The sequence below is a fragment of the Pseudophryne corroboree genome (genome assembly GCF_028390025.1).
Source record: "Pseudophryne corroboree isolate aPseCor3 chromosome 7 unlocalized genomic scaffold, aPseCor3.hap2 SUPER_7_unloc_1, whole genome shotgun sequence".
NCBI lineage: Eukaryota > Metazoa > Chordata > Amphibia > Anura > Myobatrachidae > Pseudophryne > Pseudophryne corroboree.
The window spans coordinates 860,342-1,135,861 of NW_026967608.1; the positions used below are offsets into that span (position 1 = coordinate 860,342).

At 40.3% G+C, this 275,520-nt stretch overlaps 2 long non-coding RNA genes, 73 other non-coding genes and 1 pseudogene across 75 annotated transcripts; 10 read left to right on the plus strand and 66 right to left on the minus strand.

Annotated features, from left to right (window-relative positions):
• Nucleotides 1-39,846: 39,846 nt before the first annotated feature.
• Nucleotides 39,847-39,920, minus strand: TRNAS-ACU (transfer RNA serine (anticodon ACU)). Its single transcript has one exon. It is a non-coding gene; the product is annotated as a tRNA-Ser (tRNA).
• A 7,664-nt stretch (nucleotides 39,921-47,584) lies between these two features.
• TRNAS-ACU (transfer RNA serine (anticodon ACU)) lies at nucleotides 47,585-47,658 on the minus strand. The gene has a single exon. It is a non-coding gene; the product is annotated as a tRNA-Ser (tRNA).
• A 3,421-nt stretch (nucleotides 47,659-51,079) lies between these two features.
• TRNAS-ACU (transfer RNA serine (anticodon ACU)) lies at nucleotides 51,080-51,153 on the minus strand. Its single transcript has one exon. It is a non-coding gene; the product is annotated as a tRNA-Ser (tRNA).
• Nucleotides 51,154-53,416: 2,263 nt separating this feature from the next.
• TRNAS-ACU (transfer RNA serine (anticodon ACU)) lies at nucleotides 53,417-53,490 on the minus strand. The gene has a single exon. It is a non-coding gene; the product is annotated as a tRNA-Ser (tRNA).
• Nucleotides 53,491-59,263: 5,773 nt separating this feature from the next.
• TRNAS-ACU (transfer RNA serine (anticodon ACU)) lies at nucleotides 59,264-59,337 on the minus strand. Its single transcript has one exon. It is a non-coding gene; the product is annotated as a tRNA-Ser (tRNA).
• A 13,734-nt stretch (nucleotides 59,338-73,071) lies between these two features.
• TRNAS-ACU (transfer RNA serine (anticodon ACU)) lies at nucleotides 73,072-73,145 on the minus strand. Its single transcript has one exon. It is a non-coding gene; the product is annotated as a tRNA-Ser (tRNA).
• Nucleotides 73,146-76,583: 3,438 nt separating this feature from the next.
• TRNAS-ACU (transfer RNA serine (anticodon ACU)) lies at nucleotides 76,584-76,657 on the minus strand. Its single transcript has one exon. It is a non-coding gene; the product is annotated as a tRNA-Ser (tRNA).
• A 6,211-nt stretch (nucleotides 76,658-82,868) lies between these two features.
• Nucleotides 82,869-82,942, minus strand: TRNAS-ACU (transfer RNA serine (anticodon ACU)). The gene has a single exon. It is a non-coding gene; the product is annotated as a tRNA-Ser (tRNA).
• Nucleotides 82,943-85,209: 2,267 nt separating this feature from the next.
• On the minus strand, nucleotides 85,210-85,283 carry TRNAY-AUA (transfer RNA tyrosine (anticodon AUA)). The gene has a single exon. It is a non-coding gene; the product is annotated as a tRNA-Tyr (tRNA).
• A 7,409-nt stretch (nucleotides 85,284-92,692) lies between these two features.
• TRNAS-ACU (transfer RNA serine (anticodon ACU)) lies at nucleotides 92,693-92,766 on the minus strand. The gene has a single exon. It is a non-coding gene; the product is annotated as a tRNA-Ser (tRNA).
• Nucleotides 92,767-95,028: 2,262 nt separating this feature from the next.
• On the minus strand, nucleotides 95,029-95,102 carry TRNAY-AUA (transfer RNA tyrosine (anticodon AUA)). Its single transcript has one exon. It is a non-coding gene; the product is annotated as a tRNA-Tyr (tRNA).
• A 7,410-nt stretch (nucleotides 95,103-102,512) lies between these two features.
• Nucleotides 102,513-102,586, minus strand: TRNAS-ACU (transfer RNA serine (anticodon ACU)). Its single transcript has one exon. It is a non-coding gene; the product is annotated as a tRNA-Ser (tRNA).
• Nucleotides 102,587-111,410: 8,824 nt separating this feature from the next.
• On the minus strand, nucleotides 111,411-111,484 carry TRNAS-ACU (transfer RNA serine (anticodon ACU)). The gene has a single exon. It is a non-coding gene; the product is annotated as a tRNA-Ser (tRNA).
• Nucleotides 111,485-126,567: 15,083 nt separating this feature from the next.
• On the minus strand, nucleotides 126,568-126,641 carry TRNAS-ACU (transfer RNA serine (anticodon ACU)). Its single transcript has one exon. It is a non-coding gene; the product is annotated as a tRNA-Ser (tRNA).
• A 6,919-nt stretch (nucleotides 126,642-133,560) lies between these two features.
• Nucleotides 133,561-133,634, minus strand: TRNAS-ACU (transfer RNA serine (anticodon ACU)). The gene has a single exon. It is a non-coding gene; the product is annotated as a tRNA-Ser (tRNA).
• A 2,264-nt stretch (nucleotides 133,635-135,898) lies between these two features.
• TRNAS-ACU (transfer RNA serine (anticodon ACU)) lies at nucleotides 135,899-135,972 on the minus strand. Its single transcript has one exon. It is a non-coding gene; the product is annotated as a tRNA-Ser (tRNA).
• A 1,096-nt stretch (nucleotides 135,973-137,068) lies between these two features.
• On the minus strand, nucleotides 137,069-137,142 carry TRNAS-ACU (transfer RNA serine (anticodon ACU)). The gene has a single exon. It is a non-coding gene; the product is annotated as a tRNA-Ser (tRNA).
• A 3,005-nt stretch (nucleotides 137,143-140,147) lies between these two features.
• Nucleotides 140,148-140,221, minus strand: TRNAS-ACU (transfer RNA serine (anticodon ACU)). Its single transcript has one exon. It is a non-coding gene; the product is annotated as a tRNA-Ser (tRNA).
• A 4,152-nt stretch (nucleotides 140,222-144,373) lies between these two features.
• On the minus strand, nucleotides 144,374-144,447 carry TRNAS-ACU (transfer RNA serine (anticodon ACU)). Its single transcript has one exon. It is a non-coding gene; the product is annotated as a tRNA-Ser (tRNA).
• A 3,423-nt stretch (nucleotides 144,448-147,870) lies between these two features.
• On the minus strand, nucleotides 147,871-147,944 carry TRNAS-ACU (transfer RNA serine (anticodon ACU)). Its single transcript has one exon. It is a non-coding gene; the product is annotated as a tRNA-Ser (tRNA).
• Nucleotides 147,945-150,208: 2,264 nt separating this feature from the next.
• TRNAS-ACU (transfer RNA serine (anticodon ACU)) lies at nucleotides 150,209-150,282 on the minus strand. Its single transcript has one exon. It is a non-coding gene; the product is annotated as a tRNA-Ser (tRNA).
• Nucleotides 150,283-151,378: 1,096 nt separating this feature from the next.
• TRNAS-ACU (transfer RNA serine (anticodon ACU)) lies at nucleotides 151,379-151,452 on the minus strand. The gene has a single exon. It is a non-coding gene; the product is annotated as a tRNA-Ser (tRNA).
• Nucleotides 151,453-160,736: 9,284 nt separating this feature from the next.
• Nucleotides 160,737-160,810, minus strand: TRNAS-ACU (transfer RNA serine (anticodon ACU)). Its single transcript has one exon. It is a non-coding gene; the product is annotated as a tRNA-Ser (tRNA).
• Nucleotides 160,811-163,071: 2,261 nt separating this feature from the next.
• On the minus strand, nucleotides 163,072-163,145 carry TRNAS-ACU (transfer RNA serine (anticodon ACU)). The gene has a single exon. It is a non-coding gene; the product is annotated as a tRNA-Ser (tRNA).
• Nucleotides 163,146-165,365: 2,220 nt separating this feature from the next.
• On the minus strand, nucleotides 165,366-165,439 carry TRNAS-ACU (transfer RNA serine (anticodon ACU)). The gene has a single exon. It is a non-coding gene; the product is annotated as a tRNA-Ser (tRNA).
• Nucleotides 165,440-167,660: 2,221 nt separating this feature from the next.
• Nucleotides 167,661-167,734, minus strand: TRNAS-ACU (transfer RNA serine (anticodon ACU)). The gene has a single exon. It is a non-coding gene; the product is annotated as a tRNA-Ser (tRNA).
• Nucleotides 167,735-172,991: 5,257 nt separating this feature from the next.
• Nucleotides 172,992-173,155, minus strand: LOC134985853 (U1 spliceosomal RNA). The gene has a single exon (XR_010191996.1). It is a non-coding gene; the product is annotated as a U1 spliceosomal RNA (small nuclear RNA).
• Nucleotides 173,156-173,825: 670 nt separating this feature from the next.
• On the minus strand, nucleotides 173,826-173,988 carry LOC134985806 (U1 spliceosomal RNA). Its single transcript, XR_010191958.1, has one exon. It is a non-coding gene; the product is annotated as a U1 spliceosomal RNA (small nuclear RNA).
• A 152-nt stretch (nucleotides 173,989-174,140) lies between these two features.
• Nucleotides 174,141-174,304, minus strand: LOC134985652 (U1 spliceosomal RNA). Its single transcript, XR_010191824.1, has one exon. It is a non-coding gene; the product is annotated as a U1 spliceosomal RNA (small nuclear RNA).
• A 671-nt stretch (nucleotides 174,305-174,975) lies between these two features.
• LOC134985737 (U1 spliceosomal RNA) lies at nucleotides 174,976-175,138 on the minus strand. The gene has a single exon (XR_010191898.1). It is a non-coding gene; the product is annotated as a U1 spliceosomal RNA (small nuclear RNA).
• A 152-nt stretch (nucleotides 175,139-175,290) lies between these two features.
• Nucleotides 175,291-175,454, minus strand: LOC134985674 (U1 spliceosomal RNA). The gene has a single exon (XR_010191845.1). It is a non-coding gene; the product is annotated as a U1 spliceosomal RNA (small nuclear RNA).
• Nucleotides 175,455-176,125: 671 nt separating this feature from the next.
• LOC134985771 (U1 spliceosomal RNA) lies at nucleotides 176,126-176,288 on the minus strand. The gene has a single exon (XR_010191929.1). It is a non-coding gene; the product is annotated as a U1 spliceosomal RNA (small nuclear RNA).
• A 152-nt stretch (nucleotides 176,289-176,440) lies between these two features.
• LOC134985865 (U1 spliceosomal RNA) lies at nucleotides 176,441-176,604 on the minus strand. Its single transcript, XR_010192007.1, has one exon. It is a non-coding gene; the product is annotated as a U1 spliceosomal RNA (small nuclear RNA).
• A 648-nt stretch (nucleotides 176,605-177,252) lies between these two features.
• LOC134985634 (uncharacterized) lies at nucleotides 177,253-177,541 on the minus strand. The gene is made up of 3 exons (XR_010191808.1): nucleotides 177,519-177,541; nucleotides 177,372-177,435; nucleotides 177,253-177,298 (listed from the first exon to the last, which is right to left on the minus strand). It is a non-coding gene; the product is annotated as an uncharacterized LOC134985634 (long non-coding RNA).
• A 2,971-nt stretch (nucleotides 177,542-180,512) lies between these two features.
• On the plus strand, nucleotides 180,513-180,801 carry LOC134985633 (uncharacterized). Its single transcript, XR_010191807.1, has 3 exons — nucleotides 180,513-180,535; nucleotides 180,619-180,682; nucleotides 180,756-180,801. It is a non-coding gene; the product is annotated as an uncharacterized LOC134985633 (long non-coding RNA).
• Nucleotides 180,802-181,826: 1,025 nt separating this feature from the next.
• Nucleotides 181,827-181,982, plus strand: LOC134985837 (U1 spliceosomal RNA). The gene has a single exon (XR_010191983.1). It is a non-coding gene; the product is annotated as a U1 spliceosomal RNA (small nuclear RNA).
• Nucleotides 181,983-182,653: 671 nt separating this feature from the next.
• LOC134985656 (U1 spliceosomal RNA) lies at nucleotides 182,654-182,817 on the plus strand. Its single transcript, XR_010191827.1, has one exon. It is a non-coding gene; the product is annotated as a U1 spliceosomal RNA (small nuclear RNA).
• Nucleotides 182,818-182,969: 152 nt separating this feature from the next.
• On the plus strand, nucleotides 182,970-183,132 carry LOC134985794 (U1 spliceosomal RNA). The gene has a single exon (XR_010191947.1). It is a non-coding gene; the product is annotated as a U1 spliceosomal RNA (small nuclear RNA).
• A 673-nt stretch (nucleotides 183,133-183,805) lies between these two features.
• On the plus strand, nucleotides 183,806-183,969 carry LOC134985703 (U1 spliceosomal RNA). The gene has a single exon (XR_010191871.1). It is a non-coding gene; the product is annotated as a U1 spliceosomal RNA (small nuclear RNA).
• A 152-nt stretch (nucleotides 183,970-184,121) lies between these two features.
• Nucleotides 184,122-184,284, plus strand: LOC134985811 (U1 spliceosomal RNA). Its single transcript, XR_010191962.1, has one exon. It is a non-coding gene; the product is annotated as a U1 spliceosomal RNA (small nuclear RNA).
• A 671-nt stretch (nucleotides 184,285-184,955) lies between these two features.
• Nucleotides 184,956-185,119, plus strand: LOC134985696 (U1 spliceosomal RNA). The gene has a single exon (XR_010191865.1). It is a non-coding gene; the product is annotated as a U1 spliceosomal RNA (small nuclear RNA).
• A 152-nt stretch (nucleotides 185,120-185,271) lies between these two features.
• LOC134985774 (U1 spliceosomal RNA) lies at nucleotides 185,272-185,434 on the plus strand. Its single transcript, XR_010191932.1, has one exon. It is a non-coding gene; the product is annotated as a U1 spliceosomal RNA (small nuclear RNA).
• Nucleotides 185,435-186,104: 670 nt separating this feature from the next.
• LOC134985842 (U1 spliceosomal RNA) lies at nucleotides 186,105-186,235 on the plus strand (annotated as a pseudogene).
• A 699-nt stretch (nucleotides 186,236-186,934) lies between these two features.
• Nucleotides 186,935-187,097, minus strand: LOC134985765 (U1 spliceosomal RNA). Its single transcript, XR_010191923.1, has one exon. It is a non-coding gene; the product is annotated as a U1 spliceosomal RNA (small nuclear RNA).
• A 152-nt stretch (nucleotides 187,098-187,249) lies between these two features.
• Nucleotides 187,250-187,413, minus strand: LOC134985683 (U1 spliceosomal RNA). Its single transcript, XR_010191853.1, has one exon. It is a non-coding gene; the product is annotated as a U1 spliceosomal RNA (small nuclear RNA).
• A 674-nt stretch (nucleotides 187,414-188,087) lies between these two features.
• On the minus strand, nucleotides 188,088-188,250 carry LOC134985779 (U1 spliceosomal RNA). The gene has a single exon (XR_010191936.1). It is a non-coding gene; the product is annotated as a U1 spliceosomal RNA (small nuclear RNA).
• A 152-nt stretch (nucleotides 188,251-188,402) lies between these two features.
• LOC134985644 (U1 spliceosomal RNA) lies at nucleotides 188,403-188,566 on the minus strand. Its single transcript, XR_010191816.1, has one exon. It is a non-coding gene; the product is annotated as a U1 spliceosomal RNA (small nuclear RNA).
• Nucleotides 188,567-189,240: 674 nt separating this feature from the next.
• On the minus strand, nucleotides 189,241-189,403 carry LOC134985782 (U1 spliceosomal RNA). Its single transcript, XR_010191937.1, has one exon. It is a non-coding gene; the product is annotated as a U1 spliceosomal RNA (small nuclear RNA).
• Nucleotides 189,404-189,544: 141 nt separating this feature from the next.
• LOC134985726 (U1 spliceosomal RNA) lies at nucleotides 189,545-189,705 on the minus strand. Its single transcript, XR_010191891.1, has one exon. It is a non-coding gene; the product is annotated as a U1 spliceosomal RNA (small nuclear RNA).
• Nucleotides 189,706-190,379: 674 nt separating this feature from the next.
• Nucleotides 190,380-190,542, minus strand: LOC134985826 (U1 spliceosomal RNA). Its single transcript, XR_010191974.1, has one exon. It is a non-coding gene; the product is annotated as a U1 spliceosomal RNA (small nuclear RNA).
• Nucleotides 190,543-190,694: 152 nt separating this feature from the next.
• LOC134985854 (U1 spliceosomal RNA) lies at nucleotides 190,695-190,858 on the minus strand. The gene has a single exon (XR_010191997.1). It is a non-coding gene; the product is annotated as a U1 spliceosomal RNA (small nuclear RNA).
• A 662-nt stretch (nucleotides 190,859-191,520) lies between these two features.
• Nucleotides 191,521-191,683, minus strand: LOC134985807 (U1 spliceosomal RNA). The gene has a single exon (XR_010191959.1). It is a non-coding gene; the product is annotated as a U1 spliceosomal RNA (small nuclear RNA).
• A 152-nt stretch (nucleotides 191,684-191,835) lies between these two features.
• Nucleotides 191,836-191,999, minus strand: LOC134985639 (U1 spliceosomal RNA). Its single transcript, XR_010191812.1, has one exon. It is a non-coding gene; the product is annotated as a U1 spliceosomal RNA (small nuclear RNA).
• A 673-nt stretch (nucleotides 192,000-192,672) lies between these two features.
• On the minus strand, nucleotides 192,673-192,835 carry LOC134985818 (U1 spliceosomal RNA). Its single transcript, XR_010191967.1, has one exon. It is a non-coding gene; the product is annotated as a U1 spliceosomal RNA (small nuclear RNA).
• Nucleotides 192,836-192,987: 152 nt separating this feature from the next.
• On the minus strand, nucleotides 192,988-193,151 carry LOC134985645 (U1 spliceosomal RNA). Its single transcript, XR_010191817.1, has one exon. It is a non-coding gene; the product is annotated as a U1 spliceosomal RNA (small nuclear RNA).
• Nucleotides 193,152-193,825: 674 nt separating this feature from the next.
• Nucleotides 193,826-193,988, minus strand: LOC134985783 (U1 spliceosomal RNA). The gene has a single exon (XR_010191938.1). It is a non-coding gene; the product is annotated as a U1 spliceosomal RNA (small nuclear RNA).
• A 152-nt stretch (nucleotides 193,989-194,140) lies between these two features.
• Nucleotides 194,141-194,304, minus strand: LOC134985678 (U1 spliceosomal RNA). Its single transcript, XR_010191848.1, has one exon. It is a non-coding gene; the product is annotated as a U1 spliceosomal RNA (small nuclear RNA).
• Nucleotides 194,305-194,980: 676 nt separating this feature from the next.
• On the minus strand, nucleotides 194,981-195,143 carry LOC134985812 (U1 spliceosomal RNA). The gene has a single exon (XR_010191963.1). It is a non-coding gene; the product is annotated as a U1 spliceosomal RNA (small nuclear RNA).
• Nucleotides 195,144-195,295: 152 nt separating this feature from the next.
• On the minus strand, nucleotides 195,296-195,459 carry LOC134985640 (U1 spliceosomal RNA). The gene has a single exon (XR_010191813.1). It is a non-coding gene; the product is annotated as a U1 spliceosomal RNA (small nuclear RNA).
• A 673-nt stretch (nucleotides 195,460-196,132) lies between these two features.
• On the minus strand, nucleotides 196,133-196,295 carry LOC134985784 (U1 spliceosomal RNA). Its single transcript, XR_010191939.1, has one exon. It is a non-coding gene; the product is annotated as a U1 spliceosomal RNA (small nuclear RNA).
• Nucleotides 196,296-196,447: 152 nt separating this feature from the next.
• Nucleotides 196,448-196,611, minus strand: LOC134985646 (U1 spliceosomal RNA). Its single transcript, XR_010191818.1, has one exon. It is a non-coding gene; the product is annotated as a U1 spliceosomal RNA (small nuclear RNA).
• A 675-nt stretch (nucleotides 196,612-197,286) lies between these two features.
• Nucleotides 197,287-197,449, minus strand: LOC134985755 (U1 spliceosomal RNA). Its single transcript, XR_010191914.1, has one exon. It is a non-coding gene; the product is annotated as a U1 spliceosomal RNA (small nuclear RNA).
• A 152-nt stretch (nucleotides 197,450-197,601) lies between these two features.
• Nucleotides 197,602-197,765, minus strand: LOC134985641 (U1 spliceosomal RNA). The gene has a single exon (XR_010191814.1). It is a non-coding gene; the product is annotated as a U1 spliceosomal RNA (small nuclear RNA).
• Nucleotides 197,766-198,440: 675 nt separating this feature from the next.
• Nucleotides 198,441-198,603, minus strand: LOC134985829 (U1 spliceosomal RNA). Its single transcript, XR_010191977.1, has one exon. It is a non-coding gene; the product is annotated as a U1 spliceosomal RNA (small nuclear RNA).
• Nucleotides 198,604-198,755: 152 nt separating this feature from the next.
• LOC134985658 (U1 spliceosomal RNA) lies at nucleotides 198,756-198,919 on the minus strand. The gene has a single exon (XR_010191829.1). It is a non-coding gene; the product is annotated as a U1 spliceosomal RNA (small nuclear RNA).
• A 661-nt stretch (nucleotides 198,920-199,580) lies between these two features.
• LOC134985809 (U1 spliceosomal RNA) lies at nucleotides 199,581-199,743 on the minus strand. The gene has a single exon (XR_010191960.1). It is a non-coding gene; the product is annotated as a U1 spliceosomal RNA (small nuclear RNA).
• A 152-nt stretch (nucleotides 199,744-199,895) lies between these two features.
• On the minus strand, nucleotides 199,896-200,059 carry LOC134985855 (U1 spliceosomal RNA). Its single transcript, XR_010191998.1, has one exon. It is a non-coding gene; the product is annotated as a U1 spliceosomal RNA (small nuclear RNA).
• Nucleotides 200,060-217,736: 17,677 nt separating this feature from the next.
• Nucleotides 217,737-217,899, minus strand: LOC134985828 (U1 spliceosomal RNA). The gene has a single exon (XR_010191976.1). It is a non-coding gene; the product is annotated as a U1 spliceosomal RNA (small nuclear RNA).
• Nucleotides 217,900-218,051: 152 nt separating this feature from the next.
• LOC134985711 (U1 spliceosomal RNA) lies at nucleotides 218,052-218,215 on the minus strand. Its single transcript, XR_010191878.1, has one exon. It is a non-coding gene; the product is annotated as a U1 spliceosomal RNA (small nuclear RNA).
• Nucleotides 218,216-218,886: 671 nt separating this feature from the next.
• Nucleotides 218,887-219,049, minus strand: LOC134985824 (U1 spliceosomal RNA). Its single transcript, XR_010191972.1, has one exon. It is a non-coding gene; the product is annotated as a U1 spliceosomal RNA (small nuclear RNA).
• A 152-nt stretch (nucleotides 219,050-219,201) lies between these two features.
• LOC134985722 (U1 spliceosomal RNA) lies at nucleotides 219,202-219,366 on the minus strand. Its single transcript, XR_010191887.1, has one exon. It is a non-coding gene; the product is annotated as a U1 spliceosomal RNA (small nuclear RNA).
• Nucleotides 219,367-220,037: 671 nt separating this feature from the next.
• LOC134985820 (U1 spliceosomal RNA) lies at nucleotides 220,038-220,200 on the minus strand. The gene has a single exon (XR_010191968.1). It is a non-coding gene; the product is annotated as a U1 spliceosomal RNA (small nuclear RNA).
• A 152-nt stretch (nucleotides 220,201-220,352) lies between these two features.
• Nucleotides 220,353-220,516, minus strand: LOC134985730 (U1 spliceosomal RNA). The gene has a single exon (XR_010191892.1). It is a non-coding gene; the product is annotated as a U1 spliceosomal RNA (small nuclear RNA).
• Nucleotides 220,517-221,191: 675 nt separating this feature from the next.
• Nucleotides 221,192-221,354, minus strand: LOC134985750 (U1 spliceosomal RNA). The gene has a single exon (XR_010191910.1). It is a non-coding gene; the product is annotated as a U1 spliceosomal RNA (small nuclear RNA).
• A 152-nt stretch (nucleotides 221,355-221,506) lies between these two features.
• Nucleotides 221,507-221,670, minus strand: LOC134985671 (U1 spliceosomal RNA). Its single transcript, XR_010191842.1, has one exon. It is a non-coding gene; the product is annotated as a U1 spliceosomal RNA (small nuclear RNA).
• A 21,180-nt stretch (nucleotides 221,671-242,850) lies between these two features.
• On the plus strand, nucleotides 242,851-242,924 carry TRNAN-AUU (transfer RNA asparagine (anticodon AUU)). The gene has a single exon. It is a non-coding gene; the product is annotated as a tRNA-Asn (tRNA).
• The last annotated feature ends 32,596 nt before the right edge of the window (nucleotides 242,925-275,520 follow it).

Sequence of the window (275,520 nt, forward strand, 5' to 3'; positions counted from 1 at the left end):
GTGGAGTGGAGAGGACGGAAGCCAGACTGGAATGGGTCAAGCAGTGAGTGTGAGGAAAGAAAGGAAGTAAGGCGGTTGTAGACAATACGCTCAAGGAGTTTTGAGGCAAAAGGGAGAAGAGAGATGGGTCGGTAGTTAAAGAGAGAGTTTGGATCAAGGGTAGGTTTTTTAAGAATAGGAGAGATGAGAGCGTGCTTGAAGGCAGAGGGGACAGTGCCTGATGAGAGGGAGAGATTGAGAAGGTGGGAAAGATGGGAACAAGCAGAAGAAGAGATGTGGCAGAGGAGGCGGGAGGGGATAGGGTCAAGTGGGGAGGTGGTGAGGGGACAGGAACGAATGAGGGCCATGACTTCCTCTCCAGATGCATGGGAGAAAGATGACAGAGTTGGTGCGAGGGATGGGGAGGGTTGGTAAGGGATGGGAGAAGGCTGGTTACTGATAGTCTGGTGTGATGTGATGTCCTGACGTATGGAGTCAATTTTGGATGTGAAGTAAGTGGCAAAGTCAAGAGCAGAGAGTGAGGAAGGGAGATGAGGTGGAGGTGGGCAGAGGAGTGAGTTGAGAGTGGCAAAGAGGCGCCGGGGGTTGGAAGACTGGGAGGAGATGAGGTTCTTGAAGTATGACTGTTTAGCAAGAGAAAGGGCAGCACTGAAGGATGAGAGCATAAGTTTGAAATGGAGGAAGTCTGCCTTAGAGCGTGATTTCCTCCAGTGTCGCTCAGCAGTACGTGAGCATTTTTGCAGATATCTGGTGCATTTGGTGTGCCAGGGTTGAGGTGTTAATTTGCGAGGGTGAACAGTGGTTGGTGGAGCAACAGAGTCAAGAGCAGAAGTAAGGGAAGCATTGTATGTGGAAGTGGCTTGTTCAGGGCATGAGAGAGAGAGAGAATAGGAGAGAGAAGTGAGTCAAACAGGGAGGAAAGGAATGTGGTGTCAATAGCTTCAATGTTACGCTTAGTGATGGTAGCCTTAGGAGGTTGAGATGGGGAAGTCGAGAGAGATAGGTTGAAGGAGAGCAGGTGGTGGTCAGAGAGGGGAAATGGGGAGTTGGAAAAATCAGAAATATCACAGCGGTGAGTGAAGACCAGATCCAGTGAGCTCCCATTCACATGGGAGGGTGAGGAGGTCCACTTGGAGAGACCAAGTGAAGAGGTGAGGTTAAGGAGTTTAGAGGCAGGGGATTGTGTGGGGATGTCAATAGGGATGTTGAAATCGCCTAGGATAATGGTGGGAATGTCAGAAGAGAGGAAGTGAGGAAGCCAGGAAGCAAAGTTGTCGATGAATTTGGAAGCAGTGCCAGGGGGGGCGGTAAATGACAGCTACTCTAAGATGGACTGGTTGGAAGAGACATATGGAGTGGACCTCAAATGTAGATAATATAAGGGATGGTTCTGGTGGTATGAGTTGGTAGGAGTAACTAGAAGGTAAAAGGACCCCAACACCACCCCCATGGCGACCCCCAGGTCGGGGGGTGTGTGTGAATGTAAGGCCCCCAGCAGAGAGAGCAGCAGCAGAAGTAGTGTCAGAGGGCGTAATCCAAGTTTCAGTAATGGCTAGTAGGTGTAGGGAGTTGGAAATGAAAAGGTCAGTTTGTTACAAACGGATCTGGCATTCCAGAGGGCACAGGATAGGGGGTATGAGTTTGTGGGAGAGATGTGAATTAGATTTTCAGGGTTGCTGTAGCGATGAGGTGGGATTAACTTTGAGGGCAGGGATGAGAGAGTAGTGATGGTACGGGTGCCTGAGATAGGAGGGGAAACTGCAGGAGGTGGGCAGGGAGGGAGGTCAGTGTGATGTGGATGGGGTGTGAGGAGGTGACAGGGAAGGGAGAGAGGGAGCAGGGCTGAGTTGTGGGGTAGCAGGACCATGGGGCAGAGGTGAATGAAAGTGGGGTAACAGGAAAGGTGGGGGAAGGAAACAGAGGGATGGAGGGGAGACAGAGGAGGAGGTGGAGGAGACTAGGGGGGAAGGATAAAGATACATTATTAGGTAGACACTGAGTGATGTGGGGAGTATAAGAAAGCATTCACATAGTGTTAAGTAGGTAAATAGGTTGAGGGAAAGTGGAAGTAGGAGAGGAGACTGTAAGGGAATCCGAGCAGAAGAATTGTAGAAATGCAGGTGAGAAAAGCAGTGTAGGCTCAAGGGGTGTAGATTTAGTATGAAATGAGTCAAAAGCGTAGATAAAGTGGGTGCAGAAATGTATTTGGAGTGTAAGAAATGAAAGGATTGTGAGAGGTTTAAGAAGCAATGGTAATTATGTTAGATGTTTTAAGTGTTTGCAGGTAAAATTGCATTGGTGCAGCTGTGCTTAAAAAACAAAATTACAATAATACAGATACAGGCATTTGTAGGTGAAATGGATGGTTTATGAAATGTCCAAGTAAGGTAGTTCTGTGCTATGTAATCAGATGCAACAATCAGGAGGTGAGTGATCTGAGGAGTAAGTGACTCACATTTGTTATTAGTTCTTCAGTTTTCTTTGTTTTGTTAGATTGGTGTGCTTCTGTTTTCCTTCTTTTTTCACTTCGATTGAACGCTAATTGAACACTGCTGTTATGTGTCAATTTTATCACGCTTTTATAAAAATGCACGCTTAGATCAATAAATGCACAGCCAAATGGCTTTGCACAGCCTACACCATTGGACATAAGTAGAAGACTATTACAAGTGAAACCAATAATTGAAATCTGTAACCACACCCCACCCCCTCAAATGCCAGGCAATAAATTACCTTAAAAACAACAACCAGGCATTCCACAAAGATTAAACTGGGTCTATATCATTCAAAACTTTAAAAAAGTACTTCAAAATAACATACTATGCAATAATGTTTCAATTTGCATTACCCAGCAGAATTAGCTTTGCATATATAGATATAGTGCAGCAGAATAGATTGGTGGTTGTAGTCAATTGTAATTACCCAGCAGAATTAGCTTTGCATATATAGATATAGTGCAGCAGAATAGATTGGTGGTTGTAGTCAATTGTAATTACCTGTAGGTGACAAGAAGAGAAGAAACGTCAATTCACAATCGATATCAGCTGAAGATAAATTAACGCTGATTGAACGCTGCGTTATGTGTCAATTTTATCACGCTTTGATAAAAATGCATGCTTAGATCAATAAATGCACAGCCAAACAGCTTTGCACATCCTACACCATTGGACTTAAGTAGAAGTCTGGTGGTCAGCAAAATTTTGCACTGTCCTCCTACTATATATAGTGCGCACAACTACTAAAATACACCACAGGTATGGATGGATAGTATACTTGACGACACAGAGGTAGGTAGAGCAGTGGCCTACTGTACCGTATTGCTATATATTATATACTGGTGGTCAGCAAAATTCTGCCCTGTCCTCCTACTATATATACTGCGCACAACTACTAAAATACACCACAGGTATGGATGGATAGTATACTTGACGACACAGAGGTAGGTAGAGCAGTGGCCTACTGTACCGTACTGCTATATATTATATACTGGTGGTCAGCAAAATTCTGCCCTGTCCTCATACTATATAATACAATGCAGCACAGATATGGAGCATTTTTCAGGCAGAGAACGTAGATATTTTCAGCACACTGAGCACAGATATTTGCAAGCACACTGAGCACAGATATTTGCAGCACACTGAACACAGAAACTGAGAAAACGCTGCACGTCCTCTCCCTATCATCTCCAATGCACAAGTGAAAATGGTGGCGACTCGTGGCTCCTTATATAGAATAGAATAGCTGCTGACGGGCACGATTGAGGGAGGAAAGGGACATTTGAATCCAGCCCATAGATGCAATGTGAATATGTAATTTGTACCTTCCTATCTTAAAATGTATATACAGTGTATATGTCACAACTGAGGGCCTGAGCTGACTGGAGGCAGCCTCAGTTGTAGGGGCTGAGGTGTAGTGGAACCTGGGAGGTTGTATCAGACCCCTGGACATGTAAGTTAAATGTAGAAGAATTGCCCGAAGGCGTGCCCACGACAACCAGGATAAAAGTCAATGATGTTTATTTTGACAAACTCCATGCATCACAGCAGTAATAAAAGAGAAACATAAAATCAGCAGAGAAATAATACAGTTCCTGGGTACTACAGGAGGACAAGGACCACAGGGCTCTGGTAGTATGAGACAGTTCTTATTATCTTCTAGTTGGAAAGTCCTTACCAGGCCCGACTGTAGCAATGGAGATAGCCCAGGATCATACTAGCTGGTGTTCCAGGAAAAGCTGGGCTGCTGTGGATAAAATGGCTGCTGTGGGTACTGGCTGAAACCAGACTGATGTAAGCACGGAGTGGATTGCTGGATGGAACCAGCCAAATAATAAATGAAGCTTGAGAGCGATGAAATATGATTGATATATGGCGTTTGAGAGCGGTGAAATAATAGTGCCGGTGGTGAGTGGTAATCTGCGGAAATGATACCGGCACTTTAAGAAGAGCTGATCTCTGCTGGAAGCTAGGCTGGAAGCAGGTAAATCTGTAACTGGAAACAGATGAGTCCCAGAGGACTGGAGAGTCAGGCTGCACCGCAGGTGGTAGACTAGAGCGGGTCTCTTTAGTGGAGGTTTGGAGATGGTAACTGGAACCTGGAAAACAACCACGGGAGAGAGACAAACTGGAACTAGGTTTGACAACCAAATCACTGACGCCTTCCTTGCTCAGGCACAGAATACTTATACCTGCAGCAAGGAAGGGATTGGCTAGGCAATTATGCAGATTACAATGGAAACAGCGGATTGGTGGAAATGAACAGGTGACAGAATCCAACATGGCTGCGCCCATGCAGACACTTGGAGGGAAGATTGGTTTGATAATCCATGTGGGAACTTTAACAGCAATGGCGGCGCCGGCCACAGTAAACAGGAGACGCCAGACTGATGAGTGCACATTTGAACCACGCGGGCAACAGCGGAGGCCGCGGCTGACATAAGCGCCACTCTGACATCCTGTATGCAGAAACTCAGGGACGGCGGCGGAGGCCGCGGGAGATGCCATTCAAGATGTAACATGGCGCCGCTGTGACAGCGTCTCAGAGTGACAGGAGAGGAGGCAGGAATGGGGACATCAGAATAACAGATGGGATCCGGTCCTGGAGCGCTGAGCCAGCCTTAGGAGGCATCTGAAAGGTAAGTTATGGCGTCCAGATACCCGGATCGTGACAGTATACACTAGAGGTCTTTCCGAACCCCCTAATCCTAACATTGTAATTTGCTTTAGGGCGCACCTCCAATTAGTCTAGTGTTTCTTGCTGCCTTTCCAATGAAGCAAGTTTAATTTAGTAATAGGTGAAAAACCATCCCTACAAAGGTGTTAATCAGAGACTTGGCTTTGTGGACACTTTTCAGAGAACAACTTTGTTAGCATAAAAGTAAAGCCAGAAAATGAAGAGCTGTTTAATCACTCAATTGGATTTTTTTGCCAGCATATTTCTTTTTCTCTGCAACCCACTGCTAAATTGTGCTTCCTAGCTGTTTTTATAAAATCACTGAATCAAATCTAACTCTGATTACATCAGAGAAGGCCAGGTACCCTACACCATAACAGGGGGTTTGAAATTTTGACTTGTCTACTTAAAGATCACCAAAATCTGATCATAAGGTCAATTACGTCCCTGGGTGGGATTGAACCACCAACCTTTTGGTTAATAGCCGAACACACTAACCGATTGCGCCACAGAGACACTTTGCAAAAAGTACATACTGACAAAGGCTAATAAGCATTTATCTAGAACGTTTCCTAGAAAAACTTTAAAAAGTCAATAATCTGGAGAGTTTTTGTAAGATGTTTCTTCCATCAACCAACGAAGAAACACATTGGTACTTTTCCATGATGAGTGAGTGCTTCAGGTTCTCTTGCACTTACATGTGCAGCAGAGTACTGCAATGGAAGCATGCTGGGCCCATAACCCAGAGGTAGGCAGATTGAAACTATCCTCTGCTATATGCATTTTTTTTTTGTTAATTAAAGTAATCCAAAACTGGGATTGATATTTTGGTTCTTTTATTTTTACTTAAAGTACAATAACTTTTACCATTTAAATTTGTTTTAATAGTATATTGACAGTATTGTTTTCTTTCAAAAATCCACTTAATTTTCTTTACCCTATTATTAAAATGGTAATTGACAAAAAACAAACTACATTGTCACCAGAAGAGCAATACAAAATGTACAAGTGATATATTAAAATCATCTTTCCAGCTTGAATTTCAATGATGCATTGGGGCAACGATTTTGTTAGCAACATCTTCACCCTTAAATAAAGATTTTCTTAATTCCTTACCTGTGTGCTAATTAGATATCACCTTGTTTTCACATTAAACAGACTTCCACATGAGAAAGCAGCAAGGATGCAGTGGCGTTAATGTTTCCTGGTGTCAACCCGTATTATTTCAGTAGACATTGAAATGAGGATGCATCTTGCTGCCTTTCCAATGAAGCAAATTTAATTTAGTAATAGGTGAAAAACCATCCCTACAAAGGTGTTAATCAGAGACTTGGCTTTGTGGACACTTTTCAGAGAACAAATTTGTTAGCATAAAAATAAAGCAAGAAAATTAAGAGCTGTTTAATCACTCAATTGGATTTTTTTGCCAGCATATTTCTTTTTCTCTGCAACCCACTGCTAAATTGTGCTTCCTAGCTGTTTTTATAAAATCACTGAATCAAATCTAACTCTGATTACATCAGAGAAGGCCAGGTACCCTACACCATAAGAGGGGGTTTGAAATTTTGACTTGTCTACTTAAAGATTACCAAAATCTTATAACAAGGTCAATTACGTCCCTGGGTGGGATTGAACCACCAACCTTTTGGTTTATAGCCATACACACTAACTGATTTCGCCACAGAGACACTTTGCAAAAGTCCATACTGACAAAGGCTAATAAGCATTCATCTAAAACGTTTCCTAGAAAAACTTTAAAAAGTCAATAATCTGGAGAGTTTTTGTAAGATGTTTCTTCCATCAACCAACGAAGAAACACATTGGTACTTTCCCATGATGAGTGAGTGCTTCAGGATCTATTGCACTTACATGTGCAGCAGAGTACAGCAATAGAAGCATGCTGGGCACATAACCCAGAGGTAGGCAGATTGAAACTATCCTCTGCTATATGCATTTTTTTTTGTTAATTTAAGTAATCAAAACTGGGATTGATATTTTTGCTCTTTTATTTTTACTTAAAGTACAATAACTTTTACCATTTTAATTTGTTTTAATAGTATATTGACAGTATAGTTTTCTTTAAAAAATCCACTTAATTTTCTTTACCCTATTATTAAAAGGGTAATTGACAAAAACAAACTACATTGTCACCAGAAGAGCAATACAAAATGTACAAGTGATATATTAAAATCATCTTTCCAGCTTGAATTTCAATGATGCATTGGGGCAACGATTTTGTGAGAAACATCTTCACCCTTAAATAAAGATTTTCTTAATTCCTTACCTGTGTGCTAATTAGATATCACCTTGCAGGCCTGTTCAAGTACAATCGGACAACGCCACCACGGTAGTGTACACAAATCATCAAGGCGGCACTCGAAATTGCATAGCAAAGCTGGAAGTATCAAAAATCCTCAGTTGGGTAGAACGTCATCTGCCAGCAATATCGGCAGTGTTCATTCCCGGAGTCCTCAACTGGGAAGCGGATTTCCTCAGTCGTCAGGACGTTCACGCTGGAGAGTGGAGAGGCCGCAGCAGAAATGTCTGCACTGGTGTCAGTAGGTGACTGAGGCAGGGATGACTGGGAGATAGTGGGTGACTGAAGCATGTATGAGTGGGAGATAGTGGGTGACTGAGGCCGGGGTGACTGGGAGATAGTCAGTGACTAAGGCAGGGGTGATAGGGATATAGTGGATGACTGTGGCCGGGGTGACAGGGACAGTAGGAGACTGAGGCAGGGGTGACAGGGATAGTGGGTGACTGAGGCAGGGGTGATATGGAGATAGTGGTTGACTGAGGCAGGGGTGACAGAGATAGTGGGTGACTAAAGCAGGGGTGACTGGTATAGTGGGTGACTGAGGCAGGGGTCGCAGGTATAGTGGTTAACTGAGGCAGCGGTGACTGGGAGATAGTGGGTAACTGGGGCAGGGGTGACAGGGAAAGTGTGTGACTCAGGCAGGGGTGATAGGGAGATAGTGGGCAGCAGATCACTGCCTTGCTGACAGCAGCACATCCCTGCTTCACTGACAGCAGCACATCCCTGCCTCATTGACAGCAGCACATACCTGCCTCACTTATAGCAGCACATCCCTGCCTTACTGACAGCAGCAGATCACTGCCTCACTGACAGCAGCAGATCACTGCTTCACTGACAGCAGCAGATCCCTGCCTCACTGGCAGCAGCAGATCCCTGCCTCACTGGCAGCAGCAGATCCCTGCCTCACTGGCAGCAGCAGATCCCTGCCTCACTGGCAGCTGTATATAGGGCCTAATTCAGACCTGATCTCTGCTGTGCATATTCACACAACAGGAGATCAGGTCTGAAGTGTGTGTGTGTGCTGGTGCCGCAGTGCACCGGCACATGCCAGAGATGCGATCAGCATTTCTGCCCAGTGAGCGCCTCTGCCAACACATACTTATCTTGCATATGAGATCTCTTGATCATAAAGATAGTTCTCACAGGGTGAGGTTCATCCATTACATTTTAAAGTAGGAAGGTACAAATTACATATTCAAATTACATATATGTGCTGGATTCAAATGTTTTCCCCCCTTCCTTTCTCAATTGTGCCCATCAGCAGCTATTCTAATGTTGCTGCCAATGGGTGTGACACATTCATTTCTTCTGTGGGGTACACTGGACTCCACAAGGATTCACATTGGGGTGTAGAGTAGGATCTTGATCTGAGGCACCAACAGGCTCAAAGCTTTTGACTGTTCCCAAGATGCTCAGCGCCCCCTGCTCTATAACCTCGCTTCCATGAACAGGGAGCTCAGTTTGTAGTTGGTGCCTTCAGTAGCAGGCCACTTAACAGGGGGCTGCCTCAGGCAGCCTATTCTTAGCTATTAATTTTGAAAAAGAAAAGAAGAACTTTTTTTATAAGAATCTACAAGGGCTGCAGCAGGCTAGGTCTAATAGACATCTTTACTGCAGCTCCATCACTCCCAGCGGCGCAGTATACTCCCGTGCCCTGGTTGCTGGGTCACTGCAGCGGAGGCTCCGGTTTCTTCCTAAGGTCAGTCACACACACACCGCCCTCCGGGATCACGAGGCCGCTGATGAAAGGGAGGTAAGGGGCTTCTGTGCCCACACTATACCGAGATCCAGCGTGGCTGTAGGGGGCGGGCCGTGTGCGCACTGGCGTGGACACTAATTACTGGGCAGCTGCTCCACTAGCCACCAGGGACAGTTAAGGAGCACAGCTCTGGGGGGTTTTCTCCTATATTAACCCCATTTTGTACTACCTGCAGTGCATTGTGATAGGTAATAGAGCCTGATTCAGGTTGGATTGTAATCGCAATAAGCAATCCAACTGCAAAAATTGCTAAGAGCATACGCATGCGCCTGCATTTTCTGTGGCACCCCGCAGATAATGCGATCACCTCTGACTGTCAATCGGTGCGGGGGGGGGGGTCAGCAACAATCCATTTCAAAGTCGGAGATGGAGCGGTGCAGGGGCAGGGCTACAAAATGGGGTAGGCAACGGAGAAACAGGAGGCGTGGTCAGAGCGGCTGCATGACATCACATGCAGCCGCTGCGATCACAAAAATGGTGGCGGCTTCCTGCGCACACGTACAGTCTGCACCAACAGGAGGCTAACCCATTTTTTATGATCACGCTGAACTGCACTGAGACTGCAATTTCAGCGTGGTCAAGAAGGGAGGCGGCATGCTGGGTGGCCATGCCCTGTGATGGGTGGCCCCAGCATGCGAACCAAAGGATTGCAAATTCTGTTACTTAGCAGAATTTGCAATCCTTACTGAATTAGGCCCATTGATTACAAAATTGTAAACAATATTTGAAGTTTTTCTTCAGGGACTAACACAAAAGATGCTTGGGGCTACTAACACATGGGTAAGCCACGTAAAGCTTCCCATGGGTCAGTGGCATCACAACAGGGTTGCGGCACACACCCGAGTGTCACCCGCCAAGGGCGGTGACACCAAAGTGCCGGCTCTTCTTCAGTGACAGAATATGGGTGTTTCATTGTGACATTACGTGCAACACCCAGTTTCTGTCACTGTGCAGGAGCCAGCACCACTCACACACTAGTCCCTGGGTGCAGCCCCCAACCCCCGGGATACCCGGAGCAACAAAATGGTGATTCAGGCTACGCCCCTACCTATGAGACCATGCCTCCTTTTTACCATTGCGCTGCTTATCTGCGCGCACTGCATTACAATCTCCTTCGCCACCTCTCTGGGTGTCACCAGTGATAGTGACACCTCTGCCATGCTTGTAGCAGCTGGTCCTAAGATCTACGCCTCCAGCCCTGAGTGTTTGCCCATGTGACTTGTTGATCATCATAGCAAAGCAGATGCTTACAGAAAACTGCAGGGGCTTAGATTGAAAAGAAAAACATTGATGAACCCATCATTTCAGCGACAGGGTCTGCCACACGACTGACTGAAATGACTGGTTGGTTTGTGCCCCCACCAAAAAAGAATCAATCAATCAATCTCTCCTTGCACAAACTGGCTCTACAGAGGCAAGATGTCCACCTCATCATCCTCCGATTCCTCACCCCTTTCACTGTGTACATCCCCCTCCTCACAGATTATTAATTCGTCCCCACTGGAATCCACCATCTCAGATCCCTGTGTACTTTCTGGAGGCAATTGCTGGTGAATGTCTCCACGGAGGAATTGATTATAATTCATTTTGATGATCATTATCTTCTCCACATTTTCTGGAAGTAACCTCGTACGCCGATTGCTGACAAGGTGAGCGGCTGCACTAAACACTCTTTTGCAGTACACACTGGAGGGAGGGCAACTTAGGTAGAATAAAGCCAGTTTGTGCAAGGGCCTCCAAATTGCCTCTTTTTCCTGCCAGTATACATACTGACGTGCCTACCTGGATGCGGTCACTCATATAATTCTCCACCATTCTTTCAAAGGTGACAGAATCATATGCAGTGACAGTAGATGACATGTCAGTAATCGTTGCCAGGTCCTTCAGTCCGGACCAGATGTCAGCACTCACTCCAGACTGCCCTGCATCACCGCCAGCGGGTGGGCTCGGAATTCTTAGCCTTTTCCTCGAACCCCCACTTGCGGGAGAATGTGAAGGAGGAGCTGTTGACGGGTCACGTTCCGCTTGACTTGACAATTTTCTCACCAGCAGGTCTTTGAACCTCTGCAGACTTGTGTCTGCCGGAAAGAGAGATACAATGTAGGTTTTAAATCTAGGATCGAGCACGGTGGCCAAAATGTAGTGCTCTGATTTCAACAGATTGAATCCTGGTTAAGTGAATTAAGGGCTCCATCCACAAGTCCCACATGCCTAGTGGAATCGCTCTGTTTTAGCTCCTCCTTCAATGTCTCCAGATTCTTCTGCAAAAGCCTGATGAGGGGAATGACCTGACTCAGGCTGGCAGTGTCTGAACTGACTTCACGTGTGGCAAGTTCAAAGGGTTGCAGAACCTTGCACAACGTTGAAATCATTCTCCACTGAGCTTGAGTCAGGTACATTCCCCCTCCTTTGCCTATTTAGTGGGCAGATGTATAGGCTTGAATGGCCTTTTGCTGCTCCTCCATCCTCTGAAGCATATAGAGGGTTGAATTCCACCTCGTTACCACCTCTTGCTTCAGATGATGGCAGGACAGGTTCAGGAATGTTTGGTGGTGCTCCAGTCTTCGACATGCGGTGGCTGAAGGCAGAAAGTGGCCCGCAATTCTTCGGGCCACTGACAGCATCTCTTGCACGCCCCTGTCGTTTTTTAAATAATTCTGCACCACCAAATTAAATGTATGTGCAAAACATGGGAATTGCTGGAATTTACCCAGATGTAATGCACGCACAATATTGGTGGCGTTGTCCGATGTCACAAATCCCCAGGAGAGTCCAATTGGGGTAAGCCATTCTGCGATGATGTTCCTCAGTTTCCGTAAGAGGTTGTCAGCTGTGTGCCTCTTATGGAAAGCGGTGATACAAAGCGTAGCCTGCCTAGGAACGAGTTGGCAATTGCGAGATGCTGCTACTGGTGCCGCCGCTGCTGTTCTTGCTGCGGGGGGCAATACATCTACCCAGTGGGCTGTCACAGTCATATAGTCCTGAGTCTGCCCTGCTCCACTTAACCACAGACAAGTGGACATTGGGTACAACTGCATTTTTTAGGACACTGGTGACTCTTTTTCTGAGGTCTGTGTACATTTTCGGTATCGCCTGCCTAGAGAAATGGAACCTAGAGGGTATTTGGTACCGGGGACACAGTACCTCAATCAAGTCTCTAGTTGCCTGTAAATTAACGATGGATACCGGAACCACGTTTCTCACCACCCAGGCTGACAAGACCCGAGTTATCCGCTTTGCAGCAGGATGACTGCTGTGATATTTCATCTTCCTCGCAAAGGACTGTTGGACAGTCAATTGCTTACTGGAAGTAGTACAAGTGGTCTTCCGACTTCCCCTCTGGGATGACGATCGACTCCCAGCAGCAACAACAGCAGCGCCAGCAGCAGTAGGCGTTACACTCAAGGATGCATCGGAGGAATCCCAGGCAGGAGAGGACTCGTCAGACTTGCCAGTGACATGGCCTGCAGGACTATTGGCTCTCCTGTCTAAGGAGGAAATTGACACTGAGGGAGTTGGTGGTGTGGTTTGCAGGAGCTTGGTTACAAGAGGAAGGGATTTAGTGGTCAGTGGACTGCTTCCGCTGTCATCCAAAGTTTTTGAACTTGTCACTGACTTATGATGAATGCGCTGCAGGTGTCGTATAAGGGAGGATGTTCCGAGGTGGTTAACGTCCTTATCCCTACTTATTACAGCTTGACAAAGGCAACACACGGCTTGACACCTGTTGTCCGCATTTGTGTACAGGATGCATACCTTCATGTCCCCATTTATCCACCTCATCAGGCGTACCTCAGATTTGCGGTACAGGACTGTCATTGCCAATTTCAGACGTTGCTGTTTGGTCTCTCCATGGCCCTGAGAATTTTCACCAAGGTAATGGCGGAAATGATGGTGCTCCTGTGCAAGCAAGGTGTCACAATTATCCCGTACTTGGGCGATCTCATAAAAGCGAGATCAAGAGAGCAGTTGCTGAACAGCGTATCACTTTCACTGAAAGTGTTACAGCAACACGGCTGGATTCTCAATATCCCAAAGTCGCAGTTGATTCCTACTACTCGTCTGTCTTTCTTGGGCATGATTCTGGACACGGACCAGAAGAGGGTTTATCTCCCGATAGGAAAGGCCCAGGAACTCATGACTCTTGTCAGGAACCTATTGAAACCAAAACTTGTGTCAGTGCATCACTGCACTCGAGTCCTGGGAAAGATGGTGGCATCATACGAGGCCATTCCATTCGGCAGGTTCCATGCGAGGACTTTCCAATGGGACCTACTGGACAAGTGGTCCGGGTCACATTTACAGATGCATTGGTTGATCACCCTGTCCCCCAGGGTCAGGGTATCACTCCTGTGGTGGCTGCAGAGTGCTCACCTTCTCGAGGGACGCAGATTCAGCATTCAGGGCTGGATCCTGGTGACCACAGATGCAAGCCTCCAAGGTTGGGGAGCAGTCACACAGGGAAGAAATTTCCAAGGTCTTTGGTCAAGTCAAGAGACTTGTCTTCACATCAACATATTCAATGCCCTACGTCAAGCGGAGACCTTACTTTGCGACCAACCGGTTCTGATCCAGTCAGACGTCACCGCAGTGGCTCATGTAAACCGCCAAGGCGGCACAAGGAGCAGAGTGGCGATGGCACAAGCCACCAGAATTCTTCGCTGGGTGGAGAATCACGCAAGCGCACTGTCAGCAGTGTTCATTCCGGGAGTGGACAACTAGGAAGCAGACTTCCTCAGCAGACACGACCTACATCCGGGAGAGTGGGGACTTCATCAGGAAGTCTTTGCACAGATTACAAGTCGGTGGGAACTGCCACAGATAGACATGATGCCGTCCCGGCTCAACAAAAAGCTACAGAGGTATTGCGCAAGGTCAAGAGACCCTCAGGCAGTAGCTGTAGACGCCCTAGTGACACCGTGGGTGTTCCGGTCGGTCTATGTATTTCCTCCTCTTCCTCTCATACCCAAGGTGTTGAGGATAATAAGACAAAGAAAAGTGAGAACAATCCTCATTGTTCCAGATTGGCCACGGAGGACCTGGTATCCGGATCTGCAGGAAATGCTCACAGAAGATCTGTGGCCTCTCCCTCTAAGACAGGACCTGTTGCATCAGGGGCCCTGTCTGTTCCAAGAGTTACCGCGGCTGCGTTTGACGGCATGGCGGTTGAATGCCGGATCCTAGCATTCCGGTTGAGGTCATCCCTACGCTGATAAAGGCTAGGAAGGATGTAACGTTAAAACATTACACCGTATATGGCGAAATTATGTTTCTTGGTGTGAGGCCAGGAATGCTCCTACGGAAGAATTCCATCTGGGCCGTTTCCTTCACTTCCTACAAACTGGAGTGAATTTGGGCCTACAATTAGGCTCTATTAAGGTCCAGATTTCGGCCTTATCCATTTTCTTTCAAAAATAATTGGCTTCTCCTCCAGAAGTTCAGACTTTTGTAAAAGGAGTGCTGCATATTCAGCCTCCTTTTGTGCCTCCGGTGGCACCTTGGGACCTTAACGTGGTGTTAAGTTTTCTAAAATCACACTGGTTTGAACCACTTAAAACAGTGGAGTTAAATTATCTCACGTGGAAGGTGGTCATGTTATTAACCTTGGCTTCGGCTAGGCGAGTGTCGGAATTAGCGGCTTTGTCACATAAAAGCCCATATTTGGTATTCCATGTGGATAGAGCGGAATTGCGGACCCGTCCTCAATTCCTACCAAAAGTGGTCTCATCTTTTCATATGAACCAACCTATTGTGGTGCCTGTGGCTACGCGTGACTTGGAGGATTCCGAGTTACTTGATGTGGTCAGGGCTTTGAAAATTTACGTGGCCAGGACGGCTAGAGTCAGGAAAACTGAAGCGCTGTTTGTCCTGTATGCAACCAACAAGATTGGTGCCCCTGCTTCAAAGCAGGCTATTGCTCGCCGGATTTGTAACACGATTCAGCAAGCGCATTCTATGGCTGGATTGCAGTTACTGAAATCGGTCAAGGCCCATTCCACGAGGAAAGTGGGCTCTTCTTGGGCGGCTGCCCGAGGGGTCTCGGCACTACAGCTGTGTCAAGCTGCTACTTGGTCGGGTTCAAACACCTATGCAAAATACTATAAGTTTGATACCCTGGCTGAGGAGGAACTCATGTTTGCTCAATCGGTGCTGCAGAGTCATCCGCACTCTCCCGCCCGTTTTGGAGCATTGGTATAATCCCCATGGTCCTTACGGAGTCCCCAGCATCCTCTAGGACGTTAGAGAAAATAAGATTTTAAACCTACCGGTAAATCTTTTTCTCGTAGTCCGTAGAGGATGCTGGGCGCCCGTCCCAAGTGCGGACTACTTCTGCAATACTTGTATATAGTTATTGCTTCAATAAGGGTTATGTTATAGTTGCATCGGTCCTGCACTGATGCTATGTTGTTTTTTCATACTGATAACTGGGTAGTTTATCACAAGTTATACGGTGTGATTGGTGTGGCTGGTATGAATCTTGCCCTGGATTAACAAAATCCTTTCCTCATACTGTCCGTCTCCTCTGGGCACAGTTTCTCTAACTGTGGCATAGAGGGAGGAGCCAGTGCACACCCAGAACTAAAGTCTTTCTTAAAGTGCCCATGTCTCCTGTGGAGCCCGTCTATCCCCATGGTCCTTACGGAGTCCCCAGCATCCTCTACGGACTACGAGAAAAAGATTTACCGGTAGGTTTAAAATCTTATTTTCTACTGTATTCTTTTCTATCCTAGTTTATTACGACCCACTCTCATCCAAGGAGTTTGATATTCTACTACCTGCATGCAATTTAAATTGCTTAAATTGTTTATATGGTTGATTTGTCCTTCACAATCCATAATCTGCAACTTGGATGGTTTTGTGTCATTGAAAATCTTATAATAAAAATGTATATATATATTAAAAAAAAAAAAAAAAAGTTATAAGACATATGCATTCAATATTTGAAGAAACAAAATAAAATAAAGCTATCTATTGGGTTTCACTAACAAGCACATTGGAAGACTTGACTACTGTTAAAAGACATGCATTACATGGTATAGAGCCACAAACCACAATGTAGTAAAATAAAAACAAACTTACATGTGTATCAAACCTATGTGAGGCTTACATTGATAGTGCAAGATCAACACTATCAACTGTGCAAACTAGACTGCACATAAATGCCATAAAATTTATCTGAGATTTTAGTAAATAAGGCCCGTTGCTGTCCGGGTCACGCAGCCGTCACGGCCCGCCCCCATACGGTCCGGTCATGTCTGCGTTGTCCGGACTGTGCCCCCAAAATGGCGGCACAACGCCGCTGGCCCGACTCCTCCTGCCCAGTGACCGCCTATGCCTGTCAATCAGGCAGAGGCGCTCACTGGGCAGAGATGCTGATCGCATCTCTGGCATGTGCCGGTGCACTGCGGCACCAGCACACACGCACTTCAGACCTGATCTCCTGTTGTGTGAATATGCACAGCAGGGATCAGGTCTGAATTAGGCCCTATATACAGCTGTCAGTAAGGCAGGGATGTGCTGCTGCCAGTGAGGCAGGGATGTGCTGCTGGTAGTGAAGCAGTGATGTGCTGCTGTCAGCGAAGCAGTGCTGTGCTGCTGTCAGCGAGGCAGAAATGTGCTGCTGTCAGTGAGGCAGGGATGTGCTGCTGTCAGCGAGGCAGGGATGTGCTGCTGTCAGCGAGGCAGGGATGTGCTGCTGTCAGCGAGGCAGGGATGTGCTGCTGTCAGCGAGGCAGGGATGTGCTGCTGTCATTGAAGCAGGAATGTGCTGCTGCAGTGAGGCAGAGATATGCTGCCCACTATCTCCCTGTCACCCCTGCCTGAGTCACACACTTTCCCTGTCACCCCTGCCTCAGTTACCCACTATCTCCCAGTCACCGCTGCCTCAGTCAACCACTATACCTGCGATCCCTGCCTCAGTCACCCACTATACCAGTCACCCCTGCTTTAGTCACCCACTGTCACCCTATCACCCCTGCTTCAGTCACCCACTATCCCTGTCAACCCTGCCTCAGTCACCCACTATCTCCCAGTCACCCCTGCCTCAGTCAGCCACTATCCCTGTCACCCCTGCCTCAGTCTCTTACTGTCCCTGTCACCCCTGCCACAATCATCCACTATCTCCCTATCACCCCTGCCTTAGTCATTTATTATCCCTGTCACCCACTTTCTTCCCATACTTACCCAACCCCTTCCTATCACCCCTCCCTCAGTAACCCACTATCTCCCTGTCACCCACTATCTCCCAGTCACCCCGGCCTCAGTCACCCACTATCTCCCACTCATACATGCTTGAGTCACCCACTATCTCCCAGTCATCCCTGCCTCAGTCACCTACTGACACCAGTGCAGACATTTCTGCTGCGGCCTCTCCACTCTCCAGCGTGAACGTCCTGACGACTGAGGAAATCCGCTTCCCAGTTGAGGACTCCGGGAATGAACACTGCCGATATTGCTGTCAGATGACATTCTACCCAACTGAGGATTTTTGATACTTCCAGCTTTGCCATGCAGTTTCGAGTGCCGCCTAGTTTCGAGTGCCGCCTTGATGATTTGTGTACACTACCGTGGTGGCGTTATCAGATTGTACTTGAACAGGCCTGTTCTGTACTAGAGGCAGGGCCAGTGTCAATTAATTGAACACTGCCTGCAATTCCAGAATGTATATCAGGAGGAGAGATTCCTCCCAGGTTCACCGACCCTGGAGAAAGTGTTGCTCCAACACCGTGGCCCAGCCCAAAAGACTGGCATCCATTGTCAGGAGGACACAGTTGGAGATCCAGAAGGGATGGCCCCTGCTCAACTGTTGGTCCTGTAGCCACCAGCTCAGTGTCAGACGAACCTCCGGAGTCAAGGAGATCATTTGAGACATTATCCGATGAGGCAGGCCGTCCCACTTGGAGAGGATTAACCTCTGCAGAGGGCGGTAATGAAATTGAGCGTACTCTACCATATCGAAAGCCGACACCATGAGGTCTAGTACTTGCATCGCCGTGTGTATCAACACTCTTGGGCGAGAGAGAAAGATACTGTCCTGAATTTTCAGGACTTTCTCTGGAGACAGAAACAATTGTTGGCTGTGTGTGTCCAGCAGTGCCCCTAGGTGCACCATGTTCCGAGCAGGGACCAGCGAGGACTTTTTTCAGTTGATGAGCCACCCGTGGACTTGTAGGAATTGGACCGCCAGTTCCAGATAACTGTGGAGAACCTCTTGGGAGTTCACCAGGATCAGCAAGTCGTCCAGATTTGGCAGGATCCTGATTCTCTGATGGTGAAGGGTCGTCATCACGGCCATGACCTTGGTGAATATCCGAGGTGCCGTGGCCAAACCAGAAGGCAGGACTTGAAATCCAAAAACAATCCAGGCACAACACTGCTTAGCTTCCATCATCAGATGAGATTGGACATATCCAGTGTGATGCGGCTGTAGATGATTTTTGCTGTTTCTAACTTCAACATCAATTAATAAGTTTCAAAATAGAATGCATCAAGAGAACGGTGTTGGTAGTATAAAACTACCTACAGCACCTGGTATTCCCAGGTGGTCTCACATCCAAGAACAAACCAGGCCTAAAATCAGGTGATATTGGGCATATACAGTGTGGTGTGGCTGTAGATGAGCTTAGTGGTTTCTGTTAGAGTTCTTCTACTTCTAACTACTCGTACATAAATGAATAAGCGGACGATTTATTAAACCTGGTGAAATGATAATTTGCATGGTGATAAAGTACCAGCCAATCAGCTCCTAATTGCCATGTCACAGGCTGGGTTTGAAAAATGACAGTTAGGAGCAGACTGGCTTGTACTTTATCACCTTGCACTTTATCAGTTCACTGAACTAATCTCCTCTTGCGCTATAAATAGTATGATATGGCTCAAAGTTCAATAAAAACAAATAAATAATTTCATATATTCTATATTTTTTATTACATATAAATATATATATATATATATATATATATATACATATATATATATACATATACTTTACAATAAACTATTAGACCGGTCAAATAAAATCACTCAAAATATATTTGCATAGCTATAGGAGGTGGATCTTAGATAAACTCTGCACAGAGAAATTTTCAAAAATAAAAATCAGTCCATATATTGGATTAAAAAAATAAGAATTTACTTACCGATAATTCTATTTCTCGTAGTCCGTAGTGGATGCTGGGACTCCGTCAGGACCATGGGGAATAGCGGCTCCGCAGGAGACAGGGCACAAAAGTAAAAGCTTTAGGATCAGGTGGTGTGCACTGGCTCCTCCCCCTATGACCCTCCTCCAAGCCTCAGTTAGGATACTGTGCCCGGACGAGCGTACACAATAAGGAAGGATCTTGAATCCCGGGTAAGACTCATACCAGCCACACCAATCACACTGTACAACCTGTGATCTGAACCCAGGTAACAGCATGATAACAGCGGAGCCTCTGACAAGATGGCTCACAACAATAATAACCTGATTTTTGTAACAATAACTATGTACAAGTATTGCAGACAATCCGCACTTGGGATGGGCGCCCAGCATCCACTACGGACTACGAGAAATAGAATTATCGGTAAGTAAATTCTTATTTTCTCTGACGTCCTAAGTGGATGCTGGGGACTCCGTCAGGACCATGGGGATTATACCAAAGCTCCCAAACGGGTGGGAGAGTGCGGATGACTCTGCAGCACCGAATGAGAGAACTCCAGGTCCTCCTCAGTCAGGGTGTGCCCCTGACCAAGTATGAGCTCGGCAAAGTTGTAAAGCCGAGACCCCTCGGGCAGCCGCCCAAGATGAGCCCACCTTTCTTGTGGAATGGGCATTTACATATTTTGGCTGTGGCAGGCCTGCCACAGAATGTGCAAGCTGAATTGTACTACACATCCAACTAGCAATCGACTGCTTAGAAGCAAGAGCACCCAGTTTGTTGGGTGCATACAGGATAACAGCAAGTCAGTCTTCCTGACTCCAGCCGTCCTGGAAACTATATTTTCAGGGCCCTGACAACATCTAGCAACTTGGAGTCCTCCAAGTCCCTAGTAGCCGCAGGTACCACAATAAGCTGGTTCGGGTGAAACACTGACACCACCTTAGGGAGAAACTGGGGATGAGTCCGCAGCTCTGCCCTGTCCGAATGGACAATCAGATATGGGCTTTTTGAGACAAACGCCGCCAATTCTGACACTCGCCTGGCCGAGGCCAGGGCCAACAGCATGGTCACTTTCCCTGTGAGATATTTCAAATCCACAGATTTGAGCGGTTTAAACCAATGTGATTTTAGGAATCCCAGAACTACGTTGAGATCCCACAGTGCCACTGGAGGCACAAAAGGGGGTTGTATATGCAGTACTCCCTTGACAAACTTCTGGACTTCAGGAACTGAAGCCAATTCTTTCTGGAAGAAAATCGACAGGGCCGAAATTTTAACCTTAATGGACCCCAATTTGAGGCCCATAGACACTCCTGTTTGCAGGAAATGCAGGAAACGACCGAGTTGAAATTTCTTCATGGGGCCTTCCTGGCCTCACACCACGCAACATATTTTCGCCACATGTGGTGATAATGTTGTGCGGTCACCTCCTTCCTGGCTTTGACCAGGGTAGGAATGACCTCTTCCGGAATGCCTTTTTTCCCTTAGGATCCGGCGTTCAACCGCCATGCCGTCAAACGCAGCCGCGGTAAGTCTTGGAACAGACATGGTACTTGCTGAAGCAAGTCCCTTCTTAGCGGCAGAGGCCATGAGTCCTCTGTGAGCATCTCTTTAAGTTCCGGGTACCAAGTCCTTCTTGGCCAATCCGGAGCCACGAGTATAGTTCTTACTCCTCTACGTCTTATAATTCTCAATACCTTGGGTATGAGAAGCAGAGGAGGGAAGACATACATCGACTGGTACACCCACGGTGTTACCAGAACGTCCACAGCTATTGCCTGAGGGTCTTTTGACCTGGCGCAATACTTGTCCAGTTTTTTGTTCAGGCGGGACGCCATCATGTCCCCCTTTGGTCTTTTCCAATGGTTCACAATCATGTGGAAGACTTCCCGATGAAGTCCCCACTCTCCCGGGAGGAGGTTGTGCCTGCTGAGGAAGTCTGCTTCCCAGTTGTCCACTCCCGGAATGAACACTGCTGACAGTGCTATCACATGATTTTCCGCCCAGCGAAAAATCCTTGCAGTTTCTGCCATTGCCCTCCTGCTTCTTGTGCCGCCCTGTCTGTTTACGTGGGCGACTGCCGTGATGTTGTCCCACTGGATCAATACCGGCTGACCTTGAAGCAGAGGTCTTGCTAAGCTTAGAGCATTGTAAATTGCCCTTAGCTCCAGTATATTTATGTGGAGAAAAATCTCCAGACTTGATCACACTCCCTGGAAATTTTTTCCCTGTGTGACTGCTCCCCAGCCTCTCAGGCTGGCCTCCGTGGTCACCAGCATCCAATCCTGAATGCCGAATCTGCGGCCCTCTAGAAGATGAGCACTCTGTAACCACCACAGGAGAGACACCCTTGTCCTTGGAGATAGGGTTATCCGCTGATGCATCTGAAAATGCGATCCGGACCATTTGTCCAGCAGATCCCACTGAAAAGTTCTTGCGTGGAATCTGCCGAATGGAATCGCTTCGTAATAAGCCACCATTTTTCCCAGGACTCTTGTGCAATGATGCACTGACACTTTTCCTGGTTTTAGGAGGTTCCTGACTAGCTCGGATAACTCCCTGGCTTTCTCCTCCGGGAGAAACACCTTTTTCTGGACTGTGTCCAGAACCATCCCTAGGAACAGCAGACGTGTCGTCGGAAACGGCTGCGATTTTGGATATTTAGAATCCACCCGTGCTGTCGTAGAACTACTTGAGATAGTGCTACTCCGACTTCCAACTGTTCTCTGGACCTTGCCCTTATCAGGAGATCGTCCAAGTAAGGGATAATTAAGACGCCTTTTCTTTGAAGAAGAATCATCATTTCGGCCATTACTTTGGTAAAGACCCGAGGTGCCGTGGACAATCCAAACGGCAGCGTCTGAAACTGATAGTGACAGTTCCGTACCACGAACCTGAGGTACCCTTGGTGAGAAGGGCAATTTGGGACATGGAGGTAAGCATCCTTGATGTCCAGGGACACCATATAGTCCCCTTCTTCCTGGTTCGCTATCACTGCTCTGAGTGACTCCATCTTGATTTGAACCTTTGTATGTAAGTGTTCAAAGATTTCCCATTTAGAATAGGTCTCACCGAGCCGTCTGGCTTCAGTACCACAATATAGTGTGGAATAATACCCCTTTCCTTGTTGTAGGAGGGGTACTTTGATTATCACCTGCTGGGAATACAGCTTGTGACTTGTTTCCAATACTGCCTCCCTGTCGGAGGAAGACGTTGGTAAAGCAGACATCAGGAGCCTGCGAGGGGGAGACGTCTCGAATTTCCAGTCTGTACCCCTGGGATACTACTTGTAGGATCCAGGGGTCCACTTGCGAGTGAGCCCACTACGCGCTGAAACTCTTGAGACGACCCCCCACCGCACTTGAGTCCGCTTGTACGGCCCTAGCGTCATGCTGAGGACTTGGCAGAAGCTGTGGAGGGCTTCTGTTCCTTGGAATGGGCTGCCTGCTGCAGTCTTCTTCCCTTTCCTCTATCCCTGGGCAGATATGACTGGCCTTTTGCCCGCTTGCCCTTATGGGGACGAAAGGACTGAGGCTGAAAAGACGGTGTCTTTCTGCTGAGATGTGATTTGGGGTAAAAAAGGTGGATTTTCCAGCTGTTGCCGAGGCCACCAGGTCCGATGGACCGACCCCAAATAACTCCTCCCCTTTATACGGCAATACTTCCATGTGCCGTTTGGAATCTGCATCACCTGACCACTGTCGTGTCCATAAACATCTTCTGGCAGATATGGACATCGCACTTACTCTTGATGCCAGAGTGCAAATATCCCTCTGTGCATCTCGCATATATAGAAATGCATCCTTTAAATGCTCTATAGTCAATAAAATACTGTCCCTGTCAAGGGTATCAATATTTTCAGTCAGGGAATCCGACCAAGCCACCCCAGCGCTGCACATCCAGGCTGAGGCGATCGCTGGTCGCAGTATAACACCAGTATGTGTGTATATACCTTTTTAGGATATTTTCCAGCCTCTCAGCTGGCTCCTTGAGGGCGGCCCTATCTGGAGACGGTACCGCCACTTGTTTTGATAAGCGTGTGAGCGCCTTATCCACCCTAAAGGGTGTTTTCCAACGCGCCCTAACTTCTGGCGGGAAAGGGTATACCGCCAATAATTTTCTATCGGGGGAAACCCACGCATCATCACACACTTCATTTAATTTATCTGATTCAGGAAAAACTACAAGTAGTTTTTTCACACCCCACATAATACCCTTCTTGTGGTACTTGTAGTATCAGAATTATGTAACACCTCCTTCATTGCCCTTAACATGTAACGTGTGGCCCTAAAGGAAAATACGTTTGTTTCTTCACCGTCGACACTGGAGTCAGTGTCCGTGTCTGTGTCGACCGACTGAGGTAAATGAGCGTTTTACAGCCCCTGACGGTGTTTGAGACGTCTGGACAGGTACTAATTTGTTTGCCGGCCGTCTCATGTCGTCAACCGACCTTGCAGCGTGTTGACATTATCACGTAATTCCTTAAATAAGCCATCCATTCCGGTGTCGACTCCCTAGAGAGTGACATCACCATTTCAGGCAATTGCTCCGCCTCCTCACCAACATCGTCCTCATACATGTCGACACACACGTACCGACACACAGCACACACACAGGGAATGCTCTGATAGAGGACAGGACCCCACTAGCCCTTTGGGGAGACAGAGGGAGAGTTTGCCAGCACACACCAAAAACGCTATAATTATACAGGGACAACCTTTATATAAGTGTTTTTCCCTTATAGCATTTTAATATATATATACATATCGCCAAATAAGTGCCCCCCCTCTCTGTTTTAACCCTGTTTCTGTAGTGCAGTGCAGGGGAGAGCCTGGGAGCCTTCCCACCAGCATTTCTGTGAGGGAAAATGGCGCTGTGTGCTGAGGAGAATAGGCCCCGCCCCCTTTTCGGCGGGCTTCTTCTCCCGTTTTTCTGAGACCTGGCAGGGGTTAAATACATCCATATAGCCCCCAGGGGCTATATGTGATGTATTTTTAGCCAGAATAAGGTACTATCATTGCTGCCCAGGGCGCCCCCCCCCAGCGCCCTGCACCCTCAGTGACCGCTGCTATGAAGTGTGCTGACAACAATGGCGCACAGCTGCAGTGCTGTGCGCTACCTTATGAAGACTGAAGAGTCTTCTGCCGCCGTTTCTGGACCTTCACTTTTCGGCATCTGCAAGGGGGGTCGGCGGCGCGGCTCCGGGACGAACCCCAGGGTGAGACCTGTGTTCCGACTCCCTCTGGAGCTAATGGTGTCCAGTAGCCTAAGAAGCCAATCCATCCTGCACGCAGGTGAGTTCACTTCTCTCCCCTAAGTCCCTCGTAGCAGTGAGCCTGTTGCCAGCAGGACTCACTGAAAATAAAAAACCTAACAAACTTTTACTCTAAGCAGCTCTTTAGGAGAGCCACCTAGATTGCACCCTTCTCGGCCGGGCACAAAAATCTAACTGAGGCTTAGAGGAGGGTCATAGGGGGAGGAGCCAGTGCACACCACCTGATCCTAAAGCTTTTACTTTTGTGCCCTGTCTCCTGCGGAGCCGCTATTCCCCATGGTCCTGACGGAGTCCCCAGCATCCACTTAGGACGTCAGAGAAATCAATTTACCAGCTGTAATTCGCACCCATGTAGTAGATAACATATTTATAAGTTGTTATATATTGGAATTCCTCAATATGCTGCCACTTGGCAAAGGAGATGATATTGTGCAAAATAACCGCTCCACACTGGAGCCTTACGTGTAGCTTGCACCAGTTGTTATAACACGGGAGAGTCATTGGACCCTTATACCAGCCTTATTTGCACCCCCAAAATATACCATCATCTAGCGGTAATATCCGTGGACTAAACGGAGATCGGGAGAACACAACCGTGACTGTGGTCGGGTAATTATTCAGCACAGCAGGCGCCAGTGAAGCGCCGTTCCTGCAGCCCGAGACCGTCTCTTCTGTCATTGGACTCTCCCGTGTTATAACAACTGGTGCAAGCTACACGTAAGGCTCCAGTGTGGAGCGGTTATTTTGCACAATATCATCTCCTTTGCCAAGTGGCAGCATATTGAGGAATTCCAATATACAACAACTTATAAATATGTTATCTACTACATGGGTGAGAATTACAGCTGGTAAATTGATTTTTTAATCCAATATATGGACTGATTTTTATTTTTGAAAATTTCTCAGTGCACAGAGTTTATCTAAGATCCACCTCCTATAGCTATGCAAATATATTGTTAGTGATTTTATTTGACCGGTCTAATAGTTTATTGTAAAGTATATATATATATATATATATATATATATATATATATATACTTTACAATAAACTATTAGACCGGTATTTATATATTTTTTATTACATATAAATATATATATACCGGTCTAATAGTTTATTGTAAAGTATATATATATATATATATATATATATATATATACTTTACAATAAACTATTAGACCGGTATATATATTTTAATATGTAATAAAAAATATAGAATATATGAAATTATTTATTTGTTTTTATTGAACTTTGAGCCATATCATACTATTTATAGCGCAAGAGGAGATTAGTTCAGTGTTCCAGTGTTACCGGAGACTTTAAAGTGCCGGTTCTTTTTTACTTGATTTACCCCAAGTCAAGCTCTCTCCTGCAGCTTAAGTATACATTAATTGCAGTATTATTTGTACATAATTTTTAATACCAGTAATTTGATCACCAGAATATGGTGATGATGTATTAGCGCCTGGTTATATTCTTTTGTATTGTTTTACTTAATCAGTTCACCAGGCTTAATAGATCTGCCCCAATGTTTCAAAATGGAATGCATCAAGAGAACGGTGTTGGTATTGTAAAAATACACACAGCTCCTGGTATTTCCTGGTGGTCTCCCATCCAAGTACTAAAACCAGGACCAACACTGCTCAGCTTCCATGATCAGGAGAGATTGGGCAAATCCAGTGTGCTGTGGCTGTAGATGAGCTCGTGGTTTCTGTTAGAGCTGTTCTACTTCTAACTTCTGGTACATAAAAGAATATGTGTAAAAATTAAATGTACAGTACCAAGAAAAGGGTGTTGGTAGTTTAAAAACACCTAAATAATCTGATAATACATGGATGGGAGACTGCTTGGTAGTAACAAAGTCCAATACTGCTTTGCTTCAAAGATCAAATGAGATTGGGCATATCCAGTGTGGTGTGGCTTTAGATAAGCTTTGTGGTTTCTGTTAGAGCTCTTCTACTTCAAGTTCTAACTACTGGTACATTAATGAATATGTATAAGGTTGTAGTTTATCCAATATCCCTTTACTACCTTCCCTTCCCCCCCCCCCTCCCCTCCCCTCCTTATAGCTTCCTTTGTTCTCTCCTCCTCGTGTGTGCGTTATTTGTTTTCTCATACATCCTAGAGGATGCTGGGATCACATTAAGAACCATGGGGTATAGACGGGATCCGCAGGAGACATGGGCACTTTAAGACTTTCAAAGGGTGTGAACTGTCTCCTCCCTCTATGCCCCTCCTCAGGGCCGAAACTAGGACTAACGGCACCCGGGGCAAGACAGAAATTCTGCGCCCCCCCCCAAAATAAATAAATAAATATATATATATATATATATATATATATAAATAATATATGTATGTGGCTGTGTACATATATACACGCGTGTGTGTATATATATATATATATATATATCTATCATGTGTGTATTACTGGTGTCTGCTGGTCTGAGGGATATCTGTGTTGAATTTGTTTGTTTCTTATTTTTTTATTTTTATTTTTCTATTTTATTATATATATATATATATATCTGTATATATCTATATATCTGTAGCTGTCACAGTGGTGAAAATGAGCAGTAGTTTGAATGAGCTGCAGGGGTTAACACCAGTCACAGTGAATATGTGTGTGTGTTTTACCTCCGTCTCTCGCTGTCCTGCTTCCATCCATCACTGTGCTGTCGGGCTGAATGCAATGCTGTGTGGGGCCAGAAAAAGGTCAGTAGCTGACCACATTCGTAGCTCGTGCGGGCGGGCAGTATACTTTTTTGGGCTTGCCGCCGCTGCTTAGGAAGGGAAACTAGACGTTACCCTGACTCCCTAGATCCAGCAGCCGTGGCCAGCTTTCTGCAATGCCTCATGGGATTTGTAGTCTCTATGCTACTGCATAAAGTCTAAGCAGTAGCACACATGACTACAAATCCCATTTTTCTTCAATAGATTCTCTGCTGTGTCAGACCCAGCTGATCCCAGCGCCCTATCAAATCCCGCGCCCGGGTCACATGCCCCCCCTAGCCCCTCCCTAGTTTCGGCTCTGCCCTCCTCCAGACTCCAGTTTTAGAATTGTGCCCAGTGAGACTGGATGCACTACAGGGGAGCTCTACTGAGTTTCTCTGAAAAGACTTATGTTAGTTTTTCTTATTTTCAGGGAGGCTGCTGGCAACAGTCTCCCTGCTTCGTGGAACTTAGGGGAGAGAAGTATGACCAACTTCTAGTGAGTTCAATGGCTCTGCTTCTGGCTGACAGGACACCATTAGCTCCTGAGGGTGCTGATCGCTAGGTACGCCTAGATGCCCACTCCCGTAGCCTGCCATCACCCCCTTACAGAGCCAGAAGTCAGAAGACAGGCGAGTAGCAGAAGAACAGAAGACTTCTTCTCCAGTGACGGCATTCTGAGGTACCACGCAGCGAGCGGAATGCTGTGCGCCATGCTCCCACACAAACACAGGCACTGCAGGGTGCAGGGCGTGTGGGTGGGGAAGGGGGGCACCCTGGGCAGCATAAATTCCTCACAAAAGGCTGGCAAAAGTGGACATTAGTGCCTGGGCACTGTACTTACCCCGCCAGCGTAATTAATTATTTGTTTCTGAGCGGGACAGAAGCGTGCCATTACAGCGGCGGGGCTTCTTCCTCACCTCACCAGCACATCTATAGAGCGTAACAAGTCTATCACTATAGAGTTTATTATTTCCCAGACTGTGTACTTTTGGCGCTGGATTGTGAGCTGAAAAATCCTCTCTGTCCCTCTGACAGATTTACTGTAGGTCTATCCCCCATAAGCCGATGTGTCTGTGGGTACTTGGTACATGTGTGTCAACATGTCGGTGGCTGAATGTTTTTCCCAAGAGGAAACTATATTAGGAATGCAGACATATGATGGTGGCCCTGTTGGCACCACCAATAACTGACTGGGTGAAAGTTTCAGTAATATCAGAGTGAGGTTGGATAAATCTGTGTCCCAGACACAGACGTAGAGAAAAGATGTGATGTTCATGGCTATGCTTCTTTTCACTCAGGCCCGCAAAAATGTTACTACACATCGATACTGACTCGGATACTGATTCCTATGTCGGCCATAATATTTCCTGATTAGATCCAATATTGGCAAGGAGCATTCAGTACATGATTGTGGATATTAAGGACATATTAACATCACTGACCCTGCTGTTCCTGACAAAGGGGTATATATGTATGTATATATAGATATATAATGAAAGCTGATGTAACGTTCCTCCATCTCTGTTTGAGAAAGTCTGGGCCAGCTCGACAAGATGGTTTCAAATCCCCAAAAGGTTTCCGGTTATTTATTAATTTCCTGCTGCAGACAGAATAAAGTGGGAGTCACCCCTCTTCTGCACGGGGCCCTGTCACAAATCCAGCGGATCGTATGCAGGAAGCTACATTATTTCTAGTTATGTAACCACGGGTACATTACTTAGACCTGCCATTACATGCGCATGGGTGAGTAGTAGTATTCAAGAATTGGTCGAATACCTCGTCATCCGATATAGATATCTTGGAAAGATGGGATACTCCTTACGTTGGATCATATCAAGGACACTGCAGCATACTTACGACTGCAAGGGATATAGGACTCTTGAGTTCACGGGCCAATTTCATGGCAGTCTCGGATAGGAGGGCATTGTGGATTCACCAAGGGAATGCTGATGCTGACTCCAAGAAGAAAGGGAGTCTCTTCCCTATGAAGGTGAAGCCTTGTTTGGTGACGGCCTAGTTAATTTGATCTCGGCAGCTCCCGCAGGTAAGTCAACCTTCTTGCCCTATGTTCCCTCTCAACGGATGAAGACGCATCATTGTCTAACGCAGTCATTTTGGCCCAATAGATATGCAAGAAGTTAAGATTCCCCTTTCTTTGCAGGTAGAGGAAGGAAAAGAGGGAAGAGGTCTGTAGCCTCTTCAAGATCGCAGGAGCAGAGATCGTCCTCTGCTTCTGCCAAATCCACTGCATGACGCTAGGGCTTTCTTGCAGGAGCCCGCACCAGTGGGGTCACGTCTAAAACACTTCAGTCAGTTCTTGATTAATTTAGACCTGGACTCGTGGGTTTTACAAATAGTGTCACAAGGGTACAAACTGGGGTTTCAAGACGTTCCCCCTCACCGATTGTTCAAATCGGCCTTAGTCAGCAGGGAGAAGGTTTTTATTCAAGCCTCTTCGTGGTCCCGATGCCGGACGGCTCAGACAGACCAATCTTAAATCTGAAATCCCTCAATTTCTACCTAAAGAAATTCAATTTCAAGATGGAATCTCTCAGGGTAGGGATCTCCAGTCCGGAGGAAGGAGATTTCATGGTTTTGGTAGACATAAGGATGCCTAATTACATGTTCCCGTTTAGCCACTGCATAAAGCTACCTGAGGTTTGCAATTCAGGATTGTCATTACCAATTTCAGACGTTGCCGTTTGGTCTGTCCACGGCTCCGAGGATTTTCACCAGGGTGATGGCGGAAATGATGGTTCTCCTTCGCAAGCAAGGAGTCACAATTATCCCGTACTTGGATGATCTCCTGATAAAGGCGAGATCCAGGGACCAGTTGGTGCAAAACATCTACTCTCCCTGACAGTTCTTCAACAACATGGTTGGCTCCTAAACTTGCCAAAATCGCAGTTGGTCCCAATGACGCGGTTGTTGTTTTTGGGAGTCATACTGGACACAGAAGAGGCTTTCTTCCAGTGGAAAGGCTATGGAGATCCAGAGTCTGGTCAAACAAATTCTAAAACCAGCAAGAGTGTTAATCCATCAATGCATTCTGTTGCTGGGGAAGATGGTTGCGGCCTACGAGGCCATTCAGTTTGTCAGGTTCCATGCCAGAGTGTTCCAGTGGGACCTGTTGGACAAGTGGTCCGGATCCCACCTACACATGCACCGGAGGATAATCCTGTCTTCCAAGACCAGAATCTCACTCCATTGGTGGCTGCACAGTTCTCACCTCCTAGAGGGGCGATGGTTCGGGATCCAGGACTGGATCCTAGGGACCACGGATGCAACCCTCCGAGGCTGGGGAGCAGTCACACAGGGGGAAAACATCCAAGGAAGATGGTCAAGTCAGGAAAGTTGTCTCCACATAAATATTCTGGAGTTAAGGGCCATTTAATAACTGCAGACACAGTACGCACTGGGACGGGTGCCCAGCATCCTCTACGGACTAAGAGAAAAGGATTTACCGGTAGGTATTAAAATCCTATTTTCTCTAACGTCCTAGAGGATGCTGGGGACTCCGTAAGGACCATGGGGATAGACAGGCTCCGCAGGAGACATGGGTACTTTAAGAAAGACTTTAGTTCTGGGTGTACACTGGCTCCTCCCTCTATGCCCCTCCTCCAGACCTCAGTTTGATACTGTGCCCAGTGGAGACTGGGTGCTTTTCAGGAGCTCTCCTGAGCTTTCTGACAGAAAGTATTTTGTTAGGTTTTTAATTTTCAGGGAGCACTGCTGGCAACAGACTCCCTCATCGAGGGACTGAGGGGAGAGAAGCAGCCCTACTCTCCGAGTTGCAAGGTCCTGCTTCTTAGGCTACTGGACACCACTAGCTCCAGAGGGATTGGTACGCAGGATCTCACCATCGCCGTCCGTCCCAGGGCCGTGCCTCCGTCCCCCTCGCAGAGCCGGAAGATAGAAGCCGGGTGAGTATGAGAAGAAAAGAAGACTTCAGAGGTGGCAAAAGACTTCATGATCTTCACTGAAGTAACGCACAGCACTGCAGCTGTGCGCCATTGCTCCCATACACCTCACACACTCCAGTCACTGTAAGGGTGCAGGGCGCAGGGGGGGGGGGGCACCTGGGCAGCAATATAAACCTCTTTTTGGCAAAACTATAACACATATACAGCTGGGCACTGTATATATGTATGAGCCCCCACCAATTTTACAGTTTAAGCGGGACAGAAGCCCGCCGCCGAGGGTGCGGGGCTTCTCCCTCAGCACTCACCAGCGCCATTTTTTCTTCACAGCACCGCTGAGAGGAAGCTCCCCGGACTCTCCCCTGCTTATACCATAGTAGACAAGAGAGTTGAAAAGAGGGGGGGGGGGGCACATAATTCGGCGCAAATTACATACAGCAGTACTACTGGGCAAACATTAAGTTACTGTGTATTCCTGGGTTATATAGCGCTGGGGTGTGTGCTGGCATACTCTCTCTCTCTGTCTCTCCAAAGGGCCTTGTGGGGAAACAGTCTTCAGAAAAAGCATTCCCTGGGTTTGTGGTGTGTCGGTACACGTGTGTCGACATGTCTGAGGAAGAAGGCTATATTAGAGAGGAGCAGGAGCAAATGAATGTGGTGTCTCCACCGACAGCTGATTGGATGGATATGTGGAATATTTTAAATGCTAGTGTAAACTCATTGCACAAAAGATTAGACAAGGCTGAAGCTTTGGGACAGTCAGGGTCTCAACCCATGCCTGATCCTATGTTGCAGGGACTGTCAGGGTCTCATAAGCGCCCACTATCCCAGATTGTTGACACAGATACCGACACGGATTCTGACTCCAGTGTCGATTACGATGATGCAAAGTTACAGCCAAAATTGGCAAAATCCATTCGATATATGATTATGGCAATAAAAGATGTTTTGCACATCAGAGAGGAACCCCCTGTCCCTGACAAGAGGGTACATATGTACAAGGGAAAAAAGCCTGAGGTAACCTTTGAGGGGGTCACACGAGCTGAACGAGTTATGTGAAAAAGCTTGGGAATCTCCAGATAAAAGACTGCAGATTTCCAAAAGGATTCTTATGGCGTATCCTTTCCCATCAATGGATAGGTTACGATGGGAATCCTCCCCTAGGGTGGACAAAGCATTAACACGCTTATCCAAGAAGGTAGCCCTCCCGTCCCAGTATACGGCTACCCTCAAAGAGTCTGCTGACCGCAAACAGGAGATTACCCTGAAGTCCATTTATACACATTCAGGTACCTTACTCAGACCGGCAATTGCGTCGGCCTGGGTGTGTAGTGCTGTAGCGGCATGGACGGTTACCTTATCTGAGGGGATGGATACCATAGATAAGGATACTATTTTATTGACCCTGGGGCATATAAGAGATGCTGTCCTATATATGTGTGTATGCAAACTACAGGTGGTGCTGCAGGGCTCACACCCTTTTACTTGTCTTGTAGAGCAACTCTGGAGCTGTTACTGGGTCCAGCTGCTGCAAGAAATCAGCTTGAATGCTTCAGGGGCTGGGGCATGGCCAACATGAGCCCACACTGATGGGGGGGTGGGGGTGTATAAAGCGATTTAGGTGTCATCCAAGCGCAACCCCACAAAGGCCGCCATGCCCTGCGTGACCCTTTTCTCTTTTCATATGCAGACGAGGGTTGCAGCCAACTATGCCCACTGCTTGGATGACATCACCATATGCAAATCCATCTGCTGCAGGCCTTCCCCCAGGAATGCTTGCACTAGTTGTTGCATTTGGTTTGTTGTTTGGGGGTGCTTCAGTATTAGGCAGCCTTCTGCCCTCCCACATTCGTCTGAAAATGTGTTCTCCCTGCAGTTGTTGTCCCCAGATGAGAGTTCCCTTGTGCTGCCTCAGTTGAATCTCCTTAACTTGACAGGGGTGTGCCCGAGCAGCCGCCCTCCACAGCCCTATCCCAACACATACTTATCTTGCATATGAGATCTCTTGATCATGAAGATAGTTCTCACAGGGTGAGGTTCATCCATTACATTTTAAAGTAGGAAGGTACAAATTACATATTCAAATTACATATATGTGCTGGATTCAAATGTTTTCCCCCCTTCCTTTCTCAATTGTGCCCATCAGCAGCTTTTCTAATGTTGCTGCCAATGGGTGTGACACATTCATTTCTTCTGTGGGGTACACTGGACTCCACAAGGATTCACATTGGGGTGTAGAGTAGGATCTTGATCTGAGGCACCAACAGGCTCAAAGCTTTTGACTGTTCCCAAGATGCTCAGCGCCCCCTCCTCTATAACCTCGCTTCCATGAACAGGGAGCTCAGTTTGTAGTTGGTGCCTTCAGTAGCAGGCCACTTAACAGGGGGCTGCCTCAGGCAGCCTATTCTTAGCTATTAATTTTGGCAAGAAAAGAAGAACTTTTTTCATAAGAATCTACAAGGGCTGCAGCAGGCTAGGTCTAATCGACTTCTTTACTGCAGCTCCATCACTCCCAGTGGCGCAGTATACTCCAGTGCCCCGGTTGCTGGGTCACTGCAGCGGAGGCTCCGGTTTCTTCCTAAGGTCAGTCACACACACACCACCCTCCGGGATCAGGAGGCCGCTGATGGGGGCGGGCCGTGTGCGCACTGGCGTGGACACTGATTACTGGGCAGCCGCTCCACTAGCCACCAGGGGGAGTTAAGGAGCACAGCTCTGGGGTTTTTTCTCCTATATTAACCCCATTTTGTACTACCCGCAGTGCATTGTGATAGGTAATGGGGCCTGATTCAGGTTGGATCGCAATCCAACTGCAAAAACTGCTAAGAGCATACGCATCCGCCTGCATTTTCTGCGGCACCCCGCAGATAATGCGATCGCCTCTGCCTGTGAATCGGTGAAGGTGGGGGGAGGGGGGTCAACAACACTCCATTTCCAAGTCGGAGATGGAGCGGTGCGGAGGCACGGTTTCAAAATGGGGTCGGCAACGGAGAAACAGGAGGTGTGGTCAGAGCAGCTGCATGACATCACATGGGCCGGACTCTGCCAGTGGAGCCCCAGCGTCATGAGGTAGATTTTGTAGAGGCCGGGGAGGACTTCTGTTCCTGGGAACTAGCTGTGTTGTGCAGCTTTATTCCTCTGCCCCTACCTCTGGCAAGAAAGGACGCACCTCGCACTTTCTTGTTTCTTTGTGACCGAAAGGACTGCATTTGAAAATGCATAGCTTTCTTATGCTGTGAGGGAACATAAGGTAAAAATTTGATTTTCCAACTGTAGCTGTGCGTGTTAATGCTTTGTCCATCCTAGGGGAGGATTTCCATCGTAACCTATCCGTTGATGGAAAAGGATACGCCATAAGAATCCTTTTGGAAATCTGCAGTCTTTTATCTGGAGATTCCCAAGCTTTTTCACATAACTCGTTCAGCTCGTGTGACCCCCTCAAAGGTTACCTCAGGCTTCTTTCCCTTGTACATATGTACCCTCTTGTCAGGGACAGGGGGTTCCTCTGTGATGTGCAAAACATCTTTTATTGCCATAATCATATATCGAATGGATTTTGCCAATTTTGGCTGTAACTTTGCATCATCGTAATCGACACTGGAGTCAGAATCCATGTCGGTATCTGTGTCAACAATCTGGGATAGTGGGCGCTTATGAGACCCTGACAGTCCCTGCAACATAGGATCAGGCATGGGTTGAGACCCTGACTGTCCCAAAGCTTCAGCCTTGTCTAATCTTTTGTACAATGAGTTTACACTAGCATTTAAAGCATTCCACATATCCATCCAATCAGGTGTCAGCGAGGACACCACATTCATTTGCTCCCAATCCTCTCTAATATAGCCTTCTTCCTCAGACATGTCGACACACGTGTACCGACACACCACACACACAGGGAATGCTTTTTCTGGAGACAGTTTCCCCACAAGGCCCTTTGGAGAGACAGAGAGAGAGTATGCCAGCACACACCCCAGCGCTATATAACCCAGGAATAACACAGTATCTTAATGTTTGTCCAGTAGCGCTGCTGTATGTAATTTGCGCCGAATTTTGTGCCCCCCCCCCTCTTTTCAACCATCTTCTCTACCGTGGTATAAGCAGGGGAGAGTCCGGGGAGCTTCCTCTCAGCGGTGCTGTGGAGAAAAAATGGCGCTGGTGAGTGCTGATGGAGAAGCCCTGCCCCCTCGGCGGCGGGCTTCTGTCCCGCTTAAACTGTAAAATTGGCGGGGGCTCATACATATATACAGTGCCCAGCTGTATATATGTTATATTTTTGCCAAAAAGAGGTTTATATTGCTGCCCAGGGTGCCCCCCCTGCGCCCTGCACCCTTACAGTGACCGGAGTATGTGAGGTGTATGGGAGCAATGGCGCACAGCTGCAGTGCTGTGCGATACCTTAGTGAAGATCATGAACTCTGCGGAGCCCGTCTATCCCCATGGTCCTTACGGAGTCCCCAGCATCCTCTAGGACGTTAGAGAAACTAGGATTTTAATACCTACCGGTAAATCCTTTTCTCTTAGTCTGTAGAGGATGCTGGGCACCCGTCCCAGTGTGTACTGTGTCTGCAGTTATTAAATGGCCCTTAACTCCAGAACATTTATGTGGAGACAACTTTCCTGACTTGACCATCTTCCTTGGACGTTTTCCCCCTGTGTGACTGCTCCCCAGCCTCGGAGGGTTGCATCTGTGGTCCCTAGGATCCAGTGCTGGATCCCGAACCATCGCCCCTCTAGGAGGTGAGAACTGTGCAGCCACCAATGGAGTGAGATTCTGGTCTTGGAAGACAGGATTATCCTCCGGTGCATGTGTAGGTGGGATCCGGACCACTTGTCCAACAGGTCCCACTGGAACACTCTGGCATGGAACCTGCCAAACTGAATGGCCTCGTAGGCCACAACCATCTTCCCCAGCAACCGAATGCATTGATGGATTAACACTCTTGCTGGTTTCAGAATTTGTTTGACCAGACTCTGGATCTCCATAGCCTTTCCCCTGGAAGAAAACCTCTTCTGTGTCCAGTATGACTCCCAAAAACAACTACCGCGTCATTGGGACCAACTGCGATTTTGGCAAGTTTAGGAGCCAACCATGTTGTTGAAGAACTGTCAGGGAGAGTGCAATGTTTTGCACCAACTGGTCCCTGGATCTCGCCTTTATCAGGAGATCATCCAAGTACGGGATAATTGTGACTCCTTGCTTGCGAAGGAGAACCATCATTTCCGCCATCACCCTGGTGAAAATCCTCGGAGCCGTGGACAGACCAAACGGCAATGTCTGAAATTGGTAATGACAATCCTGAATTGCAAACCTTAGGTAGCTTGATGCAGTGGCTAAATGGGAACATGTAAGTAGGCATCCTTTATGTCTACCAAAACCATGAAATCTCTTTCCTCCGGACTGGAGATCACTACCCTGAGAGATTCCATCTTGAAATTGAATTTCTTTAGGAAGAAATTGAGGGATTTCAGATTTTAGATTGGTCTGACTGAGCCGTCCGGCTTCGGGACCACGAAGAGGCTTGAATAAAAACCTTCTCCCTGCTGACTAAGGCCAATTTGAACAATCGGTGAGGGGGAACGTCTTGAAACCCCAGTTTGTACCCTTGGGACACTATTTGTAAAACCCACGAGTCCAGGTCCGAATGAATCCAGAACTGACTGAAGAGTTTTAGACGTGCCCCCACTGGTGTGGGCTCCTGCAAGAAAGCCCCAGCGTCATGCAGTGGATTTGGCAGAAGCAGAGGACAATCTCTGCTCCTGCGATCTTGAAGAGGCTACAGACCTAGAGTACTGCAATGGAAGCATGCTGGGCCCATAACCCAGCGGTAGGCAGATTGAAACTATCCTCTGCTATATGCATTTTTTTTTGTTAATTAAAGTAATCCAAAACTGGGATTGATATTTTGGCTCTTTTATTTTTACTTAAAGTACAATAACTTTTACCATTTTAATTTGTTTTAATAGTATATTGACAGTATTGTTTTCTTTCAAAAATCCATTTAATTTTCTTTACCCTATTATTAAAATGGTAATTGACAAAAACAAACTACATTGTCACCAGAAGAGCAATACAAAATGTACAAGTGATATATTAAAATCATCTTTCCAGCTTGAATTTCAATGATGCATTGGGGCAACGATTTTGTGAGAAACATCTTCACCCTTAAATAAAGATTTTCTTAATTCCTTACCTGTGTGCTAATTAGATATCACCTTGTTTTCACATTAAACAGACTTCCACATGAGAAAGCAGCAAGGATACAGTGGCGTTAATGTTTCCTGGTGTCAACCTGTATTATTTCAGTAGACATTGAAATGAGGATGCATCTTGCTGCCTTTCCAATGAAGCAAGTTTAATTTAGTAATAGGTGAAAAACCATCCCTACAAAGGTGTTAATCAGAGTCTTGGCTTTGTGGACACTTTTCAAAGAACAAATTTGTTAGCATAAAAATAAAGCCAGAAAATGAAGAGCTGTTTAATCACTCAATTGGATTTTTTTTGCCAGCATATTTCTTTTTCTCTGCAACCCACTGCTAAATTGTGCTTCCTAGCTGTTTTTATAAAATCACTGAATCAAATCTAACTCTGATTACATCAGAGAAGGCCAGGTACCCTACACCATAACAGGGGGTTTGAAATTTTGACTTGTCTACTTAAAGATCACCAAAATCTGATAACAAGGTCAATTACGTCCCTGGTTGGGATTGAACCACCAACCTTTTGGTTAGTAGCCAGACACACTAACCGATTGCGCCACAGAGACACTTTGCAAAAAGTACATACTGACAAAGTCTAATAAGCATACATCTAGAACGTTTCCTAGAAAAACTTTAAAAAGTCAATAATCTGGAGAGTTTTTGTAAGATGTTTCTTCCATCAACCAATGAAGAAACACATTGGTACTTTCCCATGATGAGTGAGTGCTTCAGGATCTCTTGCACTTACATGTGCAGCAGAGTACTGCAATGGAAGCATGCTGGGCCCATTACTCAGAGGTAGGCAGATTGAAACTATCCTCTGCTATATGCATTTTTTTTGTTAATTAAAGTAATCAAAACTGGGATTGATATTTTTGCTCTTTTATTTTTACTTAAAGTACAATAACTTTTACCATTTTAATTTGTTTTAATAGTATATAGACAGTATAGTTTTCTTTTAAAAATCCACTTAATTTTCTTTACCCTATTATTAAAAGGGTAATTGACAAAAACAAACTACATTGTCACCAGAAGAGCAATACAAAATGTACAAGTGATCTTTCCAGCTTGAATTTCAATGATGCATTGGGGCAACGATTTTGTGAGAAACATCTTCACCCTTAAATAAAGATTTTCTTAATTCCTTACCTGTGTGCTAATTAGATATCACCTTGTTTTCACATTAAACAGACTTCTACATGAGAAAGCAGCAAGGATGCAGTGGCGTTAATGTTTCCTGGTGTCAACCTGTATTATTTCAGTAGACATTGAAATGAGGATGCATCTTGCTGCCTTTCCAATGAAGCAAGTTTAATTTAGTTATAGGTGAAAAACCATCCCTACAAAGGTGTTAATCAGAGACTTGGCTTTGTGGACACTTTTTAGAGAACAAATTTGTTAGCATAAAAATAAAGGCAGAAAATGAAGAGCTGTTTAATCACTCAATTGGATTTTTCTGCCAGCATATTTTTTTTCTCTGCAACCCATTGCTAAATTGTGCTTCCTAGCTGTTTTTTTATAAAATCACTGAATCAAATCTAACTCTAATTTTTTTTGTTAATTTAAGTAATCAAAACTGGGATTGATATTTTTGCTCTTTTATTTTTACTTAAAGTACAATAACTTTTACCATTTTAATTTGTTTTAATAGTATATTGACAATATAGTTTTCTTTAAAAAATCCACTTAATTTTCTTTACCCTATTATTAAAAGGGTAATTGACAAAAACAAACTACATTGTCACCAGAAGAGCAATACAAAATGTACAAGTGATCTTTCCAGCTTGAATTTCAATGATGCATTGGGGCAACGATTTTGTGAGAAACATCTTCACCCTTAAATAAAGATTTTCTTAATTCCTTACCTGTGTGCTAATTAGATATCACCTTGTTTTCACATTAAACAGACTTCTACATGAGAAAGCAGCAAGGATGCAGTGGCGTTAATGTTTCCTGGTGTCAACCTGTATTATTTCAGTAGACATTGAAATGAGGATGCATCTTGCTGCCTTTCCAATGAAGCAAGTTTAATTTAGTTATAGGTGAAAAACCATCCCAACAAAGGTGTTAATCAGAGACTTGGCTTTGTGGACACTTTTTAGAGAACAAATTTGTTAGCATAAAAATAAAGGCAGAAAATGAAGAGCTGTTTAATCACTCAATTGGATTTTTCTGCCAGCATATTTTTTTCTCTGCAACCCATTGCTAAATTGTGCTTCCTAGCTGTTTTTTATAAAATCACTGAATCAAATCTAATTACATCAGAGAAGGCCAGGTACCCTACACCATAAGAGGGGGTTTGAAATTTTGACTTGTCTACTTAAGTATCACCAAAACCTGATCACAAGGTCAATTATGTCCCTGGGTGGGATTGAACCACCAACCTTTTGGTTAGTAGCCAGACACACTAACCGATTGCGCCACAGAGACAATTTGCAAAAAGTACTTACTGACAAAGGCTAATAAGCATTCATCTAGAACGTTTCCTAGAAAAACTTTAAAAAGTCAATAATCTGGAGAGTTTTTGTAAGAATTTTCTTAAATCAACCAACGAAGAAACACATTGGTACTTTCCCATGATGAGTGAGTGCTTCAGGATCTCTTGCACTTACATGTGCAGCAGAGTACTGCAATGGAAGCATGCTGGGCCCATTAACCAGAGGTAGGCAGATTGAAACTATCCTCTGCTATATGCATTTTTTTTGTTAATTAAAGTAATCCAAAACTGGGATTGATATGTTAGCTATTTTATGTTTACTTAAAGTACAATAACTTTTACCATTTTAATTTGTTTTAATAGTATATTGACAGTATTGTTTTCTTTCAAAAATCCACTTAATTTTCTTTACCCTATTATTAAAATGGTAATTGACAAAAACAAACTACATTGTCACCAGAAGAGCAATACAAAATGTACAAGTGATATATTAAAATCATCTTTCCAGCTTGAATTTCAATGATGCATTGGGGCAACGATTTTGTGAGAAACATCTTCACCCTTAAATAAAGATTTTCTTAATTCCTTACCTGTGTGCTAATTAGATATCACCTTGTTTTCACATTAAACAGACTTCCACATGAGAAAGCAGCAAGGATGCATTGGCGTTAATGTTTCCTGGTGTCAACCTGTATTATTTCAGTAGACATTGAAATGAGGATGCATCTTGCTGCCTTTCCAATGAAGCAAGTTTAATTTAGTAATAGGTGAAAAACCATCCTTACAAAGGTGTTCATCAGAGACTTGGCTTTGTGGTCACTTTTCAGAGAACAAATTTGTTAGCATAAAAATAAAGCCAGAAAATGAAGAGCTGTTTAATCACTCAATTGGATTTTTTTGCCAGCATATTTCTTTTTCTCTGCAACCCACTGCTAAATTGTGCTTCCTAACTGTTTTTATAAAATCACTGAATCAAATCTAACTCTGATTACATCAGAGAAGGCCAGGTACCCTACACCATAAGAGGGGATTTGAAATTTTGACTTGTCTACTTAAAGATCACCAAAATCAGATAACAAGGTCAATTACGTCAATGGGTGGGATTGAACCACCAACCTTTTGGTTTATAGCCGTACACACTAACTGATTGCGCCACAGAGACACTTTGCAAAAGTCCGTACTGACAAAGGCTAATAAGCATTCATCTAAAACGTTTCCTAGAAAACTTTAAAAAGTCAATAATCTGGAGAGTTTTTGTAAGATGTTTCTTCCATCCACCAACGAAGAAACACATTGGTACTTTCCCATGATGAGTGAGTGCTTCAGGATCTCTTGCACTTACATGTGCAGCAGAGTACTGCAATGGAAGCATGCTGGGCCCATAACCCAGAGGTAGGCAGATTAAAACTATCCTCTGCTATATGCATTTTTTTTGTTAATTAAAGTAATCCAAAACTGGGATTGATATTTTTGCTCTTTTATTTTTCATTAAAGTACAATAACTTTTACCATTTTAATTTGTTTTAATAGTATATTGAAAGTATTGTTTTCTTTTAAAAATCCACTTAATTTTCTTTACCCTATTATTAAAATGGTAATTGACAAAAACAAACTACATTGTCACCAGAAGAGCAATACAAAATGTACAAGTGATATATTAAAATAATCTTTCCAGCTTGAATTTCAATGATGCATTGGGGCAACGATTTTGTGAGAAACATTTTCACCCTTAAATAAAGATTTTCTTAATTCCTTACCTGTGTGCTAATTAGATATCACCTTGTTTTCACATTAAACAGACTTCCACATGAGAAAGCAGCAAGGATGCAGTGGCGTTAATGTTTCCTGGTGTCAACCTGTATTATTTCAGTAGACATTGAAATGAGGATGCATCTTGCTGCCTTTCCAATGAAGCAAGTTTAATTTAGTAATAGGTGAAAAACCATCCTTACAAAGGTGTTAATCAGAGACTTGGCTTTGTGGACACTTTTCAGAGAACAAATTTGTTAGCATAAAAATAAAGCCAGAAAATGAAGAGCTGTTTAATCACTCAATTGGATTTTTTTTGCCAGCATATTTCTTTTTCTCTGCAACCCACTGCTAAATTGTGCTTCCTAGCTGTTTTTATAAAATCACTTAATCAAATCTAACTCTGATTACATCAGAGAAGGCCAGGTACTCTACACCATAAGAGTGGGTTTGAAATTTTGACTTGTCTACTTAAAGATCACCAAAATCTGATAGCAAGGTCAATTACGTCCCTGGGTGGGATTGAACCACCAACCTTTTGGTTAATAGCCATACACACTAACTGATTGCGCCACAGAGACACTTTGCAAAAGTCCATACTGACAAAGGCTAATAAGCATTCATCTAAAACGTTTCCTAGAAAAACTTTAAAAAGTCAATAATCTGGAGAGTTTTTGTAAGATGTTTCTTCCATCAACCAACGAAGAAACACATTGGTACTTTCCCATGATGAGTGAGTGCTTCAGGATCTATTGCACTTACATGTGCAGCAGAGTACAGCAATGGAAGCATGCTGGGCACATAACCCAGAGGTAGGCAGATTGAAACTATCCTCTGCTATATGCATTTTTTTTTTTTGTTAATTAAAGTAATCCAAAACTGGGATTGATATGTTGGCTCTTTTATTTTTACTTACAGTACAATAACTTTTACCATTTTAATTTGTTTTAATAGTATATTAAAAGTATTGTTTTCTTTCAAAAATCCACTTAATTTTCTTTACCCTATTATTAAAATGGTAATTGACAAAAACAAACTACATTGTCACCAGAAGAGCAATACAAAATGTACAAGTGATATATTAAAATCATCTTTCCAGCTTGAATTTCAATGATGCATTGGGGCAACGATTTTGTGAGAAACATTTTCACCCTTAAATAAAGATTTTCTTAATTCCTTACCTGTGTGCTAATTAGATATCACCTTATTTTCACATTAAACAGACTTCCACATGAGAAAGCAGCAAGGATGCAGTGGCGTTAATGTTTCCTGGTGTCAACCTGTATTATTTCAGTAGACATTGAAATGAGGATGCATCTTGCTGCCTTTCCAATGAAGCAAGTTTAATTTAGTAATAGGTTAAAAACCATCTTTACAAAGGTGTTAATCAGAGACTTGGCTTTGTGGACACTTTTCAGAGAACAAATTTGTTAGCATAAAAATAAAGCCTGAAAATTAAGAGCTGTTTAATCACTCAATTGGATTTTTTTTGTCAGCATATTTCTTTTTCTCTGCAACCCACTGCTAAATTGTGCTTCCTAGCTGTTTTTATAAAATCACTGAATCAAATCTAACTCTGATTACATCAGAGAAGGCCAGGTACCCTACACCAGAACAGGGGGTTTGAAATTTTGACTTGTCTACTTAAAGATCACCAAAATCTGATAACAAGGTCAATTACGTCCCTGGGTGGGATTGAACCACCAACCTTTTGGTTAATAGCCGTGCACACTAACTGATTGCGCCACAGAGACACTTTGCAAAAGTCCATACTGACAAAGGCTAATAAGTATTCATATAAAACTTTTCCTAGAAAAACTTTAAAAAGTCAATAATCTGGAGAGTTTTTGTAAGATGTTTCTTCCATCAACCAACGAAGAAACACATTGGTACTTTCCCATGATGAGTGAGTGCTTCAGGATCTCTTGCACTTACATGTGCAGCAGAGTACTGCAATGGAAGCATGCTGGGCCCATAACCCAGCGGTAGGCAGATTGAAACTATCCTCTGCTATATGCATTTTTTTTTGTTAATTAAAGTAATCCAAAACTGGGATTGATATTTTGGCTCTTTTATTTTTACTTAAAGTACAATAACTTTTACCATTTTAATTTGTTTTAATAGTATATTGACAGTATTGTTTTCTTTCAAAAATCCATTTAATTTTCTTTACCCTATTATTAAAATGGTAATTGACAAAAACAAACTACATTGTCACCAGAAGAGCAATACAAAATGTACAAGTGATATATTAAAATCATCTTTCCAGCTTGAATTTCAATGATGCATTGGGGCAACGATTTTGTGAGAAACATCTTCACCCTTAAATAAAGATTTTCTTAATTCCTTACCTGTGTGCTAATTAGATATCACCTTGTTTTCACATTAAACAGACTTCCACATGAGAAAGCAGCAAGGATACAGTGGCGTTAATGTTTCCTGGTGTCAACCTGTATTATTTCAGTAGACATTGAAATGAGGATGCATCTTGCTGCCTTTCCAATGAAGCAAGTTTAATTTAGTAATAGGTGAAAAACCATCCCTACAAAGGTGTTAATCAGAGACTTGGCTTTGTGGACACTTTTCAAAGAACAAATTTGTTAGCATAAAAATAAAGCCAGAAAATGAAGAGCTGTTTAATCACTCAATTGGATTTTTTTTGCCAGCATATTTCTTTTTCTCTGCAACCCACTGCTAAATTGTGCTTCCTAGCTGTTTTTATAAAATCACTGAATCAAATCTAACTCTGATTACATCAGAGAAGGCCAGGTACCCTACACCATAACAGGGGGTTTGAAATTTTGACTTGTCTACTTAAAGATCACCAAAATCTGATAACAAGGTCAATTACGTCCCTTGGTGGGATTGAACCACCAACCTTTTGGTTAGTAGCTGGATACACTAACCAATTGCGCCACAGAGACACTTTGCAAAAAGTGCATACTGACAAAGGCTAATAAGCATACATCTAGAAAGTTTCCTAGAAAAACTTTAAAAAGTCAATAATCTGGAGAGTTTTTGTAAGATGTTTCTTCCATCAACCAACGAAGAAACACATTGGTACTTTCCCATGATGAGTGAGTGCTTCAGGATCTCTTGCACTTACATGTGCAGCAGAGTACTGCAATGGAAGCATGCTGGGCCCATAACCCAGAGGTAGGCAGATTGAAACTATCCTTTGCTATATGCATTTTTTTTTTGTTAATTTAAGTAATCAAAACTGGGATTGATGTTTTTGCTCTTTTATTTTTACTTAAAGTACAATAACTTTTACCATTTTAATTTGTTTTAATAGTATATTGTAGAAAAGGGAATTGGTCCCTCCAAAGAAATGGGGAACCAAAGAGAAAAAGCCTCTTTGTGGGTGCACTCTTTCAAAAACTATATATATATATATGTTATCTTTCAATATTTATTGTGTAAAAAATTATACTTTATTTCGACAATTAAAAATGATGTGTATAGAAAAAAGGGCTAAAATACCTATTGGTATACCCTATAGAACAGATAAATAAGGTACAAAGGTGATTATGTCTCATATAATAAGCTCCTCCAAAATAACAATGTATCTCAAAAGATTCTTTGTAATAGTTTGTAGCAACCCCTGTATATAGTGGTGTGTTTTAGAGTGAGGGCAATAATACCAAAACTCTTAACACGGGATGCGATTTAATAAAATCTGAAATGGAGGAGAGTTGATTAATTACATGCTAGGCGAAAATTTATATGCTGATAACTTAAGTAGGCAAAAAAGGATTATATAGCACTAATATGCTTATTACTGTACTTGTAAAGTATTACACAGTGATATTAAATGTTACACAATAAATGTCAGAAGTAACAAGTCCCACAGTAGGAAGCCGTAACTGACAATCGTTGAATTACCCGGCTAGGGTGAAACGTACGTCCGCTTCTCAAACACTCTGACGTCATTCTGACGTCTTTCCGGGAATCCCGTGTAACGTTCACGGACCCGGATTCGTAGGCAAAACTCCTTACACGCTTCTCAAGCAAGGATATCCACGGGGGCTACAACAGCAGGACCCTCTCTTAATCAGAGGTATTTTGGCGCGCACTCATTGCGGGACGGGAGTGGGTTTCTTCCTGCAATGACAATATTGTTATCAGGATAACCCCTCTCCGTTTCCCGACAACAGCAAGTAACGCCACTGTCTTCCTTCATACCCGCTCCGGCCGCTGACTCTCTCACCTCCCATTCACTGTGACACCTTTTTCACACATGGGAAGGCAGCAGAAGTCAGTGGATCAACGGCACGGGTACTTTCCAATACTCACCTTTATTATTACAAGGTCAATGTTAACCAATTAATATACCAGTTCTGGTTTTTTAGCATAATCATCCTTGCAGTGAAAATCAATATTTGTTACACCTGATTTAGCAGACAGTATTCGTTGTACGCATTAGCGAGACAAATTGATACAAATATAGTATCTAATTCAACGATTGTCAGTTACGGCTTCCTACTGTGGGACTTGTTACTTCTGACATTTATTGTGTAACATTTAATATCACTGTGTAATACTTTACAAGTACAGTAATAAGCATATTAGTGCTATATAATCCTTTTTTGCCTACTTAAGTTATCAGCATATAAATTTTCGCCTAGCATGTAATTAATCAACTCTCCTCCATTTCAGATTTTATTAAATCGCATCCCGTGTTAAGAGTTTTGGTATTATTGCCCTCACTCTAAAACACACCACTATATACAGGGGTTGCTACAAACTATTACAAAGAATCTTTTGAGATACATTGTTATTTTGGAGGAGCTTATTATATGAGACATAATCACCTTTGTACCTTATTTATCTGTTCTATAGGGTATACCAATAGGTATTTTTGCCCTTTTTTCTATACACATCATTTTTAATTGTCGAAATAAAGTATAATTTTTTACACAATAAATATTGAAAGATAACATATATATATATATTGTTTTTGAAAGAGTGCACCCACAAAGAGGCTTTTTCTCTTTGGTTCCCCATTTCTTTGGAGGGACCAATTCCCTTTTCTACAAACATATTTAATACCTCTGGGGTCGCACCGCCAACATATATAGAAATCTCTTGTTTCATTGTAATAAATTCATGACACTCTGATACTGTTGGCTCAACATGATTTAATGAAATCAACTGTAGCAGTGCAGGCAAACTCAAACCCTCTGTTTTAATAGTATATTGACAATATAGTTTTCTTTAAAAAATCCACTTAATTTTCTTTACCCTATTATTAAAAGGGTAATTGACAAAAACAAACTACATTGTCACCAGAAGAGCAATACAAAATGTACAAGTGATCTTTCCAGCTTGAATTTCAATGATGCATTGGGGCAACGATTTTGTGAGAAACATCTTCACCCTTAAATAAAGATTTTCTTAATTCCTTACCTGTGTGCTAATTAGATATCACCTTGTTTTCACATTAAACAGACTTCTACATGAGAAAGCAGCAAGGATGCAGTGGCGTTAATGTTTCCTGGTGTCAACCTGTATTATTTCAGTAGACATTGAAATGAGGATGCATCTTGCTGCCTTTCCAATGAAGCAAGTTTAATTTAGTTATAGGTGAAAAACCTTCCCTACAAAGGTGTTAATCAGAGACTTGGCTTTGTGGACACTTTTTAGAGAACAAATTTGTTAGCATAAAAATAAAGGCAGAAAATGAAGAGCTGTTTAATCACTCAATTGGATTTTTCTGCCAGCATATTTTTTTTCTCTGCAACCCATTGCTAAATTGTGCTTCCTAGCTGTTTTTTTATAAAATCACTGAATCAAATCTAACTCTGATTACATCAGAGAAGGCCAGGTACCCTACACCATAAGAGGGGGTTTGAAATTTTGACTTGTCTACTTAAATATCACCAAAACCTGATCACAAGGTCAATTAAGTCCCTGGGTGGGATTGAACCACCAACCTTTTGGTTAGTAGCCAGACACACTAACCGATTGCGCCACAGAGACAATTTGCAAAAAGTACATACTGACAAAGGCTAATAAGCATTCATCTAGAACGTTTCCTAGAAAAACTTTAAAAAGTCAATAATCTGGAGAGTTTTTGTAAGATGTTTCTTCCATCCACCAACGAAGAAACACATTGGTACTTTCCCATGATGAGTGAGTGCTTCAGGATCTCTTGCACTTACATGTGCAGCAGAGTACTGCAATGGAAGCATGCTGGGCCCATAACCCAGAGGTAGGCAGATTAAAACTTTCCTCTGCTATATGCATTTTTTTTGTTAATTAAAGTAATCCAAAACTGGGATTGATATTTTTGCTCTTTATTTTTCATTAAAGTACAATAACTTTTACCATTTTAATTTGTTTTAATAGTATATTGAAAGTATTGTTTTCTTTTAAAAATCCACTTAATTTTCTTTACCCTATTATTAAAATGGTAATTGACAAAAACAAACTACATTGTCACCAGAAGAGCAATACAAAATGTACAAGTGATATATTAAAATCATCTTTCCAGCTTGAATTTCAATGATGCATTGGGGGCAACGATTTTGTGAGAAACATTTTCACCCTTAAATAAAGATTTTCTTAATTCCTTACCTGTGTGCTAATTAGATATCACCTTGTTTTCACATTAAACAGACTTCTACATGAGAAAGCAGCAAGGATGCAGTGGCGTTAATGTTTCCTGCTGTCAACCTGTATTATTTCAGTAGACATTGAAATGAGGATGCATCTTGCTGCCTTTCCAATGAAGCAAGTTTAATTTAGTAATAGGTGAAAAACCATCCCTACAAAGGTGTTAATCAGAGACTTGGCTTTGTGGACACTTTTCAGAGAACAAATTTGTTAGCATAAAAATAAAGCCAGAAAATGAAGAGCTGTTTAATCACTCAATTGGATTTTTTTGCCAGCATATTTCTTTTTCTCTGCAACCCACTGCTAAATTGTGCTTCCTAGCTGTTTTTATAAAATCACTGAATCAAATCTAACTCTGATTACATCAGAGAAGGCCAGGTACCCTACACCATAAGAGGGGATTTGAAATTTTGACTTGTCTACTTAAAGATCACCAAAATCTGATAACAAGGTCAATTACGTCAATGGGTGGGATTGAACCACCAACCTTTTGGTTTATAGCCGTACACACTAACTGATTGCGCCACAGAGACACTTTGCGAAAGTCCATACTGACAAAGGCTAATAAGCATTCATCTAAAACGTTTCCTAGAAAAACTGTAAAAAGTCAATAATCTGGAGAGTTTTTGTAAGATGTTTCTTCCATCCACCAACGAAGAAACACATTGGTACTTTCCCATGATGAGTGAGTGCTTCAGGATCTCTTGCACTTACATGTGCAGCAGAGTACTGCAATGGAAGCATGCTGGGCCCATAACCCAGAGGTAGGCAGATTAAAACTTTCCTCTGCTATATGCATTTTTTTTGTTAATTAAAGTAATCCAAAACTGGGATTGATATTTTTGCTCTTTATTTTTCATTAAAGTACAATAACTTTTACCATTTTAATTTGTTTTAATAGTATATTGAAAGTATTGTTTTCTTTTAAAAATCCACTTAATTTTCTTTACCCTATTATTAAAATGGTAATTGACAAAAACAAACTACATTGTCACCAGAAGAGCAATACAAAATGTACAAGTGATATATTAAAATCATCTTTCCAGCTTGAATTTCAATGATGCATTGGGGGCAACGATTTTGTGAGAAACATTTTCACCCTTAAATAAAGATTTTCTTAATTCCTTACCTGTGTGCTAATTAGATATCACCTTGTTTTCACATTAAACAGACTTCTACATGAGAAAGCAGCAAGGATGCAGTGGCGTTAATGTTTCCTGGTGTCAACCTGTATTATTTCAGTAGACATTGAAATGAGGATGCATCTTGCTGCCTTTCCAATGAAGCAAGTTTAATTTAGTAATAGGTGAAAAACCATCCCTACAAAGGTGTTAATCAGAGACTTGGCTTTGTGGACACTTTTCAGAGAACAAATTTGTTAGCATAAAAATAAAGCCAGAAAATGAAGAGCTGTTTAATCACTCAATTGGATTTTTTTTGCCAGCATATTTCTTTTTCTCTGCAACCCACTGCTAAATTGTGCTTCCTAGCTGTTTTTATAAAATCAATGAATCAAATCTAACTCTGATTACATCAGAGAAGGCCAGGTACCCTACACTATAACAGGGGGTTTGAAATTTTGACTTGTCTACTTAAAGATCACCAAAATCTGATAACAAGGTCAATTACGTCCCTGCGTGGGACTGAACCACCAACCTTTTGGTTAGTAACCGGACACACTAACCGATTGCGCCACAGAGACACTTTGCAAAAAAGTACATACTGACAAAGGCTAATAAGCATACATCTAGAACGTTTCCTAGAAAAACTTTAGAAAGTCAATAATCTGGAGAGTTTTTGTAAAATGTTTCTTCCATCAACCAACGAAGAAACACATTGGTACTTTCCCATGATGAGTGAGTGCTTCAGGATCTCTTGCACTTACATGTGCAGCAGAGTACTGCAATGGAAGCATGCTGGGCCCATAACCCAGAGGTAGGCAGATTGAAACTATCCTTTGCTATATGCATTTTTTTTTGTTAATTTAAGTAATCAAAACTGGGATTGATATTTTTGCTCTTTTATTTTTACTTAAAGTACAATAACTTTTACCATTTTAATTTGTTTTAATAGTATATTGACAATATAGTTTTCTTTAAAAAATCCACTTAATTTTCTTTACCCTATTATTAAAAGGGTAATTGACAAAAACAAACTACATTGTCACCAGAAGAGCAATTCAAAATGTACAAGTGATCTTTCCAGCTTGAATTTCAATGATGCATTAGGGCAACGATTTTGTGAGAAACATCTTCACCCTTAAATAAAGATTTTCTTAATTCCTTACCTGTGTGCCAATTAGATATCACCTTGTTTTCACATTAAACAGACTTCTACATGAGAAAGCAGCAAGGATGCAGTGGCGTTAATGTTTCCTGGTGTCAACCTGTATTATTTCAGTAGACATTGAAATGAGGATGCATCTTGCTGCCTTTCCAATGAAGCAAGTTTAATTTAGTTATAGGTGAAAAACCATCCCTACAAAGGTGTTAATCAGAGACTTGGCTTTGTGGACACTTTTTAGAGAACAAATTTGTTAGCATAAAAATAAAGGCAGAAAATGAAGAGCTGTTTAATCACTCAATTGGATTTTTCTGCCAGCATATTTTTTTTCTCTGCAACCCATTGCTAAATTGTGCTTCCTAGCTGTTTTTTATAAAATCACTGAATCAAATCTAACTCTGATTACATCAGAGAAGGCCAGGTACCCTACACCATAAGAGGGGGTTTGAAATTTTGACTTGTCTACTTAAATATCACCAAAACCTGATCACAAGGTCAATTATGTCCCTGGGTGGGATTGAACCACCAACATTTTGGTTAGTAGCCAGACACACTAACCGATTGCGCCACAGAGACAATTTGCAAAAAGTACATACTGACAAAGGCTAATAAGCATTCATCTAGAACGTTTCCTAGAAAAACTTTAAAAAGTCAATAATCTGGAGAGTTTTTGTAAGAATTTTCTTAAATCAACCAACGAAGAAACACATTGGTACTTTCCCATGATGAGTGAGTGCTTCAGGATCTCTTGCACTTACATGTGCAGCAGAGTACTGCAATGGAAGCATGCTGGGCCCATTAACCAGAGGTAGGCAGATTGAAACTATCCTCTGCTATATGCATTTTTTTTGTTAATTAAAGTAATCCAAAACTGGGATTGATATGTTAGCTATTTTATGTTTACTTAAAGTACAATAACTTTTACCATTTTAATTTGTTTTAATAGTTTATTGACAGTATTGTTTTCTTTCAAAAATCCACTTAATTTTCTTTACCCTATTATTAAAATGGTAATTGACAAAAACAAACTACATTGTCACCAGAAGAGCAATACAAAATGTACAAGTGATATATTAAAATCATCTTTCCAGCTTGAATTTCAATGATGCATTGGGGCAACGATTTTGTGAGAAACATCTTCACCCTTAAATAAAGATTTTCTTAATTCCTTACCTGTGTGCTAATTAGATATCACCTTGTTTTCACATTAAACAGACTTCCACATGAGAAAGCAGCAAGGATGCATTGGCGTTAATGTTTCCTGGTGTCAACCTGTATTATTTCAGTAGACATTGAAATGAGGATGCATCTTGCTGCCTTTCCAATGAAGCAAGTTTAATTTAGTAATAGGTGAAAAACCATCCTTACAAAGGTGTTAATCAGAGACTTGGCTTTGTGGACACTTTTCAGAGAACAAATTTGTTAGCATAAAAATAAAGCCAGAAAATGAAGAGCTGTTTAATCACTCAATTTGATTTTTTTGCCAGCATATTTCTTTTTCTCTGCAACCCACTGCTAAATTGTGCTTCCTAGCTGTTTTTATAAAATCACTGAATCAAATCTAACTCTGATTACATCAGAGAAGGCCAGGTACCCTACACCATAAGAGGGGATTTGAAATTTTGACTTGTCTACTTAAAGATCACCAAAATCTGATAACAAGGTCAATTACGTCAATGGGTGGGATTGAACCACCAACCTTTTGGTTTATAGCCGTACACACTAACTGATTGCGCCACAGAGACACTTTGCGAAAGTCCATACTGACAAAGGCTAATAAGCATTCATCTAAAACGTTTCCTAGAAAAACTTTAAAAAGTCAATAATCTGGAGAGTTTTTGTAAGATGTTTCTTCCATCCACCAACGAAGAAACACATTGGTACTTTCCCATGATGAGTGAGTGCTTCAGGATCTCTTGCACTTACATGTGCAGCAGAGTACTGCAATGGAAGCATGCTGGGCCCATAACCCAGAGGTAGGCAGATTAAAACTATCCTCTGCTATATGCATTTTTTTTGTTAATTAAAGTAATCCAAAACTGGGATTGATATTTTTGCTCTTTATTTTTCATTAAAGTACAATAACTTTTACCATTTTAATTTGTTTTAATAGTATATTGAAAGTATTGTTTTCTTTTAAAAATCCACTTAATTTTCTTTACCCTATCATTAAAATGGTAATTGACAAAAACAAACTACATTGTCACCAGAAGAGCAATACAAAATGTACAAGTGATATATTAAAATCATCTTTCCAGCTTGAATTTCAATGATGCATTGGGGGCAACGATTTTGTGAGAAACATTTTCACCCTTAAATAAAGATTTTCTTAATTCCTTACCTGTGTGCTAATTAGATATCACCTTGTTTTCACATTAAACAGACTTCTACATGAGAAAGCAGCAAGGATGCAGTGGCGTTAATGTTTCCTGGTGTCAACCTGTATTATTTCAGTAGACATTGAAATGAGGATGCATCTTGCTGCCTTTCCAATGAAGCAAGTTTAATTTAGTAATAGGTGAAAAACCATCCCTACAAAGGTGTTAATCAGAGACTTGGCTTTGTGGACACTTTTCAGAGAACAAATTTGTTAGCATAAAAATAAAGCCAGAAAATGAAGAGCTGTTTAATCACTCAATTGGATTTTTCTGCCAGCATATTTTTTTTCTCTGCAACCCATTGCTAAATTGTGCTTACTCGCTGTTTTTTATAAAATTACTGAATCAAATCTAACTCTGATTACATCAGAAAAGGCCAGGTACCCTACACCATAAGAGGGGGTTTGAAATTTTGACTTGTCTACTTAAATATCACCAAAACCTGATCACAAGGTCAATTATGTCCCTGGGTGGGATTGAACCACCAACCTTTTGGTTAGTAGCCAGACACACTAACCGATTGCGCCACAGAGACAATTTGCAAAAAGTACATACTGACAAAGACTAATAAGCATTCATCTAAAATGTTTCCTAGAAAAACTTTAAAAAGTCAATAATCTGGAGAGTTTTTGTAAGATGTTTCTTCCATCCACCAACGAAGAAACACATTGGTACTTTCCCATGATGAGTGAGTGCTTCAGGATCTCTTGCACTTACATGTGCAGCAGAGTACTGCAATGGAAGCATGCTGGGCCCATAACCCAGAGGTAGGCAGATTAAAACTATCCTCTGCTATATGCATTTTTTTTTGTTAATTAAAGTAATCCAAAACTGGGATTGATATTTTTGCTCTTTTATTTTTCATTAAAGTACAATAACTTTTACCATTTTAATTTGTTTTAATAGTATATTGAAAGTATTGTTTTCTTTTAAAAATCCACTTAATTTTCTTGACCCTATTATTAAAATGGTAATTGACAAAAACAAACTACATTGTCAGCAGAAGAGCAATACAAAATGTACAAGTGATATATTAAAATCATCTTTCCAGCTTGAATTTCAATGATGCATTGGGGCAACGATTTTGTGAGAAACATTTTCACCCTTAAATAAAGATTTTCTTAATTCCTTACCTGTGTGCTAATTAGATATCACCTTGTTTTCACATTAAACAGACTTTTACATGAGAAAGCAGCAAGGATGCAGTGGCGTTAATGTTTCCTGGTGTCAACCTGTATTATTTCAGTAGACATTGAAATGAGGATGCATCTTGCTGTCTTTCCAATGAAGCAAGTTTAATTTAGTAATAGGTGAAAAACCATCCTTACAAAGGTGTTAATCAGAGACTTGGCTTTGTGGACACTTTTCAGAGAACAAATTTGTTAGCATAAAAATAAAGCCAGAAAATGAAGAGCTGTTTAATCACTCAATTTGATTTTTTTGCCAGCATATTTCTTTTTCTCTGCAACCCACTGCTAAATTGTGCTTCCTAGCTGTTTTTATAAAATCACTGAATCAAATCTAACTCTGATTACATCAGAGAAGGCCAGGTACCCTACACCATAAGAGGGGGTTTGAAATTTTGACTTGTCTACTTAAAGATCACCAAAATCTGATAACAAGGTCAATTACGTCCCTGGGTGGGATTGAACCACCAACCTTTTGGTTAATAGCCGTGCACACTAACTGATTGCGCCACAGAGACACTTTGCAAAAGTCCATACTGACAAAGGCTAATAAGCATTCATCTAAAACGTTTCCTAGAAAAACTTTAAAAAGTCAATAATCTGGAGAGTTTTTGTAAGATGTTTCTTCCATCAACCAACGAAGAAACACATTGGTACTTTCCCATGATGAGTGAGTGCTTCAGGATCTCTTGCACTTACATGTGCAGCAGAGTACAGCAATGGAAGCATGCTGGGCCCATAACCCAGCGGTAGGCAGATTGAAACTATCCTCTGCTATATGCATTTTTTTTGTTAATTAAAGTAATCCAAAACTGGGATTGATATTTAGGCTCTTTTATTTTTACTTAAAGTACAATAACTTTTACCATTTTAATTTGTTTTAATAGTATATTGACAGTATTGTTTTCTTTTAAAAATCCACTTAATTTTCTTTACCCTATTATTAAAATGGTAATTGACAAAAACAAACTACATTGTCACCAGAAGAGCAATACAAAATGTACAAGTGATATATTAAAATCATATTTCCAGCTTGAATTTCAATGATGCATTGGGGCAACGATTTTGTGAGAAACATTTTCACCCTTAAATAAAGATTTTCTTAATTCCTTACCTGTGTGCTAATTAGATATCACCTTGTTTTCACATTAAACAGACTTCCACATGAGAAAGCAGCAAGGATGCATTGGCGTTAATGTTTCCTGGTGTCAACCTGTATTATTTCAGTAGACATTGAAATGAGGATGCATCTTGCTGCCTTTCCAATGAAGCAAGTTTAATTTAGTAATAGGTGAAAAACCATCCTTACAAAGGTGTTCATCAGAGACTTGGCTTTGTGGACACTTTTCAGAGAACAAATTTGTTAGCATAAAAATAAAGCCAGAAAATGAAGAGCTGTTTAATCACTCAATTGGATTTTTTTGCCAGCATATTTCTTTTTCTCTGCAACCCACTGCTAAATTGTGCTTCCTAGCTGTTTTTATAAAATCACTGAATCAAATCTAACTCTGATTACATCAGAGAAGACCAGGTACCCTACACCATAAGAGGGGATTTGAAATTTTGACTTGTCTACTTAAAGATCACCAAAATCTGATAACAAGGTCAATTACGTCCCTGGGTGGGATTGAACCACCAATCTTTTGGTTAGTAGCCGGACACACTAACCGATTGCGCCACAGAGACACTTTGCAAAAAGTACATACTGACAAAGACTAATAAGCATTCATCTAAAATGTTTCCTAGAAAAACTTTAAAAAGTCAATAATCTGGAGAGTTTTTGTAAGATGTTTCTTCCATCCACCAACGAAGAAACACATTGGTACTTTCCCATGATGAGTGAGTGCTTCAGGATCTCTTGCACTTACATGTGCAGCAGAGTACTGCAATGGAAGCATGCTGGGCCCATAACCCAGAGGTAGGCAGATTAAAACTATCCTCTGCTATATGCATTTTTTTTGTTAATTAAAGTAATCCAAAACTGGGATTGATATTTTTGCTCTTTTATTTTTCATTAAAGTACAATAACTTTTACCATTTTAATTTGTTTTAATAGTATATTGAAAGTATTGTTTTCTTTTAAAAATCCACTTAATTTTCTTTACCCTATTATTAAAATGGTAATTGACAAAAACAAACTACATTGTCAGCAGAAGAGCAATACAAAATGTACAAGTGATATATTAAAATCATCTTTCCAGCTTGAATTTCAATGATGCATTGGGGCAACGATTTTGTGAGAAACATTTTCACCCTTAAATAAAGATTTTCTTAATTCCTTACCTGTGTGCTAATTAGATATCACCTTGTTTTCACATTAAACAGACTTTTACATGAGAAAGCAGCAAGGATGCAGTGGCGTTAATGTTTCCTGGTGTCAACCTGTATTATTTCAGTAGACATTGAAATGAGGATGCATCTTGCTGCCTTTCCAATGAAGCAAGTTTAATTTAGTAATAGGTGAAAAACCATCCTTACAAAGGTGTTAATCAGAGACTTGGCTTTGTGGACACTTTTCAGAGAACAAATTTGTTAGCATAAAAATAAAGCCAGAAAATGAAGAGCTGTTTAATCACTCAATTGGATTTTTTTGCCAGCATATTTCTTTTTCTCTGCAACCCACTGCTAAATTGTGCTTCCTAGCTGTTTTTATAAAATCACTGAATCAAATCTAACTCTGATTACATCAGAGAAGGCCAGGTACCCTACACCATAAGAGGGGGTTTGAAATTTTGACTTGTCTACTTAAAGATCACCAAAATCTGATAACAAGGTCAATTACGTCCCTGGGTGGGATTGAACTACCAACCTTTTGGTTAATAGCCATACACACTAACTGATTGCGCCACAGAGACACTTTGCAAAAGTACATACTGACAAAGGCTAATAAGCATTCATCTAAAACGTTTCCTAGAAAAACTTTAAAAAGTCAATAATCTGGAGAGTTTTTGTAAGATGTTTCTTCCATCAACCAACGAAGAAACACATTGGTACTTTCCCATGATGAGTGAGTGCTTCAGGATCTATTGCACTTACATGTGCAGCAGAGTACAGCAATGGAAGCATGCTGAGCACATAACCCAGAGGTAGGCAGATTGAAACTATCCTCTGCTATATGCATTTGTTTTTGTTAATTAAAGTATTCAAAAACTGGGATTGATATGTTGGCTCTTTTATTTTTACTTACAGTACAATAACTTTTACCATTTTAATTTGTTTTAATAGTATATTGACAGTATTGTTTTCTTTCAAAAATCCACTTAATTTTCTTTACCCTATTATTAAAATGGTAATTGACAAAAACAAACTACATTGTCACCAGAAGAGCAATACAAAATGTACAAGTGATATATTAAAATCATATTTCCAGCTTGAATTTCAATGATGCATTGGGGCAACGATTTTGTGAGAAACATTTTCACCCTTAAATAAAGATTTTCTTAATTCCTTACCTGTGTGCTAATTAGATATCACCTTGTTTTCACATTAAACAGACTTCCACATGAGAAAGCAGCAAGGATGCAGTGGCGTTAATGTTTCCTGGTGTCAACCTGTATTATTTCAGTAGACATTGAAATGAGGATGCATCTTGCTGCCTTTCCAATGAAGCAAGTTTAATTTAGTAATAGGTTAAAAACCATCCTTACAAAGGTGTTAATCAGAGACTTGGCTTTGTGGACACTTTTCAGAGAACAAATTTGTTAGCATTAAAATAAAGCCAGAAAATTAAGAGCTGTTTAATCACTCAATTGGAATTTTTTTGCCAGCATATTTCTTTTTCTCTGCAACCCACTGCTAAATTGTGCTTCCTAGCTGTTTTTATAAAATCACTGAATCAAATCTAACTCTGATTACATCAGAGAAGGCCAGGTACCCTACACCAGAACAGGGGGATTTGAAATTTTGACTTGTCTACTTAAAGATCACCAAAATCTGATAACAAGGTCAATTACGTCCCTGGGTGGGATTGAACCACCAACCTTTTGGTTAATAGCCGTGCACACTAACTGATTGCGCCACAGAGACACTTTGCAGAAGTCCATACTGACAAAGGCTAATAAGCATTCATCTAAAACGTTTCCTAGAAAAACTTTAAAAAGTCAATAATCTGGAGAGTTTTTGTAAGATGTTTCTTCCATCAACCAACGAAGAAACACATTGGTACTTTCCCATGATGAGTGAGTGCTTCAGGATCTCTTGCACTTACATGTGCAGCAGAGTACAGCAATGGAAGCATGCTGGGCCCATAACCCAGCGGTAGGCAGATTGAAACTATCCTCTGCTATATGCATTTTTTTTTGTTAATTAAAGTAATCCAAAACTGGGATTGATATTTTGGCTCTTTTATTTTTACTTAAAGTACAATAACTTTTACCATTTTAATTTGTTTTAATAGTATATTGACAGTATTGTTTTCTTTTAAAAATCCACTTAATTTTCTTTACCCTATTATTAAAATGGTAATTGACAAAAACAAACTACATTGTCACCAGAAGAGCAATACAAAATGTACAAGTGATATATTAAAATCATATTTCCAGCTTGAATTTCAATGATGCATTGGGGCAACGATTTTGTGAGAAACATTTTCACCCTTAAATAAAGATTTTCTTAATTCCTTACCTGTGTGCTAATTAGATATCACCTTGTTTTCACATTAAACAGACTTCCACATGAGAAAGCAGCAAGGATGCATTGGCGTTAATGTTTCCTGGTGTCAACCTGTATTATTTCAGTAGACATTGAAATGAGGATGCATCTTGCTGCCTTTCCAATGAAGCAAGTTTAATTTAGTAATAGGTGAAAAACCATCCTTACAAAGGTGTTCATCAGAGACTTGGCTTTGTGGACACTTTTCAGAGAACAAATTTGTTAGCATAAAAATAAAGCCAGAAAATGAAGAGCTGTTTAATCACTCAATTGGATTTTTTTGCCAGCATATTTCTTTTTCTCTGCAACCCACTGCTAAATTGTGCTTCCTAGCTGTTTTTATAAAATCACTGAATCAAATCTAACTCTGATTACATCAGAGAAGGCCAGGTACCCTACACCATAAGAGGGGATTTGAAATTTTGACTTGTCTACTTAAAGATCACCAAAATCTGATAACAAGGTCAATTACGTCCCTGGGTGGGATTGAACCACCAACCTTTTGGTTAGTAGCCGGACACACTAACCAATTGCGCCACAGAGACACTTTGCAAAAAGTACATACTGACAAAGACTAATAAGCATTCATCTAAAATGTTTCCTAGAAAAACTTTAAAAAGTCAATAATCTGGAGAGTTTTTGTAAGATGTTTCTTCCATCCACCAACGAAGAAACACATTGGTACTTTCCCATGATGAGTGAGTGCTTCAGGATCTCTTGCACTTACATGTGCAGCAGAGTACTGCAATGGAAGCATGCTGGGCCCATAACCCAGAGGTAGGCAGATTAAAACTATCCTCTGCTATATGCATTTTTTTTGTTAATTAAAGTAATCCAAAACTGGGATTGATATTTTTGCTCTTTTATTTTTCATTAAAGTACAATAACTTTTACCATTTTAATTTGTTTTAATAGTATATTGAAAGTATTGTTTTCTTTTAAAAATCCACTTAATTTTCTTTACCCTATTATTAAAATGGTAATTGACAAAAACAAACTACATTGTCAGCAGAAGAGCAATACAAAATGTACAAGTGATATATTAAAATCATCTTTCCAGCTTGAATTTCAATGATGCATTGGGGCAACGATTTTGTGAGAAACATTTTCACCCTTAAATAAAGATTTTCTTAATTCCTTACCTGTGTGCTAATTAGATATCACCTTGTTTTCACATTAAACAGACTTTTACATGAGAAAGCAGCAAGGATGCAGTGGCGTTAATGTTTCCTGGTGTCAACCTGTATTATTTCAGTAGACATTGAAATGAGGATGCATCTTGCTGCCTTTCCAATGAAGCAAGTTTAATTTAGTAATAGGTGAAAAACCATCCTTACAAAGGTGTTAATCAGAGACTTGGCTTTGTGGACACTTTTCAGAGAACAAATTTGTTAGCATAAAAATAAAGCCAGAAAATGAAGAGCTGTTTAATCACTCAATTGGATTTTTTTGGCAGCATATTTCTTTTTCTCTGCAACCCACTGCTAAATTGTGCTTCCTAGCTGTTTTTATAAAATCACTGAATCAAATCTAACTCTGATTACATCAGAGAAGGCCAGGTACCCTACACCATAAGAGGGGGTTTGAAATTTTGACTTGTCTACTTAAAGATCACCAAAATCTGATAACAAGGTCAATTACGTCCCTGGGTGGGATTGAACCACCAACCTTTTGGTTAATAGCCATACACACTAACTGATTGCGCCACAGAGACACTTTGCAAAAGTACATACTGACAAAGGCTAATAAGCATTCATCTAAAACGTTTCCTAGAAAAACTTTAAAAAGTCAATAATCTGGAGAGTTTTTGTAAGATGTTTCTTCCATCAACCAACGAAGAAACACATTGGTACTTTCCCATGATGAGTGAGTGCTTCAGGATCTATTGCACTTACATGTGCAGCAGAGTACAGCAATGGAAGCATGCTGAGCACATAACCCAGAGGTAGGCAGATTGAAACTATCCTCTGCTATATGCATTTGTTTTTGTTAATTAAAGTATTCCAAAACTGGGATTGATATGTTGGCTCTTTTATTTTTACTTACAGTACAATAACTTTTACCATTTTAATTTGTTTTAATAGTATATTGACAGTATTGTTTTCTTTCAAAAATCCACTTAATTTTCTTTACCCTATTATTAAAATGGTAATTGACAAAAACAAACTACATTGTCACCAGAAGAGCAATACAAAATGTACAAGTGATATATTAAAATCATATTTCCAGCTTGAATTTCAATGATGCATTGGGGCAACGATTTTGTGAGAAACATTTTCACCCTTAAATAAAGATTTTCTTAATTCCTTACCTGTGTGCTAATTAGATATCACCTTGTTTTCACATTAAACAGACTTCCACATGAGAAAGCAGCAAGGATGCAGTGGCGTTAATGTTTCCTGGTGTCAACCTGTATTATTTCAGTAGACATTGAAATGAGGATGCATCTTGCTGCCTTTCCAATGAAGCAAGTTTAATTTAGTAATAGGTTAAAAACCATCCTTACAAAGGTGTTAATCAGAGACTTGGCTTTGTGGACACTTTTCAGAGAACAAATTTGTTAGCATAAAAATAAAGCCAGAAAATTAAGAGCTGTTTAATCACTCAATTGGATTTTTTTTGCCAGCATATTTCTTTTTCTCTGCAACCCACTGCTAAATTGTGCTTCCTAGCTGTTTTTATAAAATCACTGAATCAAATCTAACTCTGATTACATCAGAGAAGGCCAGGTACCCTACACCAGAACAGGGGGATTTGAAATTTTGACTTGTCTACTTAAAGATCACCAAAATCTGATAACAAGGTCAATTACGTCCCTGGGTGGGATTGAACCACCAACCTTTTGGTTAATAGCCGTGCACACTAACTGATTGCGCCACAGAGACACTTTGCAAAAGTCCATACTGACAAAGGCTAATAAGCATTCATCTAAAACGTTTCCTAGAAAAACTTTAAAAAGTCAATAATCTGGAGAGTTTTTGTAAGATGTTTCTTCCATCAACCAACGAAGAAACACATTGGTACTTTCCCATGATGAGTGAGTGCTTCAGGATCTCTTGCACTTACATGTGCAGCAGAGTACTGCAATGGAAGCATGCTGGGCCCATAACCCAGAGGTAGGCAGATTAAAACTATCCTCTGCTATATGCATTTTTTTTGTTAATTAAAGTAATCCAAAACTGGGATTGATATTTTTGCTCTTTTATTTTTCATTAAAGTACAATAACTTTTACCATTTTAATTTGTTTTAATAGTATATTGAAAGTATTGTTTTCTTTTAAAAATCCACTTAATTTTCTTTACCCTATTATTAAAATGGTAATTGACAAAAACAAACTACATTGTCAGCAGAAGAGCAATACAAAATGTACAAGTGATATATTAAAATCATCTTTCCAGCTTGAATTTCAATGATGCATTGGGGCAACGATTTTGTGAGAAACATTTTCACCCTTAAATAAAGATTTTCTTAATTCCTTACCTGTGTGCTAATTAGATATCACCTTGTTTTCACATTAAACAGACTTTTACATGAGAAAGCAGCAAGGATGCAGTGGCGTTAATGTTTCCTGGTGTCAACCTGTATTATTTCAGTAGACATTGAAATGAGGATGCATCTTGCTGCCTTTCCAATGAAGCAAGTTTAATTTAGTAATAGGTGAAAAACCATCCTTACAAAGGTGTTAATCAGAGACTTGGCTTTGTGGACACTTTTCAGAGAACAAATTTGTTAGCATAAAAATAAAGCCAGAAAATGAAGAGCTGTTTAATCACTCAATTGGATTTTTTTGCCAGCATATTTCTTTTTCTCTGCAACCCACTGCTAAATTGTGCTTCCTAGCTGTTTTTATAAAATCACTGAATCAAATCTAACTCTGATTACATCAGAGAAGGCCAGGTACCCTACACCATAAGAGGGGGTTTGAAATTTTGACTTGTCTACTTAAAGATCACCAAAATCTGATAACAAGGTCAATTACGTCCCTGGGTGGGATTGAACCACCAACCTTTTGGTTAATAGCCATACACACTAACTGATTGCGCCACAGAGACACTTTGCAAAAGTACATACTGACAAAGGCTAATAAGCATTCATCTAAAACGTTTCCTAGAAAAACTTTAAAAAGTCAATAATCTGGAGAGTTTTTGTAAGATGTTTCTTCCATCAACCAACGAAGAAACACATTGGTACTTTCCCATGATGAGTGAGTGCTTCAGGATCTATTGCACTTACATGTGCAGCAGAGTACAGCAATGGAAGCATGCTGAGCACATAACCTAGAGGTAGGCAGATTGAAACTATCCTCTGCTATATGCATTTGTTTTTGTTAATTAAAGTATTCCAAAACTGGGATTGATATGTTGGCTCTTTTATTTTTACTTACAGTACAATAACTTTTACCATTTTAATTTGTTTTAATAGTATATTGACAGTATTGTTTTCTTTCAAAAATCCACTTAATTTTCTTTACCCTATTATTAAAATGGTAATTGACAAAAACAAACTACATTGTCACCAGAAGAGCAATACAAAATGTACAAGTGATATATTAAAATCATATTTCCAGCTTGAATTTCAATGATGCATTGGGGCAACGATTTTGTGAGAAACATTTTCACCCTTAATTAAAGATTTTCTTAATTCCTTACCTGTGTGCTAATTAGATATCACCTTGTTTTCACATTAAACAGACATCCACATGAGAAAGCAGCAAGGATGCAGTGGCGTTAATGTTTCCTGGTGTCAACCTGTATTATTTCAGTAGACATTGAAATGAGGATGCATCTTGCTGCCTTTCCAATGAAGCAAGTTTAATTTAGTAATAGGTTAAAAACCATCCTTACAAAGGTGTTAATCAGAGACTTGGCTTTGTGGACACTTTTCAGAGAACAAATATGTTAGCATAAAAATAAAGCCAGAAAATTAAGAGCTGTTTAATCACTCAATTGGATTTTTTTTGCCAGCATATTTCTTTTTCTCTGCAACCCACTGCTAAATTGTGCTTCCTAGCTGATTTTATAAAATCACTGAATCAAATCTAACTCTGATTACATCAGAGAAGGCCAGGTACCCTACACCAGAACAGGGGGATTTGAAATTTTGACTTGTCTACTTAAAGATCACCAAAATCTGATAACAAGGTCAATTACGTCCCTGGGTGGGATTGAACCACCAACCTTTTGGTTAATAGCCGTGCACTCTAACTGATTGCGCCACAGAGACACTTTGCAAAAGTCCATACTGACAAAGGCTAATAAGCATTCATCTAAAATGTTTCCTAGAAAAACTTTAAAAAGTCAATAATCTGGAGAGTTTTTGTAAGATGTTTCTTCCATCAACCAACGAAGAAACACATTGGTACTTTCCCTTGATGAGTGAGTGCTTCAGGATCTCTTGCACTTACATGTGCAGCAGAGTACAGCAATGGAAGCATGCTGGGCCCATAACCCAGCGGTAGGCAGATTGAAACTATCCTCTGCTATATGCATTTTTTTTTGTTAATTAAAGTAATCCAAAACTGGGATTGATATTTTGGCTCTTTTATTTTTACTTAAAGTACAATAACTTTTACCATTTTAATTTGTTTTAATAGTATATTGACAGTATTGTTTTCTTTTAAAAATCCACTTAATTTTCTTTACCCTATTATTAAAATGGTAATTGACAAAAACAAACTACATTGTCACCAGAAGAGCAATACAAAATGTACAAGTGATATATTAAAATCATCTTTCCAGCTTGAATTTCAATGATGCATTGGGGCAACGATTTTGTGAGAAACATCTTCACCCTTAAATAAAGATTTTCTTAATTCCTTACCTGTGTGCTAATTAGATATCACCTTGTTTTCACATTAAACAGACTTCCACATGAGAAAGCAGCAAGGATACAGTGGCATTAATGTTTCCTGGTGTCAACCTGTATTATTTCAGTAGACATTGAAATGAGGATGCATCTTGCTGCCTTTCCAATGAAGCAAGTTTAATTTAGTAATAGGTGAAAAACCATACCTACAAAGGTGTTAATCAGAGACTTGGCTTTGTGGACACTTTTCAAAGAACAAATTTGTTAGCATAAAAATAAAGCCAGAAAATGAAGAGCTGTTTAATCACTCAATTGGATTTTTTTTGCCAGCATATTTCTTTTTCTCTGCAACCCACTGCTAAATTGTGCTTCCTAGCTGTTTTTATAAAATCACTGAATCAAATCTAACTTTGATTACATCAGAGAAGGCCAGGTACCCTACACCATAACAGGGGGTTTGAAATTTTGACTTGTCTACTTAAAGATCACCAAAATCTGATAACAAGGTCAATTACGTCCCTGGTTGGGATTGAACCACCAACCTTTTGGTTAGTAGCCGGACACACTAACCGATTGCGCCACAGAGACACTTTGCAAAAAAGTCCATTCTGACAAAGTCTAATAAGCATACATCTAGAACGTTTCCTAGAAAAACTTTAAAAAGTCAATAATCTGGAGAGTTTTTGTAAGATGTTTCTTCCATCAACCAACGAAGAAACACATTGGTACTTTCCATTGATGACTGAGTGCTTCAGGATCTCTTACACTTACATGTGCAGCAAAGTACTGCAATGGAAGCATGCTGGGCCCATAACCCAGAGGTAGGCAGATTAAAACTATCCTCTGCTATATGCATTTTTTTTGTTAATTAAAGTAATCCAAAACTGGGATTGATATTTTTGCTCTTTTATTTTTCATTAAAGTACTATAACTTTTACCATTTTAATTTGTTTTAATAGTATATTGAAAGTATTGTTTTCTTTTAAAAATCCACTTAATTTTCTTTACCCTATTATTAAAATGGTAATTGACAAAAACAAACTACATTGTCACCAGAAGAGCAATACAAAATGTACAAGTGATATATTAAAATCATCTTTCCAGCTTGAATTTCAATGATGCATTGGGGCAACGATTAATAATCTGGAGAGTTTTTGTAAGATGTTTCTTCCATCAACCAATGAAGAAACACATTGGTACTTTCCCATGATGAGTGAGTGCTTCAGGATCTCTTGCACTTACATGTGCAGCAGAGTACTGCAATGGAAGCATACAGGGCCCATAACCAAGAGGTAGGCAGATTGAAACTATCCTTTGCTATATGCATTTTTTTTGTTAATTTAAGTAATCAAAACTGGGATTGATATTTTTGCTCTTTTATTTTTACTTAAAGTACAATAACTTTTACCATTTTAATTTGTTTTAATAGTATATTGACAGTATAGTTTTCTTTAAAAAATCCACTTAATTTTCTTTACCCTATTATTAAAAGGGTAATTGACAAAAACAAACTACATTGTCACCAGAAGAGCAATACAAAATGTACAAGTGATATATTAAAATCATCTTTCCAGCTTGAATTTCAATGATGCATTGGGGCAACGATTTTGTGAGAAACATCTTCACCCTTAAATAAAGATTTTCTTAATTCCTTACCTGTGTGCTAATTAGATATCACCTTGTTTTCACAATAAACAGACTTCTACATGAGAAAGCAGCAAGGATGCAGTGGCGTTAATGTTTCCTGGTGTCAACCTGTATTATTTCAGTAGACATTGAAATGAGGATGCATCTTGCTGCCTTTCCAATGAAGCAAGTTTAATTTAGTAATAGGTGAAAAACCATCCTTACAAAGGTGTTAATCAGAGACTTGGCTTTGTGGACACTTTTCAGAGAACAAATTTGTTAGCATAAAAATAAAGCCAGAAAATGAAGAGCTGTTTAATCACTCAATTTGATTTTTTTGCCAGCATATTTCTTTTTCTCTGCAACCCACTGCTAAATTGTGCTTCCTAGCTGTTTTTATAAAATCACTGAATCAAATCTAACTCTGATTACATCAGAGAAGGCCAGGTACCCTACACCATAAGAGGGGGTTTGAAATTTTGACTTGTCTACTTAAAGATCACCAAAATCTGATAACAAGGTCAATTACGTCCCTGGGTGGGATTGAACCACCAACCTTTTGGTTAATAGCCATACACACTAACTGATTGCGCCACAGAGACACTTTGCAAAAGTACTTACTGACAAAGGCTAATAAGCATTCATCTAAAACGTTTCCTAGAAAAACTTTAAAAAGTCAATAATCTGGAGAGTTTCTGTAAGATGTTTCTTCCATCAACCAACGAAGAAACACATTGGTACTTTCCCATGATGAGTGAGTGCTTCAGGATCTATTGCACTTACATGTGCAGCAGAGTACAGCAATGGAAGCATGCTGAGCACATAACCCAGAGGTAGGCAGATTGAAACTATCCTCTGCTATATGCATTTGTTTTTGTTAATTAAAGTATTCCAAAACTGGGATTGATATGTTGGCTCTTTTATTTTTACTTACAGTACAATAACTTTTACCATTTTAATTTGTTTTAATAGTATATTGACAGTATTGTTTTCTTTCAAAAATCCACTTAATTTTCTTTACCCTATTATTAAAAGGGTAATTGACAAAAACAAACTACATTGTCACCAGAAGAGCAATACAAAATGTACAAGTGATATATTAAAATCATCTTTCCAGCTTGAATTTCAATGATGCATTGGGGCAACGATTTTGTGAGAAACATCTTCACCCTTAAATAAAGATTTTCTTAATTCCTTACCTGTGTGCTAATTAGATATCACCTTGTTTTCACATTAAACAGACTTCTACATGAGAAAGCAGCAAGGATGCAGTGGCGTTAATGTTTCCTGGTGTCAACCTGTATTATTTCAGTAGACATTGAAATGAGGATGCATCTTGCTGCCTTTCCAATGAAGCAAGTTTAATTTAGTAATAGGTGAAAAACCATCCCTACAAAGGTGTTAATCAGAGACTTGGCTTTGTGGACACTTTTCAGAGAACAAATTTGTTAGCATAAAAATAAAGCCAGAAAATGAAGAGCTGTTTCATCACTCAATTGGATTTTTTTTTGCCAGCATATTTCTTTTTCTCTGCAACCCACTGCTAAATTGTGCTTCCTAGCTGTTTTTATAAAATCAATGAATCAAATCTAACTCTGATTACATCAGAGAAGGCCAGGTACCCTACACCATAACAGGGGGTTTGAAATTTTGACTTGTCTACTTAAAGATCACCAAAATCTGATAACAAGGTCAATTACATCCCTGGGTGGGATTGAACCATCAACCTTTTGGTTAGTAGCCAGACACACTAACCGATTGCGCCACAGAGACATTTTGCAAAAAGTACATACTGACAAAGGCTAATAAGCATACATCTAGAACGTTTCCTAGAAAAACTTTAAAAAGTCAATAATCTGGAGAGTTTTTGTAAGATGTTTCTTCCATCAACCAACGAAGAAACACATTGGTACTTTCCCATGATGAGTGAGTGCTTCAGGATCTCTTGCACTTACATGTGCAGCAGAGTACTGCAATGGAAGCATGCTGGGCCCATAACCCAGAGGTAGGCAGATTGAAACTATCCTTTGCTATATGCATTTTTTTTGTTAATTTAAGTAATCAAAACTGGGATTGATATTTTTGCTCTTTTATTTTTACTTAAAGTACAATAACTTTTACCATTTTAATTTGTTTTAATAGTATATTGACAGTATAGTTTTCTTTAAAAAATCCACTTAATTTTCTTTACCCTATTATTAAAAGGGTAATTGACAAAAACAAACTACATTGTCACCAGAAGAGCAATACAAAATGTACAAGTGATATATTAAAATCATCTTTCCAGCTTGAATTTCAATGATGCATTGGGGCAACAATTTTGTGAGAAACATCTTCACCCTTAAATAAAGATTTTCTTAATTCCTAACCTGTGTGCTAATTAGATATCACCTTGTTTTCACATTAAACAGACTTCTACATGAGAAAGCAGCAAGGATGCAGTGGCGTTAATGTTTCCTGGTGTCAACCTGTATTATTTCAGTAGACATTGAAATGAGGATGCATCTTGCTGCCTTTCCAATGAAGCAAGTTTAATTTAGTAATAGGTGAAAAACCATCCTTACAAAGGTGTTAATCAGAGACTTGGCTTTGTGGACACTTTTCAGAGAACAAATTTGTTAGCATAAAAATAAAGCCAGAAAATGAAGAGCTGTTTAATCACTCAATTGGATTTTTTTGCCAGCATATTTCTTTTTCTCTGCAACCCACTGCTAAATTGTGCTTCCTAGCTGTTTTTATAAAATCACTGAATCAAATCTAACTCTGATTACATCAGAGAAGGCCAGGTACCCTACACCATAAGAGGGGGTTTGAAATTTTGACTTGTCTACTTAAAGATCACCAAAATCTGATAACAAGGTCAATTACGTCCCTGGGTGGGATTGAACCACCAACCTTTTGGTTAATAGCCATACACACTAACTGATTGCGCCACAGAGACACTTTGCAAAAGTACATACTGACAAAGGCTAATAAGCATTCATCTAAAACTTTTCCTAGAAAAACTTTAAAAAGTCAATAATCTGGAGAGTTTTTGTAAGATGTTTCTTCCATCAACCAACGAAGAAACACATTGGTACTTTCCCATGATGAGTGAGTGCTTTAGGATCTATTGCACTTACATGTGCAGCAGAGTACAGCAATGGAAGCATGCTGGGCACATAACCCAGAGGTAGGCAGATTGAAACTATCCTCTGCTATATGCATTTTTTTTTTGTTAATTTTAGTAATCAAAACTGGGATTGATATTTTTGCTTTTTTATTTTTACTTAAAGTACAATAACTTTTACCATTTTAATTTGTTTTAATAGTATATTGACAGTATAGTTTTCTTTAAAAAAATCCACTTAATTTTCTTTACCCTATTATTAAAAGGGTAATTGACAAAAACAAACTACATTGTCACCAGAAGAGCAATACAAAATGTACAAGTGATATATTAAAATCATCTTTCCAGCTTGAATTTCAATGATGCATTGGGGCAACGATTTTGTGAGAAACATCTTCACCCTTAAATAAAGATTTTCTTAATTCCTTACCTGTGTGCTAATTAGATATCACCTTGTTTTCACATTAAACAGACTTCTACATGAGAAAGCAGCAAGGATGCAGTGGCGTTAATGTTTCCTGGTGTCAACCTGTATTATTTCAGTAGACATTGAAATGAGGATGCATCTTGCTGCCTTTCCAATGAAGCAAGTTTAATTTAGTAATAGGTGAAAAACCATCCCTACAAAGGTGTTAATCAGAGACTTGGCTTTGTGGACACTTTTCAGAGAACAAATTTGTTAGCATAAAAATAAAGCCAGAAAATGAAGAGCTGTTTAATCACTCAATTGGATTTTTTTTGCCAGCATATTTCTTTATCTCTGCAACCCACTGCTAAATTGTGCTTCCTAGCTGTTTTTATAAAATCAATGAATCAAATCTAACTCTGATTACATCAGAGAAGGCCAGGTACCCTACACCATAACAGGGGGTTTTACATTTTGACTTGTCTACTTAAAGATCACCAAAATCTGATAACAAGGTCAATTACGTCCCTGGGTGGGATTGAACCACCAACCTTTTGATTAGTAGCCGGACACACTAACCGATTGCGCCACAGAGACACTTTGCAAAAAGTACATACTGACAAAGGCTAATAAGCATACATCTAGAACGTTTCCTAGAAAAACTTTAAAAAGTCAATAATCTGGAGAGTTTTTGTAAGATGTTTCTTCCATCAACCAACGAAGAAACACATTGGTACTTTCCATTGATGACTGAGTGCTTCAGGATCTCTTGCACTTACATGTGCAGCAAAGTACTGCAATGGAAGCATGCTGGGCCCATAACCCAGAGGTAGGCAGATTAAAACTATCCTCTGCTATATGCATTTTTTTTGTTAATTAAAGTAATCCAAAACTGGGATTGATATTTTTGCTCTTTTATTTTTCATTAAAGTACAATAACTTTTACCATTTTAATTTGTTTTAATAGTATATTGAAAGTATTGTTTTCTTTTAAAAATCCACTTAATTTTCTTTACCCTATTATTAAAATGGTAATTGACAAAAACAAACTACATTGTCACCAGAAGAGCAATACAAAATGTACAAGTGATATATTAAAATCATCTTTCCAGCTTGAATTTCAATGATGCATTGGGGCAATGATTAATAATCTGGAGAGTTTTTGTAAGATGTTTCTTCCATCAACCAATGAAGAAACACATTGGTACTTTCCCATGATGAGTGAGTGCTTCAGGATCTCTTGCACTTACATGTGCAGCAGAGTACTGCAATGGAAGCATACAGGGCCCATAACCCAGAGGTAGGCAGATTGAAACTATCCTTTGCTATATGCATTTTTTTTGTTAATTTAAGTAATCAAAACTGGGATTGATATTTTTGCTCTTTTATTTTTACTTAAAGTACAATAACTTTTACCATTTTAATTTGTTTTAATAGTATATTGACAGTATAGTTTTCTTTAAAAAATCCACTTAATTTTCTTTACCCTATTATTAAAAGGGTAATTGACAAAAACAAACTACATTGTCACCAGAAGAGCAATACAAAATGTACAAGTGATATATTAAAATCATCTTTCCAGCTTGAATTTCAATGATGCATTGGGGCAACGATTTTGTGAGAAACATCTTCACCCTTAAATAAAGATTTTCTTAATTCCTTACCTGTGTGCTAATTAGATATCACCTTGTTTTCACAATAAACAGACTTCTACATGAGAAAGCAGCAAGGATGCAGTGGCGTTAATGTTTCCTGGTGTCAACCTGTATTATTTCAGTAGACATTGAAATGAGGATGCATCTTGCTGCCTTTCCAATGAAGCAAGTTTAATTTAGTAATAGGTGAAAAACCATCCCTACAAAGGTGTTAATCAGAGACTTGGCTTTGTGGACACTTTTCAGAGAACAAATTTGTTAGCATAAAAATAAAGCCAGAAAATGAAGAGCTGTTTAATCACTCAATTGGATTTTTTTTGCCAGCATATTTCTTTTTCTCTGCAACCCACTGCTAAATTGTGCTTCCTAGCTGTTTTTATTAAATCACTGAATCAAATCTAACTCTGATTACATCAGAAAAGGCCAGGTACCCTACACCATAACAGGGGGTTTGAAATTTTGACTTGTCTACTTAAAGATCACCAAAATCTGATAACAAGGTCAATTACGTCCCTGGGTGGGATTGAACCACCAACCTTTTGGTTAGTAGCCGGATACACTAACCGATTGCGCCACAGAGACACTTCGCTAAATATAGATTCTGACAAAGGCTAATAAGCATACATCTAGAACGTTTCCTAGAAAAACTTTAAAAAGTCAATAATCTGGAGAGTTTTTGTAAAATGTTTCTTCCATCAAACAACGAAGAAACACATTGGTACTTTCCCATGATGAGTGAGTGCTTCAGGATCTCTTGCACTTACATGTGCAGCAGAGTACTGCAATGGAAGCATGCTGGGCCCATAACCCAGAGGTAGGCAGATTGAAACTATCCTTTGCTATATGCATTTTTTTTGTTAATTTAAGTAATCAAAACTGGGATTGATATTTTTGCTCTTTTATTTTTACTTGAAGTACAATAACTTTTACCATTTTAATTTGTTTGAATAGTATATTGACAGTATAGTTTTCTTTAAAAAATCCACTTAATTTTCTTTACCCTATTATTAAAAGGGTAATTGACAAAAACAAACTACATTGTCACCAGAAGAGCAATACAAAATGTACAAGTGATATATTAAAATCATCTTTCCAGCTTGAATTTCAATGATGCATTGGGGCAACGATTTTGTGAGAAACATCTTCACCCTTAAATAAAGATTTTCTTAATTCCTTACCTGTGTGCTAATTAGATATCACCTTGTTTTCACATTAAACAGACTTCCACATGAGAAAGCAGCAAGGATGCAGTGGCGTTAATGTTTCCTGGTGTCAACCTGTATTATTTCAGTAGAAATTGAAATGAGGATGCATCTTGCTGCCTTTCCAATGAAGCAAGTTTAATTTAGTAATAGGTGAAAAACCATCCCTACAAAGGTGTTAATCAGAGACTTGGCTTTGTGGACACTTTTCAGAGAACAAATTTGTTAGCATAAAAATAAAGCCAGAAAATGAAGAGCTGTTTAATCACTCAATTGGATTTTTTTTGCCAGCATATTTCTTTTTCTCTGCAACCCACTGCTAAATTGTGCTTCCTATCTGTTTTTATAAAATCACTGAATCAAATCTAACTCTGATTACATCAGAGAAGGCCAGGTACCCTACACCATAACGGGGGGTTTGAAATTTTGACTTGTCTACTTAAAGATCACCAAAATCTGATAACAAGGTCAATTACGTCCCTGGGTGGGATTGAACCACCAACCTTTCGGTTAGTAGCCAGACACACTAACCGATTGCGCCACAGAGACACTTTGTAAAAAGTACATACTGACAAAGGCTAATAAGCATACATCTGGAACGTTTCCTAGAAAAACTTTAAAAAGTCAATAATCTGGAGAGTTTTTGTAAGATGTTTCTTCCATCAACCAACGAAGTAACACATTGGTACTTTCCCATGATGAGTGAGTGCTTCAGGATCTCTTGCACTTACATGTGCAGCAGAGTACTGCAATGGAAGCATGCTGGGCCCATAACCCAGAGGTAGGCAGATTGAAACTATCCTTTGCTATATGCATTTTTTTTTTGTTAATTAAAGTAATCAATACTGGGATTGATATTTTTGCTCTTTTATTTTTACTTAAAGTACAATAACTTTTACCATTTTAATTTGTTTTAATAGTATATTGACAGTATAGTTTTCCTTAAAAAAAATCCACTTCATTTTCTTTACCCTATTATTAAAAGGGTAATTGACAAAAACAAACTACATTGTCACCAGAAGAGCAATACAAAATGTACAAGTGATATATTAAAATCATCTTTCCAGCTTGAATTTCAATGATGCATTGGGGCAACGATTTTGTGAGAAACATCTTCACCCTTAAATAAAGATTTTCTTAATTCCTTACCTGTGTGCTAATTAGATATCACCTTGTTTTCACATTAAACAGACTTCTACATGAGAAAGCAGCAAGGATGCAGTGGCGTTAATGTTTCCTGGTGTCAACCTGTATTATTTCAGTAGACATTGAAATGAGGATGCATCTTGCTGCCTTTCCAATGAAGCAAGTTTAATTTAGTAATAGGTGAAAAACCATCCCTACAAAGGTGTTAATCAGAGACTTGGCTTTGTGGACACTTTTCAGAGAACAAATTTGTTAGCATAAAAATAAAGCCAGAAAATGAAGAGCTGTTTCATCACTCAATTGGATTTTTTTTTGCCAGCATATTTCTTTTTCTCTGCAACCCACTGCTAAATTGTGCTTCCTAGCTGTTTTTATAAAATCAATGAATCAAATCTAACTCTGATTACATCAGAGAAGGCCAGGTACCCTACACCATAACAGGGGGTTTGAAATTTTGACTTGTCTACTTAAAGATCACCAAAATCTGATAACAAGGTCAATTACATCCCTGGGTGGGATTGAACCATCAACCTTTTGGTTAGTAGCCAGACACACTAACCGATTGCGCCACAGAGACATTTTGCAAAAAGTACATACTGACAAAGGCTAATAAGCATACATCTAGAACGTTTCCTAGAAAAACTTTAAAAAGTCAATAATCTGGAGAGTTTTTGTAAGATGTTTCTTCCATCAACCAACGAAGAAACACATTGGTACTTTCCCATGATGAGTGAGTGCTTCAGGATCTCTTGCACTTACATGTGCAGCAGAGTACTGCAATGGAAGCATGCTGGGCCCATAACCCAGAGGTAGGCAGATTGAAACTATCCTTTGCTATATGCATTTTTTTTGTTAATTTAAGTAATCAAAACTGGGATTGATATTTTTGCTCTTTTATTTTTACTTAAAGTACAATAACTTTTACCATTTTAATTTGTTTTAATAGTATATTGACAGTATAGTTTTCTTTAAAAAATCCACTTAATTTTCTTTACCCTATTATTAAAAGGGTAATTGACAAAAACAAACTACATTGTCACCAGAAGAGCAATACAAAATGTACAAGTGATATATTAAAATCATCTTTCCAGCTTGAATTTCAATGATGCATTGGGGCAACGATTTTGTGAGAAACATCTTCACCCTTAAATAAAGATTTTCTTAATTCCTTACCTGTGTGCTAATTAGATATCACCTTGTTTTCACAATAAACAGACTTCTACATGAGAAAGCAGCAAGGATGCAGTGGCGTTAATGTTTCCTGGTGTCAACCTGTATTATTTCAGTAGACATTGAAATGAGGATGCATCTTGCTGCCTTTCCAATGAAGCAAGTTTAATTTAGTAATAGGTGAAAAACCATCCCTACAAAGGTGTTAATCAGAGACTTGGCTTTGTGGACACTTTTCAGAGAACAAATTTGTTAGCATAAAAATAAAGCCAGAAAATGAAGAGCTGTTTAATCACTCAATTGGATTTTTTTTGCCAGCATATTTCTTTTTCTCTGCAACCCACTGCTAAATTGTGCTTCCTAGCTGTTTTTATTAAATCACTGAATCAAATCTAACTCTGATTACATCAGAAAAGGCCAGGTACCCTACACCATAACAGGGGGTTTGAAATTTTGACTTGTCTACTTAAAGATCACCAAAATCTGATAACAAGGTCAATTACGTCCCTGGGTGGGATTGAACCACCAACCTTTTGGTTAGTAGCCGGATACACTAACCGATTGCGCCACAGAGACACTTCGCTAAATATACATTCTGACAAAGGCTAATAAGCATACATCTAGAACGTTTCCTAGAAAAACTTTAAAAAGTCAATAATCTGGAGAGTTTTTGTAAAATGTTTCTTCCATCAACCAACGAAGAAACACATTGGTACTTTCCCATGATGAGTGAGTGCTTCAGGATCTCTTGCACTTACATGTGCAGCAGAGTACTGCAATGGAAGCATGCTGGGCCCATAACCCAGAGGTAGGCAGATTGAAACTATCCTTTGCTATATGCATTTTTTTTGTTAATTTAAGTAATCAAAACTGGGATTGATATTTTTGCTCTTTTATTTTTACTTGAAGTACAATAACTTTTACCATTTTAATTTGTTTGAATAGTATATTGACAGTATAGTTTTCTTTAAAAAATCCACTTAATTTTCTTTACCCTATTATTAAAAGGGTAATTGACAAAAACAAACTACATTGTCACCAGAAGAGCAATACAAAATGTACAAGTGATATATTAAAATCATCTTTCCAGCTTGAATTTCAATGATGCATTGGGGCAACGATTTTGTGAGAAACATCTTCACCCTTAAATAAAGATTTTCTTAATTCCTTACCTGTGTGCTAATTAGATATCACCTTGTTTTCACATTAAACAGACTTCCACATGAGAAAGCAGCAAGGATGCAGTGGCGTTAATGTTTCCTGGTGTCAACCTGTATTATTTCAGTAGAAATTGAAATGAGGATGCATCTTGCTGCCTTTCCAATGAAGCAAGTTTAATTTAGTAATAGGTGAAAAACCATCCCTACAAAGGTGTTAATCAGAGACTTGGCTTTGTGGACACTTTTCAGAGAACAAATTTGTTAGCATAAAAATAAAGCCAGAAAATGAAGAGCTGTTTAATCACTCAATTGGATTTTTTTTGCCAGCATATTTCTTTTTCTCTGCAACCCACTGCTAAATTGTGCTTCCTATCTGTTTTTATAAAATCACTGAATCAAATCTAACTCTGATTACATCAGAGAAGGCCAGGTACCCTACACCATAACGGGGGGTTTGAAATTTTGACTTGTCTACTTAAAGATCACCAAAATCTGATAACAAGGTCAATTACGTCCCTGGGTGGGATTGAACCACCAACCTTTCGGTTAGTAGCCAGACACACTAACCGATTGCGCCACAGAGACACTTTGTAAAAAATACATACTGACAAAGGCTAATAAGCATACATCTGGAACGTTTCCTAGAAAAACTTTAAAAAGTCAATAATCTGGAGAGTTTTTGTAAGATGTTTCTTCCATCAACCAACGAAGTAACACATTGGTACTTTCCCATGATGAGTGAGTGCTTCAGGATCTCTTGCACTTACATGTGCAGCAGAGTACTGCAATGGAAGCATGCTGGGCCCATAACCCAGAGGTAGGCAGATTGAAACTATCCTTTGCTATATGCATTTTTTTTTTTGTTAATTAAAGTAATCAATACTGGGATTGATATTTTTGCTCTTTTATTTTTACTTAAAGTACAATAACTTTTACCATTTTAATTTGTTTTAATAGTATATTGACAGTATAGTTTTCCTTAAAAAAAATCCACTTCATTTTCTTTACCCTATTATTAAAAGGGTAATTGACAAAAACAAACTACATTGTCACCAGAAGAGCAATACAAAATGTACAAGTGATATATTAAAATCATCTTTCCAGCTTGAATTTCAATGATGCATTGGGGCAACGATTTTGTGAGAAACATCTTCACCCTTAAATAAAGATTTTCTTAATTCCTTACCTGTGTGCTAATTAGATATCACCTTGTTTTCACATTAAACAGACTTCCACATGAGAAAGCAGCAAGGATGCAGTGGCGTTAATGTTTCCTGGTGTCAACCTGTATTATTTCAGTAGAAATTGAAATGAGGATGCATCTTGCTGCCTTTCCAATGAAGCAAGTTTAATTTAGTAATAGGTGAAAAACCATCCCTACAAAGGTGTTAATCAGAGACTTGGCTTTGTGGACACTTTTCAGAGAACAAATTTGTTAGCATAAAAATAAAGCCAGAAAATGAAGAGCTGTTTCATCACTCAATTGGATTTTTTTTTGCCAGCATATTTCTTTTTCTCTGCAACCCACTGCTAAATTGTGCTTCCTAGCTGTTTTTATAAAATAAATGAATCAAATCTAACTCTGATTACATCAGAGAAGGCCAGGTACCCTACACCATAACAGGGGGTTTGAAATTTTGACTTGTCTACTTAAAGATCACCAAAATCTGATAACAAGGTCAATTACATCCCTGGGTGGGATTGAACCATCAACCTTTTGGTTAGTAGCCAGACACACTAACCGATTGCGCCACAGAGACATTTTGCAAAAAGTATATACTGACAAAGGCTAATAAGCATACATCTAGAACGTTTCCTAGAAAAACTTTAAAAAGTCAATAATCTGGAGAGTTTTTGTAAGATGTTTCTTCCATCAACCAACGAAGAAACACATTGGTACTTTCCCATGATGAGTGAGTGCTTCAGGATCTCTTGCACTTACATGTGCAGCAGAGTACTGCAGATTGAAACTATCCTTTGCTATATGCATTTTTTTTGTTAATTTAAGTAATCAAAACTGGGATTGATATTTTTGCTCTTTTATTTTTACTTAAAGTACAATAACTTTTACCATTTTAATTTGTTTTAATAGTATATTGACAGTATAGTTTTCTTTAAAAAATCCACTTAATTTTCTTTACCCTATTATTAAAAGGGTAATTGACAAAAACAAACTACATTGTCACCAGAAGAGCAATACAAAATGTACAAGTGATATATTAAAATCATCTTTCCAGCTTGAATTTCAATGATGCATTGGGGCAACAATTTTGTGAGAAACATCTTCACCCTTAAATAAAGATTTTCTTAATTCCTAACCTGTGTGCTAATTAGATATCACCTTGTTTTCACATTAAACAGACTTCTACATGAGAAAGCAGCAAGGATGCAGTGGCGTTAATGTTTCCTGGTGTCAACCTGTATTATTTCAGTAGACATTGAAATGAGGATGCATCTTGCTGCCTTTCCAATGAAGCAAGTTTAATTTAGTAATAGGTGAAAAACCATCCTTACAAAGGTGTTAATCAGAGACTTGGCTTTGTGGACACTTTTCAGAGAACAAATTTGTTAGCATAAAAATAAAGCCAGAAAATGAAGAGCTGTTTAATCACTCAATTGGATTTTTTTGCCAGCATATTTCTTTTTCTCTGCAACCCACTGCTAAATTGTGCTTCCTAGCTGTTTTTATAAAATCACTGAATCAAATCTAACTCTGATTACATCAGAGAAGGCCAGGTACCCTACACCATAAGAGGGGGTTTGAAATTTTGACTTGTCTACTTAAAGATCACCAAAATCTGATAACAAGGTCAATTACGTCCCTGGGTGGGATTGAACCACCAACCTTTTGGTTAATAGCCATACACACTAACTGATTGCGCCACAGAGACACTTTGCAAAAGTACATACTGACAAAGGCTAATAAGCATTCATCTAAAACTTTTCCTAGAAAAACTTTAAAAAGTCAATAATCTGGAGAGTTTTTGTAAGATGTTTCTTCCATCAACCAACGAAGAAACACATTGGTACTTTCCCATGATGAGTGAGTGCTTTAGGATCTATTGCACTTACATGTGCAGCAGAGTACAGCAATGGAAGCATGCTGGGCACATAACCCAGAGGTAGGCAGATTGAAACTATCCTCTGCTATATGCATTTTTTTTTGTTAATTTTAGTAATCAAAACTGGGATTGATATTTTTGCTTTTTTATTTTTACTTAAAGTACAATAACTTTTACCATTTTAATTTGTTTTAATAGTATATTGACAGTATAGTTTTCTTTAAAAAAATCCACTTAATTTTCTTTACCCTATTATTAAAAGGGTAATTGACAAAAACAAACTACATTGTCACCAGAAGAGCAATACAAAATGTACAAGTGATATATTAAAATCATCTTTCCAGCTTGAATTTCAATGATGCATTGGGGCAACGATTTTGTGAGAAACATCTTCACCCTTAAATAAAGATTTTCTTAATTCCTTACCTGTGTGCTAATTAGATATCACCTTGTTTTCACATTAAACAGACTTCTACATGAGAAAGCAGCAAGGATGCAGTGGCGTTAATGTTTCCTGGTGTCAACCTGTATTATTTCAGTAGACATTGAAATGAGGATGCATCTTGCTGCCTTTCCAATGAAGCAAGTTTAATTTAGTAATAGGTGAAAAACCATCCCTACAAAGGTGTTAATCAGAGACTTGGCTTTGTGGACACTTTTCAGAGAACAAATTTGTTAGCATAAAAATAAAGCCAGAAAATGAAGAGCTGTTTAATCACTCAATTGGATTTTTTTTGCCAGCATATTTCTTTATCTCTGCAACCCACTGCTAAATTGTGCTTCCTAGCTGTTTTTATAAAATCAATGAATCAAATCTAACTCTGATTACATCAGAGAAGGCCAGGTACCCTACACCATAACAGGGGGTTTTAAATTTTGACTTGTCTACTTAAAGATCACCAAAATCTGATAACAAGGTCAATTACGTCCCTGGGTGGGATTGAACCACCAACCTTTTGATTAGTAGCCGGACACACTAACCGATTGCGCCACAGAGAGACTTTGCAAAAAGTACATACTGACAAAGGCTAATAAGCATACATCTAGAACGTTTCCTAGAAAAACTTTAAAAAGTCAATAATCTGGAGAGTTTTTGTAAGATGTTTCTTCCATCAACCAACGAAGAAACACATTGGTACTTTCCATTGATGACTGAGTGCTTCAGGATCTCTTGCACTTACATGTGCAGCAAAGTACTGCAATGGAAGCATGCTGGGCCCATAACCCAGAGGTAGGCAGATTAAAACTATCCTCTGCTATATGCATTTTTTTTGTTAATTAAAGTAATCCAAAACTGGGATTGATATTTTTGCTCTTTTATTTTTCATTAAAGTACAATAACTTTTACCATTTTAATTTGTTTTAATAGTATATTGAAAGTATTGTTTTCTTTTAAAAATCCACTTAATTTTCTTTACCCTATTATTAAAATGGTAATTGACAAAAACAAACTACATTGTCACCAGAAGAGCAATACAAAATGTACAAGTGATATATTAAAATCATCTTTCCAGCTTAAATTTCAATGATGCATTGGGGCAATGATTAATAATCTGGAGAGTTTTTGTAAGATGTTTCTTCCATCAACCAATGAAGAAACACATTGGTACTTTCCCATGATGAGTGAGTGCTTCAGGATCTCTTGCACTTACATGTGCAGCAGAGTACTGCAATGGAAGCATACAGGGCCCATAACCCAGAGGTAGGCAGATTGAAACTATCCTTTGCTATATGCATTTTTTTTGTTAATTTAAGTAATCAAAACTGGGATTGATATTTTTGCTCTTTTATTTTTACTTAAAGTACAATAACTTTTACCATTTTAATTTGTTTTAATAGTATATTGACAGTATAGTTTTCTTTAAAAAATCCACTTAATTTTCTTTACCCTATTATTAAAAGGGTAATTGACAAAAACAAACTACATTGTCACCAGAAGAGCAATACAAAATGTACAAGTGATATATTAAAATCATCTTTCCAGCTTGAATTTCAATGATGCATTGGGGCAACGATTTTGTGAGAAACATCTTCACCCTTAAATAAAGATTTTCTTAATTCCTTACCTGTGTGCTAATTAGATATCACCTTGTTTTCACAATAAACAGACTTCTACATGAGAAAGCAGCAAGGATGCAGTGGCGTTAATGTTTCCTGGTGTCAACCTGTATTATTTCAGTAGACATTGAAATGAGGATGCATCTTGCTGCCTTTCCAATGAAGCAAGTTTAATTTAGTAATAGGTGAAAAACCATCCCTACAAAGGTGTTAATCAGAGACTTGGCTTTGTGGACACTTTTCAGAGAACAAATTTGTTAGCATAAAAATAAAGCCAGAAAATGAAGAGCTGTTTAATCACTCAATTGGATTTTTTTTGCCAGCATATTTCTTTTTCTCTGCAACCCACTGCTAAATTGTGCTTCCTAGCTGTTTTTATTAAATCACTGAATCAAATCTAACTCTGATTACATCAGAAAAGGCCAGGTACCCTACACCATAACAGGGGGTTTGAAATTTTGACTTGTCTACTTAAAGATCACCAAAATCTGATAACAAGGTCAATTACGTCCCTGGGTGGGATTGAAGCACCAACCTTTTGGTTAGTAGCCGGATACACTAACCGATTGCGCCACAGAGACACTTCGCTAAATATACATTCTGACAAAGGCTAATAAGCATAAATCTAGAACGTTTCCTAGAAAAACTTTAAAAAGTCAATAATCTGGAGAGTTTTTGTAAAATGTTTCTTCCATCAACCAACGAAGAAACACATTGGTACTTTCCCATGATGAGTGAGTGCTTCAGGATCTCTTGCACTTACATGTGCAGCAGAGTACTGCAATGGAAGCATGCTGGGCCCATAACCCAGAGGTAGGCAGATTGAAACTATCCTTTGCTATATGCATTTTTTTTGTTAATTTAAGTAATCAAAACTGGGATTGATATTTTTGCTCTTTTATTTTTACTTGAAGTACAATAACTTTTACCATTTTAATTTGTTTGAATAGTATATTGACAGTATAGTTTTCTTTAAAAAATCCACTTAATTTTCTTTACCCTATTATTAAAAGGGTAATTGACAAAAACAAACTACATTGTCACCAGAAGAGCAATACAAAATGTACAAGTGATATATTAAAATCATCTTTCCAGCTTGAATTTCAATGATGCATTGGGGCAACGATTTTGTGAGAAACATCTTCACCCTTAAATAAAGATTTTCTTAATTCCTTACCTGTGTGCTAATTAGATATCACCTTGTTTTCACATTAAACAGACTTCCACATGAGAAAGCAGCAAGGATGCAGTGGCGTTAATGTTTCCTGGTGTCAACCTGTATTATTTCAGTAGAAATTGAAATGAGGATGCATCTTGCTGCCTTTCCAATGAAGCAAGTTTAATTTAGTAATAGGTGAAAAACCATCCCTACAAAGGTGTTAATCAGAGACTTGGCTTTGTGGACACTTTTCAGAGAACAAATTTGTTAGCATAAAAATAAAGCCAGAAAATGAAGAGCTGTTTAATCACTCAATTGGATTTTTTTTGCCAGCATATTTCTTTTTCTCTGCAACCCACTGCTAAATTGTGCTTCCTATCTGTTTTTATAAAATCACTGAATCAAATCTAACTCTGATTACATCAGAGAAGGCCAGGTACCCTACACCATAACGGGGGGTTTGAAATTTTGACTTGTCTACTTAAAGATCACCAAAATCTGATAACAAGGTCAATTACGTCCCTGGGTGGGATTGAACCACCAACCTTTCGGTTAGTAGCCAGACACACTAACCGATTGCGCCACAGAGACACTTCGTAAAAAGTACATACTGACAAAGGCTAATAAGCATACATCTGGAACGTTTCCTAGAAAAACTTTAAAAAGTCAATAATCTGGAGAGTTTTTGTAAGATGTTTCTTCCATCAACCAACGAAGTAACACATTGGTACTTTCCCATGATGAGTGAGTGCTTCAGGATCTCTTGCACTTACATGTGCAGCAGAGTACTGCAATGGAAGCATGCTGGGCCCATAACCCAGAGGTAGGCAGATTGAAACTATCCTTTGCTATATGCATTTTTTTTTTGTTAATTTAAGTAATCAAAACTGGGATTGATATTTTTGCTCTTTTATTTTTACTTAAAGTACAATAACTTTTACCATTTTAATTTGTTTTAATAGTATATTGACAGTATAGTTTTCCTTAAAAAAAATCCACTTCATTTTCTTTACCCTATTATTAAAAGGGTAATTGACAAAAACAAACTACATTGTCACCAGAAGAGCAATACAAAATGTACAAGTGATATATTAAAATCATCTTTCCAGCTTGAATTTCAATGATGCATTGGGGCAACGATTTTGTGAGAAACATCTTCACCCTTAAATAAAGATTTTCTTAATTCCTTACCTGTGTGCTAATTAGATATCACCTTGTTTTCACATTAAACAGACTTCTACATGAGAAAGCAGCAAGGATGCAGTGGCGTTAATGTTTCCTGGTGTCAACCTGTATTATTTCAGTAGACATTGAAATGAGGATGCATCTTGCTGCCTTTCCAATGAAGCAAGTTTAATTTAGTAATAGGTGAAAAACCATCCCTACAAAGGTGTTAATCAGAGACTTGGCTTTGTGGACACTTTTCAGAGAACAAATTTGTTAGCATAAAAATAAAGCCAGAAAATGAAGAGCTGTTTCATCACTCAATTGGATTTTTTTTGCCAGCATATTTCTTTTTCTCTGCAACCCACTGCTAAATTGTGCTTCCTAGCTGTTTTTATAAAATCAATGAATCAAATCTAACTCTGATTACATCAGAGAAGGCCAGGTACCCTACACCATAACAGGGGGTTTGAAATTTTGACTTGTCTACTTAAAGATCACCAAAATCTGATAACAAGGTCAATTACATCCCTGGGTGGGATTGAACCATCAACCTTTTGGTTAGTAGCCAGACACACTAACCGATTGCGCCACAGAGACATTTTGCAAAAAGTACATACTGACAAAGGCTAATAAGCATACATCTAGAACGTTTCCTAGAAAAACTTTAAAAAGTCAATAATCTGGAGAGTTTTTGTAAGATGTTTCTTCCATCAACCAACGAAGAAACACATTGGTACTTTCCCATGATGAGTGAGTGCTTCAGGATCTCTTGCACTTACATGTGCAGCAGAGTACTGCAATGGAAGCATGCTGGGCCCATAACCCAGAGGTAGGCAGATTGAAACTATCCTTTGCTATATGCATTTTTTTTGTTAATTTAAGTAATCAAAACTGGGATTGATATTTTTGCTCTTTTATTTTTACTTAAAGTACAATAACTTTTACCATTTTAATTTGTTTTAATAGTATATTGACAGTATAGTTTTCTTTAAAAAATCCACTTAATTTTCTTTACCCTATTATTAAAAGGGTAATTGACAAAAACAAACTACATTGTCACCAGAAGAGCAATACAAAATGTACAAGTGATATATTAAAATCATCTTTCCAGCTTGAATTTCAATGATGCATTGGGGCAACAATTTTGTGAGAAACATCTTCACCCTTAAATAAAGATTTTCTTAATTCCTAACCTGTGTGCTAATTAGATATCACCTTGTTTTCACATTAAACAGACTTCTACATGAGAAAGCAGCAAGGATGCAGTGGCGTTAATGTTTCCTGGTGTCAACCTGTATTATTTCAGTAGACATTGAAATGAGGATGCATCTTGCTGCCTTTCCAATGAAGCAAGTTTAATTTAGTAATAGGTGAAAAACCATCCCTACAAAGGTGTTAATCAGAGACTTGGCTTTGTGGACACTTTTCAAAGAACAAATTTGTTAGCATAAAAATAAAGCCAGAAAATGAAGAGCTGTTTAATCACTCAATTGGATTTTTCTGCCAGCATATTTCTTTTTCTCTGCAAACCACTGCTAAATTGTGCTTCCTATCTGTTTTTATAAAATCACTGAATCAAATCTAACTCTGATTACATCAGAGAAGGCCAGGTACCCTACACCAGAACAGGGGGTTTGAAATTTTGACTTGTCTACTTAAAGATCACCAAAATCTGATAACAAGGTCAATTACGTCCCTGGGTGGAATTGAACCACCAACCTTTTGGTTTATAGCCGAACACACTAACTGATTGCGCCACAGAGACACTTTGCAAAATACATACTGACAAAGGCTAATAAGCATTCATCTAAAACGTTTCCTAGAAAAACTTTAAAAAGTCAATAATCTGGAGAGTTTTTGTAAGATGTTTCTTCCATCCACCAACGAAGAAACACATTGGTACTTTCCCATGATGAGTGAGTGCTTCAGGATCTCTTGCACTTACATGTGCAGCAGAGTACTGCAATGGAAGCATGCTGGGCCCATAACCCAGAGGTAGGCAGATTAAAACTATCCTCTGCTATATGCATTTTTTTTGTTAATTAAAGTAATCCAAAACTGGGATTGATATTTTTGCTCTTTTATTTTTCATTAAAGTACAATAACTTTTACCATTTTAATTTGTTTTAATAGTATATTGAAAGTATTGTTTTCTTTTAAAAATCCACTTAATTTTCTTTACCCTATTATTAAAATGGTAATTGACAAAAACAAACTACATTGTCACCAGAAGAGCAATACAAAATGTACAAGTGATATATTAAAATCATCTTTCCAGCTTGAATTTCAATGATGCATTGGGGCAACGATTTTGTGAGAAACATTTTCACCCTTAAATAAAGATTTTCTTAATTCCTTACCTGTGTGCTAATTAGATATCACCTTGTTTTCACATTAAACAGACTTCCACATGAGAAAGCAGCAAGGATGCAGTGGCGTTAATGTTTCCTGGTGTCAACCTGTATTATTTCAGTAGACATTGAAATGAGGATGCATCTTGCTGCCTTTCCAATGAAGCAAGTTTAATTTAGTAATAGGTGAAAAACCATCCTTACAAAGGTGTTAATCAGAGACTTGGCTTTGTGGACACTTTTCAGAGAACAAATTTGTTAGCATAAAAATAAAGCCAGAAAATGAAGAGCTGTTTAATCACTCAATTGGATTTTTTTTGCCAGCATATTTCTTTTTCTCTGCAACCCACTGCTAAATTGTGCTTCCTAGCTGTTTTTATAAAATCACTTAATCAAATCTAACTCTGATTACATCAGAGAAGGCCAGGTACCCTACACCATAAGAGTGGGTTTGAAATTTTGACTTGTCTACTTAAAGATCACCAAAATCTGATAGCAAGGTCAATTACGTCCCTGGGTGGGATTGAACCACCAACCTTTTGGTTAATAGCCATACACACTAACTGATTGCGCCACAGAGACACTTTGCAAAAGTACATACTGACAAAGGCTAATAAGCATTCATCTAAAACGTTTCCTAGAAAAACTTTAAAAAGTCAATAATCTGGAGAGTTTTTGTAAGATGTTTCTTCCATCAACCAACGAAGAAACACATTGGTACTTTCCCATGATGAGTGAGTGCTTCAGGATCTATTGCACTTACATGTGCAGCAGAGTACAGCAATGGAAGCATGCTGGGCACATAACCCAGAGGTAGGCAGATTGAAACCATCCTGTGCTATATGCATTTTTTTTTGTTAATTAAAGTAATCCAAAACTGGGATTGATATGTTGGCTCTTTTATTTTTACTTACAGTACAATAACTTTTACCATATTAATTTGTTTTAATAGTATATTAAAAGTATTGTTTTCTTTCAAAAATCCACTTAATTTTCTTTACCCTATTATTAAAATGGTAATTGACAAAAACAAACTACATTGTCACCAGAAGAGTAATACAAAATGTACAAGTGATATTAAAATCATCTTTCCAGCTTGAATTTCAATGATGCATTGGGGCAACGATTTTGTGAGAAACATTTTCACCCTTAAATAAAGATTTTCTTAATTCCTTACCTGTGTGCTAATTAGATATCACCTTGTTTTCACATTAAACAGACTTCCACATGAGAAAGCAGCAAGGATGCAGTGGCGTTAATGTTTCCTGGTGTCAACCTGTATTATTTCAGTAGACATTGAAATGAGGATGCATCTTGCTGCCTTTCCAATGAAGCAAGTTTAATTTAGTAATAGGTTAAAAACCATCTTTACAAAGGTGTTAATCAGAGACTTGGCTTTGTGGACACTTTTCAGAGAACAAATTTGTTAGCATAAAAATAAAGCCAGAAAATGAAGAGCTGTTTAATCACTCAATTGGATTTTTTTTGCCAGCAGATTTCTTTTTCTCTGCAACCCACTGCTAAATTGTGCTTCCTAGCTGTTTTTATAAAATCACTGAATCAAATCTAACTCTGATTACATCAGAGAAGGCCAGGTACCCTACACCAGAACAGGGGGTTTGAAATTTTGACTTGTCTACTTAAAGATCACCAAAATCTGATAACAAGGTCAATTACGTCCCTGGGTGGGATTGAACCACCAACCTTTTGGTTAATAGCCGTGCACACTAACTGATTGTGCCACAGAGACACTTTGCAAAAGTCCATACTGACAAAGGCTAATAAGCATTCATATAAAACTTTTCCTAGAAAAACTTTAAAAAGTCAATAATCTGGAGAGTTTTTGTAAGATGTTTCTTCCATCAACCAACGAAGAAACACATTGGTACTTTCCCATGATGAGTGAGTGCTTCAGGATCTCTTGCACTTACATGTGCAGCAGAGTACTGCAATGGAAGCATGCTTGGCCCATAACCCAGCGGTAGGCAGATTGAAACTATCCTCTGCTATATGCATTTTTTTTGTTAATTAAAGTAATCCAAAACTGGGATTGATATGTTGGCTCTTTTATTTTTACTTACAGTACAATAACTTTTACCATTTTAATTTGTTTTAATAGTATATTAAAAGTATTGTTTTCTTTCAAAAATCCACTTAATTTTCTTTACCCTATTATTAAAATGGTAATTGACAAAAACAAACTACATTGTCACCAGAAGAGTAATACAAAATGTACAAGTGATATATTAAAATCATCTTTCCAGCTTGAATTTCAATGATGCATTGGGGCAACGATTTTGTGAGAAACATTTTCACCCTTAAATAAAGATTTTCTTAATTCCTTACCTGTGTGCTAATTAGATATCACCTTGTTTTCACATTAAACAGACTTCCACATGAGAAAGCAGCAAGGATGCAGTGGCGTTAATGTTTCCTGGTGTCAACCTGTATTATTTCAGTAGACATTGAAATGAGGATGCATCTTGCTGCCTTTCCAATGAAGCAAGTTTAATTTAGTAATAGGTTAAAAACCATCTTTACAAAGGTGTTAATCAGAGACTTGGCTTTGTGGACACTTTTCAGAGAACAAATTTGTTAGCATAAAAATAAAGCCAGAAAATGAAGAGCTGTTTAATCACTCAATTGGATTTTTTTTGCCAGCATATTTCTTTTTCTCTGCAACCCACTGCTAAATTGTGCTTCCTAGCTGTTTTTATAAAATCACTGAATCAAATCTAACTCTGATTACATCAGAGAAGGCCAGGTACCCTACACCATAAGAGGGGGTTTGAAATTTTGACTTGTCTACTTAAAGATCACCAAAATCTGATAACAAGGTCAATTACGTCCCTGGGTGGGATTGAACCACCAACCTTTTGGTTAATAGCCATACACACTAACTGATTGCGCCACAGAGACACTTTGCAAAAGTACATACTGACAAAGGCTAATAAGCATTCATCTAAAACTTTTCCTAGAAAAACTTTAAAAAGTCAATAATCTGGAGAGTTTTTGTAAGATGTTTCTTCCATCAACCAACGAAGAAACACATTGGTACTTTCCCATGATGAGTGAGTGCTTTAGGATCTATTGCACTTACATGTGCAGCAGAGTACAGCAATGGAAGCATGCTGGGCACATAACCCAGAGGTAGGCAGATTGAAACTATCCTCTGCTATATGCATTTTTTTTTGTTAATTTTAGTAATCAAAACTGGGATTGATATTTTTGCTTTTTTATTTTTACTTAAAGTACAATAACTTTTACCATTTTAATTTGTTTTAATAGTATATTGACAGTATAGTTTTCTTTAAAAAATCCACTTAATTTTCTTTACCCTATTATTAAAAGGGTAATTGACAAAAACAAACTACATTGTCACCAGAAGAGCAATACAAAATGTACAAGTGATATATTAAAATCATCTTTCCAGCTTGAATTTCAATGATGCATTGGGGCAACGATTTTGTGAGAAACATCTTCACCCTTAAATAAAGATTTTCTTAATTCCTTACCTGTGTGCTAATTAGATATCACCTTGTTTTCACATTAAACAGACTTCTACATGAGAAAGCAGCAAGGATGCAGTGGCGTTAATGTTTCCTGGTGTCAACCTGTATTATTTCAGTAGACATTGAAATGAGGATGCATCTTGCTGCCTTTCCAATGAAGCAAGTTTAATTTAGTAATAGGTGAAAAACCATCCCTACAAAGGTGTTAATCAGAGACTTGGCTTTGTGGACACTTTTCAGAGAACAAATTTGTTAGCATAAAAATAAAGCCAGAAAATGAAGAGCTGTTTAATCACTCAATTGGATTTTTTTTGCCAGCATATTTCTTTATCTCTGCAACCCACTGCTAAATTGTGCTTCCTAGCTGTTTTTATAAAATCGATGAATCAAATCTAACTCTGATTACATCAGAGAAGGCCAGGTACCCTACACCATAACAGGGGGTTTTAAATTTTGACTTGTCTACTTAAAGATCACCAAAATCTGATAACAAGGTCAATTACGTCCCTGGGTGGGAGTGAACCACCAACCTTTTGATTAGTAGCCGGACACACTAACCGATTGCGCCACAGAGACACTTTGCAAAAAGTGCTTACTGACAAAGGCTAATAAGCATACATCTAGAACGTTTCCTAGAAAAACTTTAAAAAGTCAATAATCTGGAGAGTTTTTGTAAGATGTTTCTTCCATCAACCAACGAAGAAACACATTGGTACTTTCCATTGATGACTGAGTGCTTCAGGATCTCTTGCACTTACATGTGCAGCAAAGTACTGCAATGGAAGCATGCTGGGCCCATAACCCAGAGGTAGGCAGATTAAAACTATCCTCTGCTATATGCATTTTTTTTGTTAATTAAAGTAATCCAAAACTGGGATTGATATTTTTGCTCTTTTATTTTTCATTAAAGTACAATAACTTTTACCATTTTAATTTGTTTTAATAGTATATTGAAAGTATTGTTTTCTTTTAAAAATCCACTTAATTTTCTTTACCCTATTATTAAAATGGTAATTGACAAAAACAAACTACATTGTCACCAGAAGAGCAATACAAAATGTACAAGTGATATATTAAAATCATCTTTCCAGCTTGAATTTCAATGATGCATTGGGGCAACGATTAATAATCTGGAGAGTTTTTGTAAGATGTTTCTTCCATCAACCAATGAAGAAACACATTGGTACTTTCCCATGATGAGTGAGTGCTTCAGGATCTCTTGCACTTACATGTGCAGCAGAGTACTGCAATGGAAGCATACAGGGCCCATAACCCAGAGGTAGGCAGATTGAAACTATCCTTTGCTATATGCATTTTTTTTGTTAATTTAAGTAATCAAAACTGGGATTGATATTTTTGCTCTTTTATTTTTACTTAAAGTACAATAACTTTTACCATTTTAATTTGTTTTAATAGTATATTGACAGTATAGTTTTCTTTAAAAAATCCACTTAATTTTCTTTACCCTATTATTAAAAGGGTAATTGACAAAAACAAACTACATTGTCACTAGAAGAGCAATACAAAATGTACAAGTGATATATTAAAATCATCTTTCCAGCTTGAATTTCAATGATGCATTGGGGCAACGATTTTGTGAGAAACATCTTCACCCTTAAATAAAGATTTTCTTAATTCCTTACCTGTGTGCTAATTAGATATCACCTTGTTTTCACAATAAACAGACTTCTACATGAGAAAGCAGCAAGGATGCAGTGGCGTTAATGTTTCCTGGTGTCAACCTGTATTATTTCAGTAGACATTGAAATGAGGATGCATCTTGCTGCCTTTCCAATGAAGCAAGTTTAATTTAGTAATAGGTGAAAAACCATCCCTACAAAGGTGTTAATCAGAGACTTGGCTTTGTGGACACTTTTCAGAGAACAAATTTGTTAGCATAAAAATAAAGCCAGAAAATGAAGAGCTGTTTAATCACTCAATTGGATTTTTTTTGCCAGCATATTTCTTTTTCTCTGCAACCCACTGCTAAATTGTGCTTCCTAGCTGTTTTTATTAAATCACTGAATCAAATCTAACTCTGATTACATCAGAAAAGGCCAGGTACCCTACACCATAACAGGGGGTTTGAAATTTTGACTTGTCTACTTAAAGATCACCAAAATCTGATAACAAGGTCAATAACGTCCCTGGGTGGGATTGAACCACCAACCTTTTGGTTAGTAGCCGGATACACTAACCGATTGCGCCACAGAGACACTTCGCTAAAAATACATTCTGACAAAGGCTAATAAGCATACATCTAGAACGTTTCCTAGAAAAACTTTAAAAAGTCAATAATCTGGAGAGTTTTTGTAAAATGTTTCTTCCATCAACCAACGAAGAAACACATTGGTACTTTCCCATGATGAGTGAGTGCTTCAGGATCTCTTGCACTTACATGTGCAGCAGAGTACTGCAATGGAAGCATGCTGGGCCCATAACCCAGAGGTAGGCAGATTGAAACTATCCTTTGCTATATGCATTTTTTTTGTTAATTTTAGTAATCAAAACTGGGATTGATATTTTTGCTCTTTTATTTTTACTTGAAGTACAATAACTTTTACCATTTTAATTTGTTTGAATAGTATATTGACAGTATAGTTTTCTTTAAAAAATCCACTTAATTTTCTTTACCCTATTATTAAAAGGGTAATTGACAAAAACAAACTACATTGTCACCAGAAGAGCAATACAAAATGTACAAGTGATATATTAAAATCATCTTTCCAGCTTGAATTTCAATGATGCATTGGGGCAACGATTTTGTGAGAAACATCTTCACCCTTAAATAAAGATTTTCTTAATTCCTTACCTGTGTGCTAATTAGATATCACCTTGTTTTCACATTAAACAGACTTCCACATGAGAAAGCAGCAAGGATGCAGTGGCGTTAATGTTTCCTGGTGTCAACCTGTATTATTTCAGTAGAAATTGAAATGAGGATGCATCTTGCTGCCTTTCCAATGAAGCAAGTTTAATTTAGTAATAGGTGAAAAACCATCCCTACAAAGGTGTTAATCAGAGACTTGGCTTTGTGGACACTTTTCAGAGAACAAATTTGTTAGCATAAAAATAAAGCCAGAAAATGAAGAGCTGTTTAATCACTCAATTGGATTTTTTTTGCCAGCATATTTCTTTTTCTCTGCAACCCACTGCTAAATTGTGCTTCCTATCTGTTTTTATAAAATCACTGAATCAAATCTAACTCTGATTACATCAGAGAAGGCCAGGTACCCTACACCATAACAGGGGGTTTGAAATTTTGACTTGTCTACTTAAAGATCACCAAAATCTGATAACAAGGTCAATTACGTCCCTGGGTGGGATTGAACCACCAACCTTTCGGTTAGTAGCCAGACACACTAACCGATTGCGCCACAGAGACACTTTGTAAAAAGTACATACTGACAAAGGCTAATAAGCATACATCTGGAACGTTTCCTAGAAAAACTTTAAAAAGTCAATAATCTGGAGAGTTTTTGTAAGATGTTTCTTCCATCAACCAACGAAGTAACACATTGGTACTTTCCCATGATGAGTGAGTGCTTCAGGATCTCTTGCACTTACATGTGCAGCAGAGTACTGCAATGGAAGCATGCTGGGCCCATAACCCAGAGGTAGGCAGATTGAAACTATCCTTTGCTATATGCATTTTTTTTGTTAATTTAAGTAATCAAAACTGGGATTGATATTTTTGCTCTTTTATTTTTACTTAAAGTACAATAACTTTTACCATTTTAATTTGTTTTAATAATATATTGACAGTATAGTTTTCTTTAAAAAATCCACTTAATTTTCTTTACCCTATTATTAAAAGGGTAATTGACAAAAACAAACTACATTGTCACCAGAAGAGCAATGCAAAATGTACAAGTGATATATTAAAATCATCTTTCCAGCTTGAATTTCAATGATGCATTGGGGCAACAATTTTGTGAGAAACATCTTCACCCTTAAATAAAGATTTTCTTAATTCCTAACCTGTGTGCTAATTAGATATCACCTTGTTTTCACATTAAACAGACTTCTACATGAGAAAGCAGCAAGGATGCAGTTGCGTTAATGTTTCCTGGTGTCAACCTGTATTATTTCAGTAGACATTGAAATGAGGATGCATCTTGCTGCCTTTCCAATGAAGCAAGTTTAATTTAGTAATAGGTGAAAAACCATCCCTACAAAGGTGTTAATCAGAGACTTGGCTTTGTGGACACTTTTCAAAGAACAAATTTGTTAGCATAAAAATAAAGCCAGAAAATGAAGAGCTGTTTAATCACTCAATTGGATTTTTCTGCCAGCATATTTCTTTTTCTCTGCAAACCACTGCTAAATTGTGCTTCCTATCTGTTTTTATAAAATCACTGAATCAAATCTAACTCTGATTACATCAGAGAAGGCCAGGTACCCTACACCAGAACAGGGGGTTTGAAATTTTGACTTGTCTACTTAAAGATCACCAAAATCTGATAACAAGGTCAATTACGTCCCTGGGTGGGATTGAACCACCAATCTTTTGGTTTATAGCCGTACACACTAACTGATTGCGCCACAGAGACACTTTGCAAAAGTACATACTGACAAAGGCTAATAAGCATTCATCTAAAACGTTTCCTAGAAAAACTTTAAAAAGTCAATAATCTGGAGAGTTTTTGTAAGATGTTTCTTCCATCCACCAACGAAGAAACACATTGGTACTTTCCCATGATGAGTGAGTGCTTCAGGATCTCTTGCACTTACATGTGCAGCAGAGTACTGCAATGGAAGCATGCTGGGCCCATAACCCAGAGGTAGGCAGATTAAAACTATCCTCTGCTATATGCATTTTTTTTGTTAATTAAAGTAATCCAAAACTGGGATTGATATTTTTGCTCTTTTATTTTTCATTAAAGTACAATAACTTTTACCATTTTAATTTGTTTTAATAGTATATTGAAAGTATTGTTTTCTTTTAAAAATCCACTTAATTTTCTTTACCCTATTATTAAAATGGTAATTGACAAAAACAAACTACATTGTCACCAGAAGAGCAATACAAAATGTACAAGTGATATATTAAAATCATCTTTCCAGCTTGAATTTCAATGATGCATTGGGGCAACGATTTTGTGAGAAACATTTTCACCCTTAAATAAAGATTTTCTTAATTCCTTACCTGTGTGCTAATTAGATATCACCTTGTTTTCACATTAAACAGACTTCCACATGAGAAAGCAGCAAGGATGCAGTGGCGTTAATGTTTCCTGGTGTCAACCTGTATTATTTCAGTAGACATTGAAATGAGGATGCATCTTGCTGCCTTTCCAATGAAGCAAGTTTAATTTAGTAATAGGTGAAAAACCATCCTTACAAAGGTGTTAATCAGAGACTTGGCTTTGTGGACACTTTTCAGAGAACAAATTTGTTAGCATAAAAATAAAGCCAGAAAATGAAGAGCTGTTTAATCACTCAATTGGATTTTTCTGCCAGCATATTTCTTTTTCTCTGCAAACCACTGCTAAATTGTGCTTCCTATCTGTTTTTATAAAATCACTGAATCAAATCTAACTCTGATTACATCAGAGAAGGCCAGGTACCCTACACCAGAACAGGGGGTTTGAAATTTTGACTTGTCTACTTAAAGATCACCAAAATCTGATAACAAGGTCAATTACGTCCCTGGGTGGGATTGAACCACCAACCTTTTGGTTTATAGCCGAACACACTAACTGATTGCGCCACAGAGACACTTTGCAAAATACATACTGACAAAGGCTAATAAGCATTCATCTAAAACGTTTCCTAGAAAAACTTTAAAAAGTCAATAATCTGGAGAGTTTTTGTAAGATGTTTCTTCCATCCACCAACGAAGAAACACATTGGTACTTTCCCATGATGAGTGAGTGCTTCAGGATCTCTTGCACTTACATGTGCAGCAGAGTACTGCAATGGAAGCATGCTGGGCCCATAACCCAGAGGTAGGCAGATTAAAACTATCCTCTGCTATATGCATTTTTTTTGTTAATTAAAGTAATCCAAAACTGGGATTGATATTTTTGCTCTTTTATTTTTCATTAAAGTACAATAACTTTTACCATTTTAATTTGTTTTAATAGTATATTGAAAGTATTGTTTTCTTTTAAAAATCCACTTAATTTTCTTTACCCTATTATTAAAATGGTAATTGACAAAAACAAACTACATTGTCACCAGAAGAGCAATACAAAATGTACAAGTGATATATTAAAATCATCTTTCCAGCTTGAATTTCAATGATGCATTGGGGCAACGATTTTGTGAGAAACATTTTCACCCTTAAATAAAGATTTTCTTAATTCCTTACCTGTGTGCTAATTAGATATCACCTTGTTTTCACATTAAACAGACTTCCACATGAGAAAGCAGCAAGGATGCAGTGGCGTTAATGTTTCCTGGTGTCAACCTGTATTATTTCAGTAGACATTGAAATGAGGATGCATCTTGCTGCCTTTCCAATGAAGCAAGTTTAATTTAGTAATAGGTGAAAAACCATCCTTACAAAGGTGTTAATCAGAGACTTGGCTTTGTGGACACTTTTCAGAGAACAAATTTGTTAGCATAAAAATAAAGCCAGAAAATGAAGAGCTGTTTAATCACTCAATTGGATTTTTTTTGCCAGCATATTTCTTTTTCTCTGCAACCCACTGCTAAATTGTGCTTCCTAGCTGTTTTTATAAAATCACTTAATCAAATCTAACTCTGATTACATCAGAGAAGGCCAGGTACCCTACACCATAAGAGTGGGTTTGAAATTTTGACTTGTCTACTTAAAGATCACCAAAATCTGATAGCAAGGTCAATTACGTCCCTGGGTGGGATTGAACCACCAACCTTTTGGTTAATAGCCATACACACTAACTGATTGCGCCACAGAGACACTTTGCAAAAGTACATACTGACAAAGGCTAATAAGCATTCATCTAAAACGTTTCCTAGAAAAACTTTAAAAAGTCAATAATCTGGAGAGTTTTTGTAAGATGTTTCTTCCATCAACCAACGAAGAAACACATTGGTACTTTCCCATGATGAGTGAGTGCTTCAGGATCTATTGCACTTACATGTGCAGCAGAGTACAGCAATGGAAGCATGCTGGGCACATAACCCAGAGGTAGGCAGATTGAAACTATCCTGTGCTATATGCATTTTTTTTTTGTTAATTAAAGTAATCCAAAACTGGGATTGATATGTTGGCTCTTTTATTTTTACTTACAGTACAATAACTTTTACCATATTAATTTGTTTTAATAGTATATTAAAAGTATTGTTTTCTTTCAAAAATCCACTTAATTTTCTTTACCCTATTATTAAAATGGTAATTGACAAAAACAAACTACATTGTCACCAGAAGAGTAATACAAAATGTACAAGTGATATTAAAATCATCTTTCCAGCTTGAATTTCAATGATGCATTGGGGCAACGATTTTGTGAGAAACATTTTCACCCTTAAATAAAGATTTTCTTAATTCCTTACCTGTGTGCTAATTAGATATCACCTTGTTTTCACATTAAACAGACTTCCACATGAGAAAGCAGCAAGGATGCAGTGGCGTTAATGTTTCCTGGTGTCAACCTGTATTATTTCAGTAGACATTGAAATGAGGATGCATCTTGCTGCCTTTCCAATGAAGCAAGTTTAATTTAGTAATAGGTTAAAAACCATCTTTACAAAGGTGTTAATCAGAGACTTGGCTTTGTGGACACTTTTCAGAGAACAAATTTGTTAGCATAAAAATAAAGCCAGAAAATGAAGAGCTGTTTAATCACTCAATTGGATTTTTTTTGCCAGCAGATTTCTTTTTCTCTGCAACCCACTGCTAAATTGTGCTTCCTAGCTGTTTTTATAAAATCACTGAATCAAATCTAACTCTGATTACATCAGAGAAGGCCAGGTACCCTACACCAGAACAGGGGGTTTGAAATTTTGACTTGTCTACTTAAAGATCACCAAAATCTGATAACAAGGTCAATTACGTCCCTGGGTGGGATTGAACCACCAACCTTTTGGTTAATAGCCGTGCACACTAACTGATTGTGCCACAGAGACACTTTGCAAAAGTCCATACTGACAAAGGCTAATAAGCATTCATATAAAACTTTTCCTAGAAAAACTTTAAAAAGTCAATAATCTGGAGAGTTTTTGTAAGATGTTTCTTCCATCAACCAACGAAGAAACACATTGGTACTTTCCCATGATGAGTGAGTGCTTCAGGATCTCTTGCACTTACATGTGCAGCAGAGTACTGCAATGGAAGCATGCTTGGCCCATAACCCAGCGGTAGGCAGATTGAAACTATCCTCTGCTATATGCATTTTTTTTGTTAATTAAAGTAATCCAAAACTGGGATTGATATGTTGGCTCTTTTATTTTTACTTACAGTACAATAACTTTTACCATTTTAATTTGTTTTAATAGTATATTAAAAGTATTGTTTTCTTTCAAAAATCCACTTAATTTTCTTTACCCTATTATTAAAATGGTAATTGACAAAAACAAACTACATTGTCACCAGAAGAGTAATACAAAATGTACAAGTGATATATTAAAATCATCTTTCCAGCTTGAATTTCAATGATGCATTGGGGCAACGATTTTGTGAGAAACATTTTCACCCTTAAATAAAGATTTTCTTAATTCCTTACCTGTGTGCTAATTAGATATCACCTTGTTTTCACATTAAACAGACTTCCACATGAGAAAGCAGCAAGGATGCAGTGGCGTTAATGTTTCCTGGTGTCAACCTGTATTATTTCAGTAGACATTGAAATGAGGATGCATCTTGCTGCCTTTCCAATGAAGCAAGTTTAATTTAGTAATAGGTTAAAAACCATCTTTACAAAGGTGTTAATCAGAGACTTGGCTTTGTGGACACTTTTCAGAGAACAAATTTGTTAGCATAAAAATAAAGCCAGAAAATGAAGAGCTGTTTAATCACTCAATTGGATTTTTTTTGCCAGCATATTTCTTTTTCTCTGCAACCCACTGCTAAATTGTGCTTCCTAGCTGTTTTTATAAAATCACTGAATCAAATCTAACTCTGATTACATCAGAGAAGGCCAGGTACCCTACACCATAAGAGGGGGTTTGAAATTTTGACTTGTCTACTTAAAGATCACCAAAATCTGATAACAAGGTCAATTACGTCCCTGGGTGGGATTGAACCACCAACCTTTTGGTTAATAGCCATACACACTAACTGATTGCGCCACAGAGACACTTTGCAAAAGTACATACTGACAAAGGCTAATAAGCATTCATCTAAAACTTTTCCTAGAAAAACTTTAAAAAGTCAATAATCTGGAGAGTTTTTGTAAGATGTTTCTTCCATCAACCAACGAAGAAACACATTGGTACTTTCCCATGATGAGTGAGTGCTTTAGGATCTATTGCACTTACATGTGCAGCAGAGTACAGCAATGGAAGCATGCTGGGCACATAACCCAGAGGTAGGCAGATTGAAACTATCCTCTGCTATATGCATTTTTTTTTGTTAATTTTAGTAATCAAAACTGGGATTGATATTTTTGCTTTTTTATTTTTACTTAAAGTACAATAACTTTTACCATTTTAATTTGTTTTAATAGTATATTGACAGTATAGTTTTCTTTAAAAAATCCACTTAATTTTCTTTACCCTATTATTAAAAGGGTAATTGACAAAAACAAACTACATTGTCACCAGAAGAGCAATACAAAATGTACAAGTGATATATTAAAATCATCTTTCCAGCTTGAATTTCAATGATGCATTGGGGCAACGATTTTGTGAGAAACATCTTCACCCTTAAATAAAGATTTTCTTAATTCCTTACCTGTGTGCTAATTAGATATCACCTTGTTTTCACATTAAACAGACTTCTACATGAGAAAGCAGCAAGGATGCAGTGGCGTTAATGTTTCCTGGTGTCAACCTGTATTATTTCAGTAGACATTGAAATGAGGATGCATCTTGCTGCCTTTCCAATGAAGCAAGTTTAATTTAGTAATAGGTGAAAAACCATCCCTACAAAGGTGTTAATCAGAGACTTGGCTTTGTGGACACTTTTCAGAGAACAAATTTGTTAGCATAAAAATAAAGCCAGAAAATGAAGAGCTGTTTAATCACTCAATTGGATTTTTTTTGCCAGCATATTTCTTTATCTCTGCAACCCACTGCTAAATTGTGCTTCCTAGCTGTTTTTATAAAATCGATGAATCAAATCTAACTCTGATTACATCAGAGAAGGCCAGGTACCCTACACCATAACAGAGGGTTTTAAATTTTGACTTGTCTACTTAAAGATCACCAAAATCTGATAACAAGGTCAATTACGTCCCTGGGTGGGAGTGAACCACCAACCTTTTGATTAGTAGCCGGACACACTAACCGATTGCGCCACAGAGACACTTTGCAAAAAGTGCTTACTGACAAAGGCTAATAAGCATACATCTAGAACGTTTCCTAGAAAAACTTTAAAAAGTCAATAATCTGGAGAGTTTTTGTAAGATGTTTCTTCCATCAACCAACGAAGAAACACATTGGTACTTTCCATTGATGACTGAGTGCTTCAGGATCTCTTGCACTTACATGTGCAGCAAAGTACTGCAATGGAAGCATGCTGGGCCCATAACCCAGAGGTAGGCAGATTAAAACTATCCTCTGCTATATGCATTTTTTTTGTTAATTAAAGTAATCCAAAACTGGGATTGATATTTTTGCTCTTTTATTTTTCATTAAAGTACAATAACTTTTACCATTTTAATTTGTTTTAATAGTATATTGAAAGTATTGTTTTCTTTTAAAAATCCACTTAATTTTCTTTACCCTATTATTAAAATGGTAATTGACAAAAACAAACTACATTGTCACCAGAAGAGCAATACAAAATGTACAAGTGATATATTAAAATCATCTTTCCAGCTTGAATTTCAATGATGCATTGGGGCAACGATTAATAATCTGGAGAGTTTTTGTAAGATGTTTCTTCCATCAACCAATGAAGAAACACATTGGTACTTTCCCATGATGAGTGAGTGCTTCAGGATCTCTTGCACTTACATGTGCAGCAGAGTACTGCAATGGAAGCATACAGGGCCCATAACCCAGAGGTAGGCAGATTGAAACTATCCTTTGCTATATGCATTTTTTTTGTTAATTTAAGTAATCAAAACTGGGATTGATATTTTTGCTCTTTTATTTTTACTTAAAGTACAATAACTTTTACCATTTTAATTTGTTTTAATAGTATATTGACAGTATAGTTTTCTTTAAAAAATCCACTTAATTTTCTTTACCCTATTATTAAAAGGGTAATTGACAAAAACAAACTACATTGTCACTAGAAGAGCAATACAAAATGTACAAGTGATATATTAAAATCATCTTTCCAGCTTGAATTTCAATGATGCATTGGGGCAACGATTTTGTGAGAAACATCTTCACCCTTAAATAAAGATTTTCTTAATTCCTTACCTGTGTGCTAATTAGATATCACCTTGTTTTCACAATAAACAGACTTCTACATGAGAAAGCAGCAAGGATGCAGTGGCGTTAATGTTTCCTGGTGTCAACCTGTATTATTTCAGTAGACATTGAAATGAGGATGCATCTTGCTGCCTTTCCAATGAAGCAAGTTTAATTTAGTAATAGGTGAAAAACCATCCCTACAAAGGTGTTAATCAGAGACTTGGCTTTGTGGACACTTTTCAGAGAACAAATTTGTTAGCATAAAAATAAAGCCAGAAAATGAAGAGCTGTTTAATCACTCAATTGGATTTTTTTTGCCAGCATATTTCTTTTTCTCTGCAACCCACTGCTAAATTGTGCTTCCTAGCTGTTTTTATTAAATCACTGAATCAAATCTAACTCTGATTACATCAGAAAAGGCCAGGTACCCTACACCATAACAGGGGGTTTGAAATTTTGACTTGTCTACTTAAAGATCACCAAAATCTGATAACAAGGTCAATAACGTCCCTGGGTAGGATTGAACCACCAACCTTTTGGTTAGTAGCCGGATACACTAACCGATTGCGCCACAGAGACACTTCGCTAAAAATACATTCTGACAAAGGCTAATAAGCATACATCTAGAACGTTTCCTAGAAAAACTTTAAAAAGTCAATAATCTGGAGAGTTTTTGTAAAATGTTTCTTCCATCAACCAACGAAGAAACACATTGGTACTTTCCCATGATGAGTGAGTGCTTCAGGATCTCTTGCACTTACATGTGCAGCAGAGTACTGCAATGGAAGCATGCTGGGCCCATAACCCAGAGGTAGGCAGATTGAAACTATCCTTTGCTATATGCATTTTTTTTGTTAATTTAAGTAATCAAAACTGGGATTGATATTTTTGCTCTTTTATTTTTACTTGAAGTACAATAACTTTTACCATTTTAATTTGTTTGAATAGTATATTGACAGTATAGTTTTCTTTAAAAAATCCACTTAATTTTCTTTACCCTATTATTAAAAGGGTAATTGACAAAAACAAACTACATTGTCACCAGAAGAGCAATACAAAATGTACAAGTGATATATTAAAATCATCTTTCCAGCTTGAATTTCAATGATGCATTGGGGCAACGATTTTGTGAGAAACATCTTCACCCTTAAATAAAGATTTTCTTAATTCCTTACCTGTGTGCTAATTAGATATCACCTTGTTTTCACATTAAACAGACTTCCACATGAGAAAGCAGCAAGGATGCAGTGGCGTTAATGTTTCCTGGTGTCAACCTGTATTATTTCAGTAGAAATTGAAATGAGGATGCATCTTGCTGCCTTTCCAATGAAGCAAGTTTAATTTAGTAATAGGTGAAAAACCATCCCTACAAAGGTGTTAATCAGAGACTTGGCTTTGTGGACACTTTTCAGAGAACAAATTTGTTAGCATAAAAATAAAGCCAGAAAATGAAGAGCTGTTTAATCACTCAATTGGATTTTTTTTGCCAGCATATTTCTTTTTCTCTGCAACCCACTGCTAAATTGTGCTTCCTATCTGTTTTTATAAAATCACTGAATCAAATCTAACTCTGATTACATCAGAGAAGGCCAGGTACCCTACACCATAACAGGGGGTTTGAAATTTTGACTTGTCTACTTAAAGATCACCAAAATCTGATAACAAGGTCAATTACGTCCCTGGGTGGGATTGAACCACCAACCTTTCGGTTAGTAGCCAGACACACTAACCGATTGCGCCACAGAGACACTTTGTAAAAAGTACATACTGACAAAGGCTAATAAGCATACATCTGGAACGTTTCCTAGAAAAACTTTAAAAAGTCAATAATCTGGAGAGTTTTTGTAAGATGTTTCTTCCATCAACCAACGAAGTAACACATTGGTACTTTCCCATGATGAGTGAGTGCTTCAGGATCTCTTGCACTTACATGTGCCGCAGAGTACTGCAATGGAAGCATGCTGGGCCCATAACCCAGAGGTAGGCAGATTGAAACTATCCTTTGCTATATGCATTTTTTTTGTTAATTTAAGTAATCAAAACTGGGATTGATATTTTTGCTCTTTTATTTTTACTTAAAGTACAATAACTTTTACCATTTTAATTTGTTTTAATAGTATATTGACAGTATAGTTTTCTTTAAAAAATCCACTTAATTTTCTTTACCCTATTATTAAAAGGGTAATTGACAAAAACAAACTACATTGTCACCAGAAGAGCAATGCAAAATGTACAAGTGATATATTAAAATCATCTTTCCAGCTTGAATTTCAATGATGCATTGGGGCAACAATTTTGTGAGAAACATCTTCACCCTTAAATAAAGATTTTCTTAATTCCTAACCTGTGTGCTAATTAGATATCACCTTGTTTTCACATTAAACAGACTTCTACATGAGAAAGCAGCAAGGATGCAGTTGCGTTAATGTTTCCTGGTGTCAACCTGTATTATTTCAGTAGACATTGAAATGAGGATGCATCTTGCTGCCTTTCCAATGAAGCAAGTTTAATTTAGTAATAGGTGAAAAACCATCCCTACAAAGGTGTTAATCAGAGACTTGGCTTTGTGGACACTTTTCAAAGAACAAATTTGTTAGCATAAAAATAAAGCCAGAAAATGAAGAGCTGTTTAATCACTCAATTGGATTTTTCTGCCAGCATATTTCTTTTTCTCTGCAAACCACTGCTAAATTGTGCTTCCTATCTGTTTTTATAAAATCACTGAATCAAATCTAACTCTGATTACATCAGAGAAGGCCAGGTACCCTACACCAGAACAGGGGGTTTGAAATTTTGACTTGTCTACTTAAAGATCACCAAAATCTGATAACAAGGTCAATTACGTCCCTGGGTGGGATTGAACCACCAACCTTTTGGTTTATAGCCGTACACACTAACTGATTGCGCCACAGAGACACTTTGCAAAAGTACATACTGACAAAGGCTAATAAGCATTCATCTAAAACGTTTCCTAGAAAAACTTTAAAAAGTCAATAATCTGGAGAGTTTTTGTAAGATGTTTCTTCCATCCACCAACGAAGAAACACATTGGTACTTTCCCATGATGAGTGAGTGCTTCAGGATCTCTTGCACTTACATGTGCAGCAGAGTACTGCAATGGAAGCATGCTGGGCCCATAACCCAGAGGTAGGCAGATTAAAACTATCCTCTGCTATATGCATTTTTTTTGTTAATTAAAGTAATCCAAAACTGGGATTGATATTTTTGCTCTTTTATTTTTCATTAAAGTACAATAACTTTTACCATTTTAATTTGTTTTAATAGTATATTGAAAGTATTGTTTTCTTTTAAAAATCCACTTAATTTTCTTTACCCTATTATTAAAATGGTAATTGACAAAAACAAACTACATTGTCACCAGAAGAGCAATACAAAATGTACAAGTGATATATTAAAATCATCTTTCCAGCTTGAATTTCAATGATGCATTGGGGCAACGATTTTGTGAGAAACATTTTCACCCTTAAATAAAGATTTTCTTAATTCCTTACCTGTGTGCTAATTAGATATCACCTTGTTTTCACATTAAACAGACTTCCACATGAGAAAGCAGCAAGGATGCAGTGGCGTTAATGTTTCCTGGTGTCAACCTGTATTATTTCAGTAGACATTGAAATGAGGATGCATCTTGCTGCCTTTCCAATGAAGCAAGTTTAATTTAGTAATAGGTGAAAAACCATCCTTACAAAGGTGTTAATCAGAGACTTGGCTTTGTGGACACTTTTCAGAGAACAAATTTGTTAGCATAAAAATAAAGCCAGAAAATGAAGAGCTGTTTAATCACTCAATTGGATTTTTTTTGCCAGCATATTTCTTTTTCTCTGCAACCCACTGCTAAATTGTGCTTCCTAGCTGTTTTTATAAAATCACTTAATCAAATCTAACTCTGATTACATCAGAGAAGGCCAGGTACCCTACACCATAAGAGTGGGTTTGAAATTTTGACTTGTCTACTTAAAGATCACCAAAATCTGATAGCAAGGTCAATTACGTCCCTGGGTGGGATTGAACCACCAACCTTTTGGTTAATAGCCATACACACTAACTGATTGCGCCACAGAGACACTTTGCAAAAGTACATACTGACAAAGGCTAATAAGCATTCATCTAAAACGTTTCCTAGAAAAACTTTAAAAAGTCAATAATCTGGAGAGTTTTTGTAAGATGTTTCTTCCATCAACCAACGAAGAAACACATTGGTACTTTCCCATGATGAGTGAGTGCTTCAGGATCTATTGCACTTACATGTGCAGCAGAGTACAGCAATGGAAGCATGCTGGGCACATAACCCAGAGGTAGGCAGATTGAAACTATCCTGTGCTATATGCATTTTTTTTTTGTTAATTAAAGTAATCCAAAACTGGGATTGATATGTTGGCTCTTTTATTTTTACTTACAGTACAATAACTTTTACCATATTAATTTGTTTTAATAGTATATTAAAAGTATTGTTTTCTTTCAAAAATCCACTTAATTTTCTTTACCCTATTATTAAAATGGTAATTGACAAAAACAAACTACATTGTCACCAGAAGAGTAATACAAAATGTACAAGTGATATTAAAATCATCTTTCCAGCTTGAATTTCAATTATGCATTGGGGCAACGATTTTGTGAGAAACATTTTCACCCTTAAATAAAGATTTTCTTAATTCCTTACCTGTGTGCTAATTAGATATCACCTTGTTTTCACATTAAACAGACTTCCACATGAGAAAGCAGCAAGGATGCAGTGGCGTTAATGTTTCCTGGTGTCAACCTGTATTATTTCAGTAGACATTGAAATGAGGATGCATCTTGCTGCCTTTCCAATGAAGCAAGTTTAATTTAGTAATAGGTGAAAAACCATCTTTACAAAGGTGTTAATCAGAGACTTGGCTTTGTGGACACTTTTCAGAGAACAAATTTGTTAGCATAAAAATAAAGCCAGAAAATGAAGAGCTGTTTAATCACTCAATTGGATTTTTTTTGCCAGCAGATTTCTTTTTCTCTGCAACCCACTGCTAAATTGTGCTTCCTAGCTGTTTTTATAAAATCACTGAATCAAATCTAACTCTGATTACATCAGAGAAGGCCAGGTACCCTACACCAGAACAGGGGGTTTGAAATTTTGACTTGTCTACTTAAAGATCACCAAAATCTGATAACAAGGTCAATTACGTCCCTGGGTGGGATTGAACCACCAACCTTTTGGTTAATAGCCGTGCACACTAACTGATTGCGCCACAGAGACACTTTGCAAAAGTCCATACTGACAAAGGCTAATAAGCATTCATATAAAACTTTTCCTAGAAAAACTTTAAAAAGTCAATAATCTGGAGAGTTTTTGTAAGATGTTTCTTCCATCAACCAACGAAGAAACACATTGGTACTTTCCCATGATGAGTGAGTGCTTCAGGATTACTTGCACTTACATGTGCAGCAGAGTACTGCAATGGAAGCATGCTGGGCCCATAACCCAGCGGTAGGCAGATTGAAACTATCCTCTGCTATATGCATTTTTTTTTGTTAATTAAAGTAATCCAAAACTGGGATTGATATGTTGGCTCTTTTATTTTTACTTACAGTACAATAACTTTTACCATTTTAAATTGTTTTAATAGTATATTAAAAGTATTGTTTTCTTTCAAAAATCCACTTAATTTTCTTTACCCTATTATTAAAATGGTAATTGACAAAAACAAACTACATTGTCACCAGAAGAGTAATACAAAATGTACAAGTGATATATTAAAATCATCTTTCCAGCTTGAATTTCAATGATGCATTGGGGCAACGATTTTGTGAGAAACATTTTCACCCTTAAATAAAGATTTTCTTAATTCCTTACCTGTGTGCTAATTAGATATCACCTTGTTTTCACATTAAACAGACTTCCACATGAGAAAGCAGCAAGGATGCAGTGGCGTTAATGTTTCCTGGTGTCAACCTGTATTATTTCAGTAGACATTGAAATGAGGATGCATCTTGCTGCCTTTCCAATGAAGCAAGTTTAATTTAGTAATAGGTTAAAAACCATCTTTACAAAGGTGTTAATCAGAGACTTGGCTTTGTGGACACTTTTCAGAGAACAAATTTGTTAGCATAAAAATAAAGCCAGAAAATGAAGAGCTGTTTAATCACTCAATTGGATTTTTTTTGCCAGCATATTTCTTTTTCTCTGCAACCCACTGCTAAATTGTGCTTCCTAGCTGTTTTTATAAAATCACTGAATCAAATCTAACTCTGATTACATCAGAGAAGGCCAGGTACCCTACACCAGAACAGGGGGTTTGAAATTTTGACTTGTCTACTTAAAGATCACCAAAACCTGATCACAAGGTCAATTACGTCCCTGGGTGGGATTGAACCACCAACCTTTTGGTTAATAGCCATGCACACTAACTGATTGCGCCACAGAGACACTTTGCAAAAGTCCATACTGACAAATGCTAATAAGCATTCATATAAAACTTTTCCTAGAAAAACTTTAAAAAGTCAATAATCTGGAGAGTTTTTGTAAGATGTTTCTTCCATCAACCAACGAAGAAACACATTGGTACTTTCCCATGATGAGTGAGTGCTTCAGGATCTCTTGCACTTACATGTGCAGCAGAGTACTGCAATGGAAGCATGCTGGGCCCATAACCCAGCGGTAGGCAGATTGAAACTATCCTCTGCTATATGCATTTTTTTTTTGTTAATTAAAGTAATCCAAAACTGGGATTGATATTTTGGCTCTTTTATTTTTACTTAAAGTACAATAACTTTTACCATTTTAATTTGTTTTAATAGTATATTGACAGTATTGTTTTCTTTCAAAAATCCATTTAATTTTCTTTACCCTATTATTAAAAGGGTAATTGACAAAAACAAACTACATTGTCACCAGAAGAGCAATACAAAATGTACAAGTGATATATTAAAATCATCTTTCCAGCTTGAATTTCAATGATGCATTGGGGCAACGATTTTGTGAGAAACATCTTCACCCTTAAATAAAGATTTTCTTAATTCCTTACCTGTGTGCTAATTAGATATCACCTTGTTTTCACATTAAACAGACTTCTACATGAGAAAGCAGCAAGGATGCAGTGGCGTTAATGTTTCCTGGTGTCAACCTGTATTATTTCAGTAGACATTGAAATGAGGATGCATCTTGCTGCCTTTCCAATGAAGCAAGTTTAATTTAGTAATAGGTGAAAAACCATCCCTACAAAGGTGTTAATCAGAGACTTGGCTTTGTGGACACTTTTCAAAGAACATATTTGTTAGCATAAAAATAAAGCCAGAAAATGAAGAGCTGTTTAATCACTCAATTGGATTTTTTTTGCCAGCATATTTCTTTTTCTCTGCAACCCACTGCTAAATTGTGCTTCCTAGCTGTTTTTATAAAATCACTGAATCAAATCTAACTCTGATTACATCAGAGAAGGCCAGGTACCCTACACCATAACAGGGGGTTTGAAATTTTGACTTGTCTACTTAAAGATCACCAAAATCTGATAACAAGGTCAATTACGTCCCTTGGTGGGATTGAACCACCAACCTTTTGGTTAGTAGCCGGATACACTAACCGATTGCGCCACAGAGACACTTTGCAAAAAGTATATACTGACAAAGGCTAATAAGCATACATCTAGAAAGTTTCCTAGAAAAACTTTAAAAAGTCAATAATCTGGAGAGTTTTTGTAAGATGTTTCTTCCATCAACCAACGAAGAAACACATTGGTACTTTCCCATGATGAGTGAGTGCTTCAGGATCTCTTGCACTTACATGTGCAGCAGAGTACTGCAATGGAAGCATGCTGGGCCCATAACCCAGAGGTAGGCAGATTGAAACTATCCTTTGCTATATGCATTTTTTTTTGTTAATTTAAGTAATCAAAACTGGGATTGATGTTTTTGCTCTTTTATTTTTACTTAAAGTACAATAACTTTTACCATTTTAATTTGTTTTAATAGTATATTGTAGAAAAGGGAATTGGTCCCTCCAAAGAAATGGGGAACCAAAGAGAAAAAGCCTCTTTGTGGGTGCACTCTTTCAAAAACAATATATATATATATTATCTTTCAATATTTATTGTGTAAAAAATTATACTTTATTTCGACAATTAAAAATGATGTGTATAGAAAAAAGGGCAAAAATACCTATTGGTATACCCTATAGAACAGATAAATAAGGTACAAAGGTGATTATGTCTCATATAATAAGCTCCTCCAAAATAACAATGTATCTCAAAAGATTCTTTGTAATAGTTTGTAGCAACCCCTGTATATAGTGGTGTGTTTTAGAGTGAGGGCAATAATACCAAAACTCTTAACACGGGATGCGATTTAATAAAATCTGAAATGGAGGAGAGTTGATTAATTACATGCTAGGCGAAAATTTATATGCTGATAACTTAAGTAGGCAAAAAAGGATTATATAGCACTAATATGCTTATTACTGTACTTGTAAAGTATTACACAGTGATATTAAATGTTACACAATAAATGTCAGAAGTAACAAGTCCCACAGTAGGAAGCCGTAACTGACAATCGTTGAATTACCCGGCTAGGGTGAAACGTACGTCCGCTTCTCAAACACTCTGACGTCATTCTGACGTCTTTCCGGGAATCCCGTGTAACGTTCACGGACCCGGATTCGTAGGCAAAACTCCTTACACGCTTCTCAAGCAAGGATATCCACGGGGGCTACAACAGCAGGACCCTCTCTTAATCAGAGGTATTTCGGCGCGCACTCATTGCGGGACGGGAGTGGGTTTCTTCCTGCAATGACAATATTGTTATCAGGATAACCCCTCTCCGTTTCCCGACAACAGCAAGTAACGCCACTGTCTTCCTTCATACCCGCTCCGGCCGCTGACTCTCTCACCTCCCATTCACTGTGACACCTTTTTCACACATGGGAAGGCAGCAGAAGTCAGTGGATCAACGGCACGGGTACTTTCCAATACTCACCTTTATTATTACAAGGTCAATGTTAACCAATTAATATACCAGTTCTGGTTTTTTAGCATAATCATCCTTGCAGTGAAAATCAATATTTGTTACACCTGATTTAGCAGACAGTATTCGTTGTACGCATTAGCGAGACAAATTGATACAAATATAGTATCTAATTCAACGATTGTCAGTTACGGCTTCCTACTGTGGGACTTGTTACTTCTGACATTTATTGTGTAACATTTAATATCACTGTGTAATACTTTACAAGTACAGTAATAAGCATATTAGTGCTATATAATCCTTTTTTGCCTACTTAAGTTATCAGCATATAAATTTTCGCCTAGCATGTAATTAATCAACTCTCCTCCATTTCAGATTTTATTAAATCGCATCCCGTGTTAAGAGTTTTGGTATTATTGCCCTCACTCTAAAACACACCACTATATACAGGGGTTGCTACAAACTATTACAAAGAATCTTTTGAGATACATTATTTTGGAGGAGCTTATTATATGAGACATAATCACCTTTGTACCTTATTTATCTGTTCTATAGGGTATACCAATAGGTATTTTTGCCCTTTTTTCTATACACATCATTTTTAATTGTCGAAATAAAGTATAATTTTTTACACAATAAATATTGAAAGATAACATATATATATATATTGTTTTTGAAAGAGTGCACCCACAAAGAGGCTTTTTCTCTTTGGTTCCCCATTTCTTTGGAGGGACCAATTCCCTTTTCTACAAACATATTTAATACCTCGGGGGTCGCACCGCCAACATATATAGAAATCTCTTGTTTCATTGTAATAAATTCATGACACTCTGATACTGTTGGCTCAACATGATTTAATGAAATCAACTGTAGCAGTGCAGGCAAACTCAAACCCTCTGTTTTAATAGTATATTGACAATATAGTTTTCTTTAAAAAATCCACTTAATTTTCTTTACCCTATTATTAAAAGGGTAATTGACAAAAACAAACTACATTGTCACCAGAAGAGCAATACAAAATGTACAAGTGATCTTTCCAGCTTGAATTTCAATGATGCATTGGGGCAACGATTTTGTGAGAAACATCTTCACCCTTAAATAAAGATTTTCTTAATTCCTTACCTGTGTGCTAATTAGATATCACCTTGTTTTCACATTAAACAGACTTCTACATGAGAAAGCAGCAAGGATGCAGTGGCGTTAATGTTTCCTGGTGTCAACCTGTATTATTTCAGTAGACATTGAAATGAGGATGCATCTTGCTGCCTTTCCAATGAAGCAAGTTTAATTTAGTTATAGGTGAAAAACCATCCCTACAAAGGTGTTAATCAGAGACTTGGCTTTGTGGACACTTTTTAGAGAACAAATTTGTTAGCATAAAAATAAAGGCAGAAAATGAAGAGCTGTTTAATCACTCAATTGGATTTTTCTGCCAGCATATTTTTTTTCTCTGCAACCCATTGCTAAATTGTGCTTCCTAGCTGTTTTTTATAAAATCACTGAATCAAATCTAACTCTGATTACATCAGAGAAGGCCAGGTACCCTACACCATAAGAGGGGGTTTGAAATTTTGACTTGTCTACTTAAATATCACCAAAACCTGATCACAAGGTCAATTATGTCCCTGGGTGGGATTGAACCACCAACCTTTTGGTTAGTAGCCAGACACACTAACCGATTGCGCCACAGAGACAATTTGCAAAAAGTACATACTGACAAAGGCTAATAAGCATTCATCTAGAACATTTCCTAGAAAAACTTTAAAAAGTCAATAATCTGGAGAGTTTTTGTAAGAATTTTCTTAAATCAACCAACGAAGAAACACATTGGTACTTTCCCATGATGAGTGAGTGCTTCAGGATCTCTTGCCCTTACATGTGCAGCAGAGTACTGCAATGGAAGCATGCTGGGCCCATTAACCAGAGGTAGGCAGATTGAAACTATCCTCTGCTATATGCATTTTTTTTGTTAATTAAAGTAATCCAAAACTGGGATTGATATGTTAGCTATTTTATGTTTACTTAAAGTACAATAACTTTTACCATTTTAATTTGTTTTAATAGTATATTGACAGTATTGTTTTCTTTCAAAAATCCACTTAATTTTCTTTACCCTATTATTAAAATGGTAATTGACAAAAACAAACTACATTGTCACCAGAAGAGCAATACAAAATGTACAAGTGATATATTAAAATCATCTTTCCAGCTTGAATTTCAATGATGCATTGGGGCAACGATTTTGTGAGAAACATCTTCACCCTTAAATAAAGATTTTCTTAATTCCTTACCTGTGTGCTAATTAGATATCACCTTGTTTTCACATTAAACAGACTTCCACATGAGAAAGCAGCAAGGATGCATTGGCGTTAATGTTTCCTGGTGTCAACCTGTATTATTTCAGTAGACATTGAAATGAGGATGCATCTTGCTGCCTTTCCAATGAAGCAAGTTTAATTTAGTAATAGGTGAAAAACCATCCTTACAAAGGTGTTCATCAGAGACTTGGCTTTGTGGACACTTTTCAGAGAACAAATTTGTTAGCATAAAAATAAAGCCAGAAAATGAAGAGCTGTTTAATCACTCAATTGGATTTTTTTGCCAGCATATTTCTTTTTCTCTGCAACCCACTGCTAAATTGTGCTTCCTAGCTGTTTTTATAAAATCACTGAATCAAATCTAACTCTGATTACATCAGAGAAGGCCAGGTACCCTACACCATAAGAGGGGATTTGAAATTTTGACTTGTCTTCTTAAAGATCACCAAAATCTGATAACAAGGTCAATTACGTCAATGGGTGGGATTGAACCACCAACCTTTTGGTTTATAGCCGTACACACTAACTGATTGCGCCACAGAGACACTTTGCAAAAGTCCATACTGACAAAGGCTAATAAGCATTCATCTAAAACGTTTCCTAGAAAAACTTTAAAAAGTCAATAATCTGGAGAGTTTTTGTAAGATGTTTCTTCCATCCACCAACGAAGAAACACATTGGTACTTTCCCATGATGAGTGAGTGCTTCAGGATCTCTTGCACTTACATGTGCAGCAGAGTACTGCAATGGAAGCATGCTGGGCCCATAACCCAGAGGTAGGCAGATTAAAACTTTCCTCTGCTATATGCATTTTTTTTGTTAATTAAAGTAATCCAAAACTGGGATTGATATTTTTGCTCTTTATTTTTCATTAAAGTACAATAACTTTTACTATTTTAATTTGTTTTAATAGTATATTGAAAGTATTGTTTTCTTTTAAAAATCCACTTAATTTTCTTTACCCTATTATTAAAATGGTAATTGACAAAAACAAACTACATTGTCACCAGAAGAGCAATACAAAATGTACAAGTGATATATTAAAATCATCTTTCCAGCTTGAATTTCAATGATGCATTGGGGGCAACGATTTTGTGAGAAACATTTTCACCCTTAAATAAAGATTTTCTTAATTCCTTACCTGTGTGCTAATTAGATATCACCTTGTTTTCACATTAAACAGACTTCTACATGAGAAAGCAGCAAGGATGCAGTGGCGTTAATGTTTCCTGGTGTCAACCTGTATTATTTCAGTAGACATTGAAATGAGGATGCATCTTGCTGCCTTTCCAATGAAGCAAGTTTAATTTAGTAATAGGTGAAAAACCATCCCTACAAAGGTGTTAATCAGAGACTTGGCTTTGTGGACACTTTTCAGAGAACAAATTTGTTAGCATAAAAATAAAGCCAGAAAATGAAGAGCTGTTTAATCACTCAATTGGATTTTTTTTGCCAGCATATTTCTTTTTCTCTGCAACCCACTGCTAAATTGTGCTTCCTAGCTGTTTTTATAAAATCAATGAATCAAATCTAACTCTGATTACATCAGAGAAGGCCAGGTACCCTACACTATAACAGGGGGTTTGAAATTTTGACTTGTCTACTTAAAGATCACCAAAATCTGATAACAAGGTCAATTACGTCCCTGGGTGGGATTGAACCACCAACCTTTTGGTTAGTAACCGGACACACTAACCGATTGCGCCACAGAGACACTTTGCAAAAAAGTACATACTGACAAAGGCTAATAAGCATACATCTAGAACGTTTCCTAGAAAAACTTTAGAAAGTCAATAATCTGGAGAGTTTTTGTAAAATGTTTCTTCCATCAACCAACGAAGAAACACATTGGTACTTTCCCATGATGAGTGAGTGCTTCAGGATCTCTTGCACTTACATGTGCAGCAGAGTACTGCAATGGAAGCATGCTGGGCCCATAACCCAGAGGTAGGCAGATTGAAACTATCCTTTGCTATATGCATTTTTTTTTGTTAATTTAAGTAATCAAAACTGGGATTGATATTTTTGCTCTTTTATTTTTACTTAAAGTACAATAACTTTTACCATTTTAATTTGTTTTAATAGTATATTGACAATATAGTTTTCTTTAAAAAATCCACTTAATTTTTTTTACCCTATTATTAAAAGGGTAATTGACAAAAACAAACTACATTGTCACCAGAAGAGCAATACAAAATGTACAAGTGATCTTTCCAGCTTGAATTTCAATGATGCATTGGGGCAACGATTTTGTGAGAAACATCTTCACCCTTAAATAAAGATTTTCTTAATTCCTTACCTGTGTGCTAATTAGATATCACCTTGTTTTCACATTAAACAGACTTCTACATGAGAAAGCAGCAAGGATGCAGTGGCGTTAATGTTTCCTGGTGTCAACCTGTATTATTTCAGTAGACATTGAAATGAGGATGCATCTTGCTGCCTTTCCAATGAAGCAAGTTTAATTTAGTTATAGGTGAAAAACCATCCCTACAAAGGTGTTAATCAGAGACTTGGCTTTGTGGACACTTTTTAGAGAACAAATTTGTTAGCATAAAAATAAAGGCAGAAAATGAAGAGCTGTTTAATCACTCAATTGGATTTTTTCTGCCAGCATATTTTTTTTCTCTGCAACCCATTGCTAAATTGTGCTTCCTAGCTGTTTTTTATAAAATCACTGAATCAAATCTAACTCTGATTACATCAGAGAAGGCCAGGTACCCTACACCATAAGAGGGGGTTTGAAATTTTGACTTGTCTACTTAAATATCACCAAAACCTGATCACAAGATCAATTATGTCCCTGGGTTGGATTGAACCACCAACATTTTGGTTAGTAGCCAGACACACTAACCGATTGCGCCACAGAGACAATTTGCAAAAATTACATACTGACAAAGGCTAATAAGCATTCATCTAGAACGTTTCCTAGAAAAACTTTAAAAAGTCAATAATCTGGAGAGTTTTTGTAAGAATTTTCTTAAATCAACCAACGAAGAAACACATTGGTACTTTCCCATGATGAGTGAGTGCTTCAGGATCTCTTGCACTTACATGTGCAGCAGAGTACTGCAATTGAAGCATGCTGGGCCCATTACCCAGAGGTAGGCAGATTGAAACTATCCTTTGCTATATGCATTTTTTTTTGTTAATTAAAGTAATCCAAAACTGGGATTGATATGTTAGCTATTTTATGTTTACTTAAAGTACAATAACTTTTACCATTTTAATTTGTTTTAATAGTTTATTGAAAGTATTGTTTTCTTTTAAAAATCCACTTAATTTTCTTTACCCTATTATTAAAATGGTAATTGACAAAAACAAACTACATTGTCACCAGAAGAGCAATACAAAATGTACAAGTGATATATTAAAATCATCTTTCCAGCTTGAATTTCAATGATGCATTGGGGGCAACGATTTTGTGAGAAACATTTTCACCCTTAAATAAAGATTTTCTTAATTCCTTACCTGTGTGCTAATTAGATATCACCTTGTTTTCACATTAAACAGACTTCTACATGAGAAAGCAGCAAGGATGCAGTGGCGTTAATGTTTCCTGGTGTCAACCTGTATTATTTCAGTAGACATTGAAATGAGGATGCATCTTGCTGCCTTTCCAATGAAGCAAGTTTAATTTAGTAATAGGTGAAAAACCATCCCTACAAAGGTGTTAATCAGAGACTTGGCTTTGTGGACACTTTTCAGAGAACAAATTTGTTAGCATAAAAATAAAGCCAGAAAATGAAGAGCTGTTTAATCACTCAATTGGATTTTTTTTGCCAGCATATTTCTTTTTCTCTGCAACCCACTGCTAAATTGTGCTTCCTAGCTGTTTTTATAAAATCAATGAATCAAATCTAACTCTGATTACATCAGAGAAGGCCAGGTACCCTACACTATAACAGGGGGTTTGAAATTTTGACTTGTCTACTTAAAGATCACCAAAATCTGATAACAAGGTCAATTACGTCCCTGGGTGGGATTGAACCACCAACCTTTTGGTTAGTAACCGGACACACTAACCGATTGCGCCACAGAGACACTTTGCAAAAAAGTACATACTGACAAAGGCTAATAATCATACATCTAGAACGTTTCCTAGAAAAACTTTAGAAAGTCAATAATCTGGAGAGTTTTTGTAAAATGTTTCTTCCATCAACCAACGAAGAAACACATTGGTACTTTCCCATGATGAGTGAGTGCTTCAGGATCTCTTGCACTTACATGTGCAGCAGAGTACTGCAATGGAAGCATGCTGGGCCCATAACCCAGAGGTAGGCAGATTGAAACTATCCTTTGCTATATGCATTTTTTTTTGTTAATTTAAGTAATCAAAACTGGGATTGATATTTTTGCTCTTTTATTTTTACTTAAAGTACAATAACTTTTACCATTTTAATTTGTTTTAATAGTATATTGACAATATAGTTTTCTTTAAAAAATCCACTTAATTTTTTGTACCCTATTATTAAAAGGGTAATTGACAAAAACAAACTACATTGTCACCAGAAGAGCAATACAAAATGTACAAGTGATCTTTCCAGCTTGAATTTCAATGATGCATTGGGGCAACGATTTTGTGAGAAACATCTTCACCCTTAAATAAAGATTTTCTTAATTCCTTACCTGTGTGCTAATTAGATATCACCTTGTTTTCACATTAAACAGACTTCTACATGAGAAAGCAGCAAGGATGCAGTGGCGTTAATGTTTCCTGGTGTCAACCTGTATTATTTCAGTAGACATTGAAATGAGGATGCATCTTGCTGCCTTTCCAATGAAGCAAGTTTAATTTAGTTATAGGTGAAAAACCATCCCTACAAAGGTGTTAATCAGAGACTTGGCTTTGTGGACACTTTTTAGAGAACAAATTTGTTAGCATAAAAATAAAGGCAGAAAATGAAGAGCTGTTTAATCACTCAATTGGATTTTTTCTGCCAGCATATTTTTTTTCTCTGCAACCCATTGCTAAATTGTGCTTCCTAGCTGTTTTTTATAAAATCACTGAATCAAATCTAACTCTGATTACATCAGAGAAGGCCAGGTACCCTACACCATAAGAGGGGGTTTGAAATTTTGACTTGTCTACTTAAATATCACCAAAACCTGATCACAAGATCAATTATGTCCCTGGGTTGGATTGAACCACCAACATTTTGGTTAGTAGCCAGACACACTAACCGATTGCGCCACAGAGACAATTTGCAAAAAGTACATACTGACAAAGGCTAATAAGCATTCATCTAGAACGTTTCCTAGAAAAACTTTAAAAAGTCAATAATCTGGAGAGTTTTTGTAAGAATTTTCTTAAATCAACCAACGAAGAAACACATTGGTACTTTCCCATGATGAGTGAGTGCTTCAGGATCTCTTGCACTTACATGTGCAGCAGAGTACTGCAATTGAAGCATGCTGGGCCCATAACCCAGAGGTAGGCAGATTGAAACTATCCTTTGCTATATGCATTTTTTTTGTTAATTAAAGTAATCCAAAACTGGGATTGATATGTTAGCTATTTTATGTTTACTTAAAGTACAATAACTTTTACCATTTTAATTTGTTTTAATAGTTTATTGACAGTATTGTTTTCTTTCAAAAATCCACTTAATTTTCTTTACCCTATTATTAAAATGGTAATTGACAAAAACAAACTACATTGTCACCAGAAGAGCAATACAAAATGTACAAGTGATATATTAAAATCATCTTTCCAGCTTGAATTTCAATGATGCATTGGGGCAACGATTTTGTGAGAAACATCTTCACCCTTAAATAAAGATTTTCTTAATTCCTTACCTGTGTGCTAATTAGATATCACCTTGTTTTCACATTAAACAGACTTCCACATGAGAAAGCAGCAAGGATGCATTGGCGTTAATGTTTCCTGGTGTCAACCTGTATTATTTCAGTAGACATTGAAATGAGGATGCATCTTGCTGCCTTTCCAATGAAGCAAGTTTAATTTAGTAATAGGTGAAAAACCATCCTTACAAAGGTGTTCATCAGAGACTTGGCTTTGTGGACACTTTTCAGAGAACAAATTTGTTAGCATAAAAATAAAGCCAGAAAATGAAGAGCTGTTTAATCACTCAATTGGATTTTTTTGCCAGCATATTTCTTTTTCTCTGCAACCCACCCTAAATTGTGCTTCCTAGCTGTTTTTATAAAATCACTGAATCAAATCTAACTCTGATTACATCAGAGAAGGCCAGGTACCCTACACCATAAGAGGGGATTTGAAATTTTGACTTGTCTTCTTAAAGATCACCAAAATCTGATAACAAGGTCAATTACGTCAATGGGTGGGATTGAACCACCAACCTTTTGGTTTATAGCCGTACACACTAACTGATTGCGCCACAGAGACACTTTGCAAAAGTCCATACTGACAAAGGCTAATAAGCATTCATCTAAAACGTTTCCTAGAAAAACTTTAAAAAGTCAATAATCTGGAGAGTTTTTGTAAGATGTTTCTTCCATCCACCAACGAAGAAACACATTGGTACTTTCCCATGATGAGTGAGTGCTTCAGGATCTCTTGCACTTACATGTGCAGCAGAGTACTGCAATGGAAGCATGCTGGGCCCATAACCCAGAGGTAGGCAGATTAAAACTTTCCTCTGCTATATGCATTTTTTTTGTTAATTAAAGTAATCCAAAACTGGGATTGATATTTTTGCTCTTTATTTTTCATTAAAGTACAATAACTTTTACTATTTTAATTTGTTTTAATAGTATATTGAAAGTATTGTTTTCTTTTAAAAATCCACTTAATTTTCTTTACCCTATTATTAAAATGGTAATTGACAAAAACAAACTACATTGTCACCAGAAGAGCAATACAAAATGTACAAGTGATATATTAAAATCATCTTTCCAGCTTGAATTTCAATGATGCATTGGGGGCAACGATTTTGTGAGAAACATTTTCACCCTTAAATAAAGATTTTCTTAATTCCTTACCTGTGTGCTAATTAGATATCACCTTGTTTTCACATTAAACAGACTTCTACATGAGAAAGCAGCAAGGATGCAGTGGCGTTAATGTTTCCTGGTGTCAACCTGTATTATTTCAGTAGACATTGAAATGAGGATGCATCTTGCTGCCTTTCCAATGAAGCAAGTTTAATTTAGTAATAGGTGAAAAACCATCCCTACAAAGGTGTTAATCAGAGACTTGGCTTTGTGGACACTTTTCAGAGAACAAATTTGTTAGCATAAAAATAAAGCCAGAAAATGAAGAGCTGTTTAATCACTCAATTGGATTTTTTTTGCCAGCATATTTCTTTTTCTCTGCAACCCACTGCTAAATTGTGCTTCCTAGCTGTTTTTATAAAATCAATGAATCAAATCTAACTCTGATTACATCAGAGAAGGCCAGGTACCCTACACTATAACAGGGGGTTTGAAATTTTGACTTGTCTACTTAAAGATCACCAAAATCTGATAACAAGGTCAATTACGTCCCTGGGTGGGATTGAACCACCAACCTTTTGGTTAGTAACCGGACACACTAACCGATTGCGCCACAGAGACACTTTGCAAAAAAGTACATACTGACAAAGGCTAATAATCATACATCTAGAACGTTTCCTAGAAAAACTTTAGAAAGTCAATAATCTGGAGAGTTTTTGTAAAATGTTTCTTCCATCAACCAACGAAGAAACACATTGGTACTTTCCCATGATGAGTGAGTGCTTCAGGATCTCTTGCACTTACATGTGCAGCAGAGTACTGCAATGGAAGCATGCTGGGCCCATAACCCAGAGGTAGGCAGATTGAAACTATCCTTTGCTATATGCATTTTTTTTTGTTAATTTAAGTAATCAAAACTGGGATTGATATTTTTGCTCTTTTATTTTTACTTAAAGTACAATAACTTTTACCATTTTAATTTGTTTTAATAGTATATTGACAATATAGTTTTCTTTAAAAAATCCACTTAATTTTCTTTACCCTATTATTAAAAGGGTAATTGACAAAAACAAACTACATTGTCACCAGAAGAGCAATACAAAATGTACAAGTGATCTTTCCAGCTTGAATTTCAATGATGCATTGGGGCAACGATTTTGTGAGAAACATCTTCACCCTTAAATAAAGATTTTCTTAATTCCTTACCTGTGTGCTAATTAGATATCACCTTGTTTTCACATTAAACAGACTTCTACATGAGAAAGCAGCAAGGATGCAGTGGCGTTAATGTTTCCTGGTGTCAACCTGTATTATTTCAGTAGACATTGAAATGAGGATGCATCTTGCTGCCTTTCCAATGAAGCAAGTTTAATTTAGTTATAGGTGAAAAACCATCCCTACAAAGGTGTTAATCAGAGACTTGGCTTTGTGGACACTTTTTAGAGAACAAATTTGTTAGCATAAAAATAAAGGCAGAAAATGAAGAGCTGTTTAATCACTCAATTGGATTTTTTCTGCCAGCATATTTTTTTTCTCTGCAACCCATTGCTAAATTGTGCTTCCTAGCTGTTTTTTATAAAATCACTGAATCAAATCTAACTCTGATTACATCAGAGAAGGCCAGGTACCCTACACCATAAGAGGGGGTTTGAAATTTTGACTTGTCTACTTAAATATCACCAAAACCTGATCACAAGATCAATTATGTCCCTGGGTTGGATTGAACCACCAACATTTTGGTTAGTAGCCAGACACACTAACCGATTGCGCCACAGAGACAATTTGCAAAAAGTACATACTGACAAAGGCTAATAAGCATTCATCTAGAACGTTTCCTAGAAAAACTTTAAAAAGTCAATAATCTGGAGAGTTTTTGTAAGAATTTTCTTAAATCAACCAACGAAGAAACACATTGGTACTTTCCCATGATGAGTGAGTGCTTCAGGATCTCTTGCACTTACATGTGCAGCAGAGTACTGCAATTGAAGCATGCTGGGCCCATAACCCAGAGGTAGGCAGATTGAAACTATCCTTTGCTATATGCATTTTTTTTGTTAATTAAAGTAATCCAAAACTGGGATTGATATGTTAGCTATTTTATGTTTACTTAAAGTACAATAACTTTTACCATTTTAATTTGTTTTAATAGTTTATTGACAGTATTGTTTTCTTTCAAAAATCCACTTAATTTTCTTTACCCTATTATTAAAATGGTAATTGACAAAAACAAACTACATTGTCACCAGAAGAGCAATACAAAATGAACAAGTGATATATTAAAATCATCTTTCCAGCTTGAATTTCAATGATGCATTGGGGCAACGATTTTGTGAGAAACAACTTCACCCTTAAATAAAGATTTTCTTAATTCCTTACCTGTGTGCTAATTAGATATCACCATGTTTTCACATTAAACAGACTTCCACATGAGAAAGCAGCAAGGATGCATTGGCGTTAATGTTTCCTGGTGTCAACCTGTATTATTTCAGTAGACATTGAAATGAGGATGCATCTTGCTGCCTTTCCAATGAAGCAAGTTTAATTTAGTAATAGGTGAAAAACCATCCTTACAAAGGTGTTCATCAGAGACTTGGCTTTGTGGACACTTTTCAGAGAACAAATTTGTTAGCATAAAAATAAAGCCAGAAAATGAAGAGCTGTTTAATCACTCAATTGGATTTTTTTGCCAGCATATTTCTTTTTCTCTGCAACCCACTGCTAAATTGTGCTTCCTAGCTGTTTTTATAAAATCACTGAATCAAATCTAACTCTGATTACATCAGAGAAGGCCAGGTACCCTACACCATAAGAGGGGATTTGAAATTTTGACTTGTCTACTTAAAGATCACCAAAATCTGATAACAAGGTCAATTACGTCAATGGGTGGGATTGAACCACCAACCTTTTGGTTTATAGCAGTACACACTAACTGATTGCGCCACAGAGACACTTTGCGAAAGTCCATACTGACAAAGGCTAATAAGCATTCATCTAAAACGTTTCCTAGAAAAACTTTAAAAAGTCAATAATCTGGAGAGTTTTTGTAAGATGTTTCTTCCATCCACCAACGAAGAAACACATTGGTACTTTCCCATGATGAGTGAGTGCTTCAGGATCTCTTGCACTTACATGTGCAGCAGAGTACTGCAATGGAAGCATGCTGGGCCCATAACCCAGAGGTAGGCAGATTAAAACTTTCCTCTGCTATATGCATTTTTTTTGTTAATTAAAGTAATCCAAAACTGGGATTGATATTTTTGCTCTTTATTTTTCATTAAAGTACAATAACTTTTTTCCATTTTAATTTGTTTTAATAGTATATTGAAAGTATTGTTTTCTTTCAAAAATCCACTTAATTTTCTTTACCCTATTATTAAAATGGTAATTGACAAAAACAAACTACATTGTCACCAGAAGAGCAATACAAAATGTACAAGTGATATATTAAAATCATCTTTCCAGCTTGAATTTCAATGATGCATTAGGGCAACGATTTTGTGAGAAACATCTTCACCCTTAAATAAAGATTTTCTTAATTCCTTACCTGTGTGCTAATTAGATATCACCTTGTTTTCACATTAAACAGACTTCTACATGAGAAAGCAGCAAGGATGCAGTGGCGTTAATGTTTCCTGGTGTCAACCTGTATTATTTCAGTAGACATTGAAATGAGGATGCATCTTGCTGCCTTTCCAATGAAGCAAGTTTAATTTAGTTATAGGTGAAAAACCATCCCTACAAAGGTGTTAATCAGAGACTTGGCTTTGTGGACACTTTTTAGAGAACAAATTTGTTAGCATAAAAATAAAGGCAGAAAATGAAGAGCTGTTTAATCACTCAATTGGATTTTTTCTGCCAGCATATTTTTTTTCTCTGCAACCCATTGCTAAATTGTGCTTCCTAGCTGTTTTTTATAAAATCACTGAATCAAATCTAACTCTGATTACATCAGAGAAGGCCAGGTACCCTACACCATAAGAGGGGGTTTGAAATTTTGACTTGTCTACTTAAATATCACCAAAACCTGATCACAAGATCAATTATGTCCCTGGGTTGGATTGAACCACCAACATTTTGGTTAGTAGCCAGACACACTAACCGATTGCGCCACAGAGACAATTTGCAAAAAGTACATACTGACAAAGGCTAATAAGCATTCATCTAGAACGTTTCCTAGAAAAACTTTAAAAAGTCAATAATCTGGAGAGTTTTTGTAAGAATTTTCTTAAATCAACCAACGAAGAAACACATTGGTACTTTCCCATGATGAGTGAGTGCTTCAGGATCTCTTGCACTTACATGTGCAGCAGAGTACTGCAATTGAAGCATGCTGGGCCCATAACCCAGAGGTAGGCAGATTGAAACTATCCTTTGCTATATGCATTTTTTTTGTTAATTAAAGTAATCCAAAACTGGGATTGATATGTTAGCTATTTTATGTTTACTTAAAGTACAATAACTTTTACCATTTTAATTTGTTTTAATAGTTTATTGACAGTATTGTTTTCTTTCAAAAATCCACTTAATTTTCTTTACCCTATTATTAAAATGGTAATTGACAAAAACAAACTACATTGTCACCAGAAGAGCAATACAAAATGAACAAGTGATATATTAAAATCATCTTTCCAGCTTGAATTTCAATGATGCATTGGGGCAACGATTTTGTGAGAAACAACTTCACCCTTAAATAAAGATTTTCTTAATTCCTTACCTGTGTGCTAATTAGATATCACCATGTTTTCACATTAAACAGACTTCCACATGAGAAAGCAGCAAGGATGCATTGGCGTTAATGTTTCCTGGTGTCAACCTGTATTATTTCAGTAGACATTGAAATGAGGATGCATCTTGCTGCCTTTCCAATGAAGCAAGTTTAATTTAGTAATAGGTGAAAAACCATCCTTACAAAGGTGTTCATCAGAGACTTGGCTTTGTGGACACTTTTCAGAGAACAAATTTGTTAGCATAAAAATAAAGCCAGAAAATGAAGAGCTGTTTAATCACTCAATTGGATTTTTTTGCCAGCATATTTCTTTTTCTCTGCAACCCACTGCTAAATTGTGCTTCCTAGCTGTTTTTATAAAATCACTGAATCAAATCTAACTCTGATTACATCAGAGAAGGCCAGGTACCCTACACCATAAGAGGGGATTTGAAATTTTGACTTGTCTACTTAAAGATCACCAAAATCTGATAACAAGGTCAATTACGTCAATGGGTGGGATTGAACCACCAACCTTTTGGTTTATAGCAGTACACACTAACTGATTGCGCCACAGAGACACTTTGCGAAAGTCCATACTGACAAAGGCTAATAAGCATTCATCTAAAACGTTTCCTAGAAAAACTTTAAAAAGTCAATAATCTGGAGAGTTTTTGTAAGATGTTTCTTCCATCCACCAACGAAGAAACACATTGGTACTTTCCCATGATGAGTGAGTGCTTCAGGATCTCTTGCACTTACATGTGCAGCAGAGTACTGCAATGGAAGCATGCTGGGCCCATAACCCAGAGGTAGGCAGATTAAAACTTTCCTCTGCTATATGCATTTTTTTTGTTAATTAAAGTAATCCAAAACTGGGATTGATATTTTTGCTCTTTATTTTTCATTAAAGTACAATAACTTTTTTCCATTTTAATTTGTTTTAATAGTATATTGAAAGTATTGTTTTCTTTTAAAAATCCACTTAATTTTCTTTACCCTATTATTAAAATGGTAATTGACAAAAACAAACTACATTGTCACCAGAAGAGCAATACAAAATGTACAAGTGATATATTAAAATCATCTTTCCAGCTTGAATTTCAATGATGCATTGGGGGCAACGATTTTGTGAGAAACATTTTCACCCTTAAATAAAGATTTTCTTAATTCCTTACCTGTGTGCTAATTAGATATCACCTTGTTTTCACATTAAACAGACTTCTACATGAGAAAGCAGCAAGGATGCAGTGGCGTTAATGTTTCCTGGTGTCAACCTGTATTATTTCAGTAGACATTGAAATGAGGATGCATCTTGCTGCCTTTCCAATGAAGCAAGTTTAATTTAGTAATAGGTGAAAAACCATCCCTACAAAGGTGTTAATCAGAGACTTGGCTTTGTGGACACTTTTCAGAGAACAAATTTGTTAGCATAAAAATAAAGCCAGAAAATGAAGAGCTGTTTAATCACTCAATTGGATTTTTTTTGCCAGCATATTTCTTTTTCTCTGCAACCCACTGCTAAATTGTGCTTCCTAGCTGTTTTTATAAAATCAATGAATCAAATCTAACTCTGATTACATCAGAGAAGGCCAGGTACCCTACACTATAACAGGGGGTTTGAAATTTTGACTTGTCTACTTAAAGATCACCAAAATCTGATAACAAGGTCAATTACGTCCCTGGGTGGGATTGAACCACCAACCTTTTGGTTAGTAACCGGACACACTAACCGATTGCGCCACAGAGACACTTTGCAAAAAAGTACATACTGACAAAGGCTAATAAGCATACATCTAGAACGTTTCCTAGAAAAACTTTAGAAAGTCAATAATCTGGAGAGTTTTTGTAAAATGTTTCTTCCATCAACCAACGAAGAAAAACATTGGTACTTTCCCATGATGAGTGAGTGCTTCAGGATCTCTTGCACTTACATGTGCAGCAGAGTACTGCAATGGAAGCATGCTGGGCCCATAACCCAGAGGTAGGCAGATTGAAACTATCCTTTGCTATATGCATTTTTTTTTTGTTAATTTAAGTAATCAAAACTGGGATTGATATTTTTGCTCTTTTATTTTTACTTAAAGTACAATAACTTTTACCATTTTAATTTGTTTTAATAGTATATTGACAATATAGTTTTCTTTAAAAAATCCACTTAATTTTCTTTACCCTATTATTAAAAGGGTAATTGACAAAAACAAACTACATTGTCACCAGAAGAGCAATACAAAATGTACAAGTGATCTTTCCAGCTTGAATTTCAATGATGCATTGGGGCAACGATTTTGTGAGAAACATCTTCACCCTTAAATAAAGATTTTCTTAATTCCTTACCTGTGTGCTAATTAGATATCACCTTGTTTTCACATTAAACAGACTTCTACATGAGAAAGCAGCAAGGATGCAGTGGCGTTAATGTTTCCTGGTGTCAACCTGTATTATTTCAGTAGACATTGAAATGAGGATGCATCTTGCTGCCTTTCCAATGAAGCAAGTTTAATTTAGTTATAGGTGAAAAACCATCCCTACAAAGGTGTTAATCAGAGACTTGGCTTTGTGGACACTTTTTAGAGAACAAATTTGTTAGCATAAAAATAAAGGCAGAAAATGAAGAGCTGTTTAATCACTCAATTGGATTTTTTCTGCCAGCATATTTTTTTTCTCTGCAACCCATTGCTAAATTGTGCTTCCTAGCTGTTTTTTATAAAATCACTGAATCAAATCTAACTCTGATTACATCAGAGAAGGCCAGGTACCCTACACCATAAGAGGGGGTTTGAAATTTTGACTTGTCTACTTAAATATCACCAAAACCTGATCACAAGGTCAATTATGTCCCTGGGTGGGATTGAACCACCAACATTTTGGTTAGTAGCCAGACACACTAACCGATTGCGCCACAGAGACAATTTGCAAAAAGTACATACTGACAAAGGCTAATAAGCATTCATCTAGAACGTTTCCTAGAAAAACTTTAAAAAGTCAATAATCTGGAGAGTTTTTGTAAGAATTTTCTTAAATCAACCAACGAAGAAACACATTGGTACTTTCCCATGATGAGTGAGTGCTTCAGGATCTCTTGCACTTACATGTGCAGCAGAGTACTGCAATTGAAGCATGCTGGACCCATAACCCAGAGGTAGGCAGATTGAAACTATCCTTTGCTATATGCATTTTTTTGTTAATTAAAGTAATCCAAAACTGGGATTGATATGTTAGCTATTTTATGTTTACTTAAAGTACAATAACTTTTACCATTTTAATTTGTTTTAATAGTTTATTGACAGTATTGTTTTCTTTCAAAAATCCATTTAATTTTCTTTACCCTATTATTAAAATGGTAATTGACAAAAACAAACTACATTGTCACCAGAAGAGCAATACAAAATGTACAAGTGATATATTAAAATCATCTTTCCAGCTTGAATTTCAATGATGCATTGGGGCAACGATTTTGTGAGAAACATCTTCACCCTTAAATAAAGATTTTCTTAATTCCTTACCTGTGTGCTAATTAGATATCACCATGTTTTCACATTAAACAGACTTCCACATGAGAAAGCAGCAAGGATGCATTGGCGTTAATGTTTCCTGGTGTCAACCTGTATTATTTCAGTAGACATTGAAATGAGGATGCATCTTGCTGCCTTTCCAATGAAGCAAGTTTAATTTAGTAATAGGTGAAAAACCATCCTTACAAAGGTGTTCATCAGAGACTTGGCTTTGTGGACACTTTTCAGAGAACAAATTTGTTAGCATAAAAATAAAGCCAGAAAATGAAGAGCTGTTTAATCACTCAATTGGATTTTTTTGCAAGCATATTTCTTTTTCTCTGCAACCCACTGCTAAATTGTGCTTCCTAGCTGTTTTTATAAAATCACTGAATCAAATCTAACTCTGATTACATCAGAGAAGGCCAGGTACCCTACACCATAAGAGGGGATTTGAAATTTTGACTTGTCTTCTTAAAGATCACCAAAATCTGATAACAAGGTCAATTACGTCAATGGGTGGGATTGAACCACCAACCTTTTGGTTTATAGCCGTACACACTAACTGATTGCGCCACAGAGACACTTTGCAAAAGTCCATACTGACAAAGGCTAATAAGCATTCATCTAAAACGTTTCCTAGAAAAACTTTAAAAAGTCAATAATCTGGAGAGTTTTTGTAAGATGTTTCTTCCATCCACCAACGAAGAAACACATTGGTACTTTCCCATGATGAGTGAGTGCTTCAGGATCTCTTGCACTTACATGTGCAGCAGAGTACTGCAATGGAAGCATGCTGGGCCCATAACCCAGAGGTAGGCAGATTAAAACTTTCCTCTGCTATATGCATTTTTTTTGTTAATTAAAGTAATCCAAAACTGGGATTGATATTTTTGCTCTTTATTTTTCATTAAAGTACAATAACTTTTACTATTTTAATTTGTTTTAATAGTATATTGAAAGTATTGTTTTCTTTTAAAAATCCACTTAATTTTCTTTACCCTATTATTAAAATGGTAATTGACAAAAACAAACTACATTGTCACCAGAAGAGCAATACAAAATGTACAAGTGATATATTAAAATCATCTTTCCAGCTTGAATTTCAATGATGCATTGGGGGCAACGATTTTGTGAGAAACATTTTCACCCTTAAATAAAGATTTTCTTAATTCCTTACCTGTGTGCTAATTAGATATCACCTTGTTTTCACATTAAACAGACTTCTACATGAGAAAGCAGCAAGGATGCAGTGGCGTTAATGTTTCCTGGTGTCAACCTGTATTATTTCAGTAGACATTGAAATGAGGATGCATCTTGCTGCCTTTCCAATGAAGCAAGTTTAATTTAGTAATAGGTGAAAAACCATCCCTACAAAGGTGTTAATCAGAGACTTGGCTTTGTGGACACTTTTCAGAGAACAAATTTGTTAGCATAAAAATAAAGCCAGAAAATGAAGAGCTGTTTAATCACTCAATTGGATTTTTTTTGCCAGCATATATCTTTTTCTCTGCAACCCACTGCTAAATTGTGCTTCCTAGCTGTTTTTATAAAATCAATGAATCAAATCTAACTCTGATTACATCAGAGAAGGCCAGGTACCCTACACTATAACAGGGGGTTTGAAATTTTGACTTGTCTACTTAAAGATCACCAAAATCTGATAACAAGGTCAATTACGTCCCTGGGTGGGATTGAACCACCAACCTTTTGGTTAGTAACCGGACACACTAACCGATTGCGCCACAGAGACACTTTGCAAAAAAGTACATACTGACAAAGGCTAATAATCATACATCTAGAACGTTTCCTAGAAAAACTTTAGAAAGTCAATAATCTGGAGAGTTTTTGTAAAATGTTTCTTCCATCAACCAACGAAGAAACACATTGGTACTTTCCCATGATGAGTGAGTGCTTCAGGATCTCTTGCACTTACATGTGCAGCAGAGTACTGCAATGGAAGCATGCTGGGCCCATAACCCAGAGGTAGGCAGATTGAAACTATCCTTTGCTATATGCATTTTTTTTTGTTAATTTAAGTAATCAAAACTGGGATTGATATTTTTGCTCTTTTATTTTTACTTAAAGTACAATAACTTTTACCATTTTAATTTGTTTTAATAGTATATTGACAATATAGTTTTCTTTAAAAAATCCACTTAATTTTCTTTACCCTATTATTAAAAGGGTAATTGACAAAAACAAACTACATTGTCACCAGAAGAGCAATACAAAATGTACAAGTGATCTTTCCAGCTTGAATTTCAATGATGCATTGGGGCAACGATTTTGTGAGAAACATCTTCACCCTTAAATAAAGATTTTCTTAATTCCTTACCTGTGTGCTAATTAGATATCACCTTGTTTTCACATTAAACAGACTTCTACATGAGAAAGCAGCAAGGATGCAGTGGCGTTAATGTTTCCTGGTGTCAACCTGTATTATTTCAGTAGACATTGAAATGAGGATGCATCTTGCTGCCTTTCCAATGAAGCAAGTTTAATTTAGTTATAGGTGAAAAACCATCCCTACAAAGGTGTTAATCAGAGACTTGGCTTTGTGGACACTTTTTAGAGAACAAATTTGTTAGCATAAAAATAAAGGCAGAAAATGAAGAGCTGTTTAATCACTTAATTGGATTTTTTCTGCCAGCATATTTTTTTTCTCTGCAACCCATTGCTAAATTGTGCTTCCTAGCTGTTTTTTATAAAATCACTGAATCAAATCTAACTCTGATTACATCAGAGAAGGCCAGGTACCCTACACCATAAGAGGGGGTTTGAAATTTTGACTTGTCTACTTAAATATCACCAAAACCTGATCACAAGATCAATTATGTCCCTGGGTTGGATTGAACCACCAACATTTTGGTTAGTAGCCAGACACACTAACCGATTGCGCCACAGAGACAATTTGCAAAAAGTACATACTGACAAAGGCTAATAAGCATTCATCTAGAACGTTTCCTAGAAAAACTTTAAAAAGTCAATAATCTGGAGAGTTTTTGTAAGAATTTTCTTAAATCAACCAACGAAGAAACACATTGGTACTTTCCCATGATGAGTGAGTGCTTCAGGATCTCTTGCACTTACATGTGCAGCAGAGTACTGCAATTGAAGCATGCTGGGCCCATAACCCAGAGGTAGGCAGATTGAAACTATCCTTTGCTATATGCATTTTTTTTGTTAATTAAAGTAATCCAAAACTGGGATTGATATGTTAGCTATTTTATGTTTACTTAAAGTACAATAACTTTTACCATTTTAATTTGTTTTAATAGTTTATTGACAGTATTGTTTTCTTTCAAAAATCCACTTAATTTTCTTTACCCTATTATTAAAATGGTAATTGACAAAAACAAACTACATTGTCACCAGAAGAGCAATACAAAATGAACAAGTGATATATTAAAATCATCTTTCCAGCTTGAATTTCAATGATGCATTGGGGCAACGATTTTGTGAGAAACAACTTCACCCTTAAATAAAGATTTTCTTAATTCCTTACCTGTGTGCTAATTAGATATCACCATGTTTTCACATTAAACAGACTTCCACATGAGAAAGCAGCAAGGATGCATTGGCGTTAATGTTTCCTGGTGTCAACCTGTATTATTTCAGTAGACATTGAAATGAGGATGCATCTTGCTGCCTTTCCAATGAAGCAAGTTTAATTTAGTAATAGGTGAAAAACCATCCTTACAAAGGTGTTCATCAGAGACTTGGCTTTGTGGACACTTTTCAGAGAACAAATTTGTTAGCATAAAAATAAAGCCAGAAAATGAAGAGCTGTTTAATCACTCAATTGGATTTTTTTGCCAGCATATTTCTTTTTCTCTGCAACCCACTGCTAAATTGTGCTTCCTAGCTGTTTTTATAAAATCACTGAATCAAATCTAACTCTGATTACATCAGAGAAGGCCAGGTACCCTACACCATAAGAGGGGATTTGAAATTTTGACTTGTCTACTTAAAGATCACCAAAATCTTATAACAAGGTCAATTACGTCAATGGGTGGGATTGAACCACCAACCTTTTGGTTTATAGCAGTACACACTAACTGATTGCGCCACAGAGACACTTTGCGAAAGTCCATACTGACAAAGGCTAATAAGCATTCATCTAAAACGTTTCCTAGAAAAACTTTAAAAAGTCAATAATCTGGAGAGTTTTTGTAAGATGTTTCTTCCATCCACCAACGAAGAAACACATTGGTACTTTCCCATGATGAGTGAGTGCTTCAGGATCTCTTGCACTTACATGTGCAGCAGAGTACTGCAATGGAAGCATGCTGGGCCCATAACCCAGAGGTAGGCAGATTAAAACTTTCCTCTGCTATATGCATTTTTTTTGTTAATTAAAGTAATCCAAAACTGGGATTGATATTTTTGCTCTTTATTTTTCATTAAAGTACAATAACTTTTTTCCATTTTAATTTGTTTTAATAGTATATTGAAAGTATTGTTTTCTTTTAAAAATCCACTTAATTTTCTTTACCCTATTATTAAAATGGTAATTGACAAAAACAAACTACATTGTCACCAGAAGAGCAATACAAAATGTACAAGTGATATATTAAAATCATCTTTCCAGCTTGAATTTCAATGATGCATTGGGGGCAACGATTTTGTGAGAAACATTTTCACCCTTAAATAAAGATTTTCTTAATTCCTTACCTGTGTGCTAATTAGATATCACCTTGTTTTCACATTAAACAGACTTCTACATGAGAAAGCAGCAAGGATGCAGTGGCGTTAATGTTTCCTGGTGTCAACCTGTATTATTTCAGTAGACATTGAAATGAGGATGCATCTTGCTGCCTTTCCAATGAAGCAAGTTTAATTTAGTAATAGGTGAAAAACCATCCCTACAAAGGTGTTAATCAGAGACTTGGCTTTGTGGACACTTTTCAGAGAACAAATTTGTTAGCATAAAAATAAAGCCAGAAAATGAAGAGCTGTTTAATCACTCAATTGGATTTTTTTTGCCAGCATATTTCTTTTTCTCTGCAACCCACTGCTAAATTGTGCTTCCTAGCTGTTTTTATAAAATCAATGAATCAAATCTAACTCTGATTACATCAGAGAAGGCCAGGTACCCTACACTATAACAGGGGGTTTGAAATTTTGACTTGTCTACTTAAAGATCACCAAAATCTGATAACAAGGTCAATTACGTCCCTGGGTGGGATTGAACCACCAACCTTTTGGTTAGTAACCGGACACACTAACCGATTGCGCCACAGAGACACTTTGCAAAAAAGTACATACTGACAAAGGCTAATAAGCATACATCTAGAACGTTTCCTAGAAAAACTTTAGAAAGTCAATAATCTGGAGAGTTTTTGTAAAATGTTTCTTCCATCAACCAACGAAGAAAAACATTGGTACTTTCCCATGATGAGTGAGTGCTTCAGGATCTCTTGCACTTACATGTGCAGCAGAGTACTGCAATGGAAGCATGCTGGGCCCATAACCCAGAGGTAGGCAGATTGAAACTATCCTTTGCTATATGCATTTTTTTTTTGTTAATTTAAGTAATCAAAACTGGGATTGATATTTTTGCTCTTTTATTTTTACTTAAAGTACAATAACTTTTACCATTTTAATTTGTTTTAATAGTATATTGACAATATAGTTTTCTTTAAAAAATCCACTTAATTTTCTTTACCCTATTATTAAAAGGGTAATTGACAAAAACAAACTACATTGTCACCAGAAGAGCAATACAAAATGTACAAGTGATCTTTCCAGCTTGAATTTCAATGATGCATTGGGGCAACGATTTTGTGAGAAACATCTTCACCCTTAAATAAAGATTTTCTTAATTCCTTACCTGTGTGCTAATTAGATATCACCTTGTTTTCACATTAAACAGACTTCTACATGAGAAAGCAGCAAGGATGCAGTGGCGTTAATGTTTCCTGGTGTCAACCTGTATTATTTCAGTAGACATTGAAATGAGGATGCATCTTGCTGCCTTTCCAATGAAGCAAGTTTAATTTAGTTATAGGTGAAAAACCATCCCTACAAAGGTGTTAATCAGAGACTTGGCTTTGTGGACACTTTTTAGAGAACAAATTTGTTAGCATAAAAATAAAGGCAGAAAATGAAGAGCTGTTTAATCACTCAATTGGATTTTTTCTGCCAGCATATTTTTTTTCTCTGCAACCCATTGCTAAATTGTGCTTCCTAGCTGTTTTTTATAAAATCACTGAATCAAATCTAACTCTGATTACATCAGAGAAGGCCAGGTACCCTACACCATAAGAGGGGGTTTGAAATTTTGACTTGTCTACTTAAATATCACCAAAACCTGATCACAAGGTCAATTATGTCCCTGGGTGGGATTGAACCACCAACATTTTGGTTAGTAGCCAGACACACTAACCGATTGCGCCACAGAGACAATTTGCAAAAAGTACATACTGACAAAGGCTAATAAGCATTCATCTAGAACGTTTCCTAGAAAAACTTTAAAAAGTCAATAATCTGGAGAGTTTTTGTAAGAATTTTCTTAAATCAACCAACGAAGAAACACATTGGTACTTTCCCATGATGAGTGAGTGCTTCAGGATCTCTTGCACTTACATGTGCAGCAGAGTACTGCAATTGAAGCATGCTGGACCCATAACCCAGAGGTAGGCAGATTGAAACTATCCTTTGCTATATGCATTTTTTTTGTTAATTAAAGTAATCCAAAACTGGGATTGATATGTTAGCTATTTTATGTTTACTTAAAGTACAATAACTTTTACCATTTTAATTTGTTTTAATAGTTTATTGACAGTATTGTTTTCTTTCAAAAATCCATTTAATTTTCTTTACCCTATTATTAAAATGGTAATTGACAAAAACAAACTACATTGTCACCAGAAGAGCAATACAAAATGTACAAGTGATATATTAAAATCATCTTTCCAGCTTGAATTTCAATGATGCATTGGGGCAACGATTTTGTGAGAAACATCTTCACCCTTAAATAAAGATTTTCTTAATTCCTTACCTGTGTGCTAATTAGATATCACCATGTTTTCACATTAAACAGACTTCCACATGAGAAAGCAGCAAGGATGCATTGGCGTTAATGTTTCCTGGTGTCAACCTGTATTATTTCAGTAGACATTGAAATGAGGATGCATCTTGCTGCCTTTCCAATGAAGCAAGTTTAATTTAGTAATAGGTGAAAAACCATCCTTACAAGGGTGTTCATCAGAGACTTGGCTTTGTGGACACTTTTCAGAGAACAAATTTGTTAGCATAAAAATAAAGCCAGAAAATGAAGAGCTGTTTAATCACTCAATTGGATTTTTTTGCCAGCATATTTCTTTTTCTCTGCAACCCACTGCTAAATTGTGCTTCCTAGCTGTTTTTATAAAATCACTGAATCAAATCTAACTCTGATTACATCAGAGAAGGCCAGGTACTCTACACCATAAGAGGGGATTTGAAATTTTGACTTGTCTACTTAAAGATCACCAAAATCTGATAACAAGGTCAATTACGTCAATGGGTGGGATTGAACCACCATCCTTTTGGTTTATAGCAGTACACACTAACTGATTGCGCCACAGAGACACTTTGATAAAGTCCATACTGACAAAGGCTAATAAGCATTCATCTAAAACGTTTCCTAGAAAAACTTTAAAAAATCAATAATCTGGAGAGTTTTTGTAAGATGTTTCTTCCATCCACCAACGAAGAAACACATTGGTACTTTCCCATGATGAGTGAGTACTTCAGGATCTCTTGCACTTACATGTGCAGCAGAGTACTGCAATGGAAGCATGCTGGGCCCATAACCCAGAGGTAGGCAGATTAAAACTATCCTCTGCTATATGCATTTTTTTTGTTAATTAAAGTAATCCAAAACTTGGATTGATATTTTTGCTCTTTATTTTTCATTAAAGTACAATAACTTTTACCATTTTAATTTGTTTTAATAGTATATTGAAAGTATTGTTTTCTTTTAAAAATCCACTTAATTTTCTTTACCCTATCATTAAAATGGTAATTGACAAAAACAAACTACATTGTCACCAGAAGAGCAATACAAAATGTACAAGTGATATATTAAAATCATCTTTCCAGCTTGAATTTCAATGATGCATTGGGGGCAACGATTTTGTGAGAAACATTTTCACCCTTAAATAAAGATTTTCTTAATTCCTTACCTGTGTGCTAATTAGATATCACCTTGTTTTCACATTAAACAGACTTCTACATGAGAAAGCAGCAAGGATGCAGTGGCGTTAATGTTTCCTGGTGTCAACCTGTATTATTTCAGTAGACATTGAAATGAGGATGCATCTTGCTGCCTTTCCAATGAAGCAAGTTTAATTTAGTAATAGGTGAAAAACCATCCCTACAAAGGTGTTAATCAGAGACTTGGCTTTGTGGACACTTTTCAGAGAACAAATTTGTTAGCATAAAAATAAAGCCAGAAAATGAAGAGCTGTTTAATCACTCAATTGGATTTTTTTTGCCAGCATATTTCTTTTTCTCTGCAACCCACTGCTAAATTGTGCTTCCTAGCTGTTTTTATAAAATCAATGAATCAAATCTAACTCTGATTACATCAGAGAAGGCCAGGTACCCTACACCATAAGAGGGGATTTGAAATTTTGACTTGTCTACTTAAAGATCACCAAAATCTGATCACAAGGTCAATTACGTCCCTGGGTGGGATTGAACCACCAACCTTTTGGTTAGTAGCCGGACACACTAACCGATTGCGCCACAGAGACACTTTGCAAAAAAGTACATACTGACAAAGGCTAATAAGCATACATCTAGAACGTTTCCTAGAAAAACTTTAAAAAGTCAATAATCTGGAGAATTTTTGTAAGATGTTTCTTCCATCAACCAACGAAGAAACACATTGGTACTTTCCCATGATGAGTGAGTGCTTCAGGATCTCTTGCACTTACATGTGCAGCAGAGTACTGCAATTGAAGCATGCTGGGCCCATAACCCAGAGGTAGGCAGATTGAAACTATCCTTTGCTATATGCATTTGTTTTGTTAATTTAAGTAATCAAAACTGGGATTGATATTTTTGCTCTTTTATTTTTACTTAAAGTACAATAACTTTTACCATTTTAATTTGTTTTAATAGTATATTGACAGTATAGTTTTCTTTAAAAAATCCACTTAATTTTCTTTACCCTATTATTAAAAGGGTAATTGACAAAAACAAACTACATTGTCACCAGAAGAGCAATACAAAATGTACAAGTGATATATTAAAATCATCTTTCCAGCTTGAATTTCAATGATGCATTGGGGCAACGATTTTGTGAGAAACATCTTCACCCTTAAATAAAGATTTTCTTAATTCCTTACCTGTGTGCTAATTAGATATCACCTTGTTTTCACATTAAACAGACTTCTACATGAGAAAGCAGCAAGGATGCAGTGGCGTTAATGTTTCCTGGTGTCAACCTGTATTATTTCAGTAGACATTGAAATGAGGATGCATCTTGCTGCCTTTCCAATGAAGCAAGTTTAATTTAGTTATAGGTGAAAAACCATCCCTACAAAGGTGTTAATCAGAGACTTGGCTTTGTGGACACTTTTTAGAGAACAAATTTGTTAGCATAAAAATAAAGGCAGAAAATGAAGAGCTGTTTAATCACTCAATTGGATTTTTCTGCCAGCATATTTTTTTTCTCTGCAACCCATTGCTAAATTGTGCTTCCTCGCTGTTTTTTTATAAAATCACGGAATCAAATCTAACTCTGATTACATCAGAAAAGGCCAGGTACCCTACACCATAAGAGGGGGTTTGAAATTTTGACTTGTCTACTTAAATATCACCAAAACCTGATCACAAGGTCAATTATGTCCCTGGGTGGGATTAAACCACCAACCTTTTGGTTAGTAGCCAGACACACTAACCGATTGCGCCACAGAGACAATTTGCAAAAAGTACATACTGACAAAGGCTAATAAGCATTCATCTAGAACGTTTCATAGAAAAACTTTAAAAAGTCAATAATCTGGAGAGTTTTTGTAAGAATTTTCTTAAATCAACCAACGAAGAAACACATTGGTACTTTCCCATGATGAGTGAGTGCTTCAGGATCTCTTGCACTTACATGTGCAGCAGAGTACTGCAATGGAAGCATGCTGGGCCCATTACCCAGAGGTAGGCAGATTGAAACTATCCTCTGCTATATGCATTTTTTTTGTTAATTAAAGTAATCCAAAACTGGGATTGATATGTTAGCTATTTTATGTTTACTTAAAGTACAATAACTTTTACCATTTTAATTTGTTTTAATAGTATATTGACAGTATTGTTTTCTTTCAAAAATCCACTTAATTTTCTTTACCCTATTATTAAAATGGTAATTGACAAAAACAAACTACATTGTCACCAGAAGAGCAATACAAAATGTACAAGTGATATATTAAAATCATCTTTCCAGCTTGAATTTCAATGATGCATTGGGGCAACGATTTTGTGAGAAACATCTTCACCCTTAAATAAAGATTTTCTTAATTCCTTACCTGTGTGCTAATTAGATATCACCTTGTTTTCACATTAAACAGACTTCCACATGAGAAAGCAGCAAGGATGCATTGGCGTTAATGTTTCCTGGTGTCAACCTGTATTATTTCAGTAGACATTGAAATGAGGATGCATCTTGCTGCCTTTCCAATGAAGCAAGTTTAATTTAGTAATAGGTGAAAAACCATCCTTACAAAGGTGTTCATCAGAGACTTGGCTTTGTGGACACTTTTCAGAGAACAAATTTGTTAGCATAAAAATAAAGCCAGAAAATGAAGAGCTGTTTAATCACTCAATTGGATTTTTTTGCCAGCATATTTCTTTTTCTCTGCAACCCACTGCTAAATTGTGCTTCCTAGCTGTTTTTATAAAATCACTGAATCAAATCTAACTCTGATTACATCAGAGAAGGCCAGGTACCCTACACCATAACAGGGGGTTTGAAATTTTGACTTGTCTACTTAAAGATCACCAAAATCTGATAACAAGGTCAATTACGTCCCTTGGTGGGATTGAACCACCAACCTTTTGGTTAGTAGCCGGATACACTAACCGATTGCGCCACAGAGACACTTTGCAAAAAGTATATACTGACAAAGGCTAATAAGCATACATCTAGAAAGTTTCCTAGAAAAACTTTAAAAAGTCAATAATCTGGAGAGTTTTTGTAAGATGTTTCTTCCATCAACCAACGAAGAAACACATTGGTACTTTCCCATGATGAGTGAGTGCTTCAGGATCTCTTGCACTTACATGTGCAGCAGAGTACTGCAATGGAAGCATGCTGGGCCCATAACCCAGAGGTAGGCAGATTGAAACTATCCTTTGCTATATGCATTTTTTTTTTGTTAATTTAAGTAATCAAAACTGGGATTGATGTTTTTGCTCTTTTATTTTTACTTAAAGTACAATAACTTTTACCATTTTAATTTGTTTTAATAGTATATTGTAGAAAAGGGAATTGGTCCCTCCAAAGAAATGGGGAACCAAAGAGAAAAAGCCTCTTTGTGGGTGCACTCTTTCAAAAACAATATATATATATATTATCTTTCAATATTTATTGTGTAAAAAATTATACTTTATTTCGACAATTAAAAATGATGTGTATAGAAAAAAGGGCAAAAATACCTATTGGTATACCCTATAGAACAGATAAATAAGGTACAAAGGTGATTATGTCTCATATAATAAGCTCCTCCAAAATAACAATGTATCTCAAAAGATTCTTTGTAATAGTTTGTAGCAACCCCTGTATATAGTGGTGTGTTTTAGAGTGAGGGCAATAATACCAAAACTCTTAACACGGGATGCGATTTAATAAAATCTGAAATGGAGGAGAGTTGATTAATTACATGCTAGGCGAAAATTTATATGCTGATAACTTAAGTAGGCAAAAAAGGATTATATAGCACTAATATGCTTATTACTGTACTTGTAAAGTATTACACAGTGATATTAAATGTTACACAATAAATGTCAGAAGTAACAAGTCCCACAGTAGGAAGCCGTAACTGACAATCGTTGAATTACCCGGCTAGGGTGAAACGTACGTCCGCTTCTCAAACACTCTGACGTCATTCTGACGTCTTTCCGGGAATCCCGTGTAACGTTCACGGACCCGGATTCGTAGGCAAAACTCCTTACACGCTTCTCAAGCAAGGATATCCACGGGGGCTACAACAGCAGGACCCTCTCTTAATCAGAGGTATTTTGGCGCGCACTCATTGCGGGACGGGAGTGGGTTTCTTCCTGCAATGACAATATTGTTATCAGGATAACCCCTCTCCGTTTCCCGACAACAGCAAGTAACGCCACTGTCTTCCTTCATACCCGCTCCGGCCGCTGACTCTCTCACCTCCCATTCACTGTGACACCTTTTTCACACATGGGAAGGCAGCAGAAGTCAGTGGATCAACGGCACGGGTACTTTCCAATACTCACCTTTATTATTACAAGGTCAATGTTAACCAATTAATATACCAGTTCTGGTTTTTTAGCATAATCATCCTTGCAGTGAAAATCAATATTTGTTACACCTGATTTAGCAGACAGTATTCGTTGTACGCATTAGCGAGACAAATTGATACAAATATAGTATCTAATTCAACGATTGTCAGTTACGGCTTCCTACTGTGGGACTTGTTACTTCTGACATTTCTAGCATAAAAATAAAGGCAGAAAATGAAGAGCTGTTTAATCACTCAATTGGATTTTTCTGCCAGCATATTTTTTTTCTCTGCAACCCATTGCTAAATTGTGCTTCCTCGCTGTTTTTTTATAAAATCACGGAATCAAATCTAACTCTGATTACATCAGAAAAGGCCAGGTACCCTACACCATAAGAGGGGGTTTGAAATTTTGACTTGTCTACTTAAATATCACCAAAACCTGATCACAAGGTCAATTATGTCCCTGGGTGGGATTAAACCACCAACCTTTTGGTTAGTAGCCAGACACACTAACCGATTGCGCCACAGAGACAATTTGCAAAAAGTACATACTGACAAAGGCTAATAAGCATTCATCTAGAACGTTTCATAGAAAAACTTTAAAAAGTCAATAATCTGGAGAGTTTTTGTAAGAATTTTCTTAAATCAACCAACGAAGAAACACATTGGTACTTTCCCATGATGAGTGAGTGCTTCAGGATCTCTTGCACTTACATGTGCAGCAGAGTACTGCAATGGAAGCATGCTGGGCCCATTACCCAGAGGTAGGCAGATTGAAACTATCCTCTGCTATATGCATTTTTTTTGTTAATTAAAGTAATCCAAAACTGGGATTGATATGTTAGCTATTTTATGTTTACTTAAAGTACAATAACTTTTACCATTTTAATTTGTTTTAATAGTATATTGACAGTATTGTTTTCTTTCAAAAATCCACTTACTTTTCTTTACCCTATTATTAAAATGGTAATTGACAAAAACAAACTACATTGTCACCAGAAGAGCAATACAAAATGTACAAGTGATATATTAAAATCATCTTTCCAGCTTGAATTTCAATGATGCATTGGGGCAACGATTTTGTGAGAAACATCTTCACCCTTAAATAAAGATTTTCTTAATTCCTTACCTGTGTGCTAATTAGATATCACCTTGTTTTCACATTAAACAGACTTCCACATGAGAAAGCAGCAAGGATGCATTGGCGTTAATGTTTCCTGGTGTCAACCTGTATTATTTCAGTAGACATTGAAATGAGGATGCATCTTGCTGCCTTTCCAATGAAGCAAGTTTAATTTAGTAATAGGTGAAAAACCATCCTTACAAAGGTGTTCATCAGAGACTTGGCTTTGTGGACACTTTTCAGAGAACAAATTTGTTAGCATAAAAATAAAGCCAGAAAATGAAGAGCTGTTTAATCACTCAATTGGATTTTTTTGCCAGCATATTTCTTTTTCTCTGCAACCCACTGCTAAATTGTGCTTCCTAGCTGTTTTTATAAAATCACTGAATCAAATCTAACTCTGATTACATCAGAGAAGGCCAGGTACCCTACACCATAACAGGGGGTTTGAAATTTTGACTTGTCTACTTAAAGATCACCAAAATCTGATAACAAGGTCAATTACGTCCCTTGGTGGGATTGAACCACCAACCTTTTGGTTAGTAGCCGGATACACTAACAGATTGCGCCACAGAGACACTTTGCAAAAAGTATATACTGACAAAGGCTAATAAGCATACATCTAGAAAGTTTCCTAGAAAAACTTTAAAAAGTCAATAATCTGGAGAGTTTTTGTAAGATGTTTCTTCCATCAACCAACGAAGAAACACATTGGTACTTTCCCATGATGAGTGAGTGCTTCAGGATCTCTTGCACTTACATGTGCAGCAGAGTACTGCAATGGAAGCATGCTGGGCCCATAACCCAGAGGTAGGCAGATTGAAACTATCCTTTGCTATATGCATTTTTTTTTTGTTAATTTAAGTAATCAAAACTGGGATTGATGTTTTTGCTCTTTTATTTTTACTTAAAGTACAATAACTTTTACCATTTTAATTTGTTTTAATAGTATATTGTAGAAAAGGGAATTGGTCCCTCCAAAGAAATGGGGAACCAAAGAGAAAAAGCCTCTTTGTGGGTGCACTCTTTCAAAAACAATATATATATATATTATCTTTCAATATTTATTGTGTAAAAAATTATACTTTATTTCGACAATTAAAAATGATGTGTATAGAAAAAAGGGCAAAAATACCTATTGGTATACCCTATAGAACAGATAAATAAGGTACAAAGGTGATTATGTCTCATATAATAAGCTCCTCCAAAATAACAATGTATCTCAAAAGATTCTTTGTAATAGTTTGTAGCAACCCCTGTATATAGTGGTGTGTTTTAGAGTGAGGGCAATAATACCAAAACTCTTAACACGGGATGCGATTTAATAAAATCTGAAATGGAGGAGAGTTGATTAATTACATGCTAGGCGAAAATTTATATGCTGATAACTTAAGTAGGCAAAAAAGGATTATATAGCACTAATATGCTTATTACTGTACTTGTAAAGTATTACACAGTGATATTAAATGTTACACAATAAATGTCAGAAGTAACAAGTCCCACAGTAGGAAGCCGTAACTGACAATCGTTGAATTACCCGGCTAGGGTGAAACGTACGTCCGCTTCTCAAACACTCTGACGTCATTCTGACGTCTTTCCGGGAATCCCGTGTAACGTTCACGGACCCGGATTCGTAGGCAAAACTCCTTACACGCTTCTCAAGCAAGGATATCCACGGGGGCTACAACAGCAGGACCCTCTCTTAATCAGAGGTATTTTGGCGCGCACTCATTGCGGGACGGGAGTGGGTTTCTTCCTGCAATGACAATATTGTTATCAGGATAACCCCTCTCCGTTTCCCGACAACAGCAAGTAACGCCACTGTCTTCCTTCATACCCGCTCCGGCCGCTGACTCTCTCACCTCCCATTCACTGTGACACCTTTTTCACACATGGGAAGGCAGCAGAAGTCAGTGGATCAACGGCACGGGTACTTTCCAATACTCACCTTTATTATTACAAGGTCAATGTTAACCAATTAATATACCAGTTCTGGTTTTTTAGCATAATCATCCTTGCAGTGAAAATCAATATTTGTTACACCTGATTTAGCAGACAGTATTCGTTGTACGCATTAGCGAGACAAATTGATACAAATATAGTATCTAATTCAACGATTGTCAGTTACGGCTTCCTACTGTGGGACTTGTTACTTCTGACATTTATTGTGTAACATTTAATATCACTGTGTAATACTTTACAAGTACAGTAATAAGCATATTAGTGCTATATAATCCTTTTTTGCCTACTTAAGTTATCAGCATATAAATTTTCGCCTAGCATGTAATTAATCAACTCTCCTCCATTTCAGATTTTATTAAATCGCATCCCGTGTTAAGAGTTTTGGTATTATTGCCCTCACTCTAAAACACACCACTATATACAGGGGTTGCTACAAACTATTACAAAGAATCTTTTGAGATACATTGTTATTTTGGAGGAGCTTATTATATGAGACATAATCACCTTTGTACCTTATTTATCTGTTCTATAGGGTATACCAATAGGTATTTTTGCCCTTTTTTCTATACACATCATTTTTAATTGTCGAAATAAAGTATAATTTTTTACACAATAAATATTGAAAGATAACATATATATATATATATTGTTTTTGAAAGAGTGCACCCACAAAGAGGCTTTTTCTCTTTGGTTCCCCATTTCTTTGGAGGGACCAATTCCCTTTTCTACAAACATATTTAATACCTCGGGGGTCGCACCGCCAACATATATAGAAATCTCTTGTTTCATTGTAATAAATTCATGACACTCTGATACTGTTGGCTCAACATGATTTAATGAAATCAACTGTAGCAGTGCAGGCAAACTCAAACCCTCTGTTTTAATAGTATATTGACAATATAGTTTTCTTTAAAAAATCCACTTAATTTTCTTTACCCTATTATTAAAAGGGTAATTGACAAAAACAAACTACATTGTCACCAGAAGAGCAATACAAAATGTACAAGTGATCTTTCCAGCTTGAATTTCAATGATGCATTGGGGCAACGATTTTGTGAGAAACATCTTCACCCTTAAATAAAGATTTTCTTAATTCCTTACCTGTGTGCTAATTAGATATCACCTTGTTTTCACATTAAACAGACTTCTACATGAGAAAGCAGCAAGGATGCAGTGGCGTTAATGTTTCCTGGTGTCAACCTGTATTATTTCAGTAGACATTGAAATGAGGATGCATCTTGCTGCCTTTCCAATGAAGCAAGTTTAATTTAGTTATAGGTGAAAAACCATCCCTACAAAGGTGTTAATCAGAGACTTGGCTTTGTGGACACTTTTTAGAGAACAAATTTGTTAGCATAAAAATAAAGGCAGAAAATGAAGAGCTGTTTAATCACTCAATTGGATTTTTCTGCCAGCATATTTTTTTTCTCTGCAACCCATTGCTAAATTGTGCTTCCTAGCTGTTTTTTATAAAATCACTGAATCAAATCTAACTCTGATTACATCAGAGAAGGCCAGGTACCCTACACCATAAGAGGGGGTTTGAAATTTTGACTTGTCTACTTAAATATCACCAAAACCTGATCACAAGGTCAATTATGTCCCTGGGTGGGATTGAACCACCAACCTTTTGGTTAGTAGCCAAACACACTAACCGATTGCGCCACAGAGACAATTTGCAAAAAGTACATACTGACAAAGGCTAATAAGCATTCATCTAGAACATTTCCTAGAAAAACTTTAAAAAGTCAATAATCTGGAGAGTTTTTGTAAGAATTTTCTTAAATCAACCAACGAAGAAACACATTGGTACTTTCCCATGATGAGTGAGTGCTTCAGGATCTCTTGCCCTTACATGTGCAGCAGAGTACTGCAATGGAAGCATGCTGGGCCCATTAACCAGAGGTAGGCAGATTGAAACTATCCTCTGCTATATGCATTTTTTTTGTTAATTAAAGTAATCCAAAACTGGGATTGATATGTTAGCTATTTTATGTTTACTTAAAGTACAATAACTTTTACCATTTTAATTTGTTTTAATAGTATATTGACAGTATTGTTTTCTTTCAAAAATCCACTTAATTTTCTTTACCCTATTATTAAAATGGTAATTGACAAAAACAAACTACATTGTCACCAGAAGAGCAATACAAAATGTACAAGTGATATATTAAAATCATCTTTCCAGCTTGAATTTCAATGATGCATTGGGGCAACGATTTTGTGAGAAACATCTTCACCCTTAAATAAAGATTTTCTTAATTCCTTACCTGTGTGCTAATTAGATATCACCTTGTTTTCACATTAAACAGACTTCCACATGAGAAAGCAGCAAGGATGCATTGGCGTTAATGTTTCCTGGTGTCAACCTGTATTATTTCAGTAGACATTGAAATGAGGATGCATCTTGCTGCCTTTCCAATGAAGCAAGTTTAATTTAGTAATAGGTGAAAAACCATCCTTACAAAGGTGTTCATCAGAGACTTGGCTTTGTGGACACTTTTCAGAGAACAAATTTGTTAGCATAAAAATAAAGCCAGAAAATGAAGAGCTGTTTAATCATTAAATTGGATTTTTTTGCCAGCATATTCCTTTTTCTCTGCAACCCACTGCTAAATTGTGCTTCCTAGCTGTTTTTATAAAATCACTGAATCAAATCTAACTCTGATTACATCAGAGAAGGCCAGGTACCCTACACCATAAGAGGGGATTTGAAATTTTGACTTGTCTTCTTAAAGATCACCAAAATCTGATAACAAGGTCAATTACGTCAATGGGTGGGATTGAACCACCAACCTTTTGGTTTATAGCCGTACACACTAACTGATTGCGCCACAGAGACACTTTGCAAAAGTCCATACTGACAAAGGCTAATAAGCATTCATCTAAAACGTTTCCTAGAAAAACTTTAAAAAGTCAATAATCTGGAGAGTTTTTGTAAGATGTTTCTTCCATCCACCAACGAAGAAACACATTGGTACTTTCCCATGATGAGTGAGTGCTTCAGGATCTCTTGCACTTACATGTGCAGCAGAGTACTGCAATGGAAGCATGCTGGGCCCATAACCCAGAGGTAGGCAGATTAAAACTTTCCTCTGCTATATGCATTTTTTTTGTTAATTAAAGTAATCCAAAACTGGGATTGATATTTTTGCTCTTTATTTTTCATTAAAGTACAATAACTTTTACTATTTTAATTTGTTTTAATAGTATATTGAAAGTATTGTTTTCTTTTAAAAATCCACTTAATTTTCTTTACCCTATTATGAAAATGGTAATTGACAAAAACAAACTACATTGTCACCAGAAGAGCAATACAAAATGTACAAGTGATATATTAAAATCATCTTTCCAGCTTGAATTTCAATGATGCATTGGGGGCAACGATTTTGTGAGAAACATTTTCACCCTTAAATAAAGATTTTCTTAATTCCTTACCTGTGTGCTAATTAGATATCACCTTGTTTTCACATTAAACAGACTTCTACATGAGAAAGCAGCAAGGATGCAGTGGCGTTAATGTTTCCTGGTGTCAACCTGTATTATTTCAGTAGACATTGAAATGAGGATGCATCTTGCTGCCTTTCCAATGAAGCAAGTTTAATTTAGTAATAGGTGAAAAACCATCCCTACAAAGGTGTTAATCAGAGACTTGGCTTTGTGGACACTTTTCAGAGAACAAATTTGTTAGCATAAAAATAAAGCCAGAAAATGAAGAGCTGTTTAATCACTCAATTGGATTTTTTTTGCCAGCATATTTCTTTTTCTCTGCAACCCACTGCTAAATTGTGCTTCCTAGCTGTTTTTATAAAATCAATGAATCAAATCTAACTCTGATTACATCAGAGAAGGCCAGGTACCCTACACTATAACAGGGGGTTTGAAATTTTGACTTGTCTACTTAAAGATCACCAAAATCTGATAACAAGGTCAATTACGTCCCTGGGTGGGATTGAACCACCAACCTTTTGGTTAGTAACCGGACACACTAACCGATTGCGCCACAGAGACACTTTGCAAAAAAGTACATACTGACAAAGGCTAATAAGCATACATCTAGAACGTTTCCTAGAAAAACTTTAGAAAGTCAATAATCTGGAGAGTTTTTGTAAAATGTTTCTTCCATCAACCAACGAAGAAACACATTGGTACTTTCCCATGATGAGTGAGTGCTTCAGGATCTCTTGCACTTACATGTGCAGCAGAGTACTGCAATGGAAGCATGCTGGGCCCATAACCAAGAGGTAGGCAGATTGAAACTATCCTTTGCTATATGCATTTTTTTTTTGTTAATTTAAGTAATCAAAACTGGGATTGATATTTTTGCTCTTTTATTTTTACTTAAAGTACAATAGCTTTTACCATTTTAATTTGTTTTAATAGTATATTGACAATATAGTTTTCTTTAAAAAATCCACTTAATTTTCTTTACCCTATTATTAAAAGGGTAATTGACAAAAACAAACTACATTGTCACCAGAAGAGCAATACAAAATGTACAAGTGATCTTTCCAGCTTGAATTTCAATGATGCATTGGGGCAACGATTTTGTGAGAAACATCTTCACCCTTAAATAAAGATTTTCTTAATTCCTTACCTGTGTGCTAATTAGATATCACCTTGTTTTCACATTAAACAGACTTCTACATGAGAAAGCAGCAAGGATGCAGTGGCGTTAATGTTTCCTGGTGTCAACCTGTATTATTTCAGTAGACATTGAAATGAGGATGCATCTTGCTGCCTTTCCAATGAAGCAAGTTTAATTTAGTTATAGGTGAAAAACCATCCCTACAAAGGTGTTAATCAGAGACTTGGCTTTGTGGACACTTTTTAGAGAACAAATTTGTTAGCATAAAAATAAAGGCAGAAAATGAAGAGCTGTTTAATCACTCAATTGGATTTTTTCTGCCAGCATATTTTTTTTCTCTGCAACCCATTGCTAAATTGTGCTTCCTAGCTGTTTTTTATAAAATCACTGAATCAAATCTAACTCTGATTACATCAGAGAAGGCCAGGTACCCTACACCATAAGAGGGGGTTTGAAATTTTGACTTGTCTACTTAAATATCACCAAAACCTGATCACAAGGTCAATTATGTCCCTGGGTGGGATTGAACCACCAACATTTTGGTTAGTAGCCAGACACACTAACCGATTGCGCCACAGAGACAATTTGCAAAAAGTACATACTGACAAAGGCTAATAAGCATTCATCTAGAACGTTTCCTAGAAAAACTTTAAAAAGTCAATAATCTGGAGAGTTTTTGTAAGAATTTTCTTAAATCAACCAACGAAGAAACACATTGGTACTTTCCCATGATGAGTGAGTGCTTCAGGATCTCTTGCCCTTACATGTGCAGCAGAGTACTGCAATGGAAGCATGCTGGGCCCATTAACCAGAGGTAGGCAGATTGAAACTATCCTCTGCTATATGCATTTTTTTTGTTAATTAAAGTAATCCAAAACTGGGATTGATATGTTAGCTATTTTATGTTTACTTAAAGTACAATAACTTTTACCATTTTAATTTGTTTTAATAGTTTATTGACAGTATTGTTTTCTTTCAAAAATCCATTTAATTTTCTTTACCCTATTATTAAAATGGTAATTGACAAAAACAAACTACATTGTCACCAGAAGAGCAATACAAAATGTACAAGTGATATATTAAAATCATCTTTCCAGCTTGAATTTCAATGATGCATTGGGGCAACGATTTTGTGAGAAACATCTTCACCCTTAAATAAAGATTTTCTTAATTCCTTACCTGTGTGCTAATTAGATATCACCATGTTTTCACATTAAACAGACTTCCACATGAGAAAGCAGCAAGGATGCATTGGCGTTAATGTTTCCTGGTGTCAACCTGTATTATTTCAGTAGACATTGAAATGAGGATGCATCTTGCTGCCTTTCCAATGAAGCAAGTTTAATTTAGTAATAGGTGAAAAACCATCCTTACAAGGGTGTTCATCAGAGACTTGGCTTTGTGGACACTTTTCAGAGAACAAATTTGTTAGCATAAAAATAAAGCCAGAAAATGAAGAGCTGTTTAATCACTCAATTGGATTTTTTTGCCAGCATATTTCTTTTTCTCTGCAACCCACTGCTAAATTGTGCTTCCTAGCTGTTTTTATAAAATCACTGAATCAAATCTAACTCTGATTACATCAGAGAAGGCCAGGTACTCTACACCATAAGAGGGGATTTGAAATTTTGACTTGTCTACTTAAAGATCACCAAAATCTGATAACAAGGTCAATTACGTCAATGGGTGGGATTGAACCACCAACCTTTTGGTTTATAGCAGTACACACTAACTGATTGCGCCACAGAGACACTTTGCGAAAGTCCATACTGACAAAGGCTAATAAGCATTCATCTAAAACGTTTCCTAGAAAAACTTTAAAAAGTCAATAATCTGGAGAGTTTTTGTAAGATGTTTCTTCCATCCACCAACGAAGAAACACATTGGTACTTTCCCATGATGAGTGAGTGCTTCAGGATCTCTTGCACTTACATGTGCAGCAGAGTACTGCAATGGAAGCATGCTGGGCCCATAACCCAGAGGTAGGCAGATTAAAACTATCCTCTGCTATATGCATTTTTTTTGTTAATTAAAGTAATCCAAAACCTGGATTGATATTTTTGCTCTTTATTTTTCATTAAAGTACAATAACTTTTACCATTTTAATTTGTTTTAATAGTATATTGAAAGTATTGTTTTCTTTTAAAAATCCACTTAATTTTCTTTACCCTATCATTAAAATGGTAATTGACAAAAACAAACTACATTGTCACCAGAAGAGCAATACAAAATGTTCAAGTGATATATTAAAATCATCTTTCCAGCTTGAATTTCAATGATGCATTGGGGGCAACGATTTTGTGAAAAACATTTTCACCCTTAAATAAAGATTTTCTTAATTCCTTACCTGTGTGCTAATTAGATATCACCTTGTTTTCACATTAAACAGACTTCTACATGAGAAAGCAGCAAGGATGCAGTGGCGTTAATGTTTCCTGGTGTCAACCTGTATTATTTCAGTAGACATTGAAATGAGGATGCATCTTGCTGCCTTTCCAATGAAGCAAGTTTAATTTAGTAATAGGTGAAAAACCATCCCTACAAAGGTGTTAATCAGAGACTTGGCTTTGTGGACACTTTTCAGAGAACAAATTTGTTAGCATAAAAATAAAGCCAGAAAATGAAGAGCTGTTTAATCACTCAATTGGATTTTTTTTGCCAGCATATTTCTTTTTCTCTGCAACCCACTGCTAAATTGTGCTTCCTAGCTGTTTTTATAAAATCAATGAATCAAATCTAACTCTGATTACATCAGAGAAGGCCAGGTACCCTACACCATAAGAGGGGATTTGACATTTTGACTTGTCTACTTAAAGATCACCAAAATCTGATCACAAGGTCAATTACGTCCCTGGGTGGGATTGAACCACCAACCTTTTGGTTAGTAGCCGGACACACTAACCGATTGCGCCACAGAGACACTTTGCAAAAAAGTACATACTGACAAAGGCTAATAAGCATACATCTAGAACGTTTCCTAGAAAAACTTTAAAAAGTCAATAATCTGGAGAATTTTTGTAAGATGTTTCTTCCATCAACCAACGAAGAAACACATTGGTACTTTCCCATGATGAGTGAGTGCTTCAGGATCTCTTGCACTTACATGTGCAGCAGAGTACTGCAATTGAAGCATGCTGGGCCCATAACCCAGAGGTAGGCAGATTGAAACTATCCTTTGCTATATGCATTTGTTTTGTTAATTTAAGTAATCAAAACTGGGATTGATATTTTTGCTCTTTTATTTTTACTTAAAGTACAATAACTTTTACCATTTTAATTTGTTTTAATAGTATATTGACAGTATAGTTTTCTTTAAAAAATCCACTTAATTTTCTTTACCCTATTATTAAAAGGGTAATTGACAAAAACAAACTACATTGTCACCAGAAAAGCAATACAAAATGTACAAGTGATATATTAAAATCATCTTTCCAGCTTGAATTTCAATGATGCATTGGGGCAACGATTTTGTGAGAAACATCTTCACCCTTAAATAAAGATTTTCTTAATTCCTTACCTGTGTGCTAATTAGATATCACCTTGTTTTCACATTAAACAGACTTCTACATGAGAAAGCAGCAAGGATGCAGTGGCGTTAATGTTTCCTGGTGTCAACCTGTATTATTTCAGTAGACATTGAAATGAGGATGCATCTTGCTGCCTTTCCAATGAAGCAAGTTTAATTTAGTTATAGGTGAAAAACCATCCCTACAAAGGTGTTAATCAGAGACTTGGCTTTGTGGACACTTTTTAGAGAACAAATTTGTTAGCATAAAAATAAAGGCAGAAAATGAAGAGCTGTTTAATCACTCAATTGGATTTTTCTGCCAGCATATTTTTTTTCTCTGCAACCCATTGCTAAATTGTGCTTCCTCGCTGTTTTTTTATAAAATCACGGAATCAAATCTAACTCTGATTACATCAGAAAAGGCCAGGTACCCTACACCATAAGAGGGGGTTTGAAATTTTGACTTGTCTACTTAAATATCACCAAAACCTGATCACAAGGTCAATTATGTCCCTGGGTGGGATTAAACCACCAACCTTTTGGTTAGTAGCCAGACACACTAACCGATTGCGCCACAGAGACAATTTGCAAAAAGTACATACTGACAAAGGCTAATAAGCATTCATCTAGAACGTTTCATAGAAAAACTTTAAAAAGTCAATAATCTGGAGAGTTTTTGTAAGAATTTTCTTAAATCAACCAACGAAGAAACACATTGGTACTTTCCCATGATGAGTGAGTGCTTCAGGATCTCTTGCACTTACATGTGCAGCAGAGTACTGCAATGGAAGCATGCTGGGCCCATTACCCAGAGGTAGGCAGATTGAAACTATCCTCTGCTATATGCATTTTTTTTGTTAATTAAAGTAATCCAAAACTGGGATTGATATGTTAGCTATTTTATGTTTACTTAAAGTACAATAACTTTTACCATTTTAATTTGTTTTAATAGTATATTGACAGTATTGTTTTCTTTCAAAAATCCACTTAATTTTCTTTACCCTATTATTAAAATGGTAATTGACAAAAACAAACTACATTGTCACCAGAAGAGCAATACAAAATGTACAAGTGATATATTAAAATCATCTTTCCAGCTTGAATTTCAATGATGCATTGGGGCAACGATTTTGTGAGAAACATCTTCACCCTTAAATAAAGATTTTCTTAATTCCTTACCTGTGTGCTAATTAGATATCACCTTGTTTTCACATTAAACAGACTTCCACATGAGAAAGCAGCAAGGATGCATTGGCGTTAATGTTTCCTGGTGTCAACCTGTATTATTTCAGTAGACATTGAAATGAGGATGCATCTTGCTGCCTTTCCAATGAAGCAAGTTTAATTTAGTAATAGGTGAAAAACCATCCTTACAAAGGTGTTCATCAGAGACTTGGCTTTGTGGACACTTTTCAGAGAACAAATTTGTTAGCATAAAAATAAAGCCAGAAAATAAAGAGCTGTTTAATCACTCAATTGGATTTTTTTGCCAGCATATTTCTTTTTCTCTGCAACCCACTGCTAAATTGTGCTTCCTAGCTGTTTTATAAAATCACTGAATCAAATCTAACTCTGATTACATCAGAGAAGGCCAGGTACCCTACACCATAAGAGGGGATTTGAAATTTTGACTTGTCTACTTAAAGATCACCAAAATCTGATAACAAGGTAAATTACGTCCCTGGGTGGGATTGAACCACCAACCTTTTGGTTAGTAGCCGGACACACTAACCGATTGCACCACAGAGACACTTTGCAAAAAGTACATACTGACAAAGACTAATAAGCATTCATCTAAAATGTTTCCTAGAAAAACTTTAAAAAGTCAATAATCTGGAGAGTTTTTGTAAGATGTTTCTTCCATCCACCAACGAAGAAACACATTGGTACTTTCCCATGATGAGTGAGTGCTTCAGGATCTCTTGCACTTACTTGTGCAGCAGAGTACTGCAATGGAAGCATGCTGGGCCCATAACCCAGAGGTAGGCAGATTAAAACTATCCTCTGCTATATGCATTTTTTTTGTTAATTAAAGTAATCCAAAACTGGGATTGATATTTTTGCTCTTTTATTTTTCATTAAAGTACAATAACTTTTACCATTTTAATTTGTTTTAATAGTATATTGAAAGTTTTGTTTTCTTTTAAAAATCCACTTAATTTTCTTTACCCTATTATTAAAATGGTAATTGACAAAAACAAACTACATTGTCAGCAGAAGAGCAATACAAAATGTACAAGTGATATATTAAAATCATATTTCCAGCTTGAATTTCAATGATGCATTGGGGCAACGATTTTGTGAGAAACATTTTCACCCTTAAATAAAGATTTTCTTAATTCCTTACCTGTGTGCTAATTAGATATCACCTTGTTTTCACATTAAACAGACTTCCACATGAGAAAGCAGCAAGGATGCAGTGGCGTTAATGTTTCCTGGTGTCAACCTGTATTATTTCAGTAGACATTGAAATGAGGATGCATCTTGCTGCCTTTCCAATGAAGCAAGTTTAATTTAGTAATAGGTTAAAAACCATCCTTACAAAGGTGTTAATCAGATACTTGGCTTTGTGGACACTTTTCAGAGAACAAATTTGTTAGCATAAAAATAAAGCCAGAAAATTAAGAGCTGTTTAATCACTCAATTGGATTTTTTTTGCCAGCATATTTCTTTTTCTCTGCAACCCACTGCTAAATTGTGCTTCCTAGCTGTTTTTATAAAATCACTGAATCAAATCTAACTCTGATTATATCAGAGAAGGCCAGGTACCCTACACCAGAACAGGGGGATTTGAAATTTTGACTTGTCTACTTAAAGATCACCAAAATCTGATAACAAGGTCAATTACGTCCCTGGGTGGGATTGAACCACCAACCTTTTGGTTAATAGCCGTGCACACTAACTGATTGCGCCACAGAGACACTTTGCAAAAGTCCATACTGACAAAGGCTAATAAGCATTCATCTAAAACGTTTCCTAGAAAAACTTTAAAAAGTCAATAATCTGGAGAGTTTTTGTAAGATGTTTCTTCCATCAACCAACGAAGAAACACATTGGTACTTTCCCATGATGAGTGAGTGCTTCAGGATCTCTTGCACTTACATGTGCAGCAGAGTACAGCAATGGAAGCATGCTGGCCCATAACCCAGCGGTAGGCAGATTGAAACTATCCTCTGCTATATGCATTTTTTTTTGTTAATTAAAGTAATCCAAAACTGGGATTGATATTTTGGCTCTTTTATTTTTACTTAAAGTACAATAACTTTTACCATTTTAATTTGTTTTAATAGTATATTGACAGTATTGTTTTCATTTAAAAATCCACTTAATTTTCTTTACCCTATTATTAAAATGGTAATTGACAAAAACAAACTACATTGTCACCAGAAGAGCAATACAAAATGTACAAGTGATATATTAAAATCATCTTTCCAGCTTGAATTTCAATGATGCATTGGGGCAACGATTTTGTGAGAAACATCTTCACCCTTAAATAAAGATTTTCTTAATTCCTTACCTGTGTGCTAATTAGATATCACCTTGTTTTCACATTAAACAGACTTTTACATGAGAAAGCAGCAAGGATGCAGTGGCGTTAATGTTTCCTGGTGTCAACCTGTATTATTTCAGTAGACATTGAAATGAGGATGCATCTTGCTGCCTTTCCAATGAAGCAAGTTTAATTTAGTAATAGGTGAAAAACCATCCTAACAAAGGTGTTAATCAGAGACTTGGCTTTGTGGACACTTTTCAGAGAACAAATTTGTTAGCATAAAAATAAAGCCAGAAAATGAAGAGCTGTTTAATCACTCAATTGGATTTTTTGCCAGCATATTTCTTTTTCTCTGCAACCCACTGCTAAATTGTGCTTCCTAGCTGTTTTTATAAAATCACTGAATCAAATCTAACTCTGATTACATCAGAGAAGGCCAGGTACCCTACACCATAAGAGGGGGTTTGAAATTTTGACTTGTCTACTTAAAGATCACCAAAATCTGATAACAAGGTCAATTACGTCCCTGGGTGGGATTGAACCACCAACCTTTTGGTTAATAGTCATACACACTAACTGATTGCGCCACAGAGACACTTTGCAAAAGTACATACTGACAAAGGCTAATAAGCATTCATCTAAAACGTTTCCTAGAAAAACTTTAAAAAGTCAATAATCTGGAGAGTTTTTGTAAGATGTTTCTTCCATCAACCAACGAAGAAACACATTGGTACTTTCCCATGATGAGTGAGTGCTTCAGGATCTATTGCACTTACATGTGCAGCAGAGTACAGCAATGGAAGCATGCTGAGCACATAACCCAGAGGTAGGCAGATTGAAACTATCCTCTGCTATATGCATTTGTTTTTGTTAATTAAAGTATTCCAAAACTGGGATTGATATGTTGGCTCTTTTATTTTTACTTACAGTACAATAACTTTTACCATTTTAATTTGTTTTAATAGTATATTGACAGTATTGTTTTCTTTCAAAAATCCACTTAATTTTCTTTACCCTATTATTAAAATGGTAATTGACAAAAACAAACTACATTGTCACCAGAAGAGCAATACAAAATGTACAAGTGATATATTAAAATCATATTTCCAGCTTGAATTTCAATGATGCATTGGGGCAACGATTTTGTGAGAAACATTTTCACCCTTAAATAAAGATTTTCTTAATTCCTTACCTGTGTGCTAATTAGATATCACCTTGTTTTCACATTAAACAGACTTCCACATGAGAAAGCAGCAAGGATGCAGTGGCGTTAATGTTTCCTGGTGTCAACCTGTATTATTTCAGTAGACATTGAAATGAGGATGCATCTTGCTGCCTTTCCAATGAAGCAAGTTTAATTTAGTAATAGGTTAAAAACCATCCTTACAAAGGTGTTAATCAGAGACTTGGCTTTGTGGACACTTTTCAGAGAACAAATTTGTTAGCATAAAAATAAAGCCAGAAAATTAAGAGCTGTTTAATCACTCAATTGGATTTTTTTTGCCAGCATATTTCTTTTTCTCTGCAACCCACTGCTAAATTGTGCTTCCTAACTGATTTTATAAAATCACTGAATCAAATCTAACTCTGATTACATCAGAGAAGGCCAGGTACCCTACACCAGAACAGGGGGATTTGAAATTTTGACTTGTCTACTTAAAGATCACCAAAATCTGATAACAAGGTCAATTACGTCCCTGGGTGGGATTGAACCACCAACCTTTTGGTTAATAGCCGTGCACACTAACTGATTGCGCCACAGAGACACTTTGCAAAAGTCCATACTGACAAAGGCTAATAAGCATTCATCTAAAACGTTTCCTAGAAAAACTTTAAAAAGTCAATAATCTGGAGACTTTTTGTAAGATGTTTCTTCCATCAACCAACGAAGAAACACATTGGTACTTTCCCATGATGAGTGAGTGCTTCAGGATCTCTTGCACTTACATGTGCAGCAGAGTACAGCAATGGAAGCATGCTGGGCCCATAACCCAGCGGTAGGCAGATTGAAACTATCCTCTGCTATATGCATTTTTTTTTTGTTAATTAAAGTAATCCAAAACTGGGATTGATATTTTGGCTCTTTTATTTTTACTTAAAGTACAATAACTTTTACCATTTTAATTTGTTTTAATAGTATATTGACAGTATTGTTTTCTTTTAAAAATCCACTTAATTTTCTTTACCCTATTATTAAAATGGTAATTGACAAAAACAAACTACATTGTCACCAGAAGAGCAATACAAAATATACAAGTGATATATTAAAATCATCTTTCCAGCTTGAATTTCAATGATGCATTGGGGCAACAATTTTGTGAGAAACATCTTCACCCTTAAATAAAGATTTTCTTAATTCCTTACCTGTGTGCTAATTAGATATCACCTTGTTTTCACATTAAACAGACTTCCACATGAGAAAGCAGCAAGGATACAGTGGCAATAATGTTTCTTGGTGTCAACCTGTTTTATTTCAGTAGACATTGAAATGAGGATGCATCTTGCTGCCTTTCCAATGAAGCAAGTTTAATTTAGTAATAGGTGAAAAACCATCCCTACAAAGGTGTTAATCAGAGACTTGGCTTTGTGGACACTTTTCAGAGAACAAATTTGTTAGCATAAAAATAAAGCCAGAAAATGAAGAGCTGTTTAATCACTCAATTGGATTTTTTTTGCCAGCATATTTCTTTTTCTCTGCAACCCACTGCTAAATTGTGCTTCCTATATGTTTTTATAAAATCACTGAATCAAATCTAACTCTGATTACATCAGAGAAGGCCAGGTACCCTACACCATAACGGGGGGTTTGAAATTTTGACTTGTCTACTTAAAGATCACCAAAATCTGATAACAAGGTCAATTACGTCCCTGGGTGGGTTTGAACCACCAACCTTTCGATTAGTAGCCAGACACACTAACCGATTGCGCCACAGAGACACTTTGTAAAAAGTACATACTGACAAAGGCTAATAAGCATACATCTGGAACGTTTCCTAGAAAAACTTTAAAAAGTCAATAATCTGGAGAGTTTTTGTAAGATGTTTCTTCCATCAACCAACGAAGAAACACATTGGTACTTTCCCATGATGAGTGAGTGCTTCAGGATCTCTTGCACTTACATGTGCAGCAGAGTACTGCAATGGAAGCATGCTGGGCCCATAACCCAGAGGTAGGCAGATTGAAACTATCCTTTGCTATATGCATTTTTTTTTGTTAATTTAAGTAATCAAAACTGGGATTGATATTTTTGCTCTTTTATTTTTACTTAAAATACAATAACTTTTTACCATTTTAATTTGTTTTAATAGTATATTGACAGTATAGTTTTCTTTAAAAAATCCACTAAATTTTCTTTACCCTATTATTAAAAGGGTAATTGACAAAAACAAACTACATTGTCACCAGAAGAGCAATACAAAATGTACAAGTGATATATTAAAATCATCTTTCCAGCTTGAATTTCAATGATGCATTGGGGCAACAATTTTGTGAGAAACATCTTCACCCTTAAATAAAGATTTTCTTAATTCCTAACCTGTGTGCTAATTAGATATCACCTTGTTTTCACATTAAACAGACTTCTGCATGAGAAAGCAGCAAGGATGCAGTGGCGTTAATGTTTCCTGGTGTCAACCTGTATTATTTCAGTAGACATTGAAATGAGGATGCATCTTGCTGCCTTTCCAATGAAGCAAGTTTAATTTAGTAATAGGTGAAAAACCATCCCTACAAAGGTGTTAATCAGAGACTTGGCTTTGTGGACACTTTTCAAAGAACAAATTTGTTAGCATAAAAATAAAGCCAGAAAATGAAGAGCTGTTTAATCACTCAATTGGATTTTTTTTGCCAGCATATTTCTTTTTCTCTGCAACCCACTGCTAAATTGTGCTTCCTAGCTGTTTTTATAAAATCACTGAATCAAATCTAACTCTGATTACATCAGAGAAGGCCAGGTACCCTACACCATAACAGGGGGTTTGAAATTTTGACTTGTCTACTTAAAGATCACCAAAATCTGATAACAATGTCAATTACGTCCCTGGTTGGGATTGAACCACCAACCTTTTGGTTAGTAGCCGGACACACTAACCGATTGCGCCACAGAGACACTTTGCAAAAAGTACATACTGACAAAGTCTAATAAGCATACATCTAGAACGTTTCCTAGAAAAACTTTAAAAAGTCAATAATCTGGAGAGTTTTTGTAAGATGTTTCTTCCATCAACCAATGAAGAAACACATTGGTACTTTCCCATGATGAGTGAGTGCTTCAGGATCTCTTGCACTTACATGTGCAGCAGAGTACTGCAATGGAAGCATACAGGGCCCATAGCCCAGAGGTAGGCAGATTGAAACTATCCTTTGCTATATGCATTTTTTTTTGTTAATTTAAGTAATCAAAACTGGGATTGATATTTTTGCTCTTTTATTTTTCATTAAAGTACAATAACTTTTACCATTTTAATTTGTTTTAATAGTATATTGACAGTATAGTTTTCTTTAAAAAATCCACTTAATTTTCTTTACCCTATTATTAAAAGGGTAATTGACAAAAACAAACTACATTGTCACCAGAAGAGCAATACAAAATGTACAAGTGATATATTAAAATCATCTTTCCAGCTTGAATTTCAATGATGCATTGGGGCAACGATTTTGTGAGAAACATCTTCACCCTTAAATAAAGATTTTCTTAATTCCTTACCTGTGTGCTAATTAGATATCACCTTGTTTTCACATTAAACAGACTTCTACATGAGAAAGCAGCAAGGATGCAGTGGCGTTAATGTTTCCTGGTGTCAACCTGTATTATTTCAGTAGACATTGAAATGAGGATGCATCTTGCTGCCTTTCCAATGAAGCAAGTTTAATTTAGTAATAGGTGAAAAACCATCCCTACAAAGGTGTTAATCAGAGACTTGGCTTTGTGGACACTTTTCAGAGAACAAATTTGTTAGCATAAAAATAAAGCCAGAAAATGAAGAGCTGTTTAATCACTCAATTGGATTTTTTTTGCCAGCATATTTCTTTTTCTCTGCAACCCACTGCTAAATTGTGCTTCCTAGCTGTTTTTATTAAATCACTGAATCAAATCTAACTCTGATTACATCAGAAAAGGCCAGGTACCCTACACCATAACAGGGGGTTTGAAACTTTGACTTGTCTACTTAAAGATCACCAAAATCTGATAACAAGGTCAATTACGTCCTTGGGTGGGATTGAACCACCAACCTTTTGGTTAGTAGCCGGACACACTAACCGATTGCGCCACAGAGACACTTCGCAAAAAGTACATTCTGACAAAGGCTAATAAGCATACATCTAGAACGTTTCCTAGAAAAACTTTAAAAAGTCAATAATCTGGAGAGTTTTTGTAAAATGTTTCTTCCATCAACCAACGAAGAAACACATTGGTACTTTCCCATGATGAGTGAGTGCTTCAGGATCTCTTGCACTTACATGTGCAGCAGAGTACTGCAATGGAAGCATGCTGGGCCCATAACCCAGAGGTAGGCAGATTGAAACTATCCTTTGCTATATGCATTTTTTTTGTTAATTTAAGTAATCAAAACTGGGATTGATATTTTTGCTCTTTTATTTTTACTTGAAGTACAATAACTTTTACCATTTTAATTTTTTTGAATAGTATATTGACAGTATAGTTTTCTTTAAAAAATCCACTTAATTTTCTTTACCCTATTATTAAAAGGGTAATTGACAAAAACAAACTACATTGTCACCAGAAGAGCAATGCAAAATGTACAAGTGATATATTAAAATCATCTTTCCAGCTTGAATTTCAATGATGCATTGGGGCAACGATTTTGTGAGAAACATCTTCACCCTTAAATAAAGATTTTCCTAATTCCTTACCTGTGTGCTAATTAGATATCACCTTGTTTTCACATTAAACAGACTTCCACATGAGAAAGCAGCAAGGATGCAGTGGCGTTAATGTTTCCTGGTGTCAACCTGTATTATTTCAGTAGAAATTGAAATGAGGATGCATCTTGCTGCCTTTCCAATGAAGCAAGTTTAATTTAGTAATAGGTGAAAAACCATCCCTACAAAGGTGTTAATCAGAGACTTGGCTTTGTGGACACTTTTCAGAGAACAAATTTGTTAGCATAAAAATAAAGCCAGAAAATGAAGAGCTGTTTAATCACTCAATTGGATTTTTTTTGCCAGCATATTTCTTTTTCTCTGCAACCCACTGCTAAATTGTGCTTCCTATCTGTTTTTATAAAATCACTGAATCAAATCTAACTCTGATTACATCAGAGAAGGCCAGGTACCCTACACCATAACGGGGGATTTGAAATTTTGACTTGTCTACTTAAAGATCACCAAAATCTGATAACAAGGTCAATTACGTCCCTGGGTGGGATTGAACCACCAACCTTTCGGTTAGTAGCCAGACACACTAACCGATTGCGCCACAGAGACACTTTGTAAAAAGTACATACTGACAAAGGCTAATAAGCATACATCTGGAACGTTTCCTAGAAAAACTTTAAAAAGTCAATAATCTGGAGAGTTTTTGTAAGATGTTTCTTCCATCAACCAACGAAGAAACACATTGGTACTTTCCCATGATGAGTGAGTGCTTCAGGATCTCTTGCACTTACATGTGCAGCAGAGTACTGCAATGGAAGCATGCTGGGCCCATAACCCAGAGGTAGGCAGATTAAAACTATCCTCTGCTATATGCATTTTTTTTGTTAAAGTAATCCAAAACTGGGATTGATATTTTTGCTCTTTTATTTTTCATTAAAGTACAATAACTTTTACCATTTTAATTTGTTTTAATAGTATATTGAAAGTATTGTTTTCTTTTAAAAATCCACTTAATTTTCTTTACCCTATTATTAAAATGGTAATTGACAAAAACAAACTACATTGTCACCAGAAGAGCAATACAAAATGTACAAGTGATATATTAAAATCATCTTTCCTGCTTGAATTTCAATGATGCATTGGGGCAACGATTTTGTGAGAAACATTTTCACCCTTAAATAAAGATTTTCTTAATTCCTTACCTGTGTGCTAATTAGATATCACCTTGTTTTCACATTAAACAGACTTCCACATGAGAAAGCAGCAAGGATGCAGTGGCGTTAATGTTTCCTGGTGTCAACCTGTATTATTTCAGTAGACATTGAAATGAGGATGCATCTTGCTGCCTTTCCAATGAAGCAAGTTTAATTTAGTAATAGGTGAAAAACCATCCTTACAAAGGTGTTAATCAGAGACTTGGCTTTGTGGACACTTTTCAGAGAACAAATTTGTTAGCATAAAAATAAAGCCAGAAAATGAAGAGCTGTTTAATCACTCAATTGGATTTTTTTTGCCAGCATATTTCTTTTTCTCTGCAACCCACTGCTAAATTGTGCTTCCTAGCTGTTTTTATAAAATCACTGAATCAAATCTAACTCTGATTACATCAGAGAAGGCCAGGTACCCTACACCATAAGAGAGGGTTTGAAATTTTGACTTGTCTACTTCAAGATCACCAAAATCTGATAACAAGGTCAATTACGTCCCTGGGTGGGATTGAACCACCAACCTTTTGGTTAATAGCCATACACACTAACTGATCGCGCCACAGAGACACTTTGCAAAAGTACATACTGGCAAAGGCTAATAAGCATTCATCTAAAACGTTTCCTAGAAAAACTTTAAAAAGTCAATAATCTGGAGAGTTTTTGTAAGATGTTTCTTCCATCAACCAACGAAGAAACACATTGGTACTTTCCCATGATGAGTGAGTGCTTCAGGATCTCTTGCACTTACATGTGCAGCAGAGTACAGCAATGGAAGCATGCTGGGCCCATAACCCAGCGGTAGGCAGATTGAAACTATCCTCTGCTATATGCATTTTTTTTTTGTTAATTAAAGTAATCCAAAACTGAGATTGATATTTTGGCTCTTTTATTTTCACTTAAAGTACAATAACTTTTACCATTTTAATTTGTTTTAATAGTATATTGACAGTATTGTTTTCTTTCAAAAATCCACTTAATTTTCTTAACCCTATTATTAAAATGGTAATTGACAAAAACAAACTACATTGTCACCAGAAGAGCAATACAAAATGTACAAGTGATATATTAAAATCATCTTTCCAGCTTGAATTTCAATGATGCATTGGGGCAACGATTTTGTGAGAAACATCTTCACCCTTAAATAAAGATTTTCTTAATTCCTTACCTGTGTGCTAATTAGATATCACCTTGTTTTCACATTAAACAGACTTCCACATGAGAAAGCAGCAAGGATGCTGTGGCGTTAATGTTTCCTGGTGTCAACCTGTATTATTTCAGTAGACATTGAAATGAGGATGCATCTTGCTGCCTTTCCAATGAAGCGTTTAATTTAGTAATAGGTGAAAAACCATCCCTACAAAGGTGTTAATCAGAGACTTGGCTTTGTGGACACTTTTCAGAGAACAAATTTGTTAGCATAAAAATAAAGCCAGAAAATGAAGAGCTGTTTAATCACTCAATTGGATTTTTTTTGCCAGCATATTTCTTTTTCTCTGAAACCCACTGCTAAATTGTGCTTCCTAGCTGTTTTTATAAAATCACTGAATCAAATCTAACTCTGATTACATCAGAAAAGGCCAGGTACCCTACACCATAACAGGGGGTTTGAAATTTTGACTTGTCTACTTAAAGATCACCAAAATCTGATAACAAGGTCAATTACGTCCCTGGGTGGGATTGAACCACCAACCTTTTGGTTAGTAGCCGGACACACTAACCGATTGCGCCACAGAGACACTTCACAAAAAGTACATACTGACAAAGCATACATCTAGAACGTTTCCTAGAAAAACTTTAAAAAGTCAATAATCTGGAGAGTTTTTGTAAAATGTTTCTTCCATCAACCAACGAAGAAACACATTGGTACTTTCCCATGATGAGTGAGTGCTTCAGGATCTCTTGCACTTACATGTGCAGCAGAGTACTGCAATGGAAGCATACAGGGCCCATAACCCAGCGGTAGGCAGATTGAAACTATCCTCTGCTATATGCATTTTTTTTGTTAATTAAAGTAATCCAAAACTGGGATTGATATTTTGGCTCTTTTATTTTCACTTAAAGTACAATAACTTTTACCATTTTAATTTGTTTTAATAGTATATTGACAGTATTGTTTTCTTTCAAAAATCCACTTAATTTTCTTAACCCTATTATTAAAATGGTAATTGACAAAAACAAACTACATTGTCACCAGAAGAGCAATACAAAATGTACAAGTGATATATTAAAATCATCTTTCCAGCTTGAATTTCAATGATGCATTGGGGCAACGATTTTGTGAGAAACATCTTCACCCTTAAATAAAAATTTTCTTAATTCCTTACCTGTGTGCTAATTAGATATCACCTTGTTTTCACATTAAACAGACTTCCACATGAGAAAGCAGCAAGGATGCAGTGGCGTTAATGTTTCCTGGTGTCAACCTGTATTATTTCAGTAGACATTGAAATGAGGATGCATCTTGCTGCCTTTCCAATGAAGCGTTTAATTTAGTAATAGGTGAAAAACCATCCCTACAAAGGTGTTAATCAGAGACTTGGCTTTGTGGACACTTTTCAGAGAACAAATTTGTTAGCATAAAAATAAAGCCAGAAAATGAAGAGCTGTTTAATCACTCAATTGGATTTTTTTTGCCAGCATATTTCTTTTTCTCTGCAACCCACTGCTAAATTGTGCTTCCTAGCTGTTTTTATTAAATCACTGAATCAAATCTAACTCTGATTACATCAGAAAAGGCCAGGTACCCTACACCATAACAGGGGGTTTGAAATTTTGACTTGTCTACTTAAAGATCACCAAAATCTGATAACAAGGTCAATTACGTCCCTGGGTGGGATTGAACCACCAACCTTTTGGTTAGTAGCCGTGCACACTAACCGATTGCGCCACAGTGACACTTCACAAAAAGTACATACTGACAAAGGCTAATAAGCATACATCTAGAACGTTTCCTAGAAAAACTTTAAAAAGTCAATAATCTGGAGAGTTTTTGTAAAATGTTTCTTCCATCAACCAACGAAGAAACACATTGGTACTTTCCCATGATGAGTGAGTGCTTCAGGATCTCTTGCACTTACATGTGCAGCAGAGTACTGCAATGGAAGCATACAGGGCCCATAACCCAGCGGTAGGCAGATTGAAACTATCCTTTGCTATATGCATTTTTTTGTTAATTTAAGTAATCAAAACTGGGATTGATATTTTTGCTCTTTTATTTTTACTTGAAGTACAATAATTTTTACCATTTTAATTTGTTTAAATCCACTTAATTTTCTTTACCCTATTATTAAAAGGGTAATTGACAAAAACAAACTACATTGTCACCAGAAGAGCAATACAAAATGTAAACGTGATATATTAAAATCATCTTTCCAGCTTGAATTTCAATGATGCATTGGGGCAACGATTTTGTGAGAAACATCTTCACCCTTAAATAAAGATTTTCTTAATTCCTTACCTGTGTGCTAATTAGATATCACCTTGTTTTCACATTAAACAGACTTCCACATGAGAAAGCAGCAAGGATGCAGTGGCGTTAATGTTTCCTGGTGTCAACCTGTATTATTTCAGTAGAAATTGAAATGAGGATGCATCTTGCTGCCTTTCCAATGAAGCAAGTTTAATTTAGTAATAGGTGAAAAACCATCCCTACAAAGGTGTTAATCAGAGACTTGGCTTTGTGGACACTTTTCAGAGAACAAATTTGTTAGCATAAAAATAAAGCCAGAAAATGAAGAGCTGTTTAATCACTCAATTGGATTTTTTTTGCCAGCATATTTCTTTTTCTCTGCAACCCACTGCTAAATTGTGCTTCCTAGCTGTTTTTATAAAATCACTGAATCAAATCTAACTCTGATTACATCAGAAAAGGCCAGGTACCCTACACCATAACAGGGGGTTTGAAATTTTGACTTGTCTACTTAAAGATCACCAAAATCTGATAACAAGGTCAATTACGTCCCTGGGTGGGATTGAACCACCAACCTTTTGGTTAGTAGCCGGACACACTAACCGATTGCGCCACAGAGACACTTCACAAAAAGTACATACTGACAAAGCATACATCTAGAACGTTTCCTAGAAAAACTTTAAAAAGTCAATAATCTGGAGAGTTTTTGTAAAATGTTTCTTCCATCAACCAACGAAGAAACACATTGGTACTTTCCCATGATGAGTGAGTGCTTCAGGATCTCTTGCACTTACATGTGCAGCAGAGTACTGCAATGGAAGCATACAGGGCCCATAACCCAGCGGTAGGCAGATTGAAACTATCCTCTGCTATATGCATTTTTTTTTGTTAATTAAAGTAATCCAAAACTGGGATTGATATTTTGGCTCTTTTATTTTCACTTAAAGTACAATAACTTTTACCATTTTAATTTGTTTTAATAGTATATTGACAGTATTGTTTTCTTTCAAAAATCCACTTAATTTTCTTAACCCTATTATTAAAATGGTAATTGACAAAAACAAACTACATTGTCACCAGAAGAGCAATACAAAATGTACAAGTGATATATTAAAATCATCTTTCCAGCTTGAATTTCAATGATGCATTGGGGCAACGATTTTGTGAGAAACATCTTCACCCTTAAATAAAGATTTTCTTAATTCCTTACCTGTGTGCTAATTAGATATCACCTTGTTTTCACATTAAACAGACTTCCACATGAGAAAGCAGCAAGGATGCAGTGGCGTTAATGTTTCCTGGTGTCAACCTGTATTATTTCAGTAGACATTGAAATGAGGATGCATCTTGCTGCCTTTCCAATGAAGCGTTTAATTTAGTAATAGGTGAAAAACCATCCCTACAAAGGTGTTAATCAGAGACTTGGCTTTGTGGACACTTTTCAGAGAACAAATTTGTTAGCATAAAAATAAAGCCAGAAAATGAAGAGCTGTTTAATCACTCAATTGGATTTTTTTTGCCAGCATATTTCTTTTTCTCTGCAACCCACTGCTAAATTGTGCTTCCTAGCTGTTTTTATTAAATCACTGAATCAAATCTAACTCTGATTACATCAGAAAAGGCCAGGTACCCTACACCATAACAGGGGGTTTGAAATTTTGACTTGTCTACTTAAAGATCACCAAAATCTGATAACAAGGTCAATTACGTCCCTGGGTGGGATTGAACCACCAACCTTTTGGTTAGTAGCCGTGCACACTAACCGATTGCGCCACAGAGACACTTCACAAAAAGTACATACTGACAAAGGCTAATAAGCATACATCTAGAACGTTTCCTAGAAAAACTTTAAAAAGTCAATAATCTGGAGAGTTTTTGTAAAATGTTTCTTCCATCAACCAACGAAGAAACACATTGGTACTTTCCCATGATGAGTGAGTGCTTCAGGATCTCTTGCACTTACATGTGCAGCAGAGTACTGCAATGGAAGCATACAGGGCCCATAACCCAGCGGTAGGCAGATTGAAACTTTCCTTTGCTATATGCATTTTTTTTGTTAATTTAAGTAATCAAAACTGGGATTGATATTTTTGCTCTTTTATTTTTACTTGAAGTACAATAATTTTTACCATTTTAATTTGTTTAAATCCACTTAATTTTCTTTACCCTATTATTAAAAGGGTAATTGACAAAAACAAACTACATTGTCACCAGAAGAGCAATACAAAATGTAAACGTGATATATTAAAATCATCTTTCCAGCTTGAATTTCAATGATGCATTGGGGCAACGATTTTGTGAGAAACATCTTCACCCTTAAATAAAGATTTTCTTAATTCCTTACCTGTGTGCTAATTAGATATCACCTTGTTTTCACATTAAACAGACTTCCACATGAGAAAGCAGCAAGGATGCAGTGGCGTTAATGTTTCCTGGTGTCAACCTGTATTATTTCAGTAGAAATTGAAATGAGGATGCATCTTGCTGCCTTTCCAATGAAGCAAGTTTAATTTAGTAATAGGTGAAAAACCATCCCTACAAAGGTGTTAATCAGAGACTTGGCTTTGTGGACACTTTTCAGAGAACAAATTTGTTAGCATAAAAATAAAGCCAGAAAATGAAGAGCTGTTTAATCACTCAATTGGATTTTTCTGCCAGCATATTTCTTTTTCTCTGCAAACCACTGCTAAATTGTGCTTCCTATCTGTTTTTATAAAATCACTGAATCAAATCTAACTCTGATTACATCAGAGAAGGACAGGTACCCTACACCATAACAGGGGGTTTGAAATTTTGACTTGTCTACTTAAAGATCACCAAAATCTGATAACAAGGTCAATTACGTCCCTGGGTGGGATTGAACCACCAACCTTTTGGTTAGTAGCCAGACACACTAACCGATTGCGCCACAGAGACACTTTGTAAAAAGTACATACTGACAAAGGCTAATAAGCATACATCTAGAACGTTTCCTAGAAAAACTTTAAAAAGTCAATAATCTGGAGAGTTTTTGTAAGATGTTTCTTCCATCAACCAACGAAGAAACACATTGGTACTTTCCCATGATGAGTGAGTGCTTCAGGATCTCTTGCACTTACATGTGCAGCAGAGTACTGCAATGGAAGCATGCTGGGCCCATAACCCAGAGGTAGGCAGATTGAAACTATCCTTTGCTATATGCATTTTTTTGGTTAATTTAAGTAATCAAAACTGGGATTGATGTTTTTGCTCTTTTATTTTTACTTAAAGTACAATAACTTTTACCATTTTAATTTGTTTTAATAGTATATTGACAGTATTGTTTTCTTTCAAAAATCCACTTAATTTTCTTTACCCTATTATTAAAATGGTAATTGACAAAAACAAACTACATTGTCACCAGAAGAGCAATACAAAATGTACAAGTGATATATTAAAATCATCTTTCCAGCTTGAATTTCAATGATGCATTGGGGCAACGATTTTGTGAGAAACATCTTCACCCTTAAATAAAGATTTTCTTAATTCCTTACCTGTGTGCTAATTAGATATCACCTTGTTTTCACATTAAACAGACTTCCACATGAGAAAGCAGCAAGGATACAGTGGTGTTAATGTTTCCTGGTGTCAACCTGTATTATTTCAGTAGACATTGAAATGAGGATGCATCTTGCTGCCTTTCCAATGAAGCAAGTTTAATTTAGTAATAGGTGAAAAACCATCCCTACAAAGGTGTTAATCAGAGACTTGGCTTTGTGGACACTTTTCAGAGAACAAATTTGTTAGCATAAAAATAAAGCCAGAAAATGAAGAGCTGTTTAATCACTCAATTGGATTTTTTTTGCCAGCATATTTCTTTTTCTCTGCAACCCACTGCTAAATTGTGCTTCCTAGCTGTTTTTATAAAATCACTGAATCAAATCTAACTCTGATTACATCAGAGAAGGCCAGGTACCCTACACCATAACAGGGGGTTTGAAATTTTGACTTGTCTACTTAAAGATCACCAAAATCTGATAACAAGGTCAATTACGTCCCTGGTTGGGATTGAACCACCAACCTTTTGGTTAGTAGCCGGACACACTAACCGATTGCGCCACAGAGACACTTTGCACAAAGTACATACTGACAAAGTCTAATAAGCATATATCTAGAACGTTTCCTAGAAAAACTTTAAAAAGTCAATAATCTGGAGAGTTTTTGTAAGATGTTTCTTCCATTAACCAATGAAGAAACACATTGGTACTTTCCCATGATGAGTGAGTGCTTCAGGATCTCTTGCACTTACATGTGCAGCAGAGTACTGCAATGGAAGCATGCTGGGCCCATTACCCAGAGGTAGGCAGATTGAAACTATCCTCTGCTATATGCATTTTTTTTGTTAATTAAAGTAATCCAAAACTGGGATTGATATGTTAGCTCTTTTATGTTTACTTAAAGTACAATAACTTTTACCATTTTAATTTGTTTTAATAGTATATTGACAGTATTGTTTTCTTTCAAAAATCCACTTAATTTTTTTTACCCTATTATTAAAATGGTAATTGACAAAAACAAACTACATTGTCACCAGAAGAGCAATACAAAATGTACAAGTGATATATTAAAATCATCTTTCCAGCTTGAATTTCAATGATGCATTGGGGCAACGATTTTGTGAGAAACATCTTCACCCTTAAATAAAGATTTTCTTAATTCCTTACCTGTGTGCTAATTAGATATCACCTTGTTTTCACATTAAACAGACTTCCACATGAGAAAGCAGCAAGGATACAGTGGTGTTAATGTTTCCTGGTGTCAACCTGTATTATTTCAGTAGACATTGAAATGAGGATGCATCTTGCTGCCTTTCCAATGAAGCAAGTTTAATTTAGTAATAGGTGAAAAACCATCCCTACAAAGGTGTTAATCAGGACTTGGCTTTATGGACACTTTTCAGAGAACAAATTTGTTAGCATAAAAATAAAGCCAGAAAATGAAGAGCTGTTTAATCACTCAATTGGATTTTTTTTGCCAGCATATTTCTTTTTCTCTGCAACCCACTGCTAAATTGTGCTTCCTAGCTGTTTTTATAAAATCACTGAATCAAATCTAACTCTGATTACATCAGAGAAGGCCAGGTACCCTACACCATAACAGGGGGTTTGAAATTTTTACTTGTCTACTTAAAGATCACCAAAATCTGATAACAAGGTCAATTACATCCCTGGATGGGATTGAACCACCAACCTTTTGGTTAATAGCCATACACACTAACCGATTGCACCACAGAGACACTTTGCAAAAATGCATACTGACAAAGGCTAATAAGCATTCATCTAGAACGTTTCCTAGAAAAACTTTAAAAAGTCAATAATCTGGAGAGTTTTTGTAAGATGTTTCTTAGATCAACCAACGAAGAAACACATTGGTACTTTCCCATGATGAGTGAGTGCTTCAGGATCTCTTGCACTTACATGTGCAGCAGAGTACTGCAATGGAAGCATGCTGGGCTTATAACCCAGAGGTAGGCATTTTGAAACTATCCTCTGCTATATGCATTTTTTTTAATTAAAGTAATCCAAAACTGGGATTGATATTTTAGCTCTTTTATTTTTACTTAAAGTACAATAACTTTTACCATCTTAATTTGTTTTAATAGTATATTGACAGTATTGTTTTCTTTCAAAAATCCACTTAATTTTCTTTACCCTATTATTAAAATGGTAATTGACAAAAACAAACTACATTGTCACCAGAAGAGCAATACAAAATGTACAAGTGATATATTAAAATCATCTTTCCAGCTTGAATTTCAATGATGCATTGGGGCAACGATTTTGTGAGAAACATTTTCACCCTTAAATAAAGATTTTCTTAATTCCTTACCTGTGTGCTAATTAGATATCACCTTGTTTTCACATTAAACAGACTTCCACATGAGAAAGCAGCAAGGATGCAGTGGCGTTAATGTTTCCTGGTGTCAACCTGTATTATTTCAGTAGACATTGAAATGAGGATGCATCTTGCTGCCTTTCCAATGAAGCAAGTTTAATTTAGTAATAGGTGAAAAACCATCCTTACAAAGGTGTTAATCAGAGACTTGGCTTTGTGGACACTTTTCAGAGAACAAATTTGTTAGCATAAAAATAAAGCCAGAAAATTAAGAGCTGTTTAATCACTCAATTTGATTTTTTTTGCCAGCATATTTCTTTTTCTCTGCAACCCACTGCTAAATTGTGCTTCCTAGCTGTTTTTATAAAATCACTGAATCAAATCTAACTCTGATTACATCAGAGAAGGCCAGGTACCCTACACCATAACAGAGGGTTTGAAATTTTGACTTGTCTACTTAAAGATCACCAAAATCTGATAACAAGGTCAATTACGTCCCTGGGTGGGATTGAACCACCAACCTTTTAGCTAATTGCCGTGCACACTAACTGATTGCGCCACAGAGACACTTTGCAAAAGTCCATCCTGACAAAGGCTAATAAGCATTCATCTAAAACGTTTCCTAGAAAAACTTTAAAAAGTCAATAATCTGGAGAGTTTTTGTAAGATGTTTCTTCCAACAACCAACGAAGAAACACATTGGTACTTTCCCATGATGAGTGAGTGCTTCAGGATCTCTTGCACTTACATGTGCAGCAGAGTACTGCAATGGAAGCATGCTGGGCCCATAACCCAGAGGTAGGCAGATTGAAACTATCCTCTGCTATATGCATTTTTTTTTTATTAAAGTAATCCAAAACTGGGATTGATATTTTAGCTCTTTTATTTTTACTTAAAGTACAATAACTTTTACCATCTTAATTTGTTTTAATAGTATATTGACAGTATTGTTTTCTTTCAAAAATCCACTTAATTTTCTTTACCCTATTATTAAAATGGTAATTGACAAAAACAAACTACATTGTCACCAGAAGAGCAATACAAAATGTACAAGTGATATATTAAAATCATCTTTCCAGCTTGAATTTCAATGATGCATTGGGGCAACAATTTTGTGAGAAACATCTTCACCATTAAATAAAGATTTTCTTAATTCCTTACCTGTGTGCCACTTAGATATCACCTTGTTTTCACATTAAACAGACTTCCACATGAGAAAGCAGCAAGGATGCATTGGCGTTAATGTTTCCTGGTGTCAACTCGTATTATTTCAGTAGACATTGAAATGAGGATGCATCTTGCTGCCTTTCCAATGAAGCAAGTTTAATTTAGTAATAGGTGAAAAACCATCCCTACAAAGGTGTTCATCAGAGACTTGGCTTTGTGGACACTTTTCAGAGAACACATTTGTTAGCATTAAAATAAAGCCAGAAAATGAAGAGCTGTTCAATCACTCAATTGGATTTTTCTGCCAGCATATTTTTTTTTCTCTGCAACCCACTGCTAAATTGTGCTTCCTAGCTGTTTTTTATAAAATCACTTAATCAAAACGAACTCTGGTTACATCAGAGAAGGCCAGGTACCCTACATCATAAGAGGGGGATTGAAATTTTGACTTGTCTACTTAAAGATCACCAAAACCTGATCACAAGGTCAATTACATCCCTGGGTGGGATTGAACCATCAACCTTTTGGTTAGTAACCGAACACACTAACTGATTGCGCAACAGAGACACTTTGCAAAAGTGCATACTGACAAAGGCTAATAAGCATTCATCTAGAACGTTTCCTAGAAAAACTTTAGAAAGTCAATAATCTGGAGAGTTTTTGTAAGATGTTTCTTAGATCAACCAACAAAGAAACACATTGGTACTTTCCCATGATGAGTGAGTGCTTCAGGATCTCTTGCACTTACATGTGCAGCAGAGTACTGCAATGGAAGCATGCTGGGCCCATAACCCAGAGGTAGGCAGATTGAAACTATCCTCTGCTATATGCATTTTTTTTGTTAATTAAAGTAATCCAAAACTGGGATTGATATTTTAGCTCTTTTATTTTTACTTAAAGTACAATAACTTTTACCATTTTAATTTGTTTTAATAGTATATTGACAGTATTGTTTTCTTTCAAAAATCAACTTAATAGTATCTCACCTGGCAGGTAAGTAGGAGTTGGGCTAGAGCTGGGGAGGGTCGCTGCTCGGGCACCCCCCTGTCAAGTGAAGGAGATCCAACTGAGGCAGCACAAGGGAACTCTCGAAAGAAGAACAAGGCTAGAGGTAGATCTGAGACAAAGAAATCTGACTTTTACCAGAGCTGACCAGAGGAAAGCACAAACACAGTCCCCCACTACCACAAATAATGCAGTCGAGTTTCCCACATTTGGGGAAATCACAGGGGTCAGCATACCCAGAATGCAATGAATGAACCTCACCCTGGGAGAACAATCTTCATGACCATGGTATCTCCTATGCAAAATAAGTATGATTTGGGATAGGGCTGGGGAGGGCCGCTGCTCAGGCACATATCTGTCAAGTAAAGGAGATTCAACTGAGGCAGCACAAGGGAACTCTCATCTGGGGACAACAACTGCAGGGAGAACACATATTTTCAGATGAACATGGGAGGGCAGAAGGCTGCCTAATACTGAAGCACCCCCAAACAACAAACCAAATGCAACAACTAGGCAAGCATTCCTGGGGGAAGGCCTGCAGCAGATGGATTTGCATATGGTGATGTCATCAAAGCAGTGGGTCAAAGTTGGCTTCAACCCTCGTCTGCATATGAAAAGAGAAAAGGGGCGTGCAGGGCATGGCAGCCTTTTGCGGCGCTTGGAAGACCCCTAGTTCGCATTAAACACCTCCACCCTCCTTCGGTGTGGGGCTCATGTTGGCTATGCCCCAGCCCCTGAAGCATTCAAGCTGATTTCTTGCAGCGGCTGGGCACTGTAACAGCTCCAGAGCTGATCTGTAAGGCAAGTAAAAGGGTGTGGGCCCTGCAGCACTACCTGTAGTTCGCATTGTGCGTTGGAAGGCACAAATTAAGCAGACGGGAGAAGTCAGGATAGTGCGCAAGGGCATAGAAGGGAGTGGCTCAAGAAAAGTGAAGTGGAAACAGACAGCAAACTAGGCTGGAGAGAGACCTGAGACAAAGAGATCTGAATTATACGAGAGCCGACCAGGGGAAACACAAATTATGCAGTCAAGTGTCCAACATTTGGGGAAACCGCAGGAGCAGCACACCCAGAGTGCAATGGGTGAGCCTTGCCCTGGGAGAAGCACCTTCATGATCATAGTATCTCACCTGGCAGGTAAGTAGGAGTTGGGCTAGAGCTGGGGAGGGTCGCTGCTCGGGCACCCCCCTGTCAAGTGAAGGAGATCCAACTGAGGCAGCACAAGGGAACTCTCGAAAGAAGAACAAGGCTAGAGGAAGATCTGAGACAAAGAAATCTGACTTTTACCAGAGCTGACCAGAGGAAAGCACAAACACAGTCCCCCACTACCACAAATAATGCAGTCAAGTTTCCCACATTTGGGGAAATCACAGGGGTCAGCATACCCAGAATGCAATGACTGAACCTCACCCTGGGAGAACAATCTTCATGACCATGGTATCTCCTATGCAAAATAAGTATGATTTGGGATAGGGCTGGGGAGGGCCGCTGCTCAGGCACATCTCTGTCAAGTAAAGGAGATTCAACTGAGGCAGCACAAGGGAACTCTCAGCTGGGGACAACAACTCCAGGGAGAACACATATTTTCAGATGAACATGGGAGGGCAGAAGGTTGCCTAATACTGAAGCACCCCCAAACAACAAACCAAATGCAACAACTTGTGCAAGCATTCCTGGGGGAAGGCCTGCAGCAGATGGATTTGCATATGGTGATGTCATCCAAGCAGTGGGTCAATGATGGCTTCAACCCTCGTCTGCATATGAAAAGAGAAAAGGGGCGTGCAGGGCATGGCAGCCTTTTGCGGCGCTTGGAAGACCCCTAGTTCGCATTAAACACCTCCACCCTCCTTCGGTGTGGGGCTCATGTTGGCTATGCCCCAGCCCCTGAAGCATTCAAGCTGATTTCTTGCAGCAGCTGGGCACTGTAACAGCTCCAGAGCTGATCTGTAAGGCAAGTAAAAGGGTGTGGGCCCTGCAGCACTACCTGTAGTTCGCATTGTGCGTTGGAAGGCACAAATTAAGCAGACGGGAGAAGTCAGGATAGTGCGCAAGGGCACAGAAGGGAGTGGCTCAAGAAAAGAGAAGTGGAAACAGACAGCAAACTAGGCTGGAGAGAGACCTGAGACAAAGAGATCTGAATTATACGAGAGCCGACCAGGGGAAACACAAATTATGCAGTCAAGTTTCCCACATTTGGGGAAATCGCAGGAGCAGCACACCCAGAGCGCAATGGGTGAGCCTTGCCCTGGGAGAAGCACCTTCATGATCATAGTATCTCACCTGGCAGGTAAGTAAGATTTGGGATAGAGCTGGGGAGGGTCGCTGCTCGGGCACCCCCCTGTCAAGTGAAGGAGATAAAACCGAGGCAGCACAAGGAAACTCTCGAAAGAAGAACAAGGCTAGAGGAAGATCTGAGACAAATAAATCTGACTTTTACCAGAGCTGACCAGAGGAAAGAACAAACACAGTCCCCCACTACCACAAATAATGCAGTCGAGTTTCCCACATTTGGGGAAATCATAGGAGTCAGCATACCCAGAATGCAATGAATTAACCTCACCCTGGGAGAACAATCTTCATGACCATGGTATCTCCTATGCAAAATAAGTATGATTTGGGATAGGGCTGGGGAGGGCCGCTGCTGAGGCACATCTCTGTCAAGTAAAGGAGATTCAACTGAGGCAGCACAAGGGAACTCTCATCTGGGGACAACAACTGCAGGGAGAACACATATTTTCAGATGAACATGGTAGGGCAGAAGGCTGCCTAATACTGAAGCACCCCCAAACAACAAACCAAATGCAACAACTAGTGCAAGCATTCCTGGGGGAAGGCCTGCAGCAGATGGATTTGCATATGGTGATGTCATCCAAGCAGTGGGTCAAAGTTGGCTTCAACCCTCGTCTGCATATGAAAAGAGAAAAGGGGCGTGCAGGGCATGGCGGCCTTTTGCGGCGCTTGGATGACCCCTAGTTCGCATTAAACACCTCCACCCTCCTTCGATGTGGGGCTCATGTTGGCTATGCCCCAGCCCCTGAAGCATTCAAGCTGATTTCTTGCAGCAGTTGGGCACTGTAACAGCTCCAGAGCTGCTCTGTAAGGCAAGTAAAAGGGCGTGGGCCCTGCAGCACTACCTGTAGTTTGCATTGTGCGTTGGAAGGCACAAAGTAAGCAGACGGGAGAAGTCAGGATAGTGCGCAAGGGCATAGAAGGGAGCGGCTCAAGAAAAGAGAAGTGGAAACAGACAGCAAACTAGGCTGGAGAGAGACCTGAGACAAAGAGATCTGAATTATACGAGAGCCGACCAGGGGAAACACAAATTATGCAGTCAAGTTTCCCACATTTGGGGAAATCACAGGAGCAGCACACCCAGAGTGCAATGGGTGAGCCTTGCCCTGGGAGAAGCACCTTCATGATCATAGTATCTCACCTGGCAGGTAGGTAGGAGTTGGGCTAGAGCTGGGGAGGGTCGCTGCACGGGCACCCCCCTGTCAAGTGAAGGAGATCCAACTGAGGCAGCACAAGGGAACTCTCGAAAGAAGAACAAGGCTAGAGGAAGATCTGAGACAAAGAAATCTGACTTTTACCAGAGCTGACCAGAGGAAAGCACAAACACAGTCCCCCACTACCACAAATAATGCAGTCGAGTTTCCCACATTTGGGGAAATCACAGGGATCAGCATACCCAGAATGCAATGAATGAACCTCACCCTGGGAGAACAATCTTCATGACCATGGTATCTCCTATGCAAAATAAGTATGATTTGGGATAGGGCTGGGGAGGGCCGCTGCTCAGGCACATCTCTGTCAAGAATTTATAAAGTCTATACATATATATAACCAAATGTCAATATATATATGTCAATATAGTCTTGGAAGGTCCTGCACTCTCATCAAAAGTAATAACGACGGCGGGTGCTCCTAATGACCTGAGAGGCCACCAATATACCACAACAACCACCTAGGTGGAAGGTGCACTCACGCCCAGAAATTAGTCTCTGAAGTCACTTGTAAATTCAGTATATTTTTTATTCGGGTTCACTGTTGATGCCGTATTTCATCGACGTTTCGGTCCTTATGTGGACCTTTATCAAGATTGGCACTTAAATCACCTATACAATCAGAAACAGTTACAATTAATATGTATAAGAACCCAGATTTACTCAACACCAACACCACCAGTGCCTCCCAGGCCCTGAAGACTGTCACAAAAACCAGAAAACGTATTAAAAAGCTGTTTTTTTATATATGTAAAAAAGATACTTGGAAGTAATCCACGTGTGATGAAAGAGACACCTCCACCGTTAGGACTATCTGTTTAGATAGGCAAGTGATTACCTGGACGACATGCCAGATCACTCAGATGCGTGGAATGGCCTTTAGAGTTGGCAACATGCCTGAGCACATAATGAAGTTAAAAGGCTATAACGTAGGAAGGTTGCAAGGCGTAGTCACCTATTAGATAAATAACAGAGTAACTACACCATAAGAAAATACACTAACAACGTCATTTAGGAAAAGATCATACCTAGTTACATGTAGAAATAGCTCATGGCAGCTTGTGGGCTCTGTGCATATGTAAGACACTCAGTCTATAAGGAGGCACAACAGGGAAAAAAATAATCACCAACCGTAATCATGTGTCAGAAGGGAGCTGCAGGAGAACCATACTCACTGCTCAAGTGTCCAGAGCCAAATGGAAGCTGCATAAAGTTCAGCCTCAGCTGAGCACTATTTAAGGATCAACCACAGGAAGTGCCAATTAGGAAGATTAAGTCTCTCATTAACTTATCACCTCTCAGATAACTCACTCAGACCAACTGGGTAAAACGTTACAGGGTTCACAGGACATGCGGTGGCTATCGCTAACGCACGGCTACTTAAATGAGTGGATTTTAACGATTTAGAAGGGCAACTGCCGGAGACGCGTCTTTTGCGTTCCACCGACCGGAACTCCATGCGTTCCACTCCGCGGAAGAGGCGCTGGCCGGAAGTCTCTGCGTTCCACTCGCGGAGAGAACCGTAATGAGGCTTATCCACTGGCTAATGTTTAAAGGAGGTGTACAACCTAGAGGGGGGCGTTCACAGAAAATGAACACTCCCCCGGGTGGAATCTTCAATGTACAGGTCCACTCATAGCTTACAGGGACTCGGAGGTATACCGAAGGTCACCTCACGTATAATCCTGGATTAACCTATGTGTAGCCTGTCAGTCACCACAGAAAAAGAGTGCAAATGTAAATAATAATCCATAATGTGAAATGTCAAAAATGTCAAAAAAGACAGATAGGAGGGCACCAAATCAAATGACCACAACTCACCCTATGCATACAAACTAACGTATATCTGATCAACAAAGGCATATTGAATACTGATATGAGTATAATATCTTTATAGTAATACATTGATATAATGTAGTAAAAGATTTTAAATAATAAAAGGGAATAATGGGTGGTGTGGTCATTGAAATTGGTGAGCCCTCGTGACTAGTATAGGACCTGGGAAGGCTCCGGGAATCAACAGAAAAATATATATAAAAAACATAAGCAAGGACGTGTAAATAACTGTCCTTACTTTCTTAATCTCTATACATAAAAAGAACATACATAAATGAAAAAAATATAGAGCATAGAACATATAAAACACAAATCGAGACCCAGCCTGTATATGCTGATTGCATCACAGTGCCCTATGTCCCTGAAACGTACAAGGTGTGTTCCAAGATATCCAATCAACGATGGCAAAATGAAATTCTAAAGAAAGATATTAAGGGGGTTGGCCTCATTGAGGCCCCTTGGTGACACTGTATTGAGTTTGTGTATCCAAAAGCTTTCCTTCTGTTTAAGTAACAAGGTGCGATCGCCTCCACTAACAGGTGGCGGCACCCAGTCAATCAGCTGACACTTCAGGGCAGATACTTGATGTCTAACTGACAAAAAGTGCCGTGCTACCGGTTTGTCAGAAAAGCCCACATTGAGGGCAGTGTGTATGGATGACCGATGGTTTGCCATCCTGTCGCGAAAGGGACGCGCAGTTAATCCGACATAACATAACCCACATGGGCACTTTAGAAGGTAGACGACATGATCCAGTCGACAGTGGAGATGATATCTGATGAAGATTTTTTTCCCTGTGTGTGGGTGATACAAAAAAGGACCAGTGATCATAGATCTGCACGGGGGTGCACAACGTGCAGATCTATGATCACTGGTCCTTTTTTGTATCACCCACACACAGGGAAAAAAATCTTCATCAGATATCATCTCCACTGTCGACTGGATCATGTCGTCTACCTTCTAAAGTGCCCATGTGGGTTATGTTATGTCGGATTAACTGCGCGTCCCTTTCGCGACAGGATGGCAAACCATCGGTCATCCATACACACTGCCCTCAATGTGGGCTTTTCTGACAAACCGGTAGCACGGCACTTTTTGTCAGTTAGACATCAAGTATCTGCCCTGAAGTGTCAGCTGATTGACTGGGTGCCGCCACCTGTTAGTGGAGGCGATCGCACCTTGTTACTTAAACAGAAGGAAAGCTTTTGGATACACAAACTCAATACAGTGTCACCAAGGGGCCTCAATGAGGCCAACCCCCTTAATATCTTTCTTTAGAATTTCATTTTGCCATCGTTGATTGGATATCTTGGAACACACCTTGTACGTTTCAGGGACATAGGGCACTGTGATGCAATCAGCATATACAGGCTGGGTCTCGATTTGTGTTTTATATGTTCTATGCTCTATATTTTTTTCATTTATGTATGTTCTTTTTATGTATAGAGATTAAGAAAGTAAGGACAGTTATTTACACGTCCTTGCTTATGTTTTTTATATATATTTTTCTGTTGATTCCCGGAGCCTTCCCAGGTCCTATACTAGTCACGAGGGCTCACCAATTTCAATGACCACACCACCCATTATTCCCTTTTATTATTTAAAATCTTTTACTACATTATATCAATGTATTACTATAAAGATATTATACTCATATCAGTATTCAATATGCCTTTGTTGATCAGATATACGTTAGTTTGTATGCATAGGGTGAGTTGTGGTCATTTGATTTGGTGCCCTCCTATCTGTCTTTTTTGACATTTTTGACATTTCACATTATGGATTATTATTTACATTTGCACTCTTTTTCTGTGGTGACTGACAGGCTACACATAGGTTAATCCAGGATTATACGTGAGGTGACCTTCGGTATACCTCCGAGTCCCTGTAAGCTATGAGTGGACCTGTACATTGAAGATTCCACCCGGGGGAGTGTTCATTTTCTGTGAACGCCCCCCTCTAGGTTGTACACCTCCTTTAAACATTAGCCAGTGGATAAGCCTCATTACGGTTCTCTCCGCGAGTGGAACGCAGAGACTTCCGGCCAGCGCCACTTCCGCGGAGTGGAACGCATGGAGTTCCGGTCGGTGGAACGCAAAAGACGCGTCTCCGGCAGTTGCCCTTCTAAATCGTTAAAATCCACTCATTTAAGTAGCCGTGCGTTAGCGATAGCCACCGCATGTCCTGTGAACCCTGTAACGTTTTACCCAGTTGGTCTGAGTGAGTTATCTGAGAGGTGATAAGTTAATGAGAGACTTAATCTTCCTAATTGGCACTTCCTGTGGTTGATCCTTAAATAGTGCTCAGCTGAGGCTGAACTTTATGCAGCTTCCATTTGGCTCTGGACACTTGAGCAGTGAGTATGGTTCTCCTGCAGCTCCCTTCTGACACATGATTACGGTTGGTGATTATTTTTTTCCCTGTTGTGCCTCCTTATAGACTGAGTGTCTTACATATGCACAGAGCCCACAAGCTGCCATGAGCTATTTCTACATGTAACTAGGTATGATCTTTTCCTAAATGACGTTGTTAGTGTATTTTCTTATGGTGTAGTTACTCTGTTATTTATCTAATAGGTGACTACGCCTTGCAACCTTCCTACGTTATAGCCTTTTAACTTCATTATGTGCTCAGGCATGTTGCCAACTCTAAAGGCCATTCCACGCATCTGAGTGATCTGGCATGTCGTCCAGGTAATCACTTGCCTATCTAAACAGATAGTCCTAACGGTGGAGGTGTCTCTTTCATCACACGTGGATTACTTCCAAGTATCTTTTTTACATATATAAAAAAACAGCTTTTTAATACGTTTTCTGGTTTTTGTGACAGTCTTCAGGGCCTGGGAGGCACTGGTGGTGTTGGTGTTGAGTAAATCTGGGTTCTTATACATATTAATTGTAACTGTTTCTGATTGTATAGGTGATTTAAGTGCCAATCTTGATAAAGGTCCACATAAGGACCGAAACGTCGATGAAATACGGCATCAACAGTGAACCCGAATAAAAAATATACTGAATTTACAAGTGACTTCAGAGACTAATTTCTGGGCGTGAGTGCACCTTCCACCTAGGTGGTTGTTGTGGTATATGTCAATATATATATATAGAACCCAGCGCTCCTATCAAAACGTATCTATTTCACCAATTTGTTGCTTATTTAATCTTTATACATCTATTAATTTTCACCATATATTATAAAATGCTGCTCCCATAGGTAGTACTGTTCTACCAATAATAAACCAAATTTTAAAGATAATCACACTTGTTATCAAGGGAGCGCAAAAAATAAAATATACAAGCTCTTTATTTTTAAAAAATATATATAGACAGAAGAAACCCACATTCAATAAAATACAATGGAGTCAACATATATAGGCACCACTATCCATATCTAAATGTAATCAGTATCTATTTCATATTGCCCTTGATGACAACGGAATGTCTATTAAAGTGTCCAAAAAAACCTCCTGGATACAGCTGTTGTAATTTAATCGTTACTTTCCAATTGTAATTGATACATTAAATTCCTTCTTGTGGATGAACAGCAACAGTTGTAACCAACGCCTCTTATTTACTGCAGTTAAAGTTCATATGTAACTCACGTGAGTAATGAAAGAAAACAGGGGGAGAGCGCTGTGATGGTTGATGAAACACAGCGGTATGCTCATGATCATGAAGGTGCTTCTCCCAGGGCAAGGCTCATCCATTGCACTCTGGGTGTGCTGCTCCTGCGATTTCCCCAAATGTGGGAAAGTTGACTGCATAATTTGTGTTTCCCCTGGTTGGCTCTCGTATAATTCAGATCTCTTTGTCTCAGGTCTCTCTCCAGCCTAGTTTGCTGTCTGTTTCCACTTCTCTTTTCTTGAGCCGCTCCCTTCTATGCCCTTGCGCACTATCTTGACTTCTCCCGTCTGCTTACTTTGTGCCTTCCAACGCACAATGCGAACTACAGGTAGTGCTGCAGGGCCCACACCCTTTTACTTGCCTTACAGAGCAGCTCTGGAGCTATTACAGTGCCCAGCTGCTGCAAGTAATCAGCTTGAATGCTTCAGGGGCTGGGGCATAGCCAGCATGAGCCCCACACCGAAGGAGGGTGGAGGTGTTTAATGCGAACTAGGGGTCATCCAAGCGCCGCAAAAGGCCGCCATGCCCTGCACGCCCCTTTTCTCTTTTCATATGCAGACGAGGGTTGAAGCCAACTTTGACCCACTGCTTGGATGACATCACCATATGCAAATCCATCTGCTGCAGGCCTTCCCCCAGGAATGCTTGTACTAGTTGTTGCATTTGTTTTGTTGTTTGGGGGTGCTTCAGTATTAGGCAGCCTTCTGCCCTCCCATGTTCATCTGAAAATATGTGTTCTCCCTGGAGTTGTTGTCCCCAGATGAGAGTTCCCTTGTGCTGCCTCAGTTGAATCTCCTTTACTTGACAGAGATGTGCCTGAGCAGCGGCCCTCCCCAGCCCTATCCCAAATCATTCTTATTTTGCATAGGAGATACCATGGTCATGAAGATTGTTCTCCCAGGGTGAGGTTCATACATTGCATTCTGGGTATGCTGACCCCTGTGATTTCCCCAAATGTGGGAAACTCGACTGCATTATTTGTGGTAGTGGGGGACTGTGTTTGTGCTTTCCTCTGGTCAGCTCTGGTAAAAGACAGATTTCTTTGTCTCAGATCTTCCTCTAGCCTTGTTCTTCTTTAGAGAGTTCTCTTGTGCTGCCTCAGTTGGATCTTCTTCACTTGACAGGGGGGTGCCCGAGCAGCGACCCTCCCCAGCTCTAGCCCAACTCCTACTTACCTGCCAGGTGAGATACTATGATCATGAAGGTGCTTCTCCCAGGGCAAGGCTCACCCATTGCACTCTGGGTGTGCTGCTCATGTGATTTCCCCAAATGTGGGAAACTTGACTGCATAATTTGTGTTTCCCTTGGTCGGCTCTCGTATAATTCAGATCTCTTTGTCTCAGGTCTCTCTCCAGCCTAGTTTGCTGTCTGTTTCCACTTCTCTTTTCTTGAGCCGCTCCCATCTATGCCCTTGCGCACTATCCTGACTTCTCCCGTCTGCTTACTTTGTGCCTTCCAATGCACAATGCAAACTACAGGTAGTGCTGCAGGGCCCACGCCCTTTTACTTGCCTTACAGAGTAACTCTGGAGCTGTTACAGTGCCCAGCTTCTGCAAGAAATCAGCTTGAATGCTTCAGGGGCTGGGGCATAGCCAACATGAGCCCCACACACCGAAGGAGGGTGGAGGTGTTTAATGCGAACTAGGGGTCATCCAAGTGCCGCAAAAGGCTGCCATGCCCTGCACGCCCCTTTTCTCTTTTCATATGCAGACGAGGGTTGAGGCCAACTTTGACCCACTACTTGGATGACATCACCATATGCAAATCCATCTGCTGCAGGCCTTCCCCCAGGAATGCTTGCACAAGTTGTTGCATTTGGTTTGTTGTTTGGGGGTGCTTCAGTATTAGGCAACCTTCTGCCCTCCCATGTTCATCTGAAAATATGTGTTCTCCCTGGAGTTGTTGTCCCCAGATGAGAGTTCCCTTGTGCTGCCTCAGTTGAATCTCCTTTACTTGTCAGAGATGTGCCTGAGCAGCGGCCCTCCCCAGCCCTATCCCAAATCATACTTATTTTGCATAGGAGATACCATGGTCATGAAGATTGTTCTCCCAGGGTGAGGTTCATTCATTGCATTCTGGGTATGCTGACCCGTATGATTTCCCCAAATGTGGGAAACTCGACTGCATTATTTGTGGTAGTTGGGGACTGTGTTTGTTCTTTCCTCTGGTCAGCTCTGGTAAAAGTCAGATTTATTTGTCTCAGATCTTCCTCTAGCCTTGTTCTTCTTTCGAGAGTTTCCTTGTGCTGCCTCAGTTGGATCTCCTACACTTGACAGGGGGGTGCCCGAGCAGCGACCCTCCCCAGCTCTAGCCCAACTCCTACTTACCTGCCAGGTGAGATACTATGATCATGAAGGTGCTTCTCCCAGGGCAAGGCTCACCCATTGCACTCTGGGTGTGCTGCTCCTGTGACTTCCCCAAATGTGAGAAACTTGACTGCATAATTTGTGTTTCCCCTGGTCGGCTCTCGTATAATTCAGATCTCTTTGTCTCAGGTCTCTCTCCAGCCTAGTTTGCTGTCTGTTTCCACTTCTCTTTTCTTGAGCCGCTCCCTTCTATGCCCTTGCGCACTATCCTGACTTCTCCCGTCTGCTTAATTTGTGCCTTCCAACGCACAATGCGAACTACAGGTAGTGCTGCAGGGCCCACACCCTTTTACTTGCCTTACAGAGCAGCTCTGGAGCTGTTACAGTGCCCAGCTGCTGCAAGAAATCAGCTTGAATGCTTCAGGGGCTGGGGCATAGCCAACATGAGCCCCACACCGAAGGAGGGTGGAGGTGTTTAATGTGAACTAGGGGTCATCCAAGCGCCGCAAAAGGCCGCCATGCCCTGCACGCCCCTTTTCTCTTTTCATATGCAGACGAGGGTTGAAGCCAACTTTGACTCACTGCTTGGATGACATCACCATATGCAAATCCATCTGCTGCAGGCCTTTCCCCAGGAATGCTTGCACTAGTTGTTGCATTTGGTTTGTTGTTTGGGGGTGCTTCAGTATTAGGCAGCCTTCTGCCCTCCCATGTTCATCTGAAAATATGTGTTCTCCCTGGAGTTGTTGTCCCCAGATGAGAGTTCCCTTGTGCTGCCTCAGTTGAATCTCCTTTACTTGACAGAGATGTGCCTGAGCAGCGGCCCTCCCCAGCCCTATCCCAAATCATACTTATTTTGCATAGGAGATACCATGGTCATGAAGATTGATCTCCCAGGGTGAGGTTCATTCATTGCATTCTGGGTATGCTGACCCCTATAATTTCCCCAAATGTGGGAAAGTCGACTGCATTATTTGTGGTAGTGGAGGACTGTGTTTGTGCTTTCCTCTGGTCAGCTCTGGTAAAAGTCAGATTTCTTTGTCTTAGATCTTCCTCTAGCCTTGTTCTTCTTTCGAGAGTTCCCTTGTGCTGCCTCAGTTGGATCTCCTTCACTTGACAGGGGGGTGCCCGAGCAGCGACCCTCCCCAGCTCTAGACCAACTCCTACTTACCTGCCAGGTGAGATACTATGATCAGGAAGGTGCTTCTCCCAGGGCAAGGCTCACCCATTGCACTCTGGGTGTGCTGCTCCTGTGATTTCCCAAAATGTGGGACACTTGACTGCATAATTTGTGTTTCCTCTGGTCGGCTCTCGTATAATTCAGATCTCTTTGTATCAGGTCTCTCTCCAGCCTAGTTTGCTGTCTGTTTCCACTTCTCTTTTCTTGAGCCGTTCCCTTCTATGCCCTTGCGCATTATCCTGACTTCTCCCGTCTGCTTACTTTGTGCCTTCCAACGCACAATGCGAACTACAGGTAGTGCTGCAGGGCCCACACCCTTTTACTTGCCTTAAAGAGCAGCTCTGGAGCTGTTACAGTGCCCAGCTGCTGCAAGAAATCAGCTTAAATGCTTCAGGGGCTGGGGCGTGGCCAACATGAGCCCTACACCGAAGGAGGGTGGGGGTGTTTAATGCGAACTAGGGGTCATCCAAGCGCCGCAAAAGGCCGCCATGCCCTGCATAACCCTTTTCTCTTTTCATATGCAGATGAGGGTTCCAGCCAACTTTGGCCCACTGCTTGGATGACATCACTGTATGCAAATCCGTCTTCTGCAGACCTTCCCCCAGGAATGCTTGTACTAGTTGTTGCATTTGGTTTGTTGTTTGGGGTGCTTCAGTATTAGGCAGCCTTCTGCCCTCCCATGTTCATCTGAAAATATGTGTTCTCCCTGCAGTTGTTGTCCCCAGATGAGAGTTCCCTTGTGCTGCCTCAGTTGAATCTCCTTTACTTGACAGAGATGTGCCTGAGCAGCAGCCCTCCCCAGCCCTATCCCAAATCATACTTATTTTTCATAGGAGATACCATGGTCATGAAGATTGATCTCCCAGGGTGAGGATCATTCATTGCATTCTGGGTATGCTGACCCATATGATTTCCCCAAATGTGGGAAACTCAACTGCATTATTGACCATGGTATCTCCTATGCAAAATAAGTATGATTTGGGATAGGGCTGGGGAGGGCCGCTGCTCAGGCATATCTCTGTCAAGTAAAGGAGATTCAACTGAGGCAGCACAAGGGAACTCTCATCTGGGGACAACAACTGCAGGGAGAACACATATTTTCAGATGAACATGGGAGGGCAGAAGGCTGCCCAATACTGAAGCACCTTCAAACAACAAACCAAATGCAACAACTAGTGCAAGCATTCCTGGGGGAAGGCCTGCAGCAGATGGATTTGCATATGGTGATGTCATCCAAGCAGTGGGTCAAAGTTGGCTTCAACCCTCGTCTGCATATGAAAAGAGAAAAGGGGTGTGCAGGGCATGGCGGCCTTTTGCGGTGCTTGGATGACCCCTAGTTCGCATTAAACACCTCCACCCTCCTTCGGTGTGGGGCTCATGTTGGCTATGCCCCAGCCCCTTAAGCATTCAAGCTGATTTCTTGCAGCAACTGGAAACTGTAACAGCTCCAGAGCTGCTCTGTAAGGCAAGTAAAAGGGTGTGGGCCCTGCAGCACTACCTGTAGTTCGCATTGTGCGTTGGAAGGCACAAAGTAAGCAGACGGGAGAAGTCAGGATAGTGCGCAAGGGCATAGAAGGGAGCAGCTCAAGAAAAGAGAAGTGGAAACAGACAGCAAACTAGGCTGGAGAGAGACCTGAGACAAAGAGATCTGAATTATACGAGAGCCGACCAGGGGAAACACAAAATATGCAGTCAAGTGTCCCACATTTGGGGAAATCGCAGGAGCAGCACACCCAGAGTGCAATGGGTGAGCCTTGCCCTGGGAGAAGCACCTTCATGATCATAGTATCTCACCTGGCAGGTAAGTAGGAGTTGGGCTAGAGCTGGGGAGGGTCGCTGCTCAAGCACCCCCCTGTCAAGTGAAGGAGATCCAACTGAGGCAGCACAAGGGAACTCTCGAAAGAAGAACAAGGCTAGAGGAAGATCTGAGACAAAGAAATCTGACTTTTACCAGAGCTGACCAGAGGAAAACACAAACACAGTCCCCCACTACCACAAATAATGCAGTCGAGTTTCCCACATTTGGGGAAATCACAGGGGTCAGCATACCCAGAATGCAATGAATGAACCTCACCCTGGGAGAACAATCTTCATGACCATGGTATCTCCTATGAAAAATAAGTATGATTGGGATAGGGCTGGGGAGGGCCGCTGCTCAGGCACATCTCTGTCAAGTAAAGGAGATTCAACAGAGGCAGCACAAGGGAACTCTCATCTGGGGACAACAACTGCAGGGAGAACACATATTTTCAAATGAACATGGGAGGGCAGAAGGCTGCCTAATACTGAAGCACCCCCAAACAACAAACCAAATGCAACAACTAGTACAAGCATTCCTGGGGGAAGGTCTGCAGAAGACGGATTTGCATACAGTGATGTCATCCAAGCAGTGGGCCAAAGTTGGCTGGAACCCTCATCTGCATATGAAAAGAGAAAAGGGGTATGCAGGGCATGGCGGCCTTTTGCGGTGCTTGGATGACCCTTAGTTCGCATTAAACACCCCCACCCTCCTTCGGTGTGGGGCTCATGTTGGCAATGCCCCAGCCCCTGAAGCATTCAAGCTGATTTCTTGCAGCAGCTTGGCACTGTAACAGCTCCAGAGCTGCTCTGTAAGGCAAGTAAAAGGGTGTGGGCCCTGCAGCACTTCCTGTAGTTCGCATTGTGCGTTGGAAGGCACAAAGTAAGCAGACAGGAGGAGAAGTCAGGATAGTGCACAAGGGTATAGAAGGGAGGGGCTCAAAAAAAAAAGAAGTGGAAACAGACAGCAAACTAGGCTGGAGAGAGACCTGAGACAAAGAGATCTGAATTATATGAAAGCCGACCAGTGGAAACACAAATTATGCAGTTAAGTGTCCCACATTAGGGGAAATTGCAGGAGCAGCACACCCAGAGTGCAATGGGTGAGCCTTGCCCTAGGAGAAGTACCTTCCTGATCATAGTATCTCACCTGGCAGGTAAGTAGGAGTTGGGCTAGAGCTGGGGAGGGTCACTGCTCGGGCACCCCCCTGTCAAGTGAAGGAGATCCAACTGAGGCAGCACAAGGGAACTCTCGAAAGAAGAACAAGGCTAGAGGAAGATCTGAGACAAAGAAATCTGACTTTTACCAGAGCTGACCAGAGGAAAGCACAAACACAGTCCCCCACTACCACAAATAATGCAGTCAAGTTTCCCACATTTGGGGAAATCACAGGGGTCAGCATACCCAGAATGCAATGAATGAACCTCACCCTGGGAGAACAATCTTCATGACCATGGTATCTCCTATGCAAAATAAGTATGATTTGGGATAGGGCTGGGGAGGGCCGCTGCTCAGGCATATCTCTGTCAAGTAAAGGAGATTCAACTGAGGCAGCACAAGGGAACTCTCATCTGGGGACAACAACTGCAGGGAGAACACTTATTTTCAAATGAACATGGGAGAGCAGAAGGGTGCCTAATACTGAAGCACCTCCAAACAACAAACCAAATGCAACAACTAGTACAAGCATTCCTGGGGGAAGGTCTGCAGAAGACGGATTTGCATACAGTGATGTCATCCAAGCAGTGGGCCAAAGTTGGGTGGAACCCTCATCAGCATATGAAAAGAGAAAAGGGGTATGCAGGGCATGGCGGACTTTTGCGGTGCTTGGATGACCCTTAGTTCGCATTAAACACCCCCACCCTCCTTCGGTGTGGGGCTCATGTTGGCAATGCCCCAGCCCCTGAAGCATTCAAGCTGATTTCTTGCAGCAGCTTGGCACTGTAACAGCTCCAGAGCTGCTCTGTAAGGCAAGTAAAAGGGTGTGGGCCCTGCAGCACTACCTGTAGTTCGCATTGTGCATTGGAAGGCACAAAGTAAGCAGACAGGAGTAGAAGTCAGGATAGTGCACATGGGTATAGAAGGGAGAGGCTCAAAAAAAAAGAAGTGGAAACAGACAGCAAACTAGGCTGGAGAGAGACCTGAGACAAAGAGATCTGAATTATATGAAAGCCGACCAGTGGAAACACAAATTATGCAGTTAAGTGTCCCACATTAGGGGAAATCGCAGGAGCAGCACACCCAGAGTGCAATGGGTGAGCCTTGCCCTGGGAGAAGTACCTTCCTGATCATAGTATCTCACCTGGCAGGTAAGTAGGAGTTGGGCTAGAGCTGGGGAGGGTCACTGCTCGGGCACCCCCCTGTCAAGTGAAGGAGATCCAACTGAGGCAGCACAAGGGAACTCTCGAAAGAAGAACAAGGCTAGAGGAAGATCTGAGACAAAGAAATCTGACTTTTACCAGAGCTGACCAGGTAGTCCCCCACTACCACAAACAATGCAGTCAAGTTTCCCACATTTGGGGAAATCACAGGGGTCAGCATACCCAGAATGCAATGAATGAACCTCACCCTGGGAGAACAATCTTCATGACCATGGTATCTCCTATGCAAAATAAGTATGATTTGGGATAGGGCTGGGGAGGGCCGCTGCTCAGGCATATCTCTGTCAAGTAAAGGAGATTCAACTGAGGCAGCACAAGGGAACTCTCATCTGGGGACAACAACTGCAGGGAGAACACTTATTTTCAAATGAACATGGGAGAGCAGAAGGGTGCCTAATACTGAAGCACCCCCAAACAACAAACCAAATGCAACAACTAGTACAAGCATTCCTGGGGGAAGGTCTGCAGAAGACGGATTTGCATACAGTGATGTCATCCAAGCAGTGGGCCAAAGTTGGCTGAAACCCTCATCTGCATATGAAAAGAGAATAGGGGTATGCAGGGCATGGCGGCCTTTTGCGGCGCTTGGATGACCCTTAGTTCGCATTAAACACCCCCACCCTCCTTCGGTGTGGGGCTCATATTGGCAATGCCCCAGCCCCTGAAGCATTCAAGCTGATTTCTTGCAGCAGCTTGGCACTGTAACAGCTCCAGAGCTGCTCTGTAAGGCAAGTAAAAGGGTGTGGGCCCTGCAGCACTACCTGTAGTTCGCATTGTGCGTTGGAAGGCACAAAGTAAGCAGACAGGAGGAGAAGTCAGGATAGTGCACAAGGGTATAGAAGGGAGGGGCTCAAAAAAAAAGAAGTGGAAACAGACAGCAAACTAGGCTGGAGAGAGACCTGAGACAAAGAGATCTGAATTATATGAAAGCCGACCAGTGGAAACACAAAGTATGCGGTTAAGTGTCCCACATTTGGGGAAATCGCAGGAGCAGCACACCCAGAGTGCAATGGGTGAGCCTTGCCCTGGGAGAAGTACCTTCCTGATCATAGTATCTCACCTGGCAGGTAAGTAGGAGTTGGGCTAGAGCTGGGGAGGGTCGCTGCTCGGGCACCCCCCTGTCAAGTGAAGGAGATCCAACTGAGGCAGCACAAGGGAACTCTCGAAAGAAGAACAAGGCTAGAGGAAGATCTGAGACAAAGAAATCTGACTTTTACCAGAGCTGACCAGAGGAAAGCACAAACACAGTCCCCCACTACCACAAATAATGCAGTCGAGTTTCCCACATTTGGGGAAATCACAGGGGTCAGCATACCCAGAATGCAATGAATGAACCTCACCCTGGGAGAACAATCTTCATGACCATGGTATCTCCTATGCAAAATAAGTATGATTTGGGATAGGGCTGGGGAGGGCCGCTGCTCAGGCATATCTCTGTCAAGTAAAGGAGATTCAACTGAGGCAGCACAAGGGAACTCTCATCTGGGGACAACAACTGCAGGGAGAACACTTATTTTCAAATGAACCCTGGGAGAGCAGAAGGCTGCCTAATACTGAAGCACCCCCAAACAACAAACCAAATGCAACAACTAGTACAAGCATTCCTGGGGGAAGGTCTGCAGAAGACGGATTTGCATACAGTGATGTCATCCAAGCAGTGGGCCAAAGTTGGCTGGAACCCTCATCTGCATATGAAAAGAGAATAGGGGTATGCAGGGCATGGCGGCCTTTTGCGGCGCTTGGATGACCCCTAGTTCGCATTAAACACCTCCACCCTCCTTCGGTGTGGGGCTATGCCCCAGCCCCTGAAACATTCAAGCTGATTTCTTGCAGCAGCTGGGCACTGTAACAGCTCCAGAGCTGCTCTGTAAGGCAAGTTAAAGGGTGTGGGCCCTGCAGCACTACCTGTAGTTTGCATTGTGCGTTGGAAGGCACAAAGTAAGCAGACGGGAGAAGTCAGGATAGTGCGCAAGGGCATAGAAGGGAGCAACTCAAGAAAAGAGAAGTGGAAACAGACAGCAAACTAGGCTGGAGAGAGACCTGAGACAAAGAGATCTGAATTATACGAGAGCCGACCAGGGGAAACACAAATTATGCAGTCAAGTGTCCAACATTTGGGGAAACCGCAGGAGCAGCACACCCAGAGTGCAATGGGTGAGCCTTGCCCTGGGAGAAGCACCTTCATGATCATAGTATCTCACCTGGCAGGTAAGTAGGAGTTGGGCTAGAGCTGGGGAGGGTCGCTGCTCAAGCACCCCCGTGTCAAGTGAAGGAGATCCAACTGAGGCAGCACAAGGGAACTCTCGAAAGAAGAACAAGGCTAGAGGAAGATCTGAGACAAAGAAATCTGACTTTTACCAGAGCTGACCAGAGGAAAACACAAACACAGTCCCCCACTACCACAAATAATGCAGTCGAGTTTCCCACATTTGGGGAAATCACAGGGGTCAGCATACCCAGAATGCAATGAATGAACCTCACCCTGGGAGAACAATCTTCATGACCATGGTATCTCCTATGCAAAATAAGTATGATTGGGATAGGGCTGGGGAGGGCCGCTGCTCAGGCACATCTCTGTCAAGTAAAGGAGATTCAACAGAGGCAGCACAAGGGAACTCTCATCTGGGGACAACAACTGCATGGAGAACACATATTTTCAAATGAACATGGGAGGGCAGAAGGCTGCCTAATACTGAAGCACCCCCAAACAACAAACCAAATGCAACAACTAGTACAAGCATTCCTGGGGGAAGGTCTGCAGAAGACGGATTTGCATACAGTGATGTCATCCAAGCAGTGGGCCAAAGTTGGCTGGAACCCTCATCTGCATATGAAAAGAGAAAAGGGGTATGCAGGGCATGGCGGCCTTTTGCGGTGCTTGGATGACCCTTAGTTCGCATTAAACACCCCCACCCTCCTTCGGTGTGGGGCTCATGTTGGCAATGCCCCAGCCCCTGAAGCATTCAAGCTGATTTCTTGCAGCAGCTTGGCACTGTAACAGCTCCAGAGCTGCTCTGTAAGGCAAGTAAAAGGGTGTGGGCCCTGCAGCACTACCTGTAGTTCGCATTGTGCGTTGGAAGGCACAAAGTAAGCAGACAGGAGGAGAAGTCAGGATAGTGCACAAGGGTATAGAAGGGAGGGGCTCAAAAAAAAAGAAGTGGAAACAGACCGCAAACTAGGCTGGAGATAGACCTGAGACAAAGAGATCTGAATTATATGAAAGCCGACCAGTGGAAACACAAATTATGCAGTTAAGTGTCCCACATTAGGGGAAATTGCAGGAGCAGCACACCCAGAGTGAAATGGGTGAGCCTTGCCCTAGGAGAAGTACCTTCCTGATCATAGTATCTCACCTGGCAGGTAAGTAGGAGTTGGGCTAGAGCTGGGGAGGGTCACTGCTCGGGCACCCCCCTGTCAAGTGAAGGAGATCCAACTGAGGCAGCACAAGGGAACTCTCGAAAGAAGAACAAGGCTAGAGGAAGATCTGAGACAAAGAAATCTGACTTTTACCAGAGCTGACCAGAGGAAAGCACAAACACAGTCCCCCACTACCACAAATAATGCAGTCAAGTTTCCCACATTTGGGGAAATCACAGGGGTCAGCATACCCAGAATGCAATGAATGAACCTCACCCTGGGAGAACAATCTTCATGACCATGGTATCTCCTATGCAAAATAAGTATGATTTGGGATAGGGCTGGGGAGGGCCGCTGCTCAGGCATATCTCTGTCAAGTAAAGGAGATTCAACTGAGGCAGCACAAGGGAACTCTCATCTGGGGACAACAACTGCAGGGAGAACACTTATTTTCAAATGAACATGGGAGAGCAGAAGGGTGCCTAATACTGAAGCACCTCCAAACAACAAACCAAATGCAACAACTAGTACAAGCATTCCTGGGGGAAGGTCTGCAGAAGACGGATTTGCATACAGTGATGTCATCCAAGCAGTGGGCCAAAGTTGGGTGGAACCCTCATCTGCATATGAAAAGAGAAAAGGGGTATGCAGGGCATGGCGGCCTTTTGCGGTGCTTGGATGACCCTTAGTTCGCATTAAACACCCCCACCCTCCTTCGGTGTGGGGCTCATGTTGGCAATGCCCCAGCCCCTGAAGCATTCAAGCTGATTTCTTGCAGCAGCTTGGCACTGTAACAGCTCCAGAGCTGCTCTGTAAGGCAAGTAAAAGGGTGTGGGCCCTGCAGCACTACCTGTAGTTCGCATTGTGCGTTGGAAGGCACAAAGTAAGCAGACAGGAGTAGAAGTCAGGATAGTGCACATGGGTATAGAAGGGAGAGGCTCAAAAAAAAAGAAGTGGAAACAGACAGCAAACTAGGCTGGAGAGAGACCTGAGACAAAGAGATCTGAATTATATGAAAGCCGACCAGTGGAAACACAAATTATGCAGTTAAGTGTCCCACATTAGGGGAAATCGCAGGAGCAGCACACCCAGAGTGCAATGGGTGAGCCTTGCCCTGGGAGAAGTACCTTCCTGATCATAGTATCTCACCTGGCAGGTAAGTAGGAGTTGGGCTAGAGCTGGGGAGGGTCACTGCTCGGGCACCCCCCTGTCAAGTGAAGGAGATCCAACTGAGGCAGCACAAGGGAACTCTCGAAAGAAGAACAAGGCTAGAGGAAGATCTGAGACAAAGAAATCTGACTTTTACCAGAGCTGACCAGAGGAAAGCACAAACACAGTCCCCCACTACCACAAATAATGCAGTCAAGTTTCCAACATTTGGGGAAATCACAGGGGTCAGCATACCCAGAATGCAATGAATGAACCTCACCCTGGGAGAACAATCTTCATGACCATGGTATCTCCTATGCAAAATAAGTATGATTTGGGATAGGGCTGGGGAGGGCCGCTGCTCAGGCATATCTCTGTCAAGTAAAGGAGATTCAACTGAGGCAGCACAAGGGAACTCTCATCTGGGGACAACAACTGCAGGGAGAACACTTATTTTCAAATGAACATGGGAGGGCAGAAGGCTGCCTAATACTGAAGCACCCCCAAACAACAAACCAAATGCAACAACTAGTACAAGCATTCCTGGGGGAAGGTCTGCAGAAGACGGATTTGCATACAGTGATGTCATCCAAGCACTGGGCCAAAGTTGGCTGGAACCCTCATCTGCATATGAAAAGAGAATAGGGGTATGCAGGGCATGGCGGCCTTTTGCGGCGCTTGGATGACCCTTAGTTCGCATTAAACACCCCCACCCTCCTTCGGTGTGGGGCTCATATTGGCAATGCCCCAGCCCCTGAAGCATTCAAGCTGATTTCTTGCAGCAGCTTGGCACTGTAACAGCTCCAGAGCTGCTCTGTAAGGCAAGTAAAAGGGTGTGGGCCCTGCAGCACTGCCTGTAATTTGCATTGTGCATTGGAAGGCCCAAAGTAAGCAGACAGGAGGAGAAGTCAGGATAGTGCACAAGGGTATAGAAGGGAGGGGCTCAAAAAAAAAAAGAAGTGGAAACAGACAGCAAACTAGGCTGGAGAGAGACCTGAGACAAAGAGATCTGAATTATATGAAAGCCGACCAGTGGAAATACAAATTATGCAGTCAAGTTTCCCACATTTGGGGAAATCACAGGGGCAGCACACCCGGAGTGCAATGGGTGAGCCTTGCCGTGGGAGAAGCACCTTCATGATCATAGTATCTCACCTGGCAGGTAAGTAGGAGTTGGGCTAGAGCTGGGGAGGGTCGCTGCTCGGGCACCCCCCTGTCAAGGGAAGGAGATCCAACTGAGGCAGCACAAGGGAACTCTCGAAAGAAGAACAAGGCTAGAGGAAGATCTGAGACAAAGAAATCTGACTTTTACCAGAGCTGACCAGAGGAAAACACAAACACAGTCCCCCACTACCACAAATAATGCAGTCGAGTTTCCCACATTTGGGGAAATCACAGGGGTCAGCATACCCAGAATGCAATGAATGAACCTCACCCTGGGAGAACAATCTTCATGACCATGGTATCTCCTATGCAAAATAAGTATGATTGGGATAAGGCTGGGGAGGGCCGCTGCTCAGGCACATCTCTGTCAAGTAAAGGAGATTCAACAGAGGCAGCACAAGGGAACTCTCATCTGGGGACAACAACTGCAGGGAGAACACATATTTTCAAATGAACATGGGAGGGCAGAAGGCTGCCTAATACTGAAGCACCCCCAAACAACAAACCAAATGCAACAACTAGTACAAGCATTCCTGGGGGAAGGTCTGCAGAAGACGGATTTGCATACAGTGATGTCATCCAAGCAGTGGGCCAAAGTTGGCTGGAACCCTCATCTGCATATGAAAAGAGAAAAGGGGTATGCAGGGCATGGCGGCCTTTTGCGGTGCTTGGATGACCCTTAGTTCGCATTAAACACCCCCACCCTCCTTCGGTGTGGGGCTCATGTTGGCAATGCCCCAGCCCCTGAAGCATTCAAGCTGATTTCTTGCAGCAGCTTGGCACTGTAACAGCTCCAGAGCTGCTCTGTAAGGCAAGTAAAAGGGTGTGGGCCCTGCAGCACTACCTGTAGTTCGCATTGTGCGTTGGAAGGCACAAAGTAAGCAGACAGGAGTAGAAGTCAGGATAGTGCACATGGGTATAGAAGGGAGAGGCTCAAAAAAAAAGAAGTGGAAACAGACAGCAAACTAGGCTGGAGAGAGACCTGAGACAAAGAGATCTGAATTATATGAAAGCCGACCAGTGGAAACACAAATTATGCAGTTAAGTGTCCCACATTAGGGGAAATCGCAGGAGCAGCACACCCAGAGTGCAATGGGTGAGCCTTGCCCTGGGAGAAGTACCTTCCTGATCATAGTATCTCACCTGGCAGGTAAGTAGGAGTTGGGCTAGAGCTGGGGAGGGTCACTGCTCGGGCACCCCCCTGTCAAGTGAAGGAGATCCAACTGAGGCAGCACAAGGGAACTCTCGAAAGAAGAACAAGGCTAGAGGAAGATCTGAGACAAAGAAATCTGACTTTTACCAGAGCTGACCAGAGGAAAGCACAAACACAGTCCCCCACTACCACAAATAATGCAGTCAAGTTTCCCACATTTGGGGAAATCACAGGGGTCAGCATACCCAGAATGCAATGAATGAACCTCACCCTGGGAGAACAATCTTCATGACCATGGTATCTCCTATGCAAAATAAGTATGATTTGGGATAGGGCTGGGGAGGGCCGCTGCTCAGGCATATCTCTGTCAAGTAAAGGAGATTCAACTGAGGCAGCACAAGGGAACTCTCATCTGGGGACAACAACTGCAGGGAGAACACTTATTTTCAAATGAACATGGGAGAGCAGAAGGGTGCCTAATACTGAAGCACCCCCAAACAACAAACCAAATGCAACAACTAGTACAAGCATTCCTGGGGGAAGGTCTGCAGAAGACGGATTTGCATACAGTGATGTCATCCAAGCAGTGGGCCAAAGTTGGCTGAAACCCTCATCTGCATATGAAAAGAGAATAGGGGTATGCAGGGCATGGCGGCCTTTTGCGGCGCTTGGATGACCCTTAGTTCGCATTAAACACCCCCACCCTCCTTCGGTGTGGGGCTCATATTGGCAATGCCCCAGCCCCTGAAGCATTCAAGCTGATTTCTTGCAGCAGCTTGGCACTGTAACAGCTCCAGAGCTGCTCTGTAAGGCAAGTAAAAGGGTGTGGGCCCTGCAGCACTGCCTGTAATTTGCATTGTGCATTGGAAGGCCCAAAGTAAGCAGACAGGAGGAGAAGTCAGGATAGCGCACAAGGGTATAGAAGGGAGGGGCTAAAAAAAAAAAGAAGTGGAAACAGACAGCAAACTAGGCTGGAGAGAGACCTGAGACAAAGAGATCTGAATTATATGAAAGCCGACCAGTGGAAATACAAATTATGCAGTCAAGTTTCCCACATTTGGGGAAATCACAGGGACAGCACACCCAGAGTGCAATGGGTGAGCCTTGCCCTGGGAGAAGCACCTTCATGATCATAGTATCTCACCTGGCAGGTAAGTAGGAGTTGGGCTAGAGCTGGGGAGGGTCGCTGCTCAAGCACCCCCCTGTCAAGTGAAGGAGATCCAACTGAGGCAGCACAAGGGAACTCTCGAAAGAAGAACAAGGCTAGAGGAAGATCTGAGACAAAGAAATCTGACTTTTACCAGAGCTGACCAGAGGAAAACACAAACACAGTCCCCCACTACCACAAATAATGCAGTCGAGTTTCCCACATTTGGGGAAATCACAGGGGTCAGCATACCCAGAATGCAATGAATGAACCTCACCCTGGGAGAACAATCTTCATGACCATGGTATCTCCTATGCAAAATAAGTATGATTTGGGATAGGGCTGGGGAGGGCCGCTGCTCAGGCACATCTCTGTCAAGTAAAGGCGATTCAACAGAGGCAGCACAAGGGAACTCTCATCTGGGGACAACAACTGCAGGGAGAACACATATTTTCAAATGAACATGGGAGGGCAGAAGGCTGCCTAATACTGAAGCACCCCCAAACAACAAACCAAATGCAACAACTAGTACAAGCATTCCTGGGGGAAGGTCTGCAGAAGACGGATTTGCATACAGTGATGTCATCCAAGCAGTGGGCCAAAGTTGGCTGGAACCCTCATCTGCATATGAAAAGAGAAAAGGGGTATGCAGGGCATGGCGGCCTTTTGCGGTGCTTGGATGACCCTTAGTTCGCATTAAACACCCCCACCCTGCTTCGGTGTGGGGCTCATGTTGGCAATGCCCCAGCCCCTGAAGCATTCAAGCTGATTTCTTGCAGCAGCTTGGCACTGTAACAGCTCCAGAGCTGCTCTGTAAGGCAAGTAAAAGGGTGTGGGCCCTGCAGCACTACCTGTAGTTCGCATTGTGCGTTGGAAGGCACAAAGTAAGCAGACAGGAGGAGAAGTCAGGATAGTGCACAAGGGTATAGAAGGGAGGGGCTCAAAAAAAAAAGAAGTGGAAACAGACAGCAAACTAGGCTGGAGAGAGACCTGAGACAAAGAGATCTGAATTATATGAAAGCCGACCAGTGGAAACACAAAGTATGCGGTTAAGTGTCCCACATTTGGGGAAATCGCAGGAGCAGCACACCCAGAGTGCACTGGGTGAGCCTTGCCCTGGGAGAAGTACCTTCCTGATCATAGTATCTCACCTGGCAGGTAAGTAGGAGTTGGGCTAGAGCTGGGGAGGGTCGCTGCTCGGGCACCCCCCTGTCAAGTGAAGGAGATCCAACTGAGGCAGCACAAGGGAACTCTCGAAAGAAGAACAAGGCTAGAGGAAGATCTGAGACAAAGAAATCTGACTTTTACCAGAGCTGACCAGAGGAAAGCACAAACACAGTCCCCCACTACCACAAATAATGCAGTCGAGTTTCCAACATTTGGGGAAATCACAGGGGTCAGCATACCCAGAATGCAATGAATGAACCTCACCCTGGGAGAACAATCTTCATGACCATGGTATCTCCTATGCAAAATAAGTATGATTTGGGATAGGGCTGGGGAGGGCCGCTGCTCAGGCATATCTCTGTCAAGTAAAGGAGATTCAACTGAGGCAGCACAAGGGAACTCTCATCTGGGGACAACAACTGCAGGGAGAACACTTATTTTCAAATGAACATGGGAGAGCAGAAGGCTGCCTAATACTGAAGCACCCCCAAACAACAAACCAAATGCAACAACTAGTACAAGCATTCCTGGGGGAAGGTCTGCAGAAGACGGATTTGCATACAGTGATGTCATCCAAGCAGTGGGCCAAAGTTGGCTGGAACCCTCATCTGCATATGAAAAGAGAATAGGGGTATGCAGGGCATGGCGGCCTTTTGCGGCGCTTGGATGACCCCTAGTTCGCATTAAACACCTCCACCCTCCTTCGGTGTGGGGCTATGCCCCAGCCCCTGAAACATTCAAGCTGATTTCTTGCAGCAGCTGGGCACTGTAACAGCTCCAGAGCTGCTCTGTAAGGCAAGTTAAAGGGTGTGGGCCCTGCAGCACTACCTGTAGCTTGCATTGTGCGTTGGAAGGCACAAAGTAAGCAGACGGGAGAAGTCAGGATAGTGCGCAAGGGCATAGAAGGGAGCAAGTCAAGAAAAGAGAAGTGGAAACAGACAGCAAACTAGGCTGGAGAGAGACCTGAGACAAAGAGATCTGAATTATACGAGAGCCGACCAGGGGAAACACAAATTATGCAGTCAAGTGTCCAACATTTGGGGAAACCGCAGGAGCAGCACACCCAGAGTGCAATGGGTGAGCCTTGCCCTGGGAGAAGCACCTTCATGATCATAGTATCTCACCTGGCAGGTAAGTAGGAGTTGGGCTAGAGCTGGGGAGGGTCGCTGCTCAGGCACCCCCCTGTCAAGTGAAGGATATCCAACTGAGGCAGCACATGGAAACTCTCGAAAGAAGAACAAGGCTAGAGGAAGATCTGAGACAAATAAATCTGACTTTTACCAGAGCTGACCAGAGGAAAGCACAAACACAGTCCCCCACTACCACAAATAATGCAGTCGAGTTTCCCACATTTGGGGAAATCACAGGGGTCAGCATACCCAGAATGCAATGAATGAACCTCACCCTGGGAGAACAATCTTCATGACCATGGTATCTCCTATGCAAAATAAGTATGATTTGGGATAGGGCTGGGGAGGGCCGCTGCTCAGGCACATCTCTGTCAAGAATTTATAAAGTCTATACATATATATAACCAAATGTCAATATATATATATAGAACCCAGCGCTCCTATCAAAACTTATCTATTTCACCAATTTGTTGCTTATTTAATCTTTATACATCTATTAATTTTCACCTTATATTATAAAATGCTGCTCCCATAGGTAGTACTGTTCTACCAATAATAAACCAAATTTTAAAGATAATCACATTTGTTATAAAGGGAGCGCAAAAAATAAAATATACAAGCTCTTTATTTAAAAAATATATATATAGACAGAAGAAACCCACATTCAATAAAATACAATGGAGTCAACATATATAGGCACCACTATCCATATCTAAATGTAATCAGGATCTATTTCATATTGCCCTTGATGACAACGGAATGTTTATTAAAGTGTCCAAAAAATCCTCCTGGATACAGCTGTTGTAATTTATTCGTTACTTTCCAATTGTAATTGATACATTAAATTCCTTCTTGTGGATGAACAGCAACAGTTGTAACCAACGCCTCTTATTTACTGCAGTTAAAGTTCATATGTAACTCACGTGAGTAATGAAAGAAAACAGGGGGAGAGCGCTGTGATGGTTGGTGAAACACAGCGGTATGCTACGACCCCCGTTAACCGTGGCTGGATCATATTGGCACTCGCGGTCGGGATATTTCTCCCTGCCGTGGGGTAGAGACCTCCATTTGCTCGGTCTCAAATTGCTTTTTCCCCTTCACCGCTGTCTTTACATCAGACGTCCGCCGTGATGTAGCTCGTTCATGAATGGGCTTATATCTCAGCAATCAGAGTGTCCTGTAATCACCTTTCTTACGCGTTTCTCCGCTGTTATCTAAGAGCGGTTTCGTCAGAGGATACATCAGCAACCTAGCAGGCTCTTTTTAAAATGCACCGGACCAATAGCATTACTAATTAGTTGATTGGATACATACATGTACTAATTGGATGCATACATGTAATGACTCACATATGGAACAACTTTCTAATTGCAATTGCACATATAAAGGCATTTCATAATATAAAAATAAGCAACATGGTGATTAAAAATAATAATAAAATAAGCAACAAGGTGGTTTAAAAAATAACAGAAAATATATAATCTATATACAGATTAACCTATAATCTTTCAATCAATACCTCATATCTATAATCACATATACATAATTCAGAGACTCAGCACTAAGGATCCCCATTTACTTATATAAAACTGTCAAAGTCAGAAAAATATCACTATGCACACTGCCATATCTGCACCTCATGCGAGCTCCCGCTGCGCGTGCAAGAGCTCTCCCGTGCGTGCGCATACTCGCAGTCGCGTGCACCCGCAGGCGCACGATATGCGGATTTACGGTAGAGTTTGTATGCGTCTAGCGGGCGACTCAATCGATATATATTTTAACCATATAATGTATTTTGTAGATTATGGTCCCTTTGATAGAATCTGAAAGTTTAGTTAATATAGCATGTTCATGGACAGAGAGATCCCTCTTTGTTTGATACGAAGGGTCAGACATGAGTCATACAGTGGTGTTTAGTATCCATCGGAAGAGTATTTAATTAGCAATATTCCGGTGTTGGTTTGAAGCAGATTAATCGCTCGTGCGAATAGTTATGGACATAAGAAGTTTATGTACTTTTACTATTATTTGCACTTACTTATCCATGCGGCGGGAAACCTAGTTTCCCACCCACCTGAGCAGTTGGAAATAGTCACAGCCCACCTGTATGAATCAACCTATAACCTTTTGTTATAATGCGAAGACGAATTCCTGTGTCCAATGAACAATGAGATTGTAGGGACCATTGAATTGTATTGTGTGTGTGGGGCATAAATAGACAAGCCGATCATATCCAGCTCTCACTCTTCAACGGTTCTCATTGCTGATAATCGGGAGCTGGATATCCAGAGGCGCATGCGATCGTTCCCCTTGGGCGTAAGTTTTTCTCCGCAATCATATTGTCTTTATTGGTATTGTGGGCCATATCTCTCTCTCTCCTCTCCTCTCCTCTTTCTCTCATTTTTTTTCCTTAAACGTACTTGTATTGTATTGTATTTCCTGTGTAGTTATCTGGTTAGTTAGTCTATGTTATATTGGTAGTGTATGACTTGTATTGTATTATTCTTTTGCAAGTATAACATTCATATAAGGCGTTAGACCCTAAGCCCGGCATTTGTGTATTTCTTATGGTGTTAAGTATTCTCAGGTCTGTCGGAGACGCTCGAACAGCTTTAAGTTAATAAGGTTACATTGTGTTGCATCTACACCCCACCATTACACTAAGGTTTTTCCTGTATAATACATTGTTCATGGTTTACATGTAAAGGTTTAACATTGTGAGCGTCTGCGCCGCTGGTGATCTCCTCGTGGTCCCGAGCGTACGCTACGCTAAGCGATTGTTACGCAACGTGCGTACCCTTACGGTACTCCAGACGTCAATAGCGTACAGTGTTCTTAGGCCTCTTAAAGGGTTTTAAGTAAGATAAATATTTAGCTTTATCAATTGGCGGCTCGTCCGTCCTTCACATATCTGCACTAGGTAATTTCAGCAGACATTATCCATCAGCAAAGGGCGGGAGGTCATATTCCTCGTAGTGCTGTCTGGATAAGCGTCTGCTTCGCTTAGTAAAGAGTGCTGAGGGAATCCGGAACCGGAGGTAAGAACAACACGCTAGTGTCTTTTAAAACTGTTTATTTCTGTCTTGCGTACGCACGCACATATCTGCATTTCTTTTCATTTTCGTGTATTTTCATATATCACTCTTCTGTTTGCCATTTTATAATTGATAAACGTGCTAAGAGAGATTTGCCGCTATTTCATAGTTAAAGAGTAAAAGTAATACATTAAGGTGTAAATTGAAAAGCACGCACGCAGCTCTACCTAAAGATACAAGGAGAGATTGGTGTGGTGTTCGGTAGATGATCGAGGATCATCTACATTGATAAACGTGTAAAATTGTGTTACGGTGGATATTTGCTTTGTGTACACGTGTCTCTAACAAAGGGTGAGACTCGCGTACGCAACTCAAAGGCCGACGCACGCAGCGTATATTACGCAACGGAGCGTCCGGGTACGCCCACGTAACTCAAATCACACGCTAGTGTTATTGTAACAGGCGAAAAGGTGGCAACGCGATAAATAGCGCAAATCTATTTTAGTGTCCGAAATTTAGATTAACAGATCCTTCTCCAAATTTACAACACATCTGGTCTAAAGGAAAGAAAATTTCTGCGCAGAAATAGAAATAGAAACAAAAGTGTACATGTGGTGAGTGAGTGTTTGCATATATAAGTTTATACAATTTTTTGAGGTTGAACCACAAGAAGTCGAGTTCTCGCAGGGTACATACATGTAAGTGACGTGCATGGTGGCAAGGGAGGCATCCTTTGTTAAACATAAAATCTGAGCATTAGAGTATAGCAGACCAGGAGGTCTATTGTAGCACAGACCAGGAGGTCCGGAATTGACCAGGAGGTCCAGGTACAGCAGACAAGGAAGTCCGCTATAAATAGAGAAAAGAGCACAACCAAGGGGGTTGGTGCAGAACCCATATAGGCCATTAAAGCTCATGCTGAAGGAATTCGCAGCCGCAATTTTCGATTCCACTGGTCGCTCTGCACATAAGATTAGTTGCTTATGTGCAGACTGATTGTACCGCACGTAATTGTGTGCATTAGTTAATCTGACCAGTACCATTTGTGTACGAAACGGGTCATAAACACTATTTGTACATTCTGACGTGATTTGTGTAATTTTTTATTTTCTGAAGGGAAGTTCGCTGGTCACTCAGGAATTATCCAACAACCAACAGTTACTGGAAAGGGTTAATGCTCTGCGGATCACACTCACATGTTCCAGTAAACGAAGGTTCATAGGGGCCCTGGGTCGAGTACGCCAGCACTAGGGCAGTGTGTAGGTCGTATTGGTCGGCGTGGGCGAGTGAGTGGGGTACTCGGTAAACCGCCACCGTCAGCCTATCTTGAACATTTTGGTTTTTGTAAGGGTTCGCTGAAGACCCTGATTGAAGGTCAGAGGTGGTGAAAGCAACACCTACAGGTATGGGGGCCAATTGTTCAGGTAGGGGGCGATCAACCTCGGTTCGGGTTGATTCAGTAAACCGACCAATCGGGTCGGCAAGGTACGTAATGTGTGAAAAATACGGTTCACACACAGAGGTTTTATGTGATGAATGGGAGAGAATGACGGTACATGACGGGGAGAAGTTCCCAAGAGTAGGCAGCTTTAGCCCAGAAGTGTTACAAAATCTAAGGAGGAGGATATGTCTCATTAAATCAACAAAGAGACGGATTAAACATTATGATTATTTGCAGTTATGGCAACAGGAGGGTGAAATACAGAGAGTATTGGCTCAGGCGGCGGGATCTAACCCTATCAGGAAACTGATAGCCACGGCACCGCCGCCACCATACATATCAGGAGAGAAATCGGTTGCGGAGAATGACGCATTAGGGTGTAACAAACAAACACTTAGCAACTGTGTAAATGTTAATAAGTTAACCAATGCAAGTATTAACCCGTGCAAGTTGTACCCTGTTTTGAACTTTCCCCAGGAGTGTGATCAAGAGGACGAATCGGCAACAATATCGGCGCTCTCTCTAGCAGCCACCATATCAGAAACAACAGTAGGCACGGCCCAACCCTTAAGATTAGTAACAAAGGCCCCTAGCGGAGGGACAGGTGAGGTCGTATCAACAGGTAAGTAAGGCACCATACACTATGCTGAAACCATTTCACCACAGGCTGTAGAATCTACACAGAATGATGTTATTAAACTTGCTCCCGTTAGGGTAATAGCAGTTCCAAATGGGAAAACGGACACTACAGGAGTCACTCCTATCAGGAACATTGCCATGTACAGCCCGTTTTCCCGAATGGAATTAAGAACCATAGTGTCTGAATTCCCTGACCCTAGGAAAGACTTAGTTGCTAGCCAGAAATACATCAGAGACCTAGGGAACACTTTAGAGCCCAATAACAAAGACTGGCAGGTATTGCTGAGGGCTTGTTTACCCTCCAATGTCGACTCGGCTCAATTTTTAGCTGACTGTGGATTGGATCAGGATGTACCTCTTACAGATGTGTACAACAAAGACAATGTAAAAAGGATAAGTTTACAGTTAAAGGAGTATTTTCCAGCTGTAGTTAAATGGAACAAGATTTTCTCCATTAAACAAAAGGAGTCAGAAACAGCTGCAGAGTATTTTCACAGGGCATTACTAGATATGGCAAAATACACAGGCATAGAGGACATTAAAACAAACATATAAACCATCGAGAAGTAGCAGTATCTGTACTAATGGATGGTTTAAAAGAGGCATTAAAGACAAGGGTACAGACCACGCAACCATGTTGGCGAGGTCTGTCGGTGGCTACTTTGAGAGAGGCAGCTGTGGATCACGATCGGAATATCACCAGACACAGGGAATTACAAGGTGATAAGTTAATGGCCGTAAGTATACAGTCCCTGACCACAAGGCAGCCTTTGTATAAATCACCAAACCCTGTGGGTAAGTCGAATGTGGTAACCTGTTATTTCTGTCATAGAGAGGGACACTTTGCACGAGACTGTAAATCGAGAAACATACAAAATCCTTATCAACCCCCTAGACAACGACACGACACACGACATTGGGAGCAGGGTCCGCAGAAACTGAGTTATGAGCCACATGCAGGGGAAACAAAAAGATACCCCCCGAACAGAGACTGGCAAGCCTCTGGCAGTTCCCAGTTAACCCCTTCACAAGTAGTTGCTGCCAGCGGGATTCAGGGAGGTCACCATACCCAATAGGGGTGTGGCCATACCTGTAATCTGCAGCCAGTAAAATTGATTGCAAGTCTTGGTAGTGAACCCGAAATTGCAATTGATGTAGCTGGTAAAACATTAAACTTTCTTGTAGATACGGGGGCGGCCAAATCAGTGATAAATTCGACAGTTGGCATGAGAACCACTGGTAAGACAATTCCAGCCATGGGAGTAACGGGAGTAGTCCAGCCTTTACATACCAAGCATTCCTTTTTGCTGGCTGCATCGGCACCGACAAATCTCTTGGGAAGAGACTTATTGTGTAAAATGGGGTGCGTCATTTATTGTACTCCTGAAGGTGTATTCTTGGACATACCTGAGAATCACGCTCAGGAAGTGCGAGACATGTTAGACTCCCCATCAAAATTAATGTCACATACCATTATGACAAATAGGACTCCATCCCAAGTAGAAGAAATGACATCCCAGATACCAGAGTCACTGTGGACTAAAGACGGACAAGACACTGGATTGATGGCAAACGTAGCTCCAGTAGTTGTGCAAGTAAAAGATGGTAGGATAGCTCCAAAAATCCCACAATACCCTCTGAAGCCAGAGGTGGAGTTAGGAGTATACCCAGTAATAGAGCGCTTGCTACAACAGGGCATCCTGGTAAGAACATCCAGCACAGCCAATAGTCCCATCTTCCCTGTGAAAAAGAGTGGGGGGAGGGGTTACCGGCTAGTGCAGGATTTAAGGGGGATTAACAAAATAGTTGAGAGTCAGTTCCCCGTAGTGCCAAATCCAGCTGTCATCCTTATGCAAATCCCTCCCACTGCGAAATTTTTCACTGTTATTGACCTCTGCTCCGCTTTCTTTTCGGTACCTCTGCACCCTGACAGCCAATATTTGTTTGCATTTACATACAGAGGAGTCCAATACACATGGACTCGATTACCACAAGGTTTCATAGACAGTCCAAGTATATTTTCCCAGGCTTTGCATGATTGTTTACAGTCTTTCCAACCAGAGAGTGGATCAATATTGATACAGTACGTGGATGATTTACTACTGTGTTCAGATTCATTGGAAGCATCCCTGAAGGATACGAAACAGCTCCTGTTTCATCTTTCAGACACAGGACACAAGGTTTCCAAAGACAAGTTGCAATTATGCCAAACTAAAGTAAAATATTTGGGACACTGTCTAACACAAGGACTGAGACACCTGACCGCTGATAGAATTCAAGCAATTACAGACATGACTCTGACTCAAACCCAGCAACAGATCAGAACGTTTTTAGGAATGTGTGGGTATTGCCGTAACTGGATCCCAGGATTTTCCATTCTAGCATTACCTTTGCAGGAGATGGTCTCCTCAAACAAGCCTGATCGGATTTCGCACACAGACGAGTCCGAGATGGCATTTGAGAGACTTAAACAGTGCCTAACGCAGGCACCAGCATTAGGTATGCCAGACTATGGGAAACCCTTTGAGCTGTACGGAACAGAAAGTGCTGGTTGCGCAGCAGGCGTCCTAACCCAAAAGCACGGTGATGCCAGCAGGCCGGTAGCATACTACAGCGCTCAGCTAGATACGGTAGCGCGATCCCTCCCCACATGCTTGCGAAGCGTTGCTGCGATAGCATTGCTAGTAACGAAAAGCGAAGATGTAGTGCTAGGTCACAACCTCACAATTCATACACCACATGCAGTGTCTGCCTTGCTAAATTCTGCCCAAACCAGACACGTCTCATCAGCGCGGTTTACAAGATGGGAATTGGCACTAATGGCCCCCGTAAACATCACCATAAGGAGATGCAGTGCATTAAATCCTGCAACATATCTCCCAGGTGTGCCTGGACAGGCACAAAGGGTGGAGGATGAGAGTGGTGGGGAAGGAGAATTTAATACAAAGGAGGACACACATGATTGTATGGAATATTTGACCCAAAATTTTACCGCAAGGCCTGACATCAGTGACAACCCACTGGAAGATGTAGATCTTACCTTCTACACGGATGGTAGTTGTCACAGACAGTCGGACTCTGGAGACTTGTGTACTGGATACGCAGTCGTAGATGATCAAGGCACCATAGAAGCAGAACCGCTAGGCCCACCTCACTCAGCCCAGGTTGCTGAACTGGTCGCCCTAACCAGAGCATGTGAATTGGCTAAGGGCAAATCAGCCAATATCTACACCGACTCTAGATACGCATTCGGGGTAGTCCATGATTTCGGAGCCCTATGGCGCCTCAGAAATTTCATGACGGCAGCTGGTACACCGGTAGCGCATGCAGCTCACATCAAAAGGCTTCTAGCAGCGATACAGGAACCCGACAGAGTGGCTGTTATCAAGTGTAAAGCACACACATATAGCCAGGACCCAGTATCACTTGGTAACAGCCGAGCAGACGAAGCTGCTAAGTTAGCAGCTGGTACCCCCAGACAGACAGACACCACACAACTGATGGTATTTAATACCATCAACACACAGAAGTTGTGTGAGATGCAAAATTTGTGTTCCACACAGGAAAAGGCAGTCTGGAAGGCAAAAGGATATGGCCAGGAGTCCTCAGGACTCTGGACGGATGGACAGGGAAAACCAGTGGCCCCCAGAGCATATCTTCCATGTTTAGCTGAGGCAGCACACGGGCTGACTCATCTGGGCAAGGAGGGAATGTGCAAGTTGGTAAGAGCATATTGGTGCGCCCCAGGATTTTCATCTCATGCAGGTAAGAGAGCAATGTCATGCCTTACCTGTTTGAGGAAGAACATCGGAAAGGCAATACCAACAGAACCATCTCATATCCCACCTACAGGCAGCCCTTTTCAGGTAATACAGATTGACTTTATTCAATTACCCCCTTGTCGAAATTTGAAATATGTACTTGTTTGTATAGATGTATTCTCAAATTGGGTTGAAGCATTTCCTGCGGCCACAAATACCACTATGTTTACTGCTAAGAAAATTGTGCAGGAATTTGTGTGTAGATATGGTATCCCTAGAATAATCGAAAGTGATAGGGGTACCCATTTTACAGGTGATGTCTTTCAAGGAATGTGTAAGTTGATGGGAATTGATAGTAAGCTGCACACTCCATACCGTCCACAGGCGAGTGCGAAGGTGGAAAGAGTGAACAGCACTATTAAAAATAAACTGAGCAAAGTTATGGCAGAAACAGGATTGGCATGGCCAGAAGCTTTACCCATAGTACTGTACAGCATCAGAACCACTCCCAGGTCCCCTCTTAATCTGTCTCCCTTTGAAATCTTGTTTGGTCGACAACCGCATGTTATGATTAACCCTCAGGATGATTTGAAGTGTAACAATGAAGTGACTGTAAAGTACCTGATTAACATGAGTAAACAGCTAAGGAATCAAAATGATAATTTGAAGTTATTGATTCCTGATTTACCAGATAGTAATTGTCATGACATTGAACCTGGGGATTATGTAATGATACGGAATTTTCTACGCTCAGGTTGCCTTATTGACAGATGGTCAGACCAAGTCTTATTGACTAGCACTACAGCATTGAAGGTTGTCCAGAGAGAGACTTGGGTTCATTCGTCCCATTGTAAGAAGGTTGCTGATCCAGAGAGGTCCCGTGATAAGGAACAGACGGTAGAGGAAGTTGTATCACTGGAGTGTCTGTTCCAGGAGGACTGAGGCGGCACCTGAGCATTGAAAATCACAAGATCAAAAGCAGTTGTCGATTCCCTGTTCCCTTTTATTGTTTTTCTCCACTTCCCATCCCCTCTCCCTCAAATTATTTTTTCCCCCTTCTCATTCTTCTTCGTTTCCTCCTATAAGATGGACTTGCCCCAAGAGACTGTGATCCGGATTTTCCTGTTGACCATGATGTTGACCAGAGCAGTCTGTTCCGGCGAGAGTACCATGGAGGTCGAGAAAGGTTCTGGAATGGGTTCTGATGACAAAGATGGAGGCGTAGTTTTCCAAGAACAACTTAACCAACAAGTAAAGGCGAGTATCAGAAAACGATCCGATAGCATTGACAATAGAAGGAATTGTGAAGGATTGTTAGCTGAAGAAAACTGTATCTGTAGGCTCTGTGACAATGTAGTTGAGGATGGGTGCATCAAGAAATGCCAATCCAGTTTTAATATCCACATGGACCGGCAGCCCTTGAGTGACTATCACTCCTTAGTGGGTAGTGTGTTAAATCAAACAGATTGTTGGGTATGCTCTCAAGTACCTCAAGGTCATAGCAAATCAGGACTAGTACCATTTCCTTTAATGGTAGGGGAGGTACTTGAGCTAAAGGGTGGGGGACCGGTGGACAGGAGGTTTAATATCTCCAGTCCTCCTAGTTTGAAGCTCCACCAATATCATGTGGATAGATCCCTAATATGTTTTAACATTTCCAATCCCCGAAAGCCGGGAAATTGGGAAGTGTCATGGAGTAACCAAACCATGACCTTTTCATATAGAGCAGATAGAATGCCGACAGATACAGAGCTTATACGCCACATAGCCAGTAGAGAAAAATCTTTCCGATATAGGTATACCCTAGGAAGTAGGATTACGAGAGTTGGAGAGGTATCACCAGGATACTGTGCACATATCGTACAAACTGATACGTGTACCAGACAGATGGGAGAATTAGGGTTAGGAGATTTCACATGGAAGATGTGTAATATGGTTATGTCCTACTCCGTCCCATATGTTCTCCCCGATGATGCCTATTTCATATGCGGGAGGAAGGCGTATAAGTGGCTTGCCCCAAGCTCTGAAGGATTGTGTTATATTGGAAAAGTACTGCCTGAAGTAATGACTGTATCACATGCCAAAATGAAAGATATACACCGTGGTGCCCAAGCTCCTTATACTCATACTCATTACGAGCACGTAGTTAAACGGCACCTGATAGAAAGAACAGAGCATCCGGCCTCTGACATGATCCATGAATCCACCGGGATTCAGGTTCTACTCGCGTTAGACATCACTCGCACCGCCAGAGGAGTGTTGAATTATAAATACATATCTGCGCTTGCAAATTTGTTAGACAATATCACAGAAATGTATGATGACACTTTTAGGTATACTGGAAGAGAGCTTCAAGCTTATAAAACAGAACTGGTTCAGCATAGAATGGTTCTTAATTATCTCACAGCAGTAACAGGTGGATATTGTGTCACACTGGCAACGCAGTACGGCGTGAAATGCTGCACATATATAACGAATAGTACCGAGGATCCGGTCGAGGTCATAGACCAAAAGATGGACGATATTCTCCAATTAAAGTGGGAATTTCGCAGGAGACACAATCTCACCCTTGCTGCTGTGGGTAATGAGCTGACTGGTTGGGTGTCATGGTTGAACCCGTGAAATTGGTTCTCTGGTTTAGGAGAATGGGCTCAAGGAGTCATAATGGATGTAGGGAAGTTTCTTCTATGTATCTTAGGTGTTGTCATAACGATTGGCTTGACATTTAGATGCGGTCAGGCTTTAATGAAGTGCAAACGTAGTACCAGGGTAATGAGTCTAAGGAGTGAGGAAATTGTAATTCCAATGGATTTGATTTATGACCCAACTGTAGAAACAATGATGTGATGAAAATGCGATTATTCGGTCCGTTTCTTTCACCTGTTTTTCCGGTTTTTCCAAGGTAAAAAGACCCACTTTTTGACGAGGAATTTGATGACCCTGTATACAGACAACTGATGGATTAAAGAAGAAGTTTTGACAACCTTATACACAGATATTTAATGAACTATGCCATAGACCCCCAGTTTCCCTAGAAATTTTAAAATTACGCTAGCCCAACACTTTTGTAAGTCTATGGACATTGACAAAGCTTTTTGCCCACACCTTTTGACCAAAGCCCAAAGAAGACTGCATTCAACAGACACCGAACAAGACTTCAACCGACAAATGTTCATTAACCTGACATAGAATACCACTGCATTTACCATAATTGTGTCTTATCTTCATCTCTACAACCTTCTGGTAATTACACACATAGGGGTAAATTTACTAAGGTCCCGATTTTGACCAAGATGCCGTTTTTTTATCAAAGTGTCATCTCGGTAATTTACTAAGCAATAATCACGGCAGTGATGAGGGCATTCGTAATTTTTTGGAAGTCCAACAAAAAAAATACAAATGAATACACCATCGGTCAAAACGCGGCTGTTTAAGTATGAATCTCGGTAATTTACTAAGAAGTGCAAAGCAAAAAAAAACAAACACTGCCGTGAAAAATTACAACTCGTAAAAAAGTGCTAAAAAAAAACAGACCTGCTTTTTTAATCCGTGATTGTATAGGCATGCACGGATCCATGAGATCCGTGCATGTATATCAGTGGGAAGGGGTTGGAAAGTGGTTATTTTCTTAAAAAAAATTGCGTGGGGTCCCCCCTCCTAAGCATAACCAGCCTCGGGCTCTTTGAGCCGATCCTGGTTGCAGAAATATGGGGAAAAAATTGACAGGGGTTCCCCCATATTTAAGCAACCAGCATCGGGCTCTGCGCCTGGTCCTGGTTCCAAAAATACGGGGGACAAAAAGAGTAGGGGTCCCCCGTATTTTTAAAACCAGCACCGGGCTCCACTAGCTGGACAGATAATGCCACAGCCGGGGGTCACTTTGATATAGTGCCCTGCGGCCGTGGCATCAAAAATCCAACTAGTCACCCCTGGCCGGGGTACCCTGGGGGAGTGGGGACCCCTTCAATCAAGGGGTCCCCCCCCCAGCCACCCAAGGGCCAGGGGTGAAGCCCGAGGCTGTCCCCCCCATCCAATGGGCTGCGGATGGGGGGGCTGATAGCCTTTTGTGATAATGAAAATATATTGTTTTTAGTAGCAGTACTACAAGGCCCAGCAAGCCTCCCCCGCATGCTGGTACTTGGAGAACCACAAGTACCAGCATGCGGCGGAAAAACGGGCCCGCTGGTACCTGTAGTACTACTACTAAAAAAATACCCAAAAAAAGACAAGACACACACACCGTGAAAGTAAAGATTTATTACATACATGCACACAAACATACATACATACTTACCTTATGTTCACACGAGGGTCTGTCCTCTTCTCCAGTAGAATCCAAGGGGTACCTGTTGAATAAATTCTACTCACCAGATCCCGGGTCCCAGGGTCCTCGGGGCAACCATTTGTAATCCAGGTACTTGCATAAAATAACAAAACGGAAAGCCGAGCCACGAACTGAAAGGGGCCCCATGTTTTCACATGGGACTCCTTTCCCCGAATGCCAGAAACCCACTCTGACTTCTGTCTAAGTGGGTTTCTTCAGCCAATCAGGGAGCGCCACGTTGTAGCACCCTCCTGATCGGCTGTGTGCTCCTGTACTGAGTGACAGGCGGCACACGGCAGTGTTACAATGTAGCGCCTATGCGCTCCATTGTAACCAATGGTGGGAACTTTCTGCTCAGCGGTGACGTCACTTTAGGTCAACCGCAGGGCAGAAAGTTCCCACCATTGGTTACAATGTAGCGCATAGGCGCTACATTGTAACACTGCCGTGTGCCCCCTGTCACTCAGTACAGGAGCACACAGCCGATCAGGAGGGTGCTACAACGTGGCGCTCCCTGATTGGCTGAAGAAACCCACTTAGACAGAAGTCAGAGTGGGTTTCAGGCATTCGGGGAAAGGAGTCCCATGTGAAAACATGGGGCCCCTTTCAGTTCGTGGCTCGGCTTTCCGTTTTGTTATTTTATGCAAGTACCTGGATTACAAATGGTTGCCCCGAGGACCCTGGGACCCGGGATCTGGTGAGTAGAATTTATTCAACAGGTACCCCTTGGATTCTACTGGAGAAGAGGACAGACCCTCGTGTGAACATAAGGTAAGTATGTATGTATGTTTGTGTGCATGTATGTAATAAATCTTTACTTTCACGGTGTGTGTGTCTTGTCTTTTTTTGGGTATTTTTTTTAGTAGTAGTACTACAGGTACCAGCGGGCCCGTTTTTCCGCCGCATGCTGGTACTTGTGGTTCTCCAAGTACCAGCATGCGGGGGAGGCTTGCTGGGCCTTGTAGTACTGCTACTAAAAACAATATCTTTTCATTATCACAAAAGGCTATCAGCCCCCCCATCCGCAGCCCATTGGATGGGGGGGGACAGCCTCGGGCTTCACCCCTGGCCCTTGGGTGGCTGGGGGGGGACCCCTTGATTGAAGGGGTCCCCACTCCCCCAGGGTACCCCGGCCAGGGGTGACTAGTTGGATTTTTGATGCCACGGCCGCAGGGCACTATATAAAAGTGACCCCCGGCTGTGGCATTATCTGTCCAGCTAGTGGAGCCCGGTGCTGGTTTTAAAAATACGGGGGACCCCTACTCTTTTTGTCCCCCGTATTTTTGGAACCAGGACCAGGCGCAGAGCCCGATGCTGGTTGCTTAAATATGGGGGAACCCCTGTCAATTTTTTCCCCATATTTCTGCAACCAGGATCGGCTCAAAGAGCCCGAGGCTGGTTATGCTTAGGAGAGGGGACCCCACGCAATTTTTTTTTTGGATTTTACAGTGTTTAATTTAAAAAAAAAAAAAAAAATGAACCCCAGCACGGATCACACAGATCCGGCCGAGATTCATTGTAAAAAAGTCGGCAGTGTTTTGCTAATCACTGCCGTAAAAATTAAAAAAAAAACACGAATGACATCGACATCGGAACAAAAGAAAAACCCGAATACGACAGCTTAGTAAATCCGTCGTAACAAATTTAAAAAGTTGCTGTTTTACACTTTCGATGTCATTCGTGATTGAACTTTGACCTGAAACGGGAAAACACGAATCTTAGTAAATTTACCCCATAGTCGATAGGGAATACCCGCACAGATATCAGCATTCACATATTCCCCCATTCATGTATCATCAACTAAAATGTGCTCCCCCATTTTGTTACAACCACAGCCGAAAAGAGCTCGGTAAAGTTTGACAGCCCATCCACAGACCCGTACCACGGGATAAGAAGGAATTCAAATGTATACTTCGCAATACCTCGAAGCTTGATTTAAAACACGTACGGCACGATGATACATGACCCCCCAAACATGGATTCATACACACATGCTTCTGCTATCTCAATAGGTCATACCCTTTTCCTACCTTCTCCTCTCCTCCCTTACCCAATCATAGAAATGTATTTACACTTGATATATATTTTTCTCGTTTTGAAATGTTTTAGGAAGTGGCAGTTATTGTTGACTGCCAAAGGGTGGACTGTCAAAGTCAGAAAAATATCACTATGCACACTGCCATATCTGCACCTCATGCGAGCTCCCGCTGCGCGTGCAAGAGCTCTCCCGTGCGTGCGCATACTCGCAGTCGCGTGCACCCGCAGGCGCACGATATGCGGATTTACGGTAGAGTTTGTATGCGTCTAGCGGGCGACTCAATCGATATATATTTTAACCATATAATGTATTTTGTAGATTATGGTCCCTTTGATAGAATCTGAAAGTTTAGTTAATATAGCATGTTCATGGACAGAGAGATCCCTCTTTGTTTGATACGAAGGGTCAGACATGAGTCATACAGTGGTGTTTAGTATCCATCGGAAGAGTATTTAATTAGCAATATTCCGGTGTTGGTTTGAAGCAGATTAATCGCTCGTGCGAATAGTTATGGACATAAGAAGTTTATGTAATTTTACTATTATTTGCACTTACTTATCCATGCGGCGGGAAACCTAGTTTCCCACCCACCTGAGCAGTTGGAAATAGTCACAGCCCACCTGTATGAATCAACCTATAACCTTTTGTTATAATGCGAAGACGAATTCCTGTGTCCAATGAACAATGAGATTGTAGGGACCATTGAATTGTATTGTGTGTGTGGGGCATAAATAGACAAGCCGATCATATCCAGCTCTCACTCTTCAACGGTTCTCATTGCTGATAATCGGGAGCTGGATATCCAGAGGCGCATGCGATCGTTCCCCTTGGGCGTAAGTTTTTCTCCGCAATCATATTGTCTTTATTGGTATTGTGGGCCATATCTCTCTCTCTCTCTCTCCTCTCCTCTTTCTCTCATTTTTTTCCTTAAACGTACTTGTATTGTATTGTATTTCCTGTGTAGTTATCTGGTTAGTTAGTCTATGTTACATTGGTAGTGTATGACTTGTATTGTATTATTCTTTTGCAAGTATAACATTCATATAAGGCGTTAGACCCTAAGCCCGGCATTTGTGTATTTCTTATGGTGTTAAGTATTCTCAGGTCTGTCGGAGACGCTCGAACAGCTTTAAGTTAATAAGGTTACATTGTGTTGCATCTACACCCCACTATTACACTAAGGTTTTTCCTGTATAATACATTGTTCATGGTTTACATGTAAAGGTTTAACATTGTGAGCGTCTGCGCCGCTGGTGATCTTCTCGTGGTCCCGAGCGTACGCTACGCTAAGCGATTGCTACGCAACGTGCGTACCCTTACGGTACTCCAGACGTCAATAGCGTACAGTGTTCTTAGGCCTCTTAAAGGGTTTTAAGTAAGATAAATATTTAGCTTTATCAAAACCTTTTAGGGTAACATAAATCCATGCCACTACTAAAGCATTTCTTGTGGCGCAGGGGAAACATCAAATGCACTCTATGCAGCTAGTCCCATGTTCGAATCCAACCCGCTCAGCTTAACATCCATATTATTTATTTACTTTTAATGGGATCATTCTATCAATTCATTTTTACCTTTAATTTTTGTTAATATTATTTCTATATTTCATTATTTTAACCCCTGGAATAATTACATTGCTGTTTAAACAACAAAAAGAATTGAAGAAAAAATAAATATTAAACAGACAGTTTAAGGATTCGAAGATTTAAATATTTAAAGATTTTAAAATTTAAAACAGGGAGGGGGGGGAGGGAGGGGGGCCTTTTGGGAGAAGGAGGGGGGAAAAAATAAAAATAGAAAAAAATATATATATAGAACCAAGAGAAAGTGTAAAAAGAGGATGGAGGAAGAAATCTGATGTTCATCATTACTAGTGGATTTTACTAAAGAACTTTAAAGGAACACACACAACAGGATTATACAGATTCATCCTAAGAGGAAAGCTGTTTCCAAAATAGCTACTTCTAATAATTTTGTTTATTTATTAAACATACAATAAATGGATATTCAATAAATAATATATTAGGTAAATCAATAGATAAAATCTTCAGAGACTGCCAATGTTGTTCAGTTCGATGCTCTCATTCAGACCATCAGGTGTAAGGGTACCCAAAGAAAAAATCCAAAATGCCTCCCTTGTCAAGTAAAGGAGATTCAACTGAGGCAGCACAAGGGAACTCTCATCTGGGGACAACAACTGCAGGGAGAACACATATTTTCAGATGAACATGGGAGGGCAGAAGGCTGCCTAATACTGAAACACCCCCAAACAACAAACCAAATGCAACAACTAGTACAAGCATTCCTGGGGGAAGGCCTGCAGCAGATGGATTTGCATATGGTGATGTCATCCAAGCAGTGGGTCAAAGTTGGCTTCAACCCTCGTCTGCATATGAAAAGAGAAAAGGGGTGTGCAGGGCATGGCGGCCTTTTGCGGCGCTTGGATGACCCCTAATTCACATTAAACACCTCCACCCTCCTTCGGTGTGGGGCTCATGTTGGCTATGCCCCAGCCCCTGAAGCATTCAAGCTGATTACTTGCAGCAGCTAGGCACTGTAATAGCTCCAGAGCTGCTCTGTAAGGCAACTTAAAGGGTGTGGGCCCTGCAGCACTACCTGTAGTTCGCATTGTGCGTTGGAAGGCACAAAGTAAGCAGACGGGAGAAGTCAAGATAGTGCGCAAGGGCATAGAAGGGAGTGGCTCAAGAAAAGAGAAGTGTAAACAGACAGCAAACTAGGCTGGAGAGAGACATGAGACAAAGAGATCTGAATTATACGAGAGCCGACCAGGGTAAACACAAATTCTGCAGTCAAGTTTCCCACATTTGGGGATATCGCAGGAGCAGCACACCCAGAGTGCAATTGGTGAGCCTTGCCCTGGGAGAAGCACCTTCATGATCATAGTATCTCACCTAGCAGGTAAGTAGGAGTTGGGCTAGAGCTGGGGAGGGTCGCTGCTCGGGCACCCCCCTGTCAAGTGAAGGAGATCCAACTGAGGCAGCACAAGGGAACTCTCGAAAGAAGAACAAGGCTAGAGGAAGATCTGAGACAAAGAAATCTGACTTTTACCAGAGCTGACCAGAGGAAAGCACAAACACAGTCCCCCACTACCACAAATAATGCCGTCAAGTTTCCCACATTTGGGGAAATCACAGGGGTCAGCATACCCAGAATGCAATGAATGAACCTCAACCTGGGAGAACAATCTTCATGACCATGGTATCTCCTATGCAAAATAAGTATGATTTGGGATAGAGCTGGGGAGGGCCGCTGCTCAGGCACATCTCTGTCAAGTAAAGAAGATTCAACTGAGGCAGCACAAGGGAACTCTCATCTGGGGACAACAACTGCAGGGAGAACACATATTTTCAGATGAACATGGGAGGGCAGAAGGCTGCCTAATACTGAAGCACCCCCAAACAACAAACCAAATGCAACAACTAGTGCAAGCATTCCTGGGGGAAGGCCTGCAGCAGATGGATTTGCATATGGTGATGTCATCCAAGCAGTGGGTCAAAGTTGGCTTCAACCCTCGTCTGCATATGAAAAGAGAAAAGGGATGTGCAGGGCATGGCGGCCTTTTGCGGCGCTTGGATGACCCCTAATTCACATTAAACACCTCCACCCTCCTTCGGTGTGGGGCTCATGTTGGCTATGCCCCAGCCCCTGAAGCATTCAAGCTGATTACTTGCAGCAGCTAGGCACTGTAATAGCTCCAGAGCTGCTCTGTAAGGCAACTAAAAGGGTGTGGGCCCTGCAGCACTACCTGTAGTTCGCATTGTGCGTTGGAAGGCACAAAGTAAGCAGACGGGAGAAGTCAAGATAGTGCGCAAGGGCATAGAAGGGAGTGGCTCAAGAAAAGAGAAGTGTAAACAGACAGCAAACTAGGCTGGAGAGAGACATGAGACAAAGAGATCTGAATTATACGAGAGCCGACCAGGGGAAACACAAATTATGCAGTCAAGTTTCCCACATTTGGGGATATCGCAGGAGCAGCACACCCAGAGTGCAATTGGTGAGCCTTGCCCTGGGAGAAGCACCTTCATGATCATAGTATCTCACCTAGCAGGTAAGTAGGAGTTGGGCTAGAGCTGGGGAGGGTCGCTGCTCGGGCACCCCCCTGTCAAGTGAAGGAGATCCAACTGAGGCAGCACAAGGGAACTCTCGAAAGAAGAACAAGGCTAGAGGAAGATCTGAGACAAAGAAATCTGACTTTTACCAGAGCTGACCAGAGGAAAGCACAAACACAGTCCCCCACTACCACAAATAATGCCGTCAAGTTTCCCACATTTGGGGAAATCACAGGGGTCAGCATACCCAGAATGCAATGAATGAACCTCAACCTGGGAGAACAATCTTTTATGACCATGGTATCTCCTATGCAAAATAAGTATGATTTGGGATAGAGCTGGGGAGGGCCGCTGCTCATGCACATCTCTGTCAAGTAAAGAATATTCAACTGAGGCAGCACAAGGGAACTCTCATCTGGGGACAACAACTGCAGGGAGAACACATATTTTCAGATGAACATGGGAGGGCAGAAGGCTGCCTAATACTGAAGCACCCCCAAACAACAAACCAAATGCAACAACTAGTGCAAGCATTCCTGGGGGAAGGCCTGCAGCAGATGGATTTGCATATGGTGATGTCATCCAAGCAGTGGGTCAAAGTTGGCTTCAACCCTCGTCTGCATATGAAAAGAGAAAAGGGGCGTGCAGGGCATGGCGGCCTTTTCTGGCGCTTGGATGACCCCTAATTCACATTAAACACCTCCACCCTCCTTCGGTGTGGGGCTCATGTTGGCTATGCCCCAGCCCCTGAAGCATTCAAGCTGATTTCTTGCAGCAGCTGGGCACTGTAACAGCTCCAGAGCTGCTCTGTAAAGCATGTAAAAGGGCGTGGGCCCTGCAGCACTACCTGTAATTTGCATTGTGCGTTGGAAGGCACAAAGTAAGCAGACAGGAGAGGTCAGAATAGTGCACAAGGGCATAGAAGGGAGCGGCTCAAGAAAAGAGAAGTGGAAACAGACAGCAAACTAGGCTGGAGAGAGACCTGAGACAAAGAGATCTGAATTATACGAGAGCCGACCAGGGGAAACACAAATTATGCAGTCAAGTTTCCCACATTTGGGGAAATCACAGGGGCAGCACACCCAGAGTGCAATGGGTGAGCCTTGCTCAGGGAGAAGCACCTACATGATCATAGTATCTCACCTGGCAGGTAAGTAGGAGTTGGGCTAGAGCTGGGGAGGGTCGCTGCTCGGGCACCCCCCTGTCAAGTGAAGGAGATCCAACTGAGGCAGCACAAGGGAACTCTCGAAAGAAGAACAAGGCTAGAGGAAGATCTGAGACAAATAAATCTGACTTTTACCAGAGCTGACCAGAGGAAAGCACAAACACAGTCCCCCACTACCACAAATAATGAAGTCGAGTTTCCCACATTTGGGGAAATCACATGGGTCAGCATACCCAGAATGCAATGAATGAACCTCACCCTGGGATAACAGTCTTCATTACCATGATATCTCCTATGCAAAATAAGTATGCTTTGGGATAGGGCTGGGGAGGGCCGCTGCTCAGGCACATCTCTGTCAAGTAAAGGAGATTCAACTGAGGCAGCACAAGGGAACTCTCATCTGGGGACAACAACTGCAGAGAGAACACATATTTTCAGATGAACATGGGAGGACAGAAGGCTGCCTAATACTGAAGCACCCCCAAACAACAAACCAAATGCAACAACTAGTACAAGCATTCCTGGGGGAAGGTCTGCAGAAGACGGATTTGCATACAGTGATGTCATCCAAGCAGTGGGCCAAAGTTGGCTGGAACCCTCATCTGCATATGAAAAGAGAAAAGGGGTATGCAGGGAATGGCGGCCATTTGCGGCGCTTGGATGACCCTTAGTTCGCATTAAACACCCCCACCCTCCTTCGGTGTGGGGCTCATGTTGGCAATGCCCCATCCCCTGAAGCATTCAAGCTGATTTCTTGCAGCAGCTTGGCACTGTAACAGCTCCAGAGCTGCTCTGTAATGCAAGTAATAGTTTGTGGGCCCTGCAGCACTACCTGTAGTTTGCATTGTGCATTGGAAGGCACAAAGTAAGCAGACAGGAGGAGAAGTCAGGATAGTGCACAAGGGTATAGAAGGGAGGGGCTCAAAAAAAAAAGAAGTGGAAACAGACTGCAAACTAGGCTGGAGAGAGACCTGAGACAAAGAGATCTGAATTATAAGAAAGCCGACCAGTGGAAACACAAATTATGCAGTCAAGTTTCCCACATTTGGGGAAATCACAGGGGCAGCACACCCAGAGTGCAATGGGTGAGCCTTGCCCTGGGAGAAGCACCTTCATGATCATAGTATCTCACCTGGCAGGTAAGTAGGAGTTGGGCTAGAGCTGGGGAGGGTCGCTGCTTGGGCACCCCCCTGTCAAGTAAAGGAGATCCAACTGAGGCAGCACAAGGGAACTCTCGAAAGAAGAACAAGGCTAGAGGAAGATCTGAGACAAAGAAATCTGACTTTTACCAGAGCTGACCAGAGGAAAGCACAAACACAGTCCCCCACTACCACAAATAATGCAGTCAAGTTTCCCACATTTGGGGAAATCACAGGGGTCAGCATACCCAGAATGCAATGAATGAACCTCACCCTGGGAGAGCAATCTTCATGACCATGGTATCTCCTATGCAAAATAAGTATGATTTGGGATAGGGCTGGGGAGGGCCGCTGCTCAGGCACATCTCTGTCAAGTAAAGAAGATTCAACTGAGGCAGCACAAGGGAACTCTCATCTGGGGACAACAACTGCAGGGAGAACACATATTTTCAGATGAACATGGGAGGGCAGAAGGCTGCCTAATACTGAAGCACCCCCAAACAACAAACCAAATGCAACAACTAGTGCAAGCATTCCTGGGGGAAGGCCTGCAGCAGATGGATTTGCATATGGTGATGTCATCCAAGCAGTGGGTCAAAGTTAGCTTCAACCCTCGTCTGCATATGAAAAGAGAAAAGGGGCGTGCAGGGCATGGCGGCCTTTTGCGGCGCTTGGATGACCCCTAGTTCGCATTAAACACCTCCACCCTCCTTCGGTGTGGGGCTCATGTTGGCTATGCCCCAGCCCCTGAAGCATTCAAGCTGATTTCTTGCAGAAGCTGGGCACTGTAACAGCTCCAGAGCTGCTCTGTATGGCAAGTAAAAGGGTGTGGGCCCTGCAGCACTACCTGTAGTTCGCATTGTGCGTTGGAAGGCACAAAGTAAGCAGATGGGAGAAGTCAGGATAGTGCGCAAGGGCATATAAGGGAGCGGCTCAAGAAAAGAGAAGTGGAAACAGACAGCAAACTAGGCTGGAGAGCTCTTCTGTCTATATTTTGCAAACCTGCTCTTGTCCTCTCCAGCAGCTCCATGTAGATTTGACGTCTGGAAAGGTGCATAACCCACTGACAAGCAGGCACACTCCTGCATGAGTTTTCTCTCTCACTAGCTGGATGATACACAATCATTTGCATGTGCTCCACCTCCGACACACCACCCACCCAACCACCCAGTGACCAGAGCCACCCACAAGCCAACTGGCTCCGTGATTTAATTTGCACAGTGTAGTCATCCAGGCAGCATGTCCTTCTCAATGGAAGGATCTCTGTTTCCATGGAATCTTCCACATTGGAATGCTGCGGAATAAAAAGGATTTAAATATTCAGCTTGCTAGCATTCAATGTACCTGCGGCTTGGCTTTAGCACATTGGTCTTCATCCTGTGGCCCTCCAGCTGCTGTGAAACTACACATCCCAGCATGCCCTGCCACATTTTTGCTATTAAGGTATGCTAAAACTGAGGCAGGGCATGCTGGGATGTGTAGTTCCACAGCAGCTGGAGGGTCGCAGGTTGAAGACCCATGTTCTAGCATGCCTGTTCTATGATGCATGTACCGTGATGTCACAATCAGCTTGGAATGGGGTGTCTAGCAGGCATTTGCTGACAGACACTTGAGGGAGACACACATCAGGAGATGCAGCATATCGGAGGTCTTCGATGCCTTTCCAGCAAATGCACACCACCTGCTGCTGGTCTGGACACAAAACAATGCCCACAATCGAAGTCCCAAAATGCCCAACTACAGGATTCATGTAAGTAGTGAATTTAGGAATGAATTTAGAAGTAGGAAATTAAGTTAGTTCACAAGTACATTCAAATTCAGATCTAAAGTCTAGGTAGGCCTCACGTCCTGGCAGCCCCCAGCACTTAAAAATGCCTTGATTAGAGGTAGAGAATTAAATGTAGATAAAAAGTAGACACAAAATAAGACTCCACAGAGCAGTTATCAGGTGTCTTTATCAATTGTTGCATTTAAAAAATCAAGCAATTAGGGAACACAATGTTGCAACAATGTAACCCTATTTGCAAAATAGTACTAAATAAGTTTGTCGATGTAAGACATTTGCAAAGGCGCATCCAAAACACGCTGGAAAATGCAACTGAATCTGTTTTTGGAGGCTAGAATAGGAAATGTGCATCGGTCCTACAAGTACTGAAAGCTCTTCTACCATCTCCCTTTTCTGAAAAGCCATTTAATATATGGTTCCCAGATAGGGGACATATCAGATATTGCCTTTCAAAAGCAGCAAATATCATACCACTTCTATTGCCATCAAAGATAAACATTGATTGTTTTCAGATATTGGATTGAAAAAGCAGTCTTTATTGACATAAAGAAGCAAAAAAACATACATAAACATTACACACATAAGTACTGTGTTGCAGCACAGATAAAACACAATACAAATGCTGTCGGTATAGTACAGTTCAAGAACTACAGCACAGGCCAGCCTACACTATAAATCATGAACTGCACTATACATTTAAACAATACAATAATACAACAGTTAATAAGGCTATGGGTGTGGAGTGTAAGAGGGTGAGGGAATCACAAGCCCGAAGCTTTATTGAAAGACAGACACATATAAAGGGAGGATTAATAAATACAAAGATATCCTTTACTATAGAATGTAGTCCAATCCGGTCTTTCAACTCTTCCACAACTTAAAAACGGATAGTGTTCCCAAGCCTTCCATCCTGGAATATCTTCAGTCTCTCGCCAATGAAGAAAACAATCCCTCCAGCAGACTCTTCAACCACGATACAAGATCACAGCCAAAAGGGCGAGAAGCAACTACACTTGCGTTTAACCAAAATAGCTAAAACTTAGTGGAGGAAAGTGCAGTGCACCAAAACATAAGCTGACACAATCATGGAGAATGCGCCAGCATATATGCTCTTCTATCTATATTTTGCAAACCTGCTCTTGTCCCCTCCAGCTGCTCCATGTAGATTTGACGTCTGGCAAGGTGCATAACCCACTGACAAGCAGGCACACTCCTGCATGAGTTTTCACTCTCACTAGCTGGATGATACACATTCATTTGCATGTGCTCCACCTCCGACACACCGCCCACCCAACCACCCAGTCACCAGAGCCACCCACAAGCCAACTGGCTTCGTGACTTAATTTGCACAGTGCAGTCATCCAGGCAGCATGTCCTTCTCAATGGAATAATCTCTGGTTCCATGGAATCTTCCGCATTGGAATGCTGCGGAACAAAAAGGATTTAAACATTCAGCTTGCTAGAATTCAATGTACCTGCGGCTTGGCTCTAGCACATGGGTCTTCATCCTGTGGCCCTCCAGCTGCTGTGAAACTACACATCCCAGCATGCCCTGCCACAGTTTTGCTATTAAGGTATGCTAAAACTGAGGCAGGGCATGCTGGGATGTGTAGTTCCACAGCAGCTGGAGGGTCGCAGGTTGAAGACCCATGTTCTAGCATGCCTGTTCTATGATGCATGTTCCGTGATGTCACAATCAGCTTGGAATGGGGTATCTAGCAGGCATTTGCTGACAGCCACTTGAGGTAGACACACATCAGGAGATGCAGCATATCGGAGGTCTTCGATGCCTTTCCAGCAAATGCACACCACCTGCTGCTGGTCTGGACACAAAACAATGCCCACAATTGAAGTCCCAAAATGCCCAACTACAGGATTCATGTAAGTAGTGAATTTAGGAATGAATTTAGAAGTAGGAAATTAAGTTAGTTCACAAGTACATTCAAATTCAGATCTAAAGTCTAGGTAGGCCTCACGTCCTGGCAGCCCCCAGCATTTAAAAATGCCTTGATTAGAGGTAGGGAATTAAATGTAGATAAGAAGTAGACGCAAAATAAGACTCCACAGAGCAGTTATCAGGTGTCTTTATCAATTGTTGCATTTAAAAAATCAAGCAATTAGGGAACACAATGTTGCAACAATGTAACCCTATTTGCAAAATAGTACTAAATAAGTTTGTCGATGTAAGACATTTGCAAAGGCGCATTTAAAACACACTGGAAAATGCAACTGAATCTGTTTTTGGAGGCTAGAATAGGAAATGTGCATCGGTCCAACAAGTACTGAAAGCTCTTCTACCATCTTCCTTTTCTGAAAAGCCATTTAATATATGGTTCCCAGATAGGGGACATATCAGATATTGCCTTTCAAAAGCAGCAAATATCATACCACTTCTATTGCCATCAAAGATAAACATTGATTGTTTTCAGATATTGGATTGAAAAAGCAGTCTTTATTGACATAAAGAAGCAAAAAAACATACATAAACATTACACACATAAGTACTGTGTTGCAGCACAGCCAAAACACAATACAAATGCTGTCGGTATAGTACAGTTCAAGAACTACAGCACAGGCCAGCCTACACTATAAATCATGAACTGCACTATACATTTAAACTATACAATAATACAACAGTTAATAAGGCTATGTGTGTGGAGTGTAAGAGGGTGAGGGAATCACAAGACCGAAGCTTTATTGTAACACAGTCACATATAAGGGGAGGGGCAATAAATAGAAAGGTATCCTTTACTATAGAATGTAGTCCAATCCGACCTCTGTGCTCTTCCACAACTGAAAAACGGATAGTGTTCCCAAGCCTTCCATCCTGGAATATTTTTGGTCTTTCGCCAATGAAGAAAACAATCCCTCCCTCCAGCAGATCCTTCAACCATGATACAAGATCACAGCCAAAAGGCCGAGAAGCAACTACACTTGAGCTTAACAAAAATGGCTAAAACTTAGTGGAGGAAAGTGCAGTGCACCAAAACATAAGCTGACACAATCATGGAGAATGTGCCAGCATATATGCTCTTCTATCTATATTTTGCAAACCTGCTCTTGTCCCCTCCAGCTGCTCTATGTAGATTTGACGTCTGGCAAGGTGCATAACCCACTGACAAGCAGGCACACTCCTGCATGAGTTTTCTCTCTCACTAGCTGGATGATACACAATCATTTGCATGTGCTCCACCTCCGACACACCACCCACCCAACCACCCAGTCACCAGAGCCACCCACAAACCAACTGGCTCTGTGATTTAATTTGCACAGTGTAGTCATCCAGGCAGCATGTCCTTCTCAATGGAAGGATCTCTGGTTCCATGGAATCTTCCACATTGGAATGCTGCGGAACAAAAAGGATTTAAATATTCAGCTTGCTAGCATTCAATGTATCTGCGGCTTGGCTCTAGCACATGGGTCTTCATCCTGTGGCCCTCCAGCTGCTGTGAAACTACTCATCCCAGCATGCCCTGCCACAGTTTTGCTATTAAGGTATGCTAAAACTGAGGCAGGGCATGCTGGGATGTGTAGTTCCACAGCAGCTGGAGGGTCGCAGGTTGAAGACCCATGTTCTAGCATGCCTGTTCTATGATGCATGTACCGTGATGTCACAATCAGCTTGGAATGGGGTGTCTAGCAGGCATTTGCTGACAGACACTTGAGGGAGACACACATCAGGAGATGCAGCATATCGGAGGTCTTCGATGCCTTTCCAGCAAATGCACACCACCTGCTGCTGGTCTGGACACAAAACAATGCCCACAATCGAAGTCCCAAAATGCCCAACTACAGGATTCATGTAAGTAGTGAATTTACGAATGAATTTAGAAGTAGGAAATTAAGTTAGTTCACAAGTACATTCAAATTCAGATCTAAAGTCTAGGTAGGCCTCACGTCCTGGCAGCCCACAGCATTTAAAAATGCCTTGATTAGAGGTAGAGAATTAAATGTAGATAAGAAGTAGACACAAAATAAGACTAAACAGAGCAGTTATCAGGTGTCTTTATCAATTGTTGCATTTAAAAAATCAAGCAATTAGGGAACACAATGTTGCAACAATGTAACCCTATTTGCAAAATAGTACTAAATAAGTTTGTCGATGTAAGACATTTGCAAAGGCGCATCCAAAACACACTGGAAAATGCAACTGAATCTGTTTTTGGAGGCTAGAATAGAAAATGAGCATCGGTCCTACAAGTACTGAAAGCTCTTCTCCCATCTCCCTTTTCTGAAAAGCCATTTAATATATGGTTCCCAGATAGGGGACATATCAGATATTGCCTTTCAAAAGCAGCAAATATCATACCACTTCTATTGCCATCAAAGATAAACATTGATTGTTTTCAGATATTGGATTGAAAAAGCAGTCTTTATTGACATAAAGAAGCAAAAAAACATACATAAACATTACACACATAAGTACCGTGTTGCAGCACAGCCAAAACACAATACAAATGCTGTCGGTGTAGTACAGTTCAAGAACTACAGCACAGGCCAGCCTACACTATAAATCATGAACTGCACTATACATTTAAACAATACAATAATACAACAGTTAATAAGGCTATGGGTGTGGAGTGTAAGAGGGTGAGGGAATCACAAGCCCGAAGCTTTATTGAAAGACAGACACATATAAAGGGAGGATTAATAAATACAAAGATATCCTTTACTATAGAATGTAGTCCAATCCGGTCTTTCAACTCTTCCACAACTGAAAAACGGATAGTGTTCCCAAGCCTTCCATCCTGGAATATCTTCAGTCTCTCGCCAATGAAGAAAACAATCCCTCCAGCAGACCCTTCAACCACGATACAAGATCACAGCCAAAAGGGCGAGAAGCAACTACACTTGCGTTTAACCAAAATGGCTAAAACTTAGTGAAGGAAAGTGCAGTGCACCAAAACATAAGCTGACACAATCATGGAGAATGCGCCAGCATATATGCTCTTCTATCTATATTTTGCAAACCTGCTCTTGTCCCCTCCAGCTGCTCCATGTAGATTTGACGCCTGGCAAGGTGCATAACCCACTGACAAGCAGGCACACTCCTGCATGAGTTTTCACTCTCACTAGCTGGATGATACACATTCATTTGCATGTGCTCCACCTCCGACACACCGCCCACCCAACCACCCAGTCACCAGAGCCACCAACAAGCCAACTGACTCCGTGATTTAATTTGCACAGTGCAGTCATCCAGGCAGCATGTCCTTCTCAATGGAATAATCTCTGGTTCCATGGAATCTTCCGCATTGGAATGCTGCGGAACAAAAAGGATTTAAACATTCAGCTTGCTAGCATTCAATGTACCTGCGGCTTGGCTCTAGCACATGGGTCTTCATCCTGTGGCCCTCCAGCTGCTGTGAAACTACACATCCCAGCATGCCCTGCCACAGTTTTGCTATTAAGGTATGCTAAAACTGAGGCAGGGCATGCTGGTATATGTAGTTCCACAGCAGCTGGAGGGTCGCAGGTTGAAGACCCATATTCTAGCATGCCTGTTCTATGATGCATGTTCCGTGATGTCACAATCAGCTTGGAATGGGGTGTCTAGCAGGCATTTGCTGACAGACACTTGAGGGAGACACACATCAGGAGATGCAGCATATCGGAGGTCTTCGATGCCTTTCCAGCAAATGCACACCACCAGCTGCTGGTCTGGACACAAAACAATGCCCACAATTGAAGGCTCAAAATGCCCAACTACAGGATTAATGTAAGTAGTGAATTTAGGAATGAATTTAGAAGTAGGAAATTAAGTTAGTTCACAAGTACATTCAAATTCAGATCTAAAGTCTAGGTAGGCCTCACGTCCTGGCAGCCCCCAGCATTTAAAAATGCCTTGATTAGAGGTAGGGAATTAAATGTAGATAAGAAGTAGACACAAAATAAGACTCCACAGAGCAATTATCAGGTGTCTTTATCAATTGTTGCATTTAAAAAAATCAAGCAATTAGGGAACACAATGTTGCGACAATGTAACCCTATTTGCAAAATAGTACTAAATAAGTTTGTCGATGTAAGACATTTGCAAAGGCGCAAACAAAACACGCTGGAAAATGCAACTGAATCTGTTTTTGGAGGTCAGAATAGATGCAGGATCAAGTAGCTCAATGGGTAGGGTATTTGATTAGAATTCAACAGGTTATAGGTTTGAATCCTGGGTATGATAGTTTGAGGTGTTATTTAATAAAGTATGTTTATATATTAGTCACACATGGCTTACTTGTACAAATGGCATGTCACCAGTTAGTGCTGACTGCTGATATGCCATTTGCACAAACACGCCATGTGTGACTGTATATGCATTTAAGGAGGGCACCCCGGCAATACCACAAACCATTGAGTGTCAAGTATACTAGATATATCTTCATATCTCATGTGCTTTCTCTGAGACCAATCTTGTTATGCCCCTTCCCCACAAGGCATGCGCCTTTTGTCCATATTGCAAAAATGGGGAGGGGGGGGGCATATAATTATCTGTCACAGGGCACCAAAAAGTCTAGTTATGGCTCTGGTATGCATTATGTAATCTGGCAGACCATATCTCCAACACTGGCTGGTTGGAATAGAAATCCGGTTATCTATGTGAGCAAATGACCATCAACGATTTACTCTCAAACACTAGAAAATGGACAAAAATGGTCCCCTAAACAAATTGGTTAAATTTTGGGTTTAACTAATTTGTGTAATGACCATTTTTGACCACTTTTCTAGTGTTTGGGAGCAAATGGTTAATTGACATTTGCTCCTATACATTACCAGATTTTCATTCCATCCATCCAGACTGGATAGATAGCCTGACAGATAATTGTGTAGTGTACGCCCAGGATAACTGTCAGTTGTGCTTTCTTTTATGACGGCACATAAATGGGTGGGCAGATCCAGAGCAAGCACTGCCCACTCATGCATAGTTGTCAACTGATGTGAAGTTCCAGGGGGCAATCTCAGTTATAAAGAAAAGTATCTGGAAATTGTCCCTAGTTTAAAAAAAAAATAAAAAAAATTGATCAACTCCATTTATTTAGTATGATATCCCAGGTGATAGGATGCCGGCAGTCAGAACAACATACTTTATTAAATAACACATCTCAAACTACCATACCCAGGATTCAAACCTATAACCTGTTGAATTCTAATCAAACACCCTACCTATTGAGCTATTTGATCCTGCATAAAAATTGTGAACATTATATGAAGCTATTGGTACTTTGAAAAAAAAAGTATCAGCATTACAACGCAGCAGATCCATGCAGTTTGCAGCCACACACTACATGTATCTGCTCAGCCACAATGCTGATTATTTCTTCACAAAGTACAAGGTGAGCTCCAAACAGAATTCTCTAGCTTAGAATTATGCCAAACCTAGAAGTCGGGCCCCCCACCCTGGGATCCCCCAGAGGGAGGCCTGCACCGTCATGCGGCAGGCTTGTCCGTTTTGGAAGCAGGCTGATGGGCAGCCCAGGCTTGCTTCAGTCTGGGCTTGGCAGGTCTGGAAGCATGAGCTTGCTTTGGGTATGCCTGACCTTGGGTACGCTTTACCTTGAGGATGAAAGGGCCAAGGGAAAGTACTTTTAGCCTTCTGCGTGGTAGGAGTCATACTAGGTAGGCAAGCTGTTTTAGCAGTAGCCAGATCAGCTACAATCTTATTGAGGTCTTCTCCAAAGAGAGTGTCTCCCTTGAAAGGAAGCACCTCCAGGGTTTTCTTGGAATCCATATCCACCGACCAGGATCTCAACCAGCTGTATAAAGTATTACCTTGGAACTGGCTCTCCACTCCCCATTATCTGGTTATCATGGCTTCCTCTGCCAGTGTCCAGACTCGCTTGCTGAAGCTCGGCCACTTCTTCCTAGCAGCAGGCTCCTGGATCACTGGGCAGCAGAGGTGCTTTGGAGCCAGAAGGGGGCGGAGCAATCAGGCAGGCAGTTGCAGTGCTGCCCAGCTATCTGTGGTGTGAGAAGAAGCAGGGGCACCCCACCGCTGGCAGTGCTGCAGCTAGCGGTGGTGGCAGCGGCGAGGCTGCTGGGCTGGGTCTTGAAAAAGGTGGAAAGAAGGGTGTTACGGCATGGAATGTACAAACTGCGAGACCCTGCTGGTAGCGCCTTTGTCTATTTAGTAGGAAGGGCACGTAACAGCCGGAGGGCAATGGAGGAAGCCCCTTTAGGGCTGGAGCCCGGCGGCAACTGACTCCGTTGTCTCTGGCAGTTCCGCCCCTGGACTAGAGGAATGGTCAAGAACATGGCAACATTTAATGCCAAAAAATGCAAAATCATACACGTCTCAAAAATACAAAGGCTAACTATAATATTAAGGGCATTATAATGGCAAGAGGAAAGCTATCTAAGTATTACTATTTCAGGTGAGCAATGTATCAAAGCAATAGGAAAGGCAAGTCAGATGCTTGTTTGCATAGGTAAAGAACCAGTAGCAGAAAAAAGTAATACAGGTTGAGTATCCCATATCCAAATATTCCGAAATACGGAATATTCCGAAATACGGACTTTTTTGAGTGAGACTGAGATAGTGAAACCTTTATTTTTTGATGGCTCAGTGTACACAAACTTTGTTTAATACTCAAAGTTATTAAAAATATTGTATTAAATGAACTTCAGACTGTGTGTATAAGGTGTATATGACACATAAATGAATTCTGTGAATGTACACACACTTTGTTTAATGCACAAAGTTATAAAAAATATTGGCTAAAATGACCTTCAGGCTGTGTGTATATGGTATATATGAAACATAAATGCATTCTGTGCTTAGATTTAGGTCCCATCACCATAATATCTCGTTATGGTATGCAATTATTCCAAAATACAGAAAAATCCGATATCCAAAATTCCTCTGGTCCCAAGCATTTTGGATAAGGGATACTCAACCTGTAATGCCACTGTATAGGTCCTTGGTACAGCCACATTTAGAATCCTGTGTTCAGTTCCAGAAGCCATATCTCAAGCGCCTTGAGTCCTGTTGGAGAAAGAGCACTATATAAATAAATAGTATCAAAATTTGTTTCACGGCACCCCTAGGCCAAAGTTTTTTTTATTGAGAAATTCAGAAAAAAATATAAAATTAAGTAAATTGTGTTTATAGCATGTCATCCTCAGGTTCAGTTATGTTGTGAGGGAATGGTTTTGCCAATTTAATAAAGTATAAATAATTTTAATTGGTCCTGGACCACCAAACTATGCTACCAGTGCAAGAACCCCAGTTTGGAAACTACTGCCATAAAATAAACCTTTTTTGTTTTTTTTAAACTACATGTAATACACCTTAGATCTCAGTTCCTAAAAGGTTTTAAACCCTTGCATACAGTAAACTACACATATTTAAAAATCCTACACCGGGCACAAGTGCTCACGGGCCAATTTCATGGCAGTCTCGGATAGGAGGGCATTGTGGATTCACCAAGGGAATGCTGATGCTGACTCCAAGAAGCCTCTTCAAGATCGCAGGAGCAGAGTCCTCTGCTTCTGCCAAATCCACTGCATGACGCTGGGGCTCTCTTGCAGGAGCCCACACCAGTGGGGGGCACCAGGGGCGGAACTACTGGCAGGGCAGGCAGTGCATTGCACTGGGGCCCCGCCGCACTCAAGGGCCCACAGCCGCCGGCATTACAATGAGTCACAATGACTCATTGTATCATGCCGCAGCCGCACACCAGCGCTCCCGTCGGGTCTGCGTCCTGCGACTCCCGCCGCCCGCCCGTCGTAACGAACAGATCAGGCCAGGGCACTACGGGCAGCAGCCGCAGCACCAGACACGCTCCCGCCTCTGTAACACACGAAGAGGGAGGAGGGTCGCTTGGAGATGAGAGGAGCAGCGGCACGGAGGGGGGGGGAGGAGGAGGAGGGAGGTGAAGGAAGGAGCCGCAGCAGCGCTTTGTTACTGGTGGAGGCGCTGCTGCTGCTGCCCCTCTGCTTCACTATAGGCTGTCTTCCGAGAACAGCCTATAGTGAAGCAGAGGGGCAGCAGCAGCAGCGCCTCCACCAATAACACAGCGCTGCTGCGGCTCCCTCCTCTACCTCCCTCCTCCTCATTCTCTACTGCCCGGGAATCGTCAAGCTGCACGAGGAGCCTGAGCCAGCGGAGAGGGTAAGTATAATTCTTCTTTCTTTCTTTCTTTCTTTCTTTCTTTCTTTCTTTCTTTCTTTCTTTCTTTCTTTCTTTCTTTCTTTCTTTCTTTCTTCTCTTTCTTTCTTGGGACTGCCTGCCGCTATGTGTAAAAAGGGGGAATCTGCCTGCCGCTATGTGTAAAAAGGGGGAATCTGCCTGCCGCTATGTGTAAAAAGGGGGAATCTGCCTGCCGCTATGTGTAAAAAGGGGGAATCTGCCTGCAGCTATGTGTAAAAGGGGGGAATCTGCCTGCAGCTATGTGTTAAAAGGGGGAATCTGCCTGCAGCTATGTGTAAAAAGGGGGACTGCCTGCCGCAATGTGTAAAAAGGGGGAATCTGCCTGCCGCTATGTGTAAAAAGGGGGAATCTGCCTGCAGCTATGTGTAAAAAGGGGGACTGCCTGCCGCAATGTGTAAAAAGGGGGAATCTGCCTGCCGCAATGTGTAAAAAGGGGGAAGCTGCTTGCCGCAATGTGTAAAAAGGGGGAATCTGCTTGCCGCAATGTGTAACAAGGGGGAATCTGCCTGCCGTAATGTGTAACAAGGGGGATGCTGTCTGCCGTAATGTGTAACAAGGGCACGCTGTCTGCCAAAATGTGTAACAAGGGCAAGCTGTCTGCTGTAATGTGTAACAAGGGCAAGCTGTCTGCTGTAATGTGTAAAAAGTGTACGATGTCTGCCATTATGTGTAACAAGGGCAGGCTGACTGCTGTTATGTGAAAAAAGTGTACGCTGTCTGCCGCTATGTTTAACAAGGGCAGGCTGTCTGCCGTTATGTGTAAAAAGTGTACGCTGTCTGCCGCTATGTTTAACAAGGGCAGGCTGTCTGCCGTTATGTGAAAAAAATGTACGCTGTCTGCCGCTATGTGTAACAAGGGCACGCTGTCTGCCGTTGTGTAAAAAAGGGGGATGCTGTCTGCCGTAATGTGTAAAAAGGGGACGCTGTCTGCTGTAATGTGTAAAAAGAGGACGCTGTCTGCTGTAATGTGTAAAAAGAGGAATCTGTCCGCCGTAAGGTGTAAAAGGGTCTCTACCTGGTGTAGTGGTGCTACTGTGGGGCGTAATTTGAATAATGGAGACTACTGTGCACCGTTTTATGAATTGGTATTATTTTGTGGCCACACCCCTTAACCACGAAGCCACGCCACTATGTTTTTTTGCACGCGCCTACGGCGCGCACTGCCCCTGTTTTGCATGCAGGGGTGGGGCTCCAATGCCGTTTCTTGCACACACTGCTAAAATGTCTAGTTACGGCACTGTTGCTAGGTATCCACTTCCCTGAGCAGGCCCCCCTCACCAGATCCTCTCCAGGGGTGAGGGGGTGGACTTGGATGGGATGGGATGGGGGGGGGCCCAAGCCATTTTGTCGCACATGGGCCCACTGCTCGCTAGTTCCGCCACTGGGGGGGAACGTCTAAAACTCTTCAGTCAGTTCTGGATTCATTCGGACCTCGACTCGTGGGTTTTACAAATAGTGTCCCAAGGGTACAAACTGGGGTTTCAAGAAGTTCCCCCTCACCGATTGTTCAAATCAGCCTTAGTCAGCAGGGAGAAGGTTTTTATTCAAGCCTCTTCGTGGTCCCGAAGCCGGACGGCTCAGTCAGACCAATCTTAAATCTGAAATCCCTTAATTTCTACCTAAAGAAATTAAATTTCAAGATGGAATCTCTCAGGGTAGTGATCTCCAGTCCGGGGGATAAAGGAGATTTCATGGTTTTGGTAGACATAAAGGATGCCTACTTACATGTTCCCATTTAGCCACTGCATCAAGCTACCTGAGGTTTGCAATTCATGATTGTCATTACCAATTTCAGACGTTGCCGTTTGGTCTGTCCACGGCTCCGAGGATTTTCACCAGGGTGATGGCGGAAATGATGGTTCTCCTTCGCAAGCAAGGAGTCACAATTATCCCGTACTTGTATGATCTCCTGATAAAGGCGAGATCCAGGTACCAGTTGGTGCAAAACATCTACTCTCCATGACAGTTCTTTAACAACATGGTTGGCTCCTAAACTTGCCAAAATCGCAGTTGGTCCTAATGACGCGGTTGTTGTTTTTGGGAGTGATACTGGACACAGAAGAGGTTTTCTTCTAGTGGAATGGCTCTGGAGATCCAGAGTCTGGTCAAACAAATTCTGAAACCAGCAAGAGTGTTAATCCATCAATGCATTCGGTTGCTGGGGAAGATGGTTGCGGCCTACGAGGCCATTCAGTTTGGCAGGCTCCATGCCAGAGTGTTCCAGTGGGACCTGTTGGACAAGTGGTCCGGATCCCACCTACACATGCACCGGAGGATAATCCTGTCTTCCAAGACCAGAATCTCACTCCATTGGTGGCTGCACAGTTCTCACCACCTAGAGGGGCGATGGTTTGGGATCCAGGACGGGATCCTAGGGACCACGGATGCAACCCTCCGAGGCTGGGGAGCAGTCACACAGGGGGAAAACATCCAAGGAAGATGGTCAAGTCAGGAAAGTTGTCTCCACATAAATGTTCTGGAGTTAAGGGCCATTTAATAACTGCAGACACAGTACGCACTGGGACGGGTGCCCAGCATCCTCTACGGACTAAGAGAAAAGGATTTACCAGTAGGTATTAAAATCCTATTTTCTCTAAAGTCCTAGAGGATGCTGGGGACTCCGTAAGGACCATGGGGATAGACGGGCTCCGCAGGAGACATGGGCACTTTAAGAAAGACTTTAGTTCTGGGTGTGCACTGGCTCCTCCCTCTATGCCCCTCCTCCAGATCTCAGTTTGATACTGTGCCCAGTGGAGACTGGGTGCTTTTCAGGAGCTCTCCTGAGCTTTCTGACAGAAAGTATTTTGTTAGGTTTTTAATTTTCAGGGAGCACTGCTGGCAACAGACTCCCTCATCGAGGGACTGAGGGGAGAGAAGCAGCCCTACTCTCTGAGTTGCAAGGTCCTGCTTCTTAGGCTACTGGACACCATTAGCTCCAGAGGGATTGGTACGCAGGATCTCACCCTCGCCGTCCGTCCCAGAGCCGCGCCTCCGTCCCCCTCGCAGAGCCGGAAGATAGAAGCCGGGTGAGTATGAGAAGAAAAGAAGACTTCAGAGGCGGCAGAAAAACTTCATGATCTTCACTGAGGTAAAACACAGCACTGCAGCTGTGTGCCTTTGCTCCCATACACCTCACATACTCCGGTCACTGTAAGGGTGCAGGGCGCAGGGGGGGCGCCCTGGGCAGCAATATAAACCTCTTTCGCAAAAATATAACATATATACAGCTGGGCACTGTATATATGTATGAGCCCCCACCAATTTTACAGTTTAAGCGGGACAGAAGCCCGCCTCCGAGGGGGCGGGGCTTCTCCCTCAGCACTCACCAGCGCCATTTTTTCTCCACAGCACCGCTGAGAGGAAGCTCCCCGGACTCTACCCTGCTTATACCACGTTAGACAAGAGGGTTGAAAAGAGGGGGGGGGCACATAATTCGCAAATTACATACAGCAGCACTACTGGGCAAACATTAAGTTACTGTTTTATTCCTGGGTTATATAGCGCTGGGGTGTGTGCTGGCATACTCCCTCTCTGTCTCTCCAAAGGGCCTTGTGGGAAAACTGTCTTCAGAAAAAGCATTCCCTGTGTGTGTGGTGTGTCGGTACACGTGTGTCGACATGTCTGAGGAAGAAGGCTATATTAGAGAGGAGCGGGAGCAAATGAATGTGGTGTCTCCGCCGACAGCTGATTGGATGGATATGTGGAATGTTTTAAATGCTAGTGTAAACTCATTGCACAAAAGATTAGACAAGGCAGAAGCTTTGGGACAGTCAGGGTCTCAACCCATGCCTGATCCTATGTTGCAGGGACTGTCAGGGTCTCATAAGCGCCCACTATACCAGTTTGTTGACACAGATACCGACACGGATTCTGACTCCAGTGTCGATTACGATGATGCAAAGTTACAGCCAAAATTGGCAAAATCCATTCGATTTATGATTATGGCAATAAAAGATGTTTTGCACATCACAGAGTAACCCCCTGTCGCTGACAAGAGGGTACATATGTACAAGGGAAAGAAGCCTGAGGTAACCTTTCCCCCCTCACACGAGCTGAACGAGTTATGTGAAAAAGCTTGGAAATCTCCAGATAAAAGACTGCAGATTTCCAAAAGGATTCTTATGGCGTATCCTTTCCCACCAACGGATAGGTTACGATGGGAATCCTCCCGTGGATAACACGCTTATCCAAGAAGGTAGCCCTCCCGTCCCAGGATACGGCTACCCTCAAAGAGTGTGCTGACCGCAAACAGGAGATTACCCTAATGTGAAAACAAGGTGATATCTAATTAGCACACAGGTAAGGAATTAAGAAAATCTTTATTTAAGGGTGAAGATGTTTCTCACAAAATCGTTGCCCCAATGCATCATTGAAATTCAAGCTGGAAAGATGATTTTAATATATCACTTGTACATTTTGTATTGCTCTTCTGGTGACAATGTAGTTTGTTTTTGTCAATTACCATTTTAATAATAGGGTAAAGAAAATTAAGTGGATTTTTTAAAGAAAACAATACTGTCAATATACTATTAAAACAAATTAAAATGGTAAAAGTTATTGTACTTTAAGTAAAAATAAAAGAGCTAAAATATCAATCCCAGTTTTGGATTACTTTAATTAACAAAAAAAAATGCATATAGCAGAGGATAGTTTCAATCTGCCTACCGCTGGGTTATGGGCCCAGCATGCTTCCATTGCTGTACTCTGCTGCACATGTAAGTGCAAGAGATCCTGAAGCACTCACTCATCATGGGAAAGTACCAATGTGTTTCTTCGTTGGTTGATGGAAGAAACATCTTACAAAAACTCTCCAGATTATTGACTTTTTAAAGTTTTTCTAGGAAACGTTTTAGAAGAATGCTTATTAGCCTTTGTCAGTATGGACTTTTGCAAAGTGTCTCTGTGGCGCAATCAGTTAGTGTGCACGGCTATTAACCAAAAGGTTGGTGGTTCAATCCCACCCAGGGACGTAATTGACCTTGTTATCAGATTTTGGTGATCTTTAAGTAGACAAGTCAAAATTTCAAATCCCCTGTTCTGGTGTAGGGTACCTGGCCTTCTCTGATGTAATCAGAGTTAGATTTGATTCAGTGATTTTATAAAAACAGCTAGGAAGCACAATTTAGCAAGTGGGTTGCAGAGAAAAAGAAATATGCTGGCAAAAAAAATCCAATTGAGTGATTAAACAGCTCTTAATTTTCTGCCTTTATTTTTATGCTAACAAATTTGTTCTCTGAAAAGTGTCCACAAAGCCAAGTCTCTGATTAACACCTTTGTAGGGATGGTTGTTCACCTATTACTAAATTAAACTTGCTTCATTGGAAAGGCAGCAAGATGCATCTTTATTTCAATGTCTACTGAAATAATACAGGTTGACACAAGGAAACATTAACGCCACTGCATCCTTGCTGCTTTCTCATGTAGAAGTCTGTTTAATGTGAAAACAAGGTGATATCTAATTAGCACACAGGTAAGGAATTAAGAAAATCTTTATTTAAGGGTGAAGATGTTTCTCACAAAATCGTTGCCCCAATGCATCATTGAAATTCAAGCTGGAAAGATGATTTTAATATATCACTTGTACATTTTGTATTGCTCTTCTGGTGACAATGTAGTTTGTTTTTGTCAATTACCCTTTTAATAATAGGGTAAAGAAAATTAAGTGGATTTTTTTAAAGAAAACTATACTGTCAATATACTATTAAAACAAATTAAAATGGTAAAAGTTATTGTACTTTAAGTAAAAATAAAAGAGCCAAAATATCAATCCCAGTTTTGGATTACTTTAATTAACAAAAAAAAAATGTATATAGCAGAGGATAGTTTCAATCTGCCTACCGCTGGGTTATGGGCCCAGCATGCTTCCATTGCTGTACTCTGCTGCACATGTAAGTGCAAGAGATCCTGAAGCACTCACTCATCATGGGAAAGTACCAATGTGTTTCTTCGTTGGTTGATGGAAGAAACATCTTACAAAAACTCTCCAGATTATTGACTTTTTAAAGTTTTTCTAGGAAACGTTTTAGATGAATGCTTATTAGCCTTTGTCAGTATGGACTTTTGCAAAGTGTCTCTGTGGCGCAATCAGTTAGTGTGCATGGCTATTAACCAAAAGGTTGGTGGTTCAATCCCACCCAGGGACGTAATTGACCTTGTTATCAGATTTTGGTGATCTTTAAGTAGACAAGTCAAAATTTCAAACCCCCTGTTCTGGTGTAGGGTACCTGGCCTTCTCTGATGTAATCAGAGTTAGATTTGATTCAGTGATTTTATAAAAACAGCTAGGAAGCACAATTTAGCAGAGGGTTGCAGATAAAAAGAAATATGCTGGCAAAAAAAATCCAATTGAGTGATTAAACAGCTCTTAATTTTCTGGCTTTATTTTTATGCTAACAAATTTGTTCTCTGAAAAGTGTCCACAAAGCCAAGTCTCTGATTAACACCTTTGTAAGGATGGTTTTTAACCTATTACTAAATTAAACTTGCTTCATTGGAAAGGCAGCAAGATGCATCCTCATTTCAATGTCTACTGAAATAATACAGGTTGACACCAGGAAACATTAACGCCACTGCATCCTTGCTGCTTTCTCATGTGGAAGTCTGTTTAATGTGAAAACAAGGTGATATCTAATTAGCACACAGGTAAGGAATTAAGAAAATCTTTATTTAAGGGTGAAAATGTTTCTCACAAAATCGTTGCCCCAATGCATCATTGAAATTCAAGCTGGAAAGATGATTTTAATATATCACTTGTACATTTTGTATTGCTCTTCTGGTGACAATGTAGTTTGTTTTTGTCAATAACCATTTTAATAATAGGGTAAAGAAAATTAAGTGGATTTTTGAAAGAAAACAATACTATCAATATACTATTAAAACAAATTAAAATGGTAGAAGTTATTGTACTGTAAGTAAAAATAAAAGATCCAACATATCAATCCCAGTTTTGGATTACTTTAATTAACAAAAAAAAATGCATATAGCAGTGGATAGTTTCAATCTGCCTACCTCTGGGTTATGTGCCCAGCATGCTTCCATTGCTGTACTCTGCTGCACATGTAAGTGCAATAGATCCTGAAGCACTCACTCATCATGTGAAAGTACCAATGTGTTTCTTCGTTGGTTGATGGAAGAAACATCTTACAAAAACTCTCCAGATTATTGACTTTTTAAAGTTTTTCTAGGAAACGTTTTAGATGAATGCTTATTAGCCTTTGTCAGTATGTACTTTTGCAAAGTGTCTCTGTGGCGCAATCAGTTAGTGTGTATGGCTATTATCCAAAAGGTTGGTGGTTCAATCCCACCCAGGGACGTAATTGACCTTGTTATCAGATTTTGGTGATCTTTAAGTAGACAAGTCAAAATTTCAAACCCCCTCTTATGGTGTAGGGTACCTGGCCTTCTCTGATGTAATCAGAGTTAGATTTGATTCAGTGATTTTATAAAAACAGCTAGGAAGCACAATTTAGCAATGGGTTGCAGAGAAAAAAGAAATATGCTGGCAAAAAAATCCAATTGAGTGATTAAACAGCTCTTCATTTTCTGGCTTTATTTTTATGCTAACAAATTTGTTCTCTGAAAAGTGTCCACAAAGCCAAGTCTCTGATTAACACCTTTGTAGGGATGGTTTTTCACCTATTACTAAATTAAACTTGCTTCATTGGAAAGGCAGCAAGATGCATCCTCATTTCAATGTCTACTGAAATAATACAGGTTGACACCAGGAAACATTAACGCCACTGCATCCTTGCTGCTTTCTCATGTGGAAGTCTGTTTAATGTGAAAACAAGGTGATATCTAATTAGCACACAGGTAAGGAATTAAGAAAATCTTTATTTAAGGGTGAAAATGTTTCTCACAAAATCGTTGCCCCAATGCATCATTGAAATTCAAGCTGGAAAGATGATTTTAATATATCACTTGTACATTTTGTATTGCTCTTCTGGTGACAATGTAGTTTGTTTTTGTCAATTACCATTTTATTAATAGGGTAAAGAAAATTAAGTGGATTTTTAAAAGAAAACAATACTTTCAATATACTATTAAAACAAATTAAAATGGTAAAAGTTATTGTACTTTAATGAAAAATAAAAGAGCAAAAATATCAATCCCAGTTTTGGATTACTTTAATTAACAAAAAAAATGCATATAGCAGAGGATAGTTTTAATCTGCCTACCTCTGGGTTATGGGCCCAGCATGCTTCCATTGCAGTACTCTGCTGCACATGTAAGTGCAAGAGATCCTGAAGCACTCACTCATCATGGGAAAGTACCAATGTGTTTCTTCGTTGGTGGATGGAAGAAACATTTTACAAAAACTCTCCAGATTATTGACTTTTTAAAGTTTTTCTAGGAAACGTTTTAGATGAATGCTTATTAGCCTTTGTCAGTATGTACTTTTGCAAAGTGTCTCTGTGGTGCAATCAGTTAGTGTTTACGGCTATAAACCAAAAGGTTGGTGGTTCAATCCCACCCAGGGACATAATTGACCTTGTTATCAGATTTTGGTGATCTTTAAGTAGACAAGTCAAAATTTCAAATCCCCTCTTATGGTGTAGGGTACCTGGCCTTCTCTGATGTAATCAGAGTTAGATTTGATTCAGTGATTTTATAAAAACAGCTAGGAAGCACAATTTAGCAGTGGGTTGCAGAGAAAAAGAAATATGCTGGCAAAAAAATCCAATTGAGTGATTAAACAGCTCTTCATTTTCTGGCTTTATTTTTATGCTAACAAATTTGTTCTCTGAAAAGTGTCCACAAAGCCAAGTCTCTGATGAACAGCTCTGTAAGGATGGTTTTTCACCTATTACTAAATTAAACTTGCTTCATTGGAAAGGCAGCAAGATGCATCCTCATTTCAATGTCTACTGAAATAATACAGGTTGACACCAGGAAACATTAACGCCACTGCATCCTTGCTGCTTTCTCATGTAGAAGTCTGTTTAATGTGAAAACAAGGTGATATCTAATTAGCACACAGGTAAGGAATTAAGAAAATCTTTATTTAAGGGTGAAGATGTTTCTCACAAAATCGTTGCCCTAATGCATCATTGAAATTCAAGCTGGAAAGATGATTTTAATATATCACTTGTACATTTTGTATTGCTCTTCTGGTGACAATGTAGTTTGTTTTTGTCAATTACCATTTTAATAATAGGGTAAAGAAAATTAAGTGGATTTTTGAAAGAAAACAATACTGTCAATATACTATTAAAACAAATTAAAATGGTAAAAGTTATTGTACTTTAAGTAAACATAAAATAGCTAACATATCAATCCCAGTTTTGGATTACTTTAATTAACAAAAAAAATGCATATAGCAGAGGATAGTTTCAATCTGCCTACCTCTGGGTAATGGGCCCAGCATGCTTCCATTGCAGTACTCTGCTGCACATGTAAGTGCAAGAGATCCTGAAGCACTCACTCATCATGGGAAAGTACCAATGTGTTTCTTCGTTGGTTGATTTAAGAAAATTCTTACAAAAACTCTCCAGATTATTGACTTTTTAAAGTTTTTCTAGGAAACGTTCTAGATGAATGCTTATTAGCCTTTGTCAGTATGTACTTTTTGCAAAGTGTCTCTGTGGCGCAATTGGTTAGTGTGTCTGGCTATTAACCAAAAGGTTGGTGGTTCAATCCCACCCAGGGACATAATTGACCTTGTGATCAGGTTTTGGTGATATTTAAGTAGACAAGTCAAAATTTCAAACCCCCTCTTATGGTGTAGGGTACCTAGCCTTTTCTGATGTAATCAGAGTTAGATTTGATTCAGTGATTTTATAAAAAACAGCTAGGAAGCACAATTAAGCAATGGGTTGCAGAGAAAAAAAATATGCTGGCAGAAAAATCCAATTGAGTGATTAAACAGCTCTTCATTTTCTGCCTTTATTTTTATGCTAACAAATTTGTTCTCTAAAAAGTGTCCACAAAGCCAAGTCTCTGATTAACACCTTTGTAGGGATGGTTTTTCACCTATAACTAAATTAAACTTGCTTCATTGGAAAGGCAGCAAGATGCATCCTCATTTCAATGTCTACTGAAATAATACAGGTTGACACCAGGAAACATTAACGCCACTGCATCCTTGCTGCTTTCTCATGTAGAAGTCTGTTTAATGTGAAAACAAGGTGATATCTAATTAGCACACAGGTAAGGAATTAAGAAAATCTTTATTTAAGGGTGAAGATGTTTCTCACAAAATCGTTGCCCTAATGCATCATTGAAATTCAAGCTGGAAAGATGATTTTAATATATCACTTGTACATTTTGTATTGCTCTTCTGGTGACAATGTAGTTTGTTTTTGTCAATTACCATTTTAATAATAGGGTAAAGAAAATTAAGTGGATTTTTGAAAGAAAACAATACTGTCAATATACTATTAAAACAAATTAAAATGGTAAAAGTTATTGTACTTTAAGTAAACATAAAATAGCTAACATATCAATCCCAGTTTTGGATTACTTTAATTAACAAAAAAAATGCATATAGCAGAGGATAGTTTCAATCTGCCTACCTCTGGGTAATGGGCCCAGCATGCTTCCATTGCAGTACTCTGCTGCACATGTAAGTGCAAGAGATCCTGAAGCACTCACTCATCATGGGAAAGTACCAATGTGTTTCTTCGTTGGTTGATTTAAGAAAATTCTTACAAAAACTCTCCAGATTATTGACTTTTTAAAGTTTTTCTAGGAAACGTTCTAGATGAATGCTTATTAGCCTTTGTCAGTATATACTTTTTGCAAAGTGTCTCTGTGGAGCAATCGGTTAGTGTGTCTGGCTATTAACCAAAAGGTTGGTGGTTCAATCCCACCCAGGGACATAATTGACCTTGTGATCAGGTTTTGGTGATATTTAAGTAGACAAGTCAAAATTTCAAACCCCCTCTTATGGTGTAGGGTACCTGGCCTTCTCTGATGTAATCAGAGTTAGATTTGATTCAGTGATTTTATAAAAAACAGCTAGGAAGCACAATTAAGCAATGGGTTGCAGAGAAAAAAAATATGCTGGCAGAAAAATCCGATTGAGTGATTAAACAGCTCTTCATTTTCTGCCTTTATTTTTATGCTAACAAATTTGTTCTCTAAAAAGTGTCCACAAAGCCAAGTCTCTGAATAACACCTTTGTAGGGATGGTTTTTCACCTATAACTAAATTAAACTTGCTTCATTGGAAAGGCAGCAAGATGCATCCTCATTTCAATGTCTACTGATATAATACAGGTTGACACCAGGAAACATTAACGCCACTGCATCCTTGCTGCTTTATCATGTAGAAGTCTGTTTAATGTGAAAACAAGGTGATATCTAATTAGCACACAGGTAAGGAATTAAGAAAATCTTTATTTAAGGGTGAAGATGTTTCTCACAAAATCGTTGCCCTAATGCATCATTGAAATTCAAGCTGGAAAGATGATTTTAATATATCACTTGTACATTTTGTATTGCTCTTCTGGTGACAATGTAGTTTGTTTTTGTCAATTCCCTTTTAATAATAGGGTAAAGAAAATTAAGTGGATTTTTTAAAGAAAACTATACTGTCAATATACTATTAAAATAAATTAAAATGGTAAAAGTTATTGTACTTTAAGTAAAAATAAAAGAGCCAAAATATCAATCCCAGTTTTGATTACTTAAATTAACAAAAAAAAATGCATATAGCAAAGGATGGTTTCAATCTGCCTACCTCTGGGTTATGGGCCCAGCATGCTTCCATTGCAGTACTCTGCTGCACATGTAAGTGCAAGAGATCCTGAAGCACTCACTCATCATGGGAAAGTACCAATGTGTTTCTTCGTTGGTGGATGGAAGAAACATCTTACAAAAACTCTCCAGATTATTGACTTTTTAAAGTTTTTCTAGGAAACGTTTTAGATGAATGCTTATTAGCCTTTGTCAGTATGTTCTTTTGCAAAGTGTCTCTGTGGCGCAATCAGTTAGTGTGTATGGCTATTAACCAAAAGGTTGGTGGTTCAATCCCACCCAGGGACGTAATTGAACTTGTTATCAGATTTTGGTGATCTTTAAGTAGACAAGTCAAAATTTCAAACCCCCTCTTATGGTGTAGGGTACCTGGCCTTCTCTGATGTAATCAGAGTTAGATTTGATTCAGTGATATTATAAAAACAGCTAGGAAGCACAATTTAGCAGTGGGTTGCAGAGAAAAAGAAATATGCTGGCAAAAAAAATCCAATTGAGTGATTAAACAGCTCTTCATTTTCTGGCTTTATTTTTATGCTAACAAATTTGTTCTTTGAAAAGTGTCCACAAAGCCAAGTCTCTGATTAACACCTTTGTAGGGATGGTTTTTCACCTATTACTAAATTAAACTTGCTTCATTGGAAAGGCAGCAAGATGCATCCTCATTTCAATGTCTACTGAAATAATACAGGTTGACACCAGGAAACATTAACGCCACTGTATCCTTGCTGCTTTCTCATGTGGAAGTCTGTTTAATGTGAAAACAAGGTGATATCTAATTAGCACACAGGTAAGGAATTAAGAAAATCTTTATTTAAGGGTGAAGATGTTTCTCACAAAATCGTTGCCCCAATGCATCATTGAAATTCAAGCTGGAAAGATGATTTTAATATATCACTTGTACATTTTGTATTGCTCTTCTGGTGACAATGTAGTTTGTTTTTGTCAATTACCATTTTAATAATAGGGTAAAGAAAATTAAGTGGATTTTTGAAAGAAAACAATACTGTCAATATACTATTAAAACAAATTAAAATGGTAAAAGTTATTGTACTTTAAGTAAAAATAAAAGAGCCAAAATATCAATCCCAGTTTTGGATTAATTTAATTAACAAAAAAAAATGCATATAGCAGAGGATAGTTTCAATCTGCCTACCTCTGGGTTATGTGCCCAGCATGCTTCCATTGCTGTACTCTGCTGCACATGTAAGTGCAATAGATCCTGAAGCACTCACTCATCATGGGAAAGTACCAATGTGTTTCTTCGTTGGTGGATGGAAGAAACATCTTACAAAAACTCTCCAGATTATTGACTTTTTAAAGTTTTTCTAGGAAACGTTTTAGATGAATGCTTATTAGCCTTTGTCAGTATGTTCTTTTGCAAAGTGTCTCTGTGGCGCAATCAGTTAGTGTGTATGGCTATTAACCAAAAGGTTGGTGGTTCAATCCCACCCAGGGACGTAATTGAACTTGTTATCAGATTTTGGTGATCTTTAAGTAGACAAGTCAAAATTTCAAACCCCCTCTTATGGTGTAGGGTACCTGGCCTTCTCTGATGTAATCAGAGTTAGATTTGATTCAGTGATATTATAAAAACAGCTAGGAAGCACAATTTAGCAGTGGGTTGCAGAGAAAAAGAAATATGCTGGCAAAAAAAATCCAATTGAGTGATTAAACAGCTCTTCATTTTCTGGCTTTATTTTTATGCTAACAAATTTGTTCTTTGAAAAGTGTCCACAAAGCCAAGTCTCTGATTAACACCTTTGTAGGGATGGTTTTTCACCTATTACTAAATTAAACTTGCTTCATTGGAAAGGCAGCAAGATGCATCCTCATTTCAATGTCTACTGAAATAATACAGGTTGACACCAGGAAACATTAACGCCACTGTATCCTTGCTGCTTTCTCATGTGGAAGTCTGTTTAATGTGAAAACAAGGTGATATCTAATTAGCACACAGGTAAGGAATTAAGAAAATCTTTATTTAAGGGTGAAGATGTTTCTCACAAAATCGTTGCCCCAATGCATCATTGAAATTCAAGCTGGAAAGATGATTTTAATATATCACTTGTACATTTTGTATTGCTCTTCTGGTGACAATGTAGTTTGTTTTTGTCAATTACCATTTTAATAATAGGGTAAAGAAAATTAAGTGGATTTTTGAAAGAAAACAATACTGTCAATATACTATTAAAACAAATTAAAATGGTAAAAGTTATTGTACTTTAAGTAAAAATAAAAGAGCCAAAATATCAATCCCAGTTTTGGATTAATTTAATTAACAAAAAAAAATGCATATAGCAGAGGATAGTTTCAATCTGCCTACCGCTGGGTTATGGGCCCAGCATGCTTCCATTGCTGTACTCTGCTGCACATGTAAGTGCAAGAGATCCTGAAGCACTCACTCATCATGGGAAAGTACCAATGTGTTTCTTCGTTGGTTGATGGAAGAAACATCTTACAAAAACTCTCCAGATTATTGACTATTTAAAGTTTTTCTAGGAAACGTTTTAGATGAATGCTTATTAGCCTTTGTCAGTATGGACTTTTGCAAAGTGTCTCTGTGGCGCAATCAGTTAGTGTGCACGGCTATTAACCAAAAGGTTGGTGGTTCAATCCCACCCAGGGACGTAATTGACCTTGTTATCAGATTTTGGTGATCTTTAAGTAGACAAGTCAAAATTTCAAACCCCCTGTTCTGGTGTAGGGTACCTGGCCTTCTCTGATGTAATCAGAGTTAGATTTGATTCAGTGATTTTATAAAAACAGCTAGGAAGCACAATTTAGCAGTGGGTTGCAGAGAAAAAGAAATATGCTGGCAAAAAAAATCCAATTGAGTGATTAAACAGCTCTTAATTTTCTGGCTTTATTTTTATGCTAACAAATTTGTTCTCTGAAAAGTGTCCACAAAGCCAAGTCTCTGATTAACACCTTTGTAAGGATGGTTTTTCACCTATTACTAAATTAAACTTGCTTCATTGGAAAGGCAGCAAGAAACACTAGACTAATTGGAGGTGCGCCCTAAAGCAAATTACAATGTTAGGATTAAGGGTTCGGAAAGACCTCTAGTGTATACTGTCACGATCCGGGTATCTGGACGCCATAACTTACTTTCAGATGCCTCCTAAGGCTGGCTCAGCGCTCCAGGACCGGATCCCATCTGTTATTCTGATGTCCCCATTCCTGCCTCCTCTCCTGTCACTCTGAGACGCTGTCACAGCGGCGCCATGTTACATCTTGAATGGCATCTCCCGCGGCCTCCGCCGCCGTCCCTGAGTTTCTGCATGCAGGATGTCAGAGTGGCGCTTATGTCAGCCGCGGCCTCCGCTGTTGCCCGCGTGGTTCAAATGTGCACTCATCAGTCTGGCGTCTCCTGTTTACTGTGGCCGGCGCCGCCATTGCTGTTAAAGTTCCCACATGGATTATCAAACCAATCTTCCCTCCAAGTGTCTGCATGGGCGCAGCCATGTTGGATTCTGTCACCTGTTCATTTCCACCAATCCGCTGTTTCCATTGTAATCTGCATAATTGCCTAGCCAATCCCTTCCTTGCTGTGCCTGAGCAAGGAAGGCATCAGTGATTTGGTTGTCAAACCTAGTTCCAGTTTGTCTCTCTCCCGTGGTTGTTTTCCAGGTTCCAGTTACCATCTCCAAACCTCCACTAAAGAGACCCGCTCTAGTCTACCACCTGCGGTGCAGCCTGACTCTCCAGTCCTCTGGGACTCATCTGTTTCCAGTTACAGATTTACCTGCTTCCAGCCTAGCTTCCAGCAGAGATCAGCTCTTCTTAAAGTGCCGGTATCATTTCCGCAGATTACCACTCACCACCGGCACTATTATTTCACCGCTCTCAAACTCCATATATCAATCATATTTCATCGCTCTCAAGCTTCATTTATTATTTGGCTGGTTCCATCCAGCAATCCACTCCGTGCTTACATCAGTCTGGTTTCAGCCAGTACCCACAGCAGCCATTTTATCCACAGCAGCCCAGCTTTTCCTGGAACACCAGCTAGTATGATCCTGGGCTATCTCCATTGCTACAGTCGGGCCTGGTAAGGACTTTCCAACTAGAAGATAATAAGAACTGTCTCATACTACCAGAGCCCTGTGGTCCTTGTCCTCCTGTAGTACCCAGGAACTGTATTATTTCTCTGCTGATTTTATGTTTCTATTTTATTACTGCTGTGATGCATGGAGTTTGTCAAAATAAACATCATTGACTTTTATCCTGGTTGTCGTGGGCACGCCTTCGGGCAATTCTTCTACATTTAACTTACATGTCCAGGGGTCTGATACAACCTCCCAGGTTCCACTACACCTCAGCCCCTACAACTGAGGCTGCCTCCAGTCAGCTCAGGCCCTCAGTTGTGACATATACACTGTATATACATTTTAAGATAGGAAGGTACAAATTACATATTCACATTGCATCTATGGGCTGGATTCAAATGTCCCTTTCCTCCCTCAATCGTGCCCGTCAGCAGCTATTCTATTCTATATAAGGAGCCACGAGTCGCCGCCATTTTCACTTGTGCATTGGAGATGATAGGGAGAGGACGTGCAGCGTTTTCTCAGTTTCTGTGTTCAGTGTGCTGCAAATATCTGTGCTCAGTGTGCTTGCAAATATCTGTGCTCAGTGTGCTGAAAATATCTACGTTCTCTGCCTGAAAAATGCTCCATATCTGTGCTGCATTGTATTATATAGTATGAGGACAGGGCAGAATTTTGCTGACCACCAGTATATAATATATAGCAGTACGGTACAGTAGGCCACTGCTCTACCTACCTCTGTGTCGTCAAGTATACTATCCATCCATACCTGTGGTGTATTTTAGTAGTTGTGCGCAGTATATATAGTAGGAGGACAGGGCAGAATTTTGCTGACCACCAGTATATAATATATAGCAATACGGTACAGTAGGCCACTGCTCTACCTACCTCTGTGTCGTCAAGTATACTATCCATCCATACCTGTGGTGTATTTTAGTAGTTGTGCGCACTATATATAGTAGGAGGACAGTGCAAAATTTTGCTGACCACCAGACTTCTACTTAAGTCCAATGGTGTAGGATGTGCAAAGCTGTTTGGCTGTGCATTTATTGATCTAAGCATGCATTTTTATCAAAGCGTGATAAAATTGACACATAACGCAGCGTTCAATCAGCGTTAATTTATCTTCAGCTGATATCGATTGTGAATTGACGTTTCTTCTCTTCTTCTCACCTACAGGTAATTACAATTGACTACAACCACCAATCTATTCTGCTGCACTATATCTATATATGCAAAGCTAATTCTGCTGGGTAATTACAATTGACTACAACCACCAATCTATTCTGCTGCACTATATCTATATATGCAAAGCTAATTCTGCTGGGTAATGCAAATTGAAACATTATTGCATAGAATGTGATTTTGAAGTACTTTTTTAAAGTTTTGAATGATATAGACCCAGTTTAATCTTTGTGGAATGCCTGGTTGTTGTTTTTAAGGTAATTTATTGCCTGGCATTTGAGGGGGTGGGGTGTGGTTACAGATTTCAATTATTGGTTTCACTTGTAATAGTCTTCTACTAAAGTCCAATGGTGTAGGCTGTGCAAAGCCATTTGGCTGTGCATTTATTGATCTAAGCGTGCATTTTTATAAAAGCGTGATAAAATTGACACATAACAGTAGTGTTCAATTAGCGTTCAATCGAAGTGAAAAAGAAGGAAAACAGAAGCACACCAATCTAACAAAACAAAGAAAACTGAAGAACTAATAACAAATGTGAGTCGCTTACTCCTCAGATCACTCACCTCCTGATTGTTGCATCTGATTACATAGCACAGAACTACCTTACTTGGACATTTCATAAACCATCCATTTCACCTACAAATGCCTGTATCTGTATTATTGTAATTTTGTTTTTTAAGCACAGCTGCACCAATGCAATTTTACCTGCAAACACTTAAAACATCTAACATAATTACCATTGCTTCTTAAACCTCTCACAATCCTTTCATTTCTTACACTCCAAATACATTTCTGCACCCACTTTATCTACGCTTTTGACTCATTTCATACTAAATCTACACCCCTTGAGCCTACACTGCTTTTCTCACCTGCATTTCTACAATTCTTCTACTCGGATTCCCTTACAGTCTCCTCTCCTACTTCCACTTTCCCTCAACCTATTTACCTACTTAACACTATGTGAATGCTTTCTTATACTCCCCACATCACTCAGTGTCTACCTAATAATGTATCTTTATCCTTCCCCCCTAGTCTCCTCCACCTCCTCCTCTGTCTCCCCTCCATCCCTCTGTTTCCTTCCCCCACCTTTCCTGTTACCCCACTTTCATTCACCTCTGCCCCATGGTCCTGCTACCCCACAACTCAGCCCTGCTCCCTCTCTCCCTTCCCTGTCACCTCCCCACACCCCCATCCACATCACACTGACCTCCCTCCCTGCCCACCTCCTGCAGTTTCCCCTCCTATCTCTGGCACCCGTACCATCACTACTCTCTCATCCCTGCCCTCAAAGTTAATCCCACCTCATCGCTACAGCAACCCTGAAAATCTAATTCACATCTCTCCCACAAACTCATACCCCCTATCCTGTGCCCTCTGGAATGCCAGATCCGTTTGTAACAAACTGGTCCCCACTCATGACCTTTTCATTTCCAACTCCCTACACCTACTAGCCATTACTGAAACTTGGATTACGCCCTCTGATACTACTTGTGCTGCTGCTGCTCTCTCTGCTGGGGGCCTTACATTCACACACACCCCCCGACCTGGGGGTCGCCATGGGGGTGGTGTTGGGGTCCTTTTACCTTCTAGTTACTCCTACCAACTCATACCACCAGAACCATCCCTTATATTATCTACATTTGAGGTCCACTCCATATGTCTCTTCCAACCAGTCCATCTTAGAGTAGCTGTCATTTACCGCCCCCCTGGCACTGCTTCCAAATTCATCGACAACTTTGCTTCCTGGCTTCCTCACTTCCTCTCTTCTGACATTCCCACCATTATCCTAGGCGATTTCAACATCCCAATTGACATCCCCACACAATCCCCTGCCTCTAAACTCCTTAACCTCACCTCTTCACTTGGTCTCTCCCAGTGGACCTCCTCACCCTCCCATGTGAATGGGAGCTCACTGGATCTGGTCTTCACTCACCGCTGTGATATTTCTGATTTTTCCAACTCCCCATTTCCCCTCTCTGACCACCACCTGCTCTCCTTCAACCTATCTCTCTCGACTTCCCCATCTCAACCTCCTAAGGCTACCATCACTAAGCGTAACATTGAAGCTATTGACACCACATTCCTTTCCTCCCTGTTTGACTCACTTCTCTCTCCTATTCTCTCTCTCTCTTATGCCCTGAACAAGCCACTTCCACATACAATGCTTCCCTTACTTCTGCTCTTGACTCTGTTGCTCCACCAACCACTGTTCACCCTCGCAAATTAACACCTCAACCCTGGCACACCAAATGCACCAGATATCTGCAAAAATGCTCACGTACTGCTGAGCGACACTGGAAGAAATCACGCTCTAAGGCAGACTTCCTCCATTTCAAACTTATGCTCTCATCCTTCAGTGCTGCCCTTTCTCTTGCTAAACAGTCATACTTCAAGAACCTCATCTCCTCCCAGTCTTCCAACCCCCGGCGCCTCTTTGCCACTCTCAACTCACTCCTCTGCCCACCTCCACCTCGTCTCCCTTCCTCACTCTCTGCTCTTGACTTTGCCACTTACTTCACATCCAAAATTGACTCCATACGTCAGGACATCACATCACACCAGACTGTCAGTAACCAGCCTTCTCCCATCCCTTACCAACCCTCATCCATCCCTCGCACCAACTCTGTCATCTTTCTCCCATGCATCTGGAGAGGAAGTCATGGCCCTCATTCGTTCCTGTCCCCTCACCACCTCCCCACTTGACCCTATCCCCTCCCGCCTCCTCTGCCACATCTCTTCTTCTGCTTGTTCCCATCTTTCCCACCTTCTCAATCTCTCCCTCTCATCAGGCACTGTCCCCTCTGCCTTCAAGCACGCTCTCATCTCTCCTATTCTTAAAAAACCTACCCTTGATCCAAACACTCTCTCCAACTACCGACCTATCTCTCTTCTCCCTTTTGCCTCCAAACTCCTTGAGCGTATTGTCTACAACCGCCTTACTTCCTTTCTTTCCTCACACTCACTGCTTGACCCATTCCAGTCTGGCTTCCGTCCTCTCCACTCCACTGAAACTGCCCTTACAAATGTATGCAATGACCTCCATGCTGCTAAATCTAAGGGACACTACTCTCTACTTATTCTACTTGATCTCTCTGCTGCTTTTGACACTGTGGACCATCCTCTCCTACTGCAAATCCTTCACTCCATTGGTCTGCGTAACACTGCCCTCTCTTGGTTGTCGTCCTACCTTTCTGACCGTTCATTCTCTGTCTCCTCTCATGACTCCACCTCCCCCTCACTTCCACTAACTGTAGGGGTACCCCAAGGTTCTGTCCTTGGTCCTCTTCTCTCTCTATACGTCCTCACTAGGTAAGCTCATTAGTTCTTTTGGTTTCCAATATCATCTCTATGCTGATGACACTCAAATCTATCTTTCCTCTCCAGACCTCTCCCCTACTCTCCTCACTCATATCTCCAACTGTCTCTCTGCTATCTCTTCCTGGATGTCCCAGCGCTTTCTTAAACTTAACATGTCTAAGACCGAGCTGATCATCTTCCCTCCCTCCCGCATAACCTCACCTCCTACAATCTCATTATCTATTGATGGCACTACTATCTCCTCTTCCCCCCAAGTGCGCTGTCTTGGAGTAATCCTTGACTCCTCCCTCTCCTTCAAACCACACATTCAGCACCTCTCACAAACCTGCCGTTTTCATCTAAAAAATATTTCCAGGATCAGACCCTTTCTGACCCAGGATGCTACTAAGACTCTTATCCACTCACTGGTCATCTCCAGACTGGACTACTGTAATCTCCTCCTGACTGGCATTCCTGACAAATACCTCTCTCCACTCCAATCTATCCTCAATGCTGCTGCCCGGCTCATTTTCCTCACCAAATGCACTACGTCCACCTCTCCTCTCTTACTAGTCCTTCACTGGCTCCCCTTCCCTTTCAGAATCCATTTCAAGCTTCTCACACTTGCTTACAAAACCCTCACCCACTCCTCTCCCATCTACATCTCTGATCTTATCTCGCTTTACACTCCCACCCGTCCTCTTCGCTCTGCTAATGCACGCCGACTCTCCTGCCTACGGATTACTTCCTCCCACTCCTACCTCCAAGATTTTTCACGTGCTGCACCACTTCTCTGGAATTCCCTACCTCTCCTCCTCAGACTCTCCACCTCTCTACAAAACTTCAAATGGGCTCTCAAGACCCACTTCTTCACCAAACCCAGCCAAATCTCATCCTAAACCTCTGTTCCACGCTCTCTGTGGAACCCCATCTGTCTCACCCCTGTCTGTCTACCCCTCCCCTTTAGAATGTAAGCTCTCATGAGCAGGGCCCTCTTCCCTCATGTGCTTACTCTTTTCTTAATTTAATAATCTTCAGCTGCACCAAATCCAGCAGTCTTCTGCCACCTGATACTTATTCCAGTGTCATCTGCTGATGTAGCTATGTTTATTTACCCTGTACTTGTCCTATATTGTCATCAACTGTAAGTTGCTGTTTTCCTGTTTGATTATTTGTTTATGTACTCTGTAATTTGGTGCTGCGGAACCCTTGTGGCGCCATATAAATAAAGGATAATAATAATAAATAATATAATATATAGCAGTACGGTACAGTAGGCCACTGCTCTACCTACCTCTTTGTCGTCAAGTATACTGTCCATCCATACCTGTGGTGCATTTTAGAAAAAAAACATATCTCGGCAGAGCAATCTATATATCCATCATTTTTCAGACAGCAACAGTGGGTATTGTAATAGTCACCCAATCCATCACTTTTATAGGGTTACATGCATCCACATGCTACAGCTTGTCTCAATAATTTTACTGGCACGGTGTGTGTGTTTGTGTTTTTATTTGGGTATTTTTTGTTGTTGTAGAACTACAGGTACCAGCGAGCCCGTTATTTCCCCGCCTACTGGTACTTGAGGTTCTCCAAGTACCAGCAAGTGGGGGAGGCTTGCTGGGCCTTGTAGTTCCACAACAAAAAAAACAATATTCTTTTTTTACACATATGGCTATCAGCCCGGCACCCACCACCCAGGGGTGCTGGGGACAGCCTCGGGCTTCACCCCTGGCCCTTGGGTGCCTCGAGGGGAGGAACCTCTTGATTTAAGGGATCCCCACTCCTCCAGGGAACCCCGGCCAGGGGTGACTAGTTAGAGGGGTAATGCCAGGGCCGCAGGGACCTACATAAAAGTGTCCCCTGGCTGTGGCATTATCTCTCTGGCTAGTGGAGCCCGGTGCTGGTTTTAAAAATATGGGGGACCCCTACATCTTTTGTCCCACGTATTTTTGGAACCAGGACCCGTCTAAGAGCCCGGTGCTGGTTGTCTAAATACGGGGAACCTCTGTCCAATTTTTCCCCCAGTATTTAAATAACCAGGACCGGCTCAAAGAGGCTGGTTATACTAAGGAGGGGGGACCTCACACATTTTTTTTAACCCATTCAGACCCTTCTCCTTTAAGTTAATGGAAGCCCTGGACAACAAAATTGCATTCATGTCCTCCTCCCTCACCCTTCCCAGTCCCAAACACTCATTTTTTTTCTTTAAAAATTTATAATATATCACAAGAACAATGAGCAGGCAGGCAGCGGGCATTGGCGGCATCGGACTGAGATAGAAATTAGTGGTGGAGGGCTGGGTCAGTTGATTGTGGGAGAGTTTGTAAGCCATTGGCGGTGGCAGTGGGTATCGGCTCAGAGGCAGTAGCGGGCATTGGCTAAGGGTCATCGGCAGGATTCGGCGGACATTATGGCTGTAGTGCCTCACTAGCCACTGACCTCACCGCACGCCACTGTGGGACAGATGTAACATGCAGAGAGAGGTAGATTTTGGGAGAAGGAATGTCCTAGCATAACTGTTAATTGCAGTGTAATACTGTAATTCAACTGTGCAGCATTTGTGGCTAAATGTCAAAGAAGCCAGTATTTACCCTGCATGCAAAACAATAAATGTATTTGCACATACCTCCCAACTAACCCAATTTTTGCAGGACAGTCACTTTTTTTGGGAATGTCCAGCTAACCCAAATAACCCCCCCCCCCAGTGTCCCATAGTCATGGGGAAGGGGGGGTGTGGAAGGCTCCCTGTAGCTTGTTGCTCTGCAAATATGCACATTGTGGGTAATTCAGACCTGATCGCTAGGGTGTGTTTTTTGCATCCCTGTGATCAGGTGGTTGCCGCCTACAGCGGAAGGGAAAATTTGCTGTGCAGGTGTGTGATCACATGTGCACAAGAGCTGCACAGCTCAGCACTTACTCAGCCATTGAGGTGACGTCACAAATCCTCCCACAAAACGCCGGGTTCCTCCAGTGTTTTTCCGGACACTCCCTAGAAACATTCAGTTGCCACCCACACAAACACCCTCTTCTTGTCAATCTTCTTGTGATCTCCGGACCGTCGCACCTACGCATTGTGGCGCATACGCATGTGCAGTGCAGACCTGATTGCCCGCTGGGTGAAAATAAATTGAAGCGATCTGGTCTGAATAAGCCCCAATGTCTATTCACGGGAGACAGAGGGGCTGGGGCATGGTCAGCAGCTCACAGAGCACCTATAATGACAAAAATGGGAGACATGGCTCATGATCGCGATATACCTGCGAAGGTACGCCCTCTATTGATTGACAGGCAGAGGCATTCGCATTTTCTGCGGGGCACCCGGAGAAAATGTAGGCACATGCACAGGATGGACCCTGCGTATATGCCCCCATCCTCTTCATAGTTTTTGGGGTTGGAACGAGCAGTGTGAAAACATCAATCGATGGGGGTAATTCCAAGTTGATCGCAGCAGGACTTTTGTTAGCAGTTGGGCAAAACCATGTGCACTGCATTTACGAACAGATGATTTTTTATATAAATTTTAAAATGTTAGTAAATGTGTGTTTTTTTCAACCTGGAAGCCCAACATCGATTAAGATCGATCTTAAATAGACCCCTGGGTTTTAAGGATAACCATGGTTGAGTCCAATAATTAATTCACATTGACCGAAGTTCTAATTAAGTAGTGATGTGCACCGGAAATTTTTCGGGTTTTGGTTTTGGGTTCGGTTCCGCGGCCGTGTTTTGGGTTCGGACGCGTTTTGGCAAAACCTCACCGAATTTTTTTTGTCGGATTCGGGTGTGTTTTGGATTCGGGTGTTTTTTTTCAAAAAACCCTAAAAAACAGCTTAAATCATAGAATTTGGGGGTCATTTTGATCCCATAGTATTATTAACCTCAATAACCATAATTTCCACTCATGTTCAGTCTTTTTTGAACACCTCACACCTCACAATATTATTTTAATTGGTATTTGGTACCGGGGACACAGTACCTCAATCAAGTCTATAGTTGGCTCTGAAATCAGCATTAAACTGGATCCACACTTAGATTATCTGTCCAATTTTTTTTTCTAGTTGAAACAAAATTATGCTAATATGTGGCAGCAAATGACAATTGACCATTTGCTCCCAAACACTGGAAAACATCCAAAAATGGTCATTTAGATAAATTGGTTAAATCCATTTCATTTAGCTAATTTATCCAAACTACCTTTATTGTATCTTTGTGGGTGAATGATGTGTGGGTCAGTGTTGAGGGTGGTGGAGGAGATGGGTAATAGGCACAGCAGGGTGTGGACAGTCAAATAGTGTGCTTAGAGGTGCAGATAAATAGGGATATCTAATAATTCACCCACTATTCTATAGAATTATTAGATATCCCTATTTATCTGCATTACTCACCTAACACTCAGCATTTATCTACATGCTGATGCTATTCATAGCACTTAGCTTGCAAGTATTTTACCCATAAGGAGACACATTAGATGTTCCCTCTCTTTTCATTAAAGACGTCCCCAGCAACCATACTGTACTATACTACAACAGGAATAATTACTGTGGGGGATTATACCATTTGATCTGGAATAAAGGGAAAATATTGTGGAAAGAGTGCTGTAAGTGTATGATATGTAGAACTATTGCCAGGTTCTGACATTTGTCAAGTGAATTACTAATATACATTCAACTAATATTACATAGTGTCCAGTAATTCAGTATCAGACTAATTGATATAGTCAATTTGGATCAATAATAAAGACACAACACAGGTAGCGAACCTTGATATTAATAAATGTATTTCCATTTATTATATATGGTAATTACATTATACAAACTTATTGTACTTTATTTCGTGTTTAGACAATTTTAACGAATTTATTAAAAGTTAATTTTTAAATCATCATTTGTGCGCCAGCAAAAGAGACATTCTTTTCTCTTCTCCTTTCCTGCATAACATTACTTGTCTCTGGTAGCACCCCCGAACGTCCTACAATTAATATTTAATATAACTGATGGACATTTATTGGGGCCTCTTCATACAAATATTTAGAATTTAATAGCTGGTGCAGAACACATCCCCTTCCCCCCATTCCCTGTATATCTGGATTCACCAAGGAAATGCTGATACTGACTCCAAGAAGAAAGGGAGTCTCTTCCCTATGAAGGTGAAGCCTTGTTTGGCGACGGCCTAGTTAATTTGATCTCGGCAGCTCCCGCAGGTAAGTCAACCTTCTTGCACTATGTTCCCTCTCCACGGATAAAGACGCATCATTATCTGATGCAGTCATTTATGCAAGAAGTTAAGATTCCCCTTTCTTTGCAGGTAGAGGAAGGAGAAGAGGGAAGAGGTCTGTAGCCTCTTCAAGATTGCAGGAGCAGAGATTGTCCTCTGCTTCTGCCAAATCCACTGCATGACGCTAGGGCTTTCTTGCAGGAACCCGCACCAGTGGGGGCACGTCTAAAACTCTACAGTCAGTTCTGGATTCATTCGGACCTGGACTCGTGGGTTTTATAAATAGTGTCCCAAGGGTACAAACTGGGGTTTCAAGACGTTCCCCCTCACCGATTGTTCAAATCAGCCTTAGTCAGCAGGGAGAAGGTTTTTATTCAAGCCGCTTCGTGGTCCCGAAGCCGGACTGCTCAGTCAGACCAATCTGAAATCTGAAATCCCTCAATTTCTACCTAAAGAAATTCAATTTCAAGATGGAATCTCTCACGGTAGTGATCTCCAGTCCGGAGGAAGGAGATTTCATGGTTTTGGTAAACTTAAAGGATGCCTACTTACATGTTCCCATTTAGCCACTGCATCAAGCTACCTGAGGTTTGCAATTCAGGATTGTCATTACTAATTTCAGACGTTGCCATTTGGTCTGTCCACGGCTCCGAGGATTTTCACCAGGGTGATGGCGGAAATGATGGTTCTCCTTCGCAAGCAAGGAGTCACAATTATCCCGTACTTGGATGTTCTCCTGATAAAGGCGAGATCCAGGGACCAGTTGGTGCAAAACATTGCACTCTCCCTGACAGTTCTTCAACAACATGGTTGGCTCCTAAACTTGCCAAAATCGCAGTTGGTCCCAATGACGCGGTTGTTGTTTTTGGGAGTGATACTGGACACAGAAGAGGTTTTCCTCCAGTGGAAAGGCTATGGAGATCCAGAGTCTCGTCAAACAAATTCTAAAACCAGCAAGAGTGTTAATCCATCAATGCATTCGGTTGCTGGGGAAAATGGTTTTGGCCTACGAGGCCATTCAGTTTGGCAGGTTCCATGCCAGAGTGTTCCAGTGGGACCTGTTGGACAAGTGGTCCGGATCCCACTTACACATGCACCGGAGGATAATCCTGTCTTCCAAGACCAGAATCTCACTCCATTGGTGGCTGCACAGTTCTCACCTCCTAGAGGGGCGATGGTTCGGGATCCAGGACTGGATCCTAGGGACCACGGATGCAACCCTTTCGAGGTGGGGAGCAGTCACACAGGGGGAAAACGTCCAAGGAAGATGGTCAAGTCAGGAAAGTTGTCTCCACATAAATGTTCTGGAGTTAAGGGCCATTTAATAACAGCAGACACAGTACACACTGGGACGGGTGCCCAGCATCCTCTACGGACTAAGAGAAAAGGATTTACCGGTAGGTATTAAAATTCTAGTTTCTCTAATGTCCTAGAGTATGCTGGGGACTCCGTAAGGACCATGGGGATAGACGGGCTCCGCAGGAGACATGGGCACTTTAAGAAAGACTTTAGTTCTGGGTGTGCACTGGCTCCTCCCTCTATGCCCCTCCTCCATACCTCAGTTTGATACTGTGCCCAGTTGAGACTGGGTGCTTTTCAGGAGCTCTCCTGAGCTTTCTGACAGAAAGTATTTTGTTAGGTTTTTAATTTTCAGGGAGCACTGCTGGCAACAGACTCCCTGCATCGAGGGACTGAGGGGAGAGAAGCAGCCCTACTCTCTGAGTTGCAAGGTCCTGCTTCTTAGGCTACTGGATAGAAGCCGGGTGAGTATGAGAAGAAAAGAAGACTTCAGAGGCGGCAGAAGAGTTCATGATCTTCACAGAGGTAACGCACAGCACTGCAGCTGTGCACCATTGCTCCCATACACCTCACATACTCCGGTCACTGTAAGGGTGCAGGGCGCAGGGGGGGCGCCCTGGGCAGCAATATAAACCTCTTTTTGTCAAAAATATAACATATATACAGCTGGGCACTGTATATGTATGAGCCCCTGCCAATTTTACAGTTTAAGCGGGACAGAAGCCCGCCGCCGAGGGGGCGGGGCTTCTCCCTCAGCACTCACCAGCGCCATTTTTTCTCCACAGCACCGCTGAGAGGAAGCTGCCCGGACTCTCCCCTGCTTATACCATGGTAGACAAGAGGGTTGAAAAGAGAGGGGGGGCACATAATTCGGCGCAAATGACATACAGCAGCGCTACTGGACAAACATTAAGTAACTGTGTTATTCCTGGGTTATATAGCGCTGGGGTGTGTGCTGGCATACTCTCTCTCTCTGTCTCTCCAATGGGCCTTGTGGGGAAACTGTCTTCAGAAAAAGCATTCCCTGTGTGTGTGTGGTGTGTCGGTACACGTGTGTCGACATGTCTGAGGAAGAAGGCTATATTAGAGAGGAGCGGGAGCAAATTAATGTGGTGTCTCCGCCGACACCTGATTGGATGGATATGTGGAATGTTTTAAATGCTAGTGTAAACTCATTGCACAAAAGATTAGACAAGGCTGAAGCTTTGGGACAGTCAGGGTCTCAACCCATGCCTGATCCTATGTCGCAGGGACTGTCAGGGTCTCATAAGTGCCCACTATCCCAGATTGTTGACACAGATACCGACACGGATTCTGACTCCAGTGTCGATTACGTTGATGCAAAGTTACAGCCAAAATTGGCAAAATCCATTCGATATAGGATTATGGCAATAAAAGATGTTTTGCACATCACAGAGGAACCCCCTGTCCCTGACAAGAGGGTACATATGTACAAGGGAAAGAAGCCTGAGGTAACCTTTCCCCCCTCACACGAGCTGAACGAGTTATGTGAAAAAGCTTGGGAATCTCCAGATAAAAGACTGCAGATTTCCAAAAGGATTCTTATGGCGTATCCTTTCCCATCAACGGATAGGTTACGATGGGAATCGTCCCCTAGGATGGACAAAGCATTAACACGCACAGCTACAGCTGGAAAATCAAATTTTTTACCTTATGTTCCCTCACAGCATAAGAAAGCTCTGCATTATCAAATGCAGTCCTTTCGGTCACAAAGAAACAAGAAAGTGCGAGGTGCGTCCTTTCTTGCCAGAGGTAGGGGCAGAGGAAAAAAGATGCACAACACAGCTAGCTCCCAGGAACAGAAGTCCTCCCCGGCCTCTACAAAATCTACTGCGTGACGCTGGGGCTCCACTGGCGGAGTCCGGCCCATGTGATGTCATGCAGCCGCTCTGACCACGCCTCCTGTTTCTCCGTTGCCGACCCAATATTGAAACCCTGCCCCCGCACCGCTCCATCTCCGACTTGGAAATGGAGTGTTGTTGACCCCCCTCACCCCCCCCTGCACCGATTGACAGGCAGAGGCGATCGCATTATCTGCAGGCGGATGCGTATGCTCTTAGCAATTTTTGCAGTTGGATTGCTTATTGCGATTGCAATCCAACCTGAATCAGGCCCTATTACCTATCACAATGCACTGCGGGTAGTACAAAATGGGGTTAATATAGGAGAAAAACCCCCAGAGCTGTGCTCCTTAACTGTCCCTGGTGGCTAGTGGAGCAGCTGCCCAGTAATCAGTGTCCACGCTAGTGCGCACACAGCCCGCCCCCTACAGCCACGCTGGATCACGGTATAAAGTGGGCACAGAAGCCCCTTACCACCCTTTCATCAGCGGCCTCGTGATCCCGGAGGGCGGTGTGTGTGTGACTGACCTTAGGAAGAAACCGGAGCCTCCGCTGCAGTGACCCAGCAACCGGGGCACTGGAGTATACTGTGCCGCTGGGAGTGATGGAGCTGCAGTAAATATGTCTATTAGACCTAGCCTGCTGCAGCCCTTGTAGATTCTTATTAAAAAAGTTCTTCTTTTCTTGTCAAAATTAATAGCAAAGAATAGGATGCCTGAGGCAGCCCCCTGTTAAGTGGCCTGCTACTGAAGGCACCAACTACAAACTGAGCTCCCTGTTCATGGAAGCGAGGTTATAGAGGAGGGGGCGCTGAGTATCTTGTGAACAGTCAAAAGCTTTGAGCTTGTTGGTGCCTCAGATCAAGATCCTACTCTACACCCCAATATGAATCCTTGTGGAGTCCAGTGTACCCCACAGAAGAAAAAAATGTGTCACAACCATTGGCAGCAACATAAGAATAGCTGCTGATGGGCACAATTGAGAAAGGTGAGAAAGGAAGGGGGGAAAACATTTGAATCCAGCACATATATGTAATTCGAATATGTAATTTGTACCTTCCTACTTTAAAATGTAATGGATGAACCTCACCCTGTCAGAACTATCTTCATGATCAAGAGATCTCATATGCAAGATAAGTATGTGTTGGGATAGGGCTGTGGAGGGCGGCTGCTCGGGCACACCCCCGTCAAGTTAAGGAGATTCAACTGAGGAAGCAAAAGGGAACTCTCATCTGGGGACAACAACTGCAGGGAGAACACATTTTCAGATGAATGTGGGAGGGCAGAAGGCTGCCTAATACTGAAGCACCCCCAAACAACAAACCAAATGCAACAACTAGTGCAAGCATTCCTGGGGGAAGGCCTGCAGCAGATGGATCCAATAACAGCTCCAGAGTTGCTCTACAAGACAAGTAAAAGGTTGTGAGCCCTGCAGCACCACCTGTACTTTGCATACACACATATAGGACAGCATCTCTTATATGCCCCAGGGTCAATAAAATAGTATCCTTATCTAGGGTATCCATCCCCTCAGATAAGGTATCCGTCCATGCTGCTACAGCACTACACACCCAGGCCGACGCAATTGCCGGTCTGAGTAAGGTACCCGAATGTGTATAAATGGACTTCAGGGTTATCTCCTGTTTGCGGTCAGCAGACTCTTTGGCGGTAGCCGTATCCTGGGACGGGAGGGCTACCTTCTTGGATAAGCGTGTTAATGCTTTGTCCACCCTAGGGGAGGATTCCCATCTTAACCTATCCATTGATGGGAAAGGATACGCCATAAGAATCCTTTTGGAAATCTGCAGTCTTTTATCTGGAGATTCCCAGGCTTTTTCACATAACTCGTTCAGCTCGTGTGAGGGGGGAAAGGTTACCTCAGGCGTCTTTCCCTTGTACTTATGTACCCTCTTGTCAGGGACAGGGGGTTCCTCTGTGATGTGCAAAACATCTTTTATTGCCATAATCCTATATCGAATGGATTTTGACAATTTTGGCTGTAACTTTGCATCATCGTAATCGACACTGGAGTCAGAATCCGTGTCAGTATCTGTGTCAACAATCTGGGATAGTGGGCGCTTATGAGACCCTGACAGTCCCTGCGACATAGGATCAGGCATGGGTTGAGACCCTGACTGTCCCGAAGCTTCAGCCTTGTCTAATCTTTTGTGCACTGAGTTTACACTAGCATTTAAAACATTCCACATATCCATCCAATCAGCTGTCGCAGAGACACCACATTAATTTGCTCCCGCTCCTCTCTAATATAGCCTTCTTCCTCAGACATGTCGACACACGTGTACCGACACACCACAAACACAGGGAATGCTTTTTCTGAAAACAGTTTCCCCACAAGGCCCTTTGGAGAGACAGAGAGAGAGAGTATGCCAGCACACACCCCAGCGCTATATAACCCAGGAATAACACAGTAACTTAATGTTTGCCCAGTAGTGCTGCTGTATGTGATTTGCGCCGAATTATTAAAAGGGGGGGGCCCTCTTTTCAACCCTCTTGTCTACCGTGGTTTCAGCAGGCGAGAGTCTGGGGAGCTGCCTCAGCGGTGCTGTGGAGAAAAAATGGCGCTGGTGAGTGCTGAGGGAGAAGCCCCGCCCCCTCGGCGGTGGGCTTCTGTCCCGCTTAAACTGTAAAATTGGCGGGAGCTCATACATATATACAGTGCTCAGCTGTATATATGTTATATTTTTGGCAAAAAGAGGTTTATATTGCTGCCCAGGGCGCCCTGCACCCTTACAGTGACCAGAGTATGTGAGGTGTATGGGAGCAATGGCGCACAGCTGCAGTGCTGTGCGTTACTTCAGTGAAGATCATGAAGTCTTCTGCCACCGCTGAAGTCTCTTTTCTTCTCATACTCACCCGGCTTCTATCTTCCGGCTCTGCGAGGGGGACGGCGGCGCGGCTCTGGGACGGACGGCGAGGGTGAGATCCTGCGTACCAATCCCGCTGGAGCTAATGGTGTCCAGTAGCCTAAGAAGCAGGACCTTGCAACTCAGAGAGTAGGGCTGCTTCTCTCCCCTCAGTCCCTCGATGCAGGGAGTCTGTTGCCAGCAGTGCTCCCTGAAAATTAAAAACCTAACAAAATACTTTCTGTCAGAAAGCTCAGGAGAGCTCCTGAAAAGCACACAGTTTCCACTGGGCACAGTATCAAACTGAGGTATGGAGGAGGGGCATAGAGGGAGGAGCCACTGCACACCCAGAACTAAAGTCTTTCTTAAAGTGCCCATGTCTCCTGCGGAGCCCGTCTATCCCCATGGTCCTTACGGAGTCCCCAGCATCCTCTAGGACATTAGAGAAAATAGGATTTTAATACCTACCGGTAAATCCTTTTCTCTTAGTCCGTAGAGGATGCTGGGCACCCGTCCCAGTGCGTACTGTGTCTGCAGTTATTAAATGGCCCGTAACTCCAGAACATTTATGTGGAGACAACTTTCCCGACTTGACCATCTTCCTTGGATGTTTTCCCCCTGTGTGACTGCTCCCCAGCCTCGGAGGGTTGCATCCGTGGTCCCTAGGATCCAGTCCTGGATCCTGAACCATTGCCCCTCTAGGAGGTGAGAACTGTGCAGCCGCCAATGGAGTGATATTCTGGTCTTGGAAGACAGGATTATCCTCCGGTGCATGTGTAGGTGGGATCCGGACCACTTGTCCAACAGGTCCCACTGGAACACTCTAGCATGGAACCTGCCAAACTGAATACCTCGTAGGCCGCTCCCATCTTCCCCAGCAACCGAATGCATTGATGGATTAACACTCTTGCTGGTTTCAGAATTTGTTTGACCAGACTCTGGCTCTCCATAGCCTTTCCACTGGAAGAAAACCTCTTCTGTGTCCAGTATCACTCCCAAAAACAACAACCGCGTCATTGGGACCAACTGCGATTTTGGCAAGTTTAGGAGCCAACCATGTTGTTGAAGAACTGTCAGGGAGAGTGCAATGTTTTGCAACAACTGGTCCCTGGATCTCGCCTTTATCAAGAGATCATCCAAGTACGGGATAATTGTGACTCCTTGCTTGCGAAGGAGAACCATCATTTCCGCCCTCACCCTGGTGAAAATCCTCGGAGCCGTGGACAGACCAAACGGCAACGTCTGAAATTGGTAATGACAATACTGAATTGCAAACCTCAGGTAGCTTGATGCAGTGGCTAAACGGAACATGTAAGTAGGCATCCTTATGTCTACCAAAACCATGAAATCTCCTACCTCCGGACTGGAGATCCCTACCCTGAAAGATTCCATCTTGAAATTGAATTTCTTTAGGTAGAAATTGAGGGATTTCAGATTTCAGATTGGTCTGACTGAGCCTTCCGGCTTCGGGACCACGAAGAGGCTTGAATAAAAGCCTTCTCCCTGCTGACTAAGGCCGATTTGAACAATCGGTGAGGGGGAACGTCTTGAAACCCCAGTTTGTACCCTTGGGACACTATTTGTAAAACCCACGAGTCCAGGTCCAAATTAATCCAGAACTGACTGAAGTGTTTTAGACGTGCCCCCACTGGTGTGGGCTCCTGCAAGAGAGCCCCAGCGTCATGCAGTGGATTTGGCAGAAGCAGAGGACGATCTCTGCTCCTGCGATCTTGAAGAGGCTACAGACCTCTTCCCTCTTCTCCTTCCTCTACCTGCAAAGAAAGGGGAATCTTAACTTCTTGCATATCTATTGGGCCAAAATGACTGCGTTAGATAATGATGCGTCTTCATCCGTTGAGAGGGAACATAGGGCAAGAAGGTTGACTTACCTGCGGGAGCTGCCGAGATCAAATTAACTAGGCCGTCGCCAAACAAGGCTTCACCTTCATAGGGAAGAGACTCCCTTTCTTCTTGGAGTCAGCATCAGCATTCCCTTGGTGAATCCACAATGCCCTCCTATCCGAGACTGCCATGAAATTGGCCCGTGAACTCAAGAGTCCTATATCCCTTGCAGTCGTAAGTATGCTGCAGTGTCCTTGATATGATCCAACGTAAGGAGCATCCCATGTCTCCAGGATATCTATATCGGATGACAAGGTATTCGACCAATTCTTGAATACTACTACTCACCCATGCGCATGTAATGGCAGGTCTAAGTAATGTACCCGTGGTTACATAACTAGAAATAATGTAGCTTCCTGCATACGATCCGCTGGATTTGTGACAGGGCCCCGTGCAGAACAGGGGGTGATTCCCACTTTATTCTGTCCGCGGCAGGAAATGAATAAACAACCGGAAACCTTTTGGGGATTTGAAACCATCTTGTCGAGCTGGCCCAGACTTTCTCAAACAGAGATGGAGGAACGTTACATCAGCTTTCATTATATATCTATATATACATACATATAGACCCCTTTGTCAGGAACAGCAGGGTCCTCAGTGATGTTAATATGTCCTTAATATCCACAATCATGTACTGAATGCTCCTTGCCAATATTGGATCTAATCAGGAAATATTATGGTCGACATAGGAATCAGTATCCGAGTCAGTATCAGTGTGTAGTAACTGGGCAAAATAACATTTTTGCGGGGCCTGAGGGAAAAGAAGCATAGCCATGAACATCACATCTTTTCTCTACGTCTGTGTCTGGGACACAGATTTATCCAACCTCACTCTGATATTACTGAAACTTTCACCCAGTCAGTTATTGGTGGTGCCAACAGGGCCACCATCATATGTCTGCATTCCTAATATAGTTTCCTCTTGGGAAAAACATTCAGCCACCGACATGTTGACACACATGTACCAAGTACCCACAGACACATCGGCTTATGGGGGATAGACCTACAGTAAATCTGTCAGAGGGACAGATGGGATTTTTCAGCTCACAACCCAGCGTCAAAAGTACACAGTCTGGGAAATAATAAACTCTATAGTGATAGACTTGTAACGCTCTATAGATGTGCTGGTGAGGTGAGGAAGAAGCCCCGCCGCTGTAATGGCACACTTCTGTCCCGCTCAGAAACAAATAATTAAATACGCTGGTGGGGTAAGGACAGTGCCCAGGCACTAATGTCCACTTTTGCCAGCCTTTTGTGAGGAATTTATGCTGCCCAGTGTGCCCCCCCCCCCCAACGCCCTGCACCCTGCAGTGCCTGTGTTTGTGTGGGAGCATGGCGCACAGCATTCCGCTCGCTGCGTGGTACCTCAGAATGCCATCTGTTCTTCTGCTACTCGCCTGTCTTCTGACTTCTGGCTCTGTAAGGGGGTGACGGCAGGCTACGAGAGTGGGCATCTAGGCGTACCCAGCGATCAGCACCCTCAGGAGCTAATGGTGTCCTGTCAGCCAGAAGTAAAGCCATTGAACTCACTAGAAGTTGGTCATACTTCTCTCCCCTAAGTCCCACGAAGCAGGGAGACTGTTGCCAGCAGCCTCCCTGAAAATAAGAAAAACTAACATAAGTCTTTTCAGAGAAACTCAGTAGAGCTCCCCTGTAGTGCATCCAGTCTCACTGGGCACAATTCTAAAACTGGAGTCTGGAGGAGGGGCATAGAGGGAGGAGACAGTTCACACCCTTTGAAAGTCTTAAAGTGCCCATGTCTCCTGCGGATCCCTTCTATACCCCATGGTTCTTAATGTGATCCCAGCATCCTCTAGGACGTATGAGAAAACAAATAACGCACACACGAGGAGAGAACAAAGGAAGCTATAAGGAGGGGGGGGGGGGGGGGGTAAGGTAAGGTAGTAAAGGCATATTGGATAAACTACAACCTTATACATATTCATTAATGTACCAGTAGTTAGAAGTAGAAGAGCTCTAACAGAAACCACAAAGCTTATCTAAAGCCACACCACACTGGATATGCCCAATCTCATTTGATCTTTGAAGCAAAGCAGTATTGAACTTTGTTACTACCAAGCAGTCTCCCATCCATGTATTATCAGATTCTTTAGGTGTTTTTAAACTACCAACACCCTTTTCTTGGTACATTTAATTTTTACACGTATTCTTTTATGTACCAGAAGTTAGAAGTAGAAAAGCTCTAACAGAAACCACCAGCTCATCTACAGCCACAGCACACTGGATTTGCCCAATCTCTCCTGATCATGGAAGCTGAGCAGTGTTGGTCCTGGTTTTAGTACTTGGATGGGAGACCACCAGGAAATACCAGGAGCTGTGTGTATTTTTACAATACCAATACCGTTCTCTTGATGCATTCCATTTTGAAACATTGGGGCAGATCTATTAAGCCTGGTGAACTGATAAAGTGCAAGGTGATAAAGTACCAGCCAGTCAGCTCCTAACTGTCATTTTTCAAACCCAGCCTGTGACATGGCAATTAGGAGCTGATTGGCTGGTACTTTATCACCATGCAAATTATCATTCCACCAGGTTTAATAAATCGTCCGCTTATTCATTTATGTACTAGTAGTTAGAAGTAGATAAAAATGTATCAGACGTGCTGCGGCTGGGACGTAGGGGTCGTAGCATACCGCTGTGCATCCATTTACTACACAGCGCTCTCCCCCTACTGCTATCTATTAAGGAGCCTTCCAGTGACTGATACATTTTTGCTGGATACAAATAATAAGAAGGTTGCCTTGTCTAAAGCCAATTAATTATCAAGACAGCATGGTTACAATTGGACACAATTAATGCGTACCAGTGGAGATTGTACGGATCTATCCGTGTGAATAGACAATTACTAATTCGAGCTCAGGGCATGGGACTAAATAAAGAGTGCACTATATTGTTTTTAATATCCGGATATTATCCTTGATTTTATTTGCTGTTTATATGTGGATTGTAATAAATGTGTGATTTAAACTGACCCTGTTCTTAGCGCTCCCTTGTTTAAATATAAATTGTCCATCGAGTTCAACCTATTTGTGGTGTCCTATGCATGATGATTTTACTAAAATTTCTGACTGATGCTGCTGTCAGCCATTGCATTTTATCCCTATTTATAGTAACTATAATGCATGACTATGCACCATACCCCTGGATATCCTTATCCAATAGGAATTTATCTAACCCATTCTTAAAGGTGTTGACAGATTCCGCCATTACAACTCCCTCGGGCAGGGAATTCCAAACACGTATTGTCCTTACCGTGAAAAAGCCTTTACGCTGTATTGTGCGGAATCTCCTCTCCTCTAACCTGAGCGAGTGTCCACGAGTCCTCTGTGTTGATCTAACCAGAAACAGGTCCCGCGCAAGCTCTGTGTATTGTCCCCTTATATATTTGTAGATGTTGATCATATCCCCTCTTAGTCTCCGCTTTTCCAATGTAAACATGCATAGTCTTTCAAGCCTTTCCTTGTATTCCATCATCTCCATGCCCTTAATTAGTTTGGTCGCCCTCCTCTGTACCTTTTCAAGCTCCAGGATATCCTTTTTGTAGTACGGTGCCCAGAACTGTACACAGTATTCAAGGTGTGGCCTCACTAGTGATTTATATAACGGGAGTATAATACTCTCGTCCCTAGCATCAATACCCCGTTTTATGCATGCTAATATCTTATTAGCCTTCTTTGCTGCAGTCCTACTTTGGGTACTACTGCTTAGCTTGCTATCTATGAGGACACCTAAGTCCTTTTCCAGTACAGAATCCCCTAATTTTACCCCATTTAGAAGGTAGGCATATGTCTTATAACTTTTTTTTTCAATATATAAACATTTTTATTATAAGATTTTCAATGACACAAGTACATCCAAATTGCAGATTATGGATTGTGAAGGACAAATCAACCATATAAACAATTTAAGCTATTTAAATTGCATGCAGGTAGTAGAATATGAAACTCCTTGGATGAAAGTTGGTCGTAATAAACTAGGATAGAAAAGAATAAAGTAGAAAATAAGATTTTAAACCTACCGGTAAATCTTTTTCTCGTAGTCCGTAGAGGATGCTGGGGACTCCGTAAGGACCATGGGGATAGACGGGCTCCGCAGGAGACATGGGCACTTTAAGAAAGACTTTAGTTCTGGGTGTGCACTGGCTCCTCCCTCTATGCCCCCCTATGCCACAGTTAGAGAAACTGTGCCCAGAGGAGACTGACAGTATGAGGAAAGGATTTTGTTAATCCAGGGCAAGATTCATACCAGCCACACCAATCACACCGTATAACTTGTGATAAACTACCCAGTTATGAGTACGAAAAAACAACATACTGTAGCATCAGTGCAGGACCGATGCAACTCTAACATAACCCTTATTGAAGCAATAACTATATACAAGTATTGCAGAAGTAGTCCGCACTTGGGACGGTCGCCCAGCATCCTCTACGGACTACGAGAAAAAGATTTACCGGTAGGTTTAAAATCTTATTTTCTCTAACGTCCTAGAGGATGCTGGGGACTCCGTAAGGACCATGGGGATTATACCAAAGCTCCAAAACGGGCGGGAGAGTGCGGATGACTCTGCAGCACCGATTGAGCAAACATGAGTTCCTCCTCAGCCAGGGTATCAAACTTATAGTATTTTGAAAAGGTGTTTGAACCTGACCAAGTAGCAGCTCGACACAGCTGTAGTGCCGAGACCCCTCGGGCAGCCGCCCAAGAAGAGCCCACTTTCCTCGTGGAATGGGCCTAGACCGATTTCGGTAACTGCAATCCAGCCATAGAATGCGCTTGCTGAATCGTGTTACAAATCCAGCGAGCAATAGCCTGCTTTGAAGCAGGGGCACCAATCTTGTTGGTTGCATACAGGACAAACAGCGCTTCAGTTTTCCTGACTCTAGCCGTCCTGGCCACGTAAATTTTCAAAGCCCTGACCACATCAAGTAACTCGGAATCCTCCAAGTCACGCGTAGCCAAAGGCACCACAATAGGTTGGTTCATATGAAAAGATGAGACCACATTTGGTAGGAATTGAGGACGGGTCCGCAATTCCGCTCTATCCACATGGTACACCAAATATGGGCTTTTATGTGACAAAGCCGCTAATTCCGACACTCGCCTAGCCGAAGCCAAGGCTAATAACATGACCACCTTCCATGTGAGATATTTTAACTCCACCGTTTTAAGTGGTTCAAACCAGTGTGATTTTAGAAAACTTAACACCACGTTAAGGTCCCAAGGTGCCACCGGAGGCACAAAAGGAGGCTGAATATGCAGCACTCCTTTTACAAAAGTCTGAACTTCTGGAAGAGAAACCAATTCTTTTTGAAAGAAAATGGATAAGGCCGAAATCTGGACCTTAATAGAGCCTAATTTTAGGCCCAAATTCACTCCAGTTTGTAGGAAGTGAAGGAAACGGCCCAGATGGAATTCTTCCGTAGGAGCATTCCTGGCCTCACACCAAGAAACATAATTTCGCCATATACGGTGTAATGTTTTGACGTTACATCCTTCCTAGCCTTTATCAGCGTAGGGATGACCTCAACCGGAATGCCTTTCACTGCTAGGATCCGGCATTCAACCGCCATGCCGTCAAACGCAGCCGCGGTAAGTCTTGGAACAGACAGGGCCCCTGATGCAACAGGTCCTGTCTTAGAGGAAGAGGCCACGGATCTTCTGTGAGCATTTCCTGCAGATCCGGATACCAGGTCCTCCGTGGCCAATCTGGAACAATGAGGATTGTTCTCACTCCTCTTTGTCTTATTATCCTTAACACCTTAGGTATGAGAGGAAGAGGAGGAAATACATAGACCGGCCGGAACACCCACAGTGTCACTAGGGTGTCTACAGCTACTGCCTGAGGGTCTCTTGACCTTGCGCAATACCTCTGTAGCTTTTTGTTGAGCCGGGACGCCATCATGTCTATCTGTGGCAGTTCCCACCGACTTGTAATCTGTGCAAAGACTTCCTGATGAAGTCCCCACTCTCCCGGATGTAGGTCGTGTCTGCTGAGGAAGTCTGCTTCCCAGTTGTCCACTCCCAGAATGAACACTGCTGACAGTGCGCTTGCGTGATTCTCCACCCAGCGAAGAATTCTGGTGGCTTGTGCCATCGCCACTCTGCTCCTTGTGCCGCCTTGGCGGTTTACATGAGCCACTGCGGTGACGTTGTCTGACTGGATCAGAACCGGTTGGTCACGAAGTAAGGTCTCCGCTTGACGTAGGGCATTGTATATGGCCCCTAGTTTCAGGATGTTAATGTGAAGACAAGTCTCTTGACTTGACCAAAGACCTTGGATATTTCTTCCCTGTGTGACTGCTCCCCAACCTTGGAGGCTTGCCTCTGTGGTCACCAGGATCCAGTCCTGAATGTCGAATCTGCGTCACCCGAGAAGGTGAGCACTCTGCAGCCACCACAGGAGTGATACCCTGACCCTGGGGGACAGGGTGATAAACCAATGCATCTGCAAATGTGACCCAGACCACTTGTCCGGTAGGTCCCATTGGAAAGTCCTCGCATGGAACCTGCCGAATGGAATGGCTTCGTATGATGCCACCATCTTTCCCAGTACTCGAGTGCAGTGATGCACTGACACAAGTTTTGGTTTCAATAGGTTCCTGACAAGAGTCATGAGTTCCTGGGCCTTTCCTATCGGGAGATAAACTCTCTTCTGGTCTGTGTCCAGAATCATGCCCAAGAAATACAGACGAGTCGTAGAAACCAACTGCGACTTTGGGATATTGAAAATCCAGCCGTGTTGCTGTAACACTTTCAGTGAAAGTGATACGCTGTTCAGCAACTGCTCTCTTGATCTCGCTTTTATGAGATCGCTCAAGTACGGGATAATTGTGACACCTTGCTTACGCAGGAGAACCATCATTTCCGCCATTACCTTGGTGAAAATTCTCTGGGCCGTGGAGAGACCAAACAGCAACGTCTGAAATTGGCAATGACAGTCCTGTACCGCAAATCTGAGGTACGCCTGATGAGATGGATAAATGGGGACATGAAGGTATGCATCCTGTACACAAATGCGGACAACAGGTGTCAAGCCGTGTGTTGCCTTTGTCAAGCTGTAATAAGTAGGGGTAAGGACGTTAACCACCTCAGAACATCCTCCCTTATACGTCACCTGCAGCGCATTAATCATAAGTCAGTGACAAGTTCAAAAACTTTGGATGACAGCGGAAGCAGTCCACTGACCACTAAATCCCTTCCTCTTGTAACCAAGCTCCTGCAAACCACACCACCAACTCCCTCAGTGTCAATTTCCTCCTTAGACAGGAAAGCCAATAGTCCTGCAGGCCATGTCACTGGCAAGTCTGACGAGTCCTCTCCTGCCTGGGATTCCTCCGATGCATCCTTGAGTGTAACGCCTACTGCTGCTGGCGCTGCTGTTGTTGCTGCTGGGAGTCGATCGTCATCCCAGATGGGAAGTCGGAAGACCACTTGTACTACTTCCAGTAGGCAATTGACTGTCCAACAGTCCTTTGCGAGGAAGATGAAATATCACAGCAGTCATCCTGCTGCAAAGCGGATAACTCAGGTCTTGTCAGCCTGGGTGGTGAGAAACGTGGTTCCGGTATCCATCGTTAATTCAGAGGCAACTAGAGACTTGATTGAGGTACTGTGTCCCCGGTACCAAATGCCATCTAGGTTCCATTTCTCTAGGCAGGCGATACCGAAAATGTACACAGACCTCAGAAAAAGAGTCACCAGTGTCCTAAAAAATGCAGTTGTACCCAAGGTCCACTAGTCCACATGTCCGTGGTTAAGTGGAGCAGGGCAGACTCAGGACTATATGACTGTGACAGCCCACTGGGTAGATGTATTGCCTCCCGCAGCAAGAACAGCAGCGGCGGCACCAGTAGCAGCATCTCGCAAATGCCAACTCGTTCCTAGGCAGACTACGCTTTGTATCACCGCTTTCCATAAGAGGCACACAGCTGACAACCTCTTACGGAAACTGAGGAACATCATCGCAGAATAGCTTACCCCAATTGGACTCTCCTGGGGATTTGTGACATCGGACAATGCCACCAATATTGTGCGTGCATTACATCTGGGCAAATTCCAGCACGTCCCATGTTTTGCACATACATTGAATTTGGTGGTGCAGAATTATTTAAAAAAACGACAGGGGCGTGCAAGAGATGCTGCCGGTGGTCCGAAGAATTGCGGGCCACTTTCTGCATTCAGCCACCGCGTGCCGAAGACTGGAGCACCACCAAACATTCCTGCACCTGCCCTGCCATCCTCTGAAGCAAGAGGTGGTAACGAGGTGGAATTCAACCCTCTATATGCTTCAGAGGATGGAGGAGCAGCAAAAGGCCATTCAAGCCTATACATCTACCCACGATATAGACAAAGGAGGGGGAATGCACCTGACTCAAGCGCAGTGGAGAACTTGCCACACGTGAAGTCAGTTCAGACACTGCCAGCCTGAGTCAGGTCATTCCCCTCATCAGGCTTTTGCAGAAGAAGCTGGAGACATTGAAGGAGGAGCTAAAACAGAGCGATTCCGCTAGGCATGTGGGACTTGTGGATGGAGCCCTTAATTCGCTTAACCAGGATTCAATCTGTTGAAATCAGAGCAATACATTTTGGCCACCGTGCTCGATCCTAGATTTAAAACCTACATTGTATCTCTCTTTCCGGCAGACACAAGTCTGCAGAGGTTCAAAGACCTGCTGGTGAGAAAATTGTCAAGTCAAGCGGAACGTGACCCGTCAACAGCTCCTCCTTCACATTCTCCCGCAACTGGGGGTGCAAGGAAAAGGCTAAGAATTCCTAGCCCACCCGCTGGCGGTGATTCAGGGCAGTTTGGAGTGAGTGCTGACATCTGGTCCGGACTGAAGGACCTGGCAACGATTA